At 35.4% G+C, this 272221-nt stretch overlaps 42 protein-coding genes, 2 long non-coding RNA genes, 1 other non-coding gene and 8 pseudogenes across 86 annotated transcripts; 25 read left to right on the top strand and 28 right to left on the bottom strand.

Annotated features, from left to right (window-relative positions):
* Positions 1–9435: 9435 nt before the first annotated feature.
* LOC104748212 (F-box protein ETP1 pseudogene) lies at positions 9436–10675 on the bottom strand (annotated as a pseudogene).
* Positions 10676–13095: 2420 nt separating this feature from the next.
* On the bottom strand, positions 13096–14861 carry LOC104745880 (putative disease resistance protein At3g15700). The gene is made up of 4 exons (XM_010467248.2): positions 14048–14861; positions 13593–13931; positions 13439–13482; positions 13096–13294 (listed from the first exon to the last, which is right to left on the bottom strand). Exons 1-3 carry the CDS (start codon positions 14817–14819, stop codon positions 13457–13459), a joined length of 1137 nt encoding a protein of 378 aa, XP_010465550.1. The 5' UTR covers positions 14820–14861; the 3' UTR covers positions 13096–13294; positions 13439–13456.
* A 620-nt stretch (positions 14862–15481) lies between these two features.
* On the bottom strand, positions 15482–17075 carry LOC104745882 (uncharacterized). Of its 2 annotated transcripts, XM_010467250.2 has the most exons (8): positions 16875–17075; positions 16637–16749; positions 16464–16535; positions 16321–16356; positions 16148–16193; positions 15975–16062; positions 15810–15867; positions 15482–15709 (listed from the first exon to the last, which is right to left on the bottom strand). In XM_010467250.2, exons 1-8 carry the CDS (start codon positions 16951–16953, stop codon positions 15659–15661), a joined length of 543 nt encoding a protein of 180 aa, XP_010465552.1. In that variant the 5' UTR covers positions 16954–17075; the 3' UTR covers positions 15482–15658. The 2 variants fall into 2 exon arrangements, with proteins under 2 accessions (XP_010465552.1, XP_087345154.1); XM_087489028.1 differs by lacking the exon at positions 15975–16062 and having other exon boundaries at positions 16875–17071.
* A 146-nt stretch (positions 17076–17221) lies between these two features.
* On the bottom strand, positions 17222–18830 carry LOC104745881 (uncharacterized). Its single transcript, XM_010467249.3, has 8 exons — positions 18602–18830; positions 18350–18462; positions 18180–18251; positions 18045–18080; positions 17873–17918; positions 17700–17787; positions 17545–17602; positions 17222–17454 (listed from the first exon to the last, which is right to left on the bottom strand). Exons 1-8 carry the CDS (start codon positions 18678–18680, stop codon positions 17404–17406), a joined length of 543 nt encoding a protein of 180 aa, XP_010465551.1. The 5' UTR covers positions 18681–18830; the 3' UTR covers positions 17222–17403.
* A 3990-nt stretch (positions 18831–22820) lies between these two features.
* On the top strand, positions 22821–27202 carry LOC104745883 (linoleate 9S-lipoxygenase 5-like; annotated as a pseudogene). Its single transcript, XR_015582436.1, has 9 exons — positions 22821–23096; positions 23214–23266; positions 23432–23506; positions 23591–23784; positions 23881–23940; positions 24356–24412; positions 24515–24542; positions 25875–26148; positions 26251–27202. The product of XR_015582436.1 is annotated as a linoleate 9S-lipoxygenase 5-like (transcript).
* On the top strand, positions 22925–24220 carry LOC104745885 (uncharacterized). The gene is made up of 7 exons (XM_087487022.1): positions 22925–22943; positions 23214–23266; positions 23323–23343; positions 23432–23506; positions 23591–23647; positions 23881–23940; positions 24113–24220. The coding sequence occupies exons 1-7, from the start codon at positions 22925–22927 to the stop codon at positions 24218–24220; spliced, it is 393 nt and encodes a 130-aa protein (XP_087343148.1).
* LOC147926337 (uncharacterized) lies at positions 24788–25877 on the bottom strand. Of its 2 annotated transcripts, XR_015582438.1 has the most exons (3): positions 25676–25877; positions 25416–25549; positions 24788–25301 (listed from the first exon to the last, which is right to left on the bottom strand). It is a non-coding gene; the product is annotated as an uncharacterized LOC147926337 (long non-coding RNA). The 2 variants fall into 2 exon arrangements; XR_015582437.1 differs by lacking the exon at positions 25676–25877 and having other exon boundaries at positions 25032–25301; positions 25416–25642.
* A 1161-nt stretch (positions 27203–28363) lies between the features above and the next one.
* On the bottom strand, positions 28364–34321 carry LOC104745886 (uncharacterized). 11 transcript variants are annotated; one of them, XR_015582442.1, is made up of 7 exons: positions 33720–34300; positions 33516–33558; positions 33254–33331; positions 32704–32886; positions 32520–32599; positions 32082–32305; positions 28364–28576 (listed from the first exon to the last, which is right to left on the bottom strand). XR_015582442.1 is itself a non-coding variant. In XM_087488865.1 (7 exons), the coding sequence occupies exons 1-3, from the start codon at positions 34177–34179 to the stop codon at positions 33369–33371; spliced, it is 552 nt and encodes a 183-aa protein (XP_087344991.1). In that variant the 5' UTR covers positions 34180–34297; the 3' UTR covers positions 28364–28576; positions 32143–32305; positions 32520–32599; positions 32704–32886; positions 33254–33368. The 11 variants fall into 11 exon arrangements, 7 of the variants coding, with proteins under 7 accessions (XP_087344991.1, XP_087344989.1, XP_087344988.1 ...); XM_087488865.1 differs by having other exon boundaries at positions 32143–32305; positions 33254–33397; positions 33700–34297; XM_087488863.1 differs by having other exon boundaries at positions 32143–32305; positions 33700–34295.
* A 2105-nt stretch (positions 34322–36426) lies between these two features.
* LOC104774265 (putative polygalacturonase At3g15720) lies at positions 36427–39148 on the top strand. Of its 7 annotated transcripts, none has more exons than XM_087486963.1 (9): positions 36427–36604; positions 36962–37078; positions 37169–37290; positions 37404–37562; positions 37661–37868; positions 38106–38187; positions 38277–38385; positions 38473–38595; positions 38679–39148. In XM_087486963.1, the coding sequence occupies exons 3-9, from the start codon at positions 37225–37227 to the stop codon at positions 39105–39107; spliced, it is 1176 nt and encodes a 391-aa protein (XP_087343089.1). In that variant the 5' UTR covers positions 36427–36604; positions 36962–37078; positions 37169–37224; the 3' UTR covers positions 39108–39148. The 7 variants fall into 7 exon arrangements, with proteins under 7 accessions (XP_087343089.1, XP_087343086.1, XP_087343087.1 ...); XM_087486960.1 differs by having other exon boundaries at positions 37188–37290; positions 37411–37562; XM_087486961.1 differs by having other exon boundaries at positions 36455–36604; positions 37188–37290; positions 37477–37562.
* Positions 39149–39746: 598 nt separating this feature from the next.
* On the top strand, positions 39747–41634 carry LOC104748213 (putative polygalacturonase At3g15720; annotated as a pseudogene). The gene is made up of 7 exons (XR_015581621.1): positions 39747–39764; positions 40092–40241; positions 40333–40540; positions 40759–40840; positions 40923–41031; positions 41116–41238; positions 41330–41634. The product of XR_015581621.1 is annotated as a putative polygalacturonase At3g15720 (transcript).
* A 2523-nt stretch (positions 41635–44157) lies between these two features.
* On the top strand, positions 44158–47131 carry LOC104748214 (uncharacterized). Its single transcript, XM_087487023.1, has 2 exons — positions 44158–46402; positions 47064–47131. The coding sequence occupies exons 1-2, from the start codon at positions 44158–44160 to the stop codon at positions 47129–47131; spliced, it is 2313 nt and encodes a 770-aa protein (XP_087343149.1).
* A 151-nt stretch (positions 47132–47282) lies between these two features.
* Positions 47283–47935, bottom strand: LOC104745888 (pectinesterase inhibitor 12 pseudogene; annotated as a pseudogene). Its single transcript, XR_015582814.1, has one exon. The product of XR_015582814.1 is annotated as a pectinesterase inhibitor 12 pseudogene (transcript).
* Positions 47936–52717: 4782 nt separating this feature from the next.
* On the bottom strand, positions 52718–55171 carry LOC104748216 (putative polygalacturonase At3g15720). 4 transcript variants are annotated; one of them, XM_010469891.2, is made up of 9 exons: positions 55059–55171; positions 54787–54903; positions 54584–54718; positions 54307–54465; positions 54001–54208; positions 53682–53763; positions 53484–53592; positions 53274–53396; positions 52718–53190 (listed from the first exon to the last, which is right to left on the bottom strand). In XM_010469891.2, exons 1-9 carry the CDS (start codon positions 55059–55061, stop codon positions 52762–52764), a joined length of 1365 nt encoding a protein of 454 aa, XP_010468193.2. In that variant the 5' UTR covers positions 55062–55171; the 3' UTR covers positions 52718–52761. The 4 variants fall into 4 exon arrangements, with proteins under 4 accessions (XP_010468193.2, XP_087342945.1, XP_087342946.1 ...); XM_087486819.1 differs by lacking the exon at positions 55059–55171 and having other exon boundaries at positions 54307–54458; positions 54787–55046; XM_087486820.1 differs by lacking the exon at positions 55059–55171 and having other exon boundaries at positions 54307–54392; positions 54787–55043.
* Positions 55172–61374: 6203 nt separating this feature from the next.
* Positions 61375–65569, top strand: LOC104745890 (phospholipase D alpha 1). Its single transcript, XM_010467261.2, has 4 exons — positions 61375–62081; positions 62561–62666; positions 62917–64819; positions 64907–65569. Exons 2-4 carry the CDS (start codon positions 62571–62573, stop codon positions 65338–65340), a joined length of 2433 nt encoding a protein of 810 aa, XP_010465563.1. The 5' UTR covers positions 61375–62081; positions 62561–62570; the 3' UTR covers positions 65341–65569.
* A 27-nt stretch (positions 65570–65596) lies between these two features.
* LOC104745889 (uncharacterized) lies at positions 65597–67464 on the bottom strand. The gene has a single exon (XM_010467260.2). It carries the CDS (start codon positions 67307–67309, stop codon positions 66638–66640), a length of 672 nt encoding a protein of 223 aa, XP_010465562.1. The 5' UTR covers positions 67310–67464; the 3' UTR covers positions 65597–66637.
* Positions 67465–69526: 2062 nt separating this feature from the next.
* Positions 69527–70491, top strand: LOC104745891 (uncharacterized). The gene is made up of 2 exons (XM_010467262.2): positions 69527–69957; positions 70045–70491. Exons 1-2 carry the CDS (start codon positions 69795–69797, stop codon positions 70290–70292), a joined length of 411 nt encoding a protein of 136 aa, XP_010465564.1. The 5' UTR covers positions 69527–69794; the 3' UTR covers positions 70293–70491.
* A 1284-nt stretch (positions 70492–71775) lies between these two features.
* On the top strand, positions 71776–73369 carry LOC104745892 (uncharacterized). Of its 4 annotated transcripts, none has more exons than XM_010467265.3 (5): positions 71776–72196; positions 72439–72704; positions 72795–72885; positions 72961–73027; positions 73132–73369. In XM_010467265.3, exons 1-5 carry the CDS (start codon positions 72192–72194, stop codon positions 73183–73185), a joined length of 483 nt encoding a protein of 160 aa, XP_010465567.1. In that variant the 5' UTR covers positions 71776–72191; the 3' UTR covers positions 73186–73369. The 4 variants fall into 4 exon arrangements, with proteins under 4 accessions (XP_010465567.1, XP_087345156.1, XP_010465565.1 ...); XM_087489030.1 differs by having other exon boundaries at positions 71807–72196; positions 72464–72704; XM_010467263.3 differs by having other exon boundaries at positions 71809–72196; positions 72436–72704.
* On the top strand, positions 73296–74529 carry LOC104745894 (uncharacterized). The gene is made up of 2 exons (XM_010467269.3): positions 73296–73724; positions 74277–74529. Exons 1-2 carry the CDS (start codon positions 73523–73525, stop codon positions 74420–74422), a joined length of 348 nt encoding a protein of 115 aa, XP_010465571.1. The 5' UTR covers positions 73296–73522; the 3' UTR covers positions 74423–74529.
* On the top strand, positions 74392–76856 carry LOC104745893 (methyl-CpG-binding domain-containing protein 11). 3 transcript variants are annotated; one of them, XM_087489029.1, is made up of 3 exons: positions 74392–74529; positions 75350–75436; positions 75831–76856. In XM_087489029.1, exons 1-3 carry the CDS (start codon positions 74482–74484, stop codon positions 76584–76586), a joined length of 891 nt encoding a protein of 296 aa, XP_087345155.1. In that variant the 5' UTR covers positions 74392–74481; the 3' UTR covers positions 76587–76856. The 3 variants fall into 3 exon arrangements, with proteins under 3 accessions (XP_087345155.1, XP_010465569.1, XP_010465570.1); XM_010467267.3 differs by lacking the exon at positions 74392–74529 and adding an exon at positions 74868–75189; XM_010467268.3 differs by lacking the exon at positions 74392–74529 and adding an exon at positions 75057–75237.
* Positions 76857–77032: 176 nt separating this feature from the next.
* On the top strand, positions 77033–79039 carry LOC104745895 (glucan endo-1,3-beta-glucosidase 14-like). The gene is made up of 3 exons (XM_010467270.3): positions 77033–77806; positions 77914–78231; positions 78466–79039. The coding sequence occupies exons 1-3, from the start codon at positions 77291–77293 to the stop codon at positions 78823–78825; spliced, it is 1194 nt and encodes a 397-aa protein (XP_010465572.1). The 5' UTR covers positions 77033–77290; the 3' UTR covers positions 78826–79039.
* Positions 79040–80606: 1567 nt separating this feature from the next.
* On the bottom strand, positions 80607–82239 carry LOC104745896 (protein LURP-one-related 12). The gene is made up of 2 exons (XM_010467271.2): positions 81645–82239; positions 80607–81204 (listed from the first exon to the last, which is right to left on the bottom strand). The coding sequence occupies exons 1-2, from the start codon at positions 81909–81911 to the stop codon at positions 80809–80811; spliced, it is 663 nt and encodes a 220-aa protein (XP_010465573.1). The 5' UTR covers positions 81912–82239; the 3' UTR covers positions 80607–80808.
* A 1910-nt stretch (positions 82240–84149) lies between these two features.
* On the top strand, positions 84150–86959 carry LOC104745897 (phosphatidylcholine:diacylglycerol cholinephosphotransferase 1). Its single transcript, XM_010467272.3, has 3 exons — positions 84150–84905; positions 85524–85661; positions 86485–86959. Exons 1-3 carry the CDS (start codon positions 84477–84479, stop codon positions 86809–86811), a joined length of 894 nt encoding a protein of 297 aa, XP_010465574.1. The 5' UTR covers positions 84150–84476; the 3' UTR covers positions 86812–86959.
* A 1191-nt stretch (positions 86960–88150) lies between these two features.
* On the top strand, positions 88151–89853 carry LOC104745899 (phosphatidylcholine:diacylglycerol cholinephosphotransferase 2). Its single transcript, XM_010467273.3, has 3 exons — positions 88151–88755; positions 88878–89015; positions 89387–89853. Exons 1-3 carry the CDS (start codon positions 88336–88338, stop codon positions 89711–89713), a joined length of 885 nt encoding a protein of 294 aa, XP_010465575.1. The 5' UTR covers positions 88151–88335; the 3' UTR covers positions 89714–89853.
* Positions 89854–90453: 600 nt separating this feature from the next.
* LOC147926338 (uncharacterized) lies at positions 90454–91618 on the bottom strand. The gene is made up of 2 exons (XM_087489032.1): positions 91479–91618; positions 90454–91199 (listed from the first exon to the last, which is right to left on the bottom strand). Exon 2 carries the CDS (start codon positions 91179–91181, stop codon positions 90540–90542), a length of 642 nt encoding a protein of 213 aa, XP_087345158.1. The 5' UTR covers positions 91182–91199; positions 91479–91618; the 3' UTR covers positions 90454–90539.
* A 3002-nt stretch (positions 91619–94620) lies between these two features.
* On the bottom strand, positions 94621–95598 carry LOC104727985 (uncharacterized). The gene is made up of 3 exons (XM_087487024.1): positions 95374–95598; positions 95066–95214; positions 94621–94981 (listed from the first exon to the last, which is right to left on the bottom strand). The coding sequence occupies exons 1-3, from the start codon at positions 95596–95598 to the stop codon at positions 94621–94623; spliced, it is 735 nt and encodes a 244-aa protein (XP_087343150.1).
* Positions 95599–96128: 530 nt separating this feature from the next.
* On the bottom strand, positions 96129–96983 carry LOC104748217 (uncharacterized). Its single transcript, XM_010469892.2, has one exon. It carries the CDS (start codon positions 96981–96983, stop codon positions 96129–96131), a length of 855 nt encoding a protein of 284 aa, XP_010468194.2.
* An 857-nt stretch (positions 96984–97840) lies between these two features.
* LOC147926339 (uncharacterized) lies at positions 97841–98697 on the bottom strand. Its single transcript, XM_087487025.1, has 2 exons — positions 98385–98697; positions 97841–98235 (listed from the first exon to the last, which is right to left on the bottom strand). The coding sequence occupies exons 1-2, from the start codon at positions 98695–98697 to the stop codon at positions 97841–97843; spliced, it is 708 nt and encodes a 235-aa protein (XP_087343151.1).
* Positions 98698–98936: 239 nt separating this feature from the next.
* On the bottom strand, positions 98937–100932 carry LOC104745900 (protein POST-ILLUMINATION CHLOROPHYLL FLUORESCENCE INCREASE, chloroplastic). The gene is made up of 8 exons (XM_010467274.3): positions 100467–100932; positions 100270–100378; positions 100081–100165; positions 99916–99994; positions 99683–99796; positions 99462–99574; positions 99259–99369; positions 98937–99170 (listed from the first exon to the last, which is right to left on the bottom strand). The coding sequence occupies exons 1-8, from the start codon at positions 100537–100539 to the stop codon at positions 99048–99050; spliced, it is 807 nt and encodes a 268-aa protein (XP_010465576.1). The 5' UTR covers positions 100540–100932; the 3' UTR covers positions 98937–99047.
* FAD5 (fatty acid desaturase 5) lies at positions 100921–103330 on the top strand. Its single transcript, XM_010467275.3, has 5 exons — positions 100921–101767; positions 101862–102002; positions 102100–102240; positions 102739–102845; positions 102935–103330. Exons 1-5 carry the CDS (start codon positions 101240–101242, stop codon positions 103134–103136), a joined length of 1119 nt encoding a protein of 372 aa, XP_010465577.1. The 5' UTR covers positions 100921–101239; the 3' UTR covers positions 103137–103330.
* On the bottom strand, positions 103186–103895 carry LOC104745902 (uncharacterized). Its single transcript, XM_010467276.3, has one exon. The coding sequence runs from the start codon at positions 103841–103843 to the stop codon at positions 103334–103336; it is 510 nt and encodes a 169-aa protein (XP_010465578.1). The 5' UTR covers positions 103844–103895; the 3' UTR covers positions 103186–103333.
* A 2437-nt stretch (positions 103896–106332) lies between these two features.
* LOC104745903 (putative lipid desaturase ADS3.2, chloroplastic) lies at positions 106333–108320 on the top strand. The gene is made up of 5 exons (XM_010467277.2): positions 106333–106861; positions 106977–107117; positions 107462–107602; positions 107822–107928; positions 108021–108320. The coding sequence occupies exons 1-5, from the start codon at positions 106337–106339 to the stop codon at positions 108220–108222; spliced, it is 1116 nt and encodes a 371-aa protein (XP_010465579.2). The 5' UTR covers positions 106333–106336; the 3' UTR covers positions 108223–108320.
* A 1566-nt stretch (positions 108321–109886) lies between these two features.
* On the top strand, positions 109887–119434 carry LOC104745905 (putative lipid desaturase ADS3.2, chloroplastic). The gene is made up of 6 exons (XM_087487497.1): positions 109887–110104; positions 118004–118293; positions 118396–118536; positions 118830–118992; positions 119084–119135; positions 119208–119434. The coding sequence occupies exons 1-6, from the start codon at positions 109894–109896 to the stop codon at positions 119401–119403; spliced, it is 1053 nt and encodes a 350-aa protein (XP_087343623.1). The 5' UTR covers positions 109887–109893; the 3' UTR covers positions 119404–119434.
* Positions 119435–119522: 88 nt separating this feature from the next.
* Positions 119523–127590, bottom strand: WSIP2 (WUS-interacting protein 2). 2 transcript variants are annotated; one of them, XM_087487495.1, is made up of 26 exons: positions 127362–127590; positions 126969–127081; positions 126514–126693; positions 126272–126385; positions 125938–126096; positions 125663–125840; positions 125450–125570; positions 124915–125030; positions 124661–124829; positions 124403–124512; positions 124092–124161; positions 123890–123963; positions 123475–123570; positions 123301–123396; positions 122822–122949; positions 122505–122739; positions 122263–122427; positions 122063–122161; positions 121699–121842; positions 121315–121425; positions 121048–121227; positions 120830–120958; positions 120639–120734; positions 120349–120537; positions 120091–120257; positions 119523–120008 (listed from the first exon to the last, which is right to left on the bottom strand). In XM_087487495.1, the coding sequence occupies exons 2-26, from the start codon at positions 127046–127048 to the stop codon at positions 119813–119815; spliced, it is 3402 nt and encodes a 1133-aa protein (XP_087343621.1). In that variant the 5' UTR covers positions 127049–127081; positions 127362–127590; the 3' UTR covers positions 119523–119812. The 2 variants fall into 2 exon arrangements, with proteins under 2 accessions (XP_087343621.1, XP_087343622.1); XM_087487496.1 differs by having other exon boundaries at positions 126969–127078; positions 127362–127542.
* A 2096-nt stretch (positions 127591–129686) lies between these two features.
* On the top strand, positions 129687–131818 carry LOC104745907 (Protein kinase superfamily protein). Its single transcript, XM_010467281.3, has 4 exons — positions 129687–129969; positions 130352–130499; positions 130598–130860; positions 130944–131818. Exons 1-4 carry the CDS (start codon positions 129929–129931, stop codon positions 131542–131544), a joined length of 1053 nt encoding a protein of 350 aa, XP_010465583.1. The 5' UTR covers positions 129687–129928; the 3' UTR covers positions 131545–131818.
* A 9-nt stretch (positions 131819–131827) lies between these two features.
* Positions 131828–133107, bottom strand: LOC104745906 (uncharacterized). The gene is made up of 2 exons (XM_010467280.3): positions 132243–133107; positions 131828–132087 (listed from the first exon to the last, which is right to left on the bottom strand). The coding sequence occupies exons 1-2, from the start codon at positions 132468–132470 to the stop codon at positions 131893–131895; spliced, it is 423 nt and encodes a 140-aa protein (XP_010465582.1). The 5' UTR covers positions 132471–133107; the 3' UTR covers positions 131828–131892.
* Positions 133108–135644: 2537 nt separating this feature from the next.
* LOC109129249 (uncharacterized) lies at positions 135645–135777 on the top strand. Its single transcript, XM_019237079.1, is given in 2 exon segments — positions 135645–135739; positions 135741–135777. Coding segments are annotated over 2 exon segments (132 nt in total).
* A 361-nt stretch (positions 135778–136138) lies between these two features.
* On the top strand, positions 136139–137200 carry LOC104748218 (uncharacterized). Its single transcript, XM_010469893.2, has 2 exons — positions 136139–136574; positions 136666–137200. Exons 1-2 carry the CDS (start codon positions 136139–136141, stop codon positions 137154–137156), a joined length of 927 nt encoding a protein of 308 aa, XP_010468195.1. The 3' UTR covers positions 137157–137200.
* A 208-nt stretch (positions 137201–137408) lies between these two features.
* LOC104745908 (PX domain-containing protein EREX) lies at positions 137409–141105 on the bottom strand. 2 transcript variants are annotated; one of them, XM_010467283.3, is made up of 10 exons: positions 140525–141105; positions 140282–140392; positions 140080–140178; positions 139850–139936; positions 139668–139776; positions 138864–139540; positions 138601–138765; positions 138276–138518; positions 137956–138174; positions 137409–137870 (listed from the first exon to the last, which is right to left on the bottom strand). In XM_010467283.3, exons 1-10 carry the CDS (start codon positions 140792–140794, stop codon positions 137607–137609), a joined length of 2244 nt encoding a protein of 747 aa, XP_010465585.2. In that variant the 5' UTR covers positions 140795–141105; the 3' UTR covers positions 137409–137606. The 2 variants fall into 2 exon arrangements, with proteins under 2 accessions (XP_010465585.2, XP_087344725.1); XM_087488599.1 differs by having other exon boundaries at positions 139668–139786.
* A 1544-nt stretch (positions 141106–142649) lies between these two features.
* Positions 142650–145639, top strand: LOC104745910 (putative pentatricopeptide repeat-containing protein At3g15930). Of its 4 annotated transcripts, XM_087486834.1 has the most exons (3): positions 142650–142943; positions 143029–143247; positions 143375–145639. In XM_087486834.1, exon 3 carries the CDS (start codon positions 143409–143411, stop codon positions 144774–144776), a length of 1368 nt encoding a protein of 455 aa, XP_087342960.1. In that variant the 5' UTR covers positions 142650–142943; positions 143029–143247; positions 143375–143408; the 3' UTR covers positions 144777–145639. The 4 variants fall into 4 exon arrangements, with proteins under 4 accessions (XP_087342960.1, XP_087342961.1, XP_010465587.1 ...); XM_087486835.1 differs by having other exon boundaries at positions 142650–143247; XM_010467285.3 differs by having other exon boundaries at positions 143029–145639.
* LOC147926340 (small nucleolar RNA snoR121) lies at positions 142695–142782 on the top strand. Its single transcript, XR_015583353.1, has one exon. It is a non-coding gene; the product is annotated as a small nucleolar RNA snoR121 (small nucleolar RNA).
* LOC104748219 (putative 2-oxoglutarate-dependent dioxygenase AOP1.2) lies at positions 144768–146285 on the bottom strand (annotated as a pseudogene). Its single transcript, XR_015581462.1, has 2 exons — positions 145913–146285; positions 144768–145747 (listed from the first exon to the last, which is right to left on the bottom strand). The product of XR_015581462.1 is annotated as a putative 2-oxoglutarate-dependent dioxygenase AOP1.2 (transcript).
* Positions 146286–146443: 158 nt separating this feature from the next.
* LOC147926341 (uncharacterized) lies at positions 146444–147732 on the top strand (annotated as a pseudogene).
* Positions 147733–149437: 1705 nt separating this feature from the next.
* On the top strand, positions 149438–149926 carry LOC147926342 (secreted RxLR effector protein 78-like). The gene has a single exon (XM_087487026.1). The coding sequence runs from the start codon at positions 149438–149440 to the stop codon at positions 149924–149926; it is 489 nt and encodes a 162-aa protein (XP_087343152.1).
* An 802-nt stretch (positions 149927–150728) lies between these two features.
* Positions 150729–151352, top strand: LOC147926343 (uncharacterized). Its single transcript, XM_087487027.1, has one exon. The coding sequence runs from the start codon at positions 150729–150731 to the stop codon at positions 151350–151352; it is 624 nt and encodes a 207-aa protein (XP_087343153.1).
* A 6124-nt stretch (positions 151353–157476) lies between these two features.
* On the bottom strand, positions 157477–159370 carry LOC147926344 (uncharacterized; annotated as a pseudogene).
* Positions 159371–171553: 12183 nt separating this feature from the next.
* LOC147926345 (uncharacterized) lies at positions 171554–172117 on the bottom strand. Its single transcript, XM_087487028.1, has one exon. The coding sequence runs from the start codon at positions 172115–172117 to the stop codon at positions 171554–171556; it is 564 nt and encodes a 187-aa protein (XP_087343154.1).
* A 5743-nt stretch (positions 172118–177860) lies between these two features.
* On the top strand, positions 177861–180827 carry LOC104745911 (putative pentatricopeptide repeat-containing protein At3g15930). Of its 4 annotated transcripts, XM_087489521.1 has the most exons (3): positions 177876–178153; positions 178239–178457; positions 178585–180827. In XM_087489521.1, the coding sequence occupies exon 3, from the start codon at positions 178619–178621 to the stop codon at positions 179984–179986; it is 1368 nt and encodes a 455-aa protein (XP_087345647.1). In that variant the 5' UTR covers positions 177876–178153; positions 178239–178457; positions 178585–178618; the 3' UTR covers positions 179987–180827. The 4 variants fall into 4 exon arrangements, with proteins under 4 accessions (XP_087345646.1, XP_019092579.1, XP_087345647.1 ...); XM_087489520.1 differs by having other exon boundaries at positions 177861–178457; XM_010467286.3 differs by having other exon boundaries at positions 177889–178153; positions 178239–180827.
* Positions 180828–182536: 1709 nt separating this feature from the next.
* On the bottom strand, positions 182537–182896 carry LOC147926346 (uncharacterized). Its single transcript, XR_015582800.1, has 3 exons — positions 182824–182896; positions 182676–182723; positions 182537–182580 (listed from the first exon to the last, which is right to left on the bottom strand). It is a non-coding gene; the product is annotated as an uncharacterized LOC147926346 (long non-coding RNA).
* A 4336-nt stretch (positions 182897–187232) lies between these two features.
* Positions 187233–187887, bottom strand: LOC109129079 (putative 2-oxoglutarate-dependent dioxygenase AOP1 pseudogene; annotated as a pseudogene).
* Positions 187888–226785: 38898 nt separating this feature from the next.
* On the bottom strand, positions 226786–230378 carry LOC104745912 (uncharacterized). The gene is made up of 6 exons (XM_010467287.3): positions 230151–230378; positions 229857–229947; positions 228492–229578; positions 227388–228217; positions 227223–227279; positions 226786–227125 (listed from the first exon to the last, which is right to left on the bottom strand). Exons 3-6 carry the CDS (start codon positions 229450–229452, stop codon positions 226883–226885), a joined length of 2091 nt encoding a protein of 696 aa, XP_010465589.2. The 5' UTR covers positions 229453–229578; positions 229857–229947; positions 230151–230378; the 3' UTR covers positions 226786–226882.
* Positions 230379–239742: 9364 nt separating this feature from the next.
* Positions 239743–245102, bottom strand: LOC104745913 (TSA1-like protein). 4 transcript variants are annotated; one of them, XM_010467293.3, is made up of 28 exons: positions 244779–245102; positions 244626–244677; positions 244499–244540; positions 244285–244397; positions 244098–244167; positions 243894–243968; positions 243771–243818; positions 243612–243677; positions 243461–243508; positions 243299–243364; positions 243161–243208; positions 243011–243073; positions 242876–242923; positions 242710–242781; positions 242569–242616; positions 242413–242475; positions 242266–242313; positions 242103–242168; positions 241975–242022; positions 241803–241871; positions 241669–241716; positions 241479–241523; positions 241348–241398; positions 241224–241256; positions 241081–241137; positions 240965–240994; positions 240764–240867; positions 239743–240662 (listed from the first exon to the last, which is right to left on the bottom strand). In XM_010467293.3, exons 1-28 carry the CDS (start codon positions 244851–244853, stop codon positions 239958–239960), a joined length of 2301 nt encoding a protein of 766 aa, XP_010465595.2. In that variant the 5' UTR covers positions 244854–245102; the 3' UTR covers positions 239743–239957. The 4 variants fall into 4 exon arrangements, with proteins under 4 accessions (XP_010465595.2, XP_087344894.1, XP_010465591.2 ...); XM_087488768.1 differs by having other exon boundaries at positions 241084–241137; positions 244779–245050; XM_010467289.3 differs by having other exon boundaries at positions 241084–241137; positions 243612–243689; positions 244779–244912.
* A 5543-nt stretch (positions 245103–250645) lies between these two features.
* LOC104745915 (NAI2-like protein) lies at positions 250646–253272 on the bottom strand. Its single transcript, XM_010467294.2, has 10 exons — positions 253157–253272; positions 252999–253035; positions 252877–252908; positions 252690–252762; positions 252512–252592; positions 252358–252405; positions 252181–252264; positions 251908–252018; positions 251637–251752; positions 250646–251535 (listed from the first exon to the last, which is right to left on the bottom strand). Exons 1-10 carry the CDS (start codon positions 253244–253246, stop codon positions 250963–250965), a joined length of 1245 nt encoding a protein of 414 aa, XP_010465596.2. The 5' UTR covers positions 253247–253272; the 3' UTR covers positions 250646–250962.
* A 6139-nt stretch (positions 253273–259411) lies between these two features.
* Positions 259412–261615, bottom strand: LOC147926347 (nuclear pore complex protein NUP50B-like). The gene is made up of 3 exons (XM_087487029.1): positions 261585–261615; positions 261225–261281; positions 259412–260034 (listed from the first exon to the last, which is right to left on the bottom strand). The coding sequence occupies exons 1-3, from the start codon at positions 261613–261615 to the stop codon at positions 259412–259414; spliced, it is 711 nt and encodes a 236-aa protein (XP_087343155.1).
* Positions 261616–272221: the final 10606 nt, after the last annotated feature.

Raw genomic sequence — 272221 nt, forward strand, 5'->3', positions numbered from 1 at the left:
TTATTTATAATGATAAGAGTTATTGTCTCATTCCTTTTTAATAGCACATAGATGAATGTACAGTTAGAACATATATTCCTATTCGTTTATCAATATTTCTATTTTTAATAAATAATCACACTAAATGTTGAGATTAATTAGTTGACATACTTAGATATATAAAAATAATCACACATATCCCCTAATTTGTTGTCATTTTTATATTTATTTATGAATATATATAAATCTATATTTATTGGAAATTAAGTCTTTTTTAATGAGTTGGAGATAATTAAGGGGTAATATACTTCTTTTTATAATTAATTATAATAACTATTGAAAGCTTGTTATTTAAACTATTATGGTAATAATACTAACATAAAAAATAACATTATTTTTAATATGATTTTGTTAATAAGTTTATGTTTAATAAGTTATATGTTCTTTATTTTTATTAACTTTATATTAATTGATATGTTTTATAGCCTTTTTAGAATATTTAACTTATATTGATTTTAAGAAATCAATATAAAATCAATATAAATTTGACTTATATATTTGTAAGTTAATTTTAAGTGAAATTTAACTTTGACTTGTATACTTGTAAGTAAACTTTAGTAAAATTTTGCCTTAAAATAGTATGTAATTATTTAATTAAATTTATGTGAGAAATGATGAGATATCTAATTATTATTCTGTTAATTGTTTTTTTTTAAATATAATGGCACGTTAATGTAATTATGTAGAAAATTTAAGAGTATTTTGCAAAAAAATTTACAGAGCTCGCTGGCGGCGACACATCAGCTTTTTCAAGAGTGTGCTTCTCTATTATTATATAGGGGATTAGTATTAAAATTTTCATATGTTCCCCGGCCAGGTTAATAATATTTCGTCTGGATAGTGCATTTCTGTCCCGTTTCATGTTATAAGCTCTGTTTTAACTTATGAGAGAGAGTCCTCTACATTATGCTCTCTGTTTTGGTCTAATAGAGAACTTTAGAACTTCCTCTAGGTTTTGTATTTTCTAATAGAGAACTTAGAATTAGGTCTCTATGTTCTAATATAAATTCATTTGAACATCCATACCCTTGACAAGGAAATCCTAAGGCTCACGGGTGATGTGATAATGTTCCAGTAGCGTTGTAATCGTTGATTATGGGAATGTTCAGTAGCATTGTAACTCACTCAAAGCATTTATCAACTCATTCAAGCAAAATGAACTTGAAACTGATTCTAATCATAACAAAATGAGCATGAAACTGACTTTGATTGTAAACCATGCATGAGAAGCATTAAAAATATGACACATAATTACACATAGACCTCTCATGATGTTCTTTGTCAGTTTGCTTGCGGGAATATTCGGCTGCCGTAAAACCAAATGTGTCAACTTAAATGCATGGAACCTGGCTTCCAGGGAGTAATTCACTTATGGTTGTCCCCAATCTAAATGGTGTAGTAATGTGCTGGTAGGTGAAAGCTAGAGATGTGAAACAGAGTATGCGGCTTAAAACATCAATCTTCATTCATAAGTTTCTCAAGATACATAATGTGTCTTTATATAGTAGAGCACATGATAACCTAATGATTACAATGATTGAGTTGATCTCTGACAAGTGTCACAATAAGTGACGCAAGAGGAGCATATCTGTTCTGCATTTGGAGTGTTGTGTGAGCTGTCTGCAGGTTCTTGACTGTACGGAACAAAGGACATGGAGCATAAGACTTTTCCTCTTTGTTACCGTTAACAACCAAGGCTAGTTGGCAAATTGCAGTGGGCTTGTTCTCCTCAAGGCCCATCTTTATTTCTTCTTGGACTAGATTACTCCTTACATCCCCCCACAAACTTTGGGTGGGAGGACTGACCACACCAAGTTTGTAGCGAAGATCAGTGAACGCCTGAAGTGGTAGCGACTTCATGAATATATCGGCAAGCTGATGCACTGCAGGGATGTGATAAACGATCAGTGAACCTTCTACAACCTGTTCATGAACATAATGATAGTGGACTTTGAAGTGTTTGGTCTTCTTGTGCAGAGTTGGATTGGCAGAAAGATAAACCGCAGACAAATTGTCACAATATAACTCTGGAGCGTGAGTAACAGGCATTCCAATGTTTTGCAGCAGATCCATTAACCAATTTACCTCAGCAGCAGTATCTGACAGACAGCGATATTCAGCTTCTGTAGAGCTCCGAGAAACAGAGGTCTGACGTTTAGCAGACCAAGAGATGAGGTTTGATCCTAAAAACGTACAGAATCCACCTGTTGAACGACTGGTAGTTGGACAACCAGCGTAGTCGCTGTCACTGTAGGCTCGCAGCGTGAAGTCTGCATTTGCAAAAAAATTTATGCCATAGTCTGCAATTCCTTTGATGTACCGAATAATGCGCTTAAGCAGGTTGAAATCAGCAACAGTAGGTGTATGCATTCTTTGACAAATGAGATTGACGGCAAACTGTATGTCTGGGCGAGTAAGGGTGAGATATTGGAGTTTACCAGCCAGACTGCGAAATAACGTAGGCTGACCAAACGTTTCTTCTTGACCATGAACCTTTTGTAACTCAAGAGGTAAGGGAGTGTTAGCCGGAGCACAGTCAACCATTCCTGCAGCAAGAAGCAGGTCTTTAGCATATTTATGTTGGTTGAGCGACAAGCCTCCGGGATGATAGTGAGCTTGTATGCAAAGAAAATAACTTAATCTTCCCAAATCCTTCATACGGAATTCTTGATTCAGAGATTGAAGCAGGTCATTGATTAACTTTGGGTTGTTGCCTGTCAAAGCCATATCATCAACATAGAGCAAGAGGATGATAATGTTGTTATCCTTGAGATACACGAACAAGGACGGATCCTTGAAACTGCATTCAAAACCAAAGTTTAGTAAGAAGTTACTAAATTTGTCAAACCAAGCCCTGGGAGCCTGCTTCAATCCATAGACAGCTTTGTTTAACTTCCAAACGTTTGATGGATTTTCCGGATCAACAAAACCTGGGGGCTGTTTCATATAAACTGTTTCAGTTAAATCTCCATGGAGGAATGCGTTTTGAACATCAAGTTGTTTCACTTCCCAGTTGTAAGCCGTAGCAGCATGAAGAACCAAACGAACAGTGGCAGTCCTGACTACTGGACTATATGTCTCAAGAAAGTCCACTCCTTCTTCTTGGTCATAGCCTTTGGCTACTAGACGAGCTTTAAGTCTATCTAGACTTCCATCGGCTTTAAGCTTTGTTCGAAAGACCCACCTGCAGTCTAGAACGTTCATATCGGGCTGATGTGGAACTGATGTGAACGTGTTTGTTTCAACGAAAGACTCAACCTCATCACCCATAGCAGCTGTCCAACCTGGATGTTTAAGTGCAGAGGCAACTGTTTTTGGTTCCTTTTCAGTTGTGTGAGTGACATGAAGTGCATACTTTGGATTCGGCTTACGCACTCCTTCTTTGCCTCTTGTGACCATACTATGATCATTGACTGTAGGCGCTTGAAGTGGAGGAAAATCATCATTCGTAAACAGTGGAGCCTCATGAGAATGTTAGGAAGAAGAATCACCAGTGTCGGTATTGACAAAAGAGGATTCCGAGTCAGTAGAAACTGCAGGCGACTCTGTTGCAGAGTTGACAGTTTCTGGTGTCGTAATTGGCACATAAAGAGATATTGCAGGCACTGCAGAGTCCGTTGCAATCTCAGGTTCGAGAGATGAAGGGCAACTTGTAGTATTGATGACTGGTGAGGATGAAAAACCTTGCTGCCAAGCAGAGAGTAGAGATGTCGTTGCTTGGGGAATCAAATTAAGGTAATCAGCTTCAAATGGATAGACTGTCTCATCAAAAAGAACATGTCGGCTTATGTAAACACGACCTGTTGGAGGATAAACACATCTATACCCTTTGTATTTCTCATTATAACCAAGAAAGACACACTTTAGTGACTTAGGATCAAATTTGTTGGAACCATAGGCACGCAGTGTGGGATAACAAGTGCTTCTGAAGACTCTAAGATGTGAATAATCTGGTTTTGCTTCAAAGAGAACTTCATGAGGACTCAAGGAACCTGGATGAGTAGAGGTTGGTAAGAGATTGCTAAGGTAGTTAGCTGTGAAGAAAGCCTCAACCCAGTAACTCTGTGGAACCTTACTCTGAAACATCATACTGAGTCCTAATTCAGTCAAGTGTCGATGTTTTCTTTCTGCTAGGCCGCTCTGTTGTGGAGTGTGAGGACAAGAAATTAGTTGTTTGATTCCATTGTTCGCAAGATGAGTTACAAATTGAGTGCTGACAAACTCTCCTCCTCCATCACACTGAAACATCTTTATTTTCTGATTAAGTTGGTTCTCAACAAATCTTTGGAAAAGCAGAAAAACTGAGTAGAACTCTGATTTATTCTTCAGGGGATAAAACCAACAATATCTTGAGTAATTGTCAACAAATATAACATAGAATCTAAACCCTTGGGTAGAAGTGACAGGAGCAGGACCCCACAAATCACAATGCAATCTCTCAAGTGGTCTAGTAGCTACAAAAGTAGAAGAAGCAAAAGGTAGTTGAGCACTCTTTCCAAGCCTGCATGACTCACAAAGCTTGCTGGTGCGTTTATTTACTAAAATTGCTGCAGTAGAGGAGAGGTGTTGAAGGATCTCTGCACTTGGATGCCCCAAACGGTTATGCCATACATCATCACTGGTTGCAAGCTGTCTCGTTGAATAAAAGGCACTGACTGCAGGATTTTTCAACACATAGTGATCCTTACTCCTGTTTCCGGTTGTGAGGAGCTGCTTGGTAAGCTTTTCCTTTACACACACACCATCAGAATCAAATTTTACAGAGCAAGGATAGTCATCACAAAGTTTAGAGACTGAGAGAAGTGACCTAGTTACATTTGGACAGACAAGAACATCTTTCAGTGGCAGAAATTTACCTGACAAGGTCTGAAGAGGAACTGATCCAATGTGTGTGATTGGCAAGAATTCCCCATTTCCAACCATAACTGAATCATTACCTTGATATGGTTGTGCACGCTGCAGATTCGTTGTTGAGTTTGTGATATGCGCCGTGGAACCACTATCAGGGAGCCATTCATTGCCAGTGTGTTGTTCATTATCGGAGATTCGCATAGCAGCTAAGGTAGTAGGCAATTCTGGTTGCACATATTCTTCATTGTATCGGTTGTAACAATCAAAAGCACTATGACCGTATTTTCCACATATCTGACAGGTTGGTCGAGTGGATCCCTCCATTTTGTTCTGCCTGTTCTGACCATTCTGATTGCTGCTGTGTTGTTGAAAACCACGACCTCTGGTGTTGTAATTTCCTCGTCCTCTGAAACCACCACCAGAACGTCCTCCTCGATTGTTTGACCCTCCTCTGTCAAAGTGACTTTTTTCAGCTTGAAAGGCTAAGTGAGGAGTAACCATGGACGTGGCAGCATACGTCTTGAGTTTATCATCAAAGGCGGTTACTTTGAACACCACATCTTCATAACAAGGTCCAGGAACAGAGTCCATGGAGTGTTCTATCACAGTAGTGACAGATTCGTAGTCTTTTCCCAAACCCGACAACAAACCATGAATCTTTTCCAAATCAGTCATAGGGAAACCAATGGAATCTAACTGATCGAAAATCTGCTTAAGCTCACTAAGATATTCCTCCATAGTTCTACCTAGCTTAACACAAGCACGCAAGCGATTCTGCAAATCAAACTTCCTAGTGGTAGAGACTCTATTGAATTTCTTCGCAAGAGCCATCCATACCTCATGAGCAGAGTGCATACCGTAGACTACTCGGAGAGCTGGTTCAGACAAGGAACCAAAGATCCAGGCCATGACAAGCTGGTCATTTCGTACCCACTTCGCAAAGTCAGGATTCGGTTCTTCAGAAGGACCTTCAGTAGTGGTGACAGAACGAGTTGCTGAAGGACGAGGAATGGAACCATTGACATAGCCAAGAAGCATTTGGGGTGAGAGAAAAGACTCAAATTGAGTTTTCCATAGAAGATAGTTTGACTCTGTAAGCTTGAGAGTCACAACTTGAGAGATAGACAAAGCGGAAGAGAAAGAGTCATCAGGAGCCATAGATCGTACTACTGATGCTCTGATACCATGAAAGCTAGAGATGTTAAAGAGAATATGCGGCTTAAAACATCATCTTCATTCATAAGTTTCTCAAGATACATAATGTGTCTTTATATAGTAGAGCACATAATAACCTAATGATTACAATGATTGAGTTGATCTCTGACAAGTGTCACAATCAGGCAAAAGAGATAAGTGACGCAAGAGGAGCATATCTGTTCTGCATTTGGAGTGTTGTGTGAGCTGTCTGCAGGTTCTTGACTGTACGGAACAAAGGACATGGAGCATAAGACTTTTCCTCTTTGTTATCGTTAACAACCAAGGCTAGTTGGCAAATTGCAGTGGGCTTGTTCTCCTCAAGGCCCATCTTTATTTCTTCTTGGACTGGATTACTCCTTACAGTAGGGTCCTTCAGGAGTACCAAAACCATAAAGGGTAAACGCATGCCTTCGTCATGTAAAGAGGTACCAAGTGAAAGAAGGTCAAATTATGTGCTACATTGAACAACTCGTTGGCCAATTCCCAATAGCCAATACTCCATTTCAATTTCTGATTGAGTAATTACTATCACTTGCTTCAACTAAGTACTCAATTAAAACTGCTCTTCTGGTTTCTCTCGATCAATCTTCTAGTCTGATGTCAGCGGCGAGGTTGTCAAAATACTCCGAGAAGATGGAGGCAAGTCTTTTCTTCTTCTTTAACCTTTCCTCGTTTTTTCTTAAAACTTCTTCGTGTAATGAATTTTTTTTTTTAAATTTTCTCGTATGGAACAGAGCCTGTAGGATACAAGAAGCTTCAGTAAAAGCCAAAATTTGAGATGGTTTTGAGTTATGATGATACTGTGCCTTATGTAAACTTTTTTAGACAAATAAATTTCATTCATATTTGTGTTCTGTTTTTCTTTTGCTTGTATGAAAGTTTTTCTTTAAGACTCTTTTATTCTGTGCGTTTCTTATATAAAAACACATTATGGTACTCTTCTTATCATATGCATAGATGATTATATTCATCAAGTCTCAAGATTTTAACGATCTCCCGGGTTAAAACGATAGGTGATGATGATGCTAATATTTAAAAGAGCTTAGGTGAAAAAGAGCTTTGTACATGAGTCACTTTTGTCATTGAATTAGAAATGCTGAAAATGTTAGACATAATAACACATGTTTTGATCATAAAAAAATGAAAAAGCTCTGTTTAAAGAAAGCACCAAGATAAATTAAGAGAAAGAAATAAAATTAAAAAGTAACATGATTGAGATAAATTAAGAAAAAAAAAAAAAAAAAATCTATATAGTCGCCTTCGCTTCTCCTTTTGCCTCCAGCTCTCGCTCGATTAGATAATTATTCCAAGATAAAAATAAGAAAAATTACACATAGTATTACAACCGAACCGATTGTATTATAACCGAACCGATTTGTCCGAACCGATTTGAGGTTGAAGGGACCTCAGACATTAGTTAGAGATGGTGCATATCTACACATGCGTTGCTGTGCTCATATTCTTAACTTGATTGTGAGAGATGGTCTAGCTTCAGTGAGTAAGAGTGTAGTTGCCATTAGAAATGCGGTAAAGTATGTGAGATCATCGACCCCAAGACTGGAATCATTTCAAGCGAGAGTTATGTTTGGAAAGGTATCAAGAGGGAGTGTTACACTCGATTGTGTTACAAGGTGGAATTCGACATACCTTATGCTGACATCTGCTTTGAAGTTTAGAGATGCATTTGAGAAATTGTTGGCAGAAGACAAATTGTACAATGATTACTTTATGGAGATAGAAGAGGAGGGAGAGAAAAGAATTGGACCTCCAACTTCTGTTAGCTGGGATGAAATTCACAGGTTGGTGAAGTTTCTGAAATTGTTTTTCAATTGCACTTTGGCATTTTCAGCATCGAAGACAGTGACCTCTTCACTTTGCTACAATGAGATAATCATCATAGAGCAACATCTCATTTCATTAAGCTTCCACAATGATCCGCTCCTACAGAAACAAGCAATTGCGATGAGGACTAAGTTTGAAAAGTATTGGGATGGACTTATCAACATGAACCCACTAGTGATCATTGCAAGTGTCTTTGATACAAGGAATAAGATGCAATTTGCATCTGTTTGCTTCGACAAGCTCTACGGTAAAGACAGTGAGGAGAGTAAGCATCTTAGATCCTCAATTAAGATGGTTATGAAGAATCTGTATGAAGAGTATGTCGCTAAGCAAAGCACCTCTTCTCAAGGTGGATCCAAGAATGACATGGGTGATTCTGAACAAGCAAGTGATGCCGTTTTTGATTTATCAGATGATGATGGGTATGACAGAGAGTTTCTATATTCAGAGATGGACACTGAGACTGCGAATGAGGAAGCTACTAGCGAGTTAGACATATACTTGATGGAGAAACGTGTTCCACGAATGAAAAATGTTTTGGGATTGGATTATGATGTCCTATCATGGTGGAAGCGTAATAGTGTGAAGTTTCCTATATTGGCTGAGCTTGCTAGGGATGTGCTTGCCATTCAAGTGTCTTCAGTTGCTTCTGAGTCAGCATTCAGTACAAGTGGGAGAATTTTAGACCCTTACAGAAGTTGCCTAACACCCAATATGCTTGAGGCTTTGCTTTGTTTACAACAGTGGCTGAGAAACACTATGAATGCTGAAAGGATTGCAAACTTAGCTCAAATGGTTGAAGAATTGGAGTTTCATGACTCATTAGGTAATCATTTACAGTTTTGAATCTGTTTTTACATTATCTCATTCAGTTCATGTGGTATTAATATTTAACATATGCAAGCTTATGAATATTTGTTTCTTTGTGTAGCTACTTCTTCTTTGGAATTGGACCAATCACAGGCTGCTGTGTGAGTTGCATGTGGAGTTAGAGACTCAAGCTGGAACTATAGGTAGGCACACTTGAGCTTCTACAAATCTTTTAATTCATTATCGATTAAATTCTTTGCTTTAGTGGTAATTCAATAATTCTTGTGTCTTTGTATAATTTTGTTGCAGTGATCACACAATCACAATGGCTAGGAAACAATCTATGTGTCTCTCTTTCCACTCTTTCTAGTTTCTACTTTATGTTATGACTTGAACTTTTTATGCTGTGGTATGAACTGAATTATTAAGTATGAACTTATTTGTGGTTAAGACCAACTTATGTATACATTTTGGGTGATTTTTGATAATTTGTTGTGTTCATGGCTTGTAATACGGTTCAGTTCGGAAGCAGTAATCCATGACCGAAATAACCGGTAACCGAACCGAACCGAACCGTTTATTAATTCGGTTATATTCGGAATAATTTGAAAATTCAGTAAATAACCGAGAACCGAACTAACCGACCCGACCCGAACCGAACTAACCGAATTCGCAGGGCTAATGTAGAGGGTTGGTTTAGTCACCTCTTTTTCTTTTTTGGCCTCCAGCAGCTGGTAGCTCGATTTGGACCAAACTTGGAACGTAATCAAGAATCATTGGCCAATTTGGCAAATGCCATTCTTCATAATCATTTGAATCATTCAGACCAAGACGAAATTCACTGACTTTATTATCCTCCCCGAGAAAGTATATCTTGTCGACGAGGATGGTGGACTTGGGGTCTTCTAGCAATCTCTCATTACACATGGCAACTTTCTTATCCTCGTCAAGCAAAAAGCGGACACCCTCCGTAATGTCAAGATCAGGGCTCAAATCCAATGTTAAGACCTTGCTCCAGGACACCTCTTTCACTTTGGTGGTGGTCTCATCAATCTTACTCGTCACCCATATCTCAGCCTTGGATGCAACATCGGGCTGTAAAAACACGGAAAGCTTCTCTTCTCTAACAACGCAAAGACTCGAAACATTATACCTTGGACGCTGACAGGGAAGAGGCAGAAATAGAGATGATTTCTCAGTAGAAAAATCAAATCTGATCAATGACAGGCCTCTAAGATGTTGCGGCTTTGATTTCTCAATACCAAAAAAGTAACAACTTCCCTTTAAAAACACGGCGTGGGGATAGCAATCAGCGTCCCAGCCTGGTGGAGTGAGATCACCATCAGGAATCCTCCTCCACGAGTCACAAGAGTTAAGCTCGTAGATTTCTATATCTAGGCCATAATAATTAAAGCACAATATTTTGTACCTTTTACTACATGACTTGTTCTTCTTGTCTTGCTTGTAGTAGTAGTATCCGAGAACAAAATTGCGGTAGCAAATAGCACTCTGGCTGTGGACTTCGATCCACCTGGTTTGACCAGTAAACAGGTTCCAAACCACTATTCTATAGCGGTTAATTATAGTTGGTGCATAACAATAAGCCGTCGCAGTGACAGACTGTGATTACACCGTACTGAGAATTGTTATAATGCGGATCAGGAAGGCTAAGCTCTCTTTTTATCTCTACAGATGGAGGAACATCTCCATGGGGAAGATTGATGGTCACCGGAGAAATCCTGTACTCCTCTGTCGCGATGAGAAAGAGAGACTCCTTTGGGGCTTTATCGCAGTGCTCACTCGCGAATCTCCTGTCATCTTTGAATAAACGGTTCCATCGTTTGCAAGTAGCTCGTAACCGTTTCATGGATGTGGCCGGAACGCGACAGAGTATCTCCTCTACCAAATCGTCGTTCAAAAGATCCGGTATTTTCATTGAGCTCTCAATATATTTTAGGGTTGGGTTTGATTTTCAGCTTTCGTCTCCCTCAAGGCCTCAATTATATATATATATAGTTAGTCTGGAAAGACGGAATTTAACAAATTCTGAATGTATTCAAAAGAGTTAACATTATATCAAATTTGGAAACTTTACAAAAGAGTTTTATAATAACATGTAAAATAAAATCTCAACGGTAAGAACAGAGCCGCAAAAGCTGCAGACGATTGCTCGATCTCCACGATCGACAGTAGATAGGAATTAGACAATCTCGTAATTAAAATTGGCTAATTTTTTTTTAAAAAAGGAAAAATGTAAAAATTGAACCATGTGTGGTTCAAAACTGTGACCGGGTCCTTTTGTTAGAAGTAGGTTTCCAGTAGAATTAGTGACTCTTACGTGAAAGTTGGGCCGATTAAATACATATAATTTTGGCGGCCGCAAGCACCAGCTTGGCTTGCTTGTACCTTTGGCCGGCTCTATACTGTCTCCGTCCATCGTGCATTTCTGAACCGCTTCATGTTATAAGCTCTGTTTTAACTTATGAGAGAGTCCTTTACATTGGGCTCTCTGTTTTGGTCTAATAGAGAACTTAGAACTTCCTCTAGGTTTTGTATGTTCTAATTAATAGAGAACTTAGAACTTCCACTAGGTCTCTATGTTCTAATATAAATTCGCTTACAAAGGTTTGCCTAGTCTGGCCAAACTCCAAGTTGAACATCCATACCCTTGACAAGGAAATCCTAAGGCTCACGGGTGAGGGGAGAATGTTCCAGTAGCGTTGTAAATGTTTGATTACGTGGGAATGTTCCAGTAGCGTTGTAACTCATTCAAGCAAAAACTGAACTTGAAACCATGCATGAGAAGCATTAAAGAATATGACACATAAGTACACATAGACCTCTCATGCTGTTCTTTGATCAATTTGCTTGCGGGAATCTTCTAGTCTGATGTCACCGGCGAGATTGTCAAAAATATACTCCGTGAAGATGGAGGCAACTCTTTCTTCTTCTTTAACCTTTCCTCGTTTATCTTAAAACTTCAACATGTAATGGATGTTTTCTCGTTTACTGATATGGAAGAGAGCCTGTGTAGGATACAATGATGCTCTCATCTCGACCCTTCCCTCTTTCCCTGGGATCAAGAAGCTTCAGTAAAAACCAAAATTCGAGCTGGTTTTGAGTTATTATGATACTGTGTCTTGTGTATGCTTTTAGACAATAAATTTCATTAATATTTGTGTTATGTTTGTATGAAAGTTTTTCTTTAAGACTGTTTTATTCTGTGTTTTCTTTATACAAAAACACATTATGGTACTTCTTTTTTTATATTTAATCATACATAGATGATTCATACAATCCCAAGATTTTTTACGATCTCCCGGGTTAAAACGCTAGGTGATGATAATTCTAATAGTTAAAGATTTGGGCATTGTTGTTGTTGTTGACAGTCATTTCAAAAACGTTGGAGAAGAAGCCGCTTTCTGAATTTCTGTATAAATGCCTCTGCCCTTTCGTTGATATCACGTTCCTTCACCACTGACTTCCTAACCGGATTTTTCTCTACAGACGGTGCTCTCTTCGCCTTTTCTCCGGACTTCCTCGGCTCGTAGGGAGAAGATCTGTAAGCAGAAAATATGAGGTGGGAAAAACGTTGATCCATATGAAGTTTCCTTAACTCTAATGCTTTCTTGCTTTCTGATGGTTTAGTACTCCAAAGTGATGATTAGTGTGAAGATATATATATAGATACGTATATGCATGATAATTTATAATTTATGATTGAAGATGGCTCTAGATACATTGAACTTTTGATAGAATAAGCTTTTTTTATTGAAATAAACATTATTTTATAGTGCTAAATCATTAGATACGCATATGTTTGTGTAGATTTACAAACTGTTCTCTTTTGAAAACTACTCCTTTTGAAGCTTGATTTCTTTTCCTAATTCTAAATCAATCTTTTCAAAGAATTAATTTCAGGTTCTTTTCCTTCATTGTCTTGATGATTAACTTGCTTTTCAGTTTTCACTATTATTATAGATAAACATTCCAATGATATATGCTAACTAGTGACTACTGACTACACACATCAATGCATATTAAAGTATATAGTGATTAGTGAATATAAATTGATGATTTGAACTTTCCAGAAAAATACAAAGGAAAAACAGATAAAAAAGCATGTGCCGTGATGAATACAACATAATATTTTTTATTATTATGAGTATATGACCTAAATTCCTGCCTAACTCTCACTTCAGCTAATTAAGAAGCATCTTCAGGAGATTTTGTTTAGATCAATAATAACGAAAAGAAGATAAACTCGTAAACAGATTAATCCATGTGCGCATAATTTAGAGAGACGTCATCTATATTCACGAGAATTAAACTTTTTCGACCAAGAAAAATGACAAATTAAATACAAAAACCAATAATTAACCATCAAAATATTGCAAGCCTTCAACCAAGTTCTTCAAACTCTAGGCGGTGACATATATAACACATTTAACTCTCAAATAAAGATACACAAATGAATTACGTACAATGATTTAATCTCCCTAATCAAAATCTACGCAACTATGTATCTTTAAGCTCTCCATGCACAACACGATTCCTAAAAAGAAGAAAACGAAGTAAGAAATGAGTTTTTAAGAAAAGTATATACAATTTTATCTGATGAAGCAGTCAATGGACTAGTTAATCTGAATATCAGAAAAAAACTAATTATTTTTAAACATGCCGTAAGTTTATAAAATACCTCTATCGAGTGTCCATATTAGTTCCTGTCCAGTAACTTGAGAACTGTTACAGAATTATATAAAACCTTAGTTAATAATAATATACACACGAAAATGAAGCCTAAGAGTTAAAAGAGTAATAAACTAGTAATATATATGTTAAAAATAATGGACCTGAGAAATTGGGAGGAGAGTTACTCAAGATGTACAAAGCGTCACGCCATTCCTGAGGTGTTTTCTTAGAAGCCATGGCTCGGCCAATTGTGACCAGAGCCAGCGGGAGGCCATCGCACTTGGCTGCAACCTCCTGAGCAACTTTGGTTATGTCCGGGTGGCTCTTCACTGTCTCTTCTCCGGCATTCTTCTTAAACAAGTCCCAAGCTCTCTCCCATGGCAGCTTCTCCATTTTGATCTTAGTTTGTGCTCCCATTTCCCGACAAACCTCGTCCGAACAGGTTGTAAACACGATCTTCGATCTGTTCTGTCCGTCCGGCGGTGGCACACCAGCTTTCACTGTTTGACAAATTTAAAACCCTAAACATTAGAACCATATTAAGACTAGGGCAACTCAAGAAAACTTGGTTTACAAGTAATATAGTTTCTTGGATGGATCAGAAGTAATCGTTTACCTAGATCGACTTTTTCCCAAACGTCGTCGAGGAACAAAGCGAATCGTCGTTTGCTAAGTATCTCGAAGATCTTACCAGCTTTCTCTTCCTCTGTCTTGCTTGTCCACGACCTATCAAGAAACCCTATCTTCTCTCGGATCGTGTCCTGAATCTTCTCAAGATTCAGATTTTTGGACACAAACACCCAAATCACAAAGTCAAACCCATTTGACTTGTGCTGAAGCAACCTGTTGTTGACCTGAGTCAGCACCGTCGTCTTCCCAACACCTTCCACGCCGTACAACCCAATAATCCCGGTGTTATCCACGGTCATACACCTCCACACTAGCCCCGAAACCGCCTCCAATCCAACCGTCTGATCATCTCTATCAACGGTCGAAACCATCATCGATCCACCAATGCCACTATTCTCAACCACCACGTCGAATGTTCCTCTGCTCTTTATCTCCTGAACCTCTTTCAGCTTCTTGCAAAGCTTCTTGTCCATCTTGTGACAACTCATCATGCTCGATCCATTTGAAGAAGAAGAAGACATCATCCTTATCAACATATCTTCTGCTTCTTTGGTCGCTACGTCGGCTTGTCTAAGCCAGACCTGGACTTTCTCAAGCCGCTTCAGCTTCTGCTGGTCTTCATACATTTTGACCCTTTTCATCACATTGTTGCGTAGATCCTTGAGCTCCTCCGTCGCGGTTTCCAGCTTCTTCACGTTATCGTTCTCTTTTCCGACGTAGATGCATCGTGTCACCATACTCTTGAAATCTTTCCCCATCCTTGGATCTCTTTTTTTCTTTTCTTTAATTCCACGAATTAATCACTCAAAGAACATATAAGTTATAACCATATGTATATAGATGATCGTGTTAGCCATGGCTTGTACTGACCCGCACGTTGTGTTTTGTTTATTTATTCAAGTCCTAGTCGTTGGAGGACCTCAAGGTTTATTATTTATCCTATATTATTCGATTCAATCGTGTGACTAATGTTAATTAGATGCATTGACCAGCTAATTAAAGTGGCATTGGTACACATTAGTATACTGAATTAGTATACTAATCAATGATCGTGTGATTAATTAATGTAAAAACATTAGTATACTGATTTTTCTTTGTTAAACAAACAAAAGAAAATAGTTTTGTCGCCTGTTATGGCTATCATGTCATGTACTTAGATAAATGTGAGAAATTCAATCTACATTTTAAAATATTAGACCCTCATTGGTTTTATTGCGTTACTGATTATATGAGTTCAGGCTTAAAGCTACAATCTTCAGGCATAAGTTACACTTCAGGTCCTTTACTTATTATATTTCAATCGCTTTTCAGATTGCCCCCTATATTAGAATTAAATCAATGTTCAGAGCTTCTTTAAATAATTAGGATTCCCAAAAAATTCGAAAAATCTCCACCTGAGTGGAACTCATAGACAACGGTGTTTAAGAAATTGCCACTGCTGATTAAAAGAGTAAAAGCAAAACTGTCTATATTTATATTTAGAGTGGCTTATATGATTGTACAGTTTAAAAGTCACGAAAAGATGATGGCTACAAAGATTGGTTAATGCGTGTTGCAGAAGCTACTTCTTTAACAACGGCCAGCCTTTTTTGTAGTCTCAGTCTTTGGACGTGATAACGAGCAAACCCAATGCACCAATGAGTATATACTATAAGAAGAGAAGATGGAAAAAGATGTGTTAATAATGAGTACATATATCTTAAATTCAGAAACTATGACAAATCGCAGCCCGTGTTAGAAGACTGTACCTTGATGATAGGCTTCTCAGTCATGATAATAGTCACCCATCCAACATAAGGCAAGAACCTGAAAAACAAAACAATAGGGAGCCATTTACAACTATTGAAATTTTCATACCAGTCAGTTCAATGAGATCACAAGGGCACAAAAGCTTGTTGAATTAGAGAGTTTACCCAACAGCTCTGCCCATGATATGGTGCCTATGAAGCCAAAGTTGTCCTTCAGCATAGAGAACGATGTCATCTATTTTATTGTTGTCACCTGGAAAATGCAAAGGTGTGTCAAGTAATTCATGAATTGGCTACTACTATAAAGGGCTATTCATTCAGACCAACAAAAGTAGCACCTTTTGTCAGAACATCAACTTCTTTAGTATCTCCTCTCTCATGAACCTATAATTTGTTAAAAGAAGAAGAACAGCAGAAAAGAGTACGACATCACAAGTGTAACTATCCTGAACATTCAGGTTAACTAACGTCAAGTCAGAGATGATAATGAGAAAATGTAAAGAAACATTACTTTGATGGCTCGATGAACAATGGGAATTTTACGACCCTGAAAGAAGAAGCAACAAGGCAAATTCAAACCAACTAAGAGAACAGAAACTAAAAGGAAGATAGTAAGTAAATATGGTGGAAACAGAACAAGAGAGACACACTTACATCAACACTAAAAACAACAATCTCGCCTGCTCGAATAGGCTCTTTGGTCATCCGCAAGAACAATATATCCCCCTGTCACATTAGCCTCAAATCAAAAACCAATAACCACTACCACATAATCTAACAGCAACAAGTAAACTACTTTAAAACTCTAAAACCACAAAGTGACTCACTCTCTGAAAGCCAGGTTCCATGCTTTCTGAGAGAACAACAACCACAGGTGATTCACTGCCAGTGACACATATCAATGCCTTCCAAATTATTAATGCAGAGGTAATAATCATACCTAAACCCAAAAACAAAATCAAGAATCATATTTATCATATCAAAAGATGTAACATTAAGTGAATTCTAGATACTAAACACATATGAGATGAGGAAGTTAAAATCAAGGCGTATATAGAAACTTACCGAGAGTGATAGCCTGAGTAAGAAGCTGACGGATCTTGATAGCTTTGATGGAATCTACAGTTTCTCCGATGAAACCCATTATTCTTCTTCCTTCAGTTTCCCAAAGCCAAAATGATTTGAGAGATTTTCTGATCCCTGTTGAGTTTTGACCCTTCTCCTCTCTCCAAACGCGTTTCAGTGGACAAGAAGAGAAGAGAAGAAGAAAACAGAGATTTTTTTATTCAAAGAGCATTTCTGATAAATCGGTTTAAGTTTGTTTTTTTTTACTACAAGTCAAACCGGTCTAAAATATTGACGAGTATGTTTGATTTTTAGTCCCTTTGACTATACCTCATAGACGAACGCTGTTTAAGAAATTGTCACTGCTGATTTAAAGAGTAAAAGCAAAACTGTCTACATTTTATAAAAAGAGTGGCTTATATGATTCTACAGTTTAAAAAGTCACCAAAAGATGATGGCTAGAAAGATTGGTGAACTGAGCGTTGCAGAAACTACTTCTTTAATAACGACCAGCCTTTTTTTTGTAGTCTCAGTCTTTGGATGTGATAACGAGCAAACCCAATGCACCAATGAGTATATACTGAAAGGTGGAACAAGATGTTAATAGTGAGTACATATATCTCAAAGTCAGAAATCATGACAAACCCCAGGCCGTGTTAGAAGATTGTACCTTGATGATAGGCTTTTCAGTCATGATAATAGTCACCCATCCAACATAAGGCAAGAACCTGAAAAAGACCAAAAGAGAACCATTTACCACTACTGAACTTTTCATACCAGTTTCATCAACGAGTACAAAATATTGTTGGAACAGAGTGTTTTTACCCAACAGCTCTGCCCATGATATGATGCCTATGAAGCCAAAGTTGTCCTTCAGCATAGAGACCAATGTCATCAATGTCATTGTTGTCACCTAGAAAACGCAAAGGTGTGTCATTTAATCCACGAATTGGCTACTAAGTTAAAGGGCTATTCATTCAGAGCAACAAAACTAGCACCTTTTGTCAGAACATCAACTTCTTTAGTATCTCCTCTCTCATGAACCTATAATTTGTTAAAAGAACAACAACAACAACAACAACAACAACAGAAAAGAGTAAGACATCAAATGTAAGTATCCTGAACATTCAAGTTAAATAACGTCCAGAGATGATAATGAGAAAAAGTTACTTTGATGGCTCGATGAACAATGGGAATTTCACGACCCTGAAAGAAGAAGCATCAAAGGCAATTAAATCAATTAAGAGAAACGAAACTAAAAGAAAGATTGTAAATTGATGGAACAGAACAAAGAGAGACACTTACATCAACACTAAAAACAACAATCTCGCCTGCTCGAATAGGCTCTTTAGTCATCCGCAAGAACAATATATCCCCCTGTCACATTAGCCTCAAATTAAAAACCAAGAACCACCACATAATCTAACAGCAACAAGTAAACTACTTTCAAACTCAAAAACATCAAGTGACTTTACTCTCTGAAAGCCAGGTTCCATGCTTTCTGAGAGAACAACAACAACAGGTGATTCACTCCCAGTGACACATATCAATGCCTTCCAAATTATCAATGCAGATGTAACGATCATACCTAAAACCAAAAAACAAAATCAAGAAATCATAATTATCATATCAAAGCTTTCTCAAAGATGTAACCTTTGGTGAATTCTAGATAATAATACACAGATGAGATAAGGAGGTTAGAATCAAGGCCGTATAGAGAAACGAACCGAGAGTGATAGCCTGAGAGAGAAGCTGACGGGTCTTGATAGATTTGATTGAATCTACAGTGTCTCCGATGAAACCCATTATTCTTCTTCCTTCAATTTCCCAAAGCCAATATGATTTCAGATCCCTTTTGACCCTTCTCCTCTCTCCAAACGCGTTTCAGTGGACAAGAGAAGAGAAGAAGAAACTCAGATTTTTTTTCTTCAAAGAGCGTTTCTGATAAATCGGTTTAAGTATTACCGAAATTTCGGTTTTTTTTACTACAAGTCAAACCGGTTTAAGTATACCGAAATTTCGGTTTTTTTGCTACAAGTCAAACCGGTTTTAAGTATACCGAAATTTCGGGTTTTTTACTACAAGTCAAACCGGTTATATATATATATATATATATTTTTTTTTTCTTCCAATGATTTTATTAAGTAGCGGAAATACAAGGTGTTGTAGAAATACATGGCAACTAGATAATAATCCGTGTTGGTAGCACGGATAATTTTTTTTAATTTTATTATTTATTAATATTATGTTTATGTTGTATCATTCATTTACATGTTATATAATATAGTACTATATGGTGAATTTTGATTCATATTAAACTACTAATAGGTAGGCATGAAAACTACTACTGATACTCGTATTGGACCCGTTTTTCGGTTTGTATCCATCCCGAAAAAGGTACCCGCAGCTTTAGGATCGAGTGAAGAGTATAATAGTTATATTATCCATGAATAATGATCGAGTATTGGATATTAATTTAATTTTTGAGCGTCTCGTTACCCTTCTCATTACCCGTTTTATTACCCGACTCATAAATACACGTTAATATTTTGTAGAATAATGTTACCAGCGTGAGGAAATATTTATGTAAATTTGGATTTGTTTGTTACAAAATAATAGTAGAAAATTTATTAATTCTATACATTTTATAAAATCATATATTTAATTTACTTAAGGTCATACTCTGATTTCGACCCGTAGTTGGTATTCCTATTTTGGTTTGGTGCAATATCAAATTCGTTAATTATACATTCAGTAAAGCCAAAAAATCCAACAAAACATGTATTGACCCGTGATTTGGTATTACAAATTGATCTGATCGTGTTTAGAGATCTTAATATACCAAATTTACAAATTGAAGTTATTGGTATAACATGTTGTATATTAATTTTATAGGTGAAAATTACAATTAGGTTATGTATATTATTAATATTATACACTTAGTATTGTTTATATAGTGAATATTGTGTATAAACAATTAAGTTTTAGCCAATTAAATAGTTTGTTATTATTTCCTAAGATTTATGAAACAATAAATAGAGTTTTATTATTTTGTAAACAAATCTAAACTTTTCTTTTGTTAGTTATTAGAATAATTAAAATATAATAGCATTTTCGTAGTATGTCACATAAGAACTGGTTAAATTTTTAACAACATAGCTTAAATAAGTATATAGATATATTTTAAAATATAAACAATGTTATATCCTAATTTTAATATATATATTTGTTATTATTAAATGATTTAGATATGTAAATATTAAATCTTAGTTTTATAAATAAATTTAAGTTTTATAATTTTCTAAATAGTTTGTTATTGTTTCCTAAGATTTCTGAAACAATAAATAGAATCTATTTAATTATTTTATTACATAATTTCGAAATAATTTTATTATCATTTTATTAAATAATTTCGAATTATTTTATTAATGATTTCTTGTAATCTAATAAATTAATAATTACTATTTTTTGGATAATCATTTTCAGGTTACAACAAATAAATATTAAGATTTTGTTATTATATTTTGTATTAAAATACAGTGGCATTTTGTATAATATTTTACATGGAGTAGGGTTATTTGTTTAAAGGGTTGATTAAATAAGTATATAGATTAATAAAGATTTCCCATGGCACTGGGGATACTACAATATTTTTTGCTAGAAGATCTGCACATTGATTCTGTTCTCTGGGATGGAAACAGAACTTAAGCGAACTAAACTGATGTTGCAATTGCCGAATTGAATCTAGGTAACGTTGTAACCTGTGACTATGTCTATCCTGCACCAATAAATGAGTGATATTCTGATTATCTCCTTCAAAGATCACTGAGCTGTAACCAAGCCCCCAACTACATTGCATTGCCCAAATGAGGGAAGAGCATTCTGCTTCTTCTGGTGTAAAACGTCCTTGAAATTTTCCCATACCACAATGGAGTACGTGACCATTGGAGTTTCTGATTATCCAACCCATTCCCGACACTCTGGCACCTTCATGATGTGAGGCATCATAGTTGCATCTGACCCAGCCAGGTTCTGGTTTGGACCATTTTTTGTGTCTTTGAGGAGACCATAGTTGTTCCGACTGGTTGTTCCTAGACTTGTGTTTTCCAGCCAGTCTTTTGTATCCACGGCAGCTTGAGTGGTGATCTTACTGATTGTAGTAAAATTTTTATTAAAGACTAGATCATTTCTGCTTTTCCATAGTCTCCATAGCAACCAGAATGGTAGTGATTGGATGTTAGTATCCAATGTGGTATCCTTAAACAAAGCAATGAGAATCAATAACTTCTCTTCTAATTAATATATTGATAAGTGTATGGTTGGTTGATTTTAATCCCTTGACTATACCTTTATTACGGAAACACCACTATTCAAGATTGGTAATTGATTTGAAGATTTGTTTTATAGTTTTTGACGTTTGAAATTTTGGGGGTTTTTTAATTATTCTTTCGTTATAAATTTTAAAAATAAGAAACATCTCCTTGGGAAAATAGGCTTTGAGAATAAAATCCAAATACATGGTTTTGACTTATGAAAATGATGTTGAAAAAAAGACATGGTTTTTCTCTAATTGATTTGGCTTAAAATCCTAGATACAACTAAAAAAGTTAATAAAACTAATAAAATAGTTAAAGTTCTTCTATAGATATACAACTAACTAGATTAGGATCCGTGCTAGAGCACGGGTTGAAATTTCTTTTATATATATTATAATTTTAGAATAAAATATAATTGATATGATTGTTTTAAAATATTTTTTGGATAAATCATTATGCAGTAAAATCATATACTAAATATGATGATCTGAAAAAAGTAATTATTTTGTAAGTTTAATATTGTTAAATTTGTAATTTTATGTATGAGAAATTGTTATGTTTGTTGTTTGTTTTTATTTTAATTTTTGAACATATTTGGTGAAAGTGTTTTAATATGACTCGTGCTTAGATAAGATTTTCTTTCAACTGCATAATAATATCTCGGAAATCATGATTAAGTGTGATAAATTGCATAATAAGTTTGTATGAATGTTGAATTATTAGGTGAAGGAAAAATAAGATGATATGAAGTGGTAAAAAGTGAAAATAAGATGGTGTTGAAAAAAAAAAATGATGAACCTCATTAAACAACCCTTAATAGGTATTTTAACTTTAGATTAATATTAGTTTAATTTAAAACTCCACTAACTATGTTTATATTGATATTTCTCACTCCACGGCTGAACCTTAAAATGAGTGTCTTAAAAATTAATTAGATTGCAACTCGCGGTATACCGTGGGCGAGTTTTTCTAAACTATGTTGTAACAGTTAATGATAAATTTAAATTTATATTAATATTAATCCAAACTCGTCCCGCTCTCTATATATATATATATTTATATATATATATATTTATGTCTGTGATATTTTTATAATAAGTGTAAATATTTATAAGATTTTGAATTTTTTGAAATTTGAAATTTTTTATATCTAGAATAACTAACCGTTCATCTAAAGAAGCGAGACAAATAACCGAATAAAATCGATTACAAAATTATAATTTTTGTTGCTTGTTAAGTTAAACTCACTTCTCATTCAGATTTATATTTATTTTGTTCTCATTTAGTCATTTATGAAATGATATAAATTTAATTTTTCAGATTTATATTTATTTTTTTCTCGTTCAGATGTGAGAGAATTTTTATTCTTTACTTGAGTAAGATATGCCCGTTTTATCAAAATTCAAATAACAACGAAGGCAGGAAAAAAATATTGTTACATTAGTGTTATGCCATGTTATGTATGGTTCAAATAAAATTTGTAATATATCAATACAATAAAAACACGATGTGTTGTTTTCCTCTTCTGACACATCAGCTTCTATATTGAAGCAGGTGTTGACACCTCGGTAAAAATCAACCACCTATCAAATTATAACAATTAATACATGTCAGCTTTTCGGTTTCTTATGTGGACAAAGTAAATCAAAAACGCTTTGTAACACTGCGTTTAATCAATTGCTTCTCTCTTCGTCGCCGTCATACCAACCTTCGATTGTGGTGGATTTGGATTATATGTCGCCGATTGAAAGAGGTATGTTTCCCATCATCTTTTTGAGTCCTTTGCACGATCTCGGAGAAGGAAAGAAAAAACACCGACCCAGAAGAAAAGGATTCATCTTTTTTTTTCTGAATTCGCCATTGATAAAGTCTTTGTCTTTGTCTATTGAATTAGTTCTCAAAACAGGTGAAATTATTTCTTGGCTTTTTTTCAACTTTTGGTTGAGATCATTATGATTCTGTTCGTGTAAGCTTTTTTTTTTGATTTGGTAATGTGAATGTTTTCTTTTCAATTTATTAGCAGATCCATATCTTCCATACACTTCTGTTATTGCTGGAATCTTTCTCTGCAAATTGGTAATTTTTGCGTCACTTCACTTCTTTTTTTAATTCTGTTTTTAAAAACATTTTAGCTTATGGACATTGGTTTAGGAGTAAGTTTAGATCTTTTTTTCATATCTACTCATGAACATTGATCGATCAACCTATCTGATACTTTTGTTGTGATGTGTTTGCGCATAGGTATCAGTTGGTTACTTTCTTGCGGATCTCGCAATGATCTTTTGGTTATACCCTTCTTTAGGAGGATCAGAATATGTAAGTCAGACAACAATTAATAAAGCTTCGGTGTTGTGTTCCTCCATTGGTTTCAGTTACTTGATAATTCTTGATCTTTTTCAGATTTTCCATTACTGCTTATCTGGAACAGCAGTAGCGTATTCTCTCTTCTCTGGAGAGGCTCAGCTTTAAACATACATGGATTTAATCTCTGAATTGACTACACCAGAGATTAACCTTAGATAGTACCTTGACGTTGCTGGTTTGAAGCGATCTAAATCTTATCTTATTAATGGAGTTGCTATTTTCTTTGCTTGGTTAGTGAGTAGTTTTTTTAAAAACCCTTTTTCAATTCGTTGTAAATTCATAAAATGTCTTGGATTCAAGTCCTCAACTTCATGTTTTGTTTGCAGACAGCAAGAATTCTTCTGTTCGTCTACATGATTTACCATGTCTACATACACTATGATCAGGTAACCAAGAGTTCGGTTTAGTTCTTTCCAGACCGAACCAATTTGCAAACCAAACAGAGTAGTCTTTAGGAAAAAAAATAGGCATTACTCTCTGTTTTTTGGTTGTTGTAGTGGTTTAATTATAGAGATTACGAGTTAATGATCTATACCTGTTTTGTGTGTGTGTGGGCAGGTGGTACGGATGCATACATTCGGTTATCTACTGGTTTTCGTTGTACCGATTGCATTGAGTGTCATGAACTTGATTTGGTTTGGTAATATAGTGAAGGGATTGAAGTAAATTCTTGAGAAAAGACACTGAAGAACAGTAAATCATTTTTTTTTTGGTTTTCTTACCTTTTTATGTAAACAAAAACTATAATACTTTATTTTCATTACCACGAATACTAACAAATATATATATATATATATGCAGGTGAAGATAACAAAGAAACAAAAGAAAAGTAACTCCGACCATCTCACACACACACAGGTAATACCAAACAAAAACAAAAACAATAATACTTAACTTTTAATTATCACGAATACTAACAAAAAACAAAAAAACAAAATATATATATATATATATATGCAGGTGAAGATAACCAAGAAACAGAAGAAAAGTAAGTCCGACCATCTCACCCACCTATTTTTCCATTATTAAACAAGACAATCTCAACTTTTCAAAACAACTACTGTAAAAAATATACTCCTAACGATAATTAATTTTGTTCCACAAATAACAGTCATTGTCTGAAAAGAAAAACAAAACAAAAGCACTTCCAAACCAAGTACATAGTATACGTTAATTGACATATTTTAAAAAAACATCGATAAAAAAAACAAATACAGCAAATATAAAACGCACAATGAATCATTCACAAAACAATTCACAAATTAGATGCTAAAGATATAATGAATTTCTAATCTAATACAAACATACAAAACAACACATAATAAAAAGAAAAAAAAATACACACAATAATTAAAATCATACAAAAAAATAAAATAAAATAAAAGTATATAAAAATCCTCTCCGCGGTGTAGCGCGGGTACTATCCTAGTATATATAAAGTTATATTTTCCTCTCTTCATGTGCAGCCATGTCAGCATTTCTTCTTTAATTGTTTTGGTTTTAAGAGATAATTATTAGCCCACTAAACATTCATTCAAAAACAAACTGTTCCACAATAAAATTATCATAATTTTATATCATAATCTGGGCCAACGTCTCTGGGCCCAAACTATTTCTTTAGCCTATGGATTAAACCTAATAAAGCTTCTCCACAGCACGCTCCACCTTCACACATTCCTCTCTTACGTAACTCTCGATCCATGGCGTTTAACTTCACACAGTCTTTGTAACGGCTAAATTAATAGCCCTAAATTTATTAAGAGAGGAATATCACTTTGAAAGAAAAACAGAGAAATATTGAGAGAGAAATTAGAAAAGAGCCGCCTAGAGTTAAAAGGAGCAAAGAGAGTTGGAGTTTTACCTTTGTGTTCTTTCTAGCTTCTTCGTCTTTGGGAGACAGTTCCCAATTCTCACCCGAGACGTGGTTAGAGGCAAATAACTCTGTTATCAAGTTCCAGTAAGTTCCAGCTAAATCAATCAATCGATCATAAATACCTGTACAGTGAAGGAGAAGTAGCGCAAGGGTTTAGGTATTCCACTTTGCTCAAAAGTCATCGATCTCTGTTTGGATCCATGATTTGAAAAGTCAAAAACAAGGAGATGAGAGTGGTAACGTTTGACCTGGAAGGCTGGAAGAAGCAAACAACAATGGCCACGGAGACTTGAGACTCGTCTTTGTATCTTTCTCTCTCACCGACACTTAACAGAAAACGCAAAACACGACTCATAGACACAATCAAACTTACCTAAAAAGTTTTCTTTAGAATGACCAAGATTTGAATTCAGTTTTAAGTAACCGGTTTGTTTCTGGTTTTTGCAGGTTCGAGACTCATGCGGTGATTGAACCGTTTATAATAGCGTCGAATAGGCAACTCAGTGTGGTCCATCCGATCTATATAAGCTTCTACTGTTCTACATCCTTATTTCCGTGACACGATGAACATCAATGCATTGGCGCGACATGTCTTCATAAGTTCAGATGGAATTCTGGAGAGAACGGTCTTCCTGGGTCGATACGCCATGGAACTGTCTTCTTCAATTTACAAGAATTGGGTTTTCACCGATCAAGCTCTCCCTAAAGATCTCCTCAAAAGGTAAAGCATCAAGTCTCTTTCTACACAATTGTTGAGCCATAAGTAGACCTAGAGTCTTGTGTGACACGTAAGACGTAACCTTAAAATGCCCTGTTTCTGCAGAGGACTTGCCGTGGAAGATCCAAACAGCGACAATTGTGTTAAGCTTGTGATCGAGGATTACCCTTATGCGGTCGACGGATTAGAGATTTGGTCAGCGATCAAAACGTGGGTCACTGAGTACTGCTCATTCTATTACAAGAACGACAAAACCGTCCAAAACGATACAGAGTTCCAATCATGGTGGACAGAGCTCCGAACCAAAGGCCACGGCGACAGACAACACGAATCATGGTGGCCATTGATGTAAACCCGCGACGACCTTATCAAATCCTGCACAATCATCATTTGGGTCGCTTCTGCTTTTCACGCAGCAGTCAATTTCGGACAGTACCCTTACGCTGGGGTTCTCCCTAACCGTCCTACGGTCAGCCGCCGGTTTATGCCCGAGCCAGGTACCATTGAGTTTGCTGAGCTGGCAGAAGACATTGACGTAGCATTCTTGAAGACGATCACGCCGCAGTTACAGACTCTTCTTGGGATCTCCATCATAGAGACCTTGTCTATGCACTCAACGGCGGAGGTCTACTTAGGGTAGAGGAATCACTGAATTGGACGGCTGATGATGAGGCTTTAGAGGCGTTTAAACGGTTTGGGAAAGAACTGGAGCTGATAGAGAACAATATCATAAGGAGAAACAATGACAAGAGATTCAAGAACAGGACCGGACCGGTTAACATACCGTATACTCTATTATACCCGAATACTACAGATTATACAAGAGAAGGTGGGCTTACTGGGAAAGGGATCCCTAACAGTGTCTCAATATAGAGTTACTCCTCCTGATTATTTAACTTTAATATTTTATTTTCTTTTGGGTTTTTGCTTGCTATTATGAACTCTTCTACGTTACTATCCATTGTTCATATGATTCACATGGTCACTCAAAGTGAGTATATTTTTCTCCTTTGGTTTTATTTACTTTCCACCACTGTTTATATAACTATTTTGTCTATTTTGTCTCTCCGACAATATGGATCTTGATCTCCACAGAGTTTGTGTGCTAAGTAGTGTATAAAAATAACGTAAAAATGTATATCAAAATTATAGGGGATAACAATATATTCCACTACAATGATTTTCTTTATTATTATTATTATACTATTAATTGGGGAGTACACTTTAAGGGTAAAAAAAATAAAAATCATATCATATATCATATTGCCAAACATATCTATTAAAAAAAACAATAATATATCTACAAAATCAATTTCTCATTTCATTTTAAATTAAAAGATTTAAATATTTAGTTAAAAAAATAATATCTCAACTTCAATATCCATTTCTTAAAACAATAATATTGGAAAGAATATTAATGACTCAACTAAGTTAAAAATTGTTGATATGAAATCTTTGCCGTAAAATTCTGTGAAAATCTAAAATAGAAAACAAAATCAAACGTTATTTATTTTCAGCGATTAAAACATATTTTAGACTAAATAATGTTTGGTTATGGAAGAGTTTCAATCAAATATTATAGTAGAATATTTTCAAACAAATTAAAAGGATTTTTTCCACAATCAATGTTTTACCATTTATAAAGATTGTGTTTGATTGCGATGATATAATTTCTCTAATAACAAACAAATATCAAATATTCAATTCTTATAAATATTTTTAAATTAGTTAGATCATATATTTCGGACTACATATTTCTCAATCTTAAAAAGATGTATGTATCATTTTTAATTTTTTTTTTACGGCAAAAAAGATGTGTCATTTAAAACTTCACAATCAAGATATTCTAGATTCTTTCTTATCTAATCTAAAAAAACTGAAGTAACCGACTTCAAACACTATAAATAATTCACTGTATACCACTATGCCCAATATGATACCATCATCGTTGTTTACCTTTTTTTTTCTTAGTTGTGTATCACTTTTTTGTAATTAATATTTTTCAGTGTTTGTTATGTTTCTTTCATCCTTTCGTTTATAATTACTTATTCTTTATTAAATCATCTCAAGAGCTGCTCGGATTTCACGAAAAACGGTCAGACATATTATGCTAGCATCACCAGACCTTGCAAAGACAGCCCAAGATAATCGAGTTTACAAGAATATCAACCTAAGACCACTAGCAATGCATCCATTAGCAGCAATAAGAAAGTACCAAGATTTAATGGAAAAATGTATTGCAAGTGAAAATGTGGAGGCACATTACATCAAAAGAATCCAGGAGTAGTTTCACAACAACAACACAGAAGAAGGGTTAACACTTGAAAAAGGCAGCATAAGGTAATTATGCAAACGGTATTTACCTTTACGGTATTGTGAAGTTGTGCAGAGGTGACACTAAGGAAGGCCAATTGTGGTTGGATAAACTAGGCTGGAAAGAAAACAAAGCAAAGGGTGATCAATGCTGGAAAAATAACAAGAAGTCCTTACACAAAATCAATGTGCAAAAACTACAATGCTACTTCACTACATTGAGAGAAGTTCAACCAACCATCATCTGTAGCCTCACTGACATGAAAAATAGATGTCCTCATTGCTACTACTACAAACAAATGGTCAAATTTGTCTTCTTTTTTTAGTTAAACGATCGACAATATGGTTTATGAATGTTATCATCCTTTAATAATGACCTATATTTCCAATGTAAGAGTTTTTTACAAGTTTTCTTATTCAAATATTATGTCAATGTGTCCAATCTCAAAAAATTGAAAATACAACAAAATTGGAAACAACTTATTAAAAAAAATAGAGCAGCATGCCAACATAAGTCAACAGATATTACGAACAACTATGAACACGAGGATAAAGATATTAGCAAAATGGTGTTTACCTATAAGATATAAAATTGTTATGCACGAAGAACAACTTCAAAGAAAAATACAGTAAACAAAAGCAAGGTCGCAAAAGTACAAAAGGGAAGACCAATCAAAACAGGGGAATCAAGAAAAATAAAACAGGATGAAGGTAACGAAACTAAAACAATGTAAACCTAATTTGGCACCTGTTGACACATCTATCACCAAACAAAAAAAAAGGTAAGAGATGCAGACACTAACAAACCACAAAAGAGACGCTAAAAAAAGATTAGTAAATGAAGTCGAGCCAAAGCCAAGGCTCCTGAAAAATAGCAAAAAAACAGCAGAACCAGTAGTATTTCAGAATCAATACATACGCAAACAGAAATCCACAAAAAAACAAGAAATTTCAAAAAGAGCAAATCATAATAAATCCAGCCAAATACTGAGATGGTCCTATTGAAACTAAACTTATAACAACCTTCTTAAAAGAGTCGATTACTTAATTAGAGAATGAAATGTACACATGGGAGAGCCAGCGGTCAATGAACTAACCAGGAGAGCACCAATTATCCACCACCGATTCAAAGGCAAGACAAAACCTTCCCAAAGGCACCAAAAAAATTAAAGTTTTCTGTATCGACACAGTGAATGCTTCAAAACGAAGAACGTCCATCAAATAAGATCTACAAGCCTACTACTATCCTTTAGATCAAAATACACCATTCCATCCAACAACCGATATACGGTAAAGAAGAAAAAACAAAACTACAAGACACGGGCTATTTCCCTAAAGGACAAATACATCCTCAAATTGATAAAACCCAATCTAGACCTAATACACCACTACCTTTAAAAGACTAAACGAATATTTGGACCCAATCAATGTACGTAAGAAAAAATATAGATATATAAATACATAAATGTAAGTAAATTAAAACCTTATAAAAAAAATACTGATTTACAAACTTTGTAACACAATCACAAAAAAAACAAACGGATAACAGGAAAAAAAACAATTATATCCAGAAATCAACTTATACATCATAATCTACAACTATGTAATTTAAATAACTGAAAAACAAAACCAAATTGTAAAATAAACACAACTAATATAAAATAAAAATGTAAAACTACACAGTAGATTATATACTTAATGCAAAAAAAGCAAGCAAGAAAGCCAAAATGACCATTTAAAAAAAACACCAAAAAATAGCAACCAAGATATAAAGAGAAAATAACAAAACACTTTATAAATATCCACCAAAAAACACATATCACACTCTAATCAAACTCTCCCGCTAAGCACATGTCAAATACTAGACAACGACAAAATGACAAATAATAATATATTAATCAACTAACAACTACAGCAAAACAACAACTTTAAGTACACATTGTTAACTTCTCATCATAATAATTTTAAAATATTTAAAAAACACAGAAGATGATCTCAAATTTTGAAAAGAAAAAAACACACTAAATTATACTTACTGCAAAACCTATTTTTTAAAAAAAATATCCAACAAACAACATAAGCAACCAAATCAAATACAAAAACAGACATAAAGATGAATTTACATAACCAAAAAATAATATACACAACAAAACCCCCAAATACACCTTCATCTAACTTCCGCGCGTAGCACGGGTCAATTGCTAGTGAAAAATAAAATCATATTTGGTTATACTGTAATTAGTAGATAATTAATTGTAAAGACTGATTAGATATATGTATATAAGTATTGTTCATATTTCGTTTATACCTTTAAAAAGCTGCCTTACCAAATCCGAGTAGGTAATATTCTTTTATGGGTGGTGATTTGATTTAGGCAATGTTCTAATATGTTGCGGAATATATGGAGAATATGTCGTTAATTTGTTTGTTAATTTGTTTGTTAATTAACGACTCAACCATGAAAATATTTTCATATCCATTGTTAATATCAAAGATTTACTTTTGATATATTAATTATTGTTAGCATTTTTTAATTTATTTTTTTGGATAATAAATACTAATGGCATTGGTTGTAAATACCTTCAAACTCCAAGACTACTTTGATAAAACTGATGTAAAAATGTTAATATAGATAAGATTAGTCATAATTGCTAATTCTCTAATTGATTTGGCCTAAAATCCTAGATAATTAAATTTGGAATTTGATTATTAATTAGAAGTTTTTTCTAATGATGCAGTCATACAGACCACATATACTTTAAAGAATCCGGATATATTGTTCCCATTCTCACTAATATCTAAAAGAAATATTTGCACTCTAACACATTTTTCTATAAAAAATTACATTCTAACACACTTTTGCACCACTACACACTTTTCTTATATTGTTTTACTTTCTTACCCTTTAACTCTTTCTCCAAACATATTACTTCCCAACAATACATCCTTCTTTTAATTTTTATTTTTTTATTCTATTTCATATCCTTTATCTTTTTTTTTTCTCACCCTCTCTAACTCTCTCTCCATCTCCAAATAATTTTTATTTTATTTGTTTATCTTACTCCCTTTCTTTAATATATGTGTTTGAATAATCTTGAGTGGTAGATAACAATATATTTATTCCTTAGCCACATTTATACATTATATTTTTAGTTTTGCATTTTGATATATTTATCATCTACAAAATCAAATCTATATGCTTATATATTTATGATTATATAGTTTCATGTTTAGTATATATAATATCATCCATCAAATCTTTTTCATTTGTTATTGACCATCAGTTTTATGTTTTCTAGTAAAAATTATTCAGATTTGGCTACATTTGTTACAATTACTATGAAATTAAATTTATGATTATGGTTTATGATCTAAAATTTAGGATTTAGGGTTTAGAGTTTTAGGGTTTAGAGTTTAGAGGTGTAGGGTTTAGAGTTTAGTATAGGATATAATGAGCGATTTCATGCTTAGGTTTTTAGGGGATATGATGAGGTTAAAATTGTTTGATAGTTAACAATGACTACTTCACCAATACAAATAATTTTTAGTGGACCTGTATAATTTAGCGTCTATGTGGACTTGATTTTATGGACATGAAAGATTAAAATCGTTTGATAGTTTACCATGACTCCTCTGTAGGACTCCTCTGTAATAATTGGGGTTCTCTGTAGAAAAAAAGCATACCAAATGTTCTCTGCAGGACTCCTCTGTAATAATTGGTGGGCAATTTAAACTCGATATAGCTGCACGGATGTTGTTTCCTGCATTTGCTACCATTAGAGGTAGTACATCACTCATATATGTGTATCCCTCTCCACCAAAAACACCAACAGCAGTTTACAATGTTCTACATACAAAACATAACATCGTTAACAATTTTAAAATCTTCAAATGTTAATGTAAATAAAGTTTTCTGCTCAAATTTCATTTTATAATATAATGACACAAATAAATGGAAGCACAATCTGTTAGTCTAAGAACACACTGGCAACCAATAACTCTGTTAGCCTTCCTAACCAAGTAGACAAATTAGCAGAAGACCTCTGTAATCACAAATACACCTCATCAGTGGAGACGATCTGACCAGTTCAATCTTCTTGTGAAGTCCACTGGAATGAATATGCTTACACAAACCATCTACCTGTCACCAAGAGAAACTATCTCTTCAGTAACTGAAGTTGGAAAGATGAATCTATTTAACATTTTGAATAAAGTGGTGCAAGTGCAGCTCTTTTTTCTACATACCTGTTTCCAGCCAAGTTGGGTCAACTCTGCATCGAAGTACTCATGAGACATGTAGGCCTTATAGTTCTTTTCCCCATCAACATTGTGAATCCCCTGAGCATGTCTCATACAAGCAAAGCTAATCTGTGCACACTACTTTGCTCTTTGCATCTTGATGTTGAGGTGGGAAAGTCCTGAGAAGTTCTGTATAAAATTGACAACAAATAGCTTATCGCAGGCTTATCTCAAGTAGGTTACAATCAAAAGTATGAATGGCATAAGTCATCTATTGTGTATTGTTACTTTGCACAAATAGAATATGATTTCTATTTTCCTACTAATAAATCTTTTCTAGATTATCCAGACCAATTTTAGGAATTCGATAGTCAAAATAATCATACTAGAAGCAGGAACTTGTAGGTTCCAAAGTATTAAAGTATCTCAAAGAAGATGATGTGAGACAAGAACCTTATTCTTGAAATGAAGAGAGCCATTTTTTTTTCACTATGAATTTTAAATACTTAGGAATATCACAGAATATTAGTTAGAGTGGACGTGAGGATCTACTGACCAAAAGATCCCAAGGAGAGCACACAGTAGTAGCTCCAATAAGAGGTGTATTTGGCCCATCCTCCCCAAGATATTTTACCTGAATGATGTATAGTCAGCGCTGGGAACCCAGAACCCTAGAGCGAGAGACTGAGATGGAGAGATTCTAATGTAATCGAAAAACAAAGGGGTAAAAAGATTGGCTTCAAGGACAAGAAGAAACCTTTACAAACTTGGGAAAGCAAACAATGAAAAAGCATAGAGGAACCAAAAAAAAGACTCACCATCTTTGTGAACAATCCCCCAAGCTTTTCCATGTCTACCATACTGCATTTGAATCCAAAATCAAACAAAACCCCAAATGCATCTTCTCAGCATATGAAAAAATGTAAACTTTACAACCAAACAAGAAAGAGAACACAAAACAGTAAGTGAAAGTGAAGAAGAAGAAGAAGAAGAAGAAAGGACCTGGTAGAGATTGATCTTACTGATTTCATAAGAGATTCTGTTCCAGTCAGCTTTAGCCATATGGTACCCGATTCCCCAGTTAGGTAATAACTGAGCGACTTCGATTAAGTTCTTCTTCTTTCTTCTTTTAGGTTTATTCGCATCGGAGCTAGGGTTTTCACTCGATGGAGGAGATGCCGCCGGCGACGCAGAGAAATTCCTAAGGAGATTAAACGAGAGTCTGAAAGCACCGACGGTTTCGGTTCTTGAGATTGCTCTGTTCATCAAGCTCATCGCCATTGTATCTCGCTCTATTGTTGTTTCACACCCACTGTTGAAGATCGGCGACTGAGGAGGTTGAAGAGAAGGAGAGAACAACCCACAAGTTTTGGACTCACGCAAAATAAAAACTAGATCTACAACTTTGTTCTTGAGAGAGAAAGTGAACAGTGAGCCCACAGAATAATTGTCCAGCTCTGATAATTTTCTTTCTTTTGCCATGATTTTAGTCGAAGAAGATGAATCAAATTAGAAGGAATCAATCTCATATTTTTTTACCAACCCAAATTTAAGAGAATCCCAAAAAAAATCAGGAATCGATTCTTCAAGGTTTTTGTGTTCCTTTCTCTTAAAAATCAAAGACAATTTTAAATGTAAATGGCATAAACCGTAATAAAACACACAACTCTGGTTTAGAAGTAATAATCAAACTTTTCTGTATTGTTTGAGTAAGTCAAGAATCATAACGTGTTGTTATAGTAATAAACCTACTTTTATGTAATATTCTAGGTAATTTCCCTAGTAAAAATGGTCCCCATATTTTGTTTTGTTTAAACTCTAGTTTGATCTTAACTCTCTCTCATATTCTTGTTATATGTCAAGGGCAAAATAGTCCAAAAATTATGTGAATAGTTTAAAAAGTTGTAAAAAAGTGTCTCATGGATAGAAAGTGTGCTAGAATGTGCCATAAAAACTGTGCCATAGTGCCAATCTCTCCTAAAATAAAAACATGCCACTCTTATTTTGGAGTCCGTGGACCACTCAAACTTTCAAGTTCAGAATCATAAAAATGATGTCTCCATAACCAAGATTTTAGGTGTTCTCTTTTAGGACTTCCAAATTTTTTAGCGACTGAAAAATACCAATTTAGTTTGTTTGTATATGGAAGTTTTTTTTTTGTTGAATAGACTTTCATATAAACTATGGCAGTTTACTTATAAATATTTTTCCTTATACTTTTGTTATTCCCTTTATAATAAAGCGGAATTAAACAACATTGTTTTGTAAACTATATAATTTTAATAAGTTGTTTGCAAATAGGTTATAGATTAATTGATAGATTAATTGGTTACAAGTTAAATATTGGGTGCAACTTTAATTTATTTCCGAAAATCTTAAAGAAATATTCTAAAAAATCATTTGATATCATCTAATTTACCATATTAATTTCCTTTATTCATCCATATTATTTTTTTTATATCTAACTTAACATATTAATTTATTAATTATCATAATACTTCAGCTCTCATTTTTATATATGAGTCTATTTTGTAAAACAAATAAATTATCATATTATAATAAAAATAGTTTTATTTCCAGATATACCATAAGTTGATTTTTTAAAACAAATATAAATTGTTCAATTTATAAAATATTCAAGCTTTAGTAATATTATTCTTTAAAAAATATCAATTGAATTAAAAAATTTACTTAGTAATGGGTCAAAATTTGAATATTTAAATTCAATTTCATATTTTTGTTGAATTTTATATAATATAATAAACTTTAAATAATTTATTTTGAAATATTTATAAAATATTGAATCTTGATATAAAAGTTAGAAGCTATAAACACTCCAAATTGATTTGTTATAGCAATGTCAATAATATGAAAGAATTTCAAGAAACCAAGTATATTAAAACGAAAAGTATAACAATATATTAAATTACTCATAATATAATTACTCGCTTTTTAAAAACTAATTTACAAAATTATGTCTTATAATGACATTCAAGTCATGATGCAGAATATACATTGTTGAAATAACTTCACATACATAAACTACAATATTTTAAAATATAAAATATACATAATTTTGTAGAAAATTAAATTTAATCAGTGTTATAGCACGAGTACTTATCTAGAATCATTAACAGTATAAAACTTACATAATATGTATCTTTTTCAAGCCATCATATTTAGCATATGATTTTATTGCATAATATTTTATCCAAAAAAAACTTTTAACAACAATCACATAAATTATATTTTACATAAAAATTACAATATAAATAAAATGAATTTCAAACCGTGCTCTAGCACGGGTCTTAATCTAGTAGTGTTAGTAATTTCCTTTAAAATTGTTCTAAATGAATACACAATTATATTTTTGCTATAGATAACACTAAGTGGGAGTTATTAGTTTGAGATTTGAATAGAGATTTAAAGATTTTATATGTTATGTAGAATCTGTTGTTATTAGATTAAAATTTTATTAAACTCTGTTAAAGTTTAGTGTTATTAGTTTGTGATTTGTAAAAAGTCATTTAAAATCTTAACAAATTTGGGTTATTGGATTGAGACTTTTATAAAGTCACTAAAAGTTTTGTATTATTCAATTAATACAAAATAATATAGGATTGTTAATGAGTTTAATTATTATGTTATTGGTTCATGATTTTAGACACTTTCTTTACAAATTAAAGTCATCGAAAGTATTATAAAAATACAAAAATACATGGATTGTTTGGAAAACTTAACAAAATGGATTGTTTGGAAAACTTAACAAAATTTTAGAAAACTAATCAACAAAACTCTCTAGCAATTTTTAACAATCTTTCACTTATTCATTTTAATGATTTTGTTAAACTCTTCAAAAATCTTCATCAATCTGAATTCAGTACCACCCCCTAATAGTAAGACAATGGTACGTACTTTTATGACAACCTTTTTTATTATTACTAATAATTACAGTGCCCACTCCGACCCCCCATGGACACTGGTAATTAATGTAGTTGTTACTGTATCATTTGTTTTGTTAAGAAATTTAAATGTACATATACCTATACATATTTTTGGATTTTCACATACGTTGTCTTCTACTGTCCCACACATACCCGCTGAAAATGGTAAAGGTCTTTAAGCATCTTCTTTTCTTTGTAAATATGGCATCTATATAAGTAGTCTATAGTAAAGCCTTCGCTTGAACAATCTATGTTCTTATACTGTAAATATATTCATTTTCTTTCATGGTTAACTCTTCTTTCTCCAAAAATATATGAAGAAGAAGACTTGGTTCTTGAGTTTCTCACTGGTCATTCTCCAAATCTTCACATCTTCGAATGCATTGGATGTTACTCAATTCGGAGCGGTTGGAGATGGAGTTACAGACGATTCACAGGTAAAATATGCTTGTCTTGCAGTTGCAATTTGTTCATTATACATCCAAATTTTTTTTCTGAAATTATAAACGAATCAATGTTCTTAAAAGCTTGGGAAGCTGTCTGTAGCGGAACAGGAGATGGGCAGCTTGTCGTGCCGGCAGGGATGACATTTATGTTACAGCCCCTGAAGTTTCAAGGCTCTTGCAAATCGGCCCCTATTTTTGTGCAGGTACTCTGTTTTTCCCCTGTTTTCTGTTTTTATTCATGAAGAATATGCTTTTTCTGTTAATATAGTAACAACGAATAATATATTAAGGTGAGTAATTAGTAATTTAAATGAAGATTTTAGGCAATCTGGTTGCATCGAGTAAAGGAAATTGGAAAGGAGACAAAGATCAATGGATTCTTTTTGCAGACATTGAAGGACTTGTGGTTGAAGGTGACGGCGAAATTAACGGCCAGGGTTCGAGCTGGTGGGAACACAAAGGCTCCAGACCTACCGTGAGTGTCACGTTAGATGTTTCATTTTCCAAAACATTGATTCGTTTTGTTTGCAGTTTTATGAAAATTAAATAAAACGAGATATTCTGAGGTATTAGGCATTGAAGTTCAAGAGCTGCAACAACCTTAGATTGAGTGGATTAACGCACGTAGATAGTCCAATGGCTCACATTCACATTAACGATTGCAACTACGTGACCATCTCAAGTCTCCGGATAAATGCGCCGGAATTAAGTCCTAACACTGATGGCATCGACGTAGGCGGTTCATCCAACGTTGTCATCCAAGACTGCCTCATCGCAACCGGTATGAAAACTCAATTTCTAACTACTTTTGGGGACTCTTGGCAATTTTTTAGTATTGCCTCAGATTACATACATTATTAAAACAAAAGCAGCTTTAGAACTAGTTCCTGTATGAATGCAATCTTGTTACATGTCAAAATAGACGGTCCACCGAATGTCGCATCCATATAATGTCGTTTGGAATTTACTGATTATCTTAATTGATGTATCATTCACATGTCGTTACACTCATTACTAGGTGATGATTGCATAGCGATAAGTTCAGGGACGTCAAACATCCGGATTTCCGGTATAGACTGCGGACCAGGCCATGGAATAAGGTTAACTAATTAAAAATCTACCAAAGTAACGTTATTTTTATATAGTATATACTAAAAACCATTAACCATGTATATTGTAAAATATATAGCATAGGAAGCTTGGGAAAAGATGGGGAGACAGCTACCGTTGAGAATGTATGTGTCCAAAACTGTAACTTCAGAGGAACTACGAATGGGGCTCGGATCAAAACTTGGCAGGTACTTTTCTAATAATCTCTCATTAACTCATGATTTTACATTGTGTTTCTTTTTCTTGTTCTTTATAATATCTCCTAATATACATAGGGCGGATCGGGTTACGCAAGAATGATTACATTCCATGGAATAACTCTAGACAATGTAGAAAATCCAATTATTATCGATCAGCTCTACAACGGAGGAGATTCTGATAAAGCCAAAGATCATAAGGTACGTACCACAAATTTACTAACGTTGATCATAAAATTGTTTTAGATCAGAAAATGAAATATATATTTTTTTGGTTGTTTTAGTCGTCGGCAGTGGAAGTGAGCAATGTGATGTATAGTAATTTCGTTGGGACGTCGAAGTCAGAGTACGGAGTTGACTTCAGGTGCAGCGAGAGAGTACCGTGCACAGATATTTTCTTGAGAGACGTGAAAATAGCAACCGCATCATCAGGATCAGGACAAGTCGCACAAGGACAATGTTTAAACGTGAGAGGTGCGTCCACACTCGCTGTCCCAGGTCTAGAATGCTTAGCCCTTACCGCAAATATGTTGTCATCGCCGGAACAAACTTGCATGTTGGCACAATCAGTGCAACCAAGAACACAACCGATGCAAGATCCAATATGGGATTTTGAAAGCAGAGGGAAACGACTTATAGTTTCCAATACCGTATTATTTTCATTTATCTCTTTGGTTACATACAGTTTTAGATTATTAATGGAAAACTTCTAAAGTATATTATACAAGTGGAGATGATAAAGTAACCCTTGTTTTTATGCGTTTCGTCACCACATGGATTTCAAATTGAAGTGATTAGATATTAGTGAGAGTGGAAACAATATATCCGGATTCTTTAAACTATATCTATGTGGTCTGTATGACTGCATCATTAGAAAAAACTTCTAATTAAAAATCAAATTCCAAATTTAATTATCTAGGATTTTAGGCCAAATCAATTAGAGAATTAGCAATTATGATTAACCTTTTATCAAAGTAGTCTTGAAGTTTGAAGATATTTATAACCAATGCCATTAGTATTTATTATCCAAAAAAACAAATTAAAAAATGCTAACAATAATTAATATATCAAAAGTAAATCTTTGATATTAACAATGGATATGGAAATATTTTCATGGTTGAGTCGTTAAGTAAGAAACAAATTAACAAACAAAACAACGACATATTCTCCATATATTCTGCGACATATTAGAACATTGACTAAATCAAATTACCACCCATAAAAGAATATTACCTAATCGGATTTGGTAAGGAACCTTTTTAAAGGTATAAACGAAATATGAACAATACTTATATACATGTATCTAATCAGTCTTTACAATTAATTATCTACTAATTACAGTATAACCAAACATGATTTTATTTTTAAAGGTATAAACGAAATATGAACAATACTTATATACATGTATCACATTAACTAGATTCGGACCCACACGTACGTGCGGGGATGATTTCAAAAATTAAGATTATTATCAGGTTTGCAATATTTACGTATGTGCGGGATAATGTTTATAAACATATTTTTAACGAATATTAGTAACATTTATAATCTAAACTCTTATCAGTATAGCATTTGATATGTTATTGTTTTTTTAGACGAAAAGAATGATCATATATGTTTTGATTTTTTAGACGAAAAGTATAAACAACTACAATTAAAAAGAGTAAGACGAATATAGAATGTTTATATCTTGACAGAATCTGGTTGCATCGAGTAAAGGAAATTGGAAAGGAGACAAAGATCAATGGATTCTTTTTGCAGACATTGAAGGACTTGTGGTTGAAGGTGACGGCGAAATTAACGGCCAGGGTTCGAGCTGGTGGGAACACAAAGGCTCCAGACCTACCGTGAGTGTCACGTCAGGTGTTTCATTTTCCAAAACATTGATTCGTTTTGTTTGCAGTTTTATCAAAATTTATAATAACACTATGAGGTTAGGCATTGAAGTTCAAGAGCTGCAACAACCTTAGATTGAGTGGGTTAACACATGTAGATAGTCCAATGGCTCACATTCACATTAACAATTGCAACTACGTGACCATCTCAAGTCTCCGGATAAATGCGCCGGAATCAAGTCCTAACACTGATGGAATCGACGTAGGCGCTTCATCCAACGTTGTCATCCAGGACTGCCACATCGCAACCGGTATGAAACTCAATTTCTAACTACTTTTGGGGATTCTTGGCAATTTTAGTATTGCCTCAGATTACATACATTATTTAAATAAAAGCAGCTTTAGAACTAGTTCTGTATGAATGCAATCTTGTTACATGTCAAAATAGCATCCATATAATGTCGTTTGGAATTTACTGATTATCTTAATCGATGTATCATTATTCACATGTCGTTATAATCATTACTAGGTGATGATTGCATAGCGATAAGTTCAGGGACGTCAAACATCCGGATTTCTGGTATAGACTGCGGACCAGGCCATGGAATAAGGTAAACCAATTAAAAATCTACCAAAGTAATGTTGTTATTTTATAGTATATACTTAAACCCATGTATATTGTGAAATATATAGCATAGGAAGCTTGGGAAAAGATGGGGAGACAGCTACCGTAGAGAATGTATGTGTCCAAAACTGTAGCTTCAGAGGAACTACGAATGGGGCTCGAATCAAAACTTGGCAGGTTGTTTTCTAATAATCTCTCATTAAGTCAATTTACATTGTGTTTCTTTTTCTTGTTCTTTATAATATCTTCTAATATACATAGGGCGGATCGGGTTACGCAAGAATGATTACATTCCATGGAATAACTCTAGACAATGTAGAAAATCCAATTATTATCGATCAGTTCTACAACGAAGGAGATTCTGATAAAGCCAAAGATCATAAGGTGCGTACCGCAAATTAACTAACGTTGATCATAAGATCGTTTTAGATAAGAAAATGAAATATATATATATATATATATTTGGTTGTTTTAGTCGTCGGCAGTGGAAGTGAGCAATGTGATGTATAGTAATTTTACTGGGACACCGGATCAGGACAAGTCGCACCAGGAAAATGTTTAAACGTGAGAGGTGCGTCCACACTCGCTATCCCAGGTCTAGAATGCTTAGCCCTTACCGCAGATATGTCGTTATCGCCGGAACAAACTTGCATGTCGGCACAATCAGTGCAACCAAGAACACAACCGTTGCAAAGCAGAGGGAAACGACTTATAGTTTCCAATGTCGTATTATTAATTTCATTTATCTCTTTGGTTACAATTACATACAGTTTTAGATAATTAATGGAAAACTGAAAAAGTATACTCCCTCCGTTCTAATTTAGTTGTCGTTCTAGGATTTAATTTTTGTTTCATATTAGTTGTCGTTTTAGATTTTTAATGCAGATGTTTGATGAATATTCCAATCTTATCCCTGCTGTTTTAAAGTTTCAACCAATGAAAAAATTATAAAATATATTAATGAAGGGCAAAACATAAAATTTAATAGTTTCCTTAATTTGTGTGCAAAAACCTTAAACGACAGTTAAACTAGAACGGAGGGAGTATTATACAAGTGGAGATAATAAATTGATACTAGGATTTTTGTATCTCCTAGTTGGTCTCAACTAACCTTATGCGTTGTAATACTTAAGGTGTCAATCCAGTTGGGAAGGTTCACTATCACTCAAGATGCAATCAAGAAGTCACAAGTTAAGCCAATTCAAAAGAGTGTTTTTTTTTTCTAACAATCCTAGAGTGATCAAAATGCAAAACCGAAATGAGTCACAGAACTAGAAACGAGAATGTATGACACGGAGCAAAAATAAATAAAAACATAAACGAGTCTAAGCATGAACTAAAAAACAAGAAACAAAACTTTTTCAGGAATGTAATAAAAATCAGAAAGAAAGAAGTCCTAAGGATGGGGTAATTGATGTCGGTGGAGTATCCTAGTCTACAGAGTGTTTAACATACCACAAGCAAACTATCCCCAAACAATGAACATCACAACCTAGCTAATCCAATCTCTTGGCAAAAGCTACTCAGACTCAACCACTTCCATACCTAGCTCTCGCTAGAGGATCATGGTCGAGCAGGCATTAGAAACAAGTTCATTCATGTCAACAAACATCCTAGACAACTAATCTCTTAGGCTAGGAACGTAAGTCTCTAGCACTAGTTGGTTGGACATTTCATCAAACACCTTTTGGGTGTGGAAATGTCTCAAACCTAGTCCCAATTGATCAGAGAAAAACTAGTATTTCTTACTCTAGTCCAGAAGGGAATCATGCAATCAACGCTTAAACACTCTACATCCTAAGATCCTCCACCTAATCTATCCCATCCTCAAGAACTAACACACTACTCAGATCCGAAAATCATAGTCAAGGATGCAAACATAGAAAACATTGAAACAAGCATTCTTAGATAGATTAAAATGTGAAGAACAACTTTGTAGAAGAAATCAAATCAAAATACTGAATAAATTCAAAGATATCGGGATACAAGATCAGAGTACGGTTTTGGTGGCTAGGGAAACCTTACAAAAGAAAACGAGATAAAAACTAAGATGTCCAAAACAAGACTTAACAAAATGTATATATAGTAAAAACGTGTGAATCCCTAAAACTTAAAACGACAAGATAGAGCGTCAGTTTGGGAATCTCCTGAAGCATGTCAGACGGAGCGTCTTCCTGGCATACACAATTTTGTCCGTGTGCATCCAGTGACTCGATTGGTGTTAGTGGGAGTGGCTCGAGTGGTGTGAGTGGGAGTGGCTCGAGTGGCGTGAGTAGGATTGGCTCGAGTGGTGTGAGTGAAAATAACTCGAGCATGGTCGGTGAAAGTGGCTCGAGTTGGGTGTATACGCATCCACTAAAACGATTATAACTCTTGAAACACACCTCTGATTGGCTTGAAATAAACGGCATTGGAAAGATGACTCAATTATTTACAACTTTGATGAAGACGTCAAAAGCTGAATCCCTAGACCGGTGGCTCGAGTGATGGCTCAATTGAGGTGGTTGAGGATGGCTCGATTGTGGAAGTGAGGATGGCTCGATTGTGGAAGTGAGGATGGCTCGATTGTGGAAGTGAGGATGGCTCGATTGATGCAGCTGGGAGTAGCTCGATTGCGGAGGTTGAGCATGACTCGGTTGCGGAGGTTGAGCGTGACTCGGTTGCGGAGGTTGAGCGTGGCTCGGTTGCGGAGGTTGAGTGTGGCTTGGTTGCGGAGGTTGAGCGTGGCTCGGTTGCAGAGGTTGAGCATGGCTCGATCCTCTGCGCTTCCAACGTCTCCTAGACACCTGAAAAACTCTGAAATGCACAATGTATGCAAGGATGATGCAGAAACTTCCTAAACATGCAAAATGTACGAAAGAGGTTCTAAAATGATGCAAAACGACTAGTTGTCCTAGCTAAATGCATGACAAATACAGGCTAAGGAGATGCAAAATATAGACATATCATAAAGTAACCCTTGTTGGTTTAAATAGAACTCATATTTGCCTCATACCGAAAGTGGTCAAGCCAACTCGGATGATGGAATTGCGGCTGATTAGTCTTTGTAACATGGGATATAAGGTTATCTCAAAGATTTTGTGTCAGCGGCTTAAGAAGGTTTTACCGGGTCTTATTTCTGAGACTCAGTCGGCTTTTGTCCATGGTCGTTTGATCTCAGATAATATCCTTATTGCTCAGGAGATGTTTCATGGTTTGCGCACAAACCCATCTTGTAAAGGGAAATTTATGGCTATAAAGACAGACATGAGCAAGGCATATGATAGGGTCGAATGAGATTTTGTTGCGGCGGTGTTACGGAAAATGGGGTTTGCAGAGTCATGGGTTTCGTGGATTATGTTTTGTGTCACTTCAGTTGAGTATAAAGTTCTTCTAAATGGACAACCGAATGGGTTGATAGTCCCACAAAGGGGATTACGGCAGGGCAACCCCTTATCCCCTTATCTGTTTATTTTATGCACAGACGTTTTAGCTGCGAATGTACGGAAAGCAGAAAGGAATAAGCTTATTACAGGTATAAAAGTGGCAAATAAATGCCCGCCTATTACGCATTTATTGTTTGCTGATGACAGTCTAATTTTCTGTAAGGCGGACAACGATCAATGTCGGGTTATTTTGGATATACTGAAGCAGTATGAGTGTGTTTCGGGTCAACAAATTAATTTTTCTAAGTCCTCGGTACAGTTTGGCCATAAGATTGACGAGGCAACAAAGACAGAGCTACAGGGTGTCCTCGGGATCACAACTTTGGGCGGTATGGGGTCTTACTTAGGTTTACCCGAGAGTTTGGGAGGGGCTAAGACAAAGGTTTTCTCTTTTGTGCGAGATAGAATTCAGAGTCGGACGAGTAGTTGGACAGCAAACTTGTTTTCAAAAGGAGGCAGGGAAGTGATGATTAAATCAGTTGCTATTGCTGTTCTGACATTCGTGATGTCTTGTTTTCGGTTACCAAAAACAATTACATCAAAACTCACTAGTGCGGTGGCTAATTTTTGGTGGTGTAATAATGGTAAGTCGGGGGGTATGCATTGGCTTGTCTGGAAAAAATTATGTGTCAGTAAACAACTAAGGGGGCTTGGTTTCAGGAATGTGGATGATTTTAATTCAGCCTTACTGGCTAAGCAGTTATGGCATCTGATTGATGTGCCAGATTCACTGTTTGCTAGGGTTTTTAAAAGCAGGTACTACAGGAATACGCACCCATTGGATCCAATTAGGTCATACTCTCCATCCTATGGATGGAGGAGTATATGTTCCGCTTGCTCTCTGGTTAATAAAGGGCTTATTAAACGGGTTGGTTCCGGGGACACCATTTCAATATGGTCAGATCCTTGGGTACCAGCTCAATTCCCGAGAGCAGCTTTAAGCAAGGGCCTGTTACGGGACCCTTTTCTTCAAATGAATCAGTTAATTGATCGACAGACAAACACTTGGCGTATGGATATGCTCAATGAGCATTTTGATCCGCTAGATGTTGCTTTGATAGGGGCTATACCTCTAGGAGGTAACCAAAGGGAAGACTCGTTCGGTTGGCACTTTACAAAAACGGGGAAGTATACAGTTAAATCAGGATATCATACGGCTCGTCTTGATGTACCACAGACTTTTTCGGCATCTGGTTGTGGTCAGGAAATAACCCCCCTTCTGGCTAGTGTTTGGCGGGTTCGTTGCCCTCCAAAGATTCAACATTTTATGTGGCAGGTTTTATCGGGATGTATTTCGGTTTCGGTAAATTTGGGACGACGTGGTATTGCTTGCGACTTAGGATGTGTATGGTGTGGTGCTGATGAGGAAACAATAAATCATGCTATTTTTGTTTGCCCACTGGCTCGACAGGTTTGGGCTTTGGCACACATACCAGTGGGACCAATTTCCTTCCCAACGGATTCAGTGTATGCTAATATTGATCATTTTTTAGGACAGCAGAATCCTGGGGCTTCTGTGGCGGTTTTTTCTTGGCTTATGTGGTATATTTGGAAAGCTAGGAATGCAAGTGTTTTTGAAAACATTGTGGAGCGGTCGGAGGATATTGTTTTGGTAGCAGCGGGTGAAGCATCTGCGTGGCAGCAGGCTCAGGTAGAGGGGGATTTGGAGACTTATCCCACCCCTCCTGTAGTTTCAGGATCACCGGTTAAGGTGGTAGCTGCTGCCCTACCCACGGCTTTTTCGGGTTATCGCTGCTTTTTAGATGGATCATGGAAAGCAGGTGACCTTTTTGCAGGAGCTGGATGGTGGTGTACCTCGTTCCAGTCCGCGTCGCCGACTATGGGAGCCATGAATTTCCGACGAAGTCTTTCTCCATTACATGCTGAAGTTGAAGCTTTTATTTGGGCGATGCGCTACATGATCGGACATGATTTCAGAGATGTGGCTTTCTTTACATACTGTTTAGACTTGGTGAAAATGGTGTCTTCTCCTTCGGACTGGCCAGGTTTCTCGGCGTACTTTGACGATTTCAAGATTGATAGGGAGGAATTTTCATCTTTTTCCTTATCTTTACTTTCTAGAACTGCTAATGTAACTGCGGATTCTCTGGCACGCCAAGCGCGTACCTCTTTGCACCATGTTTTGTTTGTAAACAATTTCCCACCCAATTGGCTCGTTTGAGCTGATCTTTTGTTGACAAAAAAAAAAGAAAAAAAAAAAGAAAAAAAAAGTAACCCTTGTTTTTATGCGTTTCGTCACTAAATGGATTTCAAATTGAAGTGATTAGATATTAGTGAGAATGGGAACAATATATCCGGATTCTTTTAAGTATATGTAGTCTGTATGACTGTATCATTGGAAAAAAACTTATAATTAATAATCAAATTCCAAATTTAATTATCTAAGATTTTAGGCCCAATCAATTAGAGAATTAGTAATTATGACTAATTTTATTAGTTGTATATCTATAGAAGAACTTTAACTATTTTAATAGTTTTATTAATTTTATTAGTTGTATATCTAGGATTTTATGCCAAATCAATTAGAGAAAAACCATGTCTTTTTTTCAACATCATTTTCAAAAGTCAAACCGGTTTATATCATGACAGAAATTACTTGTTGCTGTTAGATTATGTGGTGGTGGTTCTTGGTTATTGATTTGAGGCTAATGTAACAGGGGGATATATTGTTCTTGCGGATGACCAAAGAGCCTATTCGAGCAGGCGAGATTGTTGTTTTTAGTGTTGATGTAAAGAATGGTGGTTAATGTATTAATCGATAAGGAAAATTACAAGAGCTGGAGCCTGGAAGCTTGAAGAAGCAAAGAGAAGCTTGGAAAAAGGAAAATTAGCAAAGAAGATTCTTTGAAATATTCTTAAATGTATTCATATAGCCCACAAATTGACCAATTAATTTATAACCTTTTTTGAAACCAATATATATTTAATCTATAATCTATTTTCTAACCGACTTATAAAAATTATATAGTCTACAAAAAAAAGTTATGTACTTTCGTTTTATTATATAAGGGATCATTGATCGATGTATAATTGGTAAAGCACTTTGACAAATTCATATTAGCATATTATTAAAAGCAAGAGGAATCAAAATCTTCTGAAACAAAATATTGTTCTCGTTACTAACGGGAGAATTCTGTTTATTTCTTTCCTTGATACCATCCTCGCAATTTTCTGGTACATCCAAAGCAATACTAAAATCTCCATTAGCAGTTTTATAATCGTGCGATTGAACGCTCGCTAAAGCAGTGTTTAACAAATCATTAGCATCGTCATAAAACCCAACGCAATCGCGTAGCTCTGCTTCAATACTTGCATATCCCTTGCCCTTGAGGATATGTTCAATGATTCCTTTAACATTCATAGCTTTTGCTTCAGCGTTCTTCGTCGATGCTATGATCAAACCTTCGAGGGTGGTTGCGGTTCTGCTTTGTGGATCTTGTGTAAGAGAATCGACGCATAAATTGTATATTAAGGCCGGTTCTTTCACGGTTGCTTTCTTGCAAGAATCTTGAATGAGAGTTTGAGAAAATGCGAAACCATTCAAGAGAAGAGAGAACATAACCAATGAAACCAAAAACTTCATCTCTTTTTAATTTTTTTTTCTGTGGAAGAAGTAGAGAAAATAAGAATTGATTGATGATGAATATGTTCACTTTGTGTTACAATTTATAGTAAAAGTGAACATAGAAGTTTTTGGTAAGACTCTTTGACTGTGTACAACGGATGTGTTGAATCATTAATTCAATAGTTAAATCATTAATACAAAATAATAGTAAAAGAAAAAACATGTATATGTACAATGGACTCTTTGACTATGTACAATGGACTCTTTGACTATGTAAAATGATGAGTTGATGACTATGAACATAACTATTGAATTAATGATTATAAATGTTTTTTCTTTTACTATTATTTTTCTATTAACCTCCAATTTATTTATTAAACAAAACCATTATAGATGATAAAGATTGTATGAATGTTGAATTTTTAGGTGGAGGAAAAATAAGATGATGTGAAGTGGTAAAAAGTGAAAAAAAAAATGGTGTTGAAAAAAAAAACTAATGTATATATCTTCATTAAACACCCCTTAATAGGTCTTTTAACTTTAGATTAATATTAGTTTAATTTAAAACTCCACTAACTATGTATATATTGATATTTCTCACTCCACGGCTGAACCTTAAAATGAGTGTCTTAAAAATTAAAAATTAACTACATTGTAACCCGCGGTATACCGCAAGCGAGTTTTTCTAAACTATTTTAAAAAAAATTCAACTTATATTTATTTGTTAATTATGTTTGTTTTATGTAGTGTTCAAGATTATATAAATGTATTTTGATTATTAAATTTAGGACCTAACGCACGGTATATTATAGAATATATTATTTTTTACTTAACCGTAATTTAATCAATTTAATGAAATATGTTTAATATTCTATTATTGATAGTGATAACACAATAATGAACTTATGATTCAACCATGTTGTTGATAATTTTAAATTTATATTAATATTAACCCAAACTCGTCCCGACGTATATATATATATAACAATGTCTGTGATATTTTTTAAATAAGTGTAAATATTTATAAGATTTTGAATTTTTTGAAATTTGAAATTTTTTATATCTAAAATAACTAACCGTTCATCTAAAGAAGCGAGACAAAAAACCGAATAAATTCGATTACAAGATTATAATTTTTGTTGCTTGTTAAGTTAAACTCACTTCTCATTCAAATTTATATTTATTTTGTTCTCATTTAGTCATTTATGATATGATATGAATTTAATTTTTCAGATTTATATTCATTTTTTCTCATTCAAATGTGAGAGAGGTTAAGCACAATTTTTATTCTTTACTTGAGTAAAACATGCCCGTTTTTTCAAAATTCAAATAACAACAAATGCAGGAAAAAAAATATAGTTACATCTATACTATTAAAAGGGAAGCATTTTTAATAAGTAGACATAGATTAAGAGATTATTACATGAAATGCCATTTAAAACAGAATAAGGATATATATAACTCAGAGCCAAACATATACAATTAATAGAAGAACTGTATACGGTAAACATGTATCCAAACGGACCTATAATTAGTAGCACAAAAAGGGAAACAAGTAAACAACATTTACGACATACAAAAATAATTAGCATTCAAACAAGTACACAACAATAATTAGCATTCAAACAAGTAAACAACAATAATTAGCATTCAAAATTTCCATAATCCGAATCTTAATAGTTACGAATTTAAATATCAACCATATTTGAATTGTTTAGGATATGAGTCATTAGGATCAAATTCAAAATCTTTAGAAATATATATCTACTTACCAAATGTGCACACAATAATAATTACTATCACCTAAATTATAGACATTTTCAATTCAAAAAATCGTAAATACAGGAACAAAAAAACAATTTTGTTATGAAAATATATGGTATCATTTGCATTTATCCTATTAATGGAATCGCTGACCTCCACTATAAATATAACCATCGTTAGACAAAGAGCTTTGTACCCGATCCTACTTGAAATATCTAATTTTATATATCAAAATGGCTACCAACGATGGCAGATCCAAATCATGATGTCAAGCTTTTCAAACCAGTGGGGATATGTCGTTTTATCAGATAAAATAATAAAAAAATCATCAATTATAAACAATGGTTTGAATTTATAAAGTATTTAGTATGCATACTTCTTTTCTAAGTCTTTTTTTAATATGAAACTAATTTATGTTGAATTCTATTTTTTTACAGAGTTCAAAAATTCATGTTTAACTCAAAAAAATATATGTGTGGCGTTTTTGTTCTATTTAGAACTACTCTTTTAAGGTTTTTATGCTTTTAGTATTCTAATATTTTTCATCCTTGAAAAGGGTTATCATTTATATCATTGTTGACAAAATCCTAACCATTTAACAACAAAATGTGTTGTTTATCTTTATGAAATTATATCTTAAGACTATCATAACTATGAAAATAGTAATATCTTTAATTAAGATTTGAAATTTTAAATTGATATTTTCATTTTATATATTATTAATGATACATGAAGATACCAATATAGATACTTGGAGGTACTTCCTACCAAAAAAAATACGTGAAAATGCCAATATATAAATGATTTTAATATTTTTTTTGTCACGCATGGTTTTAACATTTTTTTGTCAGACATGATTTTAATATTTATATGTATATATATGTTTGCATGCGGTAAAAAGAACTAATGTTGTTACTACATATGGTGTCAAGGAGAAAAAAACATGTAAGGTGAAAGGTGAAGGAGTATTGACAAAGGACTTTAATTATCAATAATATAATTCTGAAGTGATTGATTCTACTTAATATAATTGTATAGTAGATTTGTGCAACCATCCACACATATAGCATAGGTATATATGTGCGGTATAAGAAATCAAAATGTTTATTAATATATTTTACAAAATTATTTTTAAATTGTAAATTCACTTTTTGTTTATTTTTATTTAATTTGTGTTATTTAAATTGTGGTAATCAAACAAAACATATTTTAGAGTATTGGTTAGAATTGCATATCCAAACTTATACAAAACCAATAACCTACAATAAAATTTTGGAAATGTAATTATCAATTTTACATAACATATAGAAATCAATTTTAATTCGATTGCATAAATATAGAACTAAACATACCAAGTTTTTTTTTGGGGCAAAAAGAAGCTATCTTACCAACTAAAACGAAAGAACCTATCATACCAACATAATTACCGTAACTGTGTTAGTGCATAAGGATAAGTTTTGTTAATAAATACTAATGAATAAATATCAAATTTAAAGAGGAATAGTTTCACTTTTTTCACACATGAATATATAAAATTTTGGGTAACAGGCTACAATTCTTTTTTTTAATAGCTATATTTTATTCTCAAAATCTAACTTGAGTACGAGCAATTTGGAATGAAATAAATTTGAGTATTTTTGAATATCTTACTGAGTTTTAGTCTATCAAAACATAAAATAATCTCTTATGCAATCTCTTATGACATATTTTATAGATAATTTTTTTTATTGAAATACATGTTACCCACGGGTTTTGCAAATTCAACACGGCGAATACAAACATTGCTCATGTGGTTTTTGGGTGGCAAGTAAAAAAATAGCAAAACTATTACAAAGTAAGTCTATCAATGTGGGTTTGTCACGCTATACAATTTAGGTCATCAAGTTTAGGAATTTTAATCATTATGGCAGATTTTATCCAATTTGATAGATAATGAGAAATATAAAAAAAAATTGTATAATGTCCACTAATTTGTAAAAATTAAATATCCAAACAAAAAGTACATGAAGTATGAATATCCCATCCAAATCTTCTACCTATTTCTTTATATGTTACACTAAAATATACAATCTCAAATGGATAAAGTATTTTTAAAATCACAATTATGAAATAGAATAAACATGACATATATGGGACATGACGGTTTTTCTGTCAAGATATAAACATTCTATATTCGTCTTACTCTTTTTAATTGTAGTTGTTTATACTTTTCGTCTAAAAAATCAAAACATATATGATCATTCTTTTCGTCTAAAAAAACAATAACATATCAAATGCTATACTGATAAGAGTTTAGATTATAAATGTTACTAATATTCGTTAAAAATATGTTTATAAACATTATCCCGCACATACGTAAATATTGCAAACCTGATAATAATCTTAATTTTTGAAATCATCCCCGCACGTACGTGTGGGTCCGAATCTAGTTAATGTGATACATGTATATAAGTATTGTTCATATTTCGTTTATACCTTTAAAAATAAAATCATGTTTGGTTATACTGTAATTAGTAGATAATTAATTGTAAAGACTGATTAGATACATGTATATAAGTATTGTTCATATTTCGTTTATACCTTTAAAAAGGTTCCTTACCAAATCCGATTAGGTAATATTCTTTTATGGGTGGTAATTTGATTTAGTCAATGTTCTAATATGTCGCAGAATATATGGAGAATATGTCGTTGTTTTGTTTGTTAATTTGTTTCTTACTTAACGACTCAACCATGAAAATATTTCCATATCCATTGTTAATATCAAAGATTTACTTTTGATATATTAATTATTGTTAGCATTTTTTAATTTGTTTTTTTGGATAATAAATACTAATGACATTGGTTATAAATATCTTCAAACTTCAAGACTACTTTGATAAAAGGTTAATCATAATTGCTAATTCTCTAATTGATTTGGCCTAAAATCCTAGATAATTAAATTTGGAATTTGATTTTTAATTAGAAGTTTTTTCTAATGATGCAGTCATACAGACCACATAGATATAGTTTAAAGAATCCGGATATATTGTTTCCACTCTCACTAATATCTAATCACTTCAATTTGAAATCCATGTGGTGACGAAACGCATAAAAACAAGGGTTACTTTATCATCTCCACTTGTATAATATACTTTAGAAGTTTTCCATTAATAATCTAAAACTGTATGTAACCAAAGAGATAAATGAAAATAATACGGTATTGGAAACTATAAGTCGTTTCCCTCTGCTTTCAAAATCCCATATTGGATCTTGCATCGGTTGTGTTCTTGGTTGCACTGATTGTGCCAACATGCAAGTTTGTTCCGGCGATGACAACATATTTGCGGTAAGGGCTAAGCATTCTAGACCTGGGACAGCGAGTGTGGACGCACCTCTCACGTTTAAACATTGTCCTTGTGCGACTTGTCCTGATCCTGATGATGCGGTTGCTATTTTCACGTCTCTCAAGAAAATATCTGTGCACGGTACTCTCTCGCTGCACCTGAAGTCAACTCCGTACTCTGACTTCGACGTCCCAACGAAATTACTATACATCACATTGCTCACTTCCACTGCCGACGACTAAAACAACCAAAAAAATATATATTTCATTTTCTGATCTAAAACAATTTTATGATCAACGTTAGTAAATTTGTGGTACGTACCTTATGATCTTTGGCTTTATCAGAATCTCCTCCGTTGTAGAGCTGATCGATAATAATTGGATTTTCTACATTGTCTAGAGTTATTCCATGGAATGTAATCATTCTTGCGTAACCCGATCCGCCCTATGTATATTAGGAGATATTATAAAGAACAAGAAAAAGAAACACAATGTAAAATCATGAGTTAATGAGAGATTATTAGAAAAGTACCTGCCAAGTTTTGATCCGAGCCCCATTCGTAGTTCCTCTGAAGTTACAGTTTTGGACACATACATTCTCAACGGTAGCTGTCTCCCCATCTTTTCCCAAGCTTCCTATGCTATATATTTTACAATATACATGGTTAATGGTTTTTAGTATATACTATATAAAAATAACGTTACTTTGGTAGATTTTTAATTAGTTAACCTTATTCCATGGCCTGGTCCGCAGTCTATACCGGAAATCCGGATGTTTGACGTCCCTGAACTTATCGCTATGCAATCATCACCTAGTAATGAGTGTAACGACATGTGAATGATACATCAATTAAGATAATCAGTAAATTCCAAACGACATTATATGGATGCGACATTCGGTGGACCGTCTATTTTGACATGTAACAAGATTGCATTCATACAGGAACTAGTTCTAAAGCTGCTTTTGTTTTAATAATGTATGTAATCTGAGGCAATACTAAAAAATTGCCAAGAGTCCCCAAAAGTAGTTAGAAATTGAGTTTTCATACCGGTTGCGATGAGGCAGTCTTGGATGACAACGTTGGATGAACCGCCTACGTCGATGCCATCAGTGTTAGGACTTGATTCCGGCGCATTTATCCGGAGACTTGAGATGGTCACGTAGTTGCAATCGTTAATGTGAATGTGAGCCATTGGACTATCTACGTGCGTTAATCCACTCAATCTAAGGTTGTTGCAGCTCTTGAACTTCAATGCCTAATACCTCAGAATATCTCGTTTTATTTAATTTTCATAAAACTGCAAACAAAACGAATCAATGTTTTGGAAAATGAAACATCTAACGTGACACTCACGGTAGGTCTGGAGCCTTTGTGTTCCCACCAGCTCGAACCCTGGCCGTTAATTTCGCCGTCACCTTCAACCACAAGTCCTTCAATGTCTGCAAAAAGAATCCATTGATCTTTGTCTCCTTTCCAATTTCCTTTACTCGATGCAACCAGATTGCCTAAAATCTTCATTTAAATTACTAATTACTTACCTCAGCAAAGTCTTCATTACTTTAACAGAAAAAAAGAAGAAGCAAATTCTTCATTAATATCAAAAACAGAAAACAGGGGAAAAACAGAGTACCTGAACAAAAATAGGGGCCGATTTGCAAGAACCTTGAAACTTCAGGGGCTGTAACATAAATGTCATCCCTGCCGGCACGACAAGCTGCCCATCTCCTGTTCCGCTACAGACAGCTTCCCAAGCTTTCAAGAACGCCTACAAAGTTTATAATTTTTAGGAAACTTTATGAACAAAATTAGAACTACAAGACTAATATAAATTACCTGCGAATCGTCTGTAACTCCATCTCCAACCGCTCCGAATTGAGTAACATCCAATGCATTCGAAGAAGTGAAGATATGGAGAATGAGCAGTGAGAAATTTAAGAACCAAGCCTTCTTCTTCATATATTATTGGAGAAAGAAGAGTTAAACCATGAACTAAAATGAATATATTTACAGTATAAGAACATAGATTGTTCAAGCGAAGGCTTTACTATATACTAATTATATAGATGCCATATTTACAAAGAAAAGAAGATGCTAAAGAGCTTTACCATTTTCAGCGGATATGTGTGTGGGACAGTAGAAGACAACGTATGTGAAATCCAAAAATATGTATAGGTATATGTATATTTAAGTTACTTAATAAAAAAGATGATACATCAACAAGTAAATTTTATATACTGGAAACTGGAGTATTAATTACCAGTGTCCATGAGGGGGTCAGAGTGGGCACTGTAATTATTAGTAATAAATAAAAAGGATGTCATAAAAGTACGTACCATTGTCTTACTATTACTGTTATCTACAGAAAAAATATTTAATAATTGTGTATTCATTTAGAACAATTTTAAAGCAAATTACTAAAAATATAACAAAAGTATAAGGAAAAATATTTATAAAAAAAACTTCCATATATATACAAACTAAATTGATACTTTCTCCGTTTCAAAATATAGGATGTTTTAAGCAAAACACGCAGATTAAGAAATCTTTACTTTTAAAAAGTTTAACCAATCAGAAACAATACTGCATAATATAAAATACTAAACTAATCTAAAAGTTGCATTGAAATTTAAAAACATCTTATATTATGAAACAACAAACTTCTCCAAAACATCTTATATTTTGAAACGGATGGAGTATTTTTCTATCGCTAAAATTTTGGAAGTCTTAAAAGAGAACATCCAAAATCTTGGTCATTGAGATATACTTATAATTTTATGATTCCGAACTTGGAAGTTTTAGTGGTCCACGGACTCCAAAATAAGTGTGGCATGTTTTTATTTTATCCTATCAACAAAAATAAAATATCATGCAATATTTGTCTACTTTTTTTTCTTTTTTTTTTGTATACTTTTGACAAAGCTTATTGGTTTTCAGACCTAGAACTTTGAGATCGGGCAGCGAATGACAATGTTTATTGGATTTTTCAGACCTTGAACTTGTAACTGGGCAGTGAATGACAGAGTTTTTATTGGTTTGCACACCTAGAACTTGGCAAGGGGCAGCGAATAAAATTAACTCACTATATTTGTATGCTTTCCTGATTTTTGTTCCTTGCTTGTATAATTTTATATTTCGATTTGTTACAGATCATATTAAATGTGACTGATGATAATCCGGAAGTATAACTGATTTCTTTAGTTTGAAGAATCCAAAGAAACTTCCGTTCGCTTCTTCTCTTTTCTGTCTACTTTTGACTTCATATTTCGCTTTTCTATTTCTTTTTGTTTCTGCTTAGCTTTTGGTTTGGGTTTTCAATATTTTAGCTTTTTCTTTAGGTTTCGAAAGAACAAAAATAAAATAAATTATCATACTAGTTGTCGTATAATAGTATTATTATTGTAAAAATTTAATTTTCTTTCCATCAGTAGCTCAGAATCATATTATTCAATATACAGGCCTAAATACATGTTTCAGCGGAATGTGTAACGACCAGGCTCATTTTTGGCCCATATGACAAAGATCAGGAGCTGTGCTTAAAATTCTACGATCTCTACTACAACTTTTTCTTGGGTCGACTAAAAAAGTCTCATGATCTCTAAAATTAAAGTCTATCTTTTTAAGCTAGATGTAAATAATATCAGAAACACACAAGGAAATGGGTCTAATAGAGCTTCTGTGGCCACAATATTTATCTAAATCTAAGCAAAAAAAAAAGAAGAAGAACGATGAAATAGCGAGAGAGTTAAAGCCAAATAATTATGCAATACTGAATCGTTTTTTCATATCTTGTTTCTCTCAGAATGTATCCGTAATCGACAATTCCACCTTTTTCTTTCTTATATGTTATAGTAAAACATTAAAACCGAAATTGATAATTCTGTAAATCCCACATTTATTATTGTGATTAAACTAGTCTTAAGTTGATAGATAGTATTTCACGCTAGCTAGTTGTGAGAACTGAAATCAAGTTCCCCTTCCGAAGTGATTCGAATGCGGAGGAGTTTATCACCGTTTAATAGTTCCGAACTAAACTGAGAGTATTTGAGTGCAAAAAGTGTATTATTGCTTGAGAGTAAAAGTTTTTTTTCGATCCTTTCACAAGTGACACCCCCCTTACATATTTATACCGACCAATTTATTACCTAATTAATGCACAATTAATAGGACACGAGTTGCGCAGCCTAATTAATCCTCTTGAATGCGGGAATCTTTGACCGGGCCCGAGCTGCGAGCTGACCAACACGAAGCATCTCCGCGCTCTCTTCCTTCCTCCGGGCCTGATGGGCCGATCAGTAATACGCTCTTGGCCCACTGAACAACCCCGGCCTAGGCCCTTTGCCTATTGCCCGAGATGACAGATCATGGGTACAACACTAGTAATTAATCACTAACCACGCAAAGGTAAAGAGACAAATCATCAGTGGCTGCGTATCAAAAACTTTTCCGTGAGCATTACTGCTGCATACGGGAATTTCACCGGGTCCATCAACGGATATTAAGGTTTTGAATGGGATGACAGAAAAATAACAGATAATATAATAATTTTATCACTAAGTTACCATTCAATTTTTTTTTTTTTTAAAGTTAATGCAGATGAACGGTGTGTAGTTCATTTTTTTGTCTTTTTGTGGTAAATGCAAGAGAAATACATGAAAATATGGTCTACAGTTTTTTTGATGATGTTCACCTTGATTTGCATTTGAACAACCAAATATTTAATCTACTTTTATTCTGTTTGATCTGCTTGAACCACTTAATCTGCTCTGCATGATATGTTTCTCCATTCAAAGCCTAAGTTGATGTGCTTCAAAATAAAGTCCCCTGCAATCTACGGTTTACTTTACATTATTTGTTCCTAGTGGGCTACAATCGCGATGCAGCCGTATTTGCAGCACATGCTGCTCCGCGTATAACATTATAACTAGATTAGGACCCGCAATATATCACGGTAAATTATTTATAACTAAAACATTTAAATTATAAGCTGTATTTATATATTAAGTATGTTATAATTATATAATAATTGTTAATTTTATGGTTTAAACCATATAATACCGTAATATAATTTAATTTTTACATAATATTTATTTAATCAATTTAATTAGATATATCTATTATCTTATACCGATAGTGTTAACAAAATAATGAAATTATGTTGTACACGTGTAACACCGAATTAATGATATTTGAAATTTATATAAATATCGACAAAACCCGTCCCGCTATATAACCCCGTCCCAAAATATTTTAACTTGCACTATATCATCTTAATTTTTAATATTTATTTTTTTGTATTATAAATATTAGACTGAGTTGATAGGTTATTTATTAAGATTGTAACCATTTACATTTTATAAGATTGACGCTTCTTATAAAGTTTAAATATTTATAATATTTAGAATTCTTAAAATGGTTGAGTATTTCTCATATTTGAAGTTTCGTAAAAGTTTAAATATATTATTAATATTTTAAAAGTCTTTTTATTTTTTTAAAAAGTGGAAATATTTATAATAATTAAAATTCTTATAAAGTTTGAAACTTCATAAACATTTAAATATTATTAATATTGTTAATATTTTATAAAGTTTAACTTTCTAAAAAATATAAATATTTATAATATTTATACTTTTATAAAATATAAATATTTAAATTTTTAACAGTTTTAATTATCTATAATATTTAAATTTTAAAAAATCTTTAAAATAAAGAACCGGAATAAACAAAATAAAAGTTTTTAAGTTTGTATGCCTGATAAATCAAGCTTTCTACTTATTTGTATGCAGAATCATTATAGTTTTTTTTTATAGTATGACTCTTAACCACTGCCCAATTTTTTAGGCGATGTGGGATATTGTCCATTTTTAAAAATTTGTATTACATTATATGTAGGAAAAAATCATAATTTTTATTAACTAAATGTATTACAGAATAATTCAAGATAATTCAAATATAAATAAAATGGAAGCATATATTTATGTTTGAATGAAGTATAAATATTTCTTTATTTTTCAAAAATCTTTCATATAATTAATTTTCAAATTTCTGGTAACTAATATTAAAATTAATGCATTAAATGCTTATTATTTCTAAAATGAATTTTTTGTCAAAGGAAGCTGCAAAAATATTAGTATAGGTGCATAAATAATAAATGTACACACGAATACACGTATTAAAGTGACATGTGGTGCACACGTGAGGCATCAGTCTTTTGATCTCGAACAGCTCCGTATTTGGTGACATCAACTATTTGGGAGAAAAATATTGTATAGTACACTGTACACAACAAGAATATAATCCAAAATTATTCCTGCATTGTTTCAGATACAATTAAGTGGTTAGATAGATACTTAGATATATTGGCTGCTTTGTTTTTTGTTTTTTTTTTTTTTTGGCACTGAAACGATAAAATTTCATGATTTTGACAATTTCAGAAGAGATAAAAAAGTTGGAGCAAAGTGATAAGGATTAACGTGTCTTACCATACATTTTAGTAGGTTTAGAATAAAATTAGAAAATATCGGGTTTTATATAAGGATGGCAAGAAATAAAGGATTTGATCAATTGATCATTTACATGTTGATGCGGCATAAATGATCCTGAAAAGATAGCGAAAATATATTTTCTTATAAGCTTAGTCAACACTCAACAGACAGATACGCCCATTTTATGTAACCATTATGTAATTTTTGGAACACAAATCTTTGTTGTAAAGAAAAATAACTAAGGTAATTATAAACGGACAATACAAAGTAATTATGTTCCGGTAAATAAGGTGCAGGTGACACCGGTTTTTCAATGACCAATGCAAATTATAACGATCATTCAAACAAATGGCGATTCAATATACAGTCAAACTTCTATAAATTAATAAGGTCGGGACCATGAAATTTTATTAATTTATAAAGGTTTTAATTTATCGATAAATTAATAATTATTAATTTATCGATAAATTAATAAAAGAGATTTTTAATTTTCATAATTTTGAAAATTTTGTATTACAAAATAAGATACTCTTGTTATCATTTATATTTTTAAAGAATTTTCTTAGTTTGTAATCTTGTCTATCGTAATTGTTAAGTTAAGAGTTTAGGTAAAAGTGATAGATGTTAGAAGTTTAGAGTTTAAAGAAATTGCTACTAGTATCATTCATGGTAATGATGAAGTCGAATTAAATATTATGGTAATTTTAGAACCAATTACATATAAAGAAGCAATTACCGCATTTAGAACTCTTAATATTTTTTGGATGCGATTTGAAAAAACGACAATGAAAAAGATTAGAGATGCACTCTAATAAGAATGCAAATTCAAGAATATACAAACAACAATAGAGTCGTATTTCACTAGATTTTCTTATATATATATATATATATTATTTGATTATTAATTTATGATATTGATGGGACTATATTTTTACATAGAATTTCCAAAAAATTATTATCTTATTAATTTATAGAAATGTGTCATTTTTTACACCGAATTTATTAATTTATAGCGAATATTAATTTTAAGAGTATTAATTTATAGAAGTTCAACTGTATTATATGATATAATAATTTATAGGAGTATCCAATTGCATTAGTTATTGCCGCCATTGCACTACTAGTGTTGCTTGGTGTATACCGCTTTATCACCTATTCCTTCTCGTTTTGTGTTAACCACATTTTTTTGGATAATAGTGCAAGTCATGAATCAAAACTCATGCTAAGAATCAGAAGCATTTAGATCGTCACTAAACATTAGCTAGTAATCTTTATTTTATTTTATCAGCTAGTAATCTGACTGAAGTTAAGAGACAAATTTCGGGTGACTCCATGCATATCAAAAGTCGTGCCTTAAGTATTGATTGTATATATATGAAGATACATGTAGATCTTCCCGGTTGCACCAATGATTAAGTTGATACTATTGATTAAGATAAGGTTGGTGCATTGTATCACCGTGATGCTACAGTTAAGGTTTACGCCAATTTCTCCTTGCATCGTGCTTCTTATATAGTTATTCCTCCAACAAATGATATTATATTGGTAATTTGGTAATGTCCACCACATAGATATTCTTCTAATAAAGATGATATAGAAAAGAGATATTTGAAGTCATAATTAGTAAAGCTCTCTAAAGATTAGGATTTTTCTCTTAAGCGTTAGCGTTGATATGATATGGTTGCGTTGTAATTAACTGTTATATAAAGACATTAATCCCCACCAATAAAATAACTTGATACAGATTTAAAAAAAAAAAATAAAGAAAATACATTGTATAACCACCAACCCCACGTTCGGAATGTGAGATAATTTGATACAACTATCCAATCTTTATACCATTACAAAGATGTGTGAGAGATCCAACGATGAAGCACATTATTAAATTACTATGAGTAGTATTGAGTGGGTCATGTAATGATGCGAACACGTACTATTTTTTTTTTTTTTTTTTTTTTTTTTTTTTTTTTGTCGACGCGAACACGTACTACTTACCTCTGAAAAGTCCACAAAAAAAAGTTTCACATGATTTGCCCAAAAAAAAAAAAAAAAGTTTAACATGATTGACGGTGAGGATTCAACCTATGAAACGACGTCGTAAGCGTATGGGATGCAGAACGTTGGGCGCACGATTTGGATATATGTCTGTCCCAATTCTCAAGTCAGTGATTTTTTTGTATTATTACAAACTTTTGAATATTTCTTTATTTTCTTTCTCAAACTTTATCAAGATTTTCAATTAATCCCTTTTCTAAATTTCTGACCCTTATTAATTGACATATCATCCTCAACTAGTTAATATGGGATGTTGAAATCAAATATCATCATATCTTTTAATACGCGGTTTATCTTAACCATAAGTCTATAAACTGAAAGAAATCTCTTGATAGTAAATAACTAATTTAGGACCTAATTGTGAAATTAAGAAAGTTTTAAGGCTGAAACTAAGAAAAAAGTACAAAGGGTGAGGCCCCACGCGCTCCAATCGATTGTGAACAGCTCCACAAACAAAGTAGTAGTACTAGGCTCTCTCTTTAAAGAGCTCTCTTCTTCCCCTTACGGATCAGATCCCGAATTCTTCTCCTTCCTCTGACCACCGACGACCGATCAGATCGCAGTTTCTGCGGGAAAAAAGAAAAAATCGAAGTAAGTCATATATATCTCTGAATCCGTTTACTTTATCTCTCATCCATTTTTATACTAGTCTTCTTCTTATGTTTCTCGTACTTGTTTTGCCGCTTTTGCGTATGAGGAATCGTTTGGATTTAGTGGCTTTTTTAAGAGATGAGTAGAGAGAACTCGCTGACTTAATTATCATGTTTTGGATTAAAAAGCGATCGGGTTCATTTGTTGATGGTTCTGTAGTGTTGTTTGCTCTGATCCGATCTTTGTTTTTGAGTTAGTTCAGTTACTGTAATTTTAGTACTGTTCGTTTTGTTTTTGGACAATTCTGCGAAAATTTTGGCTACGTTGAATTTTTATGTCTTTTTCAGACCAGATCTTAGATGTTCGGTGATGATGATTCCTGGATCTCGCTTTTTTATTCTTTTTGTCGGAATAAAAATTAAGAAGAAGAACTGATACTAATATGTGTTCTTAAAAAAAAAAATCTAATTGTTTTATAGGGGTGATACAATGGCGCAGCATCTGTTGCACGGGACTTTACATGCTACCATCTTTGAAATTGATGCTCTCCATGGCGGTGGAGTCAGGCAAGGCTTCCTTGGCAAGGTATATATTATTAGCTTTTGTTTTTTTTTCCCTTTTCATTTTAATTCTCTTTCTTTTTTTTTAAAAAAAATCAGTGATTCCGTAGTTGCTAAGTTTCTGGAGGTCATGTTATAGGCATGTGTTCTTTTAGGTTTCGTCGTTGGATTCATTTATAATGTTTGTGGTTCAAATTAGGTGATGTACCAATATGTTATGAAATGTTGCTGCATATAATTTTCTTGATGTTTTTCTTTTCTGTTGAAACTTTCAGATTCTGGCAAATGTAGAGGAGACGATTGGTGTTGGCAAAGGTGAAACACAGTTGTATGCCACAATTGATCTGCAGAAAGCTAGAGTTGGGAGAACCAGGAAGATCAAAAACGAACCTAAGAACCCAAAGTGGTATGAATCGTTTCATATCTACTGTGCCCATTTGGCTTCTGATATCATCTTCACTGTCAAAGATGATAACCCTATTGGTGCCACCCTTATCGGAAGAGCTTACATTCCTGTTGACGAAGTCATTAACGGTGAGGAAGTTGATCGGTGGGTTGAGATCTTGGATAATGACAAAAACCCCATTCAGGGAGGATCAAAGATTCATGTGAAGCTTCAATATTTCCATGTTGAGGAGGATCGTAACTGGAACAAGGGTATCAAAAGTGCTAAATTCCCTGGAGTACCGTACACGTTCTTCTCTCAGAGGCAAGGCTGCAAAGTTTCTCTGTACCAAGATGCTCATATTCCAGACAACTTTGTTCCTAAGATTCCTCTCGCTGGAGGGAAGAACTATGAGCCTCAGAGATGCTGGGAGGATATTTTCGATGCCATTAGCAACGCAAAGCACTTGATCTACATTACTGGTTGGTCTGTTTACGCTGAGATCTCCTTAGTGAGGGACTCGAGGAGGCCGAAGCCAGGAGGAGATATGTCCATTGGTGAGCTGCTCAAGAAGAAGGCTAGTGAAGGTGTCAGGGTTCTTTTGCTTGTTTGGGATGACAGAACCTCTGTTGATGTGCTGAAAAAAGATGGGCTCATGGCTACTCATGATGAAGAAACTGAGAATTTTTTCAGGGGAAGTGAGGTTCATTGTGTCTTGTGCCCTCGTAACCCCGATGATGGAGGTAGCATAGTCCAAAGTTTGCAGGTCTCTACTATGTTCACGCATCATCAAAAAATTGTTGTTGTGGACACCGAGATGCCAAGCAGTGTAGGATCAGAAATGAGGAGAATTATGAGTTTTGTTGGTGGGATCGATCTCTGTGATGGAAGATACGACACTCCGTTCCACTCATTGTTCAGGACATTGGACACAGTCCACCATGATGACTTCCATCAACCTAACTTCACCGGTGCTGCTATCACCAAAGGTGGTCCAAGGGAGCCTTGGCATGACATCCACTCTCGTCTTGAAGGTCCCATTGCTTGGGATGTCTTGTATAACTTCGAGCAGAGATGGAGCAAGCAAGGTGGGAAAGACATTCTTGTTAAGTTGAGGGATCTTGGTGATATTATTATCACCCCTTCTCCTGTTATGTTTCAAGAGGACCATGACGTGTGGAACGTCCAACTGTTTAGATCCATTGATGGAGGAGCTGCTGCTGGGTTTCCAGAGTCACCTGAAGCTGCTGCTGAAGCCGGGCTTGTAAGTGGAAAAGATAATATCATTGATAGGAGTATCCAAGATTCTTACATTCACGCTATCAGACGTGCCAAAGACTTCATCTACATTGAAAACCAGTACTTCCTTGGGAGTTCTTTTGCTTGGGCTGCTGATGGTATTACTCCTGAGGACATCAATGCCCTGCACTTAATCCCAAAAGAGTTATCTCTTAAGATCGTTAGCAAGATCGAGAAGGGAGAGAAGTTTAGGGTCTATGTTGTGGTTCCAATGTGGCCAGAAGGTCTACCAGAGAGTGGATCAGTGCAAGCTATATTAGATTGGCAGAGGAGGACCATGGAGATGATGTACAAGGATGTGATTCAGGCCCTCAGAGCTCAGGGACTTGAGGAAGATCCAAGAAACTATCTGACATTCTTCTGTCTCGGAAACCGTGAGGTCAAGAAAGAAGGAGAGTATGAGCCTGCAGAGAGACCAGACCCCGACTCAAGTTACATGAGGGCGCAAGAAGCACGTCGTTTCATGATTTACGTCCACACCAAAATGATGATTGGTAAGTTTTTACATTTCGATTAAAAAACGATTTGAGAAGTTTACATAAATGTTATGTGCGTGACTAACTTGATGACTCCTTTTGCAGTTGACGATGAATATGTTATCGTCGGGTCTGCTAACATCAACCAGAGGTCGATGGATGGAGCAAGGGACTCAGAGATAGCAATGGGAGGTTACCAACCACATCACTTGTCCCATAGACAACCAGCTCGTGGCCAGGTCCATGGGTTCCGTATGTCACTCTGGTACGAACACCTAGGAATGCTAGATGAAACCTTCCTGGATCCCTCAAGCTTGGAATGTATTGAGAAAGTTAACCGCATCGCTGATAAGTATTGGGACTTTTACTCAAGTGAGTCACTCGAACATGACCTTCCCGGTCACTTGCTCCGCTACCCGATTGGTGTATCCGGCGAAGGCGACGTCACTGAGCTTCCTGGATTTGAATTCTTCCCCGACACAAAGGCTCGTATTCTCGGCACCAAATCAGACTACCTTCCTCCGATCCTCACAACCTAATCTCACTTGGTATGTCTAGTAATGATCTCTCTCTCTCTCTGCTTTGCTGCTGCAAGTAGCTTTGAATAAACAAAGTGTCTGTGTTTAGCGTTAATAAGTTAATGGTTGGTGTGATGATGCACTTTTTTTACCCCTTTGGTTTTATATTCGTACAATGACGTGGTGAGAGTGTAGATTTGTTGTTATGTACTGTTGAACTTATGAATCTTATCTGATCCTTTTCTTTTTATCGGTTATCCCTACCAGTGATAGTGTGTTTAACATCAAACTTTTTGAGGTAGTTTGCTATTTTATGCATACAAGGTCATCACTAGTGTGTAGTGAAGAGTCCAGACCACACACTATCAGACCATCGGGCATTTATGAGTTTTCTTTTCAAGTCTTCTTGCTTTAGAATTTAGCACATTGTTGGTCACCTTGAAATTTTCTTAAAATTTAAAACAAACTTTGGCAAACTTGTACATTCTTCTGCTTTTCTATTGATTATTTAAACTTCATAAGAGCAGAACAATGTTAGGAGGTCCCAAAGCTTAAGAACACAAAAACACTTTTTTCTAAAGGCAAATTTCTATTTGTGGTTTGGTTCCATGAAAACTTGTCGCTTAATTAGAAAATAGAAAACTTAAACAAGGGAAACAATCTCATGTCTCCTCTCCATCTTAGAACTAGTCCTTGCCGGTTTGTTCCCGTTAACTGATTGTCAACTACACAAGACTATCTTGGTTGAGTCGTTTTGACTTGGTCTATTTCCTTTTATTTCAATTTTTGCAAATAAAATAATTAAACGCACTCCCACTTCCTAGTTTGAAGGATACTAGTTCACGTTTGTTTTTGCACATTGTTATTTGTTTCCCAAGTTCGTAGAATTAGTACCATCTCATCTCATCTCATCTATTTGAAGACATGAAAAACCAAAAAAAAAAACAAAGGTAGCTCTTTTAAACAAATTATGTTCTTGTTGTTATTGGGACCTAACAAAAAATCTCAAAAATTGAATTGTAATTAGTAAATTACATCCGAATACCAAAAAGGAAAACAAGCATGGATTATTTGTAAACAAAAAGCAAGAAATAGATGACAAACAAAAATAGCAACGAACAAGGTTAAAGCATACATTCTTGAACATTCATACACATAGAAAATTGAAAGGAAAAACATGAATTAAACTAAACTGATAGGTCATATCGAACCTAATAGGTAAATACAAACAACCTACAAAAATGAAACATGATAAACGAAACTAATTAACACGAAAGGCTGATCAGAGAGAGAGAGGCTTTAATTAGGGTTTAGCCGTTTATGAAGGAAACACGGCACGACACACCGGACAAATCCCACTAACCCTAAGCCACTCCTCTCCACACGCGCGATGAAAAACGTGCGAACACGGCATTCGACCCGCTTCCTCATCCGACCCAACCCGGATCTTATCCATGCATATCACACAATAACCTCTGTCGTTCTCATCAACAACCACCGTATCCAAGTGTATCTCCACCGCCTCATCGCTCGCTGGAGCCACCGCAAAATTCACAACCACGACATCATCCTCCTCTTCACCAGGAAACGTCGGCACGAAAACAGACATCGATACTTGTAGCCTCTCCACGTGAGGTAACTCAGAGATCTCCTCACGCGTCTTCAACTCCAAAATATTCTCAGTCAGCGTGGTAACGATCTCGCGATCACAAGGGACTTGGAGCAAATCGAGAATGTGATAGACGAAGGCTAGGATCCGATTACGATCTCCGCCGAACAACCATTCACGATCAAACTCGAGAGTTTCAACAACGGTTCTAGTTTCGAGATTGTTGAGATCTTCTTCGTCATCTCCGTCTTCTTCTCCACGAGTGTAGTCCACTTGGAAATCGAAGAAGAGCTTTTCGTTTTTGCGGAGATCTCCGTCGTCGTTGTAGATCCGGTTGACATTGATCAAGTTGTCTACGATATCGTGGGAATAGAAATCCATGATTTGTTTTTTGAGAAGAAAAAAAGATGTTTTTCGATATTTGTTGTGTTTAGGGTTTCGATTAATCTGGTGAGGTTTGAGAGAGAGAGAGAGAGAGAGAGAGAGAGAGAGCTGCTATATAAAGTAGTCAATTGAGTTAACGGAAAAGAGATATTGAAAAAGGAAAAGTTCCTTTTAACTCAAGAAAATTACCGAATCTTATAAAATAAATGTAAAATCAAAAGTATTAAAAAAATTGATATTCATTAATAACTAAATTCCTTATTTCCCTACTTTCCTTTTAATAAGGTCCCAATAATTTAGCCGATTTGTTTAAAAGCAAAATTAAGGAAAAATTATATGAATTGACGGAATTTTGTTTTTTATGAAAAATATATATAGAGACTAATTAACCAGGTAACCCATATCAACTTTGATTAAAGTTTAAAAACAATTCCACATATTTCGTATGATGATTTTAGTTTATTTTTTATTGTTGAAAAAAAATATAGATTATTATTGACTAACAAGTAACAAGTATACGACCCTTTATAGAAGGATGACTGAATAATGTGTTCGTAGAACAATGTTTGAGATGATAGTATTGTAGACAAATCGTTGCGGACATGATTCAAAATAAAGATGTAGAATAATACAAATTAAAGAACCGTGCCAGTAGCAAGCAGTTTCGTAGCAAGTACATGGAAAGACTTCCCCTCGCTTAGTTCTTTCTTCTTAATTACGGAAATTTTGTAATTGTTAAACATGTTCCGATCTTATTGGTTTTAAAATGTTAGAGACTTAAGAAGAGATTGAATAGGCATGGATGGAATCTTCAGGAATTTGATTGAATAAATATTTGATATTTCCATTCTTAAGTTAAGAATATGAAATGTTAGAGACTTTTGGCAAAGTCTTGTGTTCTCGAATCTGGAGGACACGTGTACAGGTCAGACAGGACACGTGTATAGGGTCAACGCAGGTCAGTGGTTGACAATTTGACATTGATCCAAGTTAAAAGTCTTTTAATTAATTTATTTTTGTTAATAATTTTCGAAAATTCCGTCGACATGATTCATCATCCATAAATCATTTTACACCTTTATACTAGTTTCCAATATTTCTCGTTACTACGTGCCGTTTTTCTCTGTAATATCCATTCAACTGATAATTTATAAGTTCATAGACAGACAACGCATAAAATAAAAATACAGATAAGATAGTGAGTTGGGTTTTACATTATACATGCGACAATGTTCATGTCTATGTTTTTTATCCAACCCATTTTTTTGTATACAAAGTTTGAGATTTACAAAAAGAAAAAAAAAAGTTTTTAAATTTTTGGGTTTAGATAGGCCACATGCCCACATAAAAATAGAAACACATAAAATTTGATTGAGGTAGTTATATACTCCTTCCGTTTATTTTTATTTGTCCTTCTGGACTTAATTTTTTGTTTTATATATTTGTTGTTTTGTATTTACGATGTAACTTTATGAATAAAATTTTCAATTTTACCCCTAACTTTCAACTTATTAATTACTTATATCAAATGAAATAGTGTATTAACGAGGGATAAAACAGATAATTTAATTGTTTTCTTATGTGTGAAATTGTCTAAAAGGACAAGTAATATAAAATGGAAGGAGTATATTTTAACGGTCGTAGAAAAAATGATTAAGAGAAAAACACAAATAATAATAACTATAATTAGTAATAATCAATGATAATTTAACACACAAAAGTTAAAATATGCAAATTAACTTTACCACAATAACTTTTATTTTGTTAATAATAACTAGAATTGCGAAAAGATTATGTCAAAATACATGTTTACTTATGAATTAATCAGTTAAAAGATCATTAAGAAACGATGAAATTAATTATTGGTAGAATTCTACGAACAATTATTGTCAAAAACTCGAACTTAGTCAATTGAGTGGACGAAAGCAATAAAGTTATCACTTATCAGTATTAATTTTTTTTTAAAGAATCATCGAATTGACGAAGACGAATATAATTATAGTAAATTCCCATTTAGCTTAAAACACAAAAATTAGTAAGAGTGGTCTACAAAATCCAAACAACATATTGACCAAAAAAAGTCTTATTCTAATTAAACTTGGTCTACATATTATTATTTTTCTTTCTCCCACTAGATCATGTGAGTAAACGAAGCACCAAAAATCTAACTCGCACTCCAATCTTTTCCAACTTTTATATATTTCGATTTAATAAAAAATAAAAAAAAATCTCTCGAATTATATTTGTATAAATAAAGGAGAGAGTCAAGAAAAGAGTTCCAACCATAAATAATTCAACAGTTGTTAAGTTACAAGTCTCTCCAAAACAAACACATTCACACACACGTCTCTCCTCACAGCCAATCATCGATCATAGCTCGATTTTGTTCATTGTTCCGTTGGTTTTTTCTTGAAATTTTTCATTCTTGGTATCATCAAAACTCGCCGGTACTAAAGAAACTTCACGCACATATATATCTTCAATGTTGAGCTGTTCTAATGGCACCATCGTGATCGCAACCGCCATGGTTTGCTCAAGCACCGCTCTTTTTCTCGCCATGTCTCGTCAATTCCATGGACATAATCAAACCTCTAAGGTTCTTGATCAGTCTCCAAGACCCATTCTCCGTTCTTGTCTATCTTCAGGTACGATCTTTTTTTGCTCTATGGCTCCAACGAATGTTTTTGATAGCTTTCCCCGGGAAAATAAGTTTTTATTTTCTTGGGATGCAGAGGAAACGAAGAAACAGAGGAAGAAGATAAAGAAAGTGCGGTTTGCAGATAATGTGAAAGACACGAAAGGGAACGGGAAAGAGTACCGCAGGAGGGAATTGAACCGGAGAAACGTACCGGAGCCAGCGACTAAACCGGGAAAGAACGGTTCAATGTGTAGAATCTCCACCACAATGCCAGCGAACCGGATGGCTCTGTACAGTGGGATTCTCAGAGACCGAGATCACAGAACTCAATGTTCTTATTGACCTTTTCTTCTTGACCTATCAGGTCAATATATTTAGGTTTGTAAATCTTTGCTTTCTTTTTTTCTTGGCAATTTCAGAAATTGTAGTTGGTGGTTTCATAGTTTGTAAAAACTAAGTGACGATGTAAAGAATTGACCTGTAAATAGTGATTAGCAAAATGAAAAGGTAAATAATATGTGCAAATTGAAAAAATATAAAACCTTTTTTTTTCCTTTGGTTAACTATATAGTTTATATTGATTGGGTTAGAATCAACAATCATGTTCAGCAGGGAGTATAAAACAGTTTTCAAGCCTTGCAAAAAAAAAATCAAGAAACATAATGGACCATATGGCCTAGAGTTATCTTCTAGGATAGAAATAGCCAACACAAATTGCACATGTCACGGTTCGAGATTACGAGTTTGATACGCCAGTTAAAGATTTCGTTTTCGATTGAACCAAGCTTGAAGAAGTAGACGAGCCTCTCTCTTTTTTTTTTTTTGAAGATATATGTATTGACCAGAAAATGATGAGGATATGAATCTTTTGTTTTTTACTAAAGCTAGAATTTACTTTTAACTTACACAGTTTTGATTATATTAAATGTAGTGCCAGAGGTCAATCTCTTTATTAAAGATGTATTTGATGTGTTACAAGATTTTTTGAAAGTTATAGACTCCCTCTCCTACTTATAACATACATAAAAATTTCAAAGAAGAACAATCGAGATTTGTTCATATTAACGGTTCTCATCATAATTTAGACAATTTGGATGTGGCAAGAGATCAAATCTTTCAAGCCAAACTTTTTTAAGATCCAATTCTAATCACAAATCATTACCCAAAAAAGTGCTGCTTGGTGGGTGGGAGAAAACCAAAACTTTAGGCCAATGTGAACAGAATAAACCAACGGTCCAAATTTCACGTAGTTATTACTTATTTTGATATTCGGATATTGTATGAATAAGTGATTTTTTTTTTTCTAACATTTCTTCTAATAGAGCTTATATCGTTTGCTCACGGCTTACGTCTCATAAGATCTCTGAAATTTAACAACCACCAAACAGACCACTACCTAACTTTATCACCAAAATTATATAAACGAATGTTAGTGGATATGTATGCTTCTAGGCCATTGATATAAGATTCTTGATTATATAAAACACACTATTACTAATTTACATGTAACCTAATCTATACAACATCATCATACACATAACTGTCAACCGTCAGCTTTTAGGATTTTTAACATCCGAGAGTTATTCCTTTATCTTTCTTAAAAAAAAACTAACCTAACCGATTTCATGTAAAGAACAAAACATACAAATGAAAACATTTTGTTTTCTAATTCATATCAAAATCAGTAAAATTTTAAGTAGGGTGGTTAATCACAACCACAACACAGAGTGTACTTTGTCTTGGACTTCAATTATGGGAAAGCAACCAAAGCGGTCAAGAGATGGATATTGGATAAGATAAATGGTGGGCTCCAAAGCCTCTTTATACAAAAGACCCACTAGGAATGTCTCTCTCTCGCTACACATGGCTCGTCGTCGTTTCAGCTACGCGTGGGGGCCTTCTCTCTAACACTTTCAAGTTTCTTCGAAATCAAGTATCCGAAACTTAATGTCTCTCTCTCGCTACACATGGCTCGTCGTCGTTTCAGCTACGCGTGGGGGCCTTCTCTCTAACACTTTCAAGTTTCTTCGAAATCAAGTATCCGAAACTTCCAGATACACGCTAACTATCCCAGAAAAGAGAACAAAGAAATCTCCTTTTTCCCTTTTTTTGTTAATTCTCTTCTTCCGATTTGGTCTTCACTTTTATACCCAAATCAAATCGATTGATTTCATTTGAAGATTAGTAAAGTTCACTGGGTTCTTTGTTTGATGTTCTAAGAAGGGCTCTGTTGTTTCCAAGATGGGGTAAGTCAAATTAACTCGTTTTAAGGATTAGTTTCTATAGGATTTTTAGATTTTGTGGCCATTCGAATTCGAAAGTTTCTAGCTTTGGGTATTTTATAAAGATTTGAGCTTTTGAGTTAACTCTGTTACAAAGGAATTAGCTTTTGGAATTTTAGGATGATGTTTTGTTTAGATGATGATTTTGGTGGGGGGGTTGATTTGCAAATCAGTGATATGTTTATTATGATGTTGTAACACAGCAGTAGTTGTTTGGCTTGTTTTGATAAGTCAAAAGCAACAACAACTGTAGATGTGCCTTTGAATGGCTCGAAAGATGTGTTAGTAGAAGAAGATTGGAGTGAACTGAGGAACCCTAGTGTAGCTTCTGAAGATTTCTGGACAAACACCACTTTAGATATGGAAAGCAATGCTTTGGGAAGTGTTTCTTCGATTAGTACAACGAATCTGACTGTTGATTCTCAAGGATGTGGTTCTAGCTCTAATGAACCTGCTGAGTTTGTTAACCATGGTGAGTCACTGACTGTGAGAGAGTATATGCTTTGGTGATTTGGTGATTGAGTATTTGAGAATGAATCGGAGAATTTTGGGTTTGTTACAGGTCTTGTTCAATGGAATCAAACTCGGCAGCAATGGTTGGGGGATAAAAGATCCAAGAACCGCAAAAGAGTTGTTCAAGAACCGATACTGAAGTGAGGATTGTGATTGGTTACAAGATTCACTCTGTTGTGTGGAAGGAATTTAAACAAGTTGATTGTTTTTTGCAGTGAGAATGTGACTTATGAGAGTCTACTTGGGAGCAACAAGCGGTTTCCTCGGCCTATACCTCTCGATGTAAGTTCAAACTCCATGGACTGGAGGAAGTAACACTACCATCCATTCTAATTCCAAATTTGAGTAACCAGATTCGTTTTGTTATTGAAATGTAATCATTGCAGGAAATGGTACAGTTTCTGGTTGAAGTTTGGGAAGAAGAGGGTCTATACGGCTGAAAGATACATGTTCACATTCATGTTGGACAAAACCTCTCTTTTGTACTTGTTACTTATAACACAAATTCAGATTCTTTGTCTATAAAACTGAAGAATTTGTAAAGAAAGCTGATGGAGACATTATATAACCAAAACAGAGTTTGGTTACACTAGTATCATTTGTCAATCGATCGATTTTATTAAATTGATTTTTTTTTTGTTTTCTTTTTCACAAATTATCTTAAAATGATTTATAAACGCTGTACACGTATGTATGGTCTGAAACTCTGAATCCAAAACCCCTGAATAAAAAAAATGAGTAAATGAGTTCTTTAGTTTTATCGTCCGAGGGACAAAAATGGCGAGGGCTTTGTCCAACACGACCACAAACTCTAACCTCTACCACCACTCAGTTCTTACACCGCCGTATCGGCTTCACCGTCGAAGCATCGTCCTATTCTCGTCTCCTCGCCGTTTACGTTGCCTTGCCGTTGCTGGGGGTCCTCCTTCTCCTCCAGGCCCTGATCCGCCTCCGCCTGAGGACACTAGTCAACTTGAAGGTTTGTTTCTTCTTGCCCAGATAATTTTGGATTCATCTTTGTTTGGCTGGTCTTTGATGTACCTGCTGTGTTTTGGGTCGAAAGTTTCGATTTTTATCCGATAGTGTGATATAACTAAAGAACCTTTAGAGGTTGGTACTTGGTATTGTTGGCTCGTGCTGAGATTGTTATTGTATCATGAGAAGGATGATGATTTTATCCAATTAATTGTGTCCACTGAACTAAAGATCAGTGGGTTTAGTTCAGTGTTTAGTTGTGACCACTGAACTAATTGTGTCCTGTGACATGTTGTGGGTTTAGTTCAGTGTTTGAATCTCCTCCTTGTGAGCCAAAAAGGGCATCCATTTCTAGTGGAGATTTTGTACTTTTTCTCTTAGATGTGAAATTGTGCAGTTGTTGCAATTAGTCCAATATGTTATGTTGAATATAGCTTTGGTGATGGATTCATTTAGAACATAATAGAATAGGCTGGAAATAGAAGAAAAAAAACACTGCACTTTATATACTTAAGTGAAATGAACACTCTGGTTCGTTTTGTATCTCTTTGGATAGGTCTTGTGGGATCAGTGACAAGGATACAAGACCGAGTAAAGATCTTCCTGGCAGTGTTTTTCTGGATGTCTCTCTTCTTCTGGGTTACAGTAACAGATGGGAGGGGTAAAGGGAAAGGCAAGAAAGGTTCTTCTCGTTTCAAATAAGTTTCCAAAATATGAAGAGGCTTCTTTGGTGATCTCATCTACTATCCTCCAATATATATATGTCCAGAGTCAGAGAGAGATCAAATACCTGTAGAAAAATTCACCAAGTAAGCATCTTTCTTGTATATTTATTACTCAGATGATAATAGAATACAATAATACATCACAAGATCGTCTTGCCTTGATAGTTAGTTTAGTTATCATTCCTGATACTGAGATTGTACCTTCAGTCACCTTCTCATCATCTTGCTTCAAAGTCTATTTCCTCTGCTTAAAACGGTGTCGTTTGATCAATACGAGTAGATCATGAAATGGGCCATCAATGGGCCTTAAAAACCTAAAAGAGTATCCGGACTCCAAAGCAATATTACATTACAGTTTATTTTTTCCATGAAAATAGGAGAAAAAGTCGTTTATAACTATTTGGCACGTGCATTACATGAGCACCAAGTAAGTCAAAAAATCTAGTAACATTAAATGCGAAGATCCATACGAGTGAGGCGACGACGTCTCGTCTCCTCCTCTATCAAACACCTTTTAAGGCTTTTATCATAAGCTTTTAAACGTGTCGTTACCATAGGGATGATGGAGCGCATTATTACAAGTTTTAGATTCAGACACGTGGTTAGAGTTCATTGGCTTGTTTAGTTAATCTGTGTGTACTTGTTGTTTACACAACCAAGTCTTAAACCAAAAGAAAGACCAGCAGAGCCAACTAACCCAAAGGAAAACAAAATCCCTTCTCTTCTCCGTCGTGGTGCTGAGTGGTGACTCTCTGACTCTCTTTTTTTCTTTCCCCATAACCAAGTCCTTAGGTTGTCTGTTGGTTAATTTGAGAAGAGTATCTTGTAAAATTGTTAAATTTTTGGGGTTTTTCTCTTGACATTTTTGTGTGATCCTTTTTTTCTTTTTCTAATCTGTTTTCAGGGTTTGCAAAAGGAAGGGAGAGAGATGGCTGGTGAAGAGGAAGTTGTATCTGTTGAGCTACCTGCACCTTCTTCTTGGAAGAAATTGGTTTGTTTTCCTTTGTTCCCCTCTCTGATAATTTTGGTTAAAATCAAAGAAGAAGAAAAACCCTAGATTTTTATGTTTATGTGAAGTGCTGCAATTACCAAAATCTTTGTCTTTCTAAGTCTTTAAAGACCCTGAATATGGTAGCTTCTGGTGGATGATTGTTAGAATAGGTTAAAATACTTGATGTTGATTAGGTGATTCAATGGCTTATGCCTCATTTGATCTACTTCTTTGTTCTTGAATTTCTTGATTCGTATGGTTATGGATGCCACTTGTAGCCTTTTTTGAAGCAACATTAGGGTCTTTCTTTAGAGTATTATCTTTAACCTCAAATATCAATTTCTTAGAGATTTTACATATAAGTCAACGTGACTTGTTTTTTTTTTTTTTGCAGTTTTATCCCAACAAAGCGGGGACAGTGAAGAAGACGGAGATTGTGTTTGTTGCTCCAACGGGTGAGGAGATCAGTAACAGAAAGCAGCTGGAGCAGTATCTCAAATCTCACCCTGGAAACCCTGCGATCACAGACTTTGATTGGACGACTAGTGGGACACCTAGGAGATCTGCAAGAATCAGTGAGAAGACTAAGGCAACGCCTTCACCAGATAAAGAGCCACCAAAGAAGCGAGGTAGAACCAAATCTTCAGGGTCAAAGAAAGATACAGAAGCTGACAAATCAGAGGAAGGAGGAGAGGAAAAATCTCATGTGCAAGAAGATACTGAAGTGAATCCTTCAGAGGGTAACGTTGAGAATAAGAATGTAACTGTTAAGAATGGCTCTGGTGAAACAGAGAAATTGAATGAAGCAAAAGACGACATGGTTGTTGAGGAAACTCCAAATGCAGCTCCAGTTCAAGAAGCAGGTGAGTCAACGAAGGAGAAAGCACTGGATATAGTTGATGAAAGTGGTAAGGAAAGAGTGGAGTCTCAGACTGACAAAGTTGAAGAGACTGGCGTAACCGAAAAGAACTCAATTGAAACAGAGAATAACACCTTTGAAGCTAGTATTGGTGAAGAGAAGAAGGAAACTGCAGGAGAAGGAGCACCTGATTCTGAAGCCAAGACCATAAACCATGAGGGAAATGGGCTGACAACAGAAGTTGAGGGAAAAGAGATAACGACAGAAGCAGAAGCTAAAGCTAATGAATAGCCCTGCACTGCTCTGCTTCTGGTAACTCATGAACTGTAAGTCAGTTGTTTCTATGAATCTATTTGAAAGTATTTTGATTTTTTTGTTAATTAATCAGAGCATTATCCCGGTGAAAGATGTTGTTAAGCTGAGATATGTATTAATGAGATGATTGCAGTAATATGTGCAAGTGATGCTAGGCTAAAAGATTATGTAGAGAAGGATATTATTTGCCCTTCTGTAAAACAGAACCATTGCAACCAGTATGACTATGTGTTGGTGTTTATCTTACTTCTGGAATCTTTAGTTTTCTTTTACATTTTTTTCATGGATAACCAAGTTATAAAACAACACAGATTAAAGATCAGTAGATATAGATTAAACATTTATTGGTCCAATCATCATATTAGAAAAAGTGGAAGAAAGCAGAAGAAGATTTAAGAAGAAAAAGGTAAAAGTTTTGCTTTGAGGGTAAAGTAAGAATCTTATGCAAACAAAGACTTACAATGTTAGTTTTCTTATTTCCTTGATTCAGTTTCAGAAGAATCTTTTGATTTTTGCCTTGATCCCTTCCTTTTGCATGGTCCCGGAGACAAGGGTTTAGAATCTTCCTATTAAGGAACAACTTCATAGTATAAACACTTCGTGTTCCTATTTTAGGACCCAAAAAAACTAAAATAAACCCTCCTCTGTTTTCAAAACCATCATTAGAGACAGCATCTCATATGGATTATAGTGTTTCTCTTCGACGAAAGTCTCGTACTTCACATATGGGTTTCTCTGCTTTCCTCCTCTCGTTTCTCTTCGTCTTCTCAATCCTCTCTTCGCAACCGGCCGTCGCATTCATAGGAACGTACGGTATAAACTACGGTCGTATAGCGGACAATCTTCCGCCTCCTGACGCGGTAGCAACTCTCCTTAAATCAGCAAAGATCAGAAACATCCGTATCTATGATGCTGACCACTCCGTCCTCACGGCCTTCCGTGGGACTGGGATTGAAATCATCGTTGGCTTAGGCAACGAGTTTCTCAAGGACATAAGCGTTGGTGAAGACCGTGCCATGAACTGGCTTAAGGAAAACGTCGAGCCTTTTATAAGAGGTGGTACTAAAATTAGCGGTATCGCGGTTGGGAACGAGATTTTAGGTGGCACCGATATCGGACTTTGGGAAGCTCTCTTACCTGCTGCCAAAAATGTTTACTCCGCTCTTCGCCGTCTTGGTCTTCACAATGTCGTTGAGGTACGTTGCTTGTACTAACCAAAACATGTCGTTAACTCCGCTCTTTGCTTATTACGTAAATAATATTATTAACTATTTTGCCTAACAATTTGAATATTTATTTGTAGGTGTCGAGTCCACATTCGGAGGCAGTGTTTGCGAACTCGTATCCACCGTCGTCGTGCACGTTCAGGGACGACGTGGCGCCGTTTATGAAGCCGTTGTTAGCGTTTTTTTGGCAAATTCAATCGCCTTTTTACATTAACGCTTACCCTTTTCTTGCTTATAAATCTGACCCGATCACAATTGAACTCAATTACGCCATTTTCGAGAAAAACAAAGGCATCTTGGACCCCAAAACCAAGCTTCATTACGATAACATGTTCGATGCCATGGTCGATGCTTCTTATGCTGCTCTCGAAAAAGCTGGTTACACAAAAGTCCCGGTACGTGGTTCTTCTTATTACTATAAACAGCTGCAAACTAAAGTTTTGTCAATAACATGCATAATATGAGTTTGAAACTTAGTAGTTTAATTTGACTTATATTTATTTGCATTGTTTTTTCTGTTAGTAACATGCACTAATTAATTAAGCTACATGTCTTCTCGTATATGAAAGATATAATATAAGATTAGAGTCCATATATTAACCTGATTTAAATCATTTAATTGTACGTAGGTGATTGTTTCGGAGACGGGATGGGCATCAAAAGGCGATGCTGACGAACCCGGAGCGTCATTGAAGAACGCCAGAACTTATAACCGGAATCTCAGGAAAAAGCTTCAAAAGAGGAAAGGAACGCCGTATAGACCAGACATGATGGTGAGAGCTTACGTGTTTGCTCTCTTCAATGAGAACTCGAAACCAGGCCCCACTTCCGAGAGAAACTTTGGTCTTTTTAAACCCGACGGTACTATTGCCTACGACATTGGCTTCACCGGACTCAAGTCCTCCTCTTCTACAACACGGTGTCATGTATGGTCGTCTCTTGTTTCGGCTTCTCTAGTAATGTTTCTTCTTCTTTTTCTTCATTGTTAGTTACGCCCTTGTGAGTTTGTGAGATTTGTGATTTTCTAATTGATCCTTTGGTGTATATAGATTATCAAGTTAACCCTGTAATTCTTGATTTGCTTATGATTAGTCACTTTTAACTTTAAGTGTTGTTGATATAAGAACTTCTTACTTTGTGTAATGTGCTTATTGTACGATATTGCTAGTAATTTGAAATGTTGGATATTTCTACATTCTTCTCTATATAGAAACAGTTAAAAACAGTTAAAGAAAAAGTTATATGTCTGTGTAGTTTTTGGTTGGGACTCAATCACAACTTAATTAGATGAAAAGATGTTGTGAAAACTACAGAAAACTTTCACAACTACTTTTTATCATACACTAAATTTTGATGTTGTGTTTTTATTTGTTCGACCTTTAAAAACATATTATATATTTGTTTCGTTCATGGTGTATTTGGTATACGTGAAGGGTTACGTATCCTACTATATTAATTGAGAAGTACAAATATGAAACTAACCTTAAAATGTGTAAAAAATTACATTCAATTACCACTAGACTAAATTAATTAAGCTTAATTAACTAATTTAAATAAATATAATTGAATAATACTCACATATCAAATATTAAAAAATCTAAAAAAAATATTTTCTCTCTCTAATAAATTATGGACGAAACTACTAATTATTTTCTTAAAAAATATATAAACCAATCAGAATTTTAAAAACTAAGATTTTATATCCAAGTATACAATACAATTATTTTTAATAACTAAATTCGAAAATTTTGTTAAGATTTCAAATTATGATTCTCCTATATCTTTATTTTATTTTATTTACAAATTGTTTAGAACTTTCATATAATACTTATAATTAATAAAATGCATATTTTTCTGCTCGTGATTTGAATTTTTTAAAACGAAGATATATTACTCAATGTATGAAAATATGTGTTTTAATTTCCACATTGGCGGGTTGGTAAAACTAAATTTATATAGATGATAAATTAATAATTTTTATTTACTCACAATTATTATATTAAAATTACTATTTTATATTTCACAAAATATGATGCAAATACAACAAATAAACAATATAAAACTGTAATAATACGTCAAAAATAAAATACTATAATATTCTAAAATAATTAGTATTCAAATAGACTAATAGATTTACATAACAATTAAAAATAAATATTATCTCAAACAAAATATTTTTTTTTTTAAAAAAACAATAATTTTATTATTCTATTATAAAAAAATTTTAAAATGTTGACCCGTGCTTTAAGCACGGGATATATCCTAGTTATTAATAAAGATACATTAGATAAGTCGTGTATTTACGACAGCATGAAAATTTTGATTACGCTAACGAATCAAATTCAAATCTGTAGAGTGCAGCAAGTAGTCAAGATATACTATTTTCTCTCTTAGATTCGGATATAATAATTCTGTTAAAATTTATTCGACCGCCTTCTAATATTTATTTTATGTATTATTATTCCTACGCACTCTCTAATCTTTGTCAACTACCACCTCAAATATATTTATATATCTAAATCTCTACTTGGGCATTGAACATGTGTACAATACACGTTACATCTCTCGTATATATTAAAAAACATTAGTACATCGATAGAGATATATTGCAATTTGCAACTAACACCATAATTCAAATCTACATTTAGCTAATCAAATATATTAGCCGTTCACAACACATTTAATCTGGTCAATGGATAGATAGATTTGGATCTTTGTATGTATACAAGATTCCAAAATAAGCTAAAATGCTTTTGTAACATGAAACATATAATCAACAAATTTCCCGAGACAGAGACTATATATATAATATGTAACGTAGCATTAGCAACTTTAATGATTTAACACAGAATTGATACAAACAGATCTCCATAATCATACACGGTCCAAATCCGAAGAGTTGAAAAACTAAAGATTAGATTCGATATGATAACGTGAAGACCGGTTGAGAGAGAGGGTGAAAGAGACATACACTAATCCTCAACAAATGGGTGTACCTGTTCATCACCAATCTCAACAGGATCATCACCGTTGATCTGGTCAAGCACGACGACCAAACCCATAGCGAAAGCGCCATCGAAACCAGGTTTGATCTCTAGAGTGAACACATCTCTACCAAGCATCACGTTCGTTGACGCGTCTACTTTACGTTTGATCTCAGCCACAGTACGTTTCTCCGTGTCGTATATGAGGCAGCTTCGTTGCGAGAAGTCACCGTCGATAATGTACTCTTCTCCCGTTCCGTCAAAAACATCTATTTCCATCGTACACCGTCCGATTATAGACGATCTACGCACGCTGAAGATCGGTTTCTGACCATCCGATCTCTCTCCGAGGAAACCTTCCCATCTCTGGTGCAGAGTTGGTCTCTGTTCATCAATAACAAAACCAACGAGTTGACTCCGTTTAATATTGGAACTAATGCGTTTTAAAGAATACAAAACTAATTAAGTCTAGCAACTGAGTTGATGACTTACTCGAACTAAGCTTTAAAAAAGAAAAGAAAAAATTCAGCTCATAACAATTTCTTCAGATCTCGTTTCTAACAACAACATCCACCAAATTCTTACCAAGTTATCCAATCTTTATCAAATACAAAAAAAAAAAAAAGTTCTAAGGCTGTCAAGAATTCAAGATTCTTGAATTATTTATGGATGCCCATCAATGACATATTTATTTTTAAAACACCAAACCCATCTAATCAAGAAAGCATCAAAACTTTATTTCTAATCACCAAGCTGACTCTTACTTGTCCCCAACTCAATTATAAGAAACAAGAACAAAAAAGAAAAGATTAAATAAAGTTTACCTTTCGTTTAACGGTGAGGAGACACTTTCCGGTAGCATCCATGAGGACAATCTCATCGTTATCTCTAGTGTCGGGTCCGTAAGAATCAACCCTGAAGATAATATCACCGTGGCAGTCATAGGCGGCGAAACCATCGCCGGTGTAGAAGAGAGAGGTCTTGCAGACGGTGAGTGGTTTGTCTTCTTCGTAGAGATAAGCTTTGTCCACCACAATTCTACCTCCCATCTTTTTCCCTTCTTTTGGATTGGTCTCTTCAACTAATTCCATGCTTTTTAAATTTTCTTTTTTCTTTTTCTTTGTTGTGTGTGTTGTGCTGTGTGTGTGTGGATGGAAGAAGTTAGATTTTGTGGTTTGGTTAACAAGTGATTTTTATGTGTGTGTGATATGGACACTCTTCTCTTCCATACCTTGCCTCTCTATTTATATATGGTTGTGGTTGCTATTATCTATACATACACACGCGTGACGCGTATGTAATGAATTAATATACCTTTTTATTAGTCTCCTTTCTTATAAAAGTCATAGTATATATTATTGTAATTGCCTATTGGCTAAAAAATAGAAAAGTCACATGCATATATAATTTAATAACATAGCGATGACTTGTAAATGTTAGTTTAAATCTCTGTTTTATTAGACTTTATTCTAAAACCATTTGTAAGATCTGTTTACACGCCGGTTTTATATCCAAGTTGCAAAAAAAAAATGGAAATATCTATGAAGGATCATTAGAAGTTTTTATATTGGTATTTTAACATTTTTTTTAATGTATTTTTGTGTCGACAAATGGTTTATTTTTCTCCACACGGCCAGTTTCTATTTATCCTAACTTTGTAAAATATGTTTTAACTACTACTAATCTTACGTACATGTAGTAAGATTTCATGTTATATTATAAAAGTATGAAAAAGGGAAAATTGGAAACTGATGGTGTGGCTGAGGATATTTGTGAATTAAAATATATATCACATCGTAAGATCTATTTGTACGTCGAGTTTTATTAAAGTAAGAAAAAAGTGAATCATCATACATCAACAATGTCCCAAATCTTTAGCCTCCTCCACCGGTAGACAACAAACACGTCTAATTGGGTGAAGATTAGACAGACACGTCCAATTAGGTGAAAACCAAACAAAATCACCACATTTACATTTACATTTACACCACGTGGTAATTAAATATGTATGGCTATGTAAAAACTTACAAATTCTTTGGAAGAACTACAATTCAGATTTTTCCTATAATCCTCTAAACGTCTATGTAATTCTACAGAACAAACGATAATATTATGGTTGTAAACATAGTTAAAACTCATATGTATATATATTATAGACAACAATCAACGAAATACGATAAGCTTAACTACACTGAAAACATGGCTCAATCAACCGGGACCGACTCACAAACTTGAGAAGCTTCATGATCGACACACAGAGAATATTCCACGTGGGAGTTGAGATAAATTAAAGAGAGTTTTTATTTCGTCTCAAAACTATCAGTCGATCGGTCACCATGCATGAGTTGGATATCCTACCTTTACTCGAGAAATTGTTTTTCTTATTTAAGATACAAAATTATGATATTGGTTCATATATATGTTAGATACTCTAAACAAAATTTTACTTTCGTGCAAGGATCATAAAATTGTAACACATGAATTACGGTCAAGTACTATAGACAAATACACTACAAATACAATAAAATAAACATACGCTTTGGATTATAGTAACACTTCAAATACAAAAATAAACAAATCGTGTTAACAAGAAACTCGAATCCAAAAAATCAGAAATCAAAACCGTGATCGATTGAACAATGTCAATAATATTCCAAAAGGAAGAAATTAATTTTGTTTGTTTCATTCATATTTCTTGGTATGTATCGATCAGTTTGTTTCTTCCTGTTTTTGTTTTCTTATACACCAATGCTTCTGATGCTTTAGAGCACGAGATAGTTTTTTTTTTTTACTCAACCAACATATGAGAACGTCTTCCAATATTAGTTACAGTAACAATTTACTAGTTTAGCATCCCTTTTAAATATAAATAATTTTATCACGATTTATGAAATATGTAAGTATGCAGGTACTTATTAAAATGTATAATTGAATGTTTATTGTTAGTAAATATCATACGAATAACAATGATCTAATTTCAGTCTCATGTGTTTTTTTTCTTCTAAATCATACTATTGGCTAAAATAACTAATATACAACATGTAACCAATAAACCAACTGTCATTTATGTTTTTTCAATGATATTGGAGATTTAGGTAGTTAAGACTTTAAGAGTAATCCAACAGCCAATAGACAATAGTTATATCAAAAAGTGTGAAAGAAGATATTTGCGGGAAATGGAGAACTAATGCAGTAAATTTAGTTTTTTGTATTCAACGAAAAGCACCAAATCCTTTGATATATTCTCCATAATCTTGAACTAGGATTGTTAATACATTGCATATTTGCATACACCAATAATGCATTTTATTTGATAAACTATAGTTTCTATAGGTTAGGGGGAATCTCATATTCTCTTCTCTCTCTCTTTTTTTTTTGTCGTCGAAATATTATCATACTTATTAAAACATTAGTATAAAAAGAACAACATGTCGGTACACAAACAAAAAAAGTAAAGCCCACCAAAGAGTTAGAGTGTATTTAACTAACAACCATAAATTAAAAATGTCCTTCTCAAAAATAACTATTCATCACTTTCATATGACAATTTTCTAACCCAAACAAGTCTCCTTTGAAATCTCCGCCCTCGTATCTCTTATATAACACATCTCTCTTCAAACTCCCAAAAATGTCCCTCTCCGTTAACTCTAACGGCCATGTCAGTCGCCGCAGCTAAACCCGCCGTCTCTCGCCGTCACGTATCTAACGGAAACAACACTAACAACGTCGCCATTGACGACGATCACAACCACCAACGCCGCATCGTCGGAGATAAAAACACTCGAATGGAGATCGCTGCTAAGAACAACGGCTACGCCAACGGTGTCATCGGAGGAGGAGGATGGAGGAGCAAGGCGTCGTTCATGACGTGGACGACGCGTGACGTTGTCTACGTGGCGAGACACCATTGGATACCGTGCATGTTCGCTGCCGGGCTTTTGTTCTTCATGGGGGTCGAGTACACGCTCCAGATGATTCCCGCGAGATCTGAGCCGTTCGATCTTGGGTTCGTGGCCACGCGCTCTTTGAATCGCGTCTTAGCATCTTCCCCGGATCTTAACACCGTTTTAGCCGCACTAAACACGGTATGTTATGTCGTGTTAAAGTTAATTTAGGTTTAATCTGATTTTTTAATGATTATCTTCAAATTCTTATTGCCTTCACCTAATATTTTGTTTTTTTGCTTTATCAATTAAATATTTTAATTGAATTAGTCAAATATAAATAAATAAAAGTGGGGTAAAGATGGAAATAAATCTCATATATATATTCTAGTGTTATTTAATTCCCCAGCTGGAATTTTGCTGTCAAAGCAATGAAATATCTTGAGAGTGAGAAAAATTGGCATTAATACTAAAATGGTCTTAATAGATGAAAGATCGATTAGAGGATAAAATGGGTCTTAATCGATTAGTTAGTGGGTTACAAAATCTATTTAATGTTAAATCTCTTTGTTTTAGTTATTTAATCTTCTTTTTAACAACTGCTTCTTTGTTTGTTTGTACAATACTATATTAGTATTTTGATTGATATAGAGCGCTTTTTAACTTTAAAAGCTAAATAGAAAATGACACATGGTGAAGAAGATGAGTTGGAGACACTATCACATGGAAACAGAGAGAGATTGTTTTTAAATTCGACTTTTGTGTACTTTTTTAAAAAGGGAAAAAAACTAAAATAATTGGGTTGCGGGGTGGGGACAGGTGTTCGTATTGATGCAAACAACGTATATTGTATGGACATGGTTAGTGGAAGGACGAGCACGAGCAACCATCTCGGCTTTATTCATGTTCACGTGTCGGGGCATTCTCGGCTACTCTACTCAGCTTCCTCTCCCTCAGGTTCCACTTCACTTATCTCCCTCTTTTATGTAAAAGTTCTAACATTATAGTAGTAACATTTTTTTTCTTCTTCATATTAGTAGTGATGATCTACCCGTATATGTAGTATTAGATGTAACGTTTAATTTACTAGTTGATCCATATCAGAATTCGAACAGTTTAGACGTGTGATTTCCCTTGGCCACGCTACCGTAGAAAAATACAGTTTATAATAGTCTCCAAATAATTTGATAATCTGAAGAACAAAATTTGGTTAAATTTCAAAACTGACTAACCTTTTTTTTCTCTTTCTATTTTATACATTTAATGATTTTTAACATAGACAAATTATATATTTTCTAGCTAAATTTTACATAAAAATCATAAAGAAATTCTTTAAAAAAAAACAAATTTCGTATAAACAACGATTATTATTGTGAAATGAAAGGAGTGATAGGTTGTGTTTTATGCTTTCAAGTTTTACCTTGCCGGATTTAGGTTAATTATCATCTTAATGATTATATATCAATTTTTAGGAATTCCCTATTTTGTTTTCGTCTGGTACCGAACTTTTTCCCATCTTTCAAAATAATGATCGACGATTTGATTGACTGGACATAAAATATCAGATTCTCACTCATTTAGATTCTACAGTTGTAGTGAGTCATCTATTTTATTTTCTTTCTCGTGACGTAGCATCGGTACTTATATGGATTTATGTGTGTGGTCTTGTTATACTGTTGAGAGAGTTTACATGTTCAAAAAAAATTGATACTAGGTTAATTAGCTCTAGTCGTGATCAAAATAAGTTAACCCTGGAAGTTAAATTTACTCGTTTACACAGGATTTTTTAGGATCAGGAGTTGATTTTCCAGTGGGAAACGTCTCTTTCTTCCTCTTCTTCTCGGGCCACGTTGCCGGCTCGATGATCGCATCACTGGACATGAGGAGAATGCAGAGGTTTAAGCTGGCGAGGGTTTTTGACATCCTCAATGTATTACAATCGATCAGGCTGCTCGGTACAAGAGGACACTACACCATCGACCTTGCGGTTGGAGTTGGCGCTGGGATTCTCTTTGACTCACTGGCCGGGAAGTACGAAGAGATGAGCAGAAGACACCACCTAGGAACTGGTTTTAGTTTGATATCGAAAGACTCTCTAGTCAATTAAATTTGTTTTCTATCAAATGTTTTTAGTTCAACACATTTAGTTAAGTTGAATTTAGTCTAATGACTTATTTATTTCTTCTTTATAAATGCCTAAATGGTTCATTGTATACCGTTTGTTGAACCTAATTATCGATCTAATGTTACTTAAAGGGTTGTAGCCTTGTAGTTGTAGGTGAGTCTGTTTGAATTTAAATAGGTTTATTTTTATGTGTTCCGAGATAGTGAGATTATTTCATTTAACAAAAAAGAGATTTACGAAAATATATACAATAAAATAATTTGTGTTAATCTTTATAATTATCAATCACTCAACCATATTACTTAAATTTGTATTTACGTTCTTCTTCACTAATTTTGGTAGATAAAGATGGGGTGTATGAAGTTAACGGGACAGGTACACCGATCCATAATCATAAATATATTGTTTGCTCTCAGAAGAAATCAATAGATCGGAAACTAATTATTTTGTCTCCTTTTTTGGTTGAGAAAATCCGTTAATACTAATAGTCCTTAAAATTGTTAGTTCAACCTATAAATAGATGGGAAAAGTTGCAAATAGTAAATTTTAAAAACTTAATTAGTAATCTAGTACATTCACTATTTATAATTTGAAAAATAATCACCTTTCACTATTTTTTTATCTATAAGAGTATGCAAGCTCAACCTCAATATTCTTTTTTTATCTATAAGAGGACGAGACCTCTCGGTCTGGACGTCGATGATCCCACTTGATAAGGAGGTGGAACAATAGCGCCTATTTCTATCTGATAACAACAACAAGGTGGGCATGATTCCAGCTTACACGAGGGTGAGATAGTAACAATATATGACTCTTGGATAGATCATATCCTCCCCCAAGCTTGTGGATTGGACCTTCAACTGATATCTCAAGAAAATTACCATATCGCACAATAACAAGTTGTGCATGATATGATCATATGATATTGTAATTCTACAAAATCTATGGATGTTCTTCATAATTTTATAATATAAAATTCTAAATTTGAAGTTTAATTTATTTTTTCTCGAAATATTTTTCTCCCGATGATGGTGAGCTTGAGAACACCTCCAACACAGATATATTGATACTTTATTATAGAGACAAAAATAGTAAAAATTATTGGAGATGATCTAACAAATAACATTATTTTTACCGGTAATGTAACATTAATGAATTAGTTATGTCAATAAGTTTATTCATCGAGGCACAAAATCTTTGATATTCTCTATAATCTTGAATTAGAATTATATCCACATTATTCATACATACACAACTAACGTGTTGTTTTACGTGATAAACTAGTTATTAAAGTAATGAGAATCTTATACTCTTCTCTCTGTTTCATGTCGTCGAAAATATCATACTTGCGTAAAATAAGCGTAATTGTCGCTCTCTAGTCTCATAGTCATCGTTTTCGTATGGATTTTTTTTTGAGCTCAAACAAGTTTCCTCCGAAATGTAATCTCTTTATATAACCCGTCTCTCTAAATCCTTAAGTGTCACTCTCCGTTAATTCTAACGGTCATGTCAGACGCCGTAACCAAAACCGTCGTCCCTCTCCGTCGTAAATCGAACCCTCTTAACGGAGAACATACTAACGGCGTCACCATCGACGACCACAGTCGCCAAGTCGGATCAATAAATAGCCAAATGGAGAACATTTCTACGAAAGTCGACGACGGCGGGGGAGGAGAAGGAGAATGGACAAGCAAGGCGTCGTTTATGACATGGACGGCGCATGACGCTGTTTACGTGGCGAGACACCATTGGATACCGTGTTTGTTCGCGGCCGGAGTTATGTTCTTTACGGTTGTGGAGTACACGTTCCAGATGACTCCCGCGAGTTCGCAGCCGTTCGATCTAGGATTTGTGGCCACGCGCTCTCTGCATAGCATCTTGGCTTCTTCACCAAATCTTAACACCGTTTTAGCCGCTCTTAACACGGTAAACACATATTTAATGACTATCCTAAAACTCCTCACCTTGTAATATATTCACATGCAGCACAGAGATATTTGTTAAATTCGACTTAATTTCAATTAGATGATTTGGTTGGGTGGGGACAGATTTTGGTAGGGATGCAAACAACGTATATTGGATGGACATGGGCAGTGGAAGGACGACCACGAGCGACCATCGCGGCTTTATTCATGTTCACGTGTCGCGGAATTCTCGGCTACTCTACTCAGCTCCCTCGCCCTCAGGTTCAAATCCACATACTATTATAGACCAAATTCGATGTAACGTCCAATTATTGATCAACTGATATCAGAAGAATAATATCAATTTTGGACGTGTGATATCCATTGGCTACTACGGCATTAAAAAGAAGTTATATTAGTATTTAGTCCCAAAATAATTTGATCAGGACTCCTCTTGCAAAATAGTGTTCCATGCACGAGTTGATTGACTAGACATAAATATGACATTCTCGTTCACTTACGTTCTACAGTTCTAGTAACTCATTTTTTTTTTTTTTGGTGATGTAACATCAATAGATAGACTCGTTCGTCTTGTTATACTTTACCAAGGAGAAATGATTTAAGGTAATAATTTAATTTGACTGTTTTTACAGGAGTTTTTAGGATCAGGAGTAGATTATCCGGTCGGAAACGTGTCGTTCTTTCTCTTCTACTCGGGTCACGTTGCTGGCTCGATGATTGCATCATTGGACATGAAGAGAATGCAGAGATTTAGGCTGGCGATGGTTTTTGACATCCTCAATGTATTACAATCGATCAGGCTGCTTGGTACGCGAGGGCACTACACGATTGATATTGCGGTTGGAGTTGGCGCTGGGATTCTCTTTGATTCATTGGCCGGAAAGTACGACGAGATGAGCAAGAGACACTTAAGCACTACTCGTTTAAATTTGATCTCGAAAGACACCCTAGTCGATTAAAATCGTTTTTTGTTTCTTTTTTTCGGAAAAATAATTAATTGTATATTAAAATCTATTTCTTTTTAAAAAACGTTTAGAAACACATTTTAGATCTATTTTCTCTAAAATGGTTCTAATTGAATACCATTGGTTGAACCTAACTAAACGTATACGTACGTCTTTACGTGGTTGTGAAGTTGCTAATTTATTTTATTATCAAATTGTATTCGTGAATTAGGTCTTCATACAACTATTTCAAAATCAAATCCAGATTAATTCTGGAATCATTTGAAAATTGGGTATTATTGTTATTTACATAATTTTCTGTATGTACTTGTTCACTATTTTTGGTGCAACATGTGTAATTGTTTCCCATCGGTAGAGATATCATGATGGATTTTGTATAAAAATAACGGGCCGGAGAGGTAGACTGATCCAACATTTCCAATGATCCTCTATTTTTGTCTGTAAACTCTATTATACAGTAATTTTTGTTCTAATGGATCTCTATTTCCATTTCTATAATAGAGATTGCTATTTTTTTCTCTCTAGAGGAACTCTATTTTTCCTCTATAAATAAATGTGAACTATTTTATTTGCAAAGTAGTCCTCTCAATCTTTAACTTCCTTTATTTATGACCAAATAAATAAAATAAATATTTTTAAAAACTAATAATATAAATTTAATAAAATAAGTATTTTTAAGAACTAATAATATAAGTTTAAGTATAAATATTTATTCTAAAATATTGAGACTACCATTTGGAAAAGATAATTTATATAAATAATAAAATTTATTTTTCATTCATTCCATAATAATTATTTTAATACAACAAAAACTAATAACTTAATAACCTGGTAAATTACTTTGGGATCCACCAATATCGCTAAAATATTGTCCAAACGAACCAAATGAAGTAGATGGAGGAGGAGCTTGTTGATTTTGTTGTTGATTATTCCGCTTTTGTATAATCCGTGCTTGTTCAGCCTCCAAATATCCACGAACATTTGGATGTAGAGTATCCAAGTCACAAAATAAAATTTTGTTTTCTTCTTTTAGCTCTTTCAAAGTATAATTTTTTCTTTGAATCTCCAACTGTTGTCGTCTTTGTTCACTTGCCATCTTCATCTTCAGCTGCTCTAAAAATTGTTTATTTCCTTCTTCCAAAGTGTTGATAAATGATGTTGTTTGATCACCAATTTTTCTTTTCATTTTTGATCTTTTTACCCCAAGCGGTTGTGGAGAGGGAGATCCACCAACAGTCTCACCATCATCATTTAGTGAAGACGAAGATAAACGTGGAGATGCTTGCATAGGAGAATTATTGGTAGGATTATCTGATTCGAAAGATGTATACTCAAAGCCAAGTGGGATACATAAACGTTTAGGACGAGCAACACCATCTTGAAACTTTTCAAAGTCCTTAACAATATCCCAAACATGCTCAAATTTCCAACCGGCTTTAAAATTTGTATCTTCTCTAAACATTAGTTTAGCTTGATTAAACTGCATATCATTAAAAACAAAACACTTATTTTTAGATTCGTCAATAAATGTAATTTGGCAAATATATATAAAGAATTTATATTTTGTAAATAAAAAAAGATAACACAAAAAACAAAAAACCTAAATTAAAATATTCATAGCAACAAATAAATAAAGAAATTTATAAAAATATTATGGAAAAAATAAAATAGCCAAAACAAGAAAAACCAAACATATTTAAAACATCCATAGATAAAAACAATTCAACAAATAAATAAATTTATTATATTAAATACTTACAATATCTTCATTTTATGCACCACTTTGATTTCTATTTTCACATTGTTTTATGCATGCATGCAATTTTTTTGTTGCCTTCTGAATCATTTGAACCCGAGATTGAATTGATCTTTTAGAACGTTCACTCCAAGTTATTTCTTTTCTTTTCTCAAAAGCTTCCACCACACAGATCCAAAAATGATCGGACGGTTGATAAACATCTTGAATTAGATCTTGAGAAATTTGCATATAAACTTCACATAATAATCTATCTTCTTCAACACTGTAACCAAGAGAACGAGACATTTTATTAATAAGTATAGATATGATATATTTTTCTTAGAGCTGTGAATCCAAGCAGTTTAACTGTAATAATATATATAGATGCAATGGTACGAAATATTTATGAACTTTCATCTGTTTAACTATTTTACTTAATGCTTTTGTACACATCTATGACCAATGCATGTTTTTGTTCGGTCATACTCAACTAATTAACCAATGCATGTGTAAATTATATATTTATAGTGGACAGATTTTTTAATTGGGTTTGTCCGGTCATTGGGTTTGTTAATTGTGAATGTTTTGTTTGACTAAACATTCATTGGGTTTGTCCGGCCATTGGGTTTGTTATTTGTGAATGTTTTGTTTGACCAAACATGAATTATTGAAAAGGACAAAAAAATTGCATTCGGAGTACTACAATCACGTTTTGCTATTTTGAAAGGACCGGTACGTTTTTTTTTTCTTAAATGTGTTAACTACGTGTATTATTTTATATAATATGATAATCGAGGATGAACGTGATCTCGATGCATCGATTGAAGTTGAACAAGAAATTCCGCCTCCAGCGGTCCAAATAACAGAAAATGATGACATTCGTTTCCAAGAGTTTCTAGGTCGATTATAAAAATAAAAGATAAAAGAAACTTATTTTTCACTTTAAAATACATTAATTGATCATTTGTGAGAAAAATACAGTAATGCAGATGGTTAAAAATCTAGTATATTTTATAATTTTTGTATGATGTGATGCTCTTTATAATAATAAATGTTTGATTTAAATAAAAATAATAATTTTATGAAAGTGTTACAAAATTTAAAGTAAAATATGTTAGTTTGTAATTTTTATAAATAAAAAGTGTTAATTGTAAAATAAAGAAGTATCTATTTGGAATATTCATTTTTAGAGGAAAAAATAGAGAAAACCATTGGAGCAAAACTCATCTCTATTATAGAAATCCTCTATAATAGAGAAACTCTATCATAGAGATCTTCTATAATAGAGAAACTCTATTTTTTACTCCAACTCATATCTATCATCACCTCTAAATAGAGGAAAAAATAGCAATCTCTATTTTAGAGGTGAGAATAGAGGTGGATTAGAGTAAATTTACCTCTAAAATAGATTGTTATATTTTTCTCTATTTTAGAGTAAAAAATATAGCAAACCATTGGAGATGCTCTTAGTAGTAGCTTGCCCTCAGGATCAAGGGAAAGAACATACAATATAACATTTATTTAGTGTTTTTTTTTTTTTTGGTAGAACAAGGGGGATAAACCCCCATTTTATTTAAGAAAAGATAAAAGAACTACAACAGAATGTTTCTTGCGCGCGTAGACCCATTCACATCCTCTAAACAAAGCAAACTAACACATTCAGGACAAGAAGGAAACATATGAAATCCTAAAGGCAAAGAAAACGCATAGTTAGCTAATCCGTCCGCAAGACGATTAGCCTTCCTATACACATGTGAGATACGGACTATCCAGTCCTTTGATAAATAGCCATAGCACAAACATACTAGGAAGGACAGTGGATGAGAGTTCTCAATCCCTGTCCGCAAAAAACCAACCACTATCTCCGAATCGACGTCCAGCTCTACCCGCAACACACCTTTCTTCCACGCAATATAGAGGCCATAATATACCCCCCCATAACTCCGCCCATGGTGCCGAGCAGATCCCTATGTTCAAAGCAAATCCACCACACCAAAGTCAATCACCATCTCTCAAAACACCCCCTACTGCTGCTAAGCCTGGATTCCCACGGGAAGCACCTTCGGTGTTAACCTTAACCCAACCACCGGTAGGTGGTGTCCACGCAATCATCCTTGACTCTCTCCTGACACCACCAATACATTCCCTCACACGTTGATGTACCTCTGAAACTTGATCAGCGACCTCCCGCAAAAAGCGCACACGGTCCCTACATTTTCCTCTCCCCTCAAACACATTTCCACACCGCCACTTCCATCCCCACCAAACAGCCATAGAAAAGAGAGTCGCGCATGTACTTTTTCCAATCGGTGTAGTATCACATAGATTGCTAGATATCCACACCAGTAGCGACTATTCAAAAAACGAGTGTTCGCTTCTAGCAGGAACCAAACGATTCAAGACCCCGGACATAGCTGGACAGTCCCTAAAAACATGTAAAATAGACTCCTCCCCACCTTTGCAGACCTGGCAAATACCTGAATCACTTAAGTGTCTCCGATGTCTCTCCATGTTTGTCATTAGAACCTGGTTCCCAGCGAGCCAGAAAAAAAGATGAACCCTTTCTGGAGCTAGCAGACGCCAAAAACGGTCAAAGAAAACCCCTATGTTCTGTTTTGGAGTGTCGTCCTTTGTTAATAAAGCATAGGTAGACTTAATCGTAAATCTCCCATCAGAACTACTACCCCAGAAGATACGATCCTTCGTCTTCGACAATGTATCAACCACCATTGCTCAAAGTTTCAGCTGCACCTCGGATGAGAGATACGGATATATACGCTGCCAGACCCAGCCCGAGTCAGACTGCCATAAATCCCTGACTGTCGCACTATCATCCCCAGTGGGCAGTTTCCCGTATAACTAAATCACAAAGCGGGACAACAGTCAACCAGCAATCCTTCCAAAACCTGACACTGCGCCCATCACCAAGAACCCAACTTATGCCTGGAACCATCACTTCTCTCAATCCTCTCCCCACACTCCTCCATGTAGAAGACCAAGAGCTCTTTGCTACCAGCCAAGTCCCATCTCATATATCCTCAACTTTATACTTTTTTCGTAAAACCCGCACCCAGAGACTTGTTTGGTCATGCATCAATCTCCACCCCACCTTTGCCAATAATGCTATATTCATCTTTCTAGCAGATCGAATTCCCAAGCCACCCTATGCTTTTGGGAGGCAAATACTATCCCACGCCAAATGATGTTGTTTACGTTTCTCAGCCGTGCTCTCCCATAGAAATGATCTTGACATTTTATCCAGTTTCTCCAGAGTAGACTGGGGCAACGAGATTGTCGACATCATATGAACATGAATAGAAGATAAAACAACCTTAGTTAGCGTGACCCGACCCGCCAAACTAAGGAACCGACATCTCCAGTCTGAGAGCCGTGATGATACTCTCTCAAGAACCTCCCCAAAGTTGTTAATGTGTTTATGTACAACATGCATCCCCAAATATTTTCTCAGCTCTCGTGTAGCTTTAATTCCGCTTTCATTGCTAATCTGTTGAGCAAGATCGCGGCTAACATTCTTAGAAAAGAAGATATTCGACTTCTCCAGGCTCACCTTCTGACCCGATGCAACACAAAACCTCTCGAGTACTCACATGATTACTCGGATTTGGGCCACTAACGCCTCTGCAAACAAGATGAGGTCGTCTGCGAAACATATATGAGAAAGCTTCGGTCCACTTCGAGATAACATATTGGTTTCCACTCTTTTGCCGCAATAGAGAGCTCGATCTGATGGCACAACCTTTCAAGACACAACACAAATAGATAAGGGGATAAGGGATCCCCCTGTCTCAATCCTCGTGCAGGTTTAAAAGGTGTTGTCTTCTCCTGTTCCATAATAGTGTCATAGAAGGTCCCGTGACACACGACATTATTCAACTCGTCCAACTATCCGGAAAACCTGCAGCGAGGAGAGTGTCTGCAAGGAATTCCACCGAATATGATCATATGCTTTTTCCAAGTCAAGCTTCAACAACATCCAACCTTTGCGTCCTTTTTTTCTCCTCATCGAATGAACCGCCTCATGCACCACTAATATGTTATCAGTGCTCAGTCTTCCCAGGATGAAGCTCGACTGAGCAGGTCCAATAAGATTGGTCATAATCCGTTTCAGTCGCAGGACCATAGTTTTAGTAATTGTTTTAAACAACTCATTACATAAACTAATAGGTCTGAATTACATTATTGTCTCCGATTTCACAACCTTGGCAATTAAAACAACCAACGCATCATTCGTCCCTTCCGACAGAATATTAATGGCAAAGAAATCCAACACAAAGCGTGTTACAGACCCTCCTACCACATCCCAACACTCCTGGTAAAACAATGGTTGGTATCCATCAGGACCCGGTCACCCGACGCTTTGTACTTCCCCATGGCTCTCATCGCTACTTCCACTTCCCCTTTTGTAAATGATCTGGCCAAAGAATTCTGCTCCGTATTTGTAAGAGAAGGAAACTCTCTACAACCTCATCCACATCCACCAAGGAGTAGAGTCTCTGATAATATGCAATTGCAAGGTCCTCCAATTCTTGTGTAGTATATATCCAAACACCCACACCATTCTTCAAACTCTCAATACGGTTATGTCTCCGACGTATGATTGTTGACGTACAAAAGTATTTCGTGTTTCTATCCCCCTCCACAATCCATTTTTCACGAGACTTCTAAAAACCAAATTAGTTCTTCCTGCTCGAGAACTTTATCCAATTCACAAATCAAGTCCTCCTCCTTAGCTAACAATTCATCAGTTGGGGCCACTTTCAACAAATCTTGAACCGAACCAATCTTTGATCTTAACTCTGCCTTCCGTTTGTTAACATCCCCAAAAATTTCACGGTTCCAGCGCTTCAATCTATCCCGTAAACCACTCAAAGCCGCATGAGTAGTTAGCTGATTATTCCAGGAGTTAGAAAAAAACTCCTGAAACCCCTCATGCTTTAACCAAGCCGCCTCAAAATGAAACGGTCTTCGCTTTGGATCTCCTCTACTTACCGGACACAATTGCATGTACAGGGGTGCATGATCCGATGCAAACACTGGCAGATGAGTGACCACAGATTCCTGCCATTTTAACCGAGCATGGGGACAGCACAAGATCTGATCTAACCTCTTGGAAATATAAGTTTGCTCAGACCTTCCCCTATGCCAGGTAAAACGACTACCTCCAAATCCCGTATCGATCAATGTAAGATCATTCATCCACTCGCCAAACGCCAATGAATCCGGAGACAAGCGGCCATTACCACCTGTCCTCTCATCCAACCTCAAGATTGTGTTAAAATCCCCACCAACCATTAATGGTCCATCCACTCCTTCAATCACTGACTTGAGACTTCCCCACAGTCCACTTCTTTGAGTGACAGAGGGAGCCGCATATATCACAATCAAGTTAACTTTTTTCATATTCATCTCGATAGTCACATGAATAAACTGGTCTGTCGAAACAACCACTGAGACAACACCCACTGTTGACCTCCACAACAACCAAATCCCTCCGTTTTGCCCCATCGCATAAACACGGAGAAGTTATCGAAGCCCAAATTCTGGCATATCCGACTTTCTCTGTCTCCACTCGCGTGTGTTTCAAACAGAGCAAGGATATCAACACGAAACTTCTTCATCATGTACCTAATCGACTTTCGAAAATTGGGTTTATTCGCCTCCCGGCAATTCCAGGAAAGACAATCCATCATATTCTTTTTGCAGATATATCGAACTACCGGGACAAACCATTAAGCCACCACCAGCGGACCATCAATCCGACCCACATCCCTTGGTTGCTCCTCGACAACCAATGCCTCTGTTGACAACGTAGTGTCTCTCTGCAATCCCTGACCAGAGAGATAGTGTGTACTCCGATCATTCCTTTCCGGTGTGAATGCACCTCCCGATCGTCCCACGGAACCCTCCTCAATACGCAGTCGTTTCCCCGTTGTTGGCAAACCTCCTTCAAGCTGAGTTGGACCAAACACAAGTCCCCTCATGGATCTATTCGAAACCTTCTTCTAAGTCCTCGGTCCATTAGGCCCACTAACTTTATTTCCCCCAGCCCGTTGGTTTGTCAACAATTCTCGAGACCTACTCCCACCCTCACTATCTCTACCTTCTAGGTTTCTTGCATTGCTTTGAAAGATTCTCTTTCCAATATTCACATCCCGCTGAATATTCTCATTTTCTTTATTCTCACTAACAGAATTGGTAACTTCCCTTATTCCCACATGATTCGTATCCTCTGTCAAACCTGCAAATCTGTTGGACGTACCAATTCTTTCCATATTCACGGAGCTAGAGATATCTCGAAAATTTCTACCGGAGCACCCACGCGCCGAGGGTCAACCATCAGCCGGTAGGGATGCATTTTGCCTTCAATTACGTCTAACCATGGTAAATCCATCCCCCTGCTGTTCAGACGCTATGGGTGCGGTCTGTTTTACCACTGCAGGTTGCTCGACCACTCTTTCCACCACCCACTGTAGACAATTATGCACCAACAGACCATAGACACCACAGCCAGAACATATGTTCGACAAACCCTCATAAGCCACAAAATATCTCTCACCATTGATCATAATCGAACCTTTGAGAGGTTGGGATAAATCTACTTCCACGCAGACGCGAGCAAAACATGCTCTGTCAAAATTCAACATGGTCAAATCAACTCGAACCGGCTTTCCCAAACCACCCGCAACCCCAAGAAGAATAGCTCGATGATAGAAATGCACCGGAAAATTGGACAAACGAACCCAAACTGGCGTAGTTACTATGTCAGGGATCAAAATCCGAAGACCAACATTGCACCATCAAATAGCTGCCAAACACTCTCCAGGGTCCCCCGTCAACGCTGCCAGATACTCATCCTCTAGATCAAAGCGAATCATGAAGAAGTGTCAAGGCAGATTCATCACATACATCCCCCTTTAGGTTTCCACACCTCCCTGAGTTTCATGCTCAACGCAGAAATAGCAATATTTCTCCTCAACACTTTCACAATGATACACTGCTTCCAAAGACCCTTCATCACCTCCTCTCTTATCTTTACTACTGGTTCACCATTCACACCGTCAGGGAACGTCAGTTGCAACCTCTCCAACACAAACTTATCATCCATTAAGGTTTCCGGTGTTAGCTGTCTTCCTCCCACTCCACCAGTAACTTTCTTCATCCACGCACCAACCTCATACGGAGGGTCTCCCAGAGGACGATCTTTGTCCCCAATATCCATCATAATAGCATCCTGTTCATTGAGAGTGAAAACCTTAGTACCACCGTTTATAGAGAGAGTTTTTCACGCGCTCTGATCTAAACCTCTCTATAGTATTTATTCAATGTTTTCATTTGTTGAAAAGTTCTCCAATACAAAAGTCTTTAATTTTTGACAAAAAAAACAAAAGTCTTTAAATTAATTTGGTAGTTAAACTATAAATCAACAAGTGAAAAATTTGTAATATTCTATGGCTAAAATTAGTATAATTGTAAAGCTCTTATATGATAATACTAAAAATCGACAAGTGACATTTTTGTATTCAAATACTAACATATGTGTGTCTATATTTACATAAATAAGAATTAGTTCTATTCATCAGAATCGGATAACTCGAGGGGACAAGAGCCATCATCAACATTAGCGTATGGGTTGAAATGTTCAGAATTTGTATCCATGCACCCAGGAACCAGATCCAGATTGCATCTATCTCCCTGAAATTTATTCATACATTTTAAAATTTAGTGTATTCAGACTTTTTATATAAATAAATTTATAATATATGGATTGGTGAGAACTTACTCCTTCGACCGTCAAGTTGGCGATCATTGTGCAACGTGTGGCAACAACGTTCGAGTCAGGAAATATCGCTCTCTCACAGGCTCCATCTTGGCTCAACTCGTTGGCTAGACCCTTTTTGCACCAATTGATAAATCATAAGTTGTGCATATATATATGACTAGTTAAGCAAAAAAAAATTAAATCGAAAGAAATTTATTAAATACCTCATTGAAGAACTCAATAGGTTTGTTTTGCCATCGCTTGGGGACTTGAAACTGAAGTTTGTATGGACCGTCCCAATCGACACCGTTGGTGAACGAAAATATCAAATTCATAGCTGGTAATGAATGATTCATACCAAAGATGAAAAATATCACATACAAATATAACTTATTTGGTCACAGGAAGAAATATCCTTTGAATTTCATTATAAAAGAAAACGAACCATGCTTAGGAATGCAAATCTGCATAGTGTAAATTGGAGAATCTGCTTTGCCTCGATCTTTCTTTAGCATTGCTCTTGGCTCCCCACCACACATGATTGGTTGGTTAAATCCTCCTGCACCATTATATTAGTAGTCAATTCACTCATTCTTTTCAGTTTTTTGTTAGTCCATAATTAGACTGGTCTATGTAGCCTCTTAACAACTTAATTACATGTTTTTATGAAAAACTGACCGTTAAAAGCAACCCCATAGTCCTCGTTAAGAGTGAGTTTGCTTGCCGCTGGATTATAGAATAGTTTCAACTTTTCACCCTAATCCAAAAAAGTTTGATTAGAAGTTTGAGTATAAAGAGCCTTAACTCTAACCTTAGCATTGGCAAATGGCTAGAGAAACTTACTGCGGTTGGAGGAAGACCATTCATAGTTTTCCAGTACACTGGAGCAGTACCCATCTCGAACTTGGCCCATGAAGGAAGCTTATATCTACCAAAAAATAATCAACCATGATATATATATATGTTAATAATAATTATGTTAATATAGTTATATTGACCAAAGCAATAAGACGAACAAAATTAAAGACAGACTCTTTGATCTCTTCGAGGGGCGCAAGAGTCGTGGCAACAGCTTTTACTTGCAGATTAAGTTTCTTCTTTGGAAATCTCCTTTGTATTGGACCAATCGTTGAACCATACACTGTATTTATTCAAAAGTTTCATTGTATAAACTATAAAGCATATTAGTATATAAACCAACATAAAAAAAAATTAGTAACGTTACTAACAAAAATTGCGTTTAGAGGATAAAGGCTGTGAAGGAGAGGCAAAAATGGCAGCGGTATTAGCGGCAGCAGCCATGGAAACCGATCTAATGAAAAACTTTTTTTTTTGTTTGGGGATGAGGACGGAGAAAATATGGGAGTAATTATTGATATATGGCTTTAAGATAAGGAGTTTTTGATACCACACCACAAATACAAATATCTGCTATTGATTTTTTTCTTACACATAAAAACAAAGACTGAAGTATCATAGAGACAAATATCAAATTTGAATGGTAATGGTCTATGACTTCTATGGGAACATCTCCTTCTCACTCTTGAGATTTTCTTTAATGGATTAAAGGAAGAATGGGCCCAAAACCAAAATAAGCCCTCAACTTCCCAATTTTGGGTTGTGTTTTCACTGCAAAGAAATTGGGGCGATTTCTTAAGTTTCCAAGAAATTCAAGGGCTTTTCAGCAAGAAAGCTAGAAAACTTTGTAGGGAGGATCCGCGTTGGAGATAACTGCCCCAAATTGGCAATCCAATCCCTAGACCATCTTATCCTTTCTCTCTCTGAATATCTAGCCGCAATGTAGTCCATGAATCACAAAAAAGATCAGATCTTTGCACGTCTCTGTCAATATAACAACTACTACTTGTGTTGTGAAGCATACCTCTACAAAAAAAGACCGACCCTAATTTATACACGCACACATATTAACATATATAGTATTGTGCATATAAAACGTAGGGTTTAAGTCTTCTCTTCTTCTCTGGTGGCTATCACATCGACAATGGCTTCTCTTCTAACGAAGCCTAAGCCCGTTTTCCTCTGTTCATCTCCAAGAACTCTACACACATCAACACCGTCGTTGAATTTCACAAGAATCTCATTCACCCACCACCAAAAGCTTGCACCTTTCAAGCTCCCTAGTCTCGTTGCCGCATTCTCTGAAAAGGGTCTGAAGAGAGATGTCTCCTCGGGTGCTGCAGCAACGGAAGCGGCGGCGGAAGGAGATTACAGGAGGATAATGCTATCAGATGTGTTGGTGAAGAAGAAGGAGAAAGTACATTGGTGGGAGAGAGAGTGGAAAGCTATGGACTTTGGAGCTGTTGCTGTTGTTTTGTCTATGCATTTGCTTTGTCTCTTGGCTCCGTTTCAGTTCAATTGGAGAGCTGTTTCCGTTGCTTTTGGGCTTTATATCGTTACAGGTCTTCTGGGTATTACTTTGTCTTTCCATAGGAATCTTTCTCATAAAGCCTTTAAGCTTCCCAAGTGGCTTGAGTACTTGTTTGCTTATTGTGGTGCACAGGCTCTTCAGGTGATTTGATTTGATTTGATGATGAATGTAGTTTTGTCGAATGTGTAAAGCTGATTGATTTTGACCCCAAATTGTGTAATTTTTTTTTCTTCAGGGGAACCCAATTGATTGGGTGAGTACACATAGGTACCATCATCAGTTCTGTGATTCAGACAGAGATCCTCATAGCCCACTTGATGGATTCTGGTTCAGTCACATGAATTGGATGTTTGATACCAATACAATCACACAAAGGGTAACAATTTGCTTTTTTCTTTATCATGTTAAAACTGGTCTTTCTTAGTTGGTTCTAGTGATTGAAAACTCTGTTTGTGTCTTTTTGATGTTTAAAGTGTGGAGAGCCTAATAATGTTGGGGATTTGGAGAAGCAGCCATTTTATCAATTCCTTCGAGACACCTACATTTTTCATCCGGTGGCTCTAGCGGTTGCTCTGTATGCAATGGGTGGCTTTCCATTCATTGTTTGGGGAATGGTATGTTGTGTGGCTAATCTTACATTTCAATTCTATCAGTGTTCATTTCCAGAACTAGCTATAGGATTATGACTTGTTTTAGCTCGGTGTATTCTAAATAAATCCACCAGTTCTTTGATGTGTAGCTATCAATTTGCTGGGCCAAATCTCCTCAATTGATTTTCCAGTTAAACAGCTTGCGTTTTCTTGTCATTTAGTGCAAACTTAGATTATTGACCTTAAGCACGCAAGTTGTGTTTAGTTGAACAAAACAGAACCACAAGTAAATATCTTATCTTTCTTGTAAGAAAGATCTGTGGTTCATGCCCTTCTCGTGAATGGTCTAAATTCTATTTGCTTGTATTTAGAAAACAACATTTGCATGCTAAAAAGTGAAACTACATTGACAGTTTTAGCAATTTCGTAAACGGAACGAAAGGAAGAAAAATATAGCAGAAGAAAGTTGATTCTAACTACTCAATCCTTATTTGTTTGTGCTTTTTTTTTTGGGTTTTGCAGGGTGTAAGAATAGTATGGGTATATCATATAACTTGGCTAGTGAACTCAGCTTGTCATGTATGGGGGAGACAAGCATGGAACACCGGTGATTTGTCTAAGAACAACTGGTACTAAAACTCATTCTCTATCACTCCTTAATCACTCGATGCATCTTAAGATATCTACTAAAAAGAAACTCGGAATTATAACTTCTCAGGTGGGTAGCAGCTCTAGCTTTTGGGGAAGGATGGCACAACAATCACCATGCTTTTGAGTTCTCAGCACGACACGGCTTAGAATGGTGGCAACTTGATATGACTTGGTACGTCGTTAGGTTTCTCCAAGCCATCGGTTTAGCAACTGATGTCAAGCTCCCATCGGAAGCTCAGAAAAAAAGAATGGCATTGACCAGCGACTGATCTTGAAACTGCGGAACTAGAACTGTCGGTACAACTGAAGCTATGAAGATTAAGAAAAAAGGGTTTGTGCTTCTTTTTTTTTTGTGTTTACGTTATATATATCTGTGCAAGAGATTGTATGTGACAAAATGATTATGAATTTTATATATCTATAATTGCAATCAATACAAGAAGAAAAGAAAAATGTTGAAAGAGATTCACGTTCTGCTTGGCCAAGGTGTCCACGGCAATTCTAGATACTCAACTGGTCTGAGCGTTGGGAATATGGTTTTGAAATCCCGTTCTGAGCCTTTAAACATGATCCCTTTTGGGGTTGCCACGTGAGCACATGACGAATGAGGGCACATCTCAGCGTCAAGATAGGTGTTTTGGATCACGAGTGTGGCTTTTCCTAAGACAGACCGGATATGGCAGATGTGAATCGACGGTATTTTGCTTTCGCCATTTATGAGGATGATTGGTATTGAAAATTGAGCTCCTGGCTTTGAAGCTCGATGCCAACCGTAGTCTTTGTGTTTAGACTGGCATCGATAGACGATCTCCGGGCGGTTTAATCCTTTCATCGCGTTACGGATTGTTATGTTCATGTTTACGTAGCCGGTTCTTTTAAGAACGAAGGCGTTAGAAGAGATCATCATGATGGCTTGTAAAAGAAGACACCATCGAGCTATGGTTTTGACGACGTTGTTGTTGTCAAGATCCCTCATTTTTGTGTTTTTTTTCGATCGTTCGTGTTCGCCCCTCTCTCAGAAATATATGTTAAAGTATCACAGCTTACTCGAAACCGAAGTTGTTAGTTTTTTTCTTTTATTTTCTCAACTAAAAAACAAACTAACTAACAATTTTTTTATTTAAATTTTGCCACAAACAAACAAATGGTTACATATACTAAAAATGAAAGGATGTTTGAAAAAAAACAGAAGTAAAAACTGAAAGATATAATTTTTGCTCGGTTTTACAGAAATGCCAATGCTTAAGCTGTTACATACCGCATATAGCTTTATTAGTTGATTTAAAATTTGTAAAACAAAAAATTGTTTTTGGGCGTGTGTGTTTAATGTTAATTGAGCAAGCTTTTTGTAGCAGACTCAGTCGAACATGTATCGACCACGTCACCTGTCGTACTATTTCTATGCTTCATATTTATATCTCATATCCTTACGTATGGTTCACGTTAACGCTCGATTTGGAGACTAGAGTTGATTCCATTCTCCCTTTTAATCATATCAAATCGACGACCGGCAATTAGAAGAGACAATAAGTTTAATTTCCAACACTACCATTAAATCAACAAGTCTCCGTTGACCTTGACTAAAACCATACGATAATGAGTATATATATATATAAGAAAAGTTTATTTTGATTACTACGATATTGAGTATTTGAAGAAAAGTCACAAGTTTATTTTCTCATCATACAGTTTCTTTATAGTTCGAAATATGTTTTTGGCTCTATTTATTGAGCAGACTCGGCCCAGACTCAGAGCTCATGAGTCTCACCGTTTCATATATATGCTCCTTACGTGCTTGCTAAGAATGTAAATATTCCATTAAAATGAAAATAGTTAGGAATTACAATGAAGCAAGACCTATGGTTTGGTCCCATGGCAAAAAAAAAAAAAAGATAAAAAAAAAAAAACATGGAAGCAAAGAACAATCAGTCCACCGACTTCGACAAAAGCAAGACCTAAGTGAAAACGTTTAATATGAGACATTCATAACATTTAATAACTCCTTTAGGATACGAACAGAAACAATATACAATAACGAAAATACCACAATACAACTCAATTAGTACGTGGAAAACTATTTTGTGGGAAAACGTCTGGATCAATCTTGAACTCCAATAGTTTATTAGAAATTAAAGATTTGCCAGCTGGTATTTGACGCTTGTGTTGTGTTTGGTTCGTATTTGTATACTTGGTCAGTCAGAATCACTACGTACTAGTGATTGGTCACTTGTACTACCTTGTTTGTTCATTAAATTAAATGCATGTACTTAAAACTCACCAGCCGTAAGTTACTACGTGAACAAGACATGCCATCAGTCACCACAACGTACTGTATCTGTTTTTCTTTTACTGCCGCAAATGGTAAAAACTAAAAACACCCCCGAAAAAATAAAAACTAAAATCAATTAGAATTGAAAATAGTTCAATTTTCATTTCTGAAAGGAAAATAGTCATAAATTCTACAATTAAGCAAATTACCAAAATAATGATGTTTTTATTTTTGAACCAAAAGGAATGATATATTGAATCCAATATATACATATATTGAATCCAATATATATACTAGTATTTTTGCAGCAGTTTTTGCTCAAAATGTTTTTTGGTAAGTTTTTACATTGAATACTATTTAATGCTTATATTCATATCCAAACATGTATAGTTAACTTTCTCTACTATCATTATAATCAAACACAATTACAATATCTTAAATATCCATATATATAATATTTTATAATTAATATAGATATTTAGAAGATTTATTCCATATTAAAAAAAAATTCTCCTATCATCTCTTTTTGATTTTAAAATTTAAAATGTAGTGAATCATCATATAATACATAAAGTTAATAAAAAATGTATTTTTCTGCATATATTGTGATTTGAATTTTTTAAAACAAACATATATTACTCAATTAACATAAAAAGTGTGTGTTCAATATACATATATAGTAAATTATAAAATTTTAAGAAGTTTATAATTTATAACTGATATGTCTAAACTTAATAAAAAATTTAAAATTATAAATTTTTAAAAATTAAATTTTCAAAATTACACAAACGAGTTATATTACATGACGGGTTATATAACAGTACATGATTAAATTAATAATGCTAAAAAATAAACTATCAGTAATATGATATTTCAATATGGGTTAAATCCTCATTTTAATGTTTTAACAACACCAATATAAAATATATCGAATCAAACTGATTTAATTAAGATTATAGTAAATAAAAATTATTGTGTGGTATAACACGGTTTATGTATTAAATCATTAAAATTAACAAAAGAGTATATTAGCAAAATTAGTATTAAAATAGTACATTAACAAAAAATATTTTTAAAAAATTACCCTGCGGTGTACCGCAGGTCATAATCTAATATACATATATTTTTAAAATAATCAGTTGGACCCAAAATGTCATTAAACTGCCATATACTAACTATATAATAGCACATTGGGTATGCATGCGAAGGCATCACTTTTACGACATGGTGTCTCTCTCTACAACTCTCAAACAGCTTTCTCATTTTCCACCATTTGTTAAACAATATAACCCAAGAAATAACAATGCCTTGTTCAAACTTATAACACATAACTCAACAAACACATTTTTGTCCAAACGAGGAGGGTCCGTGGCTCACTGGAAACGCACGTTCGTGGCAGTTCAATGTGCACAGGATCAGGTCGAGAGCTCCTGGAAAATACCCTTGTCGGAGGTTGTGGTGGTGAGAAAGAAGAGGGAATTTTGGGAAAGGAGTTGGACTTCTTGGGACGTGGGCAAGTTAGTCGTAGTCGGTGGGGTTCATTTGCTGAGCCTCCTGGCTCCATTTCATTTCAATTGGGCGGCTTTTCGGGTTTTCCCTTGGCTCGTTTACATCAATGGAGTCTGCATCACCTTGTCTTATCATAGGAACCTTTCACACCGAAGTTTCGATCTGCCGAAATGGCTTGAGTATCTATGTGCTTATGGTGGCCTTCTGGCTTTTCAGGTTTGGCTTTATATATATATATAAATATTCACATGATACGATTGTTTGATACATTGTGTTAACTGTTAAGAGGATATATATATCTTTGATCGTAACTTCTAAATTGTTTGCGCAGGGAGACCCAATAGAGTGGGTCAGCAACCATCGGTACCATCATAAGCACTGTGAGACAAAACGTGACCCACACAGCCCTACGCAAGGGTTTTGGTTTAGTCACATGACTTGGATATTTGATAGCGGTACTATACTCAAAAAGGTAATAAAATTTTTCAATTGTCAAAAACCAATTTAATTTCTTGATGACCATGGTAAATTGATCAAGTTATTCTATAAGGAACAAAACTCATAAATTGAACTTGATACTGTGAAAACTGAAAGAAGTTCAACTATAGGCCTGATTTAAAATGTTCTGGTGGACTATTTTGGTCCGGAAGTCCACGTCTAGCAGGCCTTGTGGCTCTGCAGACTGGTCTATATATATTTGATCTTGATTTTTAAACTAGGACGGGTCCTATCAGAACTAAACCGATCCGGCCTTGAAAAGAGTGGTCCTATATGGGCGAGGACATACCTAACCTTGAATAAACCATCGGATTGCAGTGTGGTGGACATGATAATGTAGATGACCTTGTGAGGCAGCCCTTCTATAGGTTCCTTCAGCGGACAATCCTTTTGCATCAGATGGCTTATGCCCTTCTCTTCTATTTTTGTGGAGGCATGCCCTTTCTTGTCTGGGGAATTGTAAGGATATACATATCATCCCCTTGCCTTCATTTCAACTATTAAAATATTATTAGAATTTTTATGCTATATATATTTTTATGCTATAAAATATTATTTGATGATATAATAATTTGACTAGTGTCATGGTTCAAGTCGAATCACAGTAGATCGATATTTTAAATCAAATAATATAAAGGTAAAGGTATGATTATGATTATGAAAGAATGGCAATGGCAGGGTGTTGCAACTGTGGTTCGACTCCACACGACATTTCTGGTGAACTCAGTTTGCCATGTATGGGGAACACGAGCTTGGAACACTCCTGACTTCTCCAAAAACAATTGGTACTGTACTGTGCGCGCAATACACCACATATACATTTGTAATCTCACCAAATACTATTTAATTACTAAGAATTAATGAATTGGTGATATAGGTGGGTGGCGATTATAACATTTGGCGAGGGATGGCATAACAATCATCATGCTTTTGAGTTCTCGGCCAGGCAAGGACTTGAGTGGTGGCAGCTCGACGGGACTTGGTATATCATTAGGTTTCTTGAAGCTATTGGTTTGGCCACCAACGTTAAGTTACCTACTGAATCTCAAAAGAAGAGAATGGCTTTATCTGATCTTTAATTATTTGTAATAATATATTCAAACTCTGCTCCTACTGCATGTCTGCATCTCCACACCCCTATTTCTTTTCCATCAAAAACACCAAGACTTTCTTAAAATTATCTTAGTTTGTTAATCAATCTTTATCTATACTTTGGAATCTAAATAAAAAACTGTTGCAAGAGGGAACTCTATAATGATAATAATAATCTCAAAGGAAACCATGTAGCAAAACACTAGAATTAATGGACGAAACTGGCTTCTCCTTTTCACCTACTATGAATTGAGGAAGATGCATATAATATAAGTTGGGAGGCTGTATTAAATTAAATGCATCAACTTTAACACTGAAATGAAAAAGACTAGTGATTACATTTCTGGAAAGTTCACATGAGTGTTTTTTTCCTGTCTTCTTTACTTTATCATACTGTTGCTAAAAACAGAAAACATGTTATCAAATTTTAAGTTGGTTAAAACCGTACGATAAAAAATTAATGGTTTATCAAATTCAACACCCTCCACCTCAACTTTTAACATTCCACATCATTTTCTCTTTGATCATTTAACAATCAAATCAATTTTAACTTTTAACCTCTTCAATAGTTTTGTTTAATAAAGTTCAACACTTTTGGCTATCAACAAGATTTTTCACATACGAAGATCATCAACTCTGTTTCTTCTGCATTGATTTAAACCAATGTGACACTAAACCAACGTTATTTCTTTTTGAATAATTTTTGAATCAAATTTAACATTTTATTCAAAAAAAAAATCAACACTTTAACTCACTATTTTCACTTTATATTCGTATTTTTATTTAATTTGATAACAACACATTTATAGTAGTAATTAAAATTAATTAAAGTTACTTTATTTTTTAAACTGAATTTGGTAATTTTATTTTTTATTTCTAGCTAATTTTTTTAATATAAAAAAAATAAAAATTATTATTATTAAAACAAACACAAACTTCAAATGCGAAAAAATACAAACACACGACACATCTAATAAAACGTACATAACTTAATAAGGAGGTGGTTGAGATGAATATGACATCATTGATCCATAATATGGATTATAGTTTGGAACAGATGACGGGATTGAAAAATTTGGTGGAAAACCATAATTTGGGATATTTTAGGATTGGTTGAAATAAGGATTTTGATAATTGTTGAGATTTGGAAAAGAGAAAAGGGTAATTAGTAGAATTTTGGGTAGGATTGTTGTTGGGATCCATTCCAAAATCTTCTTTTATAAAATAAACAAAAGTTTATTAGAAAAGAATTAGTAAAATATAATAGAAATGATGGATTTTTGTGGTGTCTGAATAAAATGAAACAAGTCTATATTTATAAAGTTTAAAAATGATGAATTTTGATATAAAAATTATTTTACAAAAATATATTTCTTACATAATAAATGATCTTAAAATGATAAGATTAAAAAATATATCCAAAATCTCACTCTCCAATAAAAATATAACACATGTCTTCTTTTCAAAAAATTTCTACTTTTTCGGCCAAAAGAACAAAAAAAAAAAAAAAAAAAAAAAAACTTAAGCCATAATGTCTTGTTTTTTTGTTTAATTTTACTCATGGATAACTTTCTCATGGATATGCTATATATGACATAGTGGCACACAAATTATATCTAGCTTCTTGTCAGAGGCATTACCTTTACCAACCTAGAGCCATGATGTCTCTATCCACAAATCTCAATATGATTTCTCCTTTTCCATCATTTGCTAAACAGCATAAACCAAGTAATACCAATGCCTTGTTCAATTGTAACGCCAATAAATTCACAAACTCTTTCTCTTCAAAACGAGGAGGATCCGTGGCTTACAAGAAACGCACGTTTGTGGCTGCTCATGATGCCTCGTATCAAGTCGAGACCTCCCGGATGATACCACTGCAGTGCCGGTCCAGCAATATTGGAGGCCCAATACGACAAAAATTGTACTTTAAAAATGGGGCCCTTATAATATTTTCTTTTAAATTGTTTTTCTCAATAAGTCTAATGTAATTTTTTAAATAGGGGTTTCAACTCAAACCAATTTTTAAAATGAGGCCTCAACTAAAAGCAAATTTTTAAAATTGGGCCTTTTAAAAGAAACTAACTCTTAAATTGAGGCCTTCTAATAAAAAAAAAACGCAAAAAATCCTTACAAAATGGATTTAAAAAAATTGAGGCCAGATACCTATGTATCTGTAACACCCGCAAACCAAATTTTGGTATTTTGGTAAGGGTGTCGATCGACACCTCCTAGTGAGGCATCGATCGACACCAATTGTGGTCGGTTTGGTCGGTTCAATTTTAATTGTCCGGTTTGCGTGGTTGGTTTAGGGAATCCCTAAATCGAGTTTTAAAGGAAGAAAATGACCTAGGGTCGTGTTGTTTTGTCTTATTCGCCGTTTTTGAGAGAAAACACAAAGAGAGAGTGTTCTTGAGCTTTTGGGAAGAGATTGAGAGATTCCTTGCTGTTCTTGGGAGATCCAAGGCTGTGAAGGTGCTAGAAGCTTGCTAGGAGTGAGGGAATTCGTTCTTGTTGGTCAGAATCTTCCTGCAAAGAGGTAAAGGCAAAGTGTGATCGTGGAATCAAAGGCAATGAAGAGGAGGATGTTCTAGGGACTTGATTGTATGGTTATCTGGCATTGTTAGGTTGCTAGAATTGAGTCTTAGAGCATTGTTAGGATTGCTAGTTGTTTGATTTATGCTGTTTGGGATTAATGCTGGATATTACTTATTTGGTTATTGGATATTGTTTTATTGGATATTTATTGGTATGTTGTTCCGCTGTTGGATTGTGAATGTGGTTAGGTGGCTAGTGGGTATGGGACCACTAGTTGTAGTTATTTATTATATTATTATTTATTATTTATTTATTAAAAAAAAAAAAGGGTCGGTTGTTTCATTTTGGTATCAGAGCCCTTACGGTTCTAGGTTTGGGTTCACTAGGTTTCTGTTGTAGATGTTTGGGATTGCATGTCTTGATTGATTATGTGAGTTATTCAATTATGTGTGGCATGAAGTCCTAGAACATCCTCTTCGAGCCGAGTGTGTGATTCCACGGTGAGTTTATGTTTCTGTGTTATAATAGAAATTGTTTGCTTAGCCTTCTGTTCATGGTAGCGCAGATGGTTAGAGAGGATGCTGTGACTGGTCGAGGTCGTGGACGCGGACGTGGTCGCGGACGTGGTCGTGGTAGGGGTAGAGCCCCAGTGGTTAGTGAGACCGAGGACCAGAGTGTGACAGCTGAGGGTGTTGGCGAGTCGCAGGATGTTCCGGGGGATTCCGTGAGTGTGGCAGGAGGGGGCGGTATTGATGCTCCAGTGGCCGGTGATGCTAGGGTCCCGGGTGTGGGGGTCCCAGCGGGTGGAGTCCCTGGTGTTGACGTTGCGGCTTTGCTAGCACAGGTGTTAGAGCGGTTACCACCAGTGGTACCGGCTCAGGCTCAGGTAGTGCCACCAGTGGTGGCGGAGGAGCGGCAGCCAGTGGCTGCGGATGCGAGGGTCCATGCTCGTTATCTCAGCATGTTGACAGAGATGGGTCGGTTGCGTACTGAGCAGTTTTCAGGAGGTGTAGATCCTACTGCTGTGGATGCGTGGAGGACGAGAGTGGAACGTAACTTCCATACTCTGAGATGTCCTGAGGAGTTTTGGGTGGACATAGGGGTCTACTTTTTGAGTGGTGATGCTGAGTTATGGTGGAGATCTGTGGCTGCTAGGAGGGTGCAGCGGGAGATGACTTGGGCTGACTTCGATTTGGAGTTCAACCGCAAATATTTTCCTAGAGAGGCATTGGATCGTTTGGAGGTGCAGTTCCTTCAGTTGTCTCAGGGGACACGGTCAGTGCGGGAGCTGGACTTGGAGTTCAGTCGACTTCTTTGTTATGGGGGTTGGGCTATGGAGCCTGAGGAGGCTCAGATCAGGAGGTTCTTGAGGGCTCTACGTGATGACTTGAGAGTTCACTGTAGAGGGAGGAGTTATGCTACGCGTGCAGAGCTGGTTGAGACTGCAGCAGAGATTGAGGAGGATATCCGGGCACAGTCAGTGTCGGCTACTCCAGTGGCTCAGTCTAGTAGGGCTCAGCAGCAGGGTGGTTCGAGCAGGGGTGGTAGGCCTGCACAGGGAACCAAGAGGAAGTGGGAGGCTACGCAGACACAGAGTGGTCCGAGTTGCTACAAGTGTGGGAGCAAGGATCATAAGATTGCTAGCTGTCCCAAGAGGAGTGCTCCGACGGTGGGGCCTCGAGTATGTTATCATTGCAGGGAGCCAGGGCACATCAGGCCCTTGTGTCCCAAGTTGCAGCCGGCAGCAGTGGCAGCGTTGCAGCAGGTGCAGCTTGGAGGTCAGCAGGTAGCACGGATTGAGCAGGCGCCACGGGTTTACACGACAGCAGAGACTGGTGGAACTAGTGCCGGAGCGATCACAGGGACCTTGTTGGTGGGCGGGTTTAAGTCCCACGTTATGTTTGATTCTGGAGCTTCGCATAGCTTCATTACTCCAGAGTGTGCAGAGTGTGCGGGGATCAGCGGGAATCCTGGAGAGCGTACAGGAGTTGTTAGAGTTGCGGGAGGCAAGTTCCTGAGAGTTATTGGACGAGCTAGAGGAATTGATATTCAGATCGCAGGAGAGTCTTGGCCAGCGGATTTGCTTATTAGTCCAGTGGAGCTGTATGATGTTATTCTCGGGATGGATTGGATGCATCGGCATATGGTGCATTTGGATTGCTATCGGGGTAGAGTGGAGTTTGAGCGTCCAGGAGGGAAGTTGGTTTTTCAGGGTATTAGACCGACTTCGGGGAGTCTCGTGATTTCAGCCATTCAGGCTGGGAAGATGATCAAGAAGGGCCGTCAGGCTTATTTGGTTACTATATCTATGCCAGAGTCAGTGGGGAAGTCTACGGTTAGCGGTATTCCGGTAGTAGAGGAGTTTGAGGATGTGTTTCAGTCTTTGCAGGGATTACCACCATCTCGGTCGGATCCTTTTACCATTGAACTGGAACCGGGGACGACACCGTTATCCAAGGCTCCTTACAGAATGGCTCCAGCAGAGATGGCAGAGCTGAAGAAGCAGCTAGAGGATTTGTTGGGTAAGGGATTCATCCGTCCTAGTGTGTCACCGTGGAGAGCGCCGGTGTTGTTTGTCAAGAAAAAGGATGGGAGTTTCCGGTTGTGTATTGATTACAGGGGTTTGAACCGGGTCACTGTGAAGAACAAGTACCCTCTCCCGAGGATTGAGGAGTTGTTGGATCAGTTGAGGGGTGCTACTTGGTTCTCCAAGGTGGATCTGGCATCGGGTTATCATCAGATACCGATAGATGAGGCAGATGTGAGGAAGACTGCTTTCAGGACGAGGTATGGGCACTATGAGTTTGTGGTGATGCCTTTTGGATTGACTAACGCGCCAGCAGCGTTTATGAGATTGATGAACAGTGTGTTTCAGGAGTTTCTGGATGTATCTGTCATCATTTTCATCAACGATATCCTGGTTTATTCTAAGAGTCCTGAGGAGCATGCAGTGCATTTGAGGGCAGTTATGGAGAAGCTTCGGGAGCAGAAGTTGTTTGCTAAGTTGAGCAAGTGCAGTTTTTGGCAGCGTGAGATGGGCTTTCTAGGTCACATTGTTTCTGCAGAGGGGGTTTCTGTAGATCCAGAGAAGATTCAGGCTATCAGGGATTGGCCTAGACCGCAGAATGCCACAGAGATCAGAAGTTTCCTTGGATTGGCAGGTTACTACAGGAGATTTGTGCAGGGGTTTGCAAGCAGAGCACGTCCTATGACTAAGTTGACAGGGAAGGATGTTCCTTTTGTCTGGTCAGAAGAGTGTGAGGAAGGCTTTGCAAGCCTGAAGGAGATGTTGAATACTGCGCCAGTGTTGGCTTTGCCTGAGCAGGGAGAACCCTATGTGGTTTATACAGATGCATCCAGAGTTGGTTTAGGTTGTGTTCTGATGCAGCATGGGAAGGTGATTGCTTATGCTTCGCGGCAGTTGCGGGTGCATGAAGGCAACTCTCCTACTCATGATTTGGAGATGGGTGCGGTAGTTTTTGCCCTGAAGATTTGGGGGTCTTATCTTTATGGTGCAAAGGTACAGGTGTTTACAGATCATAAGAGCCTGAAGTATATATTCACTCAGCCTGAGCTGAATTTGAGACAGAGGCGGTGGATGGAGCTTGTGGCAGATTATGATTTGGAGATAGCCTATCATCCTGGAAAGGCTAACACGGTTGCAGATGCTCTGAGTCGGAAGAGGGTAGCTTCGGCTCAGGAGCAGGAGATGGAGTCTCTGGTAGGGGAGATCAGTGCGTTAAGCTTATGTGCTGTTTCACAGGAACCGTTGGGTTTGGAAGCAGTAGATAGAGCAGATCTTCTGAGTAGAGTGCGGTTGGCTCAGGAGAAGGATTTGGGGCTGGTGAATGCCTCTAAGGATGTGGATTCAGAGTATCAGGTCTCAGATAATGGTACTATCTTGGTGCACGGTCGGGTTTGTGTGCCCAAGGATGAGGAGTTGAGACAGGAGATTCTGAGAGAGGCTCATGCGAGCAAGTTGTCCATTCATCCAGGAGCGACTAAGATGTACCGTGATCTCAAGAGGTACTATCATTGGGTCGGGATGAAGAAGGATGTAGCTAGTTGGGTTTCGAGGTGTGATGTGTGTCAGCTAGTGAAGGCTGAACATCAGGTTCCTGGCGGGTTACTGAAGAGTTTACCCATTCCGGAGTGGAAGTGGGATATGATCACTATGGATTTTGTGGTGGGATTGCCAGTGTCACGGACCTTTGATGCTATTTGGGTCATTGTGGACCGGTTGACTAAGTCAGCACATTTTCTGGCCATTAAGAAGACTGATGGAGCAGCGGTCTTGGCTAAGAAGTATGTGAGGGAGATAGTCAGGTTGCATGGGGTGCCAGCGAGCATTGTGTCTGATAGGGATTCCAAGTTCACTTCGGTGTTCTGGAAGGCGTTTCAGGCAGAGATGGGCACTAAGGTGCATATGAGTACAACTTATCATCCCCAGACTGATGGACAGTCAGAGAGGACGATCCAGACGCTGGAGGATTTGCTGAGGATGTGTGTGTTGGATTGGGGTGGCCATTGGGCAGATCACCTGAACCTGGTAGAGTTTGCTTATAACAACAGCTATCAGGCGAGTATTAAGATGGCTCCTTATGAGGCTTTGTATGGGAGGCCATGTCGTACACCATTATGCTGGACTCAGGTGGGGGAGAGGAGCATGTTTGGTGCTAGTTTTGTTCAGGAGACCTCAGAGAAGATTCGGGTTCTCAAGCTGAACATGAAGGAGGCTCAGGATAGGCAGAGGAGTTATGCAGATAGGAGGAGGAGAGATCTTGAGTTTCAGGTGGGAGACAGAGTGTAGCTCAAGATGGCCATGTTGCGGGGTCCGAACAGGTCATTGTCAGAGACTAAGTTGAGTCCGAGGTATATGGGTCCATTCAGGGTGATTGAGCGGGTTGGACCAGTGGCATATAGATTGGAGTTACCTGAGGTGATGCGTGCATTCCATAAGGTTTTCCATGTGTCTATGTTGCGGAAGTGTCTCCGTGAGGGAGAGGAGGTGTTGGCTAAGATTCCTGAGGATCTTCAGCCTAACATGACTTTGGAGGCGAGACCAGTGAGGGTTCTCGAGAGGAGGATCAAGGAACTTCGGAAGAAGAAGATTCCTTTGATGAGAGTCCTGTGGGACTGTGATGGTGTTGAGGAGCAGACTTGGGAGCCTGAGGCAAAGATGAAGGCAAGGTTCAAGAAGTGGTATGAGAAGCAAGCCGCGACTTGAGCTTGTTTAGCCTGGTCCCATCTGTAATCCGTGGCTGGAGCGGGAATGGAGTATTCCAGCCCATCTCTCTTGTTACTCCGTCGCTTGGGGAGGTTGGTTGTGTGACTCAGTAACAAGATGAGGTGGTGTTCGGGGTACAAAGTTTCCATGAGGCGGGGTTTTGGAAGAAAGTTTCCTGAAATAGTAGTTTCCAAAAGTGGAAAGTTTCCAAAAAAAAAGGAAAGTGCTAAATATGGAAAGTTTTCCGGGAGTTGGAATTTGTCCATTTTAGCGGTGGAGAGCCTTGGAGGGGCTTGGGTGTGGCCTTAGTGGCGGACTTTTGAGTCAGTGTGCCCGTGTGTGGCGGTCTTTTTAGACATTTGTGTGGTCTTTGTGACGGGCTTTTTAGCCAGAGTGTCTTTGTGACGGTTCTCTTTAGGACAATTGTGTGGCCTTGGTGGCGGTCCTTTTTAGGACGTTTGTTTGGCTTTTGTGGCGGGCTGTTTAGCCAGAGTGTCTTTGTGACGGTCCTTCGGGACAGACGGTCTTTCGGGACTGATGGTCCTTCGGGACAGACGGTCTTTCGGGACTGATGGTCCTTCGGGACAGATGGTCCTTCGGGACAGACGGTCTTTCGGGACTGATGGTCCTTCGGGACAGACGGTCTTTCGGGACTGATGGTCCTTCGGGACAGACGGTCCTTCGGGACTGATGGTCTTTCGGGACAGACGGTCCTTCGGGACAGATGGCCTTTGTGGCGTGAAGATGATACTTGTGTGGTCATGGGGTATCCCGGTGAGGGGATATGTGGTTGGTAGGACATTGAGATGTTTTACGCGAGCCACGGGAAAGAAACCTGGATAGGGATTGGGCTCAGACGTGTTCAGAATCGTTTGCTCGCGACTCTTGGAGGACTTAGGTTCTCCTAGTACTGCCATATTCAGAGACTTTGTGGCTCGGGAGTATGGGTGGTATATCGACTTCGGATGACGATCCGGGGGCGCGCTGTAGGGTGGCAACCCGAGAGACGAGTTTGGACTTTTCCTTATATATTTTGGCATGCAGACTTAGGTCTGATGAGGAGCCAATAAAAACTCAAGGTTTAGGCCTAGGAGTAAAGGAAAGTCCAAAAAGTCAAGAGCAAATGACGCCTGGAACGTGAGTCTATCGCCTAGGGGTGACCTTCTGTAGATCGGTCGGAGGAGTGCGGGCCGTGGAGACGGTTGCACGGGAGTCCTTGACTGATGGTTGTTCGAGATTCGAGGACGAATCTAGATTGGTGGGGGAGAATTGTAACACCCGCAAACCAAATTTTGGTATTTTGGTAAGGGTGTCGATCGACACCTCCTAGTGAGGCATCGATCGACACCAATTGTGGTCGGTTTGGTCGGTTCAATTTTAATTGTCCGGTTTGCGTGGTTGGTTTAGGGAATCCCTAAATCGAGTTTTAAAGGAAGAAAATGACCTAGGGTCGTGTTGTTTTGTCTTATTCGCCGTTTTTGAGAGAAAACACAAAGAGAGAGTGTTCTTGAGCTTTTGGGAAGAGATTGAGAGATTCCTTGCTGTTCTTGGGAGATCCAAGGCTGGGAAGGTGCTAGAAGCTTGCTAGGAGTGAGGGAATTCGTTCTTGTTGGTCAGAATCTTCCTGCAAAGAGGTAAAAGCAAAGTGTGATCGTGGAATCAAAGGCAATGAAGAGGAGGATGTTCTAGGGACTTGATTGTATGGTTATCTGGCATTGTTAGGTTGCTAGAATTGAGTCTTAGAGCATTGTTAGGATTGCTAGTTGTTTGATTTATGCTGTTTGGGATTAATGCTGGATATTACTTATTTGGTTATTGGATATTGTTTTATTGGATATTTATTGGTATGTTGTTCCGCTGTTGGATTGTGAATGTGGTTAGGTGGCTAGTGGGTATGGGACCACTAGTTGTAGTTATTTATTATATTATTATTTATTATTTATTTATTAAAAAAAAAAAGGGTCGGTTGTTTCAGTATCATAGGAATGTGTCAAGGGCCGGGCCTGTACCACTGTCGGATGTTGTGGTGGTGAGAAAGAAGAGGGCATTTTGGGAAAGGAGTTGGACTTACTGGGACGTGATCAAGTTAGCCGTAGTCAGTGGGGTTCATTTGCTGAGCCTTCTGGCTCCATTTTATTTCAGCTGGGCGGCTTTTTGGGTTTTTACCTGGATCCTTTACATCCATTCACTTTGCATCACCTTGTCTTATCACAGGAACCTTTCTCATAGAAGTTTCGATATGCCGAAATGGCTCGAGTATCTCTTTGCTTATGGTGGCCTTCTGGCTGTTCAGGTTAGACTTTTATCTGATAGGAGTATCATGATATGATTGTTGATATGAAAAATTGTACTTCGAAGTATATCTTTAATCGTAGCTTCCAAATTGTGCGTGCAGGGAGACCCAATAGAGTGGGTGAGCCACCATCGGTACCATCATAAGCATTGTGAGACACAACGTGACCCACACAGCCCTACACAAGGGTTTTGGTTTAGTCACATGAATTGGATTTTTGATACCGGTTCTATCCTCGAAAAGGTATCATTTTAGAAACCAAATTAATTTCTTGATAGCCATGGTAAGATGAATAAGTACTTCCATAAAACTTACGAACTTATTGGATAGAACTTAATATTGTGGGAGAAATTCAAACATGCATGACTAAAGATGCTGTAGTGGCCTGGACTACTTTGGTCTATATTTGAATTTGTTTTTAGAGTATAGTCATGACCTTGTCATGGCCATATCAGCTTTGAGCATGTATTACCCTGATATGAATTTTCCTATACTGGGGGAAGAGACCTAACCCTGACTAAAACCATTGAGTGCAGTGTGGAGGAGAGGAGAATGTAGATGATCTTGTGAGGCAGCCCTTCTATAGGTTCCTTCAGCGAACTATCCGTTTGCATCTGATGGCTTATGCCCTTCTCTTCTATTTTTGTGGAGGCATGCCCTTTCTCGTATGGGGATTTGTAAGAATACATATCAATCCTTGTCTTAATTTATAAAATACTATTAGCAGAGTTTTAGCTATATATATATATATATATGTATATTCCGTTTGATGATAATTTATTTGACCTAGTGTCATGGGGAACACGAGCTTGGAACACACCTGACTTTTCCAAAAACCATTGGTACTTTACATACTTATATGGTTGCAATCTAACTAATTAATTAAATAGTGATGGTGATGATGAATAAATTAGGTCGGTAGCGATTTTCACACTTGGCGAGGGGTGGCATAACAATCATCATGCATTCGAGTTCTCGGCCAGGCATGGACTCGAGTGGTGGCAGCTCGACGTTACTTGGTATCTCATTAGGTTTCTTGAAGCTATTGGTTTGGCCACTAATGTGAAGTTACCTACTGAATCTCAAAAGAAGAGAATGACCTTGGTCTGATTCTTAATTTATGTTTTAGAACTTTTGATAATTCTCTCCTACATTTCCAAACAACGAAATTATCTGAATTGGCTAATCAAATCTTTGTCTACAAAGGCTAATCTTTGTCTGAATTGGTGTGCCTCCAAGCCGTTCGTAACATTATCTGAATTGGCTAATCAAATTTTTGTCTACAAACCTTTGATATCTAAATAAATAAACTGTTGGGAGGAGAACTCTATAATGATAATAATAATCTTGAAAAAAACCGTCTCGTAAACACTAGAATTAATGGAAGAAACTGCTGAGTCACCTTTCACCTACTATGAATAAGTAAGAACATACATCACCTACAATCTCAGAGCTCTCCTCTGTATAATAATGACTTGGGAGGCTACATGATGCGAGCTTTTGGTGAACAAACTCAGCCTCACCTCGGTTGTTGATCTGACCCGGGTGCTGAGGAGACACTTGGTCCTGCACCATTTTCTGGCGGTGGGGACATTCCCCACTTCCCCTCTGGACCTGGTGGTTCGATCACGTGGACCCCACCATCAGTTAGTCCAACTGCAAATTGGTTTGGTTCAGACGGATGAGCTGCGACTGTTGCTGGATATACTCTCGAGCTGTTCAAAAAAGAACAGATGTTACTGATATTGAATTGGTCTTAACACTAGGAAATGTTGAAATATAGCAGAGGATTCTTACCTAGGGTTTGAAGGCAAATATGAACTGGGACCAATGCGGCACTTCAGTTGCAATGTTGTTGCCGTCAAGATACTCACACTTCCATCATCAAAGGCTGCGTAGATTGACTGGCTATCACATGAGTATACAGCATCTGTGACTGAACCACTTGACTCCTTCGGAATCCACTGCATTAAGAGGAAAAGAAACATATCAGGCCGTTGAATGACATAAACAATACATGGATGTAATGCACTATGAGACATTTTAGCAGCAGACCTGCTTCATGTTCTCTAACTTAGGAGCCTCATATATGGCTAACTGGCTGGCATGGACAACAAGCACATGTGTCTGGTCGTGATGGAACTGAACGCGTGTATGAGCAAGTGGGTTTGGCGAATGCCCGCTTGGAATTTGAATCTGTTTGCTAGCTTGCTTTTCCCATCCATCCATGCTCCATACACATAGCTACACAGATAAAAACCGTTTATTTTAGGAAACTGATAACACCGCAGATGAAAGAAGTGGCAGCGGGAATATATTACAACCAATGCAGCATATAAGCATACCTGAGAATCAGCACCAGAGGAAACAAGAACATTTAGAACGTTTGAGAATGCTAAACCAGTCACTCTCTTCTGATGACCTTTCAATTTACTTTTAACCTGCATGATTCATTACCATCCAAAAGCTGTTTTAAATATTTGTTTCCATGAAAAACTTTTTAGTCTTTTTAACACTTTCAGTTGAATTAGGATACCTCATCGACTCTGACGTTATAGATTTGAATAGACGAGTCATCCATTCCGATAGCAATAATATTATTGTCTTGAGGATGGAAGGCAAGGGAAGTCGCTGCTGGAGGTGGCGCCATGAACGTTGTCATCGTCTGCAAAGAAAACAAAAAATAAAATAAGTGAGCAAACACAAAGCTTAAAGCCAAACAGAGGAACAAACGTCAGTTGGACATGGAGGGACCTTAAAAGTCATCATGTTGAACAAGGAAATTTTTCCTCCTGAGGCTGACATGACATAAGAATCATTTTTTGAGAGCGCAAAGCATGGAACTACATCTTCTTTGTTTCCCTCGCGTGTGTCATTTGTCATTAGTACTCCACTAGATGGCTGCCAGAGCTGGGGTGGGACATTGCTGTTTGCCTAAACAAGAAAAAAAAACATAACAAGCTGTAAGTATTGAATTCCAAAATCGACACTAGATGTTGTATCAAAATGGCAATGATGTACCTTTCCCAAAAGATTTCGCTCACTCTTTTGCCATTTCCATAATTTATGTGCAGCGTTTTCTGCTAATGCCAGAATAGAACCTCCAGAATTTGTGTATATTAACTTAACAACCTGCATTAAGAAACAAAATGACATCATGACCAAGATAAGAAGAGAGTGTCCAAACAAAGGGCTCCAAAAATAAGATCTATTCAAAGGAAAATTAAGTTTAGATATCCAAAGAATTTAAAATGACTTAGAATCGCATATATAATATAAGGGAGTTGTTTTAGCTCTTATGGGAGGGGAGAGATTGGCATATACTAATTCTTGTAAGGAAAGGACTGGAACACATCCTAGTTGGAACGAAACAATAACATGTTTGAAAATAGATTAGATACATACTCTTGCTGGTAGCAGGCTGTCAGGAAGCCGCAGAGTACGAAGCTGGGATCGTTCGCTGATCTCTGTCAGCTTCCAAGTCTTTGATTTCTCTGCTTCATCAGGGATTCTTGGTTTGACATCTGGCATACTGCGATTATCTCCATTCTAAAACCAAAAAATTGTGAATGAACTTAGCAGGATTTCGGTTTAAGTGTCAGAGTTATCTTTTGAGGTGTTTGCATGAACTTAACAGTTCTGCTTTGATCTCTGTCAACTTCACTAAAGAAACTAAGTGGACATTTTAAATGGTCAACATTCTCCAATGGGATAATATGAAAATATCTAACGAACAAAGTATCTTAAAAGGTTTTACAGGTGGGATTACCAATCCAGTAACAGATGCCACTGGTCCACTTCTTTCAGCCATTGATAGACTCATTCCAGTGCTTGAACTTGGAGTGCCAAATGTGCCACCAATAGGCCCCTAAAAACAAAAATCATGCATTCAGATCAGATTTTATTTATTTATTTCTGCGATTGCGCCCAGACAGAGCAGAAAAGTAAGATATGATGACAAGTGTTTACCTTTGCGACTGAGCCAGGAGTAGCTCTAGAGCTGTCAAGGCCACGGTTTCCCATGGAGTGCAAAATCCTGGAACCTTCAGCATTCGCTAGTATCTTAATTCCATTATCAGTAGTTGAGACAGCCAGCAGAGTTCCTTCTTTATTGATCCTTAAGCAAGGGGAAGACTATTGATATGAAGTTAGCAACCAATTCATTAATGGTCAATTAAACAACAGCAATTGAGATAGAAATAGATCATTACCGGCAACCCCCCTTCTGCAGTCGTTGTACTCAAAAGTTCAACACTATCCATATCCCAAAATTTGACTTGGAACTCATCACCAGCTACCAAAAACTTATTCTTCATGGTATCGAACTGGACAACCCCCACAGACCGTTTCCCTAGTCCAAGATAAGTCCGCTTCACAGCTCCTTCACTTTCATTCCATTCAACAATGAATGATTCCCCCTCCTTACTAGTACCACAAGAGAATAATCTACAACAAACGAGAAGATATAAATATACGAACAAAGGGATGGATACGTAAAGAACATAATATTACAGTGGGAATCATTTACCTAGTCCCATCAGCACAATATGCCATTGCCGTGCATGATCGACCGGGGGCATCATAATCCACTCTAGAACCCAAGTTGTCATATAACCAAGCCTTTATTTTCCCATCAACAGCAGTTGAGAATATGAACTGCAAGAAAAAAAACAAAAAAAAAAAAAGATAAAATCCCCATTATAACGATCTCAATGGTCAAAATAACCTATCAGCTTGCACGCAGTCTAAAAATGTAGAGCACGAAACAAAAAATTGCTCACATCACTATACAGAACACGAAAACAAGTATCAAGCTTAAACATTGAAGAAAGATTGTGCTGCAGATGCTTCTATTAGCATCTGTAATGTATCTGTCTCTTTGTAAAAAATGGAAATTAGGAATTCTGGTTGAGCAGAGAACACCAAATAGACACTTGGGAAATGTACTTCATCTCATGGAATGCCTTAGAATAGAGAGCAAGAGACACTTTATGCATTCTACACTACCTGAATATTCTCTTTCTGGTGTGGGCACACTGAGTAAACAGGTGCCTCATGACCTTCAAAGGTGTGCAATTTATTTCCGGTGACAGCATCCCAGACCTGTATAGAAAGCATTTAAATACTAGAAGCAAGATGGTCTCATTATATAAATGTAAGAAATTACGCGAAGATGCAAACCTTGATTGTCTTGTCTTCTCCACAAGTCACAACACATAATTGCTGGTTTGGTTGGGAGAAAGCAAGATCGTTGACATTACCAGCATGAGCATCAATCTATAATGGTAACAAAAAGCAAACATCAGCGTGTTGGGAACTCTAAAAGATCCAAGAATCGTGAACGGTGATAAACATATATCCAAAGATCCAAGAATGCTGCTCGGTGATGATAACAAACAGGACCCAAAATAAATAAAAACTATATTATCAGAATCCAGGGAACTATAAATTCTTCCAGTGAACAGATTCCCTGCCTATATCCACATATAACATTATCACAAAAAACATAAGAGGATTGATAATAACCTACTAGGAAAAGAGACAGAAGTTGGTGCAACCTCACAATCATATATAAAGTCATGAGTAAGAGACAAACCTCTAGATGATTCCGTAAATCATCGCCACCATGATATGAATATATATGCACAATATGCTTTGAATATGCAACACCTGAAATAGGAAGTAGACAGTACACCACTTGATTTACCATAAAATTTATACGACGACGAGTCCTAAACCCAGGAGGGACACAAATACTTGACTAAACAATACGAACACAAGATCATAGAATGGCTTACCCAAAAGACCTCCATCAGGACTCCAAACAACTCGGTTTACTGCTGCAGTATACTCGCTAGCAAGTGAAGCCTTATGCACAAGAATAAAATCAGACAACGGGTCAGCAAAAGGAAAAGATGTCCTTGATATAGTACATGGCAATAGTGAACGCTTTTATGAGTTATCAGATAACTAACTAACTATTAACCTTGATTTGTTCCTCACTAGAAAGAGAAGAAAATCCTCTGTAGTTTTGACTAACTAACAACAAATATTCGACTTGATTTCTCCTTTAACTATTACATTAGATAAATAAAAAGAGGAACTATACCTGAAGATTCACAGTGCAAGCAGCAAGATCCCAAACTTTAAAGCTTCTAGAAACAAGCTTCTCCCTGCTACCCACCTCCCATATTGCGATATCACCAAGATTGGTGCCAACTAGGAAACAAATGTAAATAGAAGATAATGTTAGTAGATTGTACTGAGAAGGTATAATTTTTTGCTGCCTTGATCCAAGTTTTGCAGGATTCTATAATATAAGATAGAATAAATCAGAAGAGTGCGTGCTTCAGATGAGAAAACCAACCAAGGAGCATAGTTTGCTGTACTGGATGAAAATCCATACTCTTAATGGCAGAACCCTGACTCAAAATCCTGCTAACATTTTTGGGTAAGTCATCAGTAGAATAAGTTGCATGCGCATGGCTTTGCCCTGGATATGTGACTGGCAAGACATTGACTGGAAGATTATTAACCTGCAAAATGTTCAAAGAAAACTGTGACTTCTAAAATATTAAGAAGAGAACTTAAGCCGAAAAACAAATAAGCAGCCATTATTACCCCATCTGAAATACCAAAAGGTCTGGGTCTCTTCAACACACTTTCAGAATCTGCCGTCTGATAATCCATTGATAGGCTATTAGTTGGAGGAGTCCTGGGACGCTTTAACATAGACACTGCAAGGAGTAAATGATAAATATAGATTATGATAAGATATCTAATTGACAAACATACACAAATAGATCTCTACATTATGGACTACAAAAAATGCCAGTAAATAGTGACATAAGAGAACACTTCAGGTTATCTCACATTAAATCAAATATTTTGCTACTCTATCTGTAACCCAAAAACAAGAGTATTTTAAGTTTAACCAAAACGCCACATATGAGCATGTTTCCATCTCTTGACCACTACAATTCTGGGAAATGTGATACAGTAAGTATTTTTTTTATCACTTCATGCAGTTCAGGCAATCCAAGATGCCCAAATAATCACCCAACCAATGGTGATCTAAACAAGGGATGGTACCTTACATAACCACATAGCTAATACTTCGGTAAACTAAATCTAAAACTAGTTGGGACAGCATTACCAGCACTGTTGGGGGCACCTAAGCCGATAGGGCCAGCAGAAACAGTAGGGTGTGGTCCCGATGGATTAGGCATCCATCCTGCAAGAGATGTTGTGAGAGGAGCTGGTGTTGGCTGAAATGGCTGTACCAAGAGCATATAGACTATAAAGTTAAATTCATGTGCTAAAAACTAATCCAAATTCCAACAATAGATTTAATCTTAGAACAACTTACACCGTGAGCACCTAATGGTGGGAAGCCTCCAACTTTAGGGACTGAACCCATTAAATGGTTAGTTGTTGGGGAAGGAGTGTGTGCACCATTTGGATGCCCACACGTGTGGTCAACAAAGAGTGTTTTTATATCCGGGTTAGGTCTGGGATTCTTGCAAAGCTGATGCTGCCAGTTCAAACTACGATTTAGCAGAAGCAACATTCAGTTAGTTGTTGTACCAAAAGAAAAGCAGAAGAGAAGCAAAAAAAAAATTAAAAAAAAAAAACAGATTGTACCTTTGATTTATTAAGGTTCTCAATCTTGAATTCTTCAAACTGGGAAATTGAAGTTTTTCTCGGAAGAGAGGATTTGCTTCAATGAGTTTTTTAAGTTCCCCAAGCATAATACCTCTTGCGGATTTAGTATCTCCATACTTGGAAAGCTGCTCATTTTCCCTTGAACAATGCAAGAAAAATGGATTATTAATAATAAAACATCAACATCACAAGAGTACTCGAGTGATCAACAAAACCAACGAGAAGCAGTAAACAAACAAATTCATTCTGATTTCCCTCTACCATACTTAAATTGAGAAATAACAGAACATAAATACAAGGGAAAAGAAAGTACCTGAAGTTGGTTAAGGTTAGAAGCATAGTAATCTCCTTAAAAAGCTCTTCGTTGAAAGTAGAGAACACTTTTAACTCCTTAACAAGAATTTCAACCGCCTTGGCATGGTCTTTCCTGCAGAAAACAAAAGAAAGAAGAAACAGAACATATCAACATTGTGTGTACCCTCAAAGCCCAATTCTCTCCTCAGTTTGGCACTTATATATAGATAGATAACGCAAAGCAAAGAAAAGAAAACATACTTGTCAAGAGCTTCAAGGTACTTCTGCTTGCGAATCTCGAAAAAAATCTTCATGGAGTATCGATTATCATCAACTTTAGTGAAACCAGAAAGGTACTTCTCGACATCGTCCCATTCACCAGCAGTTACACTGTCTTCAAAGTACCTCATGTTGAAGAAAAAACCAGACTCCTTCTCCAACCTAGTAGTCGATAAAAACACACACACACAATAACACAAACCTCAGCAAAATCCAAAAAAAAAAAAAAAACAAATAATTTCAGAGAACAAAAAAAATCACAACTTGACAAAACGCATTGAACTAATAATAATAATGGTGTGATTAAATACAAAAATTCACAATTCGGTTAACACTAGAGAGTAACTAAACTCTAATCCCGACAATTAAAAACAAAGCAGGACCACAATTAAAACCAAATTAAAGAAAAAAAAAGTATCAGGATAAAAGAAAAAAACCTGTGAACAGTGTCTTTGAATTTCTCTTCGTCGAGAAATTGAAGTATCAAAAAGACGAGTTCTCTGCTGAGCGACGACATACTAATCTTCTTCTTCCTCTTCTTCTTTTACTACTAGAGACTCGAAAAGTAACAGATCGATCACAATACAACTCATGAAACACTCATCAATAACGAGAATTAGGGTTTTTTTTTTTTCAATTATAAACACATCCTTCTCCTCACACCCATTATTAAAGAACAGATCTAAGAAAAAGAAAAAAACAAAACGAAATCGATCGAAACGAATCCCTATCTCCAGGTGGCACGAGATGCGCACGTGTGAGAATATACCAGAGAAGAGAGAGGCTCCCGAGGAGAAGGATTAAAAAGAAAAAGTTTTTATTTATTATACCTGGTGGGTTTGGTTGGTTGGTTGAATTTGACTTTGAACAAAGAGAGAGAGAGAAGCAGAGAGAGAGCGAAGAAGAAGAAGACGACTTTGGAGAAGAAGAAGAAGAGAGAGAGAGAGAGAGAGACGTGGGGAGAGGATGATGGCTATTTATGCCGATTCTTTCTGATGTTGTCTCGTTTTCGGAGTTTCCTTTTTTTTTTTTTGGATTTATTTTGTTTTTTCTTTCCATTTATTTATTATTATTATTATGACTATTTATTTTTTAATTGTGTGGTCGTTGGGCGTCTATATTTGCAAATTAATTATTTACTTTAATAGAAGCGTGTATTTTGTAGATAGAGGAATTTAATTATAAACTCCCCAAAAAAAAAAAAAAAAAAAAAAAAAAGCTTAAAAGAAAAAAAAATGTTAATCTACTTCGCACCCCACCCCATAGTTTTATTTTTTGAATGACGTGTAATTTATGTTGTTGCGAGTCTAGTACATCACTGCTGTCTAATTTTAATGCTTTCTCGTTAGCTTTCGACGTTGTATGTAATGTGTAGCTTAATTACTACTAATATCTCTTTTTTTTTTTTTTTCTTGCTTTCAAATTCAAAGCATTACATTAAAGTAGAGAGAATCTGATAAATTGGTTTGTTTCTCTTTCTGTGTATAAGAATTTAGTGCCATAATTGTCTTACTACTATCCATTTACGACGTCCATCCCACTAACCCCCTCTGTAATAGTATTAATTTAATGTTAAAAAAAGGATTTTATATTTTTGAACTGCAGAAAAATATCAGTAAATCAGTATATATTAACTGTTAACTTCCTTTTATTTTGTTTTTATTTACAAAAAGAAGAAAGAAAAAAAAAGTTAAAGGCCATAAATGGACACTGCTTTTAAATTGAGTTTTTGGATTTAATTTTTAGTTTTTAGATTTTAGTTTTAGATTTTGGTATTAGTTTTTTAAATGAAAAATCTCAAAAAAAAAGGTTTTTGGTTTTTGAGAAAAATTAACGTAAAAAATCAAAAACTAGATTTCCTAAATTATAGAACAATTGAAAATCTAGAATCGTGAATGGAAGACTATAACAAAATAGTTTCCCTAAATTTTAGGAAAACCAAAATTTTAAAATCTTGATTGGTATAAAAATGAGATTTTGAAAAACAAAAACCAAAATCTTTCTCAAAATCTACAAAACATTCAAGGCCAAAGGGTTTTTGGATTATTTACTTTATAGAAAATATAAACCATATGTGGTAGGTAACAAAATACATGAATGTAAAAACGTGTATTCTTCTATTTTTTTTTTTTTTTTTGGTGAATTGTATTCTTCTATTTTTGTTTTAGTAATAATCCCCACAAGAAAAGTGGAATTTTATTCCCGACCTAAGACGGTTTTGAATGCAATTCCATAAATAGATTAAAAAGCTACTCTTTTTTTTTTTAAGGATAATTGTGTAAAACGTGTTAATATTATCAGCCACACCAAATTAACAAAATTAGTAAATTACATTACAAGAAGAAAGTACAATTATTATTACACATGAAATAGACTGGCCCAATTGAGATCAAGTCTAGCTTGTTGGAAATAAGACTGGCCCAATTAAGATTAAGGCTTCAAATCTCGTCCCAATTATCATGACTTCCCTTAAACAAATCACTTTGACAATGAGTCAATGACAACTACAAAACTATCCATCATTGCAATTAATTTAGCAAAGGATCCCTTAAGCCCATGTTAGAGTGAAGCAATCACTCACCTCAAAATAGAATTTTTAATTTGAGTACAAACATTCCATTTTTTCTGATCGCTGATTATTTTACCAATTTATTACTAAACATTATGTTATTTATATCACTTTAATTCAAATTTCTGTAACCAGAGAGCTAGGCAGATTTTTATCTTTATTCTTTAATATTAAAAAACGATCGTCGAATCTTTGAAGTCTTTCTTTTGTTTTGGACAATTCTTCTGTTTCGTTTGTTTGATATTTGAAACATCGAATAAAAAATTGTCTGTATGAGTTGTCATCACACATCATCAGCCGACCCTCAACAATGACAAACAACAACTTCAATTATATCAAAATACACTCGACCATTTTTTTATAAAAAGAAGTAATAAGAACTTATAATATACACTTTTTCAACGTTCAAAATGTTAATTTAGTGTAGTGCCTATACCTTTTCACAACAGATTTCAAAATGTTAATTCTTGTTTTATCATTAAAAGAAGAAATTAATTCTCTTAATTTGGTTTAAAATTTATTATTTTTTAATGATATTTCGTATCTGCATTATTTTTTGCTTATTATATTCTGCGAGGAAAAAAGAGTGAAAGCGTGCAAAATACTAAAAAAGACCAAAATTAATAAGTCTATTACTATTTCTCTCTCTCTCTCTCTGTTCATCAATCTCACATCGACACGAAAATAGAGCTACTCAGACTTGTTCTATTTTGCTGTTACCTTCTCCAGGCAAAAAAAAAAAGCGTTACTTTTTTTGTTTCTCCGTACGGCGAAGAATCTAAACACAGAGCCAGCTGCTTAATTATTTCTGTTTGGGTTTGTTCAAAGATGCAACTTTTTAATAGCTGTTGTGGAAAAGGATTTGATGGGTATTGTAATCTTTGATTCATTGACTCGAAATATCTGATTTTTTTTCTCTTTCTTGGGTTGATGTCTTTATTGGTTATATCGATTTATGCTGATTAGGGTTTATGATTCCAATATCGATTTTGGATGTTTGAATTTTTTTTGGAGCTTATTTTGAATGTTAAGTTTGTTCCTTTTTCTTTATCTTCATCACTATATATATGACCTGATTGATCTTGAGCGTTTTATTAGGGTAGTTTTATTCATTTCAAAGCTGATATGATTGATTCAACTGTTCTGCATTTGGTAGTTTTGTTTGTTTGGTTCTAAATGAATTGATGAATGATCTTTAAAAAAGGGTTTTTGAGGATACTAAGTTTGGTGTTTGATGTCACAATCACACAGGAAGAAGAAGGAAAAGACAGAGCCATCTTGGAGGATATTTTCATTGAAGGAACTTCATGCGGCCACTAACAGTTTCAATTACGATAACAAACTCGGTGAAGGTCGATTTGGTAGTGTGTATTGGGGTCAGCTTTGGGATGGATCACAAGTAACTAAACATTTTTTTCTCTTCTTTTTATCTAAGGACTTGCTTCTTGTTAAAAACTTTGGTCTTGTGATGTTGATAATTTTGTGTCATCCTTGCAGATTGCTGTCAAGAGATTGAAGGCATGGAGTAACAGAGAGGAGATTGATTTTGCTGTGGAAGTTGAGATTCTTGCTCGTATTCGTCATAAGAATCTGTTGAGTGTTCGTGGCTACTGTGCTGAAGGACAAGAACGTCTTCTTGTATATGAGTACATGCCGAATTTAAGCTTGGTTTCACATCTTCATGGTCAGCATTCAGCTGAATGTCTTCTAGATTGGACCAAGCGGATGAAGATTGCTATAAGCTCTGCTCAGGCCATTGCGTAAGTCTCAAAATCTAGAACAAGTTATGTTAAGGTTGATATGTCAATAAGTTTCTGAGTGACACTTTCTGTCTTTTGCTCAGGTACCTACACCACAACGCAACCCCACAGATAATCCATGGAGATGTGAGAGCTAGCAATGTGTTGTTAGATTCTGAATTCGAAGCTCGAGTTACAGATTTTGGATATGGTAAGTTGATGCCAGATGATACTGGAGATGGAGCTACCAAAGCCAAAAGTAGTAATGGGTATATCTCACCAGAATGTGTTGCATCAGGAAAAGAATCAGAAGCAAGCGATGTGTACAGTTTCGGCATCCTTTTGCTAGTACTTGTTAGTGGCAAGAGACCTCTTGAAAGGCTGAACGCAACAACAACGCGGGGTATAACCGAGTGGGTTTTACCACTTGTCTACGAAAGAAAGTTTGTAGAAATCGTTGACCAGAGGCTGAGTGAGGAACATGTGGAAGAGAAGCTGAAGAAAGTAGTATTGGTGGGGCTTATGTGTGCTCAGACAGAGCCAGAGAAAAGACCAACAATGTCTCAAGTGGTGGAGATGCTTATGAATGAATCAAAGGAGAAAATGTCTGAACTTGAAGACAATCCTCTCTTCAAGAATCCATTTAGCAGCAACGAAAACGATAGCGAGCAGGCTGCAGAGGAAAGCTCAGATGTCACCTCATAAAAGAAGGATCATCAACAACAATAGGAATGGCTAGGCACAGATATTCATTTGCTCGGATTATTCTTTCACAAGCTTCTGTTCATATTTGCTAGTTTTTCTGCATCACTGGATCATTATCCAGAGGTCTTGCTTATTATTTTGGTGTGTTTCTTGGTTCATACCATTGATTTGATCACTGATATTGGAGTTTGTAAGGTGTGGTATTGGGCACATAAAAAGGAAAATTGTGATACTTTTGGTGTTCTTCAAAGATTGAATCTTTTAGTTTGGATTATACTGAAACTTTCTCACCACTAACAGTTATCTTTTTTCACAATGAGCTGAAATAGATTTACACATTAATCACAATCAGTTCTGTTTCTTGGAGGAAGAAGATGACAGAATCAAAAGGATAACAGAGATTACAACAGGAGCAATGATAATGAAGAGGGCTTGAGTGAGATTAGGTCTTGTGATCTGAGGGAACAAGACACATCCGTATTTGATTATAGCTGCGCCTGCCACTGAACCAACTCCGAGCTTCAACAAATAGTTTAAGTCCTCCTGTAGACAGAGGACTTATATGTAAATTTAAATTATTTGAGTCCAAAACTTGAATGACGTTTTCGATCAAATCCAAAACATAGGGGCTAATTTATAATTTTGACAATTCTTTGAGCCCTCCCATACAAAACAAATAAAGCTCCAATAGAACTGACCTGAACCCCTTGACCGTTATCCGCTTGTTCCGACCGGTCATCGGAAGCCGTAACGCGAAATGACCGTTTTGTCCCTGAACCGGTTGAAGGATTTCGAGAAATGGTCGCGAATTTGATACTATTCATGGTCTTCTTCTTCGTGGGTTCTAAGCTCCGGTGAACAGAGCTCGAACGAAGAAGCGTCGGAACTCCAATCGCCATACCGGGGACGAAGACTGAAGCTGACATCTCTCTCTCTCTCTAAATCAGTCGTTTTAAAGTGGTCTCACACACAGTCTTGTGAATGGCGTGAACAGAGGATAAGAGAGACACGACGCCTACCTAATAAAAAAAAAACACATCTCACGTTTTGCGTCGGTTCTTGAAACTTTATAATCGCGTCTTAAACGCAAACGCTCTCCCACATTCCACGTTTGCGTTTTCATTCACTTTCAATACGAAATAGAGAGATTTCGAGCGTATTTGTACAAGATTTTTTATACACAATTTAAATTGGGATTTGGACAAAAAAGTATAGGAGCTCTCATGATCCATAATGCTATTTAGATTTCACGTTGAGAATGTTCCAAGAATTCCTTGAGATATCATTGCAGACAAGTTCTTTCCACTTGTTAATATACACAAGAAAGTTGGATCATTGAAGTTACCGACTAACCCTGACAAGGTCTATGTAGATTTGATCGACCTCAGCGTCTCCAGGAACTAATGGCCTTTGCCTGATCATCTCGGCAAATATGTATCCCACAGACCAAATATGAACCGAGTGTAGAGCAATGATGAGTCCTAGGAGTCCCTCTAGTCCACCTAGAAGGATCAATATGCATAATATGAAAAGATGTTCCTCACCCAGCGCCTCTGGTCAAATGAAAATATTTAAGACTACTATTCTCGTCTATCACTTAAAAAATTAATTAGTAGTCTTAAATATTTTCATTAGATTCTTCTAATCTTTAAATTTGTTTCCTTCCTTTTTCTTTTCTAGTAATATTTGTTGTTAGTTCACAAGTTTTTGTTACCTTGTTTCTATCTTAGTTTTTTCTCTCGGTTCCTTCAAACTACAACCTCTATAAATTAATAATGTTTGGATCAAGACATTTTATTAATTTATAGTGATATTAATTTATCTATAAATTAATAATAATTATTTTATAGTGTAAATTAATAATTATTAATTTATAGAAATATTTTTAATTGTTTAAAATTTTTAAAATTATGAATTGAGATAATTTTTGCAAAATAAAATTAAACTTTCCGATGTTGTAAATTTTATGGTTTAGGAATTGAACTTATAATATTTAGAAAACATTATTGAAAATAATTACAAATACTATAAACAAATTGACTTATACACATGATATACATAAATTCAAATTTATGAATAATAATATTTGTTCTCCTATTTTAATAATCTGTCAAATTATCAAATTACAAATGATGCATTTCTAAAAACTAAAAACTTTAAAATTTAACTATTTTTATGATATGTTATAAAATATTTTAGAGATATTATTATTGTTTGAAAATATAACATTACAATTATTATATCAGTATATATATATATATATATATATAAATTTACATGATTATTAATTTATGATATTATTGGGACCATATTTTACATGGAGATTTCAAAAAAATTATTATCTTATTATCTTATCGAATTTTGTTAATTTTTACACTGATCCGATTTGGGACCAACAAAATTTATTAATTTATAGAGTATTAATTTATAGAGGTTTTACTATAATACAAACTTCTCGGTAGAAAAAAAATGAAGAAAAAATTAGTAGAATTGTAGTTTTTCGAAAAAAATAATGCTACTTTGTTACTTTGTTCCACAACAATATAAAATTTTTAAAAGGCAATTAATATTGTATTGTTTAATTTTGATGACACAACACCGTTTGATAAAGCGACAAAGCGACATCGTTTAGATATTGAAGTTTCTAGATTATCTATAAGGAACTTGGACAAATCTAGGTTGATCTAGGTCATGAATGGTTATTAGTTTTTAGATGGTTTTTAAATTAATACTTTATTGTTTAATTTTGATGACACAACACCTTTTGATAAAGCGACAATGTTTTAAACGACATCGTTTAGATATTGAAGTTTCTAGATTATCTATAAGGAACTTGGACAAATCTAGGTCATGCATGGTTATTAGTTTTTAGATGGTTTTTAGTTTAGATTTTAGATTTTGGATTTTGGTTTTTGATTTTTTTTTTCAGATTTTGCTATTCATTTTAAAATTAATAAATAAAAAATTTAAAAGTCAAAAATAAAACATACTCATGTTAATTTTTTTTTTCAAATAAACCACCCAAAACTAGTTTCCCTATATTTAAGGGAATCTATTTTTAAAAAAATCTTAATAATCCTCACGGAAGGCTAAGGTCAACAAATCACTCCACCAGATATCAACACCACCAAAAGCAATTGGAGAAGGAATCGGCGTCACCGAGCTCAAGTTCTTCACGCAACGATCGATGCTCATGTTTCTTATGGATTGGCTCTTGGCTCGGTGAACCAGAATTGAAGAATCTTCTTCAATCGTATCAAACTCTTGTTATTCCGATTGCGTTTTTTTTTTTTTTTTTCTGTTTTCCCGATTTGGATTTGGGTAGAATCTGAGTTGAGTCGTTTGTTTCTTTCTTTTTCTTCGTTCTCTCTCTCTCGAATGATCTAGAAACTTCGGAACGATGTCGCGTAATGATAAATCGTGTAACGATGTCGTTCGGTCATATGATGTCGTTTTAATAAAGAACAAGTAACAAATTTAGGGACAATTGGGTGAATAATAATATTTTAAGATGCAAGATTGCAAAATGCCTTTCAAATTCAATAACCTACCTTTATAGCAATTCTACAAATAAAATTAAATCTGTTAAATCAACATCCCTTATTGGTTTATATATATATAAAAAAATTGGAGATTGTTTCTTCAACTCTGTCCTTATAACATTTTTTTTTTAAAAATGTATTTTCTGAATGAAAAAAATAGTAAGCTAAGAACATGAAAAAAAAAAAAATTGTAAACTTAACAAAATGAAAAAGGAAAATATGTTAACCAGACAAAAAAAAAGAAAAAAAAAGAAATGGAAAATACTTTAAGATTAGAATCTAATTCAAATATTTAAGACTAATCTTAAGAGATTTAATATGATACTCTAGAATATGTCATATCTCGAAATTATGAATGTATTGTTATGGGCCTTATGGCTTAATCTAGAGGCTCCACCTCCTCTCTTGTATATATTCTCGTCTATCACTTGAAGATTACAAATCATAAGCTCAGAAGGATTTGGGGTTTAAAACTTTTTTCATATAATATAATATATCACATACGCCATGGCATGCAAAGTTTTTCAGAAACTACTAAACTAAATTAATTAATTAAAGATGACATCGTTGAGAGAAAGAAAGAGAGCTTTGAGATGCATACAAAGGAGACAAGTCAAAGGAAAACTAAACGATTGTGATCCTTGTGAAACAAGCTTCATCGATGATTCACCTGAGAGCTTACTGTTGCTAGAGATTTTCTCAAGGCTACGTAACCCTAGAGACGTCATTTTTTGCAAAAGCGTGAGCAAGAGGTGGAATTCTGTGCTATCTTCTTCTTTTCATTATAACAAGACCTTCGCTTTGATACTCAACACACAACACCCAACACACAACACCCAACACACAACACCCAACACACAACACACAAGACCTGTGCTACAAACGACACCTGCTTAGACGGTTGGAAAGGATTCAATTTAAACAACTATATTGAGTTTAATCATTCTCCTGTTTGTGTTCTAGCCTCCTACAAAGACGTCTTGCTATGCATGAAATATCATAAATCACGTCGTAAGCAACGATCACAATACTACATTGTGAATCCTGTGACAATGCAATGGACCCGTCTTCCTGAAACTCACATGTTCTGCTCAGTATTTCCTATCGGGTTAACAGGGAATGGCTCGACGGGCAGGTACTATGTTGTCATACTATTAGCGCCTACACCTTCTACGCTTAATCTTCAAGTCTTGGATTCTAATCGCGGAAAATGGAACTCCTATACTATCGAGCATCCGCCTTGGTCACAGTCCGGATGGTGGCCGACGAATTGCCAGGCCTTGAACTTTAACAAAGCTCTACATTGGTTAGCCCACGACGGACCTATTGTAGCTTATAACCCTAAATATAAGCAACAATGCATCATCATCCATCGTTGCCAAGAGATGCGCCATGCTTCTTATGGTGATGATGCGGTCGTTTCAGAGACATTAACCGTCTCCATGGGCCATCTACGCATCATTCAGCTCGTTTGTTATCCCTTTCCACGTGAGTTACTAAAACCTATAACATTGAAATTATAAATCTAGCTAGCAACTATTGATGATTCTTAATTATTTTCTCTCTTTGTGTTTTCTAGATGATCATCACCATGTTTCTATTTGGACACTCGTGGATTACAAACAGTCCCTGTGGAAACAAGAGCACGACTCTGTCTATTTCAGAGACATGGTTTCTGGTATTCCCTGGATACAAGACTATATGCGGGAATATAATCTAAAGACAACTAAGCAACATGATATGTCTTTCGTCATGTCAATTTTCATAAGAGAGCAGCCTCCAGAAACTAGAGAGCGGATCATTTTTCCACATCCTTTACTTTGCCATCCAACCAATCCTCTTCTCGTTTACCTGTATTTACCTGAACGTATCGTTTCTCTTGATGTCGCAACAAAAAGGCTGCGGTTAGTGACAAAAGACATCAAAAGAGGCATGCGTACTATATTTGGCCGATACGAATTAGGATATGACATGGTGATACCAATGGTTCTTCACTTAGATCCATCATTGGTCTTGGAACATGAGGGTGTGCTGCTGCCACGTCGTAAGAGAGGAAGAAGAAGAATATAACGTCAAACTTTTTAGCATGATACTCTATACGAATGTTGTTTTCTTTTTAGCCTGCTTAATACAATACTCCTTACAACACATTTGTAAGATAAAACCAGTCCTTAGACGAAATGTCAAGATATATTTCAGAGCAATTGATTAAGCATAATTTGAACGGATGCAAAACGATTTCGTGACTATAAAGGATCATAGCATTTAACCGAGATAACACGAGAGAATCATCTTAGCACTGCTCTACAAGAAAGAAGCTTATTTGTTTGGTAAACTCGAGGAACAAAAATTTCTACTACAAATTTTACATATACAAAGATAAAGTGTATAACAAATAGGAGGAATTCATAAGTTTATTACAATATATGTTATAACAATATGAAACCATGTGTACTCAAGAAAAACCTGACAAAATATAACAATATATGTCAGCATAGTTTCAAGAAAAACCTGACAAAATCATTTCTCAAGGATCTTGCTCATAACACTTCTTGCTAGATCAATACTTCCTTCTTGCTCTTCTACTTCCTCTTCTATTCCGGCTTCTCTAACTGAGAGTTCACGTGCGGACAAAGAGCAACGAACAACAGAGTTAACCTGCTTCCTTAATCTGGCATTATCAATCAGCACCTCCGTCAGCATCTTCCTTACCACATCGTCTGTTCCACGATGCCCTCCCGATGTAAGCCTCAGCTTTTCCACTTCCTCTGAGAGAAGCTGGGTCTGTTTTCGAGAGAACATTAACTTTTTGTGTCTCAAACAGGCATAAACTCAGTATAAAAAAAAAGAAGCATTTGGTTAAACAAACCTCAGCAATTAGAAGACCTATTCGGTTATCAGATGTTGCTAGTAGCTCGATGGCTTCAGATGGAGATGATGAGTCCATTATTAACTTACTCTCCTCCTCAATGTGGAACTTGACACTGCACTCTTGAAGCCGATTTTGTAGAACATCATACTCATGCAGCAACTTCTTGTCTGCGGTTTTTGCAGTTTCTTCTCTATCCTTCTCCCGTTGAACAATTCTCTGAACACATTGCACAAGATTTAAGCGTTAAAACCGCCAGATGTTCCAATTGTTAGAAGAAGATTTTACTTGAATAAATCTCCTGCAAAGAGCATTTTTACCTCCATCTCCAGTTTTTCTTTCATTGTGCGGCTAAGCTCTTGTCTCAATTCTGATTGAGTGGTTCGGAGAGACTTGACCTCTTTGACGAGTACTTTCAGCTCTGCTTTCGATTTCACTTCCAGCTCTTCGTGTTCTATGTGAAAATTCTCAAATTCTTCTCTTAGATCAGTGATCTGCTGCAGCAGCATCTGATTTTCTTGAACAAGTGACTGATTTGCAGTCTCAGTATGTGCTTTCTCGTCCTATAAGCCAAGTATAAAGAAAGATATCTATAATCGAATGCAAATGGAAGTTACATTAAAAGAAACTGAGAGAAACACAAACCTTTATAGAGTTCAAAAATGATTCCATATCCATGCATTGCTTGCGGAGTTCCTCCATATCCCACTGAATTTGAGTAAACCTTTCCGTTTCATCTAGAACTGTTCTCTCCATGCCTTGCTTGCAGCTCTCTCGAGTTGTTTCAAGTTCAACCTCTAAATCTTTAACCTACAAGACCAAGCCCGAACAGGCAAAGCAAATTCTTCATCCATTCAAAGATTAAAAGACAAAGAGGAGTAAAAAAAACATGTGATAGTTGTGCATACCTTTGTTGATAAAAATTGTCGAACAGCCAGCTCCTGATTCAGCCTGGAGATAAGATCTTCCGTGTCAGCTTTTGCTGTTTCAAGTCTCTGCTTTAACATATCAATAACCCTCTTTAACTTATGTCTCTCCTCAGAGTGAAAGACAATAGCCGGATTCTTCTGAGTCTCAGTATTTACACCAACCGCACTATACATGTTTCCATGAACTTCATCCTGAGTATCGATAGAGCCTTGGTTAACTAAATCAGGTTCCCCAGGAGGTAAAATGCTTTCAATGGTCTTTTCTTGAAACTTTCTGTCACTTCCATCCAACCTCTGAATTCCAACTCGACTAGAAATGCCTCCTCCAGTTACAGTACCAGTTTCTGAAGCTCCATTAGTACTAGAAAGACATTCGATATTTTCCCGGAACGAACTTTTATCAAGAAGTCCGTATCCTGTGATTAATTCATGCCAATCAGTCACATCATCTTCAGAAGTTGAATTCCTCGAGACAAGATTTTTGAGACTAGCTTTGTCATGCTTCATCGTTGAGGCATCAGATGTCTCATCAGCAGAATCATTGCCATGATCCACGATAACTGATGAACTACCAGGAACATCAGAGCTGGTAGCAGGAAGAAGTGACGGGATGTCCCCAGAGGTAACTTCAGTTTCTTGACATTCATCACTAAAATCTGAAGAGTGAAGAGTAGGAAGCATATTAATACATACTACATAGGTTTTCAGACAACATTACATAATCAAATTCTTCACACGTTGTACAAACAAGAGAAAAAACAAAAGGAAAAGAAGAGCACATACAAGACCTGACAGCAGCTTCAAGCTCAAGGAATGTTGCGATCAGAGCGCTTCTGGATATATCAATATCTGACAAAAGTCTATTCATCCAATCTTCCAGAGAGCACCTCCTCTGCAATTGACTAAACATTTTGAGAATTATTTTGCTGTTACCAATCTTAAGAGTTGAGAGAATCGATATCTACCTCTTCCAAAAGAGTCTGGTTTTTTACCCTCAGAATCTTCTTTGGTGGTGCCTGGGGTAATCTTTTCTTCACAAACTCCTTTTTAATCTGAAAACACCAAAGCCCAATTGCAATGTCTGAGTATCATATCCAAAGCAACTCATAGTTGTTCGTAGTTACATAAATAAACAAATGAAATACGTAAAGCCAGAGAACTAAAGAAAAGGGTATTGAGTAAAGAAAGTACTCACTGACGAATATAGTTCCAAGAAATCATTGAATCTTCTAAGTATACGCCTAACAGAAGTGATTCCCTCAGGAGATTGTATCCCCACTTGCACTCTATAAAACTGATAAAGGACAGAAGTAAAAAAGCTTAATTAAAGACCATGAAATGTATAAATTAGCTAGAATGACTATAACAAAAGAATCAGCTATGTGTAATACACACACCACGGCGGGTTCTGAAACGCTTGATTTAGGAAAGCCAATCCAAGAAGGGATAGTGACACAGTAACTCCAACCAGTTTGAGGATGGTGTGGCCAAACCGTGTCCCGTCCTTCCTAGGAGGAGAGGGAAAACTATACAATTAGAAAAGGAATCCAAAGCCTACTCTGTTCTACGTACAAGAGTAAACCGTATCACTTAATCTACGATGAAGTCATGAACATTGAAGCAGAGAAAATGAATTTTACCCAAAGACGAGGAGGAGCACTCCAATCCATCCCCAGAGGTAACGGAGACATCCCGTCGTGGCGATGCGGCGGAGATACCATAGAATCGGTATCAGCTTCTCGTCGTCCATTAGCTCCGTCGTGAATGGTATTACGGCGATAATCGTCGTCGTCTCCTTGGAAGAAAGGGCCAGGCGAGAGGAAGTGGCGGCGAGAGAGCTGCTCGGCGAAGGGACCGGAGACGTCGTAATTGAAATCGAGAAGAGAAAGATCGTGAGCGTAAAGATTCATTAGTATTACTCTCTCTCTCTCTCTTTGATTCTTCTTCTCTCTTTCTCGACCGATCTCTCTTTCTTCTTACAGCAACCGAGTCTTAAAAACGGAGCGTTTTGGTATAAACGATTGTTCTCGTCGTGTGGTTGACTGGGTTGACAAACCTGGGCTACGCCACTCGAGTTCGAACCTCCAGAAGTCCAGATGAAATAAACCTGGACGGATCATATGATTACGATGGATGGATGACACACAAGATGAAATAATTTTTTTTTTTTTTCTCTTTCCATTATTTTCACTATTCACTAATACGAGAGGTGATTTACCCTATCTTCTGCCGCTTTGGTTTTTGCATAATAAATCAATCTGGATGTTGATTTTGTTTGGTATATTTTTAAAATGTTCTATATAATTAGTTAAACTTGTAGAGAGATCTTTGGATATAACTTATAAATTAGATATCTTAACATTTTTGAAATACATTTTTTTTTTTTTTGCTATCTTTACAAATCTGTCAAAATTAAAATATATAACCTAAGTTAATAATTTGTATCTTCGTTAATTATATTATTATTTTTATATATGGTCATTTATCAATATGCTAATATTTCTAATTTCTATCATTAGCTATATATATGGTAATTAACAGATATTCTAATATTCATCAAGACTTAAATCATTTAATCCAAAATTATAATTTAAAACCAAATTTATTTAAAATCAAACTTAAACAATATATATTAAAATTTAATATTAAATAATAAATATTCTAATATTCATCAAAATTCTTCCTTCACATTATTCCCGCCAAATCTAAAAACTGAACTGATCTAAACAAATAAAATAAACTTGCAAAGATAAACAACTCGATAAAATCATTACCTACTTTTCTTTAGCATCGTTAAAGCTACCGGAGCATCAATATCATTCTCATCTAGATCTGTAATTAAATAACTCAGTGGCAATTGCTTGTAGGATAAAAGAACCATTTTCTCTAAATAAAAAAAAAGTATTCTATTAGTACCACTAAACTGCAAACTGGTTAATGCTTTTAAGACTAATGTTAATTGATGTATTTATATAAAAAATTAAATGGTTTTAAGACTTATGTTAATTGATGATTTTTTTTTTTTTTGCAAAAAGTGTAAAAACCTATGAGTATTCTTTAATAATATATAATTTGATTACTTAAATAATATGAACAAGAATGGTACAATATTAATCTGTTGCTTTGTTATATTCTCTCTATTAATATCATATCAAAATATATTGTATAGGAGGATTACTTAAACTTTTATTCCAAAAACTGCATCTCCACATGTGTTAATACTTAATATTAATCTGTTGCTTGAGGCTCAACCTTTATCATTTGTATTATTGTATCGGATAACTTGCTAAGCATGATTAATTAAATTTTAAATAATTGTGAATATTGCAACTTAAAGGTTTTCATGATATTGACGTTGATTTCCTATATTGTAGTAACTCACCATACAATAACAAGATTGAATTGTAGTTAGTATTTAATAATTTTTTTTCTAGATTAGATAATATAATAATTAGATTATTTACGATTTAATTTTCAAACAAAAAAAAATTGTCCCCAAGTTACTGAAATTTTGAAATCGGATATAATCATTATGTATTTCAAATAAAATATTTTTATGCCTATGGACATCATTGAATTAATAATATCAAAATCCAAATTTTACAGACCAATTATTTAATTATAAAAGTATTTTTTAGGAAACTATTTATTTGAAAAAAAAGGAAACTATTTATTTGAAACTAACAACTGAATATTTCATAACTTTCGGTTATATAATTTAATTATTGGGAGTACATACAAAAGTCGTTCTGGTGGAGTGGTTGGTTTACTAATATTATGTTCTCCGACCAGAGTTCGATCGACTAAAAGAGCGGTGAAGATAAATCAATTAAAGCGGCGGCTCTGTCCGTCGCTGTCGTCCTGATCATCCGTGACGATAGCAAGTGCCGTCTGAGCTCTTTCTTTTTTTTTTCTTTTTTTTCCCCGGCAATGGATTCTGCCAAATGAAATCCACTTAACTCTCCAATTTTTAAACGAACACAGAATCTATATCCAATGATTTACTCTCGTTTCATCTCTATCCTTGGATCTTGCAAAACGACAGACCACTTCAAGCAGGTACATTCCCAAACCATTACGAGAGGTCTATCACCAAACCCAACCGTGCAAAAGAAGCTCTTACTCTTCTGGTGTACTCGTCTAGGTGGCCACATGAGTTACGCCTGTAAGCTGTTTGTGAAAATACCTGAACCAGACGTGGTTGTGTGGAACAATATGATCAAGGGATGGTCAAGGGTAGAGGATTGTGGTGGGCAAGGAGTTAGATTGTATTTGAATATGTTGAAGGAAGGTGTGACTCCGGATAGCCACACGTTTCCTTTCTTGTTGAACAGTCTTAAGCGAGATGGAGCGTTGGCTTGTGGTAAGAAGCTGCATTGCCATGTTGCGAAATTTGGATTAGGTTCCAATAACCTTTATGTGCAGAATGGTCTTGTTCAAATGTACTCTTTTTGTGGATTAATGGATATGGCTCGTGGGGTTTTCGACAGGAGATGCAAAGAGGATGTCTTTTCTTGGAACTTGATGATCTCTGGGTATAATAGGATGAGGCAATACGAAGAAAGCATGGAACTTTTTGCTGAGATGGAGAGGAACTTTGTTTTTCCAACTTCTGTTACCTTACTTCTTGTTCTCTCGGCTTGTTCCAAGGTAAAAGATAAGGATCTCTGTAAAAGGGTTCATGGGTATGTTAGTGAATGTATGAAGGAACCTAGTTTGAAATTGGAGAATGCTCTTGTTAATGCATGTGCTGCTTGCGGGGAAATGGATACAGCGGTAAGGATTTTCAGGAGTATGAAGACTAGGGATGTGATTTCTTGGACATCTATTGTGAAAGGGTTTGTTGAGTCAGGGAATCTAGAGTTAGCTAGAACATATTTTGATCAGATGCCAGTGAGAGACAGAGTCTCGTGGACTATTATGATTGATGGTTACCTACGAGCTGATTGCTTCAATGAATCTCTGGAAATGTTCCGCGAGATGCAATGTGCAGGTATGATACCCGATGAGTTTACCATGGTTAGTGTTCTCACAGCTTGTGCTCATCTAGGTTCCTTGGAGATTGGTGAATGGGTGAAGACGTACATAGACAAAAACAAGATCAAGAACGATGTTGTTGTAGGGAATGCTTTGATCGATATGTATTTCAAATGTGGGTGTTCTGAGAAAGCTCAGAATGTTTTCAGTGACATGGATCAGAGAGACAAATTCACATGGACAGCCATGGTTGTTGGTCTTGCCAACAATGGACAAGGTCAAGAGGCCATTGAAGTTTTCTTACAAATGCAAGAAATGTCAATACAACCAGATGCTATTACTTACCTTGGCGTCCTCTCTGCTTGTAACCATAGTGGTATGGTAGACCAAGCAAGAAAAATTTTCGCCAAGATGAGAAGCGACCATAATATTGAGCCGAGTTTAGCACATTATGGATGTATGGTTGACCTAATTGGTCGAGCTGGGCTAGTCAAGGAAGCATATGTGATAATAAGGAACATGCCAATGAATCCAAACTCGATTGTGTGGGGAGCTCTACTTGGTGCTTGTAGACTTCATAATGATGAACCAATGGCTGAATTGGCAGCTAAGAAAATTCTTGAGTTGGAACCTGATAATGGGGCTGTTTACGCTTTACTATGCAATATATATGCAGGTTGCGAAAGATGGGAGGATTTGGGAGAAGTTAGAAGAAAGATGATAGACATCACAGTTAAGAAGACACCAGGCTTCAGTTTAATCGACGTAAACGGGTTTGCTCACGAATTTGTTGCTGGAGACAAGTCACATCTTCAATCTGAAGAGATTTACTTGAAACTAGAAGAATTAACCCAAGAGTCGACATTTGCAGCATACTTGCCTGATACTTCCGAATCATTGTTCGAGGCTGGGTAAGATCATTTTTCATAAAGAATTTAGCTTTGGCTTTTTGAGGTCATTGCTTCTGAAGCCAGAGATACACTGTTGTTCAGGATTATATAGAACCCTGAGATGTGAACAGAACTGTCAGAGTAGAAGTTGTTGCTTATGCAGTGGATAAGAGACAACACATGGTTCAGTTAATTGTTCACAAATGTACTCAACACAACCTTCGGTTAGAGCCTGGATCCAGTATGGGAAGCCTAACAGTGCCACTAATAGATTTATCTGACTGTCGGGACAGCCAGGAACAGAGAACTGGAAGAACACAGTCAAGTAAGCACCTTGCAGACTAACCCCATAGAAAACATAATCTGATTTCGCGAAGTGGCAATATTTTGTAATGTGCTTGACCCCACATGTACAAACTGAGCATCACCTGTAGCACTGCAAGTTCAGACCGGGTCTGAGCCAAGTTCTGATCCTCGACAGGAGCCTGAGATGTCTGACCAATAACCAAAAGGCTTCTGGAACTCAAAGCCAAGCCTATTCAAGTTTGCACCTGAAGATCACCATACTTGCTTATCAAGACATTCAGAACATCCCCAACATGGTTCATATGATCCACACAAAGTTCTGTAGCTGAGTGGGGTCTGGCACTTGATTTTACATGAAGACAAGCTCCGGCTATAACGAGGAAAGAAGAGTCTTGAGATGGCTTAGCTTTGATCCACTCTTCACCGTCTTTGGTTTTGATCTCCAAGCCATTCACTACATCGTTCTGGCAAAGTATGGTGAGGAATTGTCTATCGATATGAGAGTCAAGTCCTAGCTGATCTTCTTCAGTGTTATTGTCAATTCCTTTGTATTTAAATAAATGAAAGTGGTTCTTCGATAAATTAAGATGCGCCTCCACGTATTTCTCGGACCCAAAACTCTCCATGATCATTTTCCTCACAGTCACATCTAATTGTAATAGCTTTGCCGCAAAGGACTGAACATTCTTGCTGAAATATATATATTGCATTAATTAGCATATTTTACTATTTTAATTAGAATCGACACCTCTGTTTGAACAATAACTAAACGGATAAAACCAAATTATATTTCATGTGAATAAATGTTAATTACCGTAATAATTAAAAGTTTGTTTGACATGAACTAAACGTAACCTGAAGGTGGTGTTGCCTTGAGGCCAGAGCTTGCGAGTCAAGTCATCGACAACAAGAGGATTATCTACACCGTCAAAGCCCATGTCTATAAAGGCATAGTTGGAATCTGACCGGCGTATCCTTTGTTACGTTTCTCTGACTTTGCACGCAGTTTAGTCTCCGAAGGCAAATCAAAGACTTCCTCCGAGGCGTCCAACAGTGCCTTCCTTAGCTCTTTTGAAGCTCCATCGAAACATCCTTATTCTTCTAGGGCTTTTCGGACTTGAGATCTCACTGAGTCTCACTCGGGAGCTTCCAGTTTGAGGTTTGGAGCAGAGAAGTCGATGAACGGGAGAGAAAGGGGAAGAAATTGGGTTCTTGAACTTATCGTCATTATTTTTCTTTAAGAATGAAGAAGAGTACGTACGTAGGTGTAATCCGACAGGAAACGGTGCGTTTTGCTAAGGGGTGCGAAAAATAGGCGATTAGGGTTTTTGGTTTACGTGCTCGCAAAGGCTGTATTGCCGGCGCCGTTAGGCTGCTCCGGAGGTTATGGTGGAGGGTTCGGAAGGTTTGTCGGGGACGTCTAGTCCTCCAGTGAAGGAGTCGTGGGTTTCGATGGTTAAAAACAAGTGTGTTCTGAAAACTTTTGAGGTTAATTACTTTATCGGAGGGTAAGACCTCTGTTGAGATTCCGGATGAGGTGCTCAGTAATGTCACGCCGCTCTGGGAAAGATTTTCTTGTTGGTAAGTTTTTGGATACTGCTCCTCATATTGGTAAGGTTCACGTTATTCTAAATAAGATCTGGAAACAAAGTTCGGCGTATCAAGCGATTGATGTTTTTGAAGTGAATGCTACAACTATGCGTTTTCGTGTCTCTGATCCATTGATTCGATCGTGCATTTTGAAACGTGGTATGTGGAACATTGCTGAAGTACCGATGGTGGTTTTGAAGTGGTCTCCGGATTCTGAAAAAGCTCAACCAGAGACAAAATCCATCCCCCTTTGGGTTTGGTTAAAGAAGGTTCCGATGCATCTGTATTCCTGGGAAGGGCTTAGTTTTATTACTAGTGCGGTGGGAGCACCAATGCGGTTGCACCAGAAAACACTTGCTTGTTCAAATTTTGAAGTTGCAAAGGTTTTTGTCCATGCTGATCTCTCGAAGGACTTACCTAAGTGCATAAATTTCTCAAATAAGGGTACTGACTTTAGTGTTGATTTCCATTACCCGTGGTTGCCACCGAAATGCTCTGTTTGTGAGAAATGGGGTCACCTGGCAGCTAGATGTAAAAAATCTGCAGAATGTACACTACCGGATCAGTCAACGCAAGAGCAGAGCACGAGCGCGGGCAAATCTACCACAGGAGAACTTTCAGCAGGACTCATCTCTCAGGCACCCACTGATGAGGTGAACTTGGCTGAAAAGAACCAGGTTGAGGATTCGGGAAAGTGGTCTACTGTTTCACCATCGAAGACTGGTCGTAGCCCGACTAAACTTCCTGCTTATGATGCTGAGGTTGCTATAATCTCTGCGTCAAAATTTGCGGTTCTCAGTATGGAGGAGGATGAGGAGGAGGGGGAGATTACTGAAACGGAGGAGGTTGAGGACACCGTGGAGGAGCCCCCTGTTGAATCAGAAAAGACTAACATTCAAGAGCAAGCAGGTTCTTCTCAACCTACGGATCAATCTGTTGCTCTGGAAGCAGAGCGGGGGGGACGCCTCCCTTCTGCTCGAATTTCTCAGAGGAGGCAGAGGGACACCACGGAAACTTCAATCCTAGCATCTAAGGCTGTCACAGCTTCGGTTGCTTCGAAGAAGTCTTCCACCCGATGCTCTTAAATGATGAGTTTCTCATGGAATGTTCGTGGATTCAACAAAACAATTAAACATTCCGTGGTTAAGGACTGGACAAGTAATCCTGAAATGCTATTTGGTTGCTTATTGGAGACGCGAGTCAAGGAAAAGAAGGCAGACAATATTGCATCTTCAGTTTTCCCAAACTGGTCTTTCTTGGCAAATTACGAATACCATCGCCTTGGTCGCATCTGGGGTGCTTTGGAGGCCTACTGTACGGTTGTCTCCGGTATTTAAGAGTGACCAAATCATCATATGCTCTGTCTTACTAGCTGGTGAAACAGAGGAGTTTTTTTGTTCCTTTATTTATGCACGGAACACTGCAGAAGAGAGAAAGAGCTTATGGGAGGATATGCGGAGTCATCATGACTCTCCACTCTTCCGGAATAAGCCATGGTTACTTATGGGAGATTTTAATGAAATTTTAGATGGTGAGGAGCACTCTGATCATTTGGTTTCCCCTGTTACCTCCTCGGGTATGAGGGAATTCCAGGGCGTTCTGAATCACTGTAGTTTGGTGGATATGGGATCTCAAGGCCCATTATACACTTGGTGCAATAAGCGAGACGACGGTCTCATTTGCAAGAAACTAGATCGAGTGCTCATAAACGATATTTGGCTTCATCGGTTCCCGCATGCATACTGCGTATTTGAGTCAGGAGGCTGCTCTGACCATCTTCGACGTCGCATGCAGTTGGATATGGGCACACCGGCTCTTAAGAAGCCGTTCAAATTTGTTAACTCAGTCGCTAGTCTCCCTGATTTCGTTCCCCTAGTGACGGCTTACTGGGAGACTACAGAGCCTTTATTTCATTCCACTTCAGCCATGTTCCGGTTTCTGAAGAAACTTAAGGGACTGAAGCAGGGAATAAGGGATCTGACCAAGGATCGCTTGGGAGATCTTGTAAAAAGGTCTCGTGAAGCCCACATGGAGTTATGTGCTAAGCAAACAGAGACGTTATTACATCCGACTGAAACTACAGTGCAAGAGGAGGCTGAGGCTTTTGAGCATTGGCAGTATGTTGCTGGTTTGGAAGAAAATCTCTTAAAGCAAAGATATAAACTGCATTGGCTTCACGTTGGTGATCAAAACAATCGGGTTTTTCATAATGCTGCTAAGATTCGTGAGGCATGCAACTCCATCAGGGAGATTCACTGTGCTGATGGTTCTATTGCAACAACTCAAGATGCCATCAAACAGGAAGCTGCGCGATTTTTCTCTGACTTTCTTGGACAGATCCGGAGTGACTATGAAGGAGCCACAGTTGACTCTTTGGAGGCTTTATTGCCCTTCCGTTGTACTGAATCTCATATTGCTATGCTTGTTAAGGATGTCTCTGATGAGGAAATTCGCAATGTCTTGTTCTCGATGCCTTCAAATAAAAGTCCGGGTCCTGATGGATACACGGGTGAGTTCTACAAGTCCGCTTGGTCGATCATTTGTAAAGATTTCACTGTTGCAGTGCAGTCTTTCTCCCGCACAGGTTTCTTGCCGAAGGGTGCAAATACCACTATACTTGCATTGATACCAAAAGTAGAAGAGGCTAGTATCATGAAGGACTATAGGCCTATATCTTTTTGCAATGTCGTCTACAAAGTGATTTCAAAGATTCTTGCGAATCGTCTCAAAGGTCTACTTCCAGAGCTAATCCTTCCAACTCAGTCTGCCTTTGTATAGGATCGCCTACTCATGGAAAACATCCTCTTAGCCTCTGAACTGGTTAAGGACTATCACAAAGATGACATCTCTCCCCGCTGTGCTATGAAGATCGATATATCTAAAGCTTTTGACTCCGTACAGTGGCCTTTTCTCCTCAATATGCTCCACGCTTTACACTTTCCTGATCAATTTATCAACTGGATTCGAATCTGTATCTCCTTGGCTACTTTCTCGGTCCAAGTCAATGGAGAACTGGCAGGCTTCTTTGGTAGTGCTCGTGGACTTAGGCAGGGATGTTCACTCTCCCCGTACCTGTTTGTGATCTGTATGAACGTTCTTTCACATTTGATCAACAAAGCAGCGGCGGAAGACAGGTTTGGCTATCACCCTCGCTGTCATAATCTTCTTCTCACCCACTTATGCTTCGCAGATGATCTACTGGTTTTTGTGGAGGGAACTAGTAGATCAATTGAAGGTGTGATTACAGTCTTTGACGACTTTGCAAACTATTTGGTTTGAAGATTAGCATTGAGAAATCAACCCTCTACATGGCGGGGATTCCCCAAACCACACAAGAGGCCATCCAAGAATCGTTCCCTTTTGCAGTTGGTGCTTTACCGGTCCGTTATTTGGGTTTGCCACTTCTGACTAAGGCAATGACGAGTCATGACTACGCTCCGTTGCTTGACAAAATACGAAATCGGATAAGTGCATGGACAGGAAGGTTCTTATCATACGGAGGAAGATTGCAACTAATAAAATCGGTTCTTCTGAGTATAACCAATTTTTGGTCTTCTGCTTTTCGACTCCCGGGGAAATGCATAACAGAGATTGAGAAACTCTGTTCTGCTTTCCTCAGGAGTGGTCCGGACCTCAACTCTCATCAGGCAAAGGTCGCATGGTCCGATATTTATTTCCCCAAAAGCGAGGGTGGACTTGGTCTTTGGTCTCTCAAAGAGACAAACCTTGTGTGCGGTTTGAAGCTTATCTGGCGATTACTATCACAAAACTCACTTTGGGGCAATGGGTACACACTTACCTTAGTCGCCACGACTCTTTTTGGGACATTGCAGCATCCCCATCGCAGGGCTCCTGGATGTGGCGAAAGTTGCTTAAGCTTCGCGGACTCGCAAAAGCTTTCCACCGTAAAGACATTCAGAATGGTCGATCCACATCATTCTGGCACGATCAGTGGTCTTCTTTAGGAACACTTCATGATCTGCTGGGACACAGGGGTTGTATTGATCTCGGAATAACATCGGATGCGACAGTGGAATCAGTTATATTAACGCACTGAAGCAGACGACGCAGAGTAGATACTATGAACCTTGTTGAAGCAGAAATTGCTCTGGTTAGAGCAAAAATGAAACCGCATATCGAGGATGTGCACCTTTGGAAATGGAGAACAGGGTTCAAGCCATGGTTCTCGACTTCTGATACTTGGCATCAGCTGCGTTCAACAAAAGAGGAATGTGCATGGGCGAAGGGGGTCTGGTTCTCACAGGCTACCCTAAAGTTCGCTTTCATCACATGGCTCTGTATGCTCAATAGACTATCAACCGGCGACCGAATGTTGAAGTGGAATCCGGCTGTGGATTCATCATGCCCTCTATGCAACGACCCACTGGAAACTAGGAATCATCTCTTCTTCCAATGTCCATACTCTCAGCAGATTTGGTCTAAGTTATCCTCAGGTTTCCTTGGAACACACGCTACATCAGACTGGGAAGAAATTATTGATCTCATATCAGCTTCTACTCTGGCGCAGACTCCCCTGCTTTTTCTACGATACACACTTCAGGCTACAGTTCATACAATCTGGCAAGAGAGAAACAATCGAAAACATGGTGAACCACCAAGCCCTGCAACTCGGCTAGTGAAACAGATCGACAAGACTATCAGAAACAGGCCTTCTCCTCTTGAACTCGGGAAACCGGAAGTATAAAGACATTCTTACACTCTGGTTTGCAAACAGCTTATAATGTAATCTCTCATAAGTGACTCTTTTAATCCTTGGCTCATAATGTAATCTCTCATAAGTGACTCTTTTAATCCTTAGCTCTGTTACACTTGTTGTAAAGCAATGGTTTTTTTGATGAATAAAATTTTACATTCATTTAAAAAAAAAACAAGAATACGTACGTAACGTGCTTTTGTGTTATGTGAAGAAAGAGCGAATGGAAGTGTTAACTAGTCAAACTAAAGCAATTGTTTATTACATGCATGAACCACGGCCCCTGCAAACACACACAATTATGAATTTATGAGTGGATTAGGTAAAATTAAAAACTAGTGTGACATACCAGTACCACTAGTATATAAAAAAAATAGTGCAACTCATTTGACGTTTCAGGAAAATAAAAACTTCGAATTATAACATTTCTCATAATTAAAATATTTAAAATCAAGACAGTTTGTTTTTCCAAGTAGAGGGATTGTAGATGGCATAGTTCTAATGGGTTTTTTTTGAGATGATGTATCATGTAAATGTCATCTCCTGTGCTTCCACCTTACTCTTTCTCTTTGTGGTTCCTTCTTCTACAACAACTTTTGTAGCAGCCGCGGCTAGGATCGAACGGTAAGATATAACAAAAAGAAATTAAACTCTTTAGATATTAGAATAACATTCATCGAACACCACTTTGAATTCATTCATGCATATATATATAGGCAAATTAAGTTACCTTTCAGTTTCTGTTCAGTCTCTTCCAGCTGTTTCCGTCTTTGAGCATCTGATGAATCAAACCACACGTAAAAAAATAAATACCAAAACGACTATGTTACGAGGAAACAGAGTAGCTAGAAAAAACATCTTTGGAAACAAATTAAATCTTATACCAATTCCAGCAGCTTCCTTAGGTTCACCAAATTTAGTGTGACACACCATCAGATATTGATTATATTTATAGCAACATCAGACCCATACCTTCGATAAATCGATAGCTCTAGCTAACCCTATTGATACTTCTTCTTTTTTTTCTTTCTTTTACGACATACACAGACATATATATATATATATATATATATATATATATAATCCACCCAATTATTTAGTGATTTAACCTGGATTGTATAATCCACATTGCAGCCAAAAACAAACCCAAGTTCAGTTCAGTATAGGTATTTAGAAAATCAAATATTGACAAATCTCGTCTACCTTGATACCTTGATATTATTACTCAAATCTATGCCTGCCTCGACCTAAAATGAATATCAAATGCATGCATGTCATAGTTTTTTAAATTATTTGTTCTTCTCTTGTGATTCACTCTTTTAGTTGTCAAGAATTGTCAAGCATTAAAGTTTTTTTTGGTCACAAGAATTGTCAAGAAAAGACCATCAACACGAGAGACCCCAACCAAACCAACCAAAATAATATTTACACCGGTTCAGCTCGCGGTAGACTATAAACCGAACATTCCCAGTAATAGTGCCCAGTATAGTTCTGAAGCCTTTTCATATTTACAGCAGTATAAATATTCAGATGAAAAGATTCGATAATGTAGATAATAACAATTGGTATGTGATCATTTCCGGTTAAAACAGAGGAAGCAGAACGGATTAAACTATCAGATGGACGGTTGTTCTGCCTAGACGATGAACCGGGTGGTATGCGGAATGGAGGATCACTCGGTTTAGCTGTTTCAAGAGCGTTCGGAGATTACTGCCTTAAAGACTTCGGTTTAGTAGATGAACCGGAAGTAACATACCGAAAGATAACCGACAAAGACCAGTTTCTCATCTTGGCCACCGATGGTGTAATTATCAATCTACTTTTATTTGTATCATAATCAAGATTTGATAAAAACATATATAATTTTTAATTCTGAATTCATTCTTTTATCTTCGTATGACCTAGTAAGGATTTACCCCCTTTTATTTTTTGCTTTTTAAATATTCGTATAACTCTCTTTTTTCTTTTTGCTTATTCACAATCATAATTTTTTAATTCTGATTTCATTCTTTTAATTTCACATTTAAAATGAAGATTGCTTATTTTTATGTTTTAAGCTTATTCTTCTTATTTTACAATGAATCTTCAAATACAGATATCCACTCTCTTGCTTTTGATATTACTAGGTTGGTACCCGCGCTACGCCGCGGGTTGTTTTTAGATTTTGTATTTTATTATGTGTTTTTGTTTTGTATTTTCTTGAAATAATATTTGTTTTTCTGTTGTTTGGAATCAAATATTATAATGAGAAATTCCTCAAAGTACCACATCTTAATTTTTTTTCAAAAATACCAAACTTTAAGTTTTTTCTTCCAAAAATACCACAAACACAAAAAAAAAAAAAAATGAAAATCTAGTATGTAGAATTTATTTTTCTATGTTTGGGTTGACAAATTTAGATTTGGGTATAGTTTTTAGGGGGTAGGATTTAGGGTTTACTTTTAAGTATAAAAACTTTAGTATAAGTTTGTGGTATTTTTCGAAAAAATTCATTTTAATGAAATTTTTGGAAAATAAAACTAAAGTGGTATTTTTGGAAAAACCTATTTTAGTGGTTTTTATGAGAATTACACTATTATAATTAACAAAGTTTTTTATCATGGTCAATGGTAATTTTTTGTTTTTGTATTTTAGTTATTATTTGTTCCATCATTATTATTTTTTGTTATTCTAATCAAACAATTTTTCTTTTCCTCTAACCAACTTGGGGCTTGTGAGTTATTCTTATTCCAATTTTTCTTTTCCTCTAACCTATTACTTATTCTTATTTCTTTATATTTTTCCATATATTTAACTTGTAGAGATTTATCTTGTACTTGGTCTTATGGCCCTGCACTTCACTATGATCATTATGGAGATCGCTCCTCTCTTTCTTGCACAGTTTCTAGAAGATCCGGTCAATAAACTCCGTAACTGGACTAAATCATTTTTCTCAAATTCTTGCTCCATCTTTCCCTCTTCCCCTCCATGGAGTCGCTCACAACAACTGGAAGGTTTATAAAGTCTCATTAGTTAACCTCTCTCTCCATGGCTCAATCTCTCCGTACCTCTCTAATTGCACAAAACCAAACGACAAACAAAGAAAATAAATCACATTACATATTAGAAGATAACGACCAATATGGTAATCCAAAGCCTCTGGCATTAATGTTACCATATAAAACGAGCACCATACCACCAAAGACAAAATTCCCAATGTCATCGACCAATTCTCTTATCATCTGAAATCTCAACACCACCAACACAAGCACATTTGATGCTTTTGCATTTTACAACCAAAATAAAAAAACCTTTAAAACCAGAAACAAACGGGTTACATGACAAAGCTCAATCTACTAATTTCATCCAGTTGCTAAAAAGACAATGGAATTAGCGAATCGGGTAAAAAAAATTAGAAAAATGAGTAGTCTACACAAGCCGTATTCAATTGAATTTCTTAATTTTACGAAACAGAAGAGGGAAATTAGCTTGTGGATCCAAGCAAAACCACATAACATCGCCAAAAAACACACTAGAGTCTCAAGCAAAACCTCATCGGCAAAGCAAATCAAGGCAGAGGAAATTAGATCATGCAAAGAGCAAACCCTCCCAGTCTAATAATCACGCAAGCTTGAAATCTTCAACATGTCAACATGAGTATTTGAAATAACAGTTTGTTAAAAAAAAGTATTTGAAACAACAAAAGAAACATGGCCACAAAAAACCATGTTAACGGCAAGAACAAGGCAAAGGAAAAGCTGTGTTGATGGCAAGCACACGACAACGGAAAAGTCGTGTTATTAGTGATACCGGACCTCGTCCGAACCACTTTCGCTCTAGAGAAATTGATCGATACAAACAATAAAACATTCCACCTAGACAAAAAAAAAGATGACATGTATTAATTGTTATAATTCTATAGGTTGATGTTTTAAACTGATGTGTCAACATCAGCTTCAATGTTGAGGCTGAGGTGTCAACACTGGAGAGAAACACCCTTCTACTTTTATTGTATTGATTAATATCAATTATAGAAAAACACCGACATGCATGTTCTTCGGTATGTCGAGCTAGTTTTTGTTTTTCCATATTGTCTTTTTGTACAACAAAATAGTCGGATGTATCAAATATTAAGATATGTGATTATGAAACGAACCCATATGATCTGTTACATCTGTGACCTACCCATGTGCATTTCAATCCATAAACAGCAAAGATTCACCCCATCCCTCTCTCGCTTTTCCTTTTTTTTGGCCCAAATTAACGATGGTCATCATCGGTCGATTCATCACTTATCAACCACACTAGTCACTAAATACGTCCATTCCTGATTACGTACTGTATATTTACTCTATACGTTTGGATTCGTTGTGTTGCAAGGCTTTTCATCAGTTTTCAAAGTGTTTAGAACCAGGCAAGATAACACTACCTCTGTCTACTTCTACTTAATCCAGCCGCGCGTCAGTCTTTCTTTCCGGTTATGACCACACGGTGAAGCGGAGGAAATACCCATCATTCAATATTACCTACAAAACCATATTCGAATATATAGCTGGTTACAAAATATCTATACAGGTGAAACTTGAGGCTCAAGGAAGAAGCTTGACTTACAAGAAAGTTAAAATTGTATTTTATTTGTCAACCATAGATAATAGATAAGTTAACATCCATGCATAATCTACACTTCTCACTAATTCAAATAACATGTTACATGTAGCTTAGATAAGATTAACACCAATATAATATTAGACCCCATTAATTAGGCCAGTTATGACAAAGCAAGCACAATTAAATTTCACAAACTATTACAAAAATCTACTATCTCCTCAGGAGCATTTATGATAAGCCATTCTTTAGGACGCAAGAACAATATCCCGATCTTTGTTTCCTGTTATAACCACACGGTGAATCGGAGGAAACACCCCACCGTGAAAACATGAAAGCTATATAATTAGTTTAAAATACAATTGTATATCCTTAACCCGCAAGTCCTCCCAACCCCATCGGTAAACGAAACTCGCGTACGTGGAAAATAAACATATATCGTAACAACATGCATGTCTCTAAATATTTATCTTGTAATGTTATTATAACGTAAAAATATTTGGTATATACGACCAGTACAAGTTGAGGATAAGCTGGCAGATTCGATTAGATTGGAGTGTTAAATGAGAGGGCCACGCGTCGCAGATGACGGCATCGTGTTGACTATCTTAAATTCTTAACAACATAGAGGAGGAGTTAGAACATCAGTGGAATAACCGGAAAACTGGGAAATATGTAGTTTTATGGAGGGGGAAACGGGATTGTAAATGCGGATGAAACAATAATAAAGTGCAGAAAGTAAAGAACACAAGAACTTTGTTAATGAGGTTCGGTTTTTCCTACTCTCCGGGACCTAGTCCAGATTTCGATTCCACTAGAACAAGAAAGCAAATACAACCTATTCGCAAACGTGTAAATTAAGCACAACCCTCTTAATTCACCACTTCGTTCTATAACATGAAATCTTAAGGATAATTCTCTACCCTTAACTAGACTAACACCAAGCCTAGATTTAAACCAAGATAACCTAACCTTGGGCTAAACTCCCCCTGAGTCTAAACTTCAGATCTTCAACTCTCTTGAGCAACCTTCACACACACGTCACACCGACGAACAAAGAAGCTTGAACAACTCAAGCACCAAACCGCGAAACTAAGCCGCACACCAACAGAAAGCTCTCTAGGATTCTAACCTTTATGTCTCAGCTCTCTTGCTTCTCTAGGACGTGCCTAACACCTCCTTAGATACCCATCAATACTTCCTAATCACCATAGGAGAAGATTTCCAAATCTCATAAGAAAAAGACTTTTTCCTTTTTGCTATTTTCCTTTTCCTTGTAAAACTCCAATTTAATCAACCAAAGAAATAGTAGTTTTCCTCTTCAATTTATCCTCAAACCGTCATTCAATATTGCCTTCTCAAGTCTTCTAGAAACTTCTCACGCACATAAAACAACAGCAATCTTGTAACAGGTCTTGACTCACACAGACACTACTTCAGACAGACCAATACATCTTCATTCTCCCCCTTTTTGACTATGCTTGTGAACTCATCAGTTCAAACACTTAAACAACATCACCAGACACACATCTTCATTCTCCCCCTGAATGAGTCACAACATGGTCAAAACTAACAGGAAAATTCTCCCCGCTTTGCAATACGCGGTTGATAGCCTAGTACACCACCTCCATAGAACTCATCTTTTCTAACCCAAATCTTGTTGCGTCTTAGACCTCTATGATTAAACTCTTGAACGAACCTGAAACAGTTCCTCTTAACATGTCCTTGAACTCCACAATGATAACATGTAGGACCATGAAACCTTACATCAAAAGCATTCTCCATGCGGCTCCTCTCTCTCAACAATCTGAAACATCTTGGCCTAATATGCCCAACAACACCACAATGATGGCAAACAGGTCAAAATACTTGTCTAGGTGCACTCTGCAATTCTGAGATTTTTGTACCACATCCTTTCACAAATACAGTCTCTCAAGCAGTCTCTGAAGTAGTCTTTGAAGCACGCTTTGAAGCAGACGTGATTTTTCCACTTGAAACAAACACTTGATCTGAATTTGAAACTTTTCCTTCATATCCAAGGCCACACTTATCTATCTTGCCAATACTTAGAATATGATCCAGCTTCTCTGTACCATTATTAAGCATCCTCAAATTCTTTTGAGTTTCTTCAAGCTGCACTTTAGCTTGTAATGCTTCTTCGCCCTTCTCTGTTGCAAGTTTCTCTGCTTCAACGACTTTAGCCTCTAACTGGAGTTTCTCCTTAATCAAAACTGAATTTTCATCAACTACCTTAAGCCAATGTGCATACAACTTCTCATAACTCTTACCAAGTTCTTCATAGCTCATATCCTCTGAATCACTATCACTCTCAGACTCATGTTCAGATGCAGTTGCAGGTTATGCTGCAGATTCAGAAGCAGTTGCAGACACTGTTCCAGACGCTGATTCAGAACTATCTTCAAAAGTTGTAAACGCCACAAAATTCTTCAGATCTTCTTCTTCATCTGAATCAGTTTCAGAATCACTAGTAACAACATTCATAGCCTTCTTCTTATGCTTTTGTAGATTGGCACAATCAGACCGTACATGACCATATCCTTTGCATTCAAAACATTGAACATTCTTTGATGAAGTCTTCTTCTCTTCACCCATTCTACTTTTCTTCTCTTCGCCCTTACGCTTCAGAAATTTAGCAAATTGTCTTGATAACATTACCATTGAATCTTCACACGATGATACCTTAAGAGCTACTCCAATGTCAACTTCCTCCTTTATTACTTCCTTAACTTCATCATCTATCTTCTTAACTCCTTCAGCTTCATATGCTTTGCTTAATTCGAAAGCTTTAAGAATCCCAACAAACTCATCAAAAGCCATCTCATCTAAATTATGAGCTTCTTCAACTGCAGAAATTTTTGACTCAAATTTTGCAGGCACTGATCGCTTCAGCTTCTTCACAAGCTTTTTGTCTTTGTACTGCTTTCCAAGAGCAAAAGCTTCATTAGATATATCACATAACTTAGCACTGAACTCAGCCACAATTTCTTTTTCTTCCATCCTTAGATTCTCAAATTGTGAAGCCAACATATCCAACTTAGTTCTCTTGACACTTGAAATACCCTCAAACATATTCTCCAATGACTTCCACGCTTTCTGAGCTGATACACATTGAGAGATTAACTTGAAGTGGCTTGAATCAATAGCATGTAAATCGCTGTCTTGGCTGTCAAATTGCAACTTGATAGCTTTTTCTCTGCAGCAGTCCACTTATCTCTTGGCTTAAGACACTCAACTCCTCTATCATCCACGAATCTAGGGGGCTCCCAACCAAGCTCAATCGAATTCCAACAATCTTTATCAAGGTTACTAACAAACGCTTGCATACGAACCTTCCAATAACCGTAATTCGTTGAATCAAGCAACAATGGTCTTGACATAGACGTGCCTTCTCTGTATGAATTCATCACAACTGATTCAAAGCTCTTCCTTACTTCCTGAACTACCCTCACCCTTGATCTACCCGAAACAAGACTGAATCTCTATCGAGAACCCGCTCTGATACCACTTGTAAATGCGGATGAGACAATAATAAAGTGCAGAAAGTAAAGAACACAAGAACTTTGTTAACGAGGTTCGGTTTTTCCTACTCCCCGGGACCTAGTCCAGATTTCGATTCCACTAGAACGAGAAAGCAAATACAACCTATTCGCAAACGCGTAAATTAAGCACAACCCTCTTAATTCACCGCTTCGTTCTATAACATGAAATCTTAAGGATAATTCTCTACCCTTAACTAGACTAACACCAAGCCTAGATTTAAACCAAGATAACCTAACCTTGGGCTAAACTCCCCCTGAGCCTAGACTTCAGATCTTCAACTCTCTTGAGCAACCTTCACACACACGTCACACCGACGAACAAAGAAGCTTGAACAACTCAAGCACCAAACCGCGAAACTAAGCCGCACACCAACAGAAAGCTCTCTAGGATTCTAACCTTTATGTCTCAGCTCTCTTGCTTCTCTAGGACGTGCCTAACACCTCCTTATATACCCATCAATACTTCCTAATCACCATAGGAGAAGATTTCCAAATCTCATAAGAAAAAGACTTTTTCCTTTTTGCTATTTTCCTTTTCCTTGTAAAACTCCAATTTAATCAACCAAAGAAATAGTAGTTTTCCTCTTCAATTTATCCTCAAACCGTCATTCAATATTGCCTTCTCAAGTCTTCTAGAAACTTCTCACGCACATAAAACAACAGCAATCTTGTAACAGGTCTTGAATCACACAGACACTACTTCAGACAGACCAATACATCTTCAGGGATGACTATCGGAATTGTTTCTCTACTAAGGATACATGGCAACACACTCGCCATGTTTTGGATCCAGTTTCTTGGCACACTGCGGTCTGGTTCACTCATGCAACTCCTAAGTACTCTTTCACCATTTGGCTAGCAGTCCTGAATCGCCTTTCTACAGGGGACCGGATGCAGAGTTGGAATAGTGGTGTCGATGCAACATGTGTCCTCCGCAACTCTGCCGTTGAAACAAGAGATCATCTTTTTTCTCTCGTGTTTTTTCGGCAGAAGTGTGGAAAGGCCCGGCGTTCTGCATTTATAAGGCGCAATTCTCAACGGATTGGCTGTCTATCATTTCTTATGTATCTACACAAGGTCTCAACCGCGCCGATGCTTTTTTAGCTCGATATACTCTGCAGATTCTGGTACACACACTGTGGAGAGAAAGAAATGATCGCCGACATGGATCCCCTCCAAGGACACCAACTCAACTCATTGCTTGGACTGACCGTCATATCAGGAATCAATTATTAGCCATTCAACTTACTGAGGATACTCGATACAAGAATGGTCTTCTTACCTGGCTTGCTTCTCGACCATTGCCCTTATCTGATCAACTTCTAAGTTTATGATTTATGCTTTTTAAACTTGTATTAACTTTCCTTCTGCACTACCGTTGCATTTGATTTCAAAAAAAAAAAAAATGAGAGAGCCACATGCATTCTTTACCCGGAGATAACGCGACCGAGCTGCCCTTGTATCGCTCATTATATTCCTTCATTTTCGTTGCTCTATAGTCTATAAGTATTCTTCATCGGTGTGGATCTAATACGATATGATAGTTCCGAGGGGGAAATAAGACGTCGTTCCATATAGTTACCAATTTTTAATTTCTTTTTATTATCCCTCTATGTAGCACGTCTAATTAGGAAACTATTGTTAAGATGACTATATATTATAGTTACGTACGTATCAGTAGTATATTTTGAATCTTTTAAACAAGGGTCATATTAATCAAAACAATGTCTTCTCTATTTGATCCCCCTACTCCAACAATATTACTTACACAATGACATGTAAGTGAAGCCTTTACAACAATATTAGTCACTGCTGGCCTTTACATAAAACAAGTGAAGCCCAAATTGTAAACCACATATTATTAAGAGAAAATATTGTTAGTGTGTCACACAATTCATTAGTGCTTTAACTTGGACCACATAATTTGAATAAGTGATGTCTAGTGACATAACACGCTTTTACTCGAGTTGAGCATTTATATCTTTAAACAAATGAATTCAACATATCTTTCAATAACGTTAATTTATTATCCTTTAGGAAACATGCATGAAACATCAATAAAAGAAGAAATTTTAAAGAGAAGACGAAAACAAAAAGACGACTTGTTACTCTAGAGAGTGCCTAAAAACTTAGCCCAAAGCGCGAAAACTCCTCAGCTGCTTGTTACTCTTTCCACTTACGCACAACCACATGATACACCTCGTACGTAGGCTTTAGAAGATTCATCTATATATAACGCGGGATAAATTCACAACCGTCTGTCGATCGATCAGTTTGAAACCCTTCAGATTTAAAAAGAAGAATCTGCCCTAGCCGCCAGCTATTCCCGAGTCGTCAAGAGTGCTCCCGATCTCCGGCGCCGGTGTAGCTATGGCTCGCCGCCGTCGGACCTTGCCTCCGTTCTGTTGCTCTGCTCGTCTCCCGTCAAATCCAAGCTCGGCTCATTTCCAGTTCTCTCTCAAACCGCAATTCCGGTTTCCGTTTAGGCGCAAATCCCGCCGTCGTCTGTCTTCTCCATCTGCTCTTGGCGCTTATCTTATTGGTCTCTCCGGAGTCTTTCTTTGTACCGGATCTTTCTCCGGCTTTTTCCCAGGTATTGCCATGTCTCTTCCCGGATCTGGGTCGGATTTTCTCTCAATGTTGTTTGGGCGAACCGCTCTATCAGACTCAGCTGCTAGTCTCCGTCAGGTGATGCCACGGCCGGCTCTTTTACCGACTCCACCTCCCCTCTTATCCCCCTTTTGCCTCGTTTCCGCCTCGTTTGTCAACCCGAAGTACCAGCTGCTGATGGGGTCCTTTGGTCCGTCCTTTGCCACCCTTCCGCTCTGCCGCCTACTACTTTCTCGGTTATGCTAGGTCTTGTGCCGAGAACCCTGAGGTCGAGTTTTTGGTGGGCCTGGTCCAATACTTCTTGGATTTGTGCTGCTGCCTTCCCCTTAGTGGGTTCGAGTTTCTGGTTCCCTAAAAGAGTCTGGATTGACTGCTGTTGTCTTCTATTTGTGAGGACGTTTGGGGTTTGCTTCCTTCTGCTATGGGAGTTATCAGTTTGCATAAGAATCGGCTATGGTCGAAGATCGTTGTGGTTTGGATATACTTCTATCCAACACTTCTATGGGATTGGATATACTTCTATCCTGCATCCTTGTTTTGCTTCCTTGTCCAGGTTATTGGAGAATAGCATTCACCTGTCATCCTTGCTTCTATGGCGTCTAAGATGCTGCTATTGTATTGCACAGCCAGCCTCTGTTCTTGAAGGATGCTTTCCAGAGATTTCTTTCTCTGATGTTTTCAACGGCTTAGTTGCTTGGTGCCCTGTCACCTTTGTCTCTGCCGCCCATTCTAGGATTGTCTTGCTTCCTTCTGTGGAAGCGTCAATCTCGTGCAACATCTTCCCTTGTGGTCCGGGTGTTGTCCAAAGTAACCTCTCACTTTTCCGCTCCGTTGTTATCAAGGATCGAGAATTCTGCGATTTTAGTTATTGCCGAAGTGTTAGGAGTACTTTATTCTATCTTTATGTATGCTTTTATTTTGGCGTTTGGCCTTGCGTTTGGCCTTGCGTTTGCATCAGGGAGTTTGTAGCTTTGGCTCCTCCCTTTGTAACCTTTCCCTCATTGGAGGATGTTTAGTTTGATATAAAAACCTTGGTGCACAAAAAAAAAAAAATTCACAACCGTCTTCTGGAAATTCATATCAACCTCTCTTCCTTCTCGGCCTCAAGTTTCAACACCAGTTTCTTGATCGCAAATATCTTGACGTACAACAGGGAAGAGTCTTTAAAGATCACACTTGTGATTATATAAAACAAGATTTTCAAAATTAATAACTTATGTGATCGCTTCATTTTAGTAATGGGCCTAACTCAACACCCAAAAACTAGCTCAAGAGAGGAGGATTGCCACATACTATATATATTGCCCAAGAATGACAAACCTAACCGATGTGGGACAATATTCTAATACATCCTCCTCACGCTCAGGACAGGACATTTGTAGCGTGAAGTTTGTGGGACTGGACATCCACGGGTGGTCCACAATCGGAATTGAATCTGGCTCTGATACCATATTAGTAATGGGCCTAACTCAACACCCAAAAAAGCTAGCTCAAGAGAGGAGGGTTGCCACATACTATATATTCCAAGAATGACAAACCCAACCGTTGTGGGACAATATTCTAATACACCCCCTCACGCTCAGGACTGGACATCTGTAGCGTGAAGTTTGTGGGACTGGACATCCATGGGTGGTCTACAATCGGAATTGAACCTGCATGCGATACCATTTTAGTAATGGGCCTAACTCAACACCCAAAAGCTAGCTCAAGAGTGGAGGTTTGCCTCATACTATATATATTTTCCAAGGAATTAATATTTTCTCGATGTGGGACTCTAACACACCTCCCTCACACTCATGACTGGACATCTGAAGCGTGAAGTTTGTGGGACTGGACATCCACAGATAGTAGCCCACTTTCGAGAAAATTGAACCTTAGCTCTGATACCATTTTAGTAATGTGCCTAACTCAACACCCAAAAGCTATCTCAAGAGAGGAGGGTTGCCACATACTATATATATTGCTCAAGAATGACAAACCCGACCGATGTGGGACAATATTCTAATACTACATATGTCAATTTTATCGATTAGATATTTTACAATGTGTTAAACAAATTTTTGTTTTCACAATATAAAAATATAATTCTTGAAATAATTACAAAAAATTCTAAGGTTCAATTTCTTCCCCATTTCGAGCATGAGATCCTCACCCTTCAACCTAGCAAATTGGGGGCTCCAGAAGACATATTTGGTTGGCCACAAAGTCAGGAGAATACACTGCGAAATCAGGCTATCACGAGGCCACCAAAAGTGAGTTGCAGAACCTAAGCTCGAATGTCAATGCATATGATTTTAACTGGTTAAAGAATGTCTGGCACCTGGAGTGTCCACCAAAGGTGAAGTTCCTCATATGGAAAGCTCTAAACAACGCTCTACCTACTGGTCAGAATCTCCAATCAAGAGGAATTAACCCAACTGCCGTTTGCCCCCATTGTAAGAAAGAGGAGACATGCCTTCATCTATTCTTTCATTGCCCGGTGGCCATAGAAACCTGGAAGCTTGGCCCTTTTAAACACCCACTTCAAACACCGCTCGTCCCTGATCTTTTCTGTGGACTTAAGACCGCCATCAAAATGGTTTGTCTCCCACCTACGGGTATCGGGAAAGGATCTATAGCCCCCTGGATATTGTGGACGCTCTGGATCTCCCGAAACAAGAAAATCTTTGAAAACCGACAGATCTCTCCTGCAGAAATATTAAACTCGGCTATCATTAATGCAAAGGAGTGGCTCTCCGCGCAGGAACAACCGACTCTATCTCAACCCTCAACCCAGATCCAGGAAAATCCCCCAAATCGGCCGGATACAACTCACTGCTTCACTGATGCAGCTTGGCGTGAAGACACGAATGAAGCGGGATTTGGCTGGATCTTCGCTGACAATCACCATGCATCTGAGATATCTGGTAGCGCTGCTGCGAAAGATATTGGATCTCCATTGGTGGCCGAGGCCACTGCTCTCCTTCTCGAAATCCACCAGGCTCTAGAACTTGGCATCACGAGAATTACTTTTGCTTCAGATTCACAATTGTTGATCAAAGCACTTCAATCAGAGGCTTCCTCAAAGGACCTCTACGGGATTCGCCACGACATCCTCCTCTTATCTCTCAAATTTGATCTTTGTGTTTTTACTTTTGTTCGAAGAGAACTTAATCAAAAAGCCGATAGGGTAGCTAAATCGGCATTGATTTCTTTCACTCGTTGTACCGAAGTCTAATTAATGAAACCGAGTTTTGACAAAAAAAAAAAACAATTTTCTAAACAACGTATATAAACAAAAATATATTTTTAATTATTTTTAAAAACATGAAAAGGAACTACAAGAAGATTATAAATTTGAACAATTTACAAAATGAGAAAAGATAAATATAATACATATATATATATATATATACTAAAAGGAAAAAGCTTGTAAATTATAAAATCAACTAATTATCCTAAAATTATTTTTAAAAATGTAAGAAAATAATTGTTGGAAATGTATACATTTAAATGATTTAGAAAACGTATGAAGCTAAAGATAATTATAAGAAAATTCCCAAAAGGGAACAATTCTAATACGTATATACTAAAAGGAAAAAGGTATTATACTCAAAATTTGTTAAAAACAATTTAAAAATACAAAAAAATAATTAGAAGAAAACTACAAATTTTTTAAAAATTAAAATTGTAAAGAAAACAATTATTATACATATATACTAAATGAAAAAGAACAGTAAATTATAAGATCAATTATTAATCCTATAATTGTTCTCACAATGTAAGAAGATAATTAAAATATAAAAAATTTAGGAAAACGTATATAGACAAAAATATATATATTAACAATGCATAAGACATTAACAAATTTTAAAAACGATTTAAAAAATATAAAAGTGTAATTCTAATGTGAATATCTTTAAAATTAAAAAGATGGCTGTAAATTATAAAATCAATTATTAGTGCTAAAAGAAAAATGATTGTAAATATTTAATTACATATATATGAGCAAGTAGATTGTGCCATATTTTATGACCAAACAAAATATTTCTTCAACAACAATCAACTTTGATTCAGATGCGATCTATTGGTAAAGCTTTGTTTATTTATTTTTTTTTGGGTAAAAATATTAATTTTGTAATGAAATTGTCTCAATCTTATATGAGACAACCTCAACTTATAGGAACAAATAGATTGTCTCATATTATATGACCAAAAATAGATGGTCTCACATTAAAGAATTTATATAAAATATATATGTTTATGTAAAACTCAGACAGTATGTTTACATGTTATGCATATGTTTGGGTTTTCTTAGGATTATTATATTTACCTCTAATTTGTTTATCAATTTTTAATAATTTATTTAGATATATAGTATCATGTATATTTGGTATCCAAATACTACCTCACATATTGACACTAATTTAATTTAAAAGTAGATTAGGATTTCTAGAAAAATATTTTATTACATAGAATACCCTGCAATAGAGTTCAAATTTTTTTAATAAATTTTTAAAATAATTTTTTAAAATACTGAATTTTGGATTCTAAAATATTTTAATACAAGCCTCCATATAATTTGTAAAGATATGTATTGTACTAAAGTAATTTTATTATAATTAAGTGAATTTTGCGATTTAAATTCTAAACATGTTGATAGTTTGGCTGAACTAAAATTGAACATACTGCAATATGTAAATAAAACTGTAGAAGGAGTTACTATTATTTCGGAATAAGCACTAATGTAACCCGAATGAGTATAATAAACACAAAAACAAATAATATTTTCACTAATGCATAATTTTTTTTACATATCCAACTTGTCAAGCAGCACTGATAAGCTTGGAATATCCGTCACTTTGGAAAACTCCAGCCACAACTCATGTAAACCGGGCAGGTAGACCAGGACAGCAAACACCGTTGCCAACACAAGGGTGTATAAGGCAACCACTCCCAGGTAGATTGGAGAGGTGAATATATTGAATCTCAAAGTAGCCTAGCAGGACTCAATTTCATCCAAATTTAAACAACGTTGCACAAAGGGAGTAGCCATTCCAATAGCTGAGATGGGTTCCAAACGCCGTCGAGCTGTGTTTCTCCTCTCAGTCTAGCCATCAATAATATAACACCTCCACGCTAGTAAGTAACAATAGCATCGATGCAAACCCACAAACAAATGGACGTGGAGGAGAGTAACCCAAACACGGTAACAAAAGTTTTTTGGTGAGAAATAGGGAGAAAACTCTCCCTTTTTTTCTTTACCTATCCATGAGGCCTGAGATGCCTCCTTGAGAAGCTGTGACAGACTCGTCGTCAAAGACGTAAACTTAGAATCAACGTTCACTTTTTCTGCTTCTAGCTTCACCAGCAGTCTCTTGATCGAGACAATTCTGATGTGCAATGCGTCTCCACGTTGAGCCGTGATCTTTGCCGATGCGAAGACCAAGTCTACGGATCTCTGCTTCTCCATTGCGGTTTCTTTCAACAGTATGGCTTGGGTTTGAGCAATCTGGACTCTCTGAAAAGCCTCGAGTCCTTCTTTAATGACGGTTTTGTATTTGGCTAGCAAAGAGATGTAACCAATAGAAGCTGAGCTGAGTACCTCGTAACATGTACCGGCTGATATAATCTAATCGAAGTTTGGATGGTTTACGAGATCATGTGCACTTAGACCGTGCAGCTTCTTTAGGGTTAGCTTCAAGCCCTCTATGCTCTCTGATGTAGCGGATGATTCACTTGTGGTCGAAGTAACTGATGATGAGCCAAGGACTGAGCTTATCTTTGAGGACGTTTTTTCTCTATGGGTATGAACAAGATTGTTCAATGATATGGTAAGGCGAGAAGTCTTTGAGTGTTACCAAAGTCAAGTCAAAAGATATCAAGAAACTGCGATTGATTCAGATGTGAGAGCCTTCCATTGTCTATTCAAAAACTATCTATATAAAACTAAAACAAACATGGGATTTGGATTCTTCGGCGAGTATCTCCGCTATGTTAATGGAAGAATCCGTGTCTGCCTTAAGACCATCTTTGTCAATAACTCTTGGAGAGGCAATAACTCTAGTATCATAGATCAAAGTAATAATACAACTTCTAGAATCATATCTATTGCATCTCCAAGAGTAATTTTTTTGACATCAAAAGCACCATATTTTATTATGCTAGATCGACTAGGTTAGCCTCATGAGCCAACCACTCCGGCATCTGCGAGTTTACATGGGAGAAAACTGTTCCTCGTGCTCGAGCGCTCTTAGCGAGACAATCGGCACAGACATTATTTGTGCGGGCAATATAAGAGATTGAAAAAACAGAGAAACTTCCTCTTAGCCTATTAAATGAATCTGATTAAGTAGCAAAGACCGGCCATTCCTCTAGCTCGTCTAAAAGCTTGGGAATACTGGAGCAATCTGTTTCGAAGTGGACTCTATCAAAACCATTGAAAATCAGTTGTTCCATCGCCCAGATCAGTCCGTCAAGCTCAGCATGGAGGGGGGTGAGTTGTCGTGTGATGCCCGTTGCTCCATAAAGGGCTCGTGAGGCTCCCTACAGTTCAAAACCCATCCCAGCGGTGCGGTCAGTATCCTTCCAGGAAGCATCAAAACGACACACTGGTTCATCCCCTTGTACTTGCGGCACTGTATTTTCCTTCTCCACAGCTCCATCCGATTCCACTCGTCCCATTTCCTGCGCCAGCTTCCAACTCACCGCCTCTGATAAGGCAATATCTCGTGTGTCCGACGGCATAATATCAATATTGTTGAAAACTTTTTCATTCTTTGCTTTCCAGATGTACCAGAGTACCCATGGAAAAAATTCTAGAAGGGATGAGTCTATTCCTTGATCCTTCGCTCTCCAGAAGCGGAAATCAAAATTCGAATACAAAGAGGAACACGGGAAAGACCCCGGAGATATCAGGATTGGCGAAAGAGCCCATAGGTGGAGCGCGGGGGGGGGGGGGCATTCAAATAAGACGTGGTTTATAGATTCCTCATCTGCCCCGCATCTTGGACATGTTCTATCCGTTCCACAGTGACGATCCGCTAGATGACTACACAAAGCGATGCACCCTGCTATTGCCTGCCACATAAAGTGCTTGATCTTCCTAGGTACCTGCACTCTCCAAACCTGGCCTTTTAATCTTGACAAGCTTGGTTCAACTACTTCCAAACTGATATTGTTTTCCTCTGTAGCCAGTAGGTAACCCGACTTCACCGTATATTGCCCCGATTTTGTATGTATCCAGACATAATCATCGAGCATAAAGGTCTTGCTGGGCTTGAGACCTAGAATCAGGGGAATATCTTGAGGTTCCATCAGTTCGGTTAACTTATCTTGCTTCCATTCTTTCGTTTCAAAGTTGATAAGGTGATTCACGTACAGATTAGGATCTTTTGGGCCTCCATTGCCAATCGCGGACCTAGCAGGAATAGTAGGAATCCAATTATCATCCCATACCTTCGTATTAAATCCGGACCGGATATTTTTCCGGAGTCCTTTGTTAAGTAAGGGTTTTGCTGCCATAATACTTCGCCACCCAAAAGATGGGGAATTTGCTTTGGAAGTATCCAACGAATTTGAATATCGGAAGTAGCGTCCCTTGAGAACTCGACAGAGGAGGGAGTCTGGAAATCTAAGTAGTTTCCAAAGTTGTTTCGCTAAGAGTGCCAGATTAAATTCTTTCAGGTCTCGGAAACCTAGACCACCTTTCGCTAAGGGGACAAAAATTTTATTCCAAGCAACCCAATGTAAGCCACTGTAAGCATTCTTAGTACTCCACCAGAACTTAGCAATAGCTCCCCTAAGTTTACCAAGGACATTTTGCGGTAACAAAAAGCAGGAAATTACATATGTTGGGAGAGCTTGAGCTACCGATTTTATGAGCACCTCCTTACCACCTTTCGAGAGGAGTTTTGCTGACCATGCATTGGTACGTGAGATAAGTCTATCATGCACAAAGGAGAACACTTGCTGTTTGGATCCGCAAATTGTTTCAGGTAGTCCTAAATACATGCCCATGCCTCCCTCCTTAGCAATACCAATAGCAGTTTTTAGCCCTGCTTTAGTTTCCGCTGGGACTTTATTTCCAAATAAGATGGCCGACTTATCTCGGTTTAATTGCTGTCCCGAAGCCAATCCGTAGCTATTGATTATTTTTAAGAGCTCAGCACATTGCTGGATTTCTGCTTTACAGAAGAAAAGGCTATCATCAGCAAACAGCAGGTGTGAGACCGGTGGGCTTTCTTGCGCGATTTTAAGACCAGTAATTCGCCCTTCTGTTTCAGCATTTTTAAGTTGAGCAATCAAAACTTCAGTGCAAAGGATAAACAAGAAGGGGGAGAGAGGGTCTCCCTGACGTAGCCCCCTAGACGGGACTATATTACCTTTTGCCTCCCCGTTAATGAGGACACTGTACGTTACCGTGGATATACAGCTCATTATCCAACCAATCTATTTGCTGTCGAATCCAAGCTTCCTCATTACCGCTTCTAAGAAGTACCATTCTACCCTATCATATGCCTTACTCATATCCGTTTTAATGGCTACAAATTTTGACCAGCATATCGGGTTTGTTCTCAGAGCATGGAAGTTCTCTTGCGCAAGAAGGATATTGTCCGTAATTAGACGTCTAGCCACAAAGGCCGATTGAGTCTCTGAAATCACCTTTGGAAGTATTTTCTGCATCCGAGTACTGAGAACCTTAGCTATTATCTTGTAACTCACATTGCATAAGCTTATCGGTCTGAATTCTATCATAGCTCTCGGTCTCTCATTCTTCGGGATTAAACAGATGTTTGTATGGTTGAGTCGAGGATCTAGTGTTCCTGTTTCAAAAAAGTCTCGGACCATAGCAATAATGTCCTTACCAACCACATGCCAAAACTTCTGGTAAAAGAGACTTGTCATTCCATCCGGGCATGGGGCTTTGTCTGGATTTATACCAAAGAGTGCTTTTTTGATCTCACCATCTGATGGCTCGCGGGTGAGTGTTCTGTTAGTCTCCAGAGATACTTTCTCAGGAATAAGCTGGATAATCTCCTCTTACCCACTCGTGGTCGAAGCAGTAAAAAGGTTTTCGAAGAAAGAAATAGCCACTTGTTCTATTGCTGCATCCGACTCCGCACGGCCACCCTCCCCATTATCGATACTAATGATCCGGTTCCGTGCACGTCTCTACTTTGTGGACGCATGAAAATATTTAGTGTTCCATATTGTCCGACTTTTTTGTCTTCAGTATGTCTCCTCATTCCTAAATGCTGCACATAGTTGCCATTTTAGTTGCAATTCTTCCTCTGCTGTAATCGAATCTAGTCCTTGTGCTTCATCGATTTTTGCTTTAAGTTCTTCTATCTTTTTTTCTGAGTTTGAAGGATTAGCTCTGTTCCATCGGGAAATAGCCTTACGACACTCCTCAACTTTTGAGAAAAGGTCCGGATGGCCAGATCGATTTTCCTCGTTCTAAAAGTCCTCTATCATTTTACGGAAACCTTGTTTCCCAAGACATCTCTTGTCAAATTTGAAGCTTTTTTGAACCCTTTGAGTCCGAGACTTTATTCTAGCCAGTACAGGCCGATGATCTGAGCCCCATAGTTTTAGATACTCCACATTAGTGTGGGAAAATAAGCTGTGCCAGTCTTCGTTGCCAACCGCCCTATCTAGTCTACATTGTACTCTTCCCTTACGTCTTCTACCAGCCAAAGAGAGGAAATTACCTTTGTAAGGGAATTCTAACATGCCACAATTCGCCAACATTGTTCTAAAAGGGATAAAAGTAGCCTCAGCTCTACGACGCCCTCCACGTTTTTCATGGTTGCCGATTATGTCGTTGAAGTCTTCAACCATGAACCAAGCTCCAACTCTATCGATGCTCATCTTTGTCAGCCTTTCCCATACATTCTCTCGGTATGCTATAACCGGATCACCATGGACAAAAGTCATAAAAACTTTATGTCCCTCAATAGAAGTCTCAATATCAATCATGCGGTTATTGGAGAAAAGAATTTTCACATCAGGAGACTCCATATAAAATAAAGCCAGTCCACCGCTTCTGCTCGAGGGCTCCACAGTGAACAATTTATCATAACCAAAAGAAATTTGAATATTTTGCAAAAAAGAAAATTTGTTTTTTGTTTCTGAAAGAAAAAAAAGAAAGAAGGAAAAAAAACATCTTCTGAGCTCCCTCAGATGCTCAATCATCAGGTAAGCGCCCGCTCCCTGACAGTTCCATGCTATTACATTCATATATCCAAATCGGGTGGTTTCTGGGACCCCACCGAACCTGAAACAGCAAAAGCCTTCTTGCTTATCGCAGAAGGGAACACCTCACAGCGAGGGACTGAAATAGTTTTTGTATGAGTAGTCGTTGTTGGCGCTTTCTTGGGTGATGATCTCCCACGGAGAGCGTTGGTGTTCCTGGTCGCAATGCCTTTAATCTCCGGCCAAGAATAATTTCACTTTGCGGCTAGATTTCCCTAGCAATGCTTTCTTGGGTGATTATCTCCTTGGAGACTTGGCATCCTTGGCCGGATCCTTCGATAACTTGGACCCCCGTCCTGCCGAGGAGACCTTTGAGTGACGAGATTTTAGACGCTCCTTTTCTTTCCCTTTTGCCTGATTCTGACCTATCTCAAGATTTTGTTGCGTTTTCTTAACCGGGGATAGCTGAGATATTGCTTCAATTTGTTCAGCTCCATACTCCGGCTGTGCGTCAACCAGAACTCCGTCTTTCAGCAATCCCACTTCTTGAAGATACACATCAACTTCCATTGGCTCTTCCTGAGTATTCTCATCATCTAAAAGATCATCATTGTCTATCATTTCTGCATCCCTTACAAAGGGGGGAGAGCCTGCTTTTTGTACTGTGATATCATCATTTCTAGGAGAATCCCTTGTAACGGCCGTCTCATTACCAGGTGTTTTTGATCCAAGATCTCCATTGACTTTTGTGGGAGTCACATCCCGAACTAAGGGAGGCGGTGGTAAAACTAAGGCTTCATTCGTAGACTCTTTGGTCTATAGAACACTGTGAGAATCCCTCCACTGGGTCCAGGAAGATCTTTAATCTTTGGTCTATAGAACACTGCATCCTTTCCTTTCAGAGACGTAGTGGAGCGGCTCTTGTATCCTCTTCTATGATCACTTAGTCTAACATCTGAGTACGGTCTGTAGTAACCGTCGTTGTTATCCGAGATGGTGCGTTGAGAATCAGAGGCTTCAGCTTTCTCCTTCCCTGGCCGTCTGTGCTCCTTATCTTTCATATTATATGGTGCTACATCTCTGCTATCATAACGCCTCTGTATATTTGACACGGAGTTAAGAGAGCCTTCAGTTCGAGAGGGGATACGGTCCCTTCTTCCCTCACCATAGGGATGGTACCTCTCCCGATAACGGGGATAGTTAACGCTTCTTGGATCTTCCAGACGTTGCCAAATATTTCTGTTCCTACTATCCTTACCCTGTTGTGCTTCTTCGCATGATGACCAACGCTCAGATGAGCGCCTGACCGAATCCTCACTATCACCTTCTCTCTTTCAAAATTCCGCTTTGTCTCTCTCAGTTATCAAAAGGTCTCGACCCTTCGGCTGAGCAAACCGGCTCCTAAACTCATCTGTGCGTGCGTATTCTTCTGCCCGAAGTCGTCTGTTCTTTTCTCTGTCTGCATCTGATAATAAAGGGCATGTTCTCTCCTCGTGGGAGATTCGTTTGCAGGTAAAGCAGTAGCGAAAAAGACCTTCGTAGGCAAGAGTTACCTTGACTATGTCTCCATTATCAAAGCCCACTTTACGTTCAAACTGTAGTGGTTGATCCCCATTCAAAGACACTCGAACTCGTTCTCCATCAGTATCCACCGATATTACAGAACCAATAGCTTCACCAATACTCTGATACGCCGCAGTTTTCCGGTAGTGCTTCGGAATACCATTTATTTTAACCCAGAATACCATTAAGTTTGGGAAGTCCTCCCGGACGTTTGGTTCCCATCGTTCCAAGGCAAAGCTCCATTGATTAAAGTGGCATGGTCTCCGGGCAAGTACCTTCTCCAAATCAGCTCCATCCTCAAAATCAAACTGGAATTTTTCATTTACCAGGTTTGTTCCTTTAACTCTACCCTCAACATCCCAGATCCTGGCCTTTGGCATAAAGGCAATCAAGGCATCAATAATTCGACTACTCGTGTGAAACATCCTACCCACAAGGGAATTCTGAAATTTCTCAATCAAATCAGAGTTATCAAAGCGTGGAACCCGAATAATATCATCATCTCCTCCTTCGCCCTGGGTTAGATCCGCAGTAGCTTCAGGCTGTCGATGACTCAAACTCCCATCTCGTGAGCGGCTTGACTGACCCGACACCAAATCCTTTTGTCTTGTGCCTCTCTCTACCCCCTTATGTCGGGACTCATCCACCCTTCTCTTCTCCTGACTACGCAGATCTCTATCTTGATACATCCTCAAGACACACTCGATTGACGAGGAAAAAAACAATCCAAAAATGAAGTAAAAAGGCGAAACTTCCAAAAACCCAAAGAAAACCTACGAAACAAAGAATGCAGAAAACAAAAGAACACTCGAGGGTCGAGGAAAACTTCAATTCTTCACCAATCTATGGATGCAGAAAATTGCCGCCGCCATTCGCCCAGTCGCTCGCCATTAGGGTTTTTTTTGTTTCCCATTTAATATATTTGCCATAGAAGTAACTGTCGTTTCAATTGAAGGCAATTGAAGGAGAACATTTAATTTGACTATATCCCACTTTTTAATTCCAGCAACATAAAATTCATAAGCTATACATTAATAATACATGCAATATTATATTGTGAGAGGTAAGAGTGCAAACGTTATCTAATTATATAAAGGTTGATTTTCAAAGTTAGTAACTCACGTGATCGCGACACGTGTTAACTTAACCGGTTAGAGTTTTAATTTTGACATGTGTGATATTGAAATTTTGTTTTAACAAACTTAAATATTAAAAATAATCATATGAAAACTAAAAAAAAATTCAAAAAAATTTAAAATATAAAAGAAAAATTAGTAAAGAAATTATACAATAAATGAATATAATATATACCATAATTAAAGAAATTATACAGTCAATTATTAATCCTAAAAGAAAAAGTATTGTACATACTCACCTCTATATAAACAAATAAACTGTCTCATAAAACAATAGTTTCTTCAAATATATGAGCATAAATTTAACTTCGTTCTATTGTTGAAGCTTTTAAAAAAAATGAATTTCTTACGAGGTTCTCTCATTTTTACGAGGATGTTTCATATCTTAACTAAAGCTACATGAAAATTCTATAAACTATCTCATATCTTCTTTTCTTCTTTTGTCATAATTTAATGATGTGACCAAACTTTTCTTAAAAAATTCATATGTTTAGGTAACTTAGAACATATATTTACGTATAATGCATATATTCTTCTTTTTATTTTATTTTATTGGGATTATTAAATTTACCTCAAATCTTATTTTTACATCGAATTTTCAGGATAGCTTAATAAATTTGAAGAAAAGTAATGGAATTATAAGAATTTTTGATTAATTTATGATAATGTTAATATTTTTTTTAATAGTTGGACAAGTTGTAACATTATTACGTATAAGATAGCAATATAGGGAACCATTATACTTAAGATAATGTTAGTTTTCAAATATGAGATACTAATTATTTTCATTTTTTGTTTTACTTTGAGGTTTTTGTTTTATTGATTTTTAATACTAAGTAATAGTATAAATTTAATATAATACACATATTTATTGATATGAAAATTATGAGTCTTACTTATTGAAATTGAGTGCATATAATTAAAATTTAATTTATTTATATGTAATATAAATTTAAATTGTATTGCATGATGAAGTGTATGAACTCTGAATTAAGTTTATTTTTAAAAAGAAGTCAAATAAAATATAAAATTGATATTTAGAATATTACTTAAAGATTTGGCATTTTTTCTTATATCTGCCTATTGAACCGTCTAATCTGGGATATATATATATATATATATATTATTACAAGTAAAGCAAATAATTAGATATAGAGTCATCTGAAAAAAACAAAAAAGCATCAATGCTATTATTTAAAACATTGATACAATACATTTAGATAACAAATGATCTCTTTATGAAAAAAAAAAACAATTTGATAAATGATTTAGTATGGCTTAGGACATAGGCTGCAAAAAAATTGCATAAAATTAAATAGTACTCCCTCTGTATCAGAATACTTGATGTTCTAGTATTTTTTCTTGTATCACAAAGGATGATTTTCTGTATACCTTTATCAATTAATATTAAGAAATTGCAAATTTCAATAATCATTAAATGAGAATTTAAAAGTTTGATGAAATACTATTGGTTAATAATTATAAAAATATGTTATTATAAATAAATAATACATTTATTACTAGACATTAAATGTTTTTCTTAATTCATGTAAAAATTCTAGAACATCAAGTATTTTGATACAGAGGGAGTATTAAGCAAAATAAAGCGCATTATTTCATACCTTTTTCCAAGGCCACAGGGGTACTGGTTTACCCACTCTATCCGGTCTAACATATATATAATCCAGTTTTGCAGTAAATTCCATAAGTTCACCACATATAGGAACACCTTTATCTCGACGGTATACTTCAGTGTCAACATAAACCCTTCTTTTAATCCCGTGCTCAGCACGACAACTCCAACGTGATTTATCGTATCCCTCATCCTTGAATTTATAGACTTTTGTGCCACCGTTGTTTACATACTGGACTCCTGTATTTTTGTTGCCACTAGATTTGCACTGATATTGGAGAACTCTACCGGGTCCGAGTTTGTTTATAAATACTATCTCGTTTAAGTTGCAAGCTTCATTTACTCCAAAATAAATGGCAGTAACTAACAGGAAAACTATTAGACGATTCATTTTTGGATAAAAATAATTGTTTGAGTAATAAGAGCATCCACTTGTAGTATTTATAGTTTTTACTGTGGAATAGGTTTTCTATTTAATTAGTAAATAATACTATTTTTATAGTATTAACTAAATTTAGACGCAATTGAACAAAATAGAACTTTGGTCAAACGATATTTTAGGTTCGAAATTTATGGTTGGCCAACAAGATTAAACAAACAAACAAAATCTTAGTTATATATTACAACTAATCTCCAATCAGAAACCAAACCATATCAAAAAGGTTAAGGGATAATTTATTTGTTGAATGGGTTTCAAATAATTTAGAAATCTAAACAAAAATTATGTGTGATTGACTCATCAATTTTAAATTATTTGTTAAAAATACATATTATTCATTTATTGATTTCTAAATACAAGTTTAAATAATGTGTTATTTTTTTCAATAATCTCGGGCATACCGAATATATATATATATATATATGTTAGTTATTTTTAATCTTGAATTATCATTTGATATTTTTAATTAGTATATATATATATATTTTAATAAGCGTGTGGTAGACATATATATATATACAGTAAAACCTCTATATATTAATACTCTATAAATTAATAAACACTATAGATTAATAAATTTTGTTGTTCCCAAGTTATGCCAATATAAAAATTAATAAAATTTAATAAAATAATTAAAAATCATCAACTGAATAACAAGTGATTTTAAAAGTACTCTAAAATCTTCTAAAATACAAGTTTAATACCCTCTCTAAATACATTCGTTTAAAATTAGGATAACTGATTTTGGTAAAAAAAAAAAAAAAGTAGTAAACCTATCGAATAAAAACGGTGCGTTAGTTTGGTTTGTTAAACACCCGTTATGCGACCCGGTTCCCTTCGACCGATTGTAAAAGAGACGACAGAACAATACTGTGACGGCCGAGTCCGTCGCTGTCCGAGCTCGCTGTTGCTTTCTCGTATTTTTGGCAATGGATTCTGCGAAATCCACTAAACTCTCCAGTTTTTTACCCTAAATTAACGATCTTTTAAAGTATTGTCCATCTCAACGATCACAGAATCTATATCCAATGATTTACTCTCGTTTCATCTCTATCCTTGGATCTTGCAAAACGACAGACCACTTCAAGCAGGTACATTCCCAAACCATTACGAGAGGTCTATCACCAAACCCAACCGTGCAAAAGAAGCTCTTACTCTTCTGGTGTACTCGTCTAGGTGGCCACATGAGTTACGCCTGTAAGCTGTTTGTGAAAATACCTGAACCAGACGTGGTTGTGTGGAACAATATGATCAAGGGATGGTCAAGGGTAGAGGATTGTGGTGGGCAAGGAGTTAGATTGTATTTGAATATGTTGAAGGAAGGTGTGACTCCGGATAGCCACACGTTTCCTTTCTTGTTGAACAGTCTTAAGCGAGATGGAGCGTTGGCTTGTGGTAAGAAGCTGCATTGCCATGTTGCGAAATTTGGATTAGGTTCCAATAACCTTTATGTGCAGAATGGTCTTGTTCAAATGTACTCTTTTTGTGGATTAATGGATATGGCTCGTGGGGTTTTCGACAGGAGATGCAAAGAGGATGTCTTTTCTTGGAACTTGATGATCTCTGGGTATAATAGGATGAGGCAATACGAAGAAAGCATGGAACTTTTTGCTGAGATGGAGAGGAACTTTGTTTTTCCAACTTCTGTTACCTTACTTCTTGTTCTCTCGGCTTGTTCCAAGGTAAAAGATAAGGATCTCTGTAAAAGGGTTCATGGGTATGTTAGTGAATGTATGAAGGAACCTAGTTTGAAATTGGAGAATGCTCTTGTTAATGCATGTGCTGCTTGCGGGGAAATGGATACAGCGGTAAGGATTTTCAGGAGTATGAAGACTAGGGATGTGATTTCTTGGACATCTATTGTGAAAGGGTTTGTTGAGTCAGGGAATCTAGAGTTAGCTAGAACATATTTTGATCAGATGCCAGTGAGAGACAGAGTCTCGTGGACTATTATGATTGATGGTTACCTACGAGCTGATTGCTTCAATGAATCTCTGGAAATGTTCCGCGAGATGCAATGTGCAGGTATGATACCCGATGAGTTTACCATGGTTAGTGTTCTCACAGCTTGTGCTCATCTAGGTTCCTTGGAGATTGGTGAATGGGTGAAGACGTACATAGACAAAAACAAGATCAAGAACGATGTTGTTGTAGGGAATGCTTTGATCGATATGTATTTCAAATGTGGGTGTTCTGAGAAAGCTCAGAATGTTTTCAGTGACATGGATCAGAGAGACAAATTCACATGGACAGCCATGGTTGTTGGTCTTGCCAACAATGGACAAGGTCAAGAGGCCATTGAAGTTTTCTTACAAATGCAAGAAATGTCAATACAACCAGATGCTATTACTTACCTTGGCGTCCTCTCTGCTTGTAACCATAGTGGTATGGTAGACCAAGCAAGAAAAATTTTCGCCAAGATGAGAAGCGACCATAATATTGAGCCGAGTTTAGCACATTATGGATGTATGGTTGACCTAATTGGTCGAGCTGGGCTAGTCAAGGAAGCATATGTGATAATAAGGAACATGCCAATGAATCCAAACTCGATTGTGTGGGGAGCTCTACTTGGTGCTTGTAGACTTCATAATGATGAACCAATGGCTGAATTGGCAGCTAAGAAAATTCTTGAGTTGGAACCTGATAATGGGGCTGTTTACGCTTTACTATGCAATATATATGCAGGTTGCGAAAGATGGGAGGATTTGGGAGAAGTTAGAAGAAAGATGATAGACATCACAGTTAAGAAGACACCAGGCTTCAGTTTAATCGACGTAAACGGGTTTGCTCACGAATTTGTTGCTGGAGACAAGTCACATCTTCAATCTGAAGAGATTTACTTGAAACTAGAAGAATTAACCCAAGAGTCGACATTTGCAGCATACTTGCCTGATACTTCCGAATCATTGTTCGAGGCTGGGTAAGATCATTTTTCATAAAGAATTTAGCTTTGGCTTTTTGAGGTCATTGCTTCTGAAGCTAGAGATACACTGTTGTTCAAGATTATATAGAACCCTGAGATGTGAACAGAACTATAGACTGTCAGATAAGAGACAACGACACATGGTTCAGTTAATTGTTCACAAATGTACTCAACACAACCTTCGGTTAGAGCCTGGATCCAGAATGGGAAGCCTACAGTGCCACTAATAGATTTATCTGACTGTCGGGACAGCCAGGAACAAAGAACTGGAAGAACACATTCAAGTAAGCACCTTGCAGACCAACCCCATAGACAACATAATCTGGTTTCGCGAACTGGCAACATTTTGGAAATGTGCTTGACACTCACATGTACAAACTGAGCATCACCTGTAGCACTGTAAGTTCTGATCCTCTACAGTCTACATGAGCCTGAGATGTCTGACCAATAACCAAAAAGCTTCTGGAACTCAGAGCCAAGCCTATTCAAGGTTGCACCTGAAGATCACCATACTTGCTTATCAAGACATTCAGAACAACCCCAACATGCTTCATATGATCCACACAGAGTTCTGTAGCTGAATGGGGTCTGGCACTTGAACAAGAGCCAGGGGCATATTTTGGACTCGATATACTGCAATCTTCACATCTTTATCTAACTGAGCAATTCATTGGACTCTATCGCCATTTTGTTGGTTGTGGTGGAAAAAAAACAAATATGGATGCTTTTATAAGTACCATATGAATATGTAAGATCATGTATAGCTTTACTGTCGAGTATAGACGATTCTAAGGGGGGTGTATTGAACTTGATATTTAAGGAGATTTGATGGGATTTTAATATTTTATAATTTTGAGTGATTTGAGTAAAATTTTAGGAGATTTGATTATTTGTTAGAGATTTTAAATGATTTGATTAGAAAATGATTTGGAATTTGGTGAGATTTGGTTATTGAATTTTAGGTGATTTTAGGATATTTTTTTCTAAAAAAAAATAGCAACTTGGATTTCAACATGTCTCGTTCTCGAGATGTTTGAAGTCTGATCATGTTTTGTATTAGTGAGATCTCTACTTCTCATGTGTGTACTTTCACAATGTACTTTCAAATCATCTACTTAAAAGATATATACAGACATACAATTTACGAGTTTTGCATGCGTTAGAATGGAGGATTTGATAACAATGAGCACTTCAGATTGGTGTGTGTGATTATCATTCAAAGGGACTTTTTTTTTTCTTTTTTCTTCACGTCTTGTAGTTTGATTTTAGGAGTAAGCTTTTAGTATAGGACCATGGGTGATGATTGATGAAGGACTTCCCCTCTTTTCAATGCGACGACAAGTGTTATTCTGTTCCAGCAAATGGTAAAAAGACATGATATTTTAATTTATTTAGATATAGGATCTATCATCCATATTTTTTGATGATTTGTTTTCTTTTGTTCTTTTCAGACGTCTTTGTGCCATTCCCAAGGGAAAAAAGTTTAATTACTTCTCTGTGCTTCTGGATGTTGTTGAATTTGAATCATTGCTTTCTGGATGGAGAAGATGCGTAAAAATTTGGCTAACTATAGTAAGACAGCTTTCGGAAGAACACTCTATTTATTAACAAATACACACCTTCTGGTTTTTTAGGTATATGTATTTGAGAGTTAAGAGACAAAGAGAGAGAGCAAAGAAGAAGACAAGTTGCAAAGATGGGGTTCTTTTTTTCTTTCGTCGTTAATGGATGGAGGTTCTTTTTAAAAGTGTGTATTTTGTAATTGGTTTGGAATGGAACTCTGTTTATTAAAAATCCTTCAAAATTTCACCATCAAAGGTGAGATTTTGTAAGTCATATTTTTGAACTAAAAAATGTTTGAAAAGTCTCCTAAAATCTCATTTAGTAGTATTTTAAAAAACTTTGTGATATTTTGAATAACAGTGGATTTGAAGTGAGATTTATAAATTATTGATTGAATAACAAGAGATTGTGAATGATTTTAAATGATTTATATAAATTTCAAATTCAATAACACAAGATTTCGGATGATTTTTAAAAATCAATGATTCAATAACAGTGGATTTTAAAAATACCCCCAAATCTTCTAAAATGTTAAGTTAAATACACCCCCTAGATTCTAAGTATTTTTGCTACTGCTCTTTATTTTTTTCCGTCTGGTTACTGCTAAAGGAAACCAGAAAATAGTTTGAATACTGTACCCGAGGCTAAAAGATCATTAAAATAGAGGGAAACACAATTGTACAGTGCGCTTCATCATCAATGCTTGAGGTTGAGTGCCTTAGTTCTTCAAGACCTTGTGTAGCTTCTGCAAAAAGTGGGAAAAAAACAGAGGTCTAGTCTGCAGAAGATATCTAATTAAGACAATATACTTGTTGATCACGATACTTACCTTTGAACTCTCTTTCGAACTCTTCTAGCATCTTTTGTCTCCTTGCAGCTACATTAAGACAGCAAAATCTGACTCAAGAGTACTATATTATGCAGACAAGGCATCAAACAACGTAAAAACGAGAGAAATTTCTTTACCGTGTTCTTCATCGTTGAGTCAAGTTCAATCATCAGCCTTTAGTTGTTCAAGACCCTTTGTAGCAGCTGCAAGTAAGAAAACAGAAGACCGACACCGATTGTTAGTTAACTTTTTATATTTCAAGAACTTGATTGAAAAGATAAATGTTATGTAGAGATACCTTCAAAGTCACGTTCAATCTCATCCAACATGCTTTGTCTCTTTGCAGCTGTAACAAAAAAAGGAACAGAGAACTTGGACTTAGAATAATATATAGGAAGAACAAAAATGAGATCGTAAAAAGTATTAGAGGAAGAGTGTTCTGTTACATTGTTCATCATTTATTCCTTGGGTGGAATCATCAATCTTTAGTTGTTCAAATCCAGCAGCAGCAGCTGCAAGCCTGCAAGTAACTCTTTTGTAAGTAAGACTCTATCAACAACAGTAGTTTCAAAAACTTAAACTTAAAAGCTAGACCGAAACATAGAAAGGTACCTTCACACTCGCGTTTAATGGCTTCCAACATCTGATGTCTCCTAGCAGCTTAAACAACAAAGACAGTATTAGAGCAATCTCTTAGCAAAAAGTATCATATTAAAGAGGAAGAATTTGTTTTTCTTTAAAATCTTCTTCATCATCCTTAGATTCATCAACTTTGTTGATACCATCAGATCCAGCGTTTTTAAGTTCATTGACATGGGCTGTAATTAAGAAATAAAAAAGAAGACAAACAAACTCTTCATGTCGTCAATATGTTGATCCAAGGCTTCTTCCAGACACATAATCAACTGTAGGAGAGTTTTAACTTTTAAGAAAACAGAGCAAAAACAGAGTAAAACATCTTCACTTACCTCCGAACTCAAGTTTACACAAATTAACTTTGTAGAGTTTTTACACAAATTAAGAAAAACATTTAATATTTCGCTATAAATGCATTAATTATTCTCAATTAATGATTCGTAAAATTTACAAAATTGTAGCAGTAAATGATAAAATGTTAGTAAAAAAAATCAATCTCTTTGAAACAAGAATAAGACACGGAGTATTTTTCTAATCAATAATTCTGTTTTACGTTCTTTTTTTATAAAACTAGGTATAGAGCCCCGCCATATTGCGGGAGAACTCGTTTTAGTAAAATATTTATTACAAAAATTCTTTAATTAAATTTATTTATTAAACTATTAGGATTCCTAAACTATTTAATAAAAATTTCAAAAACATACAAATTTTTGAAACATTCTTTATATTTGATTTGAAAAATATTCTTTAAAAAATAATCTTACTTTCACATATGATTAAATAAATAATTATCAATGCTACACACATCAAATTAAACAAATTTTTACGATTAACTGCCATAAGATTACATTGCAGTCGTGTTATTTCGTTCGCTTTTATTCGTAACCTTTTATCTGTGTCTTTTCATAAAATATTTTTTAATTTCTGAAAAATGAATAAATGCAATCTACAGTCGTGCCTTCTCTTCTTAACCTTAAAATCATATTTTGTATATTTTATGAACCGTTACAACTTGTTGTCAAATATGATATGTAAATGATTATATTTTTAAATTTTCCTTTTTTGTTTTGTTTTAAATGATAAAATTATGAATACATTGTAAAACACACTATAAATTTCTTAAATAATCATATAATAAATTACAAATATTAATAATATTAATTGAAGACCATTCTTAAAATGACATAATGATTTGTTTAATTCATTTCAATTAACTATTTTAATATTTTTTTAGCATAACTCAAACATATTTCTATTTCCAAAATCAATTTTTACTTCATAAAAAATGAATATAAATATTACTATTCAGTTAATCAGTAAAAAAATTACAAATCCTCTCAAATTTGAATATAACTAAACAGAAAATTATCACACATTTTATGTATTTGAATCAAAAACTCAGTTATATATTCATATAAAAAATAATATATCTATTTTCATAAAGGCAGTATTGTAAATGAATATATAATACAAACAACTATCATTTTATAGATGAAACATATTTTTATATAAAACAACCTATAGTCATTAAACATTTTGGCAATTATAGTAGATTATATATATACAGTAGAACCTCTATAAATTAATAAGGTCGGGACCATGAAATTTTATTAACTTATAGAGGTTTTAATTTATCGATAAATTAATAATTATTAATTTATCGATAAATTAATATTTTATTAATTTATGAAGAGATTTTTAATCTTCATAATTTTGAAAATTTTGTATTACAAAATAAGATACTTTTGTTGTCATTCATATTTTAATTTTTTTTTCTTAATTTATAATCTTGTTTATCGTAATTGCTAAGTTGAGTTTAGTTAAAAATGATAAATATTAGAAGCTTAGAGTTTAGAAGGAATTGCTACTAGTATCATTCATGTTAATGATGAAGTCGAATAAGATATTGTGGTAATTTTAGAACCAACTACATATAAAGAATTAATTATCGCATTTAGAAATCTTTAGAATTTTTGGATGCGATTTGAAAAGACAACAATGAAAAAAAATTAGAGATGAGCTCCAAAAAGAATGCAAATTCAAGAATATGCAAACAACAATAGAGTCATAATTCACTAAATTTTCTTATATATATATATATATATTATTTAATTATTAATTTATGATATTGATGGGACCATATTTTTACATAGGATTTCCAAAAAAATTATTATCTTATTAATTTATCGAAATTTTTTATTTTTTACATCGGCCCAACTCGGGACCGAAAGAATTTATTAATTTACAGCGAGTATTAATTTAAAGAGTATCAATTTATAGAGGTTCTACTGTATATGGTTAATCTAATACTGAATGTACTTACTACTTATTTTTCTCCACGTAAGATGATGGTTAATTATCCTCAGTCTGACATAAATAAATAATATAATAAATATTAGAGGGGAACAATAATAGTTAGAACTTATATAACAATAATATTTAGGTGTATGATGTAACATCACAATGTGCGTGACTAAGGACGATGGTCGGCCAAGGACGGTTGGGTTCATTGCTCTCACACGCAGCGAATCAATTAGACACGCTCCTCTTTTATTTTGGCAGTCAGAATCCAAAACCTTTTCAAACTTTTAAAATATTTCATATTTCAGTATCAGTTGGGGTTAAGATTTCAATTTAAGTGTATTATGACTAGAACTAAATATACAAATTTCCTTAACCTATATGAAGTTGTAGATAAGTCTTTGTCGTCAAGATAGTTTATTGGACAATCATCTCAACTGTCAATCTTTTTAGAAAACAGATCTGTTGATCACTGGTATTCCATCTCCCAATAAACTGAATATTCCTAGCAGTAGAAAATATAATAGAACCAACTGTGATATTTTATTTTTATTTTTACCTTGATATTTCATAATCAGATGTTTTTTTTTAAAGTTACAAATATAGAAATCCATATTGTTTTCTATAATACAATTAGTTTTCTAATCGAAAAGCATGGAGTAGACAAATATATACTTGTGACAAAAAAAAACATATACGAGCCAATATGCTCTCATTTTCTGAAAAACCAACTTGAACCACATTTTTTAACAGCTAAAAAAGAAATTCGGTTTGGATTCATACCAATAGAATGATAACCCTCGATGAATAGATGGTTAAAGAGAGTATCTTCAGATTACTTAAACGAAAACAAAAAATTATTTAAATATATTTTAGTATTGTAGACACAACCATAAATATCAAAGTTACCAAAAATTGCAACAGTTCATAAGATAAATCAAAAGTTTTAATGGTTCATTAAATAAACAAATTTTGTCGTGGTGTAATTGAAAGGTTGCAACAATTCATTTAAATATATTTTAGTTATTTAAAACTAATAAATAATAATTTATGAAAATTTTATCCAAGTGATGTGATCTTAAATATTATATATAGCAATGTTGTAATGGTTCAATTAAACGACTAAAATATATTTTTAATATATTAAAATTAATAATTTATCAAGATGTATACCTAGAGACTGAATATAATTAAATATTACAACGATTAACAAAAAATATCAAACTGCAATAAATTTCTTACAGTGATGAGACGTCATATCTAACAAATTCTCTTTTGACTAATACAAATATAAAGAAAATTTGAATATAATGATGAGAATTTATTTATATATAGATTTCTAAAGATGTGAACATTTGAATAGACACAACTGTTTGTAAAAGACACAACTCTATATTCAACAGACGCAACCTTTTAAAGAGACGCAACTGTAAAATATTTCTGTCAAAAATATAAAACAATGAAAATTTGAATACAATGATGAGAAGTCACTTACATATAAATTTATAAAGATGTGGACATTTGAATAGACATAACTGTTTGTAAGAAACACAACTCTACATTTAACAGACGCAACTTTTTAGAGAGATGCAACTGTTAAAATTTTCTGTCAAAAATATATATTTTACGAAAAGGTACGATGAAAAATCGCAACAACAACATTTATTCAGATTGTTATTATTATATAGATTATTATGATAAAGCTAGATATAAACGGATAAACATTATTTCAAATATTTTATATGAAGTGCGAACAAATGGCTAAAATTCTGATAGAACTTTTTAAAAGTGACATGAAATAAGAAAGAGAACCCGAAAAGGTGATGTTGCCTTGAGGCCAAGCTTGTGAGTCAAGTCATGGACAAATTCAGGATAAATTTATACATAGTTTAATTTATTCGCAAGGCATCACACATATTCAAAGGCACAAGTACGTCTTGAGATTATCTAGATCTATCCCTTTAGTATTATTCTTAGAGGTGAATTTCAATTAATCATCATAATCAAAAGGTTTATAAAGGCGAGGATGGTCATGATCATCTATTGTCTCCGCTGGAGCATTTATGATAAGTCCTCTTTAGGACGCAAGAACAATCCAGCCACGAGCCGATCTTTGATTCCTGTTATAACCACAGGGTGAGTCGGAGGAAACACCCCACCGTTCAACAACGTCTGCAAAACCCATCTCTTTATATGTATATGTAGTTGATCACATAATTAAAGAATGTAGAGAATGAAACTTGACCAAAAGCTTGATTTTACATGAAGACAACTATAACGAGGAAAGAAGAGTCTTGAGATGGCTTAGCTTTGATCCACTCTTCACCGTCTTTGGTTTTGATCTCCAAGCCATCTACTACATCGTTCTGGCAAAGTATGGTGAGGCATTGTTTATCAGTATGAGAGTCAAGTCCTAGCTGATCTTCTTCAGTGTTCTTCAATGAATTAAGATGAGCCTCCACGTATATCTCGGGCCCAAAACTCTCCATGATCATTGTCCTCACAGTCACATCTAATTGTGATAGCTTTGCCGCAAAGGACTGAACATTCTTGCTGAAATATATATATTGCATTAATTTGCATATTATACTATCTTAATTATAATCGACACCTCTGTTTTACTATGACATGCATGTATATATATAGGCAAATTAAGTTACCTTCCAGTTTCTGTTCAGTCTCTTCCAGCTGTTGCCGTCTTTGAGCATCTGATGAATCAAACCACACGTAAAAAAATAAATACCAAAACGACTATGTTACGAGGAAACAGAGTAGCTAGAAAAAACATCTTTGGAAACAAATTAAATCTTATACCAATTCCAGAAGCTTCCTCAGATTCACCAAATTTAGTGTGACACACCATCAGATATTCAGATCCATCTTTGTTTATTCACATCAGCGAAATAGGCTACAATCCAAAAAAAAAAAAAAAATAGCAAAATCAGACCCATACCTTCGATAAATAGATAGCTCTAGCTAACCCTATTGATTAATATCTTTTTTTCTTTTGTTTCTTTCTTTTACGACATACACAAAAAATATAATCCACCCAATTATTTAGTGATATAACCTGGATTGTACAATCCACATTGCAGCCAAACAAACCCAAGTTCAGTTAAGCATGGGTATTTAGAAAATCAAATAATGACAAATCTCGTCTACCTTGATATTATCACCAGACTCCGTTGAGGTATCCATCCTACTCAAATCTATGCCTGCCTCGACCTAAAATGAATATCAAATGCATGCATGTCATAGATTTTTTATTTTATTTGTTCTTCTCTTGTGATTCACTCTTTTAGTTGTCAAGTATTAAAGTTTTTTTTGGTCACAAGAATTGTCAAGAAAAGACGCGATCAACACGAGAGAGACCCCAACCAAACCAGCCAAATAAATATTTACACCGGTTCAGCTCTCGGTAGACTATAAACCGAACATTCCCGGTATAGTCCTCGAAGCCTTTTCATATTTACAGTATAAATATTCAGATGAAAAGATTCGATAAAATAGAAAATAACAATTGTTATGTGAACATTTCCGGTTAAAGCAGAGGAAGCAGAACGGATTAAACAATCAGATGGACGGTTGTTCTGCCTAGACGATGAACCGGGTGGTATGCCGAATGGAGGATCACTCGGTTTAGCTGTTTCAAGAGCGCTTGGAGATTACTGCCTTAAAGACTTCGGTTTAGTACATGAACCCGAAGTAACATACCGAAAGATAACTGACAAAGACCAGTTTCTCATCTTGGTCACCGATGGGGTAAATTTAGGGGTGTCAATCGGGCTGGCCCGGCCCGAAACCCGTAAAGTCCGTATATGTTTGAGTCCGGCCCGGCACAGTCCGTAATATTTCCGAGCCTATATTTTAAAGCCCGAGCCCGGCCCTAACAGGGCTACAGGGCTTTTCGGGTTTTTTTGGGCTTATTTTACCGATCAAAAATTCAAACTTATAAGCCTTAAAAAGCAGTGTTTGAAGGTGCACTATAAAACAAATCAATCAAAAATTTAATAACTCATCTATATTCACTACAACCAATTTAATTTAATAGAAAAGGTTTAAAACTAAATAAAATTTTGATACTTTAACCAAATAAACCAATATATAATTCATATAAAATATCATTAATAAAAAATTAAAAGTATTAAGTATGGTTATTAAGTAAATATGAAAACTAGGATTAGAGTTTAAAACTTTATTTACAATAAATTTTAATCAAATATCGCAATCAAACAAAAATGTTAACAAAAAGGTACAAATATATTTGTTAAAGGGCTTTTCGGGCTGGCCCGAAAAATCCTATAGCTCAAATGGGCTGAGTCTGAAAGGCCCGATTTTTTCTGGACATATATATTGAAGCCCGAGCCCGGTGTTTTTCAGGGCTGGGCCGGGCCAGCCTGCGGGCTTCGGCCCTAATTGACATGCCTAGGTAAATTATATCAATCTACTTTCATTTGTATCATAATCAAGATTTGATAAAAACATATATAATTTTTAATTCTGAATCCATTATTTTCATTTCACATTTAAAATGAAGATTGCTTATATTTATGTTTTAAGCTTTAAGCTTATTCTTCTTATTTTACAATGAATCTTCAAATATATACTGCAGATATCCACTGATCTCTTGCTTTTGATATCATTAATATTAACTACTAGGTAACAACCCGCACTATGTGCAAGATAAATCGATTTAAAAATGTTATTATAAATAAAATTATTGTCCTAGAACCAATATCTGTTTTTCCTACCAATTGGCTCGTTTGAGTTGATCTTGTTCTTTGTTATAAAAAAAAAAGGAACCAATATTTGTTTGTGTCAAACATAATATGAAACTTAAATTTTTATTTATTTATTCAAAGCTGCGTTTTTTCGTGTAAAAATACATTTCACCCGTGAAATCTTTGAATGTGTAAGAGGTTTATGGTAGAGAAAATATTGATATATTTATTGCAACATGTCTTCTGTGTGGTTTAAAAACCAAATTCATATCTTCTTATGTTTTATATTGTAATCATAACAATTTTGCATGTTTCTTATGTAACCATAACAACATATACTAAATTACTCGGTAGTTTCATTATTTAATTTTATTATATGTTAGTAAATCAAATCTAGGGTTAAGTGGAAGGATCGCGAAGATTTTGAAGAGGAAAAAAATCTAAATCTGAAGATAGCGAAGAGGTACTAGAGGAGAGGAGAAGAACGATAGAAAACAAATGAGAGAAATTAGGTTTTAATTGGTAATAAGTGATTTTTTATTTGCTAGGTTCTAAAGTGTTTTGGTGGAACAAAGTGAATTATTTTGGCTAAGTATAGGCGGACAAAACAATTTTAGCCTCCCACCTAGAGATTTTCTATCTTAGCGTTTAATAAATGCTATAGTATAATAACCAAAATTACAAACAATCTTTAATAGCAGTTGAGAAAATCGAGCTATTATCATGTGCTATGAATGTCGACTTTTTTTTGTAGCTAGAGACCCGGGTTTTTTAACTTCGGATCGTATTTTACAACTCGGATCAGGACTTTAAAGTCTTGGATCCAAACAGAATCGACCACAATTATGTATAATGAAAGTCAAACAAAATATATATAATAGAAATATTTTATGGAAGTAAAAACAAATCAGTATCCGTGACAATTAGTAACTTCCATAGGTATAGGTATCATTATGGAGCATTAATCACAAATCCTAAATAACATATAATTCAATATAGAAAACTATCCATATTTAAATTCAAATTTAAAACGAATCATTAAGTTGAAATCTCGAATATTACCTTATCTAATGATATCAAATCAAATATCTAGTTAACCTTTGGTTGTTAATTAGCATTTTAAATACGACCACAATTCCAGTGATTTAGCAAAATCGTTTTTAATAAGTAAATTAATGTGATACAAACTCTAAGGGGGGTTATTGGTTTAGGATTTAGAAAGAATTTTAATGACTTTAAAAGTTATGTAAAATATGTTGTTATTCAATCAAGACTTTTTAAAAATCTTTAAAAATTTGGTGTTATTGGTTGTGGATTTGTAAAAAGTTATCTAAAATCTTCATAAATCTAGTGTTATTGGATTAAGAGTCTTATAAAGTCATTAAAAGTTTTATGTTATTCAATTAAAACTAAAGAATCTTGGATTGTTAATGAATTCAAATTTTGTGTTATTGGTTTATGATTTTATATCATTTCCTTCATAACAAAAGTCATGAAAACTCTTTCATCAAATAGAAAGATTTTGAAAGATTTTATGAAAGATTTTATAAGATTAGGAAACACAAATCAGCAAGATTTAAAATAACTTCCTAAACAATCTCTTATAGAATCCTTCATTTTTACTTTCTAAATTTCTATGATTTTAAAAATCAGCAAGATTTTTAAAAACACAAAGTCATTAAAACTCTTTCTAAATCCTAAACCAATACCTCCCCCTAAACGTTTCATATATTTTATTGATTTAGTTTAAAAAATTTAAAAATTCTCACATATACGAAATCTTAGCTACTTACCAAAATATGTAGCTATCTTAACTACTTACAAAAACAGGTATAAATTCAAAATTATATATAAGTGAACATATTTAATTTGGTTATATATTTTTGAGATATTTTTGGAAACATTAATTATCGATTTTGATGTTACCTAATATACAAATCGAATAGTTTAAAATAGATTGTATTGAGCTAACCTAATCTCTATATAAGAAGCGTTTAAGTATTTTGTTTCATTCATTCGCAAAAACTTCTCCGAGTATCAATATTTTGAGTTTTGAGTTTTCTAACTTTTATCTTTCAATATCTTTTACTTTTTTCAGATTTGAAACTCTTCAAGAAAATATGAAACATAAAAATCAAGACTGTAAAACTTCTAAAATACGAATGCTGTGAAACAATAAGTTGTTATAATCGATTTAATCTTACGATTCTTTTTTGATTAATTACGGTTTTTTTATGTTAGTACATATATACATGAACGATAATGGTGTAGTTTTACTCTATGATTATATTGTTACACATCGTCTATTGATATTAAAACATATTAGTGTGAGTGATTTCTTCGATATCTTTCCAAATCATAATAAATTTTGCAGTGCTATAAGGTTCTTTTTTATTTATAAAAGTCTTTTCTTATTTATGAAACTAATTTATGTTTAAATGTATTTTTACAGGGTTGAAAATTTAGGCATAACTCAAGAAAATATTTGTGAGCCCTTTTTGTTCGGTTTTGAACTACTCTTATATTTTTTTCTGTTAACAAAAACAGAGAAAAGAAAGAAAAAGATATATATATATATATATATATATTTATGTTTTTAGGATTCTAATAATTTCCTTCTATTATAAAGAGTTCTCAGTTACATCATGGTTGACGAAATACTAACCATTTAACAATTAAATGTTTTGTTTACCTTTATGAATTATATCTTAAGACTATCGTAACTCTCAAAATTGTAATATCTTTCATGTAAGATTTAATATTTTAAATTGATATTTTTTTATTTTTATATATTATTATAGATACATGAAGGTACCAATATATATTCATGGAGATAACAATATATAAATGAATTTAATATTTTTTAGCCACACATGATTTAATAATATTTTTATGTATATATATAGCGTAGGTATATATATATATATATGTGTGGTATAAAAAAACATCAAAATGTTACTAATATATTGTATTAAAAAAAAATCGAATTGTAAATTCACATTTTTGGTTCTTTTCATTTAATTTGTGTGCTTTTTAAATTGGGGGCAATCAAACAAAACATATGGCTAGAATTGCCTATCCAAACTGATAGGAACTAATAATCTTAAATCAAATTTTGGAAAGATAATTATAAATTCAAATAATATAAGGAAATCAAATTTAATTCTACCGCATAAGTACTTATCATACCAACTAAAAACAAAGAATCCCGTTAATCTTCGTGAACCATAAAACTTATCATACTAACTAAAAAGAAAGAATCCCCCTAATCTTTGTGAACCATATAATGCGATTTCATATAATTCTCCTAATTAGATTTTAACATCCATAATTACTGTAACTGTGATAATGCATAAGGATAAATTTCATGAATAAATACCAATGAATAAAGGATATCATATGATATTTAGTTAGATATGCTATGAAATATGCTATTTTCAATTGGATTCCCAATCCTTACACCGGACACATGGGAAACAATCTCATCGGAACCCCATAATTCCGACAAGACAACCGGCATTAACCGCTTCTTACAAAAAGTTCCACAAATACTAGCTAAAGAAAATTATTTCATATACTGCAGCTACTAACAGAAATCATAAAAACGTACTTTAGCTCCACAAGCATTTTACATTTATAGACTCCGATCCTCCAATTGGCCAATTCGTGATTCACCCGAACAAGCCACTTAAGCATGTATCCCAAACACCAACTCATCTAGTTACTGAGTCGCATAACCAACCACCCCTAGCGACCGAGTAACAAGAGAGGTGGGCTGAAATACTTTATTCCGTCCAGCCACGGAAACCCTTTTCCGATGAATCCTTCGATTCACCATCTTAGCTTGAACCCCGCACTGCTGAGCTATAATTTGGTTCTCCAACCACCATGACCTAATACCACAAGCCATAAAAGCTCCTGCAAGGTTCCAGCTCATACCGAGCTTGTTGGCTCACCCAACAATACAATTTACAACAATATAAACCATACAAAACCTTCATATTGTCGTTCGAATAAAACACAAACTAATCGTTCAATTTGCAGTCCCACCGTTGGATATGGAGCCAGTACTGTCAAGAGTTTCTCCACCAAATTTCGTCCCTATCAGGCTAGTTTTGGATCTCCAAATGTCGCCTAGAAATAACCATCTCACAATAGTTTCTAGGGTTTATACTTAACCCAGATTTCACAGTTTCTAGCAATTACTTGGCCAGGAAGAAACGCACATAACTCCTTCAATTTTACTCCGAATAACAATCTGCCAATTTCTATGCAACCTTGGCTTGTTGGAGATCACGTTAGTGTCATTACCTTTCCGATCTAATGTCAAATCCGGCGCCAGAGAGCCTCCAAAATCGGCTCCTCCACATTGTCTTTATCTCCAACCTTCTTTCATTTTCTTTCTCCTCTTCACCTCTGTTCACTACGGCTTTGTTCTCCCACCACTAATGAAGCTTACCACATCCATGAGGTGACTAACTAGACCCACAAGAGGCCTCCCCACCTCCGCCACTTCTCTCTCTCATCTCCTTACACCGTCATCAAACCAGGTTCTCTGCCTTTTATCTCTTTACCCAAACATTGATTAGATCTAACGTGGTGATGAGCGATAACAACGGCAACGATAGCTAAAACCCACGACAACACTACCACTTACGACGGCTCGCCTTCTCTTCTCCTCTCACGCTACACCAACAACACTAATCCTCGGCTCTCACGTCATTACCAACAGCTCCGCTCTCCTCCTCGTACGTGACGGCCAACCCCAGCTCGTCCTTTTATCTTTAAAGAGCAAATTAGGGCTCTTGGTTAGCTTCTTGGTTTAAGCTGGTTTAATTTGGTTTCATAAACAAAACTCAATTAAACCGTATGAGCACATAAATAATTGAACTTGGTTTAATAAAACACTTTCAAAACCAACCGGACTAATCGCTAAACTATAATTTAGCTAAACCAACTGGAATTAAACCAATTTCACTCCAATTCCCTAACATAAACTCAAATCATTTATTTACGTACCCGCGACACGGACGTTACAATACCAATGAATAAAGGATATCATATGATATTTAGTTTGATATGCTATGCAATATGCTATTTTCAATAAGAATAAATAAGTCAAAGTACAATATGATATAAAAATTAAGTTTAGGTTTCTCCCAAACGAGATTTTGGGTAACATACCGTATATATAAAATTTTGGGTAACATACTAGAAATTTATATATATATATATATATATAACTATATTTAATTTTCAAAATCTAATTTGAGTAAGTACAACTTTGGAATGGGTAAATATCTATTTTAGGATAATTATCTCAAAACATTTGGGTACTTTTAAAAATTACCGAGTTTGATATTATCAAAACAGAAAATAATCTCTTACCTGATCTCTTAAGACATACTTTTTAGATCATTAGTGTCAGAAATTACGTTTGTAAACAACTTCCATCCAGTTTGGACAACTAAATTGGAGTTCTATTTTAATTAATGTTTGGTTGAAAAAAAAGATATATTTTTTAGATTAGAATTTTTTTTTTGAAACGCCGTTACCCACGGGTTTTGCAAATTCAGCAGGACAAATGCAGATATTGCTCATGTGGTTTTTGGAGAACCGGTTTTCTATGAGTAAAAATAGCAAACTTGTTATGAGGTAGGCCTATCAATGTGAGTTCCCCCAGCTAGACAATTTAGGTAATCCAATGTGGTTAATCTTTATAACCGATCACTTCGGTTCACATTTGATTCGGATCCACCGTCGTGTCGATCCAAATATTATGGTGTAATCGGTTTTGATCCAAAACCACAATTATAAGATAGAAAAATATGATATGTATGGGACGTGACGATTTTTCCATCCAAAAATAAACATATTATTTTATATAGGTATTTTTATCGTAGTTGTTTCTACTATTAACAAAACAGATCTGATCCTATTTTTTGACTAAAACAAATAGAATATTGTACTGGTATGAGTTTAGATTATAAAGGTTAATAATATTTGTTAAAAATGTTTACAAACGTAATCTCACACATACATAATATATTGTAGATCTGATAAATAACTTTAACTTTTGAAATCAATCCCGCACATATGTCCGGGTCCGAATCTAGTAGTGTATAAAAATAATAATTTCCTAATTATACGTGCTCCATAGAGGGATAATAAAAAGAAATTAAAAATTGGTAACCAGAACCGGCGCTGAGATTTTGGTGGCTACAAGCCAAACAAAAAAAAAACTTTGGCTGTAGGTTTCCAACAGAACTAATGACTTTTTGGTGAAAAATGATTCTTTGTATTCTTGATCTTTCTCTATTTCTAGAGTCACTGCTGGCCTTTACATAAAACAAGTGAAGCCCATATTGTAAGCCACATATTATTAAGAGAAAATATTGTTAGTGTGTCACAATTCATTAGTGCTTTAATTTGGACCACATAATTTGAATAAGTGATGTCTAGTGAGTCAGTGACATAACACACTTTGATACTCGAGTCGAGCATTTATATCTTTAAACAAATGAATTTAACATAGGGATCCCATTTAACATATCTTTCAATAACGTTAATTTATTATCCTTTAGTAAACATGCATGAAACATCAATATAAGATGAAATTTTAAAGAGAAGAAGAAAACAAAAAGACGACCTGTTACTCTAGAGAGTGCCGAAAAACTTAACCCAAAGCGCGAAAACTCCTCAGCTGCTTGTTCCTCTTTCCACTTACGCACAACCACATGATACACCTCGTACGTAGGCTTTAGAAGATTCATCTATAACGCGTGATAGATTCACAACCGTCTTCTGGAAATTCACAACCGTCTTCCTTCTCGGCCTCAAGTTTCAACACCAGTTTCTTGATCGCAAATATCTTGACGTACAACAGGGAAGAGTCTTTAAAGATCACACTTGACACTTGTGATTATATAAAACATGGTTTTCAAAATTAATAACTTATGTGATCGCTACATACATGTATGTCACTTTTATGAAGTAGATATTTTACAATGTGTTTAACATTTTATTGTTTTCACAATATAAAAATATAATTCTTGAAATAAATACAAATTTAACACTTTTTTAAAACAAAAAAAAATATTTTTAATTATTTAAAAAACATGAAAAGAGAACTACAAGAAGATTATAAATTTGAACAATTTAAAAAATGAGAAAATATAATTATAATACGTATATATATATATATATATATATACTAAAAGGAAAAAGGTTGTAAATTATAAAATCAACTAATTATCATAAAATTATTTTTAACAATGTAAGAAAATAATTGTCGGAACATTATACATTTCAACAATTTAGAAAACGTATGAAGCTAAAAAAAAAATTAAATGTAAAAGATAATTATAAGAAAATTCCTAAAAAAAGAATAACTCTAAAACGTATATACTAAAAGGAAAAGGATTTTTACTCAAAATTTGTAAAAAACAATTTAAATATATGAAATAACAATTAGAAGAAAATTGCAAATTTAGAAAAATTAAAATTGTAAAGAAAACAATTCTAATACATATATACTAAATGAAAAAGAACAGTAAATGATAAGATCAGTTATTAATCCTATAATTAATGTAAGAAGATAATTAAAATATAAAAAATCTAAAAAACGTATATAGACAAAAAAAAATATATATATATATATATTGACAATGCATAAGAAATTAATAAATTTTTAATTTTTTTAAAAAATATAAAAATGTAAGTCTAATGTGAATATCATTAAAATTAAAAATATGGTTGTAAATTATAAAATCAATTATTAGTGCTAAAAGAAAAATGATTGTAAATACTTAATTACATATATATTAGCAATTAGATTGTGCCATAGTTTATGACCAAACAAAATATTTTCTTCAAAAACAATCAACATTGATTAAAATGCGATCTATTGGTAAAGCTTTTTTTTTTTGTTTTTAGTAAAAATATTAATTTTGTAATGAAGTTGTCTCGATCTTATATGAGACAACCTCAACTTATAGGAAACAAATAGATTTTCTCATATTATATGACCAAAAATAGATGGTCTCACATTAAAGGATTTATATAAAATATATATGTTTATGTAAAACTCAGACAGTATGTTTACATGTTATGCATATGTTTGGGTTTTCTTAGGATTATTATACTTACCTCTAATTTGTTGATAAATTTTTAATAATTTATTAGATATATAGTATCATGTATGTTTGGTATCCAAATACTACCTCACATATTGACACTAATTTAATTTAAAAGTATATTAGGATTTCTATAAAAATATTTTATTAAATAATACCCTGCAATAGAGTTCAAATTTTTTTAAATAAATTTCTAAAATAATTAAAAAAAAACTAAATTTGCGATTCTAAAATATTTTGATACAAGGCTCCACATAATTTTTAAAGATCTTGTACGAAAGTAATTTTATTATAACGAAGTGAATTTTGCGATTTAAATTCTAAACATGTTGATAGTTTGACTGAACTAAAATTGAACATACTGTAATATGTAAATAAAACTGTAGAAGGAGTTACTATTGTTTCGGAATAAGCACTAATGTAACCCGAATAAGTAGAATAAACACAAAATTGAATAATACTAATGCATATACTTTTTTTTTTTAATCATTTGACTTATGAGAAATGATGTGTAGACCAATCCCACCGAGCTGCGTTCTCCCTCTCAATCATTTGTAAGATTCTGAAGATTAAGTACCACTGTTTCTGGCATAAATTTTATGTGTTACACTTATGGTTGACGTACTCTTTGCAATGTTGACACAACACATGCAATTAAGACCTATCGCAGAGAATATGAAAGAAAATGACATAAAGAAAAATATAAAACCAGTCTCTTACAGTCATCTCCATTGGCCTTTGCAATTGTAGCAGCTGCATGCAAGTTAGAATTAAACAAGAAGACCAAACCAAACTGTTAGAAACTTGTCCTTGTTTTTATAAGAATTATTTAGTTCTTAAGGTTACCTTCAAATTCACGTTTGATTGCTCCCACCAACATAAGCTTCTCTTGTTTTCATCTGTTAAGAAAAGAGAAAAGAACTTAAAACGTGTCTCACAAGGCTCTGACTCTGAGGAACAAAAGGATCAAGTTATTCAGTATTCACCTTGTTTTGATTCATTCTTTATCTCATTAAGGCCTCTTGTCACGGCTGAAGCAGGAAAAGAAAAGCTATTTATGCAAGACCATAATTATTTGTTGTATATGATTTGAATTCATCTGATTAACGAGACTTATTGCACCAAGGATAATTCAAGGTTTCTTCAAAGTTTGAGAGAGGAATATATGTTAAACTACCTTCAAACTCCAGTTCAATAGCATCAAGCATACTTTTTCTTCTTGCAGCTGTAACGAAACATGGAAACAGAGCTGATTCATGATACATTAGAAATAAAGAAACAGCAAAAGAAACAAGGGGAAGATTGTTTACCATGTTCATCATCATCCTTGCCATCATTAAATTAGGAACCGAGGCAACTCCAGCCATGCATTGTTGTAGAGGAAGAAGAATGAAGAAGAAAATGTTGTAAGGTTTGGTTAATGAATAAGATGATAATTCCTTTTGCATGCCTTTCTCTTTATATAGGAGACAATTCATATAATCATGCATAAATTAAATTATATAACTACTAGTATATATTTTTAATGAGTTTTGTGGTGGGGTTGAAAACGACGTTATAAATGATTTCATGTGTGGCCATTTTACTCTACATATATTCGTGATTTTGGTTAGGAAAGTGCTTAAGAAAGCTAAAATAATATAATGACATTTACGTACGTAAAACAAACTCAATTCTATTTGATGATTATTTTTCCGTTGCTGAAACACAGATCACTAGTAGTATAATTAAATTTATGAGAATTGTTCATAAAAAAGATATGAACACACATTTGTTCACGTATGCTGAACCCTGGTGTTAAGTTTTAACAGCGAATCCTTTCAAGAACTCGACACAAATCAGTTCTACCAACACACACAATCTCAGACTTAAAGAAAACAAGAACGCAAGGACACAAGGAATTGTTTACCCAGTTCGATTCACCGATGTGATGAATCTACGTCTGGAGCTGGATTCAACCCAGCAATTCACTATAATAATTCAAGTGTTTCTCTCAAGCTCAAAAACAGATCTTCAGAGAGATTACAAGAGATAGAGATGAATCGAGATACAATAGGAGGGAATGAGAAGGTGTATATATAACAACACAAAAGGATAAATTCGAATCCTTATGCAATTCCGTTTTCTTCGAGATCAATATCTCCTCCTTCTTGGACTTCCAAACCGATGCCAAAGAATAATGAACCATCACTTAACCAGCTAACCAAGTCGACATCAAGCTAACCGGTTAAATTGGATCACACCATAACATTCTCCACCTTGATACAATTCTTCTCCTCCATAGTGAACTGCCATACTTGGGTTTAACCTCCAGCAATGTAAGCTTTAACACTTACTCCCATTTGATCAGCTTCAGAACATCCAAAACTGAATCAAACTTGTTAATAGGGATACCTTTTGTTAGCATATCCGCAGGGTTCACCGAAGTGTGAATCTTGGATACTTCTATTTCACCTTTCTCAATAATGTCACTGAGAAAAGATCTCTTGATCGCCATATGCTTTGTCTTCTCGTGATAAACATTGTTCCTGGACAAGCAAATTGCAGACTGAGAATCACACCAAACTTGTGCCTTTTCCTGCTTCAAACCAAGTTCCTCCAACAGATTTTTGATTCATATAGCTTCCTTCACTGCTTCAGTCAAAGCCATATACTCTGCTTCAGTAGATGATAAGGCCACAACTTGTTGTAAACTCGATTTCCAACTCACTGTATTACCACCTACCGTGAAAACATATCCACTAGTTGATCGTTTTCTATCCAAATCACCTCCATGATCTGAATCGCAATATCCAATCACACTGAAATTCTTCTCTTTAGTGTATACCAAACTTAAATCTTGAGAACACTTAATGTATCTCAATAGCCACTTCACAGCTTCCCAATGCATTGCTCCAGGCTTACTCATATAGCGACTAACCAAACCTATAGCATAGGCAAGATCAGGTCGTGTACTAATCATTGAGTACATTACACTCCCAACAGCACTTGCATATGGAGTCCTCTCTGTGTCAATACACTCTGTATCATTCCGAACTGCAGATAACTTGAAGTGTGTCCCAACAGGAGTATCTGCAGCCCTGCAGTTACTCATATTGAACCTTTTCAAAACCTTCTTCAGATATCCCGACTGAGACAAACACAAAACTCCTTGCTCTCTGTCTCTTGTGATTTCTATTCCAAGAATCTTACTAGCAGCTCCCATGTCTTTCATCTCAAACTCTTCACTAAGTCTCTGTTTTATTTTATTAATCTCTGACATGTTCTTTGCTGCAATCAACATATCATCCACATATAATAGAAGATAAACGAAAACACCTTCATTGATCACCTTCACATATACGCATCGATCATATTCACTTCTTATAAACTTCTCTTCCGTCATAAACCTGTCAAATCTTTTGTTCCATTGACGTGGAGCCTGCTTTAAGCCATATAAGGATTTCTTAAGTAGACAAACCTTGTCTTTGCCATCAGTTGATTCAAAACCCTCTGGTTGCTCCATGTAAAGCTCTTCCTCCAAATCTCCATGTAAAAAAGCTGTTTTAACATCCATTTGTTCTAACTCCAGGTCTTGATTAACCACCATTGACATTAAAATCCTGATTGAAACATGCTTCACCACAGGAGCAAAGATCTCTTGGTAGTATATTCCTTCTCTTTGTGTGAATCCTCTTGCAACAAGTCTAGCTTTGTGTCTTTTGGATTCAACACCAGGTATTCCAGGCTTCAGCTTGTATATCCACCTACACCCTATTACCTTCTTGTCCGTGGGTCTGTCTACTAGAATCCATGTACCATTCTTAAGTAAAGAGTTCATCTCTTCTCCCATAGCACCACTCCATATAATCCAGTCTTTATCCTTTTGAGCATCATGGAGACACTGAGGTTCTTCTTCAGCATTTAGAACCTCATATGCCATCAGTGCAAAAGCAAATTGAGTATAATCCTTCATTTTGACTGGAGCCACTATCTGCCTGCGAGGTCTATCTCTCGCTAATTGATAGTTTGTCAACCCGCTTGTTTCTGGTGACTGATCTTCCTCTGTTTCTTCACCACACTCTTCATCAGATTCTTCGCTTACAACTTCAGGTTCAGAGATAACTCCACCTTGCTTAGAACTTCCTTGTTCTTGGATTAATTCTGTAATAACATCAGAGTTTGAAGTTGAAGCTTCTGTAACTTCTTGAGTTTTGTCATCTGATTTTCCCTTCAAGTCTTTGAACATTGTTTCCTCTTGAAACACCACGTTCCTACTAATCACACATTTTTCTTCATCCAACAACCAAATCTTGTAACCCTTGGTGCCTGTAGGATAACCTAAGAAAATGCCTTTTAAGGCTCTTGGCTTCAGTTTTCCTTGATCATGATGAACGTATGCTATTGATCCGAATTTTCTTAAGTGTTTGTAACCCGGTTTTCTGTTCAACCATAGTTCTTCTGGGACATTGTGATCAATAGCAGATGATGGAGATCTATTGATGATGTACACAGCTGTAGCCGCTGCTTCAGCCCAGAAACTCTCATCTAGACCAGACTCATTCAACAGACATCTAACCTTCTCCATAATGGTCCTATTCATCCTTTCTGCTACACCATTTTGTTGTGGTGTATAAGTACATGTCCTATGCCTTTCTATTCCATGAGTTTTGCAATAAGAATCAAACCTTGTATTACAAAACTCTAAGCCATTGTCTGTCCTCAAACACTTAACTCTCTTATCAACTTGATTCTCTACTAGCTCTTTCCATTCACAAAACTTCCCAAAGGTTTCATCCTTAGTCTTAAGAAAATATATCCATACTTTCCTAGTCTTGTCATCTATGATTGATAGAAAATATTGTTTACCTGACAAAGATAGAGACACGGTCGATGATCCCCATAAATCCGCATGAACATAGCTCAATGCTTCGGTTGTTCCATGCCTTGCCACATTGAAACTCAGGCTTTTAGAATTTCCCATAACACAATGCTCACAGAAATCTAACTCCTTGATTTCCTTATTATTCAGCAAACCTTTTCCAGCTAGTACCTTCATATTGTTAATGCTCATGTGTCCCAAACGGCTATGCCACAAAGCTGTTATCTGCTTTGTCTCTACTATATTGCAGTTCTCTGACATTATTGTCTCACCATCAAGAATGTATAATCCATTCACCAGATTTCCACGCAATGCAGTAGTGTTATCCTTGAAATATCTAATCTTGCCAGCTCCACCTTCATGTTGATATCCCAACTTATCTAGAGTTCTTGTGGAGATGAGATTCCTTCTCAGATTGGGCACATACTTGACATTATTCAGAACTTTAATCGATCCTCCATGAGTGTTAATTCTAATGGAACCTTGTCCTTGTGATTCCACTGAATGATCATCACCAAGAAGGATTGTTGTTGATCCTCCTTCTTGAAAACTGCAGAACCAGTCCCTTCTGGTCGTCATGTGAGACGTACACCCAGAATCAAGCACCCACATATCTTTAACCATCTGATCATTGACACTTAATGCTTCAGAAAACACTAGTTTCTCTGTGATGACACCAGCTTCACCCTGACTTTCACTTTCCATCTTCTTCTTTCTAGCAAAACAATCCTTTTTTAAGTGACCCTCTTTCTTGCAGAACCAGCAGGTAAGCCTTGTTTTAGAATTAGACCTGCTTCTTCCCCTGCCTTGTTCGCCTTGCTGATTATTTCTGACAGTTGATCTTCCTCTTTCACTTGTGTAAAGTACCGCAGATGAGCTTCTTTCATTCACCTTTAGCTCATCCAATTCTCTCTCTAAAGACCTTGCAGACGAGACCACATCTTGCAGTGATAACTTCTTATTCCCATACTTTAAAGTATGCTTCAGCTGAGTGTAGCTTCCAGGTAGACCATTCAAGAACAGAATTGCCTGAACTTCCTCTGCTACAGAAATCTCCAGACTACCTAGCTCAGCAACAATCTTCAAGAAGTCATTCACATTCTCATTAATTGTCTTTGATTCACTCATCTTGAATGAATAAAACTTTAGTTGCACATAGATCTGATTTGGTAAGGACGTCTCCATGTACAACTTGTTCAAGGTCTCCCACATCTCTGCAGCACTAGTACAATGATTAATTTTCCTCAGAACAGCATCACCAACATGTGCAATTATAAGATTCATAGCCTGTTCTGACTTCACAACTTTGTCAGGATCAGAAACTTCCTTTGTTAGAGACGATTCTGAATCCTCTTCACCTTCTGCAGCTTTCTTTGTTTCACTTTTAGTAAGTGAAACCGTCTTTGTCAGAGAGAAGTCTTCTGTGATTCCTTTTAGCCCAGCTAAGCCCAGATGAGCTTGCATCCTAATCTTCCATAACGAGAAATCTGAATTCTCATTAAAGACTTGGAACGAAGCCTTCGTATTTGTGTTTGTGTTCGCGTCGCTCGCCATCACCAATAGAACCTTTGCTCTGAGACGTACACCCAGAATCATGTGAGACGTACGCCCAGGTGGCAAAGCCCGCACGGATTTCTTATTGGGCTCCTTCCCAAAAGGCCTCATACTAATTGGAGTTGGTCTTGGCTTATATATTAGAAACTTCTTTTCTAATCTTCAGATGTGGGACATTGTTTGTGGGACATTGTTTGTATCTCAACACCTGGATCATAACATGGCGGTAAACACTAATAAGAAGCACTACTGTACAAGCCATTATTCAAGAGTGGAAACGAAGCCATTATTCAAGAACCAAGACGGCTCTCCCCAAACCAACCTTAATTAAGAGAAACGGTCTTCACTTTCAAAATACTTGTGAACTTTTTAGATGGAAACCGGCCGGGTTCTGTTACAAATTAATGTAGTATCTGAGACAAGATTGACTGGCGGCCGGCCGGTTTTTTTTTTGACATTTTTCCAAAAATGAATGTGAAGAAAACTTTGAATAACCAATGCATTTCACTAGACTCTATATATGGAACTAGTATATACGACATAACATTGACTTTATATCACTACATATTTAGTGGCAGCTTAATCATATATAAACTTGGCTTAGTGTTTAGGTCTGCTTTGTGTTTATTCCCCCTTAGGATCGTATGGGTAGATCTTTAGTCAAAACCTGCATGATCTATGCTCCCGTTGAAGAAGTTGGACATACACTTTATTATCTTCAGTGGAAAACGGCAATAACTCACGGCAATAACTCTTGGAGAGGCAATCATAGATCAAAGTAATAATACAACTTCTAGAATCATATCTATTGCATCTCCAAGAGTAATTGCCGTTTCAATTGAAGGCAATTGAAGGAGAACATTTAATTTGACTATATCCCACTTTTTAATTTCAGCAACATAAAAATTCATAAGCTATACATTAATAATACATGCAATATTATATTGTGAGAGGTAAGAGTGCAAATGTTATCTAATTATATAAAGCTTGATTTTCAAAGTTAGCAACTCAGGTGATTGCGACATTGTGTTAATTTAACTGGTTAGAGTTTTAATTTTGACATGTGTAATATTAAAATTTTGTTTTAACAAACTTAAATATTAAAAATAATCATATGAAAACAAAAAAAAATCAAAAAAATTTAAAATATAAAAGAAAAATTAGTAAAGAAATTATACAATAAATGAATATAATACCATAATTAAAGAAATTATACAGTCAATTATTAATCCTAGAAGAAAAAGTATTGTAAATACTCACCTCTATATAAACATATAAACTGTCTCATAAAACAATAGTTTCTTCAAATATATGACCATAAATTTAACTTTGTTCTATTGTTAAAGCTTTTTTAAAAATGAATTTCTTATGAGGTTCTCTCATTTTTATGAGGGTGTTTCATATCTTAACTAAAGCTACATGAAAATTCTATAAACTATCTCATATCTTCTTTTCTTCTTTTGCCATAATTTAATGATGTGACCAAACTTTTCTTAAAAAATTCATATGTTTAGGTAAGTTAGAACATATATTTACGTATAATGCATATATTCTTCTTTTTTATTTTATTTTATTGGGATTATTAAATTTACCTCTAATCTTATTTTTCCATCGAATTTTCAGGATAGCTTAATAAATTTGAAGAAAAGTAATGGAATTATAAGAATTTTTGATTAATTTATGATAATGTTAATATTTTTTCTAATAGTTGGACAAGTTGTAACATTATTACGTATAAAATAGCAATATAGGGAGCAAATATATTTAAGATAATGTTAGTTTTCAAATATGAGATACTAATTAGTTTTCATTTTTTTGTTTTACTTTGAGAGTTTTGTTTTATTGATTTTTTAATACTAAGTAATAATATAAATTTGATATAATGCACATATTTATTGATATGAAAATTATGAGTCTTACTTATTGAAATTGAGTGCATATAATTAAAATTTAATTTATTAATATGTAATATAAATTTAAATTGTATTGCATAATGAAGTGTGTGAACTCTAAATCAAGTTTATTTTTAAAAAAAAAGTAAAATAAAATATAAAATTAATATTTAGAATAGTACTTAAAGATTTGACATTTTTTCTTATATCTTCCTATTGAACTGCGTCTAATCTAGTATATATATATATATATATATATATATTATTACAAGTAAAGCAAATAATTAGATATAGAGTCATCTGAAAAAACAAAAAAGCATCAATGCTATTATTTAAAACATTGATACAATACATTTAGATAACAAATGATCTCTTTATGAAAAAAAAAACAATTTGATAAATGATTTAGTATGGCTTAGGACATAGGCTGCAAAAAAATTGCATAAAATTAAATAGTATTAGGCAAAATAAAGCGCATTATTTCATACCTTTTTCCAAGGCCACAGGGGTACTGGTTTACCCACTCTATCCGGTCTAACATATATATAATCCAGTTTTGCAGTAAATTCCATAAGTTCACCACATATAGGAACACCTTTATCTCGACGGTATACTTCAGTGTCAACATAAACCCTTCTTTTAATCCCGTGCTCAGCACGACAACTCCAACGTGATTTATCGTATCCCTCATCCTTGAATTTATAGACTTTTGTGCCACCGTTGTTTACATACTGGACTCCTGTATTTTTGTTGCCACTAGATTTGCACTGATATTGGAGAACTCTACCGGGTCCGAGTTTGTTTATAAATACTATCTCGTTTAAGTTGCAAGCTTCATTTACTCCAAAATAAATGGCAGTAACGAACAGGAAAACTATTAGACGATTCATTTTTGGATAAAAATAATTGTTTGAGTAATAAGAGCATCCACTTGTAGTATTTATAGTTTTTACTGTGGAATAGGTTTTCTATTTAATTAGTAAATAATACTATTTTTATAGTATTAACTAAATTTAGACGCAATTGAACAAAATAGAACTTTGGTCAAACGACATTTTAGGTTCGAAATTTATGGTTGGCCAACAAGATTAAACAAACAAACAAAATCTTAGTTATATATTACAACTAATCTCCAATCAGAAACCAAACCATATCAAAAAGGTTAAGGGATGATATATCTGTTGAATGGGTTTCAAATAATTTAGAAATCTAAACAAAAATTATGTGTGATTGACTCATCAATTTTAAATTATTTGTTAAAAATACATATTATTCATTTATTGATTTCTAAATACAGTGTTATTTTTTTCAATAATCTCGGGCATATCGAAAATATATATATATATATATATATATATATATATATATATCTGTTAGTTAGCATTTTTAGTTATTTTTAATCTTAAATTATTATTTGATATTTTTAATTAGTATATATATATATATTTATATATTCTAATAAGCGTGTGGTAGACATATCCCCTATATATTAAAAGAGAAGCACTCTCATAAAAAAGCTGAGGTGTCGCGCTTAGGGAGCTTCTGTACATTTTTTTAATAAATACCCTTATTTCTCATTATTATTTACAGAAATATGCCACTGAAATATTATGACCTACTTTTCGATTATTTTTAAAAATAAATATTTAATCAACTATTAAATCCAAAAAAATATTTAATTATCATTGTCATAACCTATTTACTTATTAAAAGTAAATTATATTTCACAAACAAGGAAAAAAATTATTCATTTATTTACCACTTTTATCATTTTCTCATTATATTTTTAGACTTAGAATTAGCTTAAATTAAATCAGTTAGTCTAAAAATATTGTTTTATCTATTTAATGGTATAGTGATATAGATAATAATCCTCTATATATTAAAAGAGAAGCACTCTCATAAAAAAACTGAGGTGTCGCGCTTAGGGAGCTCTTGTACCTTTTTTATTAAATACCTTTATTTCTCATTATTATTTACATAAATATGCCACTGCAATATTATGACCTATTTTTCGATTATTTTTTAAAATAAATATTTAATCAACTATTAAATCCAAAAATATATTTAATTATCATTGTCATAACCTATTTACTTATTAAAAGTAAATTATATTTCACAAACAAGGAAAAAAATTATTCATTTATTTACCATTTTTATCATTTTCTCATTACATTTTTAGACTTAGAATTAGTTTAAATTAAATCGGTTAGTCTAAAAATTTTTTTTTATCTATTTAATGGTATAGTGATATAGATAATAATATGAACATAAAATATGTGAATTTGTTTTTTAGAAACATAAAAAGACATCACAGCTTTTTACACCGCCTTAAAATTATTTTCTAGCTTCAAATATTTCACGGGTGAAACGTATTTTACAGAAAATAAATGCTATTTTGAATAAACAAAAAAAACTTGACTTACGTATTTTGTTTTATACAAACGAATCTTAAATTTCAAATAATAATTTTACTCATAATAATTTATTTAAATCGATTTATTCCGCACATAGTGCGGGTTGGTACCTAGTATATACAGTAAAACCTCTATATATTAATACTCTATAAATTAATAAAGTTTGTTGTTCTCAAGTCGGACCAGTGTAAAAAAATAATAAAATTCGATAAAATAACTAAAAATCATCAATTGAATAACAAGTGATTTTAAAAATACTCTAAAATCTTCTAAAATACAAGTTTAATACCCTCTCTAAATGAAAATTATTAAAAATCATCAATTGAATAACAAGTGATTTAAAAATACTCTAAAATCTTCTAAAATACAAGTTTACTACTCCCCTCTAAATGAAGAACACAATGAAACTAAGACGACGGATGTTTTCAACATACAATTAAAGAAAGTAACACTTTTTGTTTCTTTGTGCTCTTTGGATCTCCAGTCTGAAGCTGTTGGTGTCGAAATGATCATTTTTTTTTGTAAATATGTGAATTTTCATTGATGAAAATAAATTGTAGTAATTAAAATACAAATAAATTTTCATTGATGAAAATAAATCCTTGCCTAAAAACAAAAAAACAAGGAATTATCTGATCGACAAAGTGGGTTCTAGATAAACCTAAGCCAACTTTGCATTAATTTTTTTTAAAAAATTTTGGTGCCTCTTTGCTATAATGGTATCACGAACCTGTCTATCCAGCAGCTTAATTAAACAGTACATGAGCAGGCGTACATGAACAGTACATGAACTGTTGTGATATCGGTTATTCCTTTCAATCCAGATTGTGTAGATGATTACCTGAGCAACTACTAGCCTCTGCATTGTTCGAGTTGAGGTCGAGTCTTTGATGTCCAGCCAAGCTGAGAATGCGTCCCATACATGTATGATATACAAAAGGGCGGTAGCCTAATCTCCGAGTTGCTTCTAGCCAAATATCTTCACTGAACTCACAATGTAAAAAAAGATGGTCTCTGGTTTCAGGATTGATTACCACATATGCAACGGTTTGTTTCGATTTGCATTCCCCAGTTTGCCAGTCGAGTTCTTGTTGGGATCCTGTTAAGATGAGTTAACCACATCATGAACGCATGTCTCGGGACCGCTCCTTTGTACCATACATCGTGAACGCATGTCGAAATGCTCTTATATAAAGCTTAGACACAATTAGAGCTAAGAGCACAAAGTAACACTTTTAATAATTATATAAAGCTGTTAGTGTGTTTGACAAAAAAAAAAAAAAAGCTGTTGGTGTCTAATCTCTGGTTAACTGGTTTGTGCTCTTGGGTTCTCTAGTCTGAAAGTAACACTTTTTGCAAAGAGCACAAACTAGAGATTAGACACACAGTTAAAGAAAGTAACACTTTTTTGTTCTTTTTACGACATACACAAAAATCTAATCCACCCATTATATTATTTAGTGATTTTAACCTGGATTGTATTATCCACATCAAAAGAGTCTTCTAGGTTTTCCGACAAACGACGACATAATGGAATGGAACTTTCCTAATGACGATAATCCCGAAACTTCTACATGAAACTTTTGTCATTGTTAGTGTTACTATATCACAAATTTGTAACGATCGATTTTTAAAAATATTTGTCGATAATATTAGCCATACATACAACTACCTATTTAAACAAAACTAAAAGAATAAAACCAAAAATAGCCATCCACTAAATGAAAGATATTCATAGATACAAATAGGATAAAAATTACAAAGTCCAAACAAAACAAGAAAGATCGAGAATGAAGGAATCAAACACAGGAACATTAAGAATCATCAGCTTGTTTGCTTAAAAATCAGCAGAAGCAAGAGGAACATGGTCGGAAGATCTCATGAAGACATTTCTATATATAGATAAATCCGACATTTCAAAGCGAAGGTGATGATGATCTCCATCACTACTCTTTCTAATGCTCCTAGTCCAGCTCCAACGCTGTGGGTTGGAACCGCCTGCGTTTTCCATAGAGTTTTAGCGTTCGTTCATTAGTTTTTAATAATTAAACTGCCTCAAATGTACAACAAATCTAATAATGTTCATTAAAAATTGACAAAAACCAACTTATTCTGTAACTTCCAACTTTTAAACGAACCATCATGTGTGCCTACTAGTGTATATAGCTAACAAGGCTAACATAAAAACAACTGTTATTAGAAACGTGGAGAATATTATTTTTTGTTTGAACTTGAAATATACAATCTTGTTTCGTAACCTAGCTAGTCTTCAATGGATTATGATTGTCTTCACTTCACATACATGTATTATTTTCAAGTTTCTTTCTTTGTTGTTGTTTTGTAGACCTATACTGATGTGATCGCAGGACGCGACCTCGGCCAAAAAGACCAAGACACGCCGGACGCGACCAAGACGCCTGACCAAGACGCATCGGACGCGACCAGGGCAACCTCTTCAGACACGGCCAATGCTCCAACAATCCTTCCCGGAGCCACCACACGTTCCAAGAGCTCAGCAAAGGCGGTCAAGCAGCGGCTCAACCTATTTGTCCGAACTTTCGTCCAACGCCAGCCATCCCATGAAGACTCCGAAGGCTTAGTCCGCTTAGTCTTCACTCTTACCCTAGAGTGTAGACGATCAAGTCGTTAAGCAAAGAAGTGTACTCTTTTTTCTCACTCCGGGTTTGTCCCAATGGGTTTACCGGAGAAGGTTTTAACGAGGCATGGAGCTAAACACAAAACGCCTAAAGGATGAGTTGCTTCACGCGCAAGGCCAAGGCAGTTATCTCTCTTTCCCTCTTATTTTTGGTTTAATTTTGAACTTGAGAATATTCTCTTTTGATCCTTGTGTTCGTGAACGTTGGAGAATGTTTGTGGCTAAGCGTGTTAGTCAAAAGGTGGCGATGTGTTCTCTTTGTAAAAGGGACACGTCAAAAGGACAATGTGCGGATCAAGATGAATCCGCGTGTCCTTAAGCTCCTATCTAGACCTAGCTATTTAAACTCTCCTTAAGCCCTTGTTCCCCCTTTAGACTTGTATGAAAATAAAACTTTTCTTCAAGAAAGATTCTTGAAACTTGTCTCACTCTTCTCTTTCTTCAATCCGGGACTGAACCTTGAGAAAATCCTAACAAGCCTCGAACCGGGTTCGACGTTGTTAGAGACCGTATCAAGAGGAGAGCCAAACCTCTTGTGTCGTCTCTCGATCCATTCGTAATTTCCCCTCACTTCGTTTCCCATCTTTCCCCTTCGCAACCTCGAGTCCACTTTCATAAGTTCTCGAGTTCTCCACTAAATCATCTCAACTCGTCCCCACCATCGTTTCCACCACAACCGTTCGCTCGCTCGTTCCGCATCCGTACCATCCGATCGAACCGTTCGTGGCTTCTCGACGTATCTCTCAAACGGCTCGTTTGAATTCCTTCAAACTCCGTTTCCCTCGTTTGATTCTCTCCTAGATCCGAAGCCCAGAACCTTTGCCGAGGAAAGTTCTACCGTTTGAAAGCTGGCCGAGAGCTCAAGCCGCGACCGTAACGTGACCGCGTCTCCGGGTAACATCATATACATTTATAGTAGTGGAGGAACGATGAACTATGATTTTATTTAACGAGTAATTAAGAATTGGAAATCAAGAGGACATACCGAACCACCGGTGACAAAATTGTGGAGGAAGCAAGCGGCGGTGGAGCCGAGACGCTGGGCAATCCAGTAGAAAACTCTGGTGATGACTGTGATTTAACCACCCGACGGCAAGACCAAAAGTGACGACTGGGTTAACATGGCCACCGGATATGTTGGCTCCGATTGCAACCGCCACGAAGAGAGTAAAACCATGGCAAACCGCGATGGCCACTAGTCCCGGCATATCTAGAGCAGCGTCGGACGTCAGCTTCGCTATATACGTACAAATGTGAAACATTCATTTAGTATCTAGACCCATTAATAATTGTTACAACTCACGAAAATATTTAGATTTATTTAACTACGCGTCTACGAACCGTAGGCAATGGCAGAGCCAAACACCAGCGAAAAAAAAAGAGCAAAGTGAAGACGAACTCAGCGAGGTACGCTCTTAGAGGAGCCAAGCGGAAGAAATCACCAAATTAGGAACCTAGACAACTCCAGCCATGCATTGTTGTAGAGGAAGACTGGAAGAAGAATGAAGAAGAAAATGTTGTAAGGTTTGGTTAATGAATAATATGATAATACCTTTTGCATGCCTTTCTCTTTATATAGGAGGCTTTTCATATATTCATGCATAATTTAAATTATATATCTACTATCCTTAATGAGTTTACATGAGCTAATATTTTTATATACAAATTACCCTTTTTTTATAAAAAAAGAGAGGGTTGCATGCCCATGTTAAGTCCATGTTAAGATAACTTAACTAATAACCTATGGGCGCTAAAGGAAAAAAAAAAAAACTATTATCAATACTGTTGTGAAACACTTAGTGGACTCTATAGACCGACCCGTATATTATCCATGGAGTCTTGGTCCATCGGCCATACTCAGTCCGCACACCTTCGGCCCATGAGCCGAAGCCTTACTCGGCCATTAGTCTATATGTCGGTTTAAGCTTAAGCCTTGTACTCTACTATATATATGCATGTAACCTCGGGATTAATCAATAAGAATACACAAGAGCTTTATCCCTAAACTCTATATTCATAACACGTTATCAGCACGATAGCCTCTTACCCTAAAACCCTAAGGCAGCCGCCGATCTTCTCTTCTTCCCTAAAACCCTAAACCGCCTCTTGTTCTTCATCTCTTTCGAGATTTTCTCTGAGTCTCGAAGTTCTTTCTGTTGATACACGAGCATCCTTAGCTCGTGATCGAGATCTTCTCAAAACCTTATCGAGGTTTGTGGTTACTTGGTTCGGGGGTGAGTTCGCGCGCAAGGAGCTGTTCACGGGAAGCAGTTCGTGTTCGCGGGAAGCAGTTCGTGATCGAGGGAAGCAGTTCGTGGTTCGTGGAAGCTGTTCGAGGTTTGAGGTTCGTGAGATATCTGAGGTCTTTAGCTCCCAGATCATATCCGGTCAGAATCCTTGTGGTGTTAAGGTAAACAATATCAAACCCTCTCAAAACCTTATGACCGAATTGAACCTTAAAACTATCGGACTCCTAAAACATCCAAGTATACAATCTAACAAAGATTAAAACTCCTTAAATCCTAAGACTTAAAATCAGATTGTTAGGTTGTTAGATTGATTGTAAAATTGCACCAAACTTTGTCAAGCTTAAAATCGGATTGTTTGTTTAAAGTTGCTTGAATTGTTGTGTTGCATAAGAACCTAGAACAATATTGTTAGGATCATAAGATAGAATTTGATCAAGCTGTTCTAGGATGATAAACTTGGATTGTTTCATGCACCATATAAGAAATTGAATTCGCATAAGAATGTTTAATCGGCTGCATGAACTAGTTTTGTGATTTAGGATTGAATCCGATCAAGAACAAAATTTGTTAAATTTGCATAATCATGAAAATATAAATTTTCGGAATCAAAAATATTAGGATAAGTTCCTAAATTAATTTAGCAATTATCCAAAAGTTTTTAAAAGACTAAATCCTAAACTAAATAGGAAACTTAAGAAAAAGGAAATCCTATCTAAAATTGTTGCATGCTTAGACTATTTGCTTTTGTTGCATGCATGAATTTAAACCATAAACCAAATATGGCAAGGCATGGTTCGGTCTCAAATACCGCATGGCTTAAGGCATGGTTCGGTCTCAAATACCGCATGTCCTATTGATTGAGTGCATGGTTCGATCTCAAATATCGCATGCTAATATTCGGATGTCTATTGCTGTTGTGTGCAGATGGCAAGCCTTAAGAGCTTAGACTATGCTAGCCTAAAAGCTTCTGGTGAAAATTACTTGACTTGGGCATTGGACACCAAGATCAGCCTGAAAGCAAAAGGTCTCTACGAATGCATTGAGAGTGACAATAAGTGTTCCGAAGAGGACAAGTGTAAGGCGTGTTTTTACATACATCATCATATGGATATAAGCCTCAAAGAGTAGTACCTTACTATTGAAGATCCTCTTGAACTTTGGACAGAGTTGAAAAACAGATATGGGTACAAAGAGATTGTACTCCTACCAAAGGCTCAAGAGGATTGGAGAACCCTAAGGATCCTGGATTTCAAATCCTTGGACGGTATCACTTAGAGCTATTCACGATAGCATCAAAATTGAAGTTATGTGGTCTCAAGGTTACTGATGAGGACTTGATAGAGAAGACACTCTCAACCTTTCACACCAATGACAAACTGCTCCAGCAGCGAATTCGTGAAAGGAATTTTCAAACATTTGCAAGTCTTTTCTCTTGCTTGTACGAGCAAGAAATCTTGAAGAAAAACCCAGAAGCCAACTTGGTGCATCTCGATGATGAAGGAAACTTCGATCATGAGAATGATGACTCCCTAGAGACTTCCGATCTCCTTAAAGAGGATGAATAAATTTTTGGTTTTATTTTGGTTTAAAACTATGCTTTCATGCTTTGATTTATTTCTATGTATTGGATAATTGATTTGGTTTAAATTCAAGGATTTATTTTATAAAGTATTTGCCTTATTAAATTAAAACACAAATGTTGTTTTATATAGAAAATAGCTGAGGATATGAGTGAACTAGTGGTGGACAGTGGATCCAGCCACACTATACTAAGAGATAAAAGATATTTTATAAACCTCACAATGAAAAATGCCAATGTTAGTACAATTGCGGGTATAGCTAACTTGATAGAGGGCTATGGCCAGGCTCACATTTTGTTACCTAATGGCACACATATTGAATTGAGTGATGCCTTATATTCACCCAGCTCTAAGAGAAACTTATTGAGCTTTAAAGATATAAGATTAAATGGTTATCATGTGGAAACCAAGGGTGAAGGAACTAGAGAGTTCCTATACATTACAGAAATTGGAAAAGGACAAAAGAAGGTCCTAGAGACTATACCTGCACTAGCCACTGGTTTATACCATGCTAAGATTAACATGATCGAGGCTAACTTGGCAAAGCATAGAATGTTTAATGAACAGTTCATTTTATGGCATGACCGGCTAGGCCACCTGGGTTCGAACATGATGCGTAAACTGATTAAGAGTTCGAATGGGCACAACCTTAATGAGAGGAAAGTTATCCCTAAACATCTCACGTGTGTAGCATGTGCACAAGGGAAACTTGTTATAAGGCCTTCACCAGTAAAAGTCACAAGAGAGACTTTAAACTTTCTGGAAAGGATACAAGGTGATATATGTGGACCAATACACCCATTTAGTGGGACGTTTAGATATTTTATGGTGATGATAAATGCATCAACCAGATGGTCGCACGTTTGCTTGTTATCCACGAGAAATCTAGCATTTGCTAAGATGTTGGCTCAAATTATAAGGCTAAGAGCACACTTTCCAGACTTTCCACTTAAGACTATACGTCTAGATAATGCTGGTGAATTCACATCCCAAGCGTTTAATGATTACTGTATGTCCATGGGGGTGAGTGTGGAACATCCTGTGGCACATGTCCATACACAAAACGGACTAGTTGAGTCCTTCATTAAACGAATACAAATGATAGCTCGACCATTGTTAATGAGATCGAAGCTCCCTGTGTCGGCTTGGGGACACGCAGTATTACATGCGGCAGAACTCATACGCATCAGGCCATCTAGTGAACACAAATATTCACCATCCCAACTATTAACGGGTCATGAGCCAGACATATCCCATCTCAAAACATTCGGTTGTGCCGTTTATGTACCGATTGCTCCACCACAGAGAACTAAGATGGGACCTCAGAGGAGGATGGGAATATATGTTGGATATGAGTCTCCCACCATTATAAAGTATCTTGAGCCATTAACAGGAGATTTATTCAAGGCCAGATACGCGGACTGTCAATTCATTGAGTCCGAATTCCCTATGTTAGGTGGTGAGACTAGCAAGTTGGTCAAAGAATTAACATGGAATCAAACATCCTTAAATTGGCAAGATCCTCGAACTCTAGCATGTGATGCAGAGGTTCAAAAGATTATACATTTACAACAGCTAGCTAATCAATTGCCAGATTCCTTTGCTGACCCAAAGAGAGTAACAAAATCGTACATACCATCTTGCAATGCACCAGTACGAATTGATGTTCAAAAGGAACACAATATTCAAGTTGCTACAGAGTCTAAAACCCGTTTGAAACGAGGTAGACCATTAGGTTCCAAAGATAAAAATCCTCGAAAGTCTAAGGGTGCAAAACAGATCGAGGTTCAGGGAATTACCGAAAGTACAGACATGGCCGCGGCAAATGATAAGGAGCCGGATGGGGTTCAGGACGCTGAACCTCTAGGTCCTGAGAATATTGATAATAATGAGATTTCAATAAATTATATCATGTCTGGAATTAAATGGAACAGAAAAGATGTCGACATTGATGATATATTCGCATACAAGGTAGCACTTGAGATAAATGAGGATCTAGAACCCACATCCATATTAGAGTGCACTCAAAGCAAAGATTGGCTTAGATGGAAAGAAGCTATTGATGTGGAGTTAAACTCTTTGAAGAAGAAAAGTGTGTTTGGTCCGATCTTAAGGATAACACCTGAAATTAAACCAGTTGGACATAAGTGGGTCTTTGTAAGGAAGAGAAATGAGAAGAATGAAATCGTGAGATATAAAGCACGGCTTGTAGCACAAGGATTCTCTCAAAGACCAGGAATAGATTATGAGGAGACATACTCCCCTGTGATGGATGCAACGACTTTTAGATATCTAATAAGTCTGGCTATAAAAGAAAAATTGGATTTGTGGTTAATGGATGTTGTAACTGCATACTTATATGGTCCACTGGATAATGAAATCTATATGAGATTACCAGAGTGAATAGAACTCCAAGATAAGAGTGGTTCTCGAGAACAGTACTGCATAAGGCTAGACAAATCGCTTTGTGGACTGAAACAGAGTGGTCGAATGTGGTATAATAGACTTAGCGAATTTTTGGCAAAGAAAGGCTATAGGAATGATCCCATCAGTCCATGTATATTTATAAAGAAGTTTGCAAACAAAGGATTTGTGATAATAGCAGTCTATGTGGATGATTTGAACATCCTTGGAACCTCTGGGGAAATCGTCCAAACTGTAGAATACCTTAAGAAAGAATTTGAGATGAAAGACCTAGGCAAGACAAGATTCTGTTTGGGATTGCAGCTTGAGTACAGAAACAATGGTATCCTTGTGCATCAAAAGGCATATACAGAAAAGGTACTCAAGAGGTTTAATATGGAGCAAGCTCACCCATTGACTAGCCCCATGGTTGTGAGAAGCACAGATGTGGATAAAGATCCATTTGCTCCCAAGAAGGCCGATGAAGAAGTTCTCGGACCTGAAGTGCCTTACCTCAGTGCTATAGGAGCGTTAATGTTCTTGGCTAGCCACACTAGACCAGACATATGTTTTGCCGTGAACCTCCTAGCAAGATATAGTTCTTGTCCGACCATAAGGCACTGGAATGGTATTAAACATGTTCTGCGATACCTACAGGGTACGACAGACTTTGGTCTATATTACACTAACTATAAGAAAGATGGTTTAGTTGGTTTTGCTGATGCAGTTTATCTATCTGATCCACACAATGGTAAATCACAAACAGGCTATGTGTTTACACACGGTGGTACAGCAATCTCTTGGCGTTCTATGAAGCAAACCCTTGTAGCCACATCATCAAATCACGCAGAGATACTAGCAATACATGAGGCCAGCCGTGAGTGTGTTTGGTTGCGGTCCATGACTCAGCATATTCGGACAGACAGTGGATTGGAAGACAGCAAAGAAGCAACCGTAATTCATGAAGATAACACAGCCTGCATCACACAGCTCAAGGAAGGTTACATCAAGGAAGATCGGATGAAGCACATAATACCAAAGTTTTTCTATACACATGAACTACAAAAGGCCAGAGAAGTTCAATTGGTGCAAGTTCAATCATGCGACAACTCAGCCGATCTCTTCACCAAATCGCTACCGACAACAACTTTCAAGAAGCTCGCGCACCAGATTGGGATGCGGAGGCTTAGGGACTTGGAGTGATGTTTGGAACAGGGGGAGCAATGTGTGCTGTACTCTTTTTCCTTCACCAAGGTTTTGTCCCAATGGGTTTTCCTGGTAAGGTTTTAATGAGGCAGCACCCCCAAGCACATTGCGTCGATCTCATTCCAACATAGGCACGGTCATCTCGTCCAAGGGGGAGTGTTGTGAAACACTTAGTGGACTCTATAGACCGGCCCATATATTATCCATGGAGTCTCGGTCCATCGGCAAAACTCAGTCCGCACACCTTCGGCCCATGAGCCAAAGCCTTACTCGGCCATTAGTCTATATGTCGGTTTAAGCTTAAGCCTTGTACTCTACTATATATATGCATGTAACCTCGGGATTAATCAATAAAAATACACAAGAGTTTTATCCCTAAACTCTACATTCATAACAAATACCATTTTTTTTGTTTTCTTAAGGAATAAAGATTAGTCAAATTCCCCCCTCCCCTGCGTGTATAGACAAATATACACCCCCCACTGCTGACTGCAGGTTTGTTCCGTATGAACGTCATGCCTTACAATGACGACAACAATTGGGACCAAAACCCGAACAATAACGGATACACCCATAATTAATATTCAACCATTTTACTACCTAGTACTACTAACTTCGGTAATATTTTTATCAAATGATAAAATTAACTTAGTAATGTTTCAATAAATTATATGATAACAACAAAATCTAATATACGCTACCAAACAAAAACTTTATCATCGCTAGCATCATACATATAGTAGAATTAGTTTTCAATGTCTTACATATTATTTTCAAGAATTATTCTCTATGGGATTGTTGATCATTTTGGAGTATATGTGCCAGTTTTTATATATTTTGATGTTTGCTTTTGAAGGATAATAAAGTTTGGATGAGATGTATTTGGCACGAACGAGAGCAGCTTAATTTTTTTAAGATACGATATTATAAATAATAGTAGTATGTTCCAAAATTTATTATATATATTATTAAAAAAGTCATTTTATGACACTTTATTTGGAAACACTTTTGGTACATTATTTACTTTAAGTTTATTAGCAATTGATATTATAAAGAAGCTATAAGAAACGGTGTCAACGCTAGATTCAACTCGGCATAATCTTCTAGTAAAATATATCTATTATGTTTATATTTTACCAAGGTTTATGTTTTAATATGTTAGATTTTTTTTCCTATCTTATTCCTAAAATATTTATATTTTCTTGTTTGCTAACTTGTCTCAGTTTTATAAACAATCAAACAAAAATGATAATTTATATATATATGAAATGTGATAAACAAATATTAAAAAAATTGTGAAGATCTTGTTGTTTTTTACCATTAAAAATTCAGAATGTAACATTTGTTCACTAGACTTTTTAAAGTCTAGGTTTGAATAACATATGATTTGTTTTTTTTTTTTTTTTGTCAACAAAAGATTAGCTCAAACGAGCTAATTTGGTGGAAAATTGTTTACATACAAAACATGATGCGGAAAGGTACGCGCTTGGCGTGCCAGAGAGTCCGCACTTACATTTGCGTTTCTAGAAATAAAAGATAGGGAGAAAGTCGAGATTTCTGTCCTGTCTACCTTGATGTCGTCTAGGTACGCCGAGAAAGCTGGCCAGTCCGAAGGAGAAGACACCATCTTCACCAAGTCTGAACAGTCTGTGTAGAACGCCACATCTCTGAAGTCATGTCCGATCATACACCGCATTGCCCAAATGAAAGCTTCTACTTCAGCATGCAAGGGAGAGAGACTTCGTCGAAAATTAGTAGCTCCTTTTATCAGCGTTGGGTCCTGGACCGATGAACAAACCCATCCTGCACCAGCAAGCGGGTCACTCGGTTTCCAAGATCCATCTACGAAACAGCGATACCCCGTAAAAGATGTTGGAAGATTTACGGCGGGCCTCCTCTGACCGGGCTCTGGTGCGTTTACGGCTGAGGTCAAAACCATAATATCACCCTCCACCTGCGCCTGTTGCCATGTCATAGCCTCACCTTCCGCGACCAAAACAATTTCCTCGGGCCGCTCGTCAATATTTTCATAGACCCGTGCATTCCGAGCTTTCCAAATATACCACATAAGCCAGGGAAACGTTGAAACCTGAGATGCTGGATTATTTTGACCCAAAAAATGATCAACATTTGCAAACACGGACTCCGTGGGGAAAGAGTTCGGCCCCACCGGTACATGTGCTAGAGCCCAAACCTGGCGAGCTGGAGGACAAACAAAAATGGCATGATTTATTGTTTCCTCCTCAGCACCACACCGGACACATCCCGGATCGCACGCAATGCCCCGCCGTGCCAAATTCGCCGCCACCGGGATACACCCTGATAAGACTTGCCACATAAAATGTTGAATTTTTGGTGAACAAGGAACCCTCCAAACACTAGCCAGTAGGGAAGTAATCTCTGGACCACATCCAGAAGCCTGAAAAGTCCGAGGAACTTCCTGACGGGCCAAGTGATAACCAGACTTCACCGTATACTTTCCCGTTTTTGTAAAATGCCAACCGAACTGGTCAGCATTTTGAATGCTACGTAAAGGTATCGCCCTTATCAATTCAACATCCGTCGGATCGAAAAGCTCATTGAGCAAGTCCAAACGCCAAGTATTTGTTCGACGATCAATTAATTGAGTCACGGTTAGATTGGGGTCCATATGCGGGCCCGTGCATAAAGCTGGTCTCGGGAATTGAGCTGGTATCCAGGGGTCATTCCATACTGAGATGGATTCCCCGGTGCCAACCCTTTTAATAAGTCCTTTGTATACCAGAGAGCGAGCGGAACAAATACTCCTCCACCCATACGAAGGAGAATAAGACCGAATTGGATCCAGGGGGTGAGTATTCCTATAGTACCTACTTTTAAAAACCCTAGCAAAGAGTGAGTCCGGAACCTCAATCAGTCGCCATAATTGTTTTGCCAACAGAGCCGAGTTAAAATCGTCTATGTTCCTGAATCCTAGCCCTCCCAACTGCTTACTAACACATAATTTGTCCCAAGCAAGCCAATGCATGCCTCCCGTCTGACCATTAGAGCTCCACCAAAAGTTAGCTACTGCACTCGTGAGTTTGGATGTAATTGTCTTCAGTAATCGAAAACAAGACATCACAAACGTTGGAACAGCAGTCGCCACCGATTTTATCATCACCTCCCTTCCCCTTTTTGAAAGCAGTTTTGCTGTCCAACCATTCGTCCTACTCCGCATCCTATCCCGGACAAAGGCGAAAACCTTCGTTTTAGCCCCACCCAAACTCTCCGGTAAACCGAGATATGAGCCCATGCCACCCAAATTTGTAATCCCAAGGACCCCCTGCATCTCTGCTTTTGTAACCTCATCAACCTTGTGACCAAACTGTAATGAAGATTTTGCAAAATTTATTTGCTGTCCCGAAACCGATTCGTACTGTTTTAAGATATCCAAAATAACCTTACATTGATCCTTATCAACCTTGCAGAAAAATAGACTATAATCTGCGAACAACAAGTGCGTTATTGGCGGGCATTTATTCGCTACTTTTATCCCTGTAATAAGTTTATCCATCTCCGCTTTCCGGATATTAGCTACTAAAACTTCCGTGCATAAAATAAATAAATAAGGAGATAAAGGATCTCCCTGGCGTAAACCCCTCTCCGGGACTATCAATCCATTTGGTTGGCCATTCAAAAGAACTCTGTACTCAACCGAAGTGACACAGAACATAATCCAAGAAATCCATGTTTCCGCAAACCCCATTTTCCGAAGGATCTCCTCAACAAAAGCCCACTCAACCCTATCATATGCCTTACTCATATCGGTTTTAATCGCCATAAATTTCCCTTTACAAGACGGGTTTGTACGTAACCCGTGAAACATCTCCTGAGCAATCAGTATATTATCTGAAATCAGCCGTCCGGGGACAAAGGCCGATTGAGTCTCAGAGATAAGGCCCGGTAAAACCCTCTTCAAACGCTGGCACAATATTTTTGAAATAATCTTATATCCCACATTACATAAACTAATAGGACGTAAATCTGCCATCCGAGTTGGCTTTGCGACCTTAGGAATTAGGCAAATATGTGTTCTGTTTAAACTCTTATCAAAAGTACCCTCCTCAAAAAACCTAGTTACCAAAGACACAAGATCCGTTTTGACGACCCTCCATGCTTTTTGGAAGAACAGAGCTGTCATCCCGTCAGGGCCAGGGGCTTTATCCGGATACATCATATATAAAGCTGCCTTAACCTCAGCCTCTGTGACCGGGCCCGTTAACATCCCATTATCATCATCCGTAATAACCGTTTTTACCTCCCGTAATGCTTCGTCAAAGTTTACCGGGTTGATGGATGTAAACAAATCCTCAAAGTATGAAACTGCAGTGTTGCAAATATCCGCATCTTCCGTAGACCAAACATTATTTTTGTCAAAAAGACCTGTGATCCGGTTACGGGCCCGCCTCTGCTTCGTTTGGGCATGAAAATACTTTGAATTTTTATCTCCCACCCGCATCCACTTACTCCGGCTCTTTTGATACCAGTAAACCTCTTCATCTCTATAAGCCTCGCGTAAGCGACTATGTAAATCCGTGATGACAGATGGAGGAGTGGAATCATCCGCCTGAGCCATATCCAACTGCCGTTTAAGATCCTCAATTGTATCCCTACCAAAAGGGACTTGTGTCTTGCGCCATCGAGAAATCGCCTTTCGACAATTCACAATTTTTCCCACGAAGTTAAAAGAACCCTCTGCTCGGTCCCCGTCCCAACCCGAAGAAATCGCCTCCATCAAACCCTCCTTACCAACCCAGCGACGGTCAAACATGAAATTCCTTCGCCCCCGCGGCCTTTTCGCTCCAATGTTAACCACAAGGGGCTTGTGATCAGATGCGATCATAGGCAAATATTCTGTAACCGTGTCAGGAAAAAGTTCATGCCAATCCTCATTCCCTAAAGCCCTATCCAACCGACATCGTATTGGTTTTTTATCGCGCCAACCCCTCCAGGACAACGAATCCCCTAGATAAGGAAACTCCAAAAAACCACAATCCCGTATCATTCCATTGAAAGAAAGGAACGTAGCTGAATGGCGAAGCTTTCCTCCTCGTTTTTCATGGTTCCCCGTCAATTCATTGAAATCACCAACAATAAACCAGGGAGAGGACCGAGTGGAACCAATCCTTACTAAACGTTCCCAAACCAAATCGCGGTTTTTAGGGACAGGGTCCCCATAAACAAATGTTAAGTGGATTATGCGTCCTTTAAAAACCGCTTCAACGTCAATTAATCTATTAGACTCAAATAACACTGTGACCTGGAAATCATCTTTGTTATAAAAAAGAGCCAACCCACCACTACAACCAATCGGGTCAATAGTTGTTAAATTCTTATAGCCAAAGTGACCAATAAATTTTTCCAAATGAACTGAAGACTGTTTTGTTTCCATGAGAATTAAAAAATCTGGCCGGTGCTTTGTCCGTAAATCTCTGAGATTTCCAATTGTAGCTTTGTTGCCCAAACCTTGGCAATTCCAACTAACAATATTCATTTAAAAAATATATATGATTATCCGGTGATGAGTAACCACCTACGCCAACCTCCTCGAACCCTTGAGAAGTTAAACGGAAAATTATCCCAAAAACAAATCCAATACACAGCATAAAATATGAGAGACCCAATTCCAAAGAGCTGATAATTAACCCAAACACAGCATAAGTGAAGAATCGAATATGAGAGACCACCGCAAAGCCAAGACCAGAAAGAAGGCCCATAAAAACTCCTAGCCCAAAAGAAGGGAACAACCATAGTCCCACACCAACGAAAAACCAAACAATATATAAGGACAATAAACCGTGAAATAGCAAGCATAAATTTGCAAGCAGCATCATGGAGAGGGAAGAATAAATTTGCAACCTGCGTACAAATGGCCAGTACTGATTCAAATCCGAGAGACCAAATAAGTAAAACAAACAAGAGCCAACACCGTACAGTGAAAAGGAGGGCAACATATGATTTGTTTGTTTTAACAAAATTACTTAAAGAACTTGATTAAATACATTCGTTTAAAATTAGGATAATTGATTTTAATAAAAAAAAAAAAGTAGTAAACCTATCGAATCAAAACGGTGCGTTTCAGTTCCTTGGAGTTAGTTTAGTTTGTTAAACACCCGGTTATGCCACCCGGTTCCCTTCGACTGATTGTAAAAGAGACGACAAATAACTGTTTAGCACATTATGAGAAGCGACCATATAATTGAGCCGAGTTTAGCACATTATGGATGTATGGTTGACCTACTTGGTCGAGCTGGGCTAGTCAAGGAAGCATATGAGATAATAAGGAACATGCCAATGAATCCAAACTCGATTGTGTGGGGAGCTTTGCTTGGTGCTTGTAGACTTCATAATGATGAACCAATGGCTGAATTGGCAGCTAAGAAAATTCTTGAGTTGGAACCTGATAATGGGGCTGTTTATGCTTTATTATGCAATATATATGCAGGCTGCGAAAGATGGGAGGATTTGCGAGAAGTGAGAAGAAAGATGATAGACATCGCAGTTAAGAAGACACCAGGCTTCAGTTTAATTGACGTAAACGGGTTTGCTCACGAATTTGTTGCTAGAGACAAATCACATCTTCAATCTGAAGAGATTTACGTGAAACTAGAAGAAGTAACCCAAGAGTCGACATACTTGCCTGATACTTCCGAATCATTGCTCGAGGCTGTGTAAGATCATTTTTCGTAAAGAATTTAGCTTTGGCTTTTGAGGTCATTGCTTTTTCGTAAAGAGATACACTGTTCAAGATTATATAGAACCCTGAGATGTGAACAGAACTATATACTGTCAAAGTAGAAGTTGTTGCTTATGCAGTGGATAAGAGACAACACATGGTTCAGTTCAATTGTTCACAAATGTACTCAACACAACCTTCAGTTAGAGCCTGGATCTAGTATGGGAAGCCTGGATCTGTTATTACTTGACTGTGTTCTTCCACTAATAGATTTATCTGACTGTCGGGACAGCCAGAAACAAAGAACTGGAAGAACACAGTCAAGTAAGCACCTTGCAGACCAATAACCAAAAAGCTTCTGGAACTCAGAGCCAAGCCTATTCAAGGTTGCACTTGAAGATCACTGTACTTGCTTATCAAGACATTCAGAACATCCCCAACATGCTTCATATGATCCACACAAAGTTCTGTAGCTGAATGGGGTCTGGCAGTTGAACAAGAGCTAGAGGCAGATTTTGGGCGATACAGAAGAGACATTGGGAATCCAATAAATCTTTAGCTCTGACTCGATATACTGTAATCTTCACATCTTTATCTAACTGAGCAATTCATTGAACTCTATCACCATTTTGTTGGTTGTGGTGGAAAAAAACAAATATGGATGCTTTTATAAGTACCATATGAATATGTAATGTATAGCTTTACTGTTGAGTATAGACGATTCTAAATATTTATGCTACTGCTCTTTTTTTTTTTTTGCCGTCTTGTTACTGCTAAAAGAAACCAAAAAAATAGTTTGAATCTACATCTGGTACTGAACAACTTTAGCTCAAAGCATCAGATTCCCTCGATTAAGCAATGACATCAAAGTCAAACTTATGGCGGATCAGAAGATTCATTAAACTATTCCTAACTCACTCTGCCCCATACAATAATCAACAATTTGCCTGACAATTACCGACTCAGTGAACAATTAGTGCCTGATGCCTTCACGTGTAATAAAATTCGCCAAGTACTTAAGCTTTCCAGGATACAGATTCCAACAAAAAGAGAGAGTAATGATTTCAAATTGCAATATAAGTTCAAAGAATAGCAAGAAATTTTGTAAGAATTGGGGGGTTTTTGTTCTTTTTTTTTTACTTTCTGATACACGATCTTACCAGTACTAAACCAAAAGTAAACGAGGGAAGTACACACTTAAGGTCTCATACATTTGACTAGTACGTCCACAAATCTCTTGTACATATGCTGCTTCATGTACATCTTCTCAACTTTTTCACGTCCTTGGTTACCTAGTTGTAGCCTTGTAGATGGGTTTCTAAGAAGAAGCAAAAGGTTCTGAGCTAAAAATTTATTACCTGGCCTCCCCACAGGGTGAAGTAGCCCTGTAACATTGTGCTCAACTATCTCTTTTGTTCCTCCAGCGTCTGTTCCAAGCACCTGTCCCCATTAAAAACAATGATTAGGATGAGAGAACATTGCCTTTTTGTCTCTCCAGAATAATAAAACATGGATTCGTCTATCGTTTGTTTCTCACCGGAAGACCATAAGCCATTGCTTCGATAGTCACTCTCCCGAATGTTTCACCAACTCCCTGTTTCACAAATTGAAGATGGTAAACAAAGGTTGAATAACGCATCAAGCATTTGATAGTGTCTGTTTTGAGGGCAAGCCATAAAAGGATCAAGATGAGGAAAATTACCTGGGAATTTGTTACGTAGACATCTGCAGCAGAGTATAATGAGGCAACACGAGTGGTTGCTGGAGTCCACAGAACAGACTTCGATAAGTTTCCATTGCTTGACAAGAAGCTCAACATTTCCTTAACGTATGCAACTTTGTTGCTCTTAGACCCAACTGATCCAAAAAGAAGTTTAAGGTTTTGTTTCTGTGTTACGTTGCCAAACAACAACAGCTTTCTTTTACCAGTGGCCGTGAGAACGGATGGATTTTCAATAGCAGGAGACGTGATTTTCATCTTCCGTGGTGAGCCTCTTAAACGATGTCTGACAGAAAGACTAATCTTTTCCTTCCTGATGCCATTGAGGTTCTTGATTCTGGACTGATTACTTTTAGTCACTGGTTCTTGTTCTTGTTGTCTCTCCAGTGCCAAGGCGGTAGATTCAAGAAGAAGAAGTTGTCCCTTTCCCGGGTTTATGCTGCTAAGAGACATCACAAGCATATCCCTATCTGTCAAACCGAACTCCATTCTGACTGATTCACGTAGTGTTTGTCTTTTCTTCTTCATCATCTCCTGGGTCAGTGTTGGAGTATTTAGTGAACTGGAAATCCCGGCAACAAAAGCCAACTCATCATTAACAGACAGCGGAACAATAACCGGCTGAGACCTAAGCTTTATATGGTCCTCTTCACACCATGTTAACCATTGTTTGCTCTGTACTTCAGATAGAAAAATTAGCAGTTTCACTCGGTCGAGCACAGGTTTTGCTCGATCAAAGTACTCTCGCCGGTTCTCCATCACCCACCAAGCGATTTGACTTCCACCAGCTGGATGGTGATCCATGTATTGATCTGCGGAGATTGTAACATACATCATAATGAGTATCCAAACTTGAGGCAGAAAAGGAATATTGAACATGCTTCAACAATTGTTTTGATGAAAAATATATAAAACTTGCACTAATAGAAAACAATCGAAAGCGAGCATGCTATATTTGACAACTTCTAGATTAACAATGCATCTTTCAGTAGGAATGGGCTATGGTACGCATTTCTGAACATGATAGTCAATATATACTCATGCAAATAGTGATGTCAAAGAATCAGCAGATCTATTTTTCCTTACCTATCCATGAGGCACAGACTGCTGATCCTGCAATAACAAGATCTGCTTTCATGGCAGTTTTGAAGCTGAGTTCTCCTTTGTCTTCAACCACTTTGATCCTTCTCCTTGTGAGCTCTTGCAATAATCCACCCCTTCTACTCAAAACTACAGCATATACTGTTGCACCACAGCTCAAAAGCTCGGAAGCCAACTCCATCATTGAAATTGGAGCACCAGTCATTGATAGTTCATGGAAAAGTAGGACGAATCTTCTAGACCAAACAAGACGTTTAAAGTCTGATTTCCTGTCACAGGTCCCTGATCGCTTTTGCGGACTCCATTCAAGAATTCTATCCTCTAGCGATCCAAACGGACCAAAAAGTTTACCGTAGGTGACATTAGTCTTTGGAAGTTCTTGATCTTGCTCGTCCAAGTCCCTAGTCTCCATCACTTTCCTCACCTTCTGCTTACTACGAATCCTTGCACGTGAACTACGACTACCTTTTCTGGTCCTCCTCCTGGAACTCAAGCTTGTTCGAGATGTGACATCCTCTTTCTTGGCCAAAGTTACATGCATCCTTTTATTTACACCTATATGAATTATATTGGTATTATCTACTACAGCATGAGAACTCCCATTAGCAACTGAATCAAGTCGTTTAGTCTGCTCCACATGCAAAACATCTTCTCTCAGTTTGCCTCCAAACCGTAAAAACTCAACTTTGCTATCATCATCATGCGCCCATCTGGACTGAACATAAAATCCAAGATAGGTCCAAAGAGTAATCAAAAGTAGCCAATATAGCAGACGGTTACTTCTGAACCACTGAACACCTGCTCCACCACTACCTTTGCCATCTCTACGTGGAGTCCTGCCTGAATGAACTCTCCTAAATGTAGGTGAACCCTTTGGAGTAGACCTCCCTGACAATGAAGACTTAAAGCTACCTAGTTTCAGCGGTGACAGACGAAGGTCTTCCATACTTTTTTCTTTACAACAGTAACATCCTCAATATCCTACTATTATTCCCCAGACTTCAATAAGCCACAAAACCACAAGCATTGACAAGTTCCATTTCACTTCATTCCATCAACTCTCAGCAGCAACCTAGAAAGATAAAATCAATCATCAGCATGGTTTACATAACAAGTACTTGTAAACCAGCTATATATATATATATATATATATAGTATCACTTATGATTCAGTTCCCTCACTGCTAAAATCTAAACAAACTCAAATTCAATTGGTATATGAAATCGCCACTTCCATATAAAGATAGAATCAGAACTGAAACCGCGTTGACGAAATAGAGAAACAGTTTCCGATTACGAAATAAAGCCAATGTATATAAAAAAAGATCAAGATCGAAGCGAGCAATCTTACTAATTCCGGTACCAAAATTGAACTTCCGACTTGGTTAGCCGATGCTTGGAACTAGGATTGAGGCGATCTTTGTTTTTTTCCCCCCAGAAATCTACGATTCAAAGGCAAAAGATAGAGAAGAATCCTAAAAGTCAATGTACTTCAACAACAAAACTAGAAAGAAGAATCGTCGATGCAGAGAGATGAGAAAACAACACGAACTTGCAAAGAAGCAGACGAAGCAGATGAAGACGAATTAGAAAGAAACAAAGAAGAAAAAGAAGAAGAAGAAGAAGAAGAAGAAGAAGACATTACATTGCATACAGTTTTCTCCGGTGATCTCTAAGCTCGAGCCACCACCAATCGCGGCGAGAAAGAGAGAGAGAGAGTTCAGAGACTCGGAGTCTTAACGGAGTCAGAGAGCTGTGCACGAGGAGAGAGCCAAGAGAGAGAGAGGTGGCTGATTCTTATTTGTTATCTGATTTTTCTTTCTTTTTTTTTTTGACCAATTGATCGTTTATTAATCGTTGTTTTCCTGACGTCAAAACTAATAAAGTAATTGTCGTTTCGCTTTTTTCCGAGTATGAGATGGCCTCACATGTGTTAGCCAACACGTGTGGGCTACTCTGTTTTCATTATTTTTTTTAAAAAAATTGCGTGTGAATTTCCAAGGACATTTGTAGAAATTATATGAGCATTTTAATAAATTGACTGATGAGTGACAACATAATTTAAATTTGATCCAAAAAAAAAAAAAAAAAAAAAAACAAGAGAACATTATAGAACATTTTCTTCACTTAAATTATGAATTTATGATGGATCTCAAAGGAAAACAAATTATGATCTGTTGAATTTTATAAATAAATTTATTAGCCGACAAAACAAATACAGTATATACTTATATTCATGTGTGTCAAAAAAAAAAAAATACTTATATCCAAGTGGTTACGACGTCCTTTTATGAGTTATCAGGAAAATGGTGGTAGGAGTAGGACTAACTAATCTCTATTTAATGTGATTTGTTTACTAACAAATTGCAATTACAAGAAATCAAGTCTCTCTATTTCTGATTTTAGCCCTTCTAAGTATTACTAACTCGTAAACAAATGTTAATACGTAATAGTACCTAGGACGAAATATATGCCTCTTAAAATCTTGAAGCCTCTTAAATCGTCATTATGAGTCGATCATTACGCTATTAAGCTATATGAATGTGAAGAATAAAAAGAATCATGATATCCTTTATTAGTATTTTAATTACTAGGATGCAGTCCGCACGGGAAAATGAAAACTTGAAATGACTATATTGAGATTATTATAATTATTATTATATTTCAAATTAAGATTTTATTAAAACAATAATTATATTATTATATTATAAATTTTAAAAAATGTTAATTCGTGCTTTAAGCACGGGATATCTCATAATTAGTATTTTAGTTACTAGGATGCAGTCCGTACGGGAAAATGAAAACTTAAAATGACTAACATTGCTAATTTCACATTTCGATTGAAAACTTTACGGTAATTCTTACGCACGAGAAAGTGAAAATTTGAAATGACTAACATTGCTAATTTCATATTTCGAGTGAAACTTTACGGTAATTCTTACGCACGGGAAAGTGAAAATTTGAAATGACTAACATTGCTAATTTCATATTTCGAGTGAAACTTTACGGTAATTCTTTAAGTGTATAGTATCAAAGTCATAAATAATTATTAAGATTAATCAACCAAATTAGTTAAATAAAATTTGTGTTGTATATATAAAAATGAAAATTGAGTCAGTGACAAGAAGATAATAATGTTAAAAGATATATAAATCTAGGTTTAAATCATACTCAAATAATCAATTTTGAAAGATATTCACATAAAACAAAATTTAAATCATTATTCTATCAAAATTTATAAAAAAAATAATGAGAGAATCAGGGAGAAAGAGTTCATAGCTGCAACCAACCAAATTGACTAAAATGATAAATCTATGAAAAATTAGTAAACACAATTAATTACCTAGATTAATACTTGGAAGAGATGATCAATACATATTAGATGGAAAACGACACCAAACAAAAGTTAGGTGAAGGAATCGATATATAAAACAATCCAAATTTTAACGAAGATGAGTCAATCATGTTGATTAATAAATTAAAAGAAAATAATACTCTTAATTTTTAAATTTTGGAAGAGTGAAACAATACTCAAAGACAAAAAAAAAAAAACTCTTTTCAAAATCCATAAAAATATGTATATATATATATATATAAACAGAAAAGTGTGAAAACAAAGAGGTGTGAAACAAATGTGAGAAAACTAACAAGTGCAAACATTGAAAGCTAGGAGTATGAAGAAGAAACACAATTGTTGGATCAAAACATTGCAACTTTATATAAACAAAGAGGTGTAAAACAAAAAATGTGTAAGCTAACGGGTGCTAACATGGAAAACTGGGGGTGCAACGAATAAACACAATTGTTGGATCGAAACTTTGCAAATTTTGAGATCAATAACAAAGGGTAAGATCATTAATAATACTCAAATATCAAAAACTCTTTTCAAAGTCCATAAAAATATGTATACATATAAAAACAAAGAGGTGTGAAAACAAAGAGGTATGAAACTAAAAGGTGCAAAAACTAACAATTGCAACCATTGAAAGCTAAGGGTATGACGAAGAAACACAATTTTTGGATCAAAACATTGCAACTTTATATCAACAAAGAGGTGTAAAACAAAAGGGTGTGAAAACTAACGGGTGCCAACATAGAAAGCTGCACGTGCAACGAAGAAACACAATTGTTGGACCAAAACTTTGCAACTTTTGAGATCATTAACAAAGGGTGAGATCATTAATCATAGTCAAAGAACAAAAACTCTTTTCAAAGTCCATAAAAATATGTATATATATATTAAAAAAAAAAGAGTGTGAAAACAAAGAGGTATGAAACAAAAAGGTGTGAAACAAAAAGGTGCGAAAACTAACAAGTGCAACCAATGAAAGCTAGGAGTACGACGAAGAACCACAATTGTTGGATCAAAATATTGTAACTTTATATAAACAAAGAGGTGTAAAACAAAAGGGTGTGAAAACTAAGGGGTGCCAACATGGAAAACTGGGGGTGCAACGAAGAAACACAATTGTTGGATCGAAACTTTGCAACTTTTAAGATCATTAACAAAGGGTAAGATCATTATTAATACTCAAAGAACAAAAAAAAATTTCAAACTCCATAAAAATCTGTATATATATAAAAACAAAGAGGTGTAAAACAAAAGGGTGTGAAAACTAATGGGTGCCAACATGGAAAACTAGGGGTGCAACGAAGAAACACAATTGTTGTATCGAAACTTTGCAACTTTTGAAATCATTAACAAAAGGTAAGATCATTAATAATACTCAAAGAACAAAAACTTTTTTAAAAGTCCATAACAATCTATATATATATATATAGGGGCGGATGTAGAGTGTTGGGAGGTGGGGCACGTGCCCCATGCTCTTTGCTAATTATTGGTTCATTTGTTCAGATTTGTATAACGATTACTTAGCACAGTTGGTGTAACGTGCCCCATGCAAACCTTTGTGACCAGGCTCAGATGCCCCTATTCTGTAGTTTTTGTATTCATTTCATTATTTTCTTTTTAATATTTTAAATAGTGCCCCATATCATTTTTTCTTCTAGATCCGCCACTATATATATATATATATATATATATAAACAAAGAGGTGTGAAAACAAAGAGGTGTAAAACAAAAGGGTGTCAAAACTAACGGGTGCCAACATAGAAAGCTGGACGTGCAACGAAAAAACATAATTGTTGGACCAAAACTTTGCAACTTTTGAAATCATTAACAAAGGGTGAGATCATTAATCATACTCAAAGAACAAAAACTCTTTTCAAATTCCATAAAAATTTGTATATATATTATAAAAAAACAAAGAGTGTGATAACAAAGAGGTGTGAAACAAAAAGGTGCGAAAACTAACAAGTGCAACCATTGAAAGCTAGGGGTACGACGAAGAACCACGATTTTAGGATCAAAACATTGCAACTTTATATAAACAAAGAGGTGTTAAACAAAAAGGGGTGAAAACTATAGGGTGCCAACATGGAAAATTGGGGGTGCAACGAAGAAACACAATTGTTTGATCTAAACTTTGCAACTTTTGAGATCATTAACAAAGGGTAAGATCATTAACAATACTCAAAGAACAAAACTCTTTTCAAAGTCCATAAAAATCTGTATATATATAAAAACGAAGAGGTGTGAAAACAAAGAGGTGTAAAACTAAAGGGTGTGAAAACTAACGGGTGCCAACATGGAAAACTAGGGTGGCAACGAAGAAACGTAATTGTTGGATTGAAACTTTGCAACTTTTGAGATCATTAACAAAGGGTAAGATCATTAATAATACTCAAAGAACAAAAACTCTTTTCAAAGTCCATAACAATCTGTATATATATATATATATATATATATATATATATAACAAAGAGGTGTTAAAACAAAGAGGTGTAAAACAAAAGGGTGTGAAAACTAATGGGTGCTAACATAGAAAGCTGGACGTGCAACTAAGAAACACAATTGTTGGACCAAAACTTTGCAACTTTTGATATCATTAACAAAGGGTGAGATCATTAATCATACTCAAAGAACAAAAACTCTTTTCAAATTCCATAAAAATTTGTATATATATTATAAAAAAAACAAAGAGTGTGATAACAAAGAGGTGTGAAACAAAAAGGTAAGAAACAAAAAGGTGCGAAAACTAACAAGTGCAACCATTGAAAGCTAGGGGTACGACGAAGAACCACAATTTTTGGATCAAAACATTGCAACTTTATATAAACAAAGAGGTGTTAAACAAAAGGGTGTGAAAACTAACAGGTGCCAACATAGAAAACTGGGGGTGCAACGAAGAAACACAATTGTTGGATCGAAACTTTGCAACTTTTGAGATCATTAACAAAGGGTAAGATCATTAATAATACTCAAAGAACAAAAACTATTTTCAAAGTCCATAAAAATCTGTATATATATAAAAACGAAGAGGTGTGAAAACAAAGAGGTGTAAAACAAAAGGTGTGAAAACTAACGGGTGCCAACATGGAAAACTGGGGATGCAACGAAGAAACGCAATTGTTGGATCGAAACTTTGCAACTTTTGAGATCATTAACAAAGGGTAAGATCATTAATAATACTCAAAGAACAAAAACTCTTTTCAAAGTCCATAACAATCTGTATATATATATATATATATACATATATATATATATATATATAACAAAGAGGTGTTAAAACAAAGAGGTGTAAAACAAAAGGGTGTGAAAACTAATGGGTGCCAACATAGAAAGATGGACGTGCAACTAAGAAACACAATTGTTGGACCAAAACTTTACAACTTTTGATATCATTAACAAAGGGTGAGATCATTAATCATACTCAAAGAACAAAAACTCTTTTCAAATTCCATAAAAATTTGTATATATATTATAAAAAAAAACAAAGAGTGTGATAACAAAGAGGTGTGAAACAAAAAGGTAAGAAACAAAAAGGTGCGAAAACTAACAAGTGCAACCATTGAAAGCTAGGGGTACGACGAAGAACCACAATTGTTGGATCAAAACATTGCAACTTTATATAAACAAAGAGGTGTTAAACAAAAGGGTGTGAAAACTAATAGGTGCCAACATAGAAAACTGGGGGTACAACGAAGAAACACAATTGTTGGATCGAAACTTTGCAACTTTTGAGATCATTAACAAAGGGTAAAATCATTAATAATACTCAAAGAATAAAAACTCTTTTCAAAATCGCTAAAAATCTGTATATATATAAAAACAAAGAGGTATGAAAACAAAGAGGTGTAAAACAAAAAGGGTGTGAAAACTAACAGGTGCCAACATGGAAACTGGGGGTGCAACGAAGAAACACAATTGTTGGATCGAAACTTTGTAACTTTTGAGATAATTAACAAAATGTAAGATCATTAATAATATTCAAAGAACAAAAACTCTTTTCAAAGTCCATAAAATCTGTATATATATATATATATATATATATAAACAAAGATGTGTGAAAACAAAGAGGTGTAAAACAAAAGGTGTGAAAACTAACGGGTGCCAACATGGAAAACTGGGGATGCAACGAAGAAACGCAATTGTTGGATCGAAACTTTGCAACTTTTGAGATCATTAACAAAGGGTAAGATCATTGATAATACTCAAAGAACAAAAACTCTTTTCAAAGTCCATAACAATCTGTATATATATATAAAACAAAGAGGTGTTAAAACAAAGAGGTGTAAAACAAAAGGGTGTGAAAACTAATGGGTGCCAACATAGAAAGCTGGACGTGCAACTAAGAAACACAATTGTTGGACCAAAACTTTGCAACTTTTGATATCATTAACAAAGGGTGAGATCATTAATCATACTCAAAGAACAAAAACTCTTTTCAAATTCCATAAAAATTTGTATATATATTATAAAAAAAAACAAAGAGTGTGATAACAAAGAGGTGTGAAACAAAAAGGTAAGAAACAAAAAGGTGCGAAAACTAACAAGTGCAACCATTGAAAGCTAGGGGTACGACGAAGAACCACAATTGTTGGATCAAAACATTGCAACTTTATATAAACAAAGAGGTGTTAAACAAAAGGGTGTGAAAACTAACAGGTGCCAACATAGAAAACTGGGGGTACAACGAAGAAACACAATTGTTGGATTGAAACTTTGCAACTTTTGAGATCATTAACAAAGGGTAAAATCATTAATAATACTCAAAGAATAAAAACTCTTTTCAAAATCCATAAAAATTTGTATATATATAAAAACAAAGAGGTATGAAAACAAAGAGGTGTAAAACAAAAAGGGTGTGAAAACTAACAGGTGCCAACATGGAAACTGGGGGTGCAACGAAGAAACACAATTGTTGGATCGAAACTTTGCAACTTTTGAGATAATTAACAAAAGGTAAGATCATTAATAATACTCAAAGAACAAAAACTCTTTTCAAAGTCCATAAAATCTGTATATATATATATATAAACAAAGATGTGTGAAAACAAAGAGGTGTAAAACAAAAGGGTGTGAAAACTAACGGGTGCCAACATAGAAAGTTGGACGTGCAACAAAGAAACACAATTGTTGGACCAAAACTTTGCAACTTTTGAGATCATTAGCAAAGGGTGAGATCATTAATCATACTCAAAGAACAAAAACTCTTTTCAAATTCCATAAAAATCTGTATATATATTATTAAAAAAAAACAAAGAGTGTGATAACAAAGAGGTGTGAAACAAAAAGGTAATAAACAAAAAGGTAAGAAACAAAAAGGTGCGAAAACTAACAAGTGCAACCATTGAAAGCTAGGGGTACGACGAAGAACCACAATTGTTGGATCAAAACATTGCAACTTTATATAAACAAAGAGGTGTTAAACAAAAGGGTGTGAAAACTAACAGGTGCCAACATAGAAAACTGGGGGTGCAACGAAGAAACACAATTGTTGGATCGAAACTTTGCAACTTTTGAGATCATTAACAAAGGGTAAAATCATTAATAATACTCAAAGAATAAAAACTCTTTTCAAAATCCATAAAAATTTGTATATATATAAAAACAAAGAGGTATGAAAACAAAGAGGTGTAAAACAAAAAGGGTGTGAAAACTAACAGGTGCCAACATGGAAATTGGGGGTGCAACGAAGAAACACAATTGTTGGATCGACACTTTGCAACTTTTGAGATAATTAACAAAAGGTAAGATCATTAATAATACTCAAAGAACAAAAACTCTTTTCAAAGTCCATAAAATCTGTATATATATATATATAAACAAAGATGTGTGAAAACAAAGAGGTGTAAAACAAAAGGGTGTGAAAACTAATGGGTGCCAACATAGAAAGTTGGACGTGCAACAAAGAAACACAATTGTTGGACCAAAACTTTGCAACTTTTGAGATCATTAGCAAAGGGTGAGATCTTTAATCATACTCAAAGAACAAAAACTCTTTTCAAATTCCATAAAAATCTGTATATATATTATTGAAAAAAAAACAAAGAGTGTGATAACAAAGAGGTGTGAAACAAAAAGGTAAGAAACAAAAAGGTAAGAAACAAAAAGGTGCGAAAACTAACAAGTGCAACCATTGAAAGCTAGGGGTACGACGAAGAACCACAATTGTTGGATCAAAACATTGCAACTTTATATAAACAAAGAGGTGTTAAACAAATGGGTGTGAAAACTAACGGGTGCCAACATGGAAAACTGGGGGTGCAACGAAGAAACACAATTGTTGGATCAAAACTTTGCAACTTTTGAGATCATTAACAAAGGGTAAGATCATTAATAATACTCAAAGAACAAAAACTATTTTCAAAGTCCATAAAAATCTGTATATATATAAAAACAAAGAGGTGTGAAAACAAATAGGCGTAAAACAAAAGGGTGTGAAAAATAACGTTGCCAACATGGAAAACTGGGGGTGCAATGAAGAAACACAATTGTTAGATCGAAACTTTGCAACTTTTGAGATCATTAACAAAGGGTAAGATCATTAATAATACTCAAAGAACAAAAACTTTTTTTAAAGTCCACAATAATCTGTATATATATAAAAACAAAGAAGTGTGAAAACAAAGAGGTGTAAAACAAAAGGGTGTGAAAACTAGCGGGTGCCAACATAGAAAGCTGGACATGAAACGAAAAAACACAATTGATTGACCAAAACTTTGCAACTTTTGAGATCATTAACAAAGGGTGAGATCATTATTCATACTCAAAGAACAAAAACTCTTTTCAAAGTCCATAAAAATCCGTATATATATTATAAAAAAAAACAAAGAATGTGAAAACAAAGAGGTGTGAAACAAAAAGGTGTGAAACAAAAAGGGACAAAAACTAACAAGTGCAACCATTGAAAGCTAGGGGTACGACGAAGAACCACAATTGTTGGATCAAAACATTGCAACTTTATATAAACAAAGAGGTGTTAAACAAAAAGGTGTGAAAACTAACGGGTGCCAACATGGAAAACTGGGGGTGCAACGAAGAAACACAATTGTTGGATCGAAACTTTGCAACTTTTGAGATCATTAACAAAGGGTAAGATCATTAATAATACTCAAAGAACAAAAACTCTTTTCAAAGTCCATAAAAATCTGTATATATATAAAACAAAGAAGTGTGAAAACAAAGAGGTGTAAAATAAAAGGGTGTGAAAACTAACGGGTGACAATATGGAAAATTGGGGGTGCAACGAAGAAACACATTTGTTGGATCGAAACTTTGCAACTTTTGAGATCATTAACAAAGGGTAAGATCATTAATAATACTCAAAGAACAAAAACTCTTTTCAAAGTCCATAAAAATCTGTATATATATATATATATATATAAAAACAAAGAGTGTGAAAAAAAGAGGTGTGAAACAAAAAGGTGCAAAAACTAACTAGTGCAACCATTAAAAGTTAGGGGTACGACAAATAAACACAATTGTTGGATCAAGACATTGCAACTTTTTATAAACAAAGAGGTGTAAAACAAAAGGGTGTGAAAACTAACGGGTGCCAACATGGAAAGCTGGGGGTGCAACGAAGAAACACAATTGTTGGACCGAAACATTGCAACTTGTGAGATCATTAACAAATAGTTTAATAGGTGCGATTTTTAAAAGATGGGGGTACGACGTAGAAACACGATTATTGGAAAAAAAAACTTGCAACTGTTGAAATCATTAATAATTTAAAACCGTTAGATAAGTTAATAGAAACAATCTCATCCGTTCGATTAAAGTGGACACAAAAAATGGGTTTCTTATTTATAGATCAGTATGATTTTGTTGATTTCATCATTCTATTTCACACTTATTTAAAACTTTTCAAGATTTTATATTTTGCATTAGCTTAGAAAGAAAAAAAAGTTTTATTATAAGACGATCGACTAATACATTATTTTGTAACAAATTTCTCAGTTTATCTCTCTCTCAAAGATCTTTCAACCTCTCTCACCTGATATAACCAACAAACAAAGTCTCAAACAAAACAAGACCAGGAAATAAAACACAAGAACCACAACTAATTGAACATGTGCTTTAAATACAATCAAGAATCTCATTAGCTCAATTAAGCGAACTAAGAAACTCAACCCATATCTGTTCTGCTCTCTTGGTCGTCTCTAGTGCAAATTCCTCTGCCGCTTGCTCGTCCTTTGCCTTACGCACCGCCTCGTGATACTCTTCGTAGGCCTGGGAAGCCTCCTTGAGAAGCTGTGACAGACTCGTCGTCAACGACGTAAACTTTGAATCAACGTTCACTTTCTCTGCTTCTAGCTTCGCCAGCAGTCTCTTGATCGCAACGATTCTGATGTGCAACGCGTCTCCACGTTGAGCCGTGATCTTTGCCGATGCAAAGACCGAGTCTACGGATCTCTGCTTCTCCATTGCGGTTTCTTTCAACAGTTTGGCTCGAGTTTGAGCAATCTGGACTCTCTGAGAAGCCTCGAGTCCTTCTTTAATGACGGTTTTGTATTTGGCTAGCAAAGAGATGTAACCAATAGAAGCTGAGCTGAGTACCTCGTAACGTGTACCGGCTGCTATAATCTCATCGAAGTTTGGATGGTTTACGAGATCACGTGCACTTAGACCGCGCAGCTTCTTTAGGGTTAGCTTCAATCCCTCTATGCTCTCTGATGTAGCGGATGATTCGCTTGTGGTAGAAGTAACCGATGATGAGCCAAGGACTGAGCTTACCTTTGAGGACGTTTGTTCTCTATGGGTATGAACAAGATTGTTCAATGACATGGTGAGGCGAGAAGTCTCTGAGCCCTACCAAAGTCAAGTCAAAAGATATCAAGAAACTGAGATTGATATAAATTTGAGAGCCTTCCATTGTCTGTTCAAGAACGATCTATAAAACTAAAACGAACCTGGGATTTGGATTCTTCAGCGAGTATCTCCGCTATGTTAATCGAAGAATCTGTGTCTGCCTTAAGACCATCTTTGTCTTGGTTAAAACAACCACATACACCATCTGCAAGAAACAAAAACAGAGAGAATACAAGTAAGAATAGCTCTCTTGTGAGTTTCTTAACATCTTAACATTCATAATAATTAGTTTCAAAGCTAACCTGCAGGCTTTAGAAGACCTTCTAAACCAGCTGTTAAAGAAAGAACATATAAACATTGAGATATTAATTGTTTCCTTTTAGAAAGATATATTTGTGAAAATCTGAAGAGGAAGTACCACTGTTTCCGGCATAAGTTTTCTGCGCTACAGTTATGGTTGACGTACTCTTTGCAGCTGTTGACACAAAACATGCAAATAAGAGCTACCATAGAGATTCTGAAATAAAATGACCTAAGAATAATATTGAAACAGTTTCTTACAGTCATCTCCATTAGTCTTTGCAATTGTAACAGCTGCAAGTTAGAATTAAACAAGAAGACAACCAAAGCAAACTGTTAGAGACTGTCCTTGTTTTTATAAGAATTATTTAGTTCTTAAGGTTACCTTCAAATTCGCGTTCGATTGCTTCCAACATAATGCTTCTCTTGTTTTCATCTGTTAAGAAAAGAGAAAAGGACTTAAAACGTGTCTCACAAGGCTCTGACTCTGAGGAACAAAAGGATCAAGTTATTTACCTTGTTTTGATTCATTCTTTATCTCATTAAGGCCTCTTGTTGCGGCTGAAAAAGGAAAATGAAACTATTCATGTAAGATCATGATTACTTGTTGTATATGATTTGGATTCATCTGATTAACAAGACTTATTACACCAAGGATAGTTCAAGGTTCCTTCAAAGTTAGAGAGAGGAATATATGTTAAAGTACCTTCAAACTCGAGTTCAATAGCATCAAGCATACTTTTTCTCCTTGCAGCTGTAACAAAACATGGAAATAGAGCTGATTCATGATACATAAGAAATAAAGAAACAGCAAAAGAAATAAGGGGCAAAAACTTTTACCATGTTCATCATCATCCTTGCCATCGGTTGAATCGTTAGTCTTTAACTCTTCAAGTCCTTTTGTAGCGGCTGTAATGTAAGAACATAAAAAACAGAAGAAGACTTATCTACTTGACCTATTTGTATTTATTCACATTCAGCTAAGAATTGCAATATGTTATGTGAAAGTAACCTTCAAACTCTCGTTCAATAGCTTCAAGCATGCTATTTCTCTTTGCAGCTGTAACAAAACATAAAAACATTCTTTAGAAAGCTATGGAAGCAAGGTCCACAGAAAAGGTAGAGAAGAAAACTTATTACATTGTGCAGCGTCATCTCCTTCTGTGAAGTCGTCAAGATTTAGCTGCTTCAGGTTACTTGCAGCAGCTGCAAAGTAGTTTCACAAAACAGATGAAATGATTCAAGATTTCAGGTACCATAAGAACTAATGAACTAACAGCGAATACTAATATGTCAAAGTTACCTTCAAATTCACGTTCAACCTCATCCAACATACTTTGCCTCGTTGCAGCTGATGACAAAGACATAAGTAGACCTCTCTGAGAATTACGTACGCTACAAGAAAGGTTAATGAACCCAAAAAAATGTTTAAATGGAAAGAGCTTCTTACATTGGTCTCCCTCCTGTTTGCTATCGGCGAGATCTTCAAGTTGCTTAAAACTCTCAGTAACGGCTGCAAGAGAAGAAACAAACTCTCAGAACTTCTTGAAACCAATAAAGATTTAAAGATTCTCTCTGCATTATAATGATTGGTATGTCAATTTACCTTCAAACTCGCGGTCAATTGCATCTAGCATACTTTGTCTCTTGGCAGCTGTAAATAAGGCATATCATATATTCATGTATCATTCTCTAGGTTAAAGTATGGTGGACAAAAAAAAAGTATCAATGTATAACAATATCTTACCTTTTTCTGAATCATCTTCATCTTTGACAGTGTGAGCATTAATCTTTAGCCCTTTAAGACCACTGGTAACAGCTGCAAGTGGAAGAAAAGCAAACATAATCATAAATCTAAAAAGTCTCAGATAAAGATTGTAAATCAATTGAGATAAATATTGAGTATGTCATACCTTCAAACTCGCGTTCAATTGCATCTAGCATATTCTCTCTCTTTGCAGCTACAACAAGACATAAGATATATATATGTTTTGAATACTGTATCTGAGACTAAAAGATCATTGAAATAGAGGGAAACACAATATTACAGTGTGCTTCATCATCTGTGCTTGAGGTTGAGTGCCTTAGTTCTTCAAGACCTTTTGTAGCTTCTGCAAACAGAGTAAAAACAGAGGTTTAGGATGGTTCTGCAGAAGATATCTAATTAAGACAAGATACTTGTTAGTCAAGATACCTACCTTCGAACTCTCTTTCGATCTCTTCTAGCATCTTTTCTCTCCTTGCAGCTACATTAAGACAACAAAACCTGACTCAAGAGTACTATAATATGTAAGACAAGGCATCAAAAACCATAAAAATGAGAGAGTTTTCTTTACCGTGTTCTTCATCATTGACTCCTGTTAAATCATCAGCCTTTAATTGTTCAAGACCCTTTGTAGCAGCTGCAAGAAATGTAACAGAGGACAGAATCCAATTGTTAGTTAACTTTTTCGATTTCAAGAAGTTGTTAAAAAGACAAATGTTATGTGGAGAGATACCTTCAAAGTCACGTTCAATCTCATCCAACATGCTTTGTCTCTTTGCAGCTGTAACAAAAAAAAAAAAGAACAGAGAACTTGGACTTAGAATAATATGTAGGAAGAACAAAATGTGATCGTAGAAAGTACTAGAGGAAGAGTGTTATGTTACATTGTTCATCATCTATTCCTTGGGTGGAATCATCAATCTTTAGTTGTTCAAATCCAGCAGCAGCAGCTGCAAGTAACTCTTTTGTAAGTAAGACTTGATCAACCACAGTTTTTACAAGAACTTAAACTTAAAAAGCTAGACAGAAACATGGAAAGGTACCTTCAAACTCGCGCTCAATGGCTTCCAACATTTTATGTCTCCTAACAGCTGAAACAACAAAGACAGTATAAGAGCTTAGCAAAAATGATCACATTAAAGAGGAAGAATTTTCTTTTGTTTAACCTTCTTCATCATCCTTAGATCTATCAACTTTGTTGATAACATCAGATCCAGCCTTTTTAAGTTCATTGACATGGGCTGTAATCAAGAAACACAAAAGAAAACAAAAAAGATGATCCAAGGCTTCTTCCAGACACGTATATAATATCAACTGTCCGAAAGTTTTAAGAAAACAGAGCAAAAACAGAGTAAAACATCTTCACTTACCTTCGAACTCAAGTTCGATATGGTCCAACATGCTCGAACTTTTCTTGACTTCATCAGTAACAGCTCCTACCTATATAGATCCAAAGTAAAAGAAACAAGAGCTTAACTGGCAGGAATCTTTTAACTTATTGTCATTCATTCTAAACCAAAATCCAATTTTAAGTTGATCACATAAACAGTAGTTAACCTGAGCTGATGTGTCTTCAGATTCTTTAAGAGTTTCCACTGATTCTTCAGTTAGAGACAGAGATATAGTGTTGTTATCAGTCACTGTGCTGTTTTTCTGACCACTGGTCTCAGCTGATTAGTCACACAACATAGAAAACTATATTAAAAAAGAAAATTCCAGAAGAAGAAAAGAAACAAGATAGAGAAAGAAAGAGAGGAGAGATAAGTCTTACTTTGATCTGATGCTTCATTGCCTTGGAGAGAATTGACATTAGCTGCAACCAAGAAAAAAAGTCATCATCTCCTGGTTATATTAAGAGAATCGTGTTAAACTACGATTCTTAAATCTTAAAGACATACCTTGATATTCATGCTCGATTAGACCTACACTCAAACCTCCAGTTCCTTCATCCTGAAACCAAAATTCAAATGCATTTGAAATCAGTTGATCATATATGATTGATTCGTTTCTTGTAAAGAAACAACAAGATCATATGTCTTTTGTGTAATTACCTGACAAGAAACTTCATAGAAGCTTGAGAGAACGAGACAAAGAGACAAACCTAGAGCTAAAAACTTCGTTCCCATTGCGGAAGATTGTTATCACAAAGATCAAATAACACTATGCTGAAGCTTGAGGAAAACATATAACAAGACTTTAAATAAAACCAAAGTAAAATAATAACTCAACGTGGCTTTTTTATTTAATAATAGATATTCACGTGGCTTTTATTTTTTTTATACTTTTCACGTTCCTGATTAGTGATTACAAACAATCTAACGCTATTTTTTCACGATCCTGGTTATCCCACTCTTTATGTTAGGTAACTAAACAATGCTTTTTGAATATTGTGACCAAAAATATATATAGCTTAATTAAAGTTTTAATGTTGAAATGTAAACGGGATTCACGTTGGTTACTTTGAAGTTTAAACTATTGATCAGTTTAACTAACTGCAATCTGATGAAATCTAAATATAATCATTAAGAGTTATATCTTCTCCACTCCAAGATACAAGTTATACCAAATCGTATCTCGTAGTCTTTAGCAATTATATTATACTATATGTCTGCCGATCAGTGTTTTATAATGCATTCATTTGGGGGAAAAAAAACTAAACAGGTACTCTTATAATGCATTCATTTGGGGCAGTATAAGATAATATTAGCATGCAACATGCGAAAATTAATTACATATGTATATGGTTGTACTTGTACAGGAATGACAACACATGTGTCACCCTAACTAAACTCAATTATCGTCTTGTTTTTATAAATTTATAAACTAGGGCAATAAATTCAAAATCAGACTTTTAGATCTCAAGACGTTGACTATATATATATGATTCCTATTAAAACTTTTTTAATCATTCCACTTTGGTCTAATACGTATTACAAATATAAATCTTGTAAAATACTCCGTAGTACATATTTGAAAGAACTTGTTACTTAAAACGATAAGTAGTAATCATGAACAGACACATTATCATTAACCATCAAGTCCCCAACCCCATTGGAAAATAAACATATCGTAACAACATGTCTCAAATATTATATTGTAAATTGTAATGTTATTATAACGTACACTACAAGAAAACCTGGGATATGTGACCACTGGTTGTGACCAAAATTGTAGTCGCAAATATTAGCGACTACTTTGTAACGTATTTGTGACCAATTAACGACCAACACCAATACCAAGACAAATCAGTCGCAAATTAACGACGATGTTGGGAAGTCGGCGAGTAGTTGCAAATCGCGGACCCTTTTGCTACGCTTTTAAGACTGGTCCGAAAAAGGTCGTAGTTTGCGACTAATTTGGGACGGAAAGAACAGGGTTGCAAAAAGTCGTCGTTAAATCGTTACAAAATAAGACTTATTTGTAACTCTCTTAAAGTTTTTTTGTTCCGTCACAAATCAATCGCAAAATAAATTTAGAAAACGTTGGAAACATTAGTATCTAACTCACCTAATGTTTGAGACGCCCAAAATGAAGTCGCAAAATCGTCACAAATATTCACCTGTCATAGTTTGCGACCACTTTGAGACGCAAAAAAACTGACAGATGGGCAAAAACATAATTTACACACGATTCATCTTCTTCTCTACAAACCCTAAGCGCCGCATGTGCTTGCTGCAAGTTTCAATATGAAATTTTGGTGTTTTTTCTGTTTTGTTGGGCATTTTCTTATGTGTTTTCATCAAAATGGAACAAATCTACGGTCACCTATTTGCGACTAATACCTGAGTTCGGGACGACTTTGTAATGACTTTGCGACGCTCATATTTTTCTTGGACATTTCTCTATTCAAATTTATACCATTGTCAATATTAGATGTCTTCTACTGATTACAACAACCTTAGACATGGAAAATATAATCAATGGCATACAAATATTATAGAATTCTAAACTTTTGTAAGAATTTCTTAAAAATCTTAAACATTGCTTAATATATATTAGGTAATGTTTACTAATGCTTTGTAATGATCATAACTTAAATGCATTTCATGATTATAGTCATGTAAAGGATTAATCTTGCTCTATTGTTGTAATTTCATTGATTCTAACAGTTTAGATGGACTGTAGATCGATCAAAAGCTTTAAAATTCATTAGAAAGTTTTGTGACTCTTTAGATTGGTCACAATAAGGTAGCGTTTTTGCGTCTGTTTCTTGACGCAGTTACAAAGCGGTCGTAAATTAGCTACAAAACGACGACGTCTTTGCGATCACCGCCTGAGTTCGGGACCATTTTGCGACTAACACCTGAGTTCGGGACGACTTTGTAACGCTTTTGCGACGCTCGTATTTTACTTGGACATTTATCTATTCATATTTTTACAATTATCAATATTATAAGTCTTATAATGACTCCAACAACATTAGACTTGGAAAAATATAATCAGTGGCATACAAATATTATAGAATTCTAAACATTTGTAAGAATTTCTTAAAAATCTTAAACATTGCTTAATATATTAGGTAATGTTTAGTAATGCTTTGTAATGATCAGAACTTAAATGCATTTCATGATTATTGTCATGTAAAGGATTAATCTTGCTCTATTGTTGTAATTTCATTGATTGTAACAGATTAGATGGACCGTAGATCGATCAAAAGCTTTAAAATTCATTAGAAAGTTTTGTGACTCTTTAGATTGGTCACAATAAGGTAGCGTTTTTGCGTCTGTTTCTTGAAGCAGTTACAAAGTGGTCGTAAATCAGCTACAAAAAGACGACGACTTTGCGACCACCTCCTGAGTTCGGGACCACTTTGCGACTAACACCTGAGTTCGGGATGACTTTGTAACGTCTTTGCGACGCTCGTATTTTACTTGGACATTTATCTATTCATATTTTGACAATTGTCTATATTATAAGTCTTATAATGACTCCAACAACATTAGACTTGGAAAAATAAGCAATGCTATAGTCAACTTATGGTTTTGTATCTTTTTTATAATTAATCAAACCATAACATGTAACATGATATGTAATGTTAAGTAATGAGTTTGCAATTTCATAACTTACAAGCATTGCATGTGTTTTTAATAATTTAACTTGCTAGACTTTTAATTATTGTAATATCATCCTTACATCACAATAGATAGGTGTTATTTCGATCATAAGGTAAGAAATTCGTTACAAACATTTTGTGACTTTTAGATGTTAGTCACAAATTCGTCTCTCTTTGCTACACTTTGCGACTTATTAGCGACCATTTCAAACTTCTTTGCGACTGTATTGTGACATAATTGCGACGGATGATTTTCAGACTAAAATTTCGGGTTTTCTTTTAGCGGCAAAACCTCCCTCCTAATATTTGATTATAATTTCGGGTTTTCAGATTAAAATTTCGGGTTTTCTTTTTGTGACCCTTTTGTGACTACGTAAGATTTCTAAAGTTAAAACAAAACCCATTCGACACTTAGTAAATATCGACATAACTTTTTAGATCTAGGGTTTTGCTCTCTTCCTCTCAACCCGAAACTCTCTCTTCAATTTCTAACCAAATCTCTCTATTTCGATCGATTTCTCTCATACTCTAAACTCAATCTCTCTGTATTCTCTTTGATTGCTCCTAATGGCTGGTAAATCGACCAAAGGACGAGGAGGGAAGTCTGTTGCTCCCCGAGACAAAGACCATGGAATGAAGCAAATCTTCCGCAACACGACCAAGCACCTCACCTCGTCAGCCACTGTTCGATGAGGATGAGTATATGGAAGATGAACAGCCTGAGAGTGATGAAGATTCTAGTGATGGCGAATGGGAATGTCCACCGGAAGCTCGAGAACCACCGGTGCCGCTAGACTATGAAGCTTTGATTGACGGTTTGTTGCAGCTTCCTGGGCGAAATCATCTACCAGTCTTGATTAAGGACCATATTGAAGGCGTTGAGACCATATGGTAAGGAATCTTGGCTTCTTGTTTGAGTAATTTCTGTTTGAGCTTTTGAATTTGTGTTTGAGTTTATGATATTTGTGTTTAAGTTTGCATTTGGATAGAGTTATCTTTTGATTCTTTGACTGGTTAGAGTTAGCTTTTGATTCTCTCTAATGTCGATTTGTAATTCTGATTCTAGCTTGGATTTTGTAAGTTTTTCGGTTTTTGATTTAGATTTACATTTCATTTGATTTATATTTCTCTGATTCTAGCTTCAGCTTGTATAATGTGTTGTGTTTCTGACAAGGGAAATCCTTTTGGGCTTGGATGACTTGCTGAAACCATGGCCAAAGGGAAAAGAAAAGGGAGTTGTGAAAGCTCTTCTTCCTCATCTCTGTTGAAGTTGCATCAGAAACTTGAAGATGCTCGTCGTAAGCTCGTGAAACAAAATGAAGAACACCAACAAGCCCTTTCTCGACTCTCAACCTTGGAGCACCTTTTCTCATTCATGAAGAAAAAAGATCCAGAATTAGCTGACTATATGGATGCTCACCAACCACCACCAGCAACTACACCTGCAACTGATGCAGGCACTGCACCAGCCACCTGAGAAGGCACTACACCAGCCACCGGAGATGGCATTACACCAGCCTCCATACCTGCCAATGAACAAACCGTCAATGAAAACGGTTTAGTCATTCTCTCTACCTCTCAGAATTAATCTTCTTCTACTCTTTTGAACTTATTGTTTATGTTTGTTTTCTCTTTTGAAATTATCTCTTTTGTTGGAACTTGAATTATCTCTTCTGGGACATGAATGTTGTTTGGAACATGAATGTTGTTAATGTTTTGGTTATGGATTGTGTTTTTTGGTCAATATGGTGTTTTAGGTTTCAAATTTGAATTGTCAGGATTTTTAGCATTTGATTTCAGCTTTCTAAATTGGTAAAACAATAATAGTAGTGACTAATGACACGCTTATTTCTCTCCAAACCAGGAGTCTCTAATTCGTCTCAAATACACATGAATCACAAAAGCGTCACAAATTCGTCGTCTAATTTACTACTATCTTGCGACTAAATTGAGACGACCTTTGTCACTTATTTGCGACCATATTTTTGTCATGATTCACCGACGCACAACTCGTCCTAACGTAGTCGTATATACGCGTTTCCAAATTCAGTCACGTTTTGGTCTTTAACTTACGACTAAAAGTTACAGTCTTAAAGGAGTCGCTTATAAACGACCAAATTTAGTAGTCACAAAATCGTTGCAAAATTGTGACACTTGTCATTTTGCGACGAGAAATTTGTGACTACTAGAGGTCGTCGCTCAAACGTCGTAAACAGGTGTTTTGCGATCCATTTGTGACGATTACCGGTTTCACAAAACGCAGGTTTTCTTGTAGTGGTATAAATAATTGGTATATACGACAGGTTGACGATAAGCTAGCAGATTCGATTAGATTAGAGTATTAACTGAGAGGGCCACATTCTTTTCCCGGAGATAACGCCACCGAGCTGCCCATGCATCGTCCATTCTTCATTTTCGTTGCTCAATAAAGTCATTCTCTTCATCTTAACAATAATTTCCTAAAACGTGCTACATAGAGGGATAATAAAATTAAAAAAAAAAACTGATAACTAGTGTACTTATCAGTACCAAAATTTCTGAATCATTTAAACAAATTAACACCGTAATTAAAAACAATTGTGTCTCTCTTTGATCCCCCTACTTCAACAATATTACTTACAAGTTACAACACAATGACATGTATATAAGTTTATAACATTAAAACCAGTTACGGCTGGCCTTCACATAAAACAAGTGAAGCCCAAATTGTAAGCCACATATTATTAAGAGTAAATATTGTTTAGTGTCACAATTTATTAGTGCTTTGGCTTGGACCACTTAACTTTAAATAAGTGATATCTAGTGACATAATAATATTTTGATACTCGAGCATGTGTATCTTTAAACAAATGACATCAACATATCTTTCAATAACGTTAATTTATTATTCTTTAGGAAACATGAAACATCAACAAAGGAGGAATTTGACAAGGTGCTCACGTCAAGGAAGTTCCTCCACGAAGCTTTGTATTTGAAAGGGAAAATAACAAGAAACTATAAAACGTAAACAAGAGAGAAAGTATGAAATTTTGAAAGAGACGAAGAAAACAAAAAGACTTGTTCCTCTAGAGAGTGCCAAGAAACTTAACCCAAACCTCCTCTGCGCTCTGAATGGCCTCACGCGAGAACTCCTCAGCTGCTTGTTCCTCTTTCCACTTACGCACAACCACATGATACTCCTCTTATGCTTTAGAAGATTCCTCTATAACGTGTGATAGATTCACAACCGTCTTCTGGAAATTCATATCAACCTCTTCCTTCTCGGCCTCAAGTTTCAACACCAGTTTCTTGATCGCAAATATCTTGACGTACAACAAGTCTCCTCTCTCAGCCAGAGCCTTGACTAATGCTAACTCAGCCTCTACATTTTTCTTTTTCTCCGCAGCCATTTCTTTGAGCAATCTAGCACGCGCCTGCGCAAGCTGAACTCGCTGAGAGGCCTTGATTCCTTCCTGTATCAGACTTCTGTACATGGACAGCCTCGAAATGTAACTTACCGAGGCCGAGCTCAGTTCCTCATAGCGTGCAGCAGTCGCCAGTATCTCCTCGAAATCCGAACGAGCCACGAGCTCACGCGCGCTTATGGAACGATACTTTTTCAAGGTCACTTTGAGCTTCTCAACGGTCTTTGTTGTTTCTGTGGAAGAACTAGCTCCTGTGGTTACACTTACACCAGAAGACCATTTTTCTTTCTTATGCTTCTCAACAATTTCCGTGAGAGATGCTATGAGACTAGAGGTCTTTGACTTGGAGCCCTACATACCAAAATAAAAAATTCATTGACGGCGACGTGTTAAACAAGTTTCATTGTCTATAATATACTATTTCATAAGAATGTCCAAGTCTAAAAAGAAACCTGGGAAACGGATTCTTCCTTGATGATGGCATCTATGTCATACTTTGGTATAACGATGGAAGCGTCCCCCTCTTCATTAACACCATTTCTGTCTTGGTTGAAACAGCGCCACGCACCTGCCACATTAATAAGGGTCTTTTGAGTTTCTCTTAACTCTTAAGGTTTTATTTGTTTTTGTTAAGATCCAAATCAGGACTAATTCCTCGAATCTATTACCGCTTATAGTAATTGACAGTGGCCAGATTAAAGCTTAGTTGAGAGATAAACCTACCTGACTGTGAAATTCCTAGGGATCCCAACATCCCCGAGCCACCATTGCTTTTCTTCCAACCGTTATAAGAGCTAGACTGCTGACTACTCTCGGCAGATGCACTTGACACACCTGAAAAAGAAGAATTATAAATAATTTAATTCTCAACTAAGAGTTATTGATAAACATTTTTAACAACCGTCTTAAAAAAAATTAAAATAATATGATTTTCATTGCGGAACCCCTAACAAATTAATGTTATATTACATGATACAACATCTCAACCACGTGTACCTTCAAATTCCATCTCCTGTGTTTCCACCTTACTCTTTCTCCTTGTGGTTCCTTCTTCTACAACAATTTTTGTAGCAGCCGCCGCTATATGATCGAAATAGAAAACTTTTTAGATATTAAAATAACATTCATCGAACAAACACCACTTCATGCATATATATAGGAAAATTAAGTTACCTTTCAGTTGCTGTTCAATCTCTTCCAGCTTTTGCCGTCTTTCAGCATCTGAAATAAAACCAGACGTAAAAATAATTACCAATTTAAACTTAACTAGCAATGACGAGAAACAGAGTAGAAACAACAAAACATCTTAGGAAACAAAATCTTATACCAATTCCAACAGCATCCTTAGATTCACCAAATTTAGTGACACCATCAGATTCAGATCCATCTTGTTTATCACCGAAATAGGCTACAATTCGGAATACAATGAAAATTAAAATCGGCCCATCTTCAATAATAAATAGATTGCTCTAACCCTATTGATTAATATCTTTGACACTATATACCATCAAGTTCACGTTGTATATCGTCCATACTCGAACTTTGACCCAATTCTTGATGACCACCAACAGCTTCAGGCTAGAGATCCAAAGAGCACAAACCAGAGATTAGACACACAAAGAAAGTAACACTTTTAGTTTCTTTTTACGACATACACAAAAATCTAATCCACCCATTAATTATAGATTTAACCTGGATTGTATAATCCACATTAATTGGCATATCTGCAGCCAAAAACAAACCCAAACTCAGTTAAACTCCGGCTAATTATTTTAGGTATTAAGAAAATCAAATATTGACAAAATCTCGTCTACCTTGAAATTCACCAGACTCCGTTGAACCTGCCTCGACCTGAAATGAATATTAAATGCATGCAGGTCATATTTTTTTAATTTATTTCTTCTTCTCTTGTGATTCACTCTTTAATAGTGTTATATATGTTCGTTTTAAAAAAAATTATGGTTAACTATACCTGGCAAGAAACCTCATGGAAGCTTGAGAAAAAGAGACACACTGCTAAACCTAAAACCACACTTGTCCTTCCCATTGCAGAGAGTTTCATTACGAAAATACCAAATTTTGAGTGTGTTTGATGTTTGAAGCAGAAATTGCTGTTCTTTAAATAGACCGAACTCAGACGCGTACACTTTTGCAAATAACAAGTCAAACAAAAAATACATATTTTTACATATAGAAAGAAAAACTAATAAAGTATATAGAGATAAATAAAATTATCAATATTAATATTAAAATGTAATAAAATAGATAAAATCAACTATATATTTGTTCTATTGTAATATTGTTTTGATTAGTATTTAGGTGATTATGGAAAGTTTTATGTAAATGGTTCGATTGTAATTATTTTCTTTAACATTTCCATTAAAATAGAGGGCTAATTTCTTAGAATGACCCATTTTTACTTTATAATAGGATTTCACCTGCGGTACACCGCGGGATAAAGTTATAAATTATTGTATTTTAAATAATAATTTTTAATTTATTTAGTTTTCAAATTTTCAATTAATTAACTTCTTGTCTAATTAATTTTGAATTTTGTTTAGAAATTTTTTTCTTCTTACGTTTTATAAAGTTTATAACCTAATTACTTAAATTTGTTATTAGATAGAATATAAAATTCTAGATTTGTTTTGTTCTCTAGAATTAAACGAGGTATATGCCTATATAGTATGTTATAGTGTATATTTTTATGTGTATTTTTTTTTTTGGAATATTAAGAAGGTGTTATAGTATGTGTAATATTTTGTAGTTTATATACTAAATAATTTATAAGTTAATTTTCAAAACTATGATTACAAATCTATAGTATATATGAGATAAACTAATAGTTTTAGTGTTGATTTTATATTCCAAACCCGCCATGCTAGGCGGGTCAGACAACATATTCAAAGATTTTTAATCCGCAAAAACTCATCATATGAAACCCGTAAAAGTAAAAATTATTTTTAAATACGTAATACAAAATAAAAATAAATCTGTAAGCAAGCAATATCTTTTATATTTTATTATATTCTTTGAATAAGATATCAAATTGAATGGTAAATATGTTTGTTACCTTTTAAAATCATACGGTTAGTTTTTTGAATGTTATATTTTATATTTGATTTTGAACATTTATTTTAGGGGGAAATCAATGCGTTGAGATCAAAAATCTCGGCCACAGATCCTCCTCCAAGATCGAAAATCAATTTGTTTCTTGGTTAGACCGACTGTTTATGAAATTTGTGTATGGAGAAAATATTGTTTTGTAAAATTGAAAACTTAATATTAATTAAATCAATTATAAAATTAATATTTAATGTTAAAGGGAGTGGTTCCAATTTTTTTGGAAATTTTTTTAGGATGAGAAATCTTATTTTCAAAAATAGAAACTTAATATTAACTAATTAAATAAAAAACAAATTAATAATTAATGCTAATGATAGTCTTGTAAATAGGTGACAACTTCAGGATTTATTTGCTAAATATACTTTAAAAATGTATAGATTTTACCCAAATGATCCCTTCCTCCCATTTCGCAAAGTGAATGTCGAAATGATCAACGTACCACTACTGAAATGCATGATTTACATATACGTACACGGTATGTTATTTAGATGCACATCATAATTCAAAAAATATACCATTTTAGTTTAGAACAATCCAATCGTACCAATTTAAAATTGGTACACTAAAATTCCACATCAAGACAATCCAATCGTACCAATTTTCTTAGCTTCTAAGAAAAACAAGGAAGAGGAAATACAATTTCATGGAAGCAACTATCAAAATAAATATATCTCCACATCAAAATGGATGAGTTTACATGTACTTTCACGTACGACAAAGAGATCAACTTGTCACAACTCATAAAGCTTATCTGATATCTCCATTAGCAAAATACATATCAAGTTCTTTTCACGCGTCACAGATCGCCCGTCCCCCTGGTCACTCTCGTTTTGTTGGACCTCCATTCTCATATTTTTTTTGGAAAGAAATACAAACCGTTGAAAAGTCTGCAACGATTTTCGTAGTTCCCCAGTTTTGGTAATAACAACTTTGTCTGACTCGTATTTGTTCTCAGTTTAATTTTCAACTTCCCTCAAAATTTTTCAACACTAGTTGTAAAAAGTTATTTTATTTTTGAATATATAATTTAACATTATTTTCAAAAAAAAAATGAAAAAACTTTGTTGCAATATTTTGGTAAAGTTATTCTCTCTCAAAATCATAGGATCGGACGACATTTTGTGATCGCCATTCCCTCTTAAATATGTTGCAGATTGCAACGGATTCTATATGTTGAAGATGATGATGAATGCAGAGATAGAGTGAGTATGATGCATAACATGAAATAAAGAAAGGGAGACAAAAACACACAGTTTAGCTACACCAAACCGGAATCCACTACTCACTTGAGAGTTTACAGCTTTTCCCTCACCCACACTTAGTAAATACAAAGCTCAGTCCCACTCTGTTTCCTCTCTCAACCCATACTCTCTCGCATTACCTTTACAATGAACATAATTCCTCTGTTTTATAGAATAACAGAAATCACTTAGGACAATGAAATATACCAGACCTTTGTTGCTAATGCAAAACTACTATCCAAACCCCATAGATATTGCATATTTGCAATGCATCCCACTGTTGCACCAATACATCAGCCAAAAACAAAAAGTATCCAAGACTGTGATCACCTCAACCAAACTAACGAATATAAGACATCAAACTCATCTTCTACTTGCCATTTACTCACGAAAAATCACACATCAAACTGTTAATAATAAGTCACGACTCACAACCATAGTGTGACAATTTGTAACAAATTTACGACAAGTAATCCAGAAGATTTTTGTAACTGATAGTTACAGAGAAATATAACAATTAGTAGCAATTGGCTACAGATTTTTGTGTGACACTAGTAGCAAATTTGCGACAGATAGTTATAACGGTAATTTTTGTGACGCCAACATAGTTACAAATTTTATTTGTAACAAAACTATAACAAAAATTTTGTTGCTAGGAAATATATATACCTACAAAAAATTTAGTAACTATAAAAGATAAAATATTGTAGTGAACCTTTTTTTGTAGGTTAGAAACTTAATAAATAAATAATTTAAAAATATATATTTATGATACATATATATATATATAATATTATTAGTGTTTTACTTCAATTATTTAATATTTCTGTTTTGATTTTGTGTTGTTTCTAATATTCTTTTTGATATAATTTTTATGTTTGGTGTTTTACTATATATATACGTATATATACAGATATATAATACATATATTTTCAAAACGTTTCCATCTCTTAATTTTAGAAAAAATCGTTTCCCATTTATGAAACGTTTCGCTTCCCCGTATCTGTTTCCGTTTCCATGCAAGATATATATATCTAAATATTAACATTAATGTTAAAATGTAATAAAAATAAACAAAATCAACTATCTATTTGTTCTATTGTAATATTGTTTGATTAATATTTAGGTGATTATAGAAAGTTTTATGTAAATGGTTCAATTGTAAAAAAAAATTACATTGTAAGGGTCATTTGCGTTTCCTTGAATCACACTTACGTTGACACCTAAAATAATCTTATTTCATACCACTTCTCCATTAATATAGAGGGCTAATAATTTTTTAGAATGACCCATTTTTACTTTATAGTTTACACAAAATTAAATATCCCTTCTCCCATTTGGCAAAGTGACTATCGAAATGATCAACATAACACTACTGAAATGCATTATTCACATATACGTACAAGGTATATTATTTAGATGCACAATATAATTCAAAAATATACCATACATATATAAAACTAAAAACCTAAAACAAAAAACTTGACTTTTGTTATATACGGTTTTAACACGTTCTTGAATATTTGAGACGACGAAGACATCTTAGTGCAATTAATAAATAAATCGCTTAGAGACTGGAAAAATTATGTATTGCTCTCATAATCATAAGCTTTAGGTTATATATGTTTATATAGAAAAATGGTTTCATAAACTAAGATAGAATTCAATCTTTACATATCTATACAATAAATCTTCTCTTCTAGATCCTTCTACATAAAGTAGCAATGAACCAATAAGTTTAATTAAAGCTAAAATGGACTATATCACTGTTTGTCTTGAAGTGGAATTTTAGTGTATAAGCAACCCACTTTGTACCAATTTTCTTAATTAGCTTCTAATTAAGAAAAACAAGGAAGATGAAATACAATTTAAGATTGCAACAGATTCTGTTTGATGAAAATTTTCCATTGCTGAATCACAGATCACTACTAGTCTAATAAAACATTTATGAGAATTGTAATTCAGTCATGATATTGATAACTAGATTTTAACTTGCGGTACACAGCAAAACTATTTTTTAAAAATAAATATTTAAAATTTTAGTTGTATTTATTTGTTAATTTTGTTTGTTTTATTTATTGCTTAAAATTGCATAATTGTATTTTTATTGTTAACTTTAGGATTTAGTCTGTGGTATACCGTGAGATAATTTATTTTTACATAATCAACAAAATTAAATATGTCTAATATTTTAATATTGATGAATTACTTTTGTGACACTGAGTTATTGATATTTTTAATTTATATTAATACTAATCCAAACTTAAGTATCAATAATATTACTTTTTATAATTTGAAACTATTATATTTGATATTAAACTGTTAGCCTAAAAACTAAATTAAACCAAATACAAGATTTTATTTTTCACTCACTAATTCAATAAGTAGTTTTTCTTGGTTAAATGTAATAATGCTAACGTAAATTTTATATATGTAAGATAAATATGAACCATAATAAATATATGAATGTAATACTTAAAACAGTGGAATATAATATACACATGAATGATACAATATTTTCAAAGTTGTATACTCTTCTGCTCAGACCGTGCTACATCTTTGTATATCACGATTACTATGGCCTATATGGAACACTTGCGTAATGTTAAGAATGAACAACTCTGATTGGAGTGGTGATTTGTCGTTTCTCGGCCGACATTATGCATGACCTTGAAATCAAAATTCGATCGCTGCATGAGCTTTGTAAGGAGAAGTGGCGCAGAGTGACTCATGGAGGGATTTGAGAGTGAGACCATTCGAGAATCGTTCAAGTTATTGTGAGAGGGTACTGCCCAACTTATCTTGAGATTAGGAATCAGAAAAAAAAAAACAAGGAAGAGGTATTACATTTTCATGGAAAACAACTATCAAAATTAATATCTCAACATCAAAATGAACATGGAAGAGGAAATACAATTTCATGGAAAGCAACTTTCAAAATTAATATCTCTAACATCAATATGAATGAGTACAAATATTGTACTTTCATGACAAAGAGATCAACTTGTCACAAAGCTTTATCTCCGTTGGCAAACACATTATCAAGTTGGATCACTCTCGTTGTTGGAACTCCATTCTCATATTTTTGGAAAGAAAACAAAAATCGCTGAAAAGTCTGCAATGATTTTCGTACTTCCACTTTTGTAATAACAACTTTGTTTCAATATTTTAAGATTATTCTCTCTCAAAATCGTAGGACGACATTTGTGATCACCATTCCGATACCTTAACTATGTTGCAAATTATAACGGATTCTATTTGATGAAAAAATTCCCGTAGCTGAACACAGATCACAACTAGTATAATTAAACATTAACTAGAATAGTTCATAAAAAATATGAACACACATTTGTTCAGGTATGATAAACCGTGAATCATAACATGGTCATGGCGGTAAACACTGATAAGAAGCACTAGTAGTGTACAAGCCCTGATCAAGAGAGCCACTATTCAAGAACCAATATTCTACCCTAACCCAACCTTAGAGAAACGGTCAAAGATTAAGCCAATGTGAATTGTTTATATGGAAACCGGATTCTATTATACAAATGTAGTATTTGAGAAAAGATCGTCTGGCCTTGCATGAGTTTTCTTTTGGTACTGGATTGGCCAAAGATTAAGCGGGGTGTGTATTATTATATTTATCTATAAATGTAAGCCGGATGATAATTTATAAGAATACGTATTTTTGAAAAAAACAGTAATGATATCCAATGTTCATTCACAATATCCATAAGGAGTTCAAGTGATCTATATAATCTCTCTCTATTCTCTCTGCCAAATTTGAGCTTCAAACAACATAGACAAGAAGTCAAGAACACAATGAAACTAAGACGACGAATGTTTCAAAGTTTTTAGCTTCAAGCATCTTCAGCCCTCGGTGAGTTCTCAGGTGTCATTAAAGGAGCTGTTGCTTCTACAACGGAAGGTTTACTCTCTTTATGTTTCTCAATAACTGCTCGGAACTCTTCCACTACCGTTGGGTCCTTGAACTTGAGTGCCAATGTAGAGAGACCTTTCTCGGCTTCATTTATACTATTCACACAAGCAAATGTGATTCCTTTCTTGTCCATGTTCGCCAATTTCATTTCAGGGTAAAGACTTGCGTTCAGGATCAACCTATAGTTTCCTTTGGATCTCATTACCAACCTGGCTTTTCCGTTATCAGTCGTGGATACGTTTACCTTGAGTTCTCCTTTCCCACGCTCTTTCCATCCTCCCTCAAGATATTCAAACATTACTGAATCAGCTGTGAAGGCCGCTTTCTCGTTCTCTTCTCCTGTCTCCGCTGAAACATCTTGCTTTGATGGGAATGCAGTAGTAGTTTCCGTGCCCTTCGAGGTAATGGGAGTAGAGCCGGATGCACCAAACAGGGAAGAGTTTCCATTGTTTGACAGGCCAAAACTGAAGGATGACTGTTCAGTCACAGACACAGTCGAACCTTCCTCCTGTGGAACCAAACCAAACGAGAATGAAGAAGCGGGAAAACGGCCAATTCCCCCCTAAACTTTGTTGCTTTATCGTATTCATACACGAAACTTTAAGTTGTGCTTATAACCACATAAACTTGATTAAAATTTGAATTTCCCACATCAACAAAGCAAATCCGGTCAAAACCATCAAATCGATAAACGGTGTTAATGTTCCGTTAACAAATGATGAGTAGGATGCCATGTTGTGCAATAAAACGACGTCGTTTCGATCAACTTCTAAAAATAAAAATTATGAAACAAAATTATACTAACTCAGGAATTGAACCCACGACCTATATCTCACCCATGGTCGAACTCAAACCAGCGGAGCTACTGTATCTTTAAGCATATTACCAGTACGGAATGTATTATATATGCAAATCGTTCTCTCCTTACTTTTGCTTCTCCCTCCTTCTCTTTACTTTTACACCGTTTCAGATTTTTATGAAATCTTCATGTTCCAGCAAAACAATAGTAATCTAATTGCATTAGAAAAAATCGGAGGAAAAAATATCGACTTATTCAGCAGATTTCATTTTATGAACAATCTATCTATCTTTCTTTCTCTTGCTTGATTAAGAATAATAAAAGGTTCGTTGTTCATCTTTTTCTATTATTATCCTTTGATTTTTTTATCTCAATTATATTATAAAAATTAGAGGGGTATCTACATCAGATTTGGCAAATAGATAGCAGTCACTCTATAATTTCCAAAACTTCTTAGATTGATCTACAAATTCCGACCAGTAATTGAGTTTCTAAAAAACCCAGAAACAAGTTGATTGCTTGAGTTTTGATGATGAAAAACTTCGTACTATACATATATATTACATGGTCGACTAATATTGTAAACTTAAGTTACGGTAGCTCTGCTGGTTATGAGCTTATCAACTAATGCAGTTGGTCGCATGTTCGACTCCCCAACTAGTAATATTTTGTTTTATAATTTTTATTTTTTAAAAGTTAATCGAAACGACATCGTTTTAAAGCAGGACGTGGCTATCCTAATCAGCATTAGTTAACGGAACAGTAACACCGTTTATCGATTTGATGGTTTTGACCGGATTTGCTTTGTTGATGTGGGAAATTCAAATTTTAATCAAGTTTATGTGGTTATAAGCACAACTTAAACTTTCGTGTATGAATACGATAAAGCAACAAAGTTTAGGGGGGAATTGGCCGTTTTCCCATGAAGAAGCAGAGAAACTTGTACTAGCAAGTCCTGTGAATGCGTTTATATAAATAGTATTATGGAAGGCTGTATGAGAAAATGAAATAAGTGTTTATTATGGAAGGCTGTATTAGTTCCCTTTCTTTTCCGAAATTTGTAAATTAATCATATTTTATACTATTTATATTATACTCTCCTAATGCTATGAGCTCCATTGGACATGGTGTATACTGTATACCAATATCCATCCATTTTATCATGTTTACAAATTTCTCGTGCTTTTTATATAAACCGAAACGTTCATGTTTTACCTACTTTGCAAGGATTTTGAATTACATTGATCTTTTTTTGGTGAAGTATGGGAGTTTTTAATATATACAGTAGTATTACATCCGTTCATGTTGTAGCTGATTTGATCCATGATGTAAAAATACTTCTAGCTAAAATTCTTTTTTCTTCTTTTCTCTCATTGAATATATAGGACCTTACTTTCTTTTCTTTTTTCTTTTTTTTTTAACTCAGACCGGTTATCAAAAATAAGGCTTCCAAAAGAATTATATATATATGCACCAGAAATCTGTAAACATGAGCTGATGAAAATCTATAGCAGAGGAATGTAAAACTCTCTAATGTGCTTTTTAATCATTGTATGAAAACCACCACCTGGGATCCCAATAAACCACACAAATCAAAACTACAATTTCCTTAATCTCAATCTTCTTTTTTTTCCTTCATCTCCCTCCACCAAAGAATTCATTCCTGATACATCAACAAGTATATATGATTGTAATTAACTCATGCACTGGTTTTTCATAGATGTTTTATCTTATTACCATGGATGATAGATCCTTTTATCTTGGAGTATTGGTGGCGGCTACTGGAGCTAGCTAGGGTTCTGGCGTCAGCACTGCAAAACATAAACATATGGAAAACCATAAGTTCACACTTTTTGCAAAGATGGACACAACTAGTATTCCAAAAGTCATAGTCACATAGTTGCAGAGATACTGTATAACACAATTAACTGAACCAATTTTTATGCAAACTCAAAGATCAAGAAACAAGGCAAGATATATTAGAAGCGACATCTTTATCTTTTTGGGGGAGAAGTTTCAATTTAATCACCATAGACAAAAATTTTGACTATTCAATATTGATCTTGGACTGACTTTTGCTTACATCTCATTCTTGCATTTCATTTTCCTCATGATCTTTGTTGTTAATATAATCTTCACGTTATAATTTTCTCAATATGTATTTACGTCGATTCTTTTCATACTCTTGCCGGCGGACATGTAGTATGTGGATTCTCTTTGTATCAGTTCCACCACCTCATGCATACTTTTTTGTGTATCTTTAAAGGTTATATGGTTTCCCTGCCATTTCGGGTCCATGGGATCAGCTTGCTTAGTGTGATTTCGTTTCTCTCGAAAACCTCCTGAAAGCTTCATCATATAAAATCGTTTAATTTGATAGTAAAGAAGCATTTTTAAGTCATATATTTCATGACAAAGTTCTACGGTAATGGAAGTCGGAAGATACTTCTTCATTCAGCATATGCAAAGTAGCCCAAACAAAACCCCTAGCTAGTTGATGGCCTAGGCCCCAGACTCATAAAAACGAGAGTTTCGGCCCGACTCTTTAAATGCTACTTGTGTAGACAAGTACACATTTTCTTCATTTTCATATGTATATTGCGAATATAGTTATTAGCAAATCTCTTGTTCAATTTTATTCGTTTCTTGGTCAATCGTACAATTTCTTTAGAATTTTTTTAATGGCTTTAGAGTAACAACTTTAAGTTAATTTGATATGTATGATATAGGAGATCAATAAGTTATGTTCTTACGGGAATATATATCATTGTTCAAGTTAAGCAAAAGAATCAAGAGAAATATGCACTTTCTGCCGCTTAAATCGTTTTCGTGTTTCTACCTTTAATTAATTAGTTTACCAATTCCGTAGCTCTTTTCCTAGTCTATTATAGATGTATCATTATTTTTATGTTGCCATGGAATTCTAACTGGCATATTACCCTAAATTAATCATAGGTAATCGAGTTTAAGACCAAACAAAGTTGATAGAAAGTGGGACAAAATGTCATCAGGAGCTTTAAAAAATGAAAAAGGCATGTTGTGAGTGAGAATAAACCTTCGTGATTCCTACCAAAAATATTTGACAACGTATTATGAGGGAGTGAGCTTTTATATTTAGATTGATAGAAAGTGAGCTACAATGTCATTAGAAGCTTTTAACATATATTAATAAAAGGGCTGATGAGAATAAACCTTCATGATTCCTACCAAGATTTATAGACAAGTAAAACAACATTCACTTGGTTGAAGGATGCACCTTTCATATATCTTTGATTAGCCAATTATGAACTTGCAAAAATATATTATCAAAAAATCAACACCTGTATATATATTCATAATATATACTTATGGCCATTCGAGTTGAAGTTGCTTTGTTTTAATTGGCATCAACAAAAGCTTTTAGTAATAGACATTTAATATTACCTTGCATGAGATATGATTAGGACTGAATAGTTCGATTTTGTCACAAATAGAATTAAACTCCGAAATTTCTTTTAGTATTAAAAAATGTCTAAAAAGTCTTAAAACATTAACCCATCCGAATTATTTGAAATAATGTGTTCAAAAGAATTACTGATAGTTAGGTGTGTCAAAACTAGAATATATCTTGATTAGACCATGATGAATATATACTTGCATTACTTGTTGCATAGTTTGTTTCACTTCTATACTCATTGCGTAGGTGGACTCGACGCAGCACACATCAAGTCGCAAAGAGATTAGTTGTTTTGATGCTTTTTGTCCCATTTTATTGAATTTTACTGACTCTTTATATATATTAATGCAAAGTTTCAAGATAAACCCACATGGTTATATTTTTTGTTATTATAAATAAACTATCAAATACTTAAGTTAACATAATCATGACGTTTCTAATATTTTCTTTTAATGGGACCTTGTATTGGCCGTCAAAGGAGATAAATTATATCAAGTTAATATTAATGACCAAACAAAAAAATTAGGTCAAAATTAAGAGAAATGATTGAAGCACGTACGAGAAGGAAGAAAGGTCGAAAGAGAATGAAACTGGGATATTCCAAAGAATATACCTGTCCACTTATAATATTATGAAAATAGAAAAGATATAAACCAATCAAAACTAAGAACTTGGACATTCCAATTTTTTACAGAAGAGCTATCTACCGTTGGATCGATCAATGGACTGATAATGTTCAAGTTATCTTCGCATTTGTTCAAGATCTTGCTTTTTACGGCTAAAAGGCTACCAAAAGTGGGATGTGCCTAGCTAAGGGTGGACACCAACAAGCTCACGAATCTAATGCGCTCTTTGTTGTTGGAGTGGTACAGTCGCAACAAACGTATTTCATCACCATGTTCAATATTTGTGCTAGTAAAATTAGGTTTAGGAAAAAATATTGTTATATATACTATATGAAATGGGAGTGGCCTGCATGTTATCTCAGTTTTAGTGGAATAACCATTTACCAAAAAAAAGTATGCAGGATAAGTAAAATCATTTCGTCATATAATACGTCTATAATAATTAATAACAATGGTTGAAACTGGAGTTGAAACCAACAAATCCTCATTTTGATCCATAGAGATCGATGTTTAGTCATTCAAAACTAGTTCCAGTTCTTCTGTTCATTCCACGATGTTTTGTCGAATCTTGCACATCCTTGCTTCAACATGCGGACCATAAGTCAACAAATGTATATACTTTTTGATGTTTTAATATATGCAACTCTGTATGTAAGACACTCGTTTAAGTGCATATATATAGAAGCAAATTTTCTTATTATTTTCCCTTATAGAAGCAAAAGAAGTTTACGTATATGCATGTTCCATTAACGTATTATGGCCTGGCGCGCGCCTTTATTTCTGTTGCCACTTGTCACCATTATATAAGTCATCATCGGCCAACTATGTGACGAAAATTTTCATACACTAACTCACTAAAGTAATATATCACCTTTATTCATATCTGATTACACATATTTTGTCAGGTTCAACTGTTTAAGTATTCTGCAAATCATGTATCAGAAGAAAATTCATCACATAATGTTATAAAAGTGTGCATGCGCAAATTAAAGTAATTCTAATTCTTCAAAGAAAATAATTTTAAAAAACTCCAACGTTTGAAACGACAATTAATTGAAAACATGACAAAAAAAAATGTTCTTGATTGGTGTTTATCCTGCTACCATAATAAAAAGATGTTGATATCAATCTTAGATTGTTATTATTTTTACTAGGAAAGCGACCCGTGTGTTGCCGCACGGGGAGGTGAAATCCTAAATTGAAATTTAACACTTGTAATTTATTTTAAATTCTTTCTTTTCTCAATCAATTTGATCATTTTCACTTCTTGCTATTGCTTTCTGCTGATTAAAAAGCCAAAGGTTCATTTCAATGTTATTATATTTTATGTTGTCACACACAAAAGTGAGCCTTTTTTAGAGTTTGATTTACTATGAACATTACTTTTAACCATATATAAAATTTTACTTATGTTTGTCTCCGACCATATGGTGCTATATATTGGTATCCTTTCTTAATTCGCTATTAGAAATTGTCTTTGTTGTTGATCATTATCAATCAAAATACATATGAGGCTGCTTCTCTCTTGGTTTATTTACTATATCGAGAAAATACTAAATGCCACTTGTCGAAGGAAGGTCGAAGATTGAGATCAGAGTAGATGGCTGGATTGAGTTTCGTTTCCCCTTCACTTTGATACGCGATTTCTCTTTCCATAGATTACTGATTCACAAATCACAATCAATATTCCGATGTTGTAAGCAAGTGGAGTTTGTATACAAATGATTTACTATGAACATTACTTTTAACCATATATAAAATTTCACTTATGCTTGTGGATGTTTTTTTCTCTCGCTTTTAGATATGTACAAAACCGAGTTTTATATGACGGACCAATCAAACCTAATTGGTTAGTATAGAGTAACTCACATTCTTCAGCTACAACTTTTAGAGATATATATTTGGCTATAATGCTTTCCACAGTTACATGCATATTGGTCTCACGTTTTCCCTCAAAAGACCCCCTTCTTTCCTCCCTTTTAATGGGTTAATCTTGATTGCCTTATTTCCTACTAACACATTTGATACATGGATTTGTAATATTTGCTTCAAATCACATATTCCTCTTTGGAAAAGAAAAAAATCCAAGACGTAACAGACTAAGAATGCATATAGACAAAAACTTGTACACTCATCAGCTATTCAATCAAAGTAATTCAATTAAACTAAAAAAGTCAGAAAATTAATAAAATATAGAACATAGGATTTTATGTTGGTCTCTCCCAATCCATCCCATTCCACCGTGTCGACTGCTCTCCATCCAGGCTGCATCCCCCTCTATTTGATTTCCCACTTATGTCTATGAATCGGTACCATCATGTTCTTCAATAAACGACAGCGAAAACAAAGTCGATGTGGTGAAACAGGTGATAATAATATCTCACCTTTTGATGTTCTCTTCTTTAGGCTAAACACTAATTTTATAAATTTCTTGCATTTTCTTTTTTTTGGCAGATTCCATATCACTCTAAAAGTGACTGTTATACATTATGTTTTTAAAAAGTTGTATATACAGATTAGAAAGTCATCAAAGACTAAATAAGTTACCTTTAGTAGATCTTTTCTTTCTAACTTGACTTGTCATTTGGTCGTGCTTACGCTTTATAGAATTTGATTTTGTGTTGTCACAAGCTCTCTATTTTCATGCTCATTTGTAATATTTCAATATATTATCAAAATGTTTGATACCCAGAAAGTATAAGAAATTATAATTCAACTAAAATTTTTAAAAACTTTATTTACAAAAAATGCAAACTAACATGGATCATGAACATCTAATGGAAAAAAAATAAACATTTATACCATGTTTGTTAGAAAAAAATAGGTTAAAATAAGAACATATATAAAATTATAATTATACCATCTTTGTTAAAAAAATTTGGCTTATCCGTAGCTCCAGCATCACTGCATATCATCATGCCTCTCGTATCTTGGTATTGGTTTTTCCAAAAAGTCAAAAAATAAAATCTGCACATTGAGAATCAAAAACATTAGCCATGCAAAAAATATGGCACACGTACTTAATTACATTAGCCATGCAAAAACATAAAAACCGGAAAGGCTAAAAATTTTGAAGAGACTAAAAGTTAACAAAAATAAGATTAATGTATGAACTTAATAGTGTCGACTAACAGTAATAATAATCTAACCGATAAACACTACAGGTCATTTGCAGCAAAAATATTAAATTACCTTGAATTAGAGATTGATGCTTGAAAGTTAAAAAAATACTTAAATAATACAATTCTTTAGTACTCAGAATTTTTTTTTCGAAACTTGTTTATGTAGTCAAGAAAAGTTTATATATAATAAACAAAGAGGTGTAAGACATAGAGGTGTGAAATGTAAAGGTGTAAAAAATAATAGATGTGAAACATGGAGGTACAACAAAGAGGTGTAACACATAGAGGTGTGAAATTAAAAGGTGTAAAAATTAATGGATGTGATTTTTGAAACCAGGAGGTACAACAAAGAGATGCAAAGACTAAGGATGTGTGATTTAAAAGGTGTAAAATTTAATGGATGTGATTTTTGAAACCAGGAGGTATAACAAAGAGATGCAAAGACTAAAAGGTGTAATTTAAAAGGTGTAAAAATTAATGGATGTGATTTTTGAAACCAGGAGGTACAACAAAGAGATGCAAAGACTAAGATGTGTGATTTAAAAGGTGTAAAATTAATGGATGTGATTTTTGAAACCAGGAGGTACAGCAAAGAGATGCAAAGACTAAGAGGTGTGATTTAAAAGATGTAAAAATTAATGGATGTGATTTTTGAAACCAGGAGGTACAACAAAGAGATGCAAAGACTAAGAGGTGTGATTTAAAAGGTGTAAAAATTAATGGATGTAATTTTTGAAACCAGGAGGTACAACAAAGAGATGCAAAGACTAAGAGGTGTGATTTAAAAGGTGTAAAAAATAATGGATGTGATTTTTGAAACCAAGAGGTACAACAAAGAGATGCAAAGACTAAGAGGTGTGACTTTTCAAAGATGGGGATGCGACGAAAAGACACGATTAATAATTTTAAACCGTTGGATTAAAACTGTAATTAATCTCATCCGTTGGATTAAAAGTTGACACAAAAAAGTGGGTTTGCTATTATATATAGATTTTTTGTTAAGGGGCTAAATACGCATATTGTTCTTTTGATGCAGATTGTTCTAAACTAAGACCTTTTTAACTGGTTTGTCCCAAGTGATTGTGGCTTTACCAAATAAAATTTCTTTTCAACTTCTTCTTTTTTGAGTAAATGGATATAATGTTTACTAAACTGAGGCCTTTTGGTCCCGAGAGAAAGTACACGTATCCGTGTTCATACATTGCCAATACAGAGAGGTTGTAAAAACATTCTATAAACGTTTAACTTTCATATATTTCGAATATTTATTAATTTTCATTATAGGCATAAAAATATTGATAATATATATTGTTGTTAACTTATAGGCAAATAGATATTGATGATTTTATATTTTTATTCATTTGGTATTTTATGATATCACGATGGATCGAGCATCAATCTACAGTACCTGTTTCCACCTGAAGAAAAATTATTATAAAGCTATTGATGAAAATCTAAGAAAAACAAGTTATTCGTGTGTTGGACTGTAACCAACTTGCTTTAGAATACATGTTTTATAACATCTGCGAATCCCCATAACCATACATCTGTTTTCATTGCTTGCTTACAGTACAGATTCGTAAGAACCCAATACTGACTAAACATATTAAAAGAAACATTGTTACTAGCTAATGATTTGAGGGGAAACAGAAGAGCAAGTGGACTAAGAGATTTATATATTTCTTCAAACAGTAAGTAGTTTTAAAGAAAAAAAGAGTATTGTGCATAAATATAATATAGGAAAAATGATTGCCAGCTACTTGAAGTATACGCCAACACATAGCCACACATACAAACAATATAAATGTCTTGTTAACTACATGAACTATTGTCATCACATAAAGTCATCCATAAACAAACATAGGTTATGTGTATAACACCATAAACAAACATTCGAGGTCTGCCGGAACCCGGCGTTGACCAGAGTTGACCGGCGTTGACTAGTATTGACCGGCGTTGACCAGAAAAAAATATTCAAAAAAATATTTTTTTTTCTAAAAATAATAATGATTTTGTTTTTATGTATTTTTGATAAAAAAATAAAAAAGATAAATAATTTGTATAATTTACAAAAACAACATATAACAACAAAAAAATACAAGAAAATTATTTACCAAAATAAAAATAAAAATAATATGAAAAACAAAATTTGTGGTATATAGAGTAACTAATTTTGTTAAGCCTAGGGGTGAACAACTCTCATTCATCCCTCTTAATTAACAAATCAGAATACAATAATATGGCATGTCATATCATATTTTTAAAAAGATATCTTTTATTAATAAAATTATGTCAGTTTGGGTTTACAAAAGAGTGGTTAGGGTATACATTTTACAGTTAAATGAAATAATATGTCGGTTTCGGTTTACAAAAGAGTGGTTAGGTTTTAGATTTTCCTATTAAATAAAATTATATGCCTGTTTGGATTTATAAAAGAGTGTTTAGGGTTTAGATTTTACAATTAAACAAAATTATATTTCGGTTTGAGTTTATAATAAAAGGTTAGGGTTTTATATGTGATAATTAAAAACTGTGATATAATATTAAAATTAACAATTTTAAAATTGATTGATCAACATATTTTGTTTCTTTAATTAAGATTTGTTTCCTTAATTTAAAGGGGATGAATAAGAGAGGTTCGCCCGTAAGGGTGAACCCACGAATTGTCTGTTTCTTAATACAGAAAATATACCAAAAATAATATAATAAAACTATACCACCAAAATTTGATGTGTAGTAGATTTTTTCATAAACAATTTAAAATTTTTACTCTTTCTATTTAAATATCATTTTTAATTTTGTATTTTCAAAAATACATAAAAACAAAATCATTATTATTTTTAGAAAAAAAAATATTTTTTTGAATATTTTTTTCTGGTCAACGCCGGTCAATACTGGTCAACGCCGGTCAACTCTGGTCAACGCCGGGTTCCGGCAGACCTCGAATGTTTATGGTGTTGTACACATAACCTATGTTTATTTATGGATGTTCTTATGTGATGACAATAGTTCACGTAGTTAACAAGACATTTATATTGTTTGTATGTGTGGTTATGTGTTAGCGTATACTTCAAGTAGCTCGCAATCATTTTTCCATAAATATATGGTTCATCGTTTGTGGCTACCTATTACCATTTTTTTTTGCTCGCAATCATACCTTTTACATACATGATATGACAGAACCTACAACTAAAATATTGTAAATAGAGAGAGAAAGACAAGAGTTTGACTATTTTTTCCCTAACAATTTCCGAAAGAAGAAATAAATAAAGAAAAAAAATCAAGAAGAATCTAACTTGAATTTTAAAAAAAAAAAAAAAAAGATCTGACCAAGTTAAAGGAATATTATAAATTGATGGTGCCTCAACGTACTCCTCGCCGCGTAACCAAAGAGAGGTCGCGTCCTCGTGAGCTCTCTCTTTCTTCTAGAGATTCTTATTGGCCTTCTCTTTTTCTACCTTAGCCTTTTGCGTATTTGCATATTATTGCATATAGAATTATAATTATTATTATCGTCTGTATGTTTGATGATAAGTAGAGGCAGACCTTGAGCAGGATCAGATTTTTGTACCCCAAATATAAAAGGTCAAAAAGTCTTTACAAAGTTGAGTTTATTTCATACATTTTTTTTTTTTGGACTTTAAGATATGTTTCTTTTATCAAATATTGATATTGATGGAATCTCTTTTGTTGTTATTTTAAAGAAATTTGAGGAAGGATCAGTTATTTGTGGGATGGAGATTTAAAGCAATATTTTGCGATATAAGAATATATGCATTCATGATTTTTGTCTATTCTTTTTCTAAGTTCTCATTTTCTTCATTTCTATTTTAGTTAACATGCTTTCAAATTTAAAACGTGTCAAGTCTTTGTTACTTTGTTAGTAGTGGATTCCCTTTTTTATTTCATTTAGCTTTAGATTCAACAAAATGTGATCTTAAAAAGTATGGAAGTTGAGTAGCATACTTCAAATTTGTTTGGATTTCTTCTAGTAGGTCATTATATCACTAAGCCATTTAGTTTATAAATGAGCACATACATAGTACCTAGAGGTGTTTGTGATGTTACGTAAATTGTCTGAATTCACGTCGATGGATAACGAAGATCAATAATAATATACAATTAATCTAATCGAATCTGATCAAGTAATAAATTACTCTTTACAAAAATAAAAAAAGTGAAGTAATAATCACTTTAAAAAATGGACAAAGAAGGCAGGGGGGATATTGATGATAATTAAAGTGTATATTACTTTAGCAAAATAGAATAGAACTATATGTATAAGAAGAATCTTACAAATCCAGATGGACCTCTCCCAGTGGTTCATCTTATGCCACTTACAATTTATATATGTTGTTATATGTACAGGTTGAGACAAACAAATCATACCAGTCAAATTCTTATTAAAAAAAAAGAAGCTTTCTTGGAGTGCAAATATCTATATATATACTATAATTTTCTATAGAAACAATGTCGGTTCTAGTTAGATTTGTTCTTCTTTATCATCATCTTTTCTGATAAACAAGTTTTATGGACCGATATTTACATTGATCCCGAATCCGTTTCATACACATTATGATTAGCATTCATTGTTTCACACTACAAACTACAATACGATTTGAAATCCACAGTTTCTGAAATGCTCACTAGACTACAACTTATGTTTAGAGATTAGCAAGAAAAAAAAAAGGGTTCTGTAACATTAAGTGTTTTGCATATAATTCTATTTTAGTATTACTGTAAGTAT

Source organism: Camelina sativa, chromosome 15 (assembly GCF_030686135.1).
Source record: "Camelina sativa cultivar CO46 ecotype springtype chromosome 15, ASM3068613v1".
NCBI lineage: Eukaryota > Viridiplantae > Streptophyta > Magnoliopsida > Brassicales > Brassicaceae > Camelina > Camelina sativa.

Excerpts from the sequence above, each read along its gene's own strand:
- LOC104745899 (XM_010467273.3), top strand. The coding sequence starts at position 88,336 with ATGTCAGACGCCGTAACCAAAACCGTCGTCCCTCTCCGTCGTAAATCG. Across the intron at positions 88,756-88,877 it reads TTTTAGCCGCTCTTAACACG|ATTTTGGTAGGGATGCAAAC; the intron begins GTAAACACATAT and ends GGGTGGGGACAG. Across the intron at positions 89,016-89,386 it reads CTCAGCTCCCTCGCCCTCAG|GAGTTTTTAGGATCAGGAGT; the intron begins GTTCAAATCCAC and ends CTGTTTTTACAG.
- LOC104745902 (XM_010467276.3), bottom strand. The coding sequence starts at position 103,843 with ATGAGGGATCTTGACAACAACAACGTCGTCAAAACCATAGCTCGATGG.
- WSIP2 (XM_087487495.1), bottom strand. The coding sequence starts at position 127,048 with ATGTCGTCGCTCAGCAGAGAACTCGTCTTTTTGATACTTCAATTTCTC. Across the intron at positions 124,162-124,402 it reads CTTGCACTGTGAATCTTCAG|GCTTCACTTGCTAGCGAGTA; the intron begins GTATAGTTCCTC and ends CTTGTGCATAAG. Across the intron at positions 121,426-121,698 it reads ACAGCCTGCTACCAGCAAGA|GTTGTTAAGTTAATATACAC; the intron begins GTATGTATCTAA and ends TTCTTAATGCAG.
- LOC104748217 (XM_010469892.2), bottom strand. The coding sequence starts at position 96,983 with ATGGGGCAAAACGGAGGGATTTGGTTGTTGTGGAGGTCAACAGTGGGT.
- LOC104745885 (XM_087487022.1), top strand. Across the intron at positions 23,267-23,322 it reads GAATCTTTCTCTGCAAATTG|CTTATGGACATTGGTTTAGG; the intron begins GTAATTTTTGCG and ends AAAACATTTTAG. Across the intron at positions 23,344-23,431 it reads TTATGGACATTGGTTTAGGA|GTATCAGTTGGTTACTTTCT; the intron begins GTAAGTTTAGAT and ends GTTTGCGCATAG.
- LOC104745890 (XM_010467261.2), top strand. The coding sequence starts at position 62,571 with ATGGCGCAGCATCTGTTGCACGGGACTTTACATGCTACCATCTTTGAA. Across the intron at positions 62,667-62,916 it reads GGCAAGGCTTCCTTGGCAAG|ATTCTGGCAAATGTAGAGGA; the intron begins GTATATATTATT and ends TGAAACTTTCAG. Across the intron at positions 64,820-64,906 it reads CCACACCAAAATGATGATTG|TTGACGATGAATATGTTATC; the intron begins GTAAGTTTTTAC and ends CTCCTTTTGCAG.
- LOC104745897 (XM_010467272.3), top strand. The coding sequence starts at position 84,477 with ATGTCAGTCGCCGCAGCTAAACCCGCCGTCTCTCGCCGTCACGTATCT. Across the intron at positions 84,906-85,523 it reads TTTTAGCCGCACTAAACACG|GTGTTCGTATTGATGCAAAC; the intron begins GTATGTTATGTC and ends GGGTGGGGACAG. Across the intron at positions 85,662-86,484 it reads CTCAGCTTCCTCTCCCTCAG|GATTTTTTAGGATCAGGAGT; the intron begins GTTCCACTTCAC and ends TCGTTTACACAG.
- LOC104745893 (XM_087489029.1), top strand. The coding sequence starts at position 74,482 with ATGTCCAGAGTCAGAGAGAGATCAAATACCTGTAGAAAAATTCACCAA. Across the intron at positions 74,530-75,349 it reads CCTGTAGAAAAATTCACCAA|GGTTTGCAAAAGGAAGGGAG; the intron begins GTAAGCATCTTT and ends ATCTGTTTTCAG. Across the intron at positions 75,437-75,830 it reads CTTCTTCTTGGAAGAAATTG|TTTTATCCCAACAAAGCGGG; the intron begins GTTTGTTTTCCT and ends TTTTTTTTGCAG.
- LOC104745892 (XM_010467263.3), top strand. Across the intron at positions 72,705-72,794 it reads TGCTGAGTTTGTTAACCATG|GTCTTGTTCAATGGAATCAA; the intron begins GTGAGTCACTGA and ends GGTTTGTTACAG. Across the intron at positions 72,886-72,960 it reads GTTCAAGAACCGATACTGAA|TGAGAATGTGACTTATGAGA; the intron begins GTGAGGATTGTG and ends TGTTTTTTGCAG.
- LOC147926339 (XM_087487025.1), bottom strand. The coding sequence starts at position 98,697 with ATGGATATTGGGGACAAAGATCGTCCTCTGGGAGACCCTCCGTATGAG. Across the intron at positions 98,236-98,384 it reads GTGGAAACCTAAAGGGGGAT|TAACTACGCCAGTTTGGGTT; the intron begins GTATGTGATGAA and ends TCCCTGACATAG.
- LOC104745907 (XM_010467281.3), top strand. The coding sequence starts at position 129,929 with ATGCAACTTTTTAATAGCTGTTGTGGAAAAGGATTTGATGG. Across the intron at positions 129,970-130,351 it reads TGTGGAAAAGGATTTGATGG|GAAGAAGAAGGAAAAGACAG; the intron begins GTATTGTAATCT and ends ACAATCACACAG. Across the intron at positions 130,500-130,597 it reads AGCTTTGGGATGGATCACAA|ATTGCTGTCAAGAGATTGAA; the intron begins GTAACTAAACAT and ends TCATCCTTGCAG.
- LOC104745910 (XM_019237035.2), top strand. The coding sequence starts at position 142,881 with ATGATTTACTCTCGTTTCATCTCTATCCTTGGATCTTGCAAAACGACA.
- LOC104727985 (XM_087487024.1), bottom strand. The coding sequence starts at position 95,598 with ATGGTCCTGCGACTGAAACGGATTATGACCAATCTTATTGGACCTGCT. Across the intron at positions 95,215-95,373 it reads AGACACTCTCCTCGCTGCAG|GTTGTGCCATCAGATCGAGC; the intron begins GTTTTCCGGATA and ends GTGTCTTGAAAG. Across the intron at positions 94,982-95,065 it reads GCCCAAATCCGAGTAATCAT|CCGCGATCTTGCTCAACAGA; the intron begins GTGAGTACTCGA and ends TAAGAATGTTAG.
- LOC104745886 (XM_087488863.1), bottom strand. The coding sequence starts at position 34,179 with ATGGCAAAAGAAAGAAAATTATCAGAGCTGGACAATTATTCTGTGGGC. Across the intron at positions 33,559-33,699 it reads GTAAGATCAATCTCTACCAG|TATGGTAGACATGGAAAAGC; the intron begins GTCCTTTCTTCT and ends ATTCAAATGCAG. Across the intron at positions 32,887-33,253 it reads GCTCTCCTTGGGATCTTTTG|AACTTCTCAGGACTTTCCCA; the intron begins GTCAGTAGATCC and ends AATTTTATACAG.
- LOC104745889 (XM_010467260.2), bottom strand. The coding sequence starts at position 67,309 with ATGGATTTCTATTCCCACGATATCGTAGACAACTTGATCAATGTCAAC.
- LOC104745900 (XM_010467274.3), bottom strand. The coding sequence starts at position 100,539 with ATGGCTGCTGCCGCTAATACCGCTGCCATTTTTGCCTCTCCTTCACAG. Across the intron at positions 100,166-100,269 it reads CCCCTCGAAGAGATCAAAGA|ATATAAGCTTCCTTCATGGG; the intron begins GTCTGTCTTTAA and ends ATTTTTTGGTAG. Across the intron at positions 99,797-99,915 it reads CTATGGGGTTGCTTTTAACG|GAGGATTTAACCAACCAATC; the intron begins GTCAGTTTTTCA and ends ATAATGGTGCAG.
- LOC147926338 (XM_087489032.1), bottom strand. The coding sequence starts at position 91,181 with ATGTTTAGAGAAGATACAAATTTTAAAGCCGGTTGGAAATTTGAGCAT.
- LOC104745896 (XM_010467271.2), bottom strand. The coding sequence starts at position 81,911 with ATGGAATTAGTTGAAGAGACCAATCCAAAAGAAGGGAAAAAGATGGGA. Across the intron at positions 81,205-81,644 it reads TCCTCACCGTTAAACGAAAG|AGACCAACTCTGCACCAGAG; the intron begins GTAAACTTTATT and ends ATTGATGAACAG.
- LOC147926345 (XM_087487028.1), bottom strand. The coding sequence starts at position 172,117 with ATGGAGTCTCCTGATGTGAAAATTCTTTTCTCCAATAACCGCATGATT.
- LOC147926347 (XM_087487029.1), bottom strand. The coding sequence starts at position 261,615 with ATGGATCAAATCAGCTACAACATGAACGGAT. Across the intron at positions 261,282-261,584 it reads CAGCTACAACATGAACGGAT|CCTTCCATAATACTATTTAT; the intron begins GTAATACTACTG and ends TTTCTCATACAG. Across the intron at positions 260,035-261,224 it reads ACTTGCTAGTACAAGTTTCT|CCGCTTCTTCATTCTCGTTT; the intron begins CTGCTTCTTCAT and ends TTGGCCGTTTTC.
- LOC104745882 (XM_010467250.2), bottom strand. The coding sequence starts at position 16,953 with ATGGGTTTCATCGGAGAAACTGTAGATTCCATCAAAGCTATCAAGATC. Across the intron at positions 16,357-16,463 it reads TTGTTGTTTTTAGTGTTGAT|GGTCGTAAAATTCCCATTGT; the intron begins GTAAGTGTGTCT and ends TTCTTCTTTCAG. Across the intron at positions 15,710-15,809 it reads CTGAGAAGCCTATCATCAAG|TATATACTCATTGGTGCATT; the intron begins GTACAGTCTTCT and ends CTCTTCTTATAG.
- LOC104748218 (XM_010469893.2), top strand. The coding sequence starts at position 136,139 with ATGCAATGGACCCGTCTTCCTGAAACTCACATGTTCTGCTCAGTATTT. Across the intron at positions 136,575-136,665 it reads CGTTTGTTATCCCTTTCCAC|ATGATCATCACCATGTTTCT; the intron begins GTGAGTTACTAA and ends TGTGTTTTCTAG.
- LOC104745891 (XM_010467262.2), top strand. The coding sequence starts at position 69,795 with ATGTTGAGCTGTTCTAATGGCACCATCGTGATCGCAACCGCCATGGTT. Across the intron at positions 69,958-70,044 it reads CCGTTCTTGTCTATCTTCAG|AGGAAACGAAGAAACAGAGG; the intron begins GTACGATCTTTT and ends CTTGGGATGCAG.
- LOC104745908 (XM_010467283.3), bottom strand. The coding sequence starts at position 140,794 with ATGAATCTTTACGCTCACGATCTTTCTCTTCTCGATTTCAATTACGAC. Across the intron at positions 139,777-139,849 it reads ACCAGACTCTTTTGGAAGAG|AGGAGGTGCTCTCTGGAAGA; the intron begins GTAGATATCGAT and ends AGTCAATTGCAG. Across the intron at positions 138,519-138,600 it reads CATTTTTGAACTCTATAAAG|GACGAGAAAGCACATACTGA; the intron begins GTTTGTGTTTCT and ends CTTGGCTTATAG.
- LOC104745903 (XM_010467277.2), top strand. The coding sequence starts at position 106,337 with ATGCGAAGGCATCACTTTTACGACATGGTGTCTCTCTCTACAACTCTC. Across the intron at positions 107,603-107,821 it reads CCTTTCTTGTCTGGGGAATT|GGTGTTGCAACTGTGGTTCG; the intron begins GTAAGGATATAC and ends TGGCAATGGCAG. Across the intron at positions 107,929-108,020 it reads GACTTCTCCAAAAACAATTG|GTGGGTGGCGATTATAACAT; the intron begins GTACTGTACTGT and ends TTGGTGATATAG.
- LOC104745913 (XM_010467291.3), bottom strand. The coding sequence starts at position 244,853 with ATGGGAACGAAGTTTTTAGCTCTAGGTTTGTCTCTTTGTCTCGTTCTC. Across the intron at positions 243,690-243,770 it reads CATTGAGCGCGAGTTTGAAG|AGTTACTTGCAGCTGCTGCT; the intron begins GTACCTTTCCAT and ends TACTTACAAAAG. Across the intron at positions 242,023-242,102 it reads AGGAGATGACGCTGCACAAT|CTGCAAAGAGAAATAGCATG; the intron begins GTAATAAGTTTT and ends GTTTTGTTACAG.
- LOC104745906 (XM_010467280.3), bottom strand. The coding sequence starts at position 132,470 with ATGTCAGCTTCAGTCTTCGTCCCCGGTATGGCGATTGGAGTTCCGACG. Across the intron at positions 132,088-132,242 it reads ATAACGGTCAAGGGGTTCAG|GAGGACTTAAACTATTTGTT; the intron begins GTCAGTTCTATT and ends CTCTGTCTACAG.
- LOC104748216 (XM_087486818.1), bottom strand. The coding sequence starts at position 54,909 with ATGAAGAAGAAGGCTTGGTTCTTAAATTTCTCACTGCTCATTCTCCAT. Across the intron at positions 53,764-54,000 it reads AGACTGCCTCATCGCAACCG|GTGATGATTGCATAGCGATA; the intron begins GTATGAAAACTC and ends ACTCATTACTAG. Across the intron at positions 53,191-53,273 it reads ATAAAGCCAAAGATCATAAG|TCGTCGGCAGTGGAAGTGAG; the intron begins GTACGTACCACA and ends TGGTTGTTTTAG.
- LOC147926343 (XM_087487027.1), top strand. The coding sequence starts at position 150,729 with ATGAACCTTGTTGAAGCAGAAATTGCTCTGGTTAGAGCAAAAATGAAA.
- LOC104774265 (XM_087486959.1), top strand. The coding sequence starts at position 36,892 with ATGTTCTTATACTGTAAATATATTCATTTTCTTTCATGGTTAACTCTT. Across the intron at positions 37,079-37,168 it reads GAGTTACAGACGATTCACAG|CTTGGGAAGCTGTCTGTAGC; the intron begins GTAAAATATGCT and ends TGTTCTTAAAAG. Across the intron at positions 37,563-37,660 it reads ACAAAGGCTCCAGACCTACC|GCATTGAAGTTCAAGAGCTG; the intron begins GTGAGTGTCACG and ends CTGAGGTATTAG.
- LOC104748214 (XM_087487023.1), top strand. The coding sequence starts at position 44,158 with ATGGGGTTTGCAGAGTCATGGGTTTCGTGGATTATGTTTTGTGTCACT. Across the intron at positions 46,403-47,063 it reads TTCTCTGGCACGCCAAGCGC|GAAAATTACAAGAGCTGGAG; the intron begins GTACCTCTTTGC and ends TTAATCGATAAG.
- LOC104745881 (XM_010467249.3), bottom strand. The coding sequence starts at position 18,680 with ATGGGTTTCATCGGAGACACTGTAGATTCAATCAAATCTATCAAGACC. Across the intron at positions 18,252-18,349 it reads TGGAACCTGGCTTTCAGAGA|GGGGATATATTGTTCTTGCG; the intron begins GTAAAGTCACTT and ends CTAATGTGACAG. Across the intron at positions 17,919-18,044 it reads TTGTTCATCGAGCCATCAAA|GTTCATGAGAGAGGAGATAC; the intron begins GTAACTTTTTCT and ends AACAAATTATAG.
- FAD5 (XM_010467275.3), top strand. The coding sequence starts at position 101,240 with ATGGCTTCTCTTCTAACGAAGCCTAAGCCCGTTTTCCTCTGTTCATCT. Across the intron at positions 102,003-102,099 it reads CCAATACAATCACACAAAGG|TGTGGAGAGCCTAATAATGT; the intron begins GTAACAATTTGC and ends TGATGTTTAAAG. Across the intron at positions 102,241-102,738 it reads CATTCATTGTTTGGGGAATG|GGTGTAAGAATAGTATGGGT; the intron begins GTATGTTGTGTG and ends TGGGTTTTGCAG.
- LOC104745912 (XM_010467287.3), bottom strand. The coding sequence starts at position 229,452 with ATGGAAGACCTTCGTCTGTCACCGCTGAAACTAGGTAGCTTTAAGTCT. Across the intron at positions 228,218-228,491 it reads AGTCTGTGCCTCATGGATAG|ATCAATACATGGATCACCAT; the intron begins GTAAGGAAAAAT and ends CAATCTCCGCAG. Across the intron at positions 227,126-227,222 it reads CAATGGCTTATGGTCTTCCG|GTGCTTGGAACAGACGCTGG; the intron begins GTGAGAAACAAA and ends TAATGGGGACAG.
- LOC104745895 (XM_010467270.3), top strand. The coding sequence starts at position 77,291 with ATGGATTATAGTGTTTCTCTTCGACGAAAGTCTCGTACTTCACATATG. Across the intron at positions 77,807-77,913 it reads GTCTTCACAATGTCGTTGAG|GTGTCGAGTCCACATTCGGA; the intron begins GTACGTTGCTTG and ends ATTTATTTGTAG. Across the intron at positions 78,232-78,465 it reads CTGGTTACACAAAAGTCCCG|GTGATTGTTTCGGAGACGGG; the intron begins GTACGTGGTTCT and ends AATTGTACGTAG.
- LOC104745880 (XM_010467248.2), bottom strand. The coding sequence starts at position 14,819 with ATGGGGAAAGATTTCAAGAGTATGGTGACACGATGCATCTACGTCGGA. Across the intron at positions 13,932-14,047 it reads TTGGGAAAAAGTCGATCTAG|TGAAAGCTGGTGTGCCACCG; the intron begins GTAAACGATTAC and ends TTTGTCAAACAG. Across the intron at positions 13,483-13,592 it reads CTCTCCTCCCAATTTCTCAG|TTCTCAAGTTACTGGACAGG; the intron begins GTCCATTATTTT and ends ATTCTGTAACAG.
- LOC104745894 (XM_010467269.3), top strand. The coding sequence starts at position 73,523 with ATGGCGAGGGCTTTGTCCAACACGACCACAAACTCTAACCTCTACCAC. Across the intron at positions 73,725-74,276 it reads GGACACTAGTCAACTTGAAG|GTCTTGTGGGATCAGTGACA; the intron begins GTTTGTTTCTTC and ends CTCTTTGGATAG.
- LOC104745905 (XM_087487497.1), top strand. The coding sequence starts at position 109,894 with ATGATGTCTCTATCCACAAATCTCAATATGATTTCTCCTTTTCCATCA. Across the intron at positions 118,993-119,083 it reads AAGAATACATATCAATCCTT|TGTCATGGGGAACACGAGCT; the intron begins GTCTTAATTTAT and ends TATTTGACCTAG. Across the intron at positions 119,136-119,207 it reads GACTTTTCCAAAAACCATTG|GTCGGTAGCGATTTTCACAC; the intron begins GTACTTTACATA and ends TGAATAAATTAG.
- LOC147926342 (XM_087487026.1), top strand. The coding sequence starts at position 149,438 with ATGGAAAACATCCTCTTAGCCTCTGAACTGGTTAAGGACTATCACAAA.
- LOC104745911 (XM_019237034.2), top strand. The coding sequence starts at position 178,091 with ATGATTTACTCTCGTTTCATCTCTATCCTTGGATCTTGCAAAACGACA.
- LOC104745915 (XM_010467294.2), bottom strand. The coding sequence starts at position 253,246 with ATGAAACTCTCTGCAATGGGAAGGACAAGTGTGGTTTTAGGTTTAGCA. Across the intron at positions 252,265-252,357 it reads GATTGAACAGCAACTGAAAG|CGGCGGCTGCTACAAAAATT; the intron begins GTAACTTAATTT and ends TCGATCATATAG. Across the intron at positions 252,019-252,180 it reads ACAGGAGATGGAATTTGAAG|GTGTGTCAAGTGCATCTGCC; the intron begins GTACACGTGGTT and ends CTTCTTTTTCAG.